The 232336-nt window shown below is 54.7% G+C and overlaps 3 protein-coding genes and 2 long non-coding RNA genes across 8 annotated transcripts; 3 read left to right on the top strand and 2 right to left on the bottom strand.

Annotated features, from left to right (window-relative positions):
• Positions 1 to 4586: 4586 nt before the first annotated feature.
• On the top strand, positions 4587 to 7143 carry LOC129499713 (uncharacterized). 2 transcript variants are annotated; one of them, XR_008662442.1, is made up of 2 exons: positions 4587 to 6161; positions 6610 to 7143. It is a non-coding gene; the product is annotated as an uncharacterized LOC129499713 (long non-coding RNA). The 2 variants fall into 2 exon arrangements; XR_008662441.1 differs by having other exon boundaries at positions 6514 to 7143.
• Positions 7144 to 27618: 20475 nt separating this feature from the next.
• LOC129500381 (uncharacterized) lies at positions 27619 to 30689 on the top strand. The gene is made up of 2 exons (XR_008662543.1): positions 27619 to 27805; positions 28439 to 30689. It is a non-coding gene; the product is annotated as an uncharacterized LOC129500381 (long non-coding RNA).
• An 11480-nt stretch (positions 30690 to 42169) lies between these two features.
• CEBPA (CCAAT enhancer binding protein alpha) lies at positions 42170 to 44857 on the bottom strand. Its single transcript, XM_055309452.1, has one exon. It carries the CDS (start codon positions 44739 to 44741, stop codon positions 43575 to 43577), a length of 1167 nt encoding a protein of 388 aa, XP_055165427.1. The 5' UTR covers positions 44742 to 44857; the 3' UTR covers positions 42170 to 43574.
• A 63577-nt stretch (positions 44858 to 108434) lies between these two features.
• On the top strand, positions 108435 to 118363 carry CEBPG (CCAAT enhancer binding protein gamma). Of its 3 annotated transcripts, none has more exons than XM_055311358.1 (2): positions 108435 to 108593; positions 114823 to 118363. In XM_055311358.1, the coding sequence occupies exon 2, from the start codon at positions 114919 to 114921 to the stop codon at positions 115360 to 115362; it is 444 nt and encodes a 147-aa protein (XP_055167333.1). In that variant the 5' UTR covers positions 108435 to 108593; positions 114823 to 114918; the 3' UTR covers positions 115363 to 118363. The 3 variants fall into 3 exon arrangements, with proteins under 3 accessions (XP_055167333.1, XP_055167336.1, XP_055167335.1); XM_055311361.1 differs by lacking the exon at positions 108435 to 108593 and adding an exon at positions 109097 to 109404; XM_055311360.1 differs by lacking the exon at positions 108435 to 108593 and adding an exon at positions 109629 to 112046.
• A 2000-nt stretch (positions 118364 to 120363) lies between these two features.
• Positions 120364 to 229659, bottom strand: PEPD (peptidase D). The gene is made up of 15 exons (XM_055309803.1): positions 229584 to 229659; positions 220930 to 221113; positions 218831 to 218958; positions 210763 to 210826; positions 204469 to 204516; positions 202967 to 203028; positions 193663 to 193707; positions 184225 to 184300; positions 183198 to 183244; positions 141832 to 141900; positions 140357 to 140434; positions 131293 to 131441; positions 123912 to 124096; positions 121497 to 121688; positions 120364 to 120910 (listed from the first exon to the last, which is right to left on the bottom strand). Exons 1-15 carry the CDS (start codon positions 229598 to 229600, stop codon positions 120773 to 120775), a joined length of 1482 nt encoding a protein of 493 aa, XP_055165778.1. The 5' UTR covers positions 229601 to 229659; the 3' UTR covers positions 120364 to 120772.
• Positions 229660 to 232336: the final 2677 nt, after the last annotated feature.

Below are 232336 nucleotides of genomic sequence, written 5' to 3'. Positions count from 1 at the left end.
TTCTGGTTTCCAAGAGGTATTTAAACCAGACCCCCCCCCCCCAGGTAATACTGACCACCTAGCAGGAGGTGATGGGTTAAAGCTCGAAGAGTCGTTTAAGAGAAGATCCGACTCTAGAACCTGCATAGACAGACTCCTAGGGCGGAGAGGGCACATTCGGCCTAGGGATTTAAAAATGTTTTTGGAGAAATGTCTTCAAAAGCCCAATACTTAGAAACAATCCTCTTTTGAGGAGGACGATGAGGCAGCAGCAACTTCCTGGAGTCCCTAGAGGGACCTGAAGGGACCTGAAGGGACCCCGGCGGTTCCGTGGAGCGTGGTTTGAAAACCACAGATGTCGACCCACTGCTCATTTGCAGGGGGCAACGCACTGCCGCGAGGGGTGCTGTACCCGATATTCCCGGTGAGGGTTGCTGCGGGGGGGGGTTGTCTCGGCGAGGGTCACCGCTGGAGGGGGTTCTGGTGAAGGTCACTGCTGCGGGAGGGGGTCCCGGTGAGGGTCCCTGCAGGAGGGGGTCCCAGTTAGGGTTGGTGCCGTGGGAGGGTCCCGGTGAGGGTCACTGTTGTGGGATGGGGTCCCAGTGAGGGTCACTGTGGGAGGGGATCCCAGTGAGGGTCGCTGTCGCGGGAGGGGGTCCCGGTGAGGGTCACTGCCGTGGGAGGGGGTCCTGGTGGGGGTCACTGCCGTGGGAGGGGGTCCTGGTGGGGGTCCCGGTGGGGGTCGCTGTGGGAGGGTGTCCCGGCCACCCGGTGGCAGCAAGGACAGCTCCAGACCCCAGTAGGCCGCGGGCCTCCGCCTCAGTGCCCGCGACCTCTGGCCTAGGTCTGCTGTGAGCCAGGGGCCACCGCGTGCCTTCCCAGTGGACGGAGCTGCCCTCTGGCCACGCAGCCAGCTCGGCCAGGGCTGATGAGGAGCCCTGAGCGCTAGGCCCGCTGCCAGGCCCGGGCCACGGGGACTGGTGAGGGTTTCTGGCTAAGCCCGGCTCAAGCCATTCCAAGGGACAGCTGGAGCGTCTCTCAGTCAGCGCCTGGAAGGGGGCCAGCCCCGCCTCGGGCTCGGGCCAAGCACATGTGAGTGCACTCACACACTCACACACTCACACACTCACACACACACACACGGAGTGTGCACACGTGCACGGTCGTACCGTTCACACTGCACGGCCACACGTGGGCTTGGCACACGTGAACACATGCACACGTCACACGCAGCGGCACACGCAGGGGCGAGGGTGTGGGTGTAACCACCAACGCACAGGCGCCGGCGCCCGGGCCCCCACTCCGCACGCGGCCTCCCGGGCTGGGTCGGGGGAACACACCTTTGGGTCCAGTCTGTGCGGGGTGAGTTCAGTGCGGGGAGGTGGCCTTTCCCCGTCTAAGTCGTGGTGGCTCCAGCCTTGTCCCAGCCTGGTCCCGTGGGAGGCTGTGTGTGGGAGGACTGAGGGGCTGCTGCAGTGTCCGGGCCCCTCAGGGGCATCTCTCTGGGGCAGAAGGGACCTGGAATTGTGCCTGCGTCCCGTGGAGGTGGGGTGGGCGTGGGGCCTGGGGTGGGGGGGCTGCCTGGCTCTGGAGGTGCCATGGTCACTGTGGTGTTGGAACCATCCAGGCCCAATCCCGAGGGCAGGTAGGACGGGGGAGGCTTTGAGGTTTCCTGCAGCTGTGACCCCCGCCCTCAGGAAGTCAGCCCGGCCCTCAGCCTGCCGTCCAAGGGGGACTGTCCTCTCAAACCTCGGAGGGCTAGAGACCTTCTGGTCCCTTCTGTCTCCTGGCCACACAGGCCCAGGCACGCTGGACCATCAGCCCAAGAGTGGTAACGGACGTCACTGTGGTATGACCGCTGGCCCCTGCCCATCGAGGGACCCGGAGCCACGAGTGGGGCTCTGGAGCCCCCAGCCCCTCATCCCAAGGAGCCTGCTCCGGGGTGGGCTCTCCTGAGTCCAGCTCGCTGCCCCCAGCCGCTGGCCACAGCCCATGGAAGGTTTCTGTCACCTCCCCCACCAGATCAATACCCCGAGCCTGCTGTCAGCAAATCTCTGACCTCTGACCGGGCCACACACCGTGACCCCTGAACCCATCTGCCTTTCCACCAATCCTTGCCCTGGTCTCTGGGGTGGCTGAGGCGAGGTGACCCTCCGCTGCAGCCCGGGCTGTGACGGGAAGGGAGTGTGGCTGTCGGCCTCCACCGCCCAGCCTCTTCTCTTCACTCCACACTCAGGGCCGGAGTCAGCGGCGGCCCCTGGGGCCTCCCTGGCAGGACCTCCCTGGCAGGGGAACAGGCTGGGCCCTGGAGCTGAGTATGCCAAACAGCCAAGGGCTGTGCATGAAGGATTTGGAGTCCCTTCTGGGGCCCAGGAGCCTTGGGAGTCAGGGAAGGGACTCGGGGGGTCCTAGTGGCTCTATCTGAGGCTGGCCGAGGTGTCCCTCCTTACGCTCCACAAGCTGCTCTGCACCAGGCCAGGGGCCTGAGGCTCAGAACGCCCGCCCTTAGCGTGGTCCTGGCTGAGAAGAGCCCCCAGGACAGGGAGGGTGAGCTGGCGATGGTGTGTAGCCCCCACTGGCCCCACAGCCAGGGCACAAGCCCGTAAGCCTCTGGGGGGATGGGAGGGACCCTGTGCTCCTATCCGAGGGGCTCCCTCCCTGACCAATCACAGTCTCAGCAGCCCTCACCCAAGAATGAGGAAGAGGTTGCTCGGAGGCCCCCAAAGTGCCCCCTAACCTCCCGGAGGGTCACTGCCCTGGCCTCCTGGGCCTTCCCTGCCAACCTGCTCTAGCCCCTTGTCCTGCTGAAATCCCCTGAGCCACCCGGGAATGCAATCTGGGGAGTCCTGGGCTCCTGGGCAGACACCAGTGTCCTGAGACTCAGGCCCCAGAGGGTCTGGCCAGGACAATAGGACCTGCCGGTCATGCACCATGTCACCCTTACCTGGGTGCCTCTCTTTGTACCTGGAGTGTGTCCACATTGGCTCCTGCTTCTAAGAGGAGCCCCCTCCCCGACTCACGTGTTCTGAGACCACGGGGCCCAGCAGCCCTCTGTCCTGGGTCCATCCGGGTCTGTGGTAGGGGGACAGGCAATGGCCCAGAAGCTCCAGTGATGAGACCCACCCACACACGTACCAAGGTGAGGAAGAAGGTGGGTGAGGGGAGAAGAACAGAGAAGCAGGATGGACGGAGGACTTGGAGGTGTGAGAACAGTGCAGAGAGGAGCCCAAGGCCCCAAGAGGCAGGTGGGTGGGCTCAGGGGTGCCTGATGCTGGGTCCTGGAAGCCTCACTTCTCCCCTGGACCTCCAGCAGGTGCCTCCCCCACCCCGGGGACCCCTCGAGCCCTGCCTGTCGGCCTCCCTGGGCCATGCTCAGGAGCCCCAGGCGGAAGGCTGGTGGCGCTGCCCAGGCCGGTGGGTGCGTGGGTGGCAAGCCCTGAGGTCAGCGGGTGGGGCGGGGACATCCAGAAGGCCCAGCACAGCATGCCGAGGTCCCAGGCCACCTGCCTCTGCCACCGCAGGCCATGCCCTGGGCCCCCTGGGGACCCGGCCAGGCAGGTGGGGAAGCCAGGGTGCTGGCGTCGGCCCGGGAAAAGAGCAGCAGAGGTGCCGGGTGCTGAGCAGCGCCTCCCTGCCTGCCGTGGGCGAAGCCCGCTGCCCGGTGACCGTGGCCAGGCCCGGGGAACTAAGCCTCGAGGAGGGAGCGACGGTTCCCTCCCGGAGAGGACTTGAACCCGAGGCTGGGAGTTGGCGGCCCCCGAGTGGGAAGAGCAGGAGGGTCACGGCCGTGATGTGGGTCTGCGCCAGGCTCTTCTCTCTGCTGGGAGCCCGGGGCCCGGCCGGCAGAGAGGGGGCGCGTGTGGCTCGCCAGGTCCCTGGGGCTTTGGGCCACGGGGTAAGGACGAGGGCTGGCCCCCGACGTGTGCCCGTCCTGCCCTGTGCCCCGTGAGGACGTAGGGACGGGGGACTTGGTGGCCGCACAGGGGGCCTCTGCCCCTCCTCCTCCTCCCGCCCACCCCGGGGGCCCCCGGAGGCGTCCCTGCGCTCTGGCAGGGGCACACAGACCCCCACACCTCACACTGACCCACACACCACTGACAGGCACCGCACACCCTGTCATACACGCCGCGTTCCGCAGGCGCCCCACGGGGCCCACATCACACACACTTCGGCACAGACCACAGACACATGTACCCCATGAACGGACGCGTGCCACACATCAGAGCACACACACACCCACAGACACACGCACGCGCCACAGTGACGTGGCCCCCAGACGCCACCATGGACCATCACACACTCCCACACGCACAGGGACGCGGCCCACGGACACACGCGGCCCGAGCTCTGGCTGCCCACGTGGGTCAGGCACACACAGCCTCGCCACTCGCACACACTCAGAGCCAGCAAGTCGCCCCGCGGGAGCCCTGGCGCCACACGGGCCGCCCCCATCCCAGAGGCAGAACCTGGATGGAGACCAGGGAGGACAGGGCGTCCGAGCTGAGCGCCTGACAGGAGGAACCCAGAGGGGAAGGGGGTGCTTCCGGGGTCGGGGGGGACGTCACGGGCTCAGGGTGCCCTTGGGGGCGGACGGCTAGATGCGGAGGCCTGGGGCTCGGGGAGGTCCCCGTGTCCCCTGCATTCCTCAGGGTGGGGGCCGTCACCTCCTTGGGACTGTCTCCAGGGGCCTCTTGCCTCCTCCAGGGCCGAGGACTTCTCCCCACCCCGCCGAGGGATCGGCGGGCACAGAAAAGGTCCTGGTCTTGGATTCCCCACGTGGCGGATCGGAGGCGGTTTGTGGGCCCCCCACCCTGCTGACCTGGCCTGGAACATAGGGGTTCCCATGCAGGAGTCCCCGAGAGTAAGGGGCTGGGCCGAGAGACCGACCATCTGCTCCAGGACGGGAGGGGGGCCTTTCCCAGAGCCCGCGGCCAGGCCCGCTTGGGTCCCGGGGCCCCTCGGCCCCTCTTGGAGAGCAGGGCCCCGAGGCCTCCGACCCGCTGCCTCTGCCTGACACGCCACCCCCGGAGCCAGATTCCTCTGTCGTAAGTGACCCGAGGCTCCGTTACAGTGCGGGGGCCTCAGGGACCACGTGTGGAGGAGTCCGGGGGGCTGGGGGTGCCGAAGGCAAGGGGGCCCTGGCGTGGGCAGGTTCCCAGGAGGAGCTGGGGGTCTTCCCGGGGCTCAGGCATGCCGGGCAGTGGTGCTGAGGCATCAAGCCTGCCACCCCGTCCTTGCCTGGGGCCCAGAACGGCAGCAGTGGGTTTGCTGGGCTTCAGCTGATGCGGTGTTTCTGGGGCGGCCTCCCTGCCCCCCGCCTCCGGTAGAGCAGGGCAGTCACTGCCCACGGGTATCCCTGCCGGCAGAGGCTCAGCAGTGGCAGGGGTGGCAGCTGCTGGGCCTCTGGAGCAAGGAGCTGGATGCACAAAGATAGATAGGCCTTCAGGGCTCCCGAGGGGGGCCCCCTGCCAGGCACAGGGTCAGCGGGGGACGCAGCCCCAAGGGGTGTGGAGGGTGAGGGTCCCTTCTCTTAGGAAGCCCCGTGCCTGGGTCCGATGGGCCCCCTGCCCTCCTCCAGGTCAGCAGCGCACCCCGGGCTCTGGCCCTCCCGGAGGCCGGCCTGTCTGCACGGGAGCTGCGATCACAGCCAGGATGGGATGAAAATAGGAAGTGGTCTCCAGCGCCAGGCGGTGCCGCCTGCCCTTCTTCCCGGGCGTGGGGGTGGCCGCTCCTGAAGCGCCTGAGTCACCCGCCAACGGCTGCTGGGAACCCTGCATCCAGCCTCTGGGAAACACTGTGGCCTCTCTGGCTGGACGTCCAAGGCCCATGCACAGGTCCACGCTCCAGCCCGGGCTCCCAGCCGGGCTGCGGCAGCCTCCTGACCCTTCCCTCTGACCGGGGACCCGTCAGGGCCCTGACTCCGCTGAAGGGGTCTGCTCCTTGTTCCAATTCATCCCCGCAGGACCCCTGCCAGGTCGGCCTAGGTTACGGATGAGGAAGCCAAGGCCCGGAGAGCTGCTCAGGGCCCCACAGCCAATAACTGGCAGTGCCAGGGCTGGAGCTTAGGACAGTTTCAGCCAAGGATCCAACACTAAGGAGGGTGAGGCCCGGCCCTGAGAGGCCATCCTGGAGCCAAGACTCAAATGACGGGAAGGAGCCGACCAAGGCAATATGGGGTGCGGGTGAGTGTGCCAGGAGGGGGAATAGCCAGTGCAGAGGCCCTGTGGCGGGGACAGGTTTGGAGCGTCTGAGGAACAGACCGGAGCCAGGGAACAGTGGTTCCAAGGTGTGGGCAGCAGCAAGCAGATGATCTGAGTCATCCGAGTCCTCAGATCTAAGTGGGGTGGGTGTCTGTCCTTAGGCCCATGTTGCCCCTCCCAGCTGCCGTCTGGGAGGATGTGCTGGACCTTAGCATGTCCTAGGCCTGGGACCTCCCCCCACGTCTTCCCAGAGGACAGGCTGGGGACAAGAGGAAGTGCTGACAGCTGGGCTAGGCCATCACGGGTGGCTGACCCATGACCCTCTGTGCCCCAGGCCGACCCGTGGCTCAGGCACCGAGGTGGGAGCGCCCCAGGGCGGTCCTGGGGCAGTGGCGCTGGCGCTCTGGCTCCACGAGGCCTTTCCCCGCAGAGGCTGCCGGAGTGTGGGTGATCCCCGCCCCGCCCGCGGTGCCGAGCCCTGCACACTTCCTGCCGGCCCACCGGGGAGAGCAGGCCGCAGCAGCTTGCGTGGGAAGCACAGGCAAGTTTCCACGGATCCCGGGTGGGTGTCTCATCGCCAAAGGGAACGTGGAAGTCCAGATAGAAATCATCCAAGACGGCCCGTCGGGGAGTTCACAGGGAGAGGACTTGTCTCTGGTGAGGGGTTGGGGCAAACACACCAAAGAGTGGAGTCTAAGGAATGCGTCACTCGAGAAGGGAGAAGGCGTGGCTCTCCCCAGAAGACAGCGCGGCTCCAGGGTTGAGAGGGGTCAGGGCTATCTGCTGACCCCATCCTCATGATCTCGTCAGATCCCAGACGCACAGCTGCCTTCTCCTGGGGCTGCTCTGGCCGCTCGATGGTGTTCTCTGGACTGTCCCTCAGTCTCTGACCTTGGCTTTCACCACTTTCCTGTCTGAGGAAGTTGAAGCCGCCCTCCAAAAAAAAAAAAAAAAAAAAAAACAACAGACCCTCCTCCCCACTCTGCACCACCACCCGTGGCTTGGCATGAAGACCGTCGGTTCTACGCAACCTGATGGACGCAACCTTCTTCCCGCGGATCCTGCCTCGAGCCCACTTCTTTCTACCCGATTCTTTATTGCTGCTCTAGGTTAGTGGAGTAGCGGGGTTCTTGGTGGAAAGTCATTTCCCCGAGCAACTGGAAGACGTAGTTCTCTAGGTTTCTGGCATCCATCGCTGCCGATGAGAAGTCTGTTGTCGGTCTACATGTCCCTCCTTTGACCTAATCCCGCATTTCTTCCTCATCCATAAGCATAGCTCATTTTATCGTGCATTTACTGAACTTTGGAGATAACCGTGGGTTTTGTTTGTTTTGTTTTTTATATTTATTTATTTTTATTTATTTATTTATTTATTTATTTATTTATTTATTTATTTATTTTGTTTTTTAATACATCGAAGGTTTGTGGCAACCCTGCATGGAGCGAGTCTGTCGCTGCGCTTTTTCCAACAACAGCATTTGCTCAACTTTTTTTTGTTTGTTTGTTTTTTAAAGATTTTATTTATTTATTCATGAGAGACACAGAGAGAGGAGCAGAGACAGGCAGAGGGAGAAGCAGGCTCCATGCAGGGAGCCCGATGTGGGACTCGATCCCGGATCCCGGGGTCACGCCCTGAGCCCAAAGCAGATGCTCACCCCCTGAGCCACCCAGGCCTCCCGCATTTGCTCACCGTGTATCTTCATGTCACATTCTGGTAATTGTTGCAATGTTTCAAGCTTTTTCATTATTATTATATTCGTTACGGTGAGCAACGATTACGACTTGCTGGAAGTTCCGATGATGGTACCTGTTTTTTAGCAATAAAGTATTTTCTTAATTAAGATATGTGCGTTTGTAAAGACACAATATTATTGCTCACTTAACAGGCCGTGCGATAGTATACACGTACATTTACATGCACTGGGAAACCCAAAAAATTTCATTTGACTCGCTTCATCACGATATTTGCTTTATTGCATTATACCGCAAGATCTCTGAGGTATGGCCTGTACTTCTAAGGTTGCTTTTTTTTGTTTTTAGCGTTCTGTAGTTTCACTCTGGTGTGAATTTATTTTTACTTCTCCTTCTTGGGGTCCAATGTGAAGGCTCATTCCTTTGTTCTGGAAATTTCTCAATCATTACATCTTGAATTTTTCCTGTTTTCACCCTCTAGAATTCCTATTATATGCATGTTGAACCTTTTGGACCATTTGGCTTTTTCCTCCCAGAGCCTTACAGTCTCACTTTTTTTTTTTTTTTGCTTTTATGTCTGCGTGCTGCATTTCATGAAATTTCCTCAGTCCAGTTTTCCAGTCCCCTTGCCCTCCACCACGAGTTTGCAAGGAGTCCATCCACCAAGTTTTTATTTCACGCTTCGATGACTATTTAATTTCCTTGGAAATCTAGCTGCCCTTTATTTCTAGGAAATATTTCTTATTATGCTTCCTACTCCCTCTTCTCTCTCCTTGATAATTTAAGGTATATATGTATCATGCAGTCTTTTTCAAATTGTACAAAATAGCTCTAGATTGAAGATCTCCTGCGATTTGCCTTTTTTTGGGTCATGCGAGGCTTCTTTGTATTGTGAGCTCATCTTTATCAGGAATCATTTTTCACCTCCTGCTGTGGTAATTGTCCTGGGCTGTGGAAGTGCCCGTATAAAGTCAGTGGAGTAAGTTTCTTTCATGGCCCTATATCAGTCTTTATGTGCTTTTCTAGATTTGGAGTTCTAGAAGGCCTGGATTGCGTAATTTGAATCCCACGTTTATTCATGGCTCTGGTTAGGATTTTGGTTTGTCAAAGGTGACTGTTTTTTTCCCACACCAGAGGATGGAAAGCTTCATTGCACTTTCTCGGGTCAGCTTTGCATGTCCCCTTTGTGTGGGTCAGTCTTTTCAGCCCTGGGCTTTATGGAAGGGGGTCAGTTCCAGCTCACGACCTCAGGGAGCTCAGGACACATATCCTATCCTCATCTCCTGCCCTAATTCTGAAGTCTTCCCCAGTCTTTCTGTCCTGTACCCTAACTGAGTGCCTCATGGCCCTCAGGTGACTCAGTTCATACCCTAAAGTAGTGCATCCTGACCTTTCCCTTCACTGAAACTACCCAGCTTCACCATCTCCCTTTCAGTCTCCGGGCCTCCCCCTCTCCGACCCCCGTTTCTGTGGCACAGGTTTGCCCAGGAACCCCCAGAGGAAGCCCTGCAGCACAGATTCCTCAGATATACCCTCCAACTTCCAAGAACCCCAGACTCTGACCAGTTACTGTCCCTATGATCCATGACTTTCTAGAAGAAAACTGTAAAACAGGCCAATCGAGCCCTGACACTCTCTAGCCACGGCAGCCAGGGCCTTCTGTTGTACCTCGATCCGTGCTTCTGGACGGCAGACGGTTTTGTCCTCCTCCCAGGGAGTATCTGGCAATATCTGAAGGGGATTTCGATGGTTGTGCCTGGTGACGGTGGTGGTGATAGGGAAATGTCTCCGGCATTTAGGGAATAGAGAGCAGGGTTGCTGCTAAAGGGTCTACGATGCCCGGAACAGCCCTAACCACACCGGATCAGTTATCCAGCCTAGAATGTCAATAAGTACTGCTGTTGAGGAAACTGGGAAGCTCCTCCTGCCCTTTGTCACAGTGGGTCCTGGATCCTCTGGGGACGAGCCCTATGTTCACTCTGGGATGAAGGGGCAGGGAGGCAGCCTGAGACCCGGACCCCAAGGTATTCCCAGCTGGGCGGACAGAGGAGCCCTCAGGACCTGGCTCAGGCTGAGAGCGCACCTGTGGGAGGGTGACTCTGATGGGTCCCAAAGGACACCAGAGGCCCAGACTGCTCCCAGCTCACACACGCAGCCTCCTGCAGGCCTGGAGCTGGGGTCGATCACCCTCTGCCCTACCTGCCCACCGGGCCTCCCGCCCAGCTCCCTCCCCAGTGCAGCCTGCACGCGCTGGCCACACTTCCCCGTGTGATGTGGGGAGCAGCATGCGGTCGTTGGAGCAGGCCAGGCCCTCCTGGGGTGGGTAAGGATATATCTCTGGTGCCATCTTTCCTGTTCTGATAAATAACTGATCTGTGGTTGAGGCAAGAAGGTCACCTCTGCCCAGGGAAGCTCAGGGACAAACCACTTGTGACTGGTGGGAAGAGCCCAGGGGTGGGGGCAGCGGGAAGTCTGTCTTCCCTGGCCACCGGGCTGCTGGGGGCAGATTTCAGAAAAGGGAAGTGCTGAGCTGGGGCAGCGCTTCCTGTGGTCGCGGCAGTCAGGGCATCGGGGCGGGCATGGCAAATCAGAGGGGCGGCTGCCCTGCCCCAGGAGGAGGCGAGGTGAGCCTGCCCTGGTCAGCAGGCCCCGGGCTGGGAGGACGCCGGCGGGGCACAGTCCGCTGCTGTCCTGCACCAGTCGGGGCTGGGGGTCCTGGAGGAAGGAGACACTCACTGGAACACAGTGGGGCCGCTGGTCCCCTGTCGGGGAGCCTCCCGGAGCTCCTTTCTCCCTCTAGGGCTTGGTGATTTGCCCCCTGCCTCTCGTCGTCTCTAGACGTCCTGTCCTGTTCACACACCTCTTCTTTGTGCCTGCCTGTAGACCCCTAGGGGAGGCCTGCTGCCCCTTCTGCTCTGGGGGACCCCCAGAGGGAAGGCCTGAGCCCAGGAACCTGCTCTGTGCCCCTCGTGCCCCTCAAGGGGGCATCTAGCTGTCTGTTCTTTGTGTCCCGAGTCAGGGACGGGACTGGAGCAGGGGCCTAGTCGTGAGGACGTGGCCAGGGCTCCGCGGTTCCTGGAGTCCACCTTCCTTCCTCTGAGCATCGCAGAGCATGAGCCCAGGTGCCGAGCCGGAGGGGTGCCCGGTCTGGGAGGGGTGACACAGGGGACACTGGCTCCCCTCGGGGCTCAGCAAGGAGGGCTGCTGGCTCCCTGCTGGCTAGGCCCTGCCACCCTCCTCTGGGCTGAGTCCCACTCACCCCATCTTGACTTTCCAGCCTCATTCCAGCCCCACTGGACCCCATCAGGATACAAATAAACCCGGGGGTCCCTTTTGGCCTGGCCGAGCCCCGTGGATGGGAGCAGAGCTCCATCAACCCCCTGGACTGTGCAGCCCACGGGGGACAGGGCTCCCTGCAAGGTGAGGATGGGGTGTGGTGGGTGTAGGGGATGCAGGCCCTGCTCCTGCTTCCCCGGGAGCCTGCACCTGGAGAGTCGGGGGGGGGCAAGCCCAGCACCCTGCCCTGCCCCGCCGTCCTCAGGCCGCACGGGCTGTGCTCTGGGAGGGCCAGGCCAGCCCAGCCCCCCTCACCCACATTCTCGCTCTACCTCTGCTCCCTCCTTTTACTTCCCCAGCTCTCTTGACCTTGGGTCACCTCGTCTCTCTTTCTCTGTCTCTCCCGCTGTCTCTTCTGTTTTTCTTTCTCTTCGGTGAGTTCCCCCAGCCCCGGGACCCCCAGCCTCTCTCTGCCTATATTTGTCCATCTGTCCATCTGTCTGCTGCTGTCCATATTTCTCTCCCTCCTTATCTCTCTTCCCCATCACCCTGGCCTGACCCCAGCTCTAGTGCATCTACGTGTGTCTACCTGTGTCCCCGTGTCTCCGGCTCTCCTGTCCCCGTGGCCTGTCTCCCCCCACGCTCACCCCGTCCCTGATGGTCCCACGGGCCACTCGGCTCCTCGCTTGGCAGGACCCGCTGGGGGCATTTCTTAGTAGGCCCACGGGCCCTCATCTTGTTATCAGTTGGAAATGAATCAGAGATTAGGAAACGGGGGAGTGGGGGTGTTATCGCCCCGCGCACACGGGGCTCTCGGCTAATCTCTGGCGGCCCTGGGTTCGAGAGGAAATGCAATTGCAACACCGGGGCCTTCTTACCGTCACTGTCATGTCCGCTGCAGGGCTGTGGGGACCCGGGCGTGAGGTTGGAGAGGAGAGAGGGAAAGGGCTGAGGGCCCGGCCCAAGCCCTCTGCAGGCGTGTGCACGCTCACAGTTGTGCACATGTGTGCACACACCAGGGAGCCGGTTGGATACTCACATGCCTCACCCGTCACCAGGCCTTGCACCTCTTCCTCGACTTGCCTTTGCAGGCCTATCCCTGTGCCCTGGCCACTGTCCCTCCTCTGGCGCGGCTGCTGGGCCTTGTGTGGGGCGCCCCGCAGCCCCATGCTCTTCACCCAGTGGCCCCGTGAAACAGCCACAGGACTGGCCCGTTTCCTAACCAAGCCCGCTGTTGTCACTGTGGCCTCCGGGCCTGGTGTCTAGCTCTCTGTCCTAGACAGAGGACACTCTGTCCTCTGTCTTCCCCCTGCCACTGCCCCTTGGCGGTCATTGTCCTGCCCCCACAGCCTCCTTACCACCCTTTAGTGCCCTCACTTTTGAACATGCCGTTCCCTCTGTCTGAAAAACTTTCTTCCGCCACTACCTGGTGTGTCACACACACACACACACGTACACACACACACTTCGGCTCGCTCAGCTTTCATTTTACTTCATCAGTGCATCAGGGGTCCCCATGAGGTCCCTTGTCTCTGGGGCTCTGACCCCTCGTGCCCTGGACCCTCATGGAGACAGATTACGCTTTACGGGGAGGGATCCCTTGTTCACTGGCCACCCCGCTCGTTCACTGGCCAACTTGCTCCAGACCCAATGAGGCAGAGACCACAGCCTCCACCACCTGTCCAGCATCAGCCCGGGACCTGGGCACACTGGATGGGAGTGTGGACAGGTGCATAAACACGCTCAGAAACATGGACACCCAGGTGCACACACAAACACACAAACCCATCCACAGGCAATGCCAGAAACTCCCACGTCGACGCTCAAGCCGACTCCAGACAGAAAGACAAACATGCATATGCACACACGCACTCACACACACACTCAGAAGCCTGCTGTCTTCTGGGGGCTCAGTGCACCTCACTAGCTGGTGGGCCCCTGGGACATGGCTCGTGTGTGCCCCCACCCCTGCCCCTGTCAGTGCAGGCCTCCTGGACTCCGTAGCCCTGGCCTTGGCTTCCGAGAGCTGTTTCCAAGTCACAGCCTCCCCAGGCACGATTCCCTAGCACTGCACCTACTCACAGTAAGTGGCTTTCAGGCCCCACACCTGACTTCACGGCCCGCAGTAGCTCACACCTCGTTAGCACAGCAGTGCCGTCCCAAAACACCTCTTTTTTTCTTAAAAAAAAAAAAAAGATTTTATTGATTTATTCATGAGAGACAGAGAGAGAGAGAAAAAGAGAGACACAAAGAGAGAAAAAGAGCCTGGAGAAGCAGGCTCCAGGCAGGGAGCCCGATGTGGGACTCGATCCCGGGTCTCCAGGATCACACCCTGGGCTGAAGGCAGGGGCTAAACCTCTGAGCCACCCAGGGATCCCCCCAAAGCACCTCTTGTGTGGCATTTTGGAGGAAAGTTACAGGGAAAGGACTGGGTGGGCTTGCATGAAGCGCAGGCCTGCTGCTTCTCCCAGCCACGTTTTGCTTGTGGAATCAGCACCCAAGTTCCTGCGAACCGGGGTTTCGGCCCCAGCCACGAGGGGGTTCCAGCAGGAGACAGGCAGCCCTGGTGGCGGCCGAGGGTGAGGGACAAGCCCGGGACAGAGCAGCTGGGGAGGACGGAGGCCGGGGGAGCCCTGAGTTTCTCACGGCGGGAACGGGCCCCGAGGCTCCAGGGCAGCTTGTCACCCCAAGACCTAGGAACAGCTTCTCTTTTTCTAAGTGGCTTTTACTGTCATCATCACCACCCAGCTGGGAAAGGCAATGAGTCCCTCTTGGGGTTCTGCTCATCGCTGAGGGTCCCCTGACCAGTCCTTGCTCGGCGAGAGCCCGATGTTCCCGCGTCGTCCGCGCCCGAACAAGGAGTTGGGGGGGCCAGGTGCGCTGCCCACCTGGCGGGGCCAGCTCCGGGGGGACGCCTCTGTGAGGTCTTTTTTGAAACTGGAAGGCATTTGCCCAGTTACTTGGCTTCTGAACCCTCCGCCAGCCACGTACCGTCTTCCCCTGGGAAGGGTGCTCTCGAATATTCCTTCTGGGGCAGCCCTAGCAGCCCCTAGGGCCCTCTGGGGCTTCTCCATCGGGCCCCCCCCCCGCCTGTTTCCCGCCCCCACGGTTAGGGGCGCATGGTGGGCCCGGTGTGCTGCGGGTGATCGCGGGAGGGGTGTCCACAGCACACAGCGTCCTTGCACCATTTCTTGGACCCCCGACCCGGGGTGGGGTGGGGAGGGCTGGCGGCCGGCCTGGCGTCTCGTGGATGGAAAGGCTGAAGAGTCCTCGGCTGATCTGAGAAACGTGAGAACAGGGCTGGGAAAATCGGCCGTTTTTGTGGTTTGGGGGTTTGAAGCAAGTTTCACAACTGATCTCCCAAGAACACGGTCCAGGGAGATGCGCTCCCCGCCCGGGGGCCCGTTCCCCTGCCGGCTCCGGTGCTGACCGCCCGCCGGGCCGGGGCTGCGGCCAAGGGGCTTCCCCGCCTGCCCCACCTGCTCCCCGCTTTCCTCCTCGGGGGCATGAGCTCGAGGAGCTAGAAGGCGATCCATTTTGGGGGGTTCTTGTGGTTTCTGCCTCAAGCTTCGGCTTCCCACGAGGTATCCACTTGGCACCTCTCACTCCCATTCTGGAAATGTTCCTCAGATGCCCCGGGGGGGCGCCTGTACCCTCAAGGCCTTCCTTTGTGGGGGCAAAAAGGCGGAGAAATTCTTCTGTGGCCATGCTCTGGGGCTGCAGCTGGCTAGCAGCGGCTCGGGAGGGACGGACTATGGGGGTTCAGGGAGAGGGGAGGGACCCGAGGGGGCGTTCCGGGCCCACCACGGACCCCCAGGACTTCCGATGCCTTCCCGGCAGAGAGCAGCACCCCGCTGGGGCCGGGAAGGGGTCCTCGGGCCCAGCCTGCCTCTGAGTGGCCTGGCCCCCCAGCATGTCCTTCCACCCTGGGAAGTCCCAAGCTCCCTCAGGCCAGCTGGGGCAGAACTGAAATTGGTGACATCTGCCTCTCCGGCCCCTGGGCTCCAGCACCCACCCACTCACCCCAGTCTTCCTGCGGGAGCCTCCGGACCCGGGAGGAACAACATGCCGGGTCCTCTGGGGGCGGGGGGTTGGGGACACACTGCCGTCTTGCCCCTGCGTGGGCAGGGCCCTCTGCACTCCTGGGGGTTGGCTGTGACCCTGCAGCCCGCCGTCCTGCTCAGGAGCACGTGGGCTGGGGCCCCTGCACGTCGTGCAGACACTCCGTTTCCCGCCCTGCGGAGCAGAGGGGAGCCGAAGGCACCGGATGGGGACATTCCTGCTCCAGGATGCAGTGCGAGGCAGTGGTGTGCATGGGACGGAGCCCCAGCTTCCTGCCTCTGCGGAGGGGGGCTGGGACAGCCCTGCGTGCAGTTACCAAGTGGGGTGGGGCTGGGGACAGGGCAGCTGGGAAAACAGAGCCGGGGCTGGGAGTCACCAGACTCACGGCCCAGGGGAGACAGGCAGTCACGTGCTCGGTCAGGGGAGGGCTGGGGTGGTCACAGGGTCGTGGTGGGTGCGGGAGGGTCAGGCCAGCCCTGCAGGGAGTCCTACAGCCAACACTTGGGGCCCAGGGAGAGGGGCACGGCTGGATACCAATGCCGGGATGGATAAGGAAGGTTCCAGAGGGTGCGTGGAGCCCTCTCAACAGAACCAGATACATGCAGACGATTGAACACCCCCAGGTGGACAGTTGGCCAGCATCTGAGAAAGCCCCAGTGAGTCTGGCCCTGGGGTGGGCGTAGCTGTGGCAGGCCAGGACCACGGTGCCAGGGTCGGGCACAGGTGCCCAGACACGGCCGCGCGGGCCGGGGCCCAGGAAGGCAGGGGCGTTCTGGGTACATCTGCTGGGTGCCTGTGTCCCCCTTCCCGTTCCCTATCCATATACCCCCTCCCAGCTTCCTGTTTCTGTTTTGGGGCCACAGGAACTTCCTCTTCTCATCATGGTTCAAAATGGCTTGCTGGTCTCAGTTGGAGGCCCAGTGGGTGGGGGGGCGGTCACCCCGGCCCAAGCGATAGCTGCAGAGGGAGGGAGGGAGGGGCCCTGCGCCCCTGGGTGTGGCGAGGCCCCTGCGGCGTGGACTGGCCCTCCCCACAGCTCTCCACGACCGAACTTCTCCAGCTCGTTGGATGGAGCCTCTGGTGCGGGCGCTGCTCAAGGCCAAGGTGGGGTGGGTCCTGCGGGCTGACCTTGAGCGGCCACGGTACCGCCTTCCTGCCTCAGACAGGGGACCAGGAGGGTCTCTTGCCCTCTCCTGCTTCCTGCTTCCTCCCGGGCTTACTGGAACTTGACACAGGCCCTTGTGGGCAGCACCACATTGGTCCGTGCCACATCTGCACACACGTACACACCCACAGCCCCACCAGGAGCCACCGTGGGGGCCTGGCCTGGGGAGGGCCCGCGTGTGCACATACTTTGGCAAGTGTGTGTGGGATCCTGTGGAATGTGCACATGTGCACCATGTGCGTGTGTGCGCGCTCGCATGCACCCACGGGTCTTCCCGGGTGAGTGTGCTTTTGTGCGTGTCTAGAAGGCACCATCTCTTTCCTCCCAACCAGTACCCTGAGCAGAGTTTGTCCCCTAAATGAAGCTAAGCTGTGTCTTGCCAAGTCCCTGAGCCCACCCTTGGGGCGCCCAGGGTGAGGAAGTGAGCTGACCTGAGACCTGACCCTGGTGACTCCCTAGAGGGTGCCTGAGGTGAGTGTGGGGCCCAGTCTTGCACAGGGCCCGGGGCGAGGGAGGCGGCCTGGAGGTGAGCCATGGGCAGGATGTGCTGGGGTGTGCCGGGGAGGGTACACAGGGCAGTCCTCAGACTGCCACCTTGGAACCACCTGGATCCCCCGGGGGTGTACGGCCTGGAAAAGGGGCAGCTCCTAGCAGGCCTGGGCACCTCCTGAAACACCCCTGGGTGGTCGGGGGATGGGCCGCGGTGGGGGTGGGGTGCAAATGTGGGGCAGGGCTGCTGAGAAGCCACACTCACACGCACCTCCCCGCTCATGCAGCTGGCCTGGGATGGACCTGAGGATCCAGATGCTTCCTCCCGGGGGCTGGGGCCAGGGTCAAGGTTGGGACAGTGCCACCTCCCCGGCCCTGCTGTCCAGCGTTTCCTGAGCACTTGGTACGTGCCAGACTTCTCCTTTAACGCCGGATGGCCACGATTGTCCCTGACAGGTGAGCGGCCTGCTGTCAGGAGCCTCTGCGCCGGGCTCCTGGGGCTGCACCCCCACCTCTGGGCCGGGCTGCCTTCCTCCACAGGGAGACAGCTTAGGGAACCCGAGAATCCGGGGTCACCGAGTCCCCCGGCTCGGCACCTGGTTTGTGCTCCCCATTAGCAGGAGGGAAGACGGTAGAAGAAACACTCGCCGATTGTTTACACAGAGGGCTTGGGGCCATAATTAAGTCTCCACCAATCAGCCCTTTATCAGCCAGGTATCTCCAGCAGCCTCCAGAGGGGAAACATCCCCGAGCATCTAACAAAAGAAAGTTGGACGGGTTTTAAGACTTTTTTAAGCTCCGAAGAATAGGCCTTTGTTGCCAGCGGCCCTCCTGTGGCAGCCTGCCTGGTCCCTGGACTCCCCTGGGCCGGGGGCAGCCCCCACCACCCCTGGGCTGAGCCCCCAGACCTCACCCGCCAGCTGTCGCCTCCAATCGCAGCAGTCCCTCCCCCGCCCCCCAACCCTGCCGCTGCGGGCAGGGCGCCAGGACCGAGGCCCTAAGGAGGTGCCCTCCTCTGCCTCAGTGCCCTCCCCACCCTGCCAGATCCTGACCTCCTTCCCGAGCGGGCACCCTTGCCGGCCTGGAGCCAAACCCAGGCTGCGGTGGAGGGGGGGCTGCTGAGGAGGGCTGACCCCCGATGGCCCCAACCCCCGCATGACCGGGCTCCCCTCTAGCCCCACCGCGCCTGAGCCCGTCATTCTCACCTTTGCTCAAGTTGCTCCCTCCACCTACCACGCGTCTCCCGGCTTGTCTCCTCTTGGAAAATTTCTACTGAACATTTAAGACGTTGCTGGGGCTTCGCTCCTTGCAGGGAGGCCTCGATGAGCCCCAGGCCAGGTGTCCTGTCCCTCGGCTAAGCTCCCTTCACCCCCAAATGCTCTCCATGCCTCTGGATGTGTGTCCCTTGAGGGTCAGGGCAGCCCTTTGCCTGGCACAGAATAAGCGCTCGGTTCCTATTTATTGGAGCAAAGGAGGACTGGGTGAGAAGGGGACAGCCATGTGGCCCAGTGACAGACTAATCCCCCAGCATCCTCACCACCGGCCTCTGAGCACAGGGCTCTTCACCCCATTTTACAGACAAAGAAACTGAGCTCTGGGAGCGGAGATGAACTGCCCGCGGCCGGTTGGGTGGTGGGTGCAGGGCCTAGGCAGTGAGCAGCAAACCTTTGGCCTGAACGCTTTCGGCTGCTGTTGTGACTGTCACCTGCCATGACAGAGCACAAGCAGCCACGACGGGACCTAAGCCACCAGGCGTGGCTGTGCTCCGGTCAAATTTATTGACGAATTTCACGTGTCATGACATAAGATCCTTCTTTTGATCTTTTCTAACAGTTAAACGAAATGTTGAAAAATCAACCTGATGTTTCTGGCTGTATGAACGCGACCCGGCGGCAGGCCTGATTCCGTCCGGGACCTGTGGTCGGCTAATAATCCCTGATGCAGGGAGGGCCTGGTCAACCCTCCTTGGGCCCCCCCCCCGGCTCAAACGAGGTGTGCGCCCCACAAATGAAAGGAGCCAACTGAACGAGGGTGCTAACTCACCTGCTATCTATCTAACCAGCTAACCTGTTCACTAAGCCTTTATCTCTTGGGTTCAGAGTTACCCCTGCCCATCTCTGGGTTTCTTTGTTTTATATTTTTATTTTATTTTATTTTATTTTATTTATTCATTAAAGATTTTATTTATTTATTCATTAAAGATTTTATTTATTTATTCATGAGAGACACACAGAGAGAGACGGAGAGACAGAGGCAGAGGGAGAAGCAGGCTCCACCCAGAGAGCCCGATGTGGGACTCGATCCCGGGTCTCCAGGATCACGCCCTGGGCTGAAGGGAGGCACTAAACTGCGGAGCCACCCAGGGATCCCCTATTTTTCTTATTTTAAAAGACTTTATTTACCTGTTTATTTGGCAGAGAGAGCACAAGTAGGCAGAGTGGCAGGCAGACGGAGAGGGAGAAGCAGGCTCTGAGCAGAGAGCCTAATGCAGGGCTTGATCCAGGATCCCAGGGTCATGACCCGAGCCCAAGGCAGGTGCTTAACTGACTGAGCCACCCAGGCGCCCCTCTGGGTTTAGACCCGCCTGACTCTTTGTCCCCTGACCTGTCTCATTGACCTCTTGCCTGACCCCCACCGTGCTGACCTCTGGCCGGGCCCTCATCCACCCTCAAGCGGCCCGCGGTGGTGGACCCTCCAGAGAAGCCCGTGAAGTGCCTGGAAGCTGCTCGCGGTGTGGCTGGCAGCAGAGCCGGGTGGGGCCTCAGGGTTGTGGGTGGTGTGGGGGCTTTGAGGCTGCGGTGAGGAGGCCGGGCTGCACCGTAGGGCAGCGGAAAGATGGTCCGGGCGGCCAGAGGACACATTCCAGGTGCCAGAATATTCTAGATAAAGGTGCAGAGGTAGGAGCTGCCAGGACAAGGGACCACAGTAAATCCAGGGGGCAGAGAGGGTGAGTCCGAGTGCTAACCCACTCAGTGGGCCCGGGGAGGCCCCACCAGGCCTCGTGTGGGCCTGTCCCCACCCCGTGTGCCACGTGGCCCTCCCGCTAAGTCTGACACGTACCCAGAGCATCGCTGGGCCCCTCCGGGTGGTGGCCACAGACTCGGCTCTTGCATCCTGGAACTAATAGGGGAGATGTGTGCTGGCGCGGCCGCAAGGCCAGGAGCGGGTGTGGGCGAGAGCAACGGCCGGTCACGCAGCGCAGGGCGGTGGCCCGGGGGGGCCCGCGGGCTGCTCCAGGAGAGCCCCCGGGACGTCGCAGCAGAGCGCAAAGCTGAGTGAGGAGCAGAGATCCGGAGGGAAGCCGGTGCCGGTCCTGGGCCCGGAGCAGGTTCCTGGATGCGGCCACCGTTCCGGGAGGGGCTGAGGATGGGGGCGCGGGGCGAGGCTCCAGGCCCCCAAAGGCCCAGGCGGCCGCTGCGGGCCCGCGGGGGAGTCAGGGCGCAGGGGGCCGGGCGGCCGTGGGCGGCGGGCAGGCCCCGAGACTGCCGCCCTTGGCCTGATTCTGGCGCTGGCGCGGCGGCCGCGGGAGCCCTGTGTGGGCACGTCCTGGGGCCGCCCGCCGGCGCCGCACACAGCAGCCACGGACGGTCTCACCCGGGCCGGCCCCCAGCGGCCAGAAGGCGAGGCGGGCGGCGGGGTGGCAGGGCCCCCCTCCCGGGGCAGGCGCCCCGGAGGACAGAGCGCTCCTGCGCCCTCACCCGCCCGCTCCGTGTCGAGCCCCCCCTCGCCGCCACGGGGTCCGTGCGGCCTTGCACACCAGGGACCCGGGCATCAGCATAGGGTGCAGGGCGCCCTGTCCCACCGCAGCGCCACGGGCCCTCCCACCCCAGCCCCCCGCCCCGTTCTCCAGCATCGGCCCCAGAGACAGAGCCTGTGTGAGGTGTGAGTGCTCGGTCCTGGTCTCGGGCTCCTGGGCGCGGTGGGGGGACGCCAAGCTGCGTGAAGGCCACGGGGGCAGCGCAGAGTGGGTCCGTGGGGGCGGGGGCGTGGATCCTGCAGGTCTGGGCTTCAGGGCGGTTCCTGGGGCAGGACGGCCTGTGTGTGCACCTGTCTGTGTGGACATGTGTGACTCGGAAAGCCGACGTGTGTGTGTGTGTGTGTGAGTGTGCACCGTGACAGGGCGTGTGCGTGTGTGCACGTATCTGCATCTGAATGTGTGTGGGGCCCCATGAGCATGCGTGTGTGCCTGTGTCCACGTGTGCGTGCGTGGGGAGTGGGTGCACACCTGCGCACATCTGTGCGTGTGAGTGTGTGTGCGTGTGTGGCCTGCGCCCCGGAGCTGGGGTGGCCCCTGCGCGCTCCCGGAGCAGAGTCCCGGGGCCTGTTTTCCTGCTCGCCTGCCCTCCTTCTCCGCAAGTGTTGACTCAGGGAGGGCCGGGCAGCCTTCTTTCAGGATTTCCTGGTTGTGTACAAGTGGTGCCTTGCAAAGGGAACAATTGTGTCCTGAAGTGGATGCTGAAGGGCCTGGGTTGGACCGGGCTCTGCGGGCTCGGGGGCCACGGGGCCAAGTGCCCGCCTCGCCTGGGCTTCCAGAGGCACCGCAGAAAGGCTTTCGGGGAACGGGGAGCGGGCCGTGCGCTGGAGCCCCCTCCCTGCTGCTCCCCTTTCAAGGGCCTGGAGCCCCCTTTACAGCTGTGAGGGAGAGGCCGCAGGCCCGCGGGGCAGGAGGGGGAGGCAAAGGGGCTTCTGCAACCTCCCCAGGCACCGGCTGCCCCAGGGCGGCCCAGGTTATCAGGTCCCTCCTGCCCTTTCCCCCTCACTGGCCCCATCCCCCCAAAGCCTCAGAGATAACACGGAAATCTCCCAGGGGACTCGTCAATCTGAGGGGGGGGATCGGAGGAGAGGTCTGCGGAGGCCAGCTGAAGCAGGGCTCTCCCCGGGGGCCTGGCCAGGCGCTTGTGGGGGATGCAGGGTCCCTGGTGGCGTGGACCCGGGGAGTCAGCACCTGGCCTTCAACACCGGCCCCTGGGGGAGCTGCGGAGCCCAACACCCCCAGCCTCTGCCCCCACCCCTCCCCCCCCCCAGGCTCCTGGGCTCGGGTCAGGCCGAGGGCGAGGCTGCCCCGGAGGGGGAGGCCCAGGGAGGCCGACGGGTGGGGCTCAGGAGGCTGAGGCCCTGGGGAGGCGCAGCCACCCGCCTGCGGTCGGGGCCTAATCTGCAGGACAAAGTGAGGATTTGCAGCCCAAAGGCTGCTAATGCGCTACAGCCGCCCGTCAGCACCTGCTCCCGGAGAGGGGGAGAGGGACGTTCCCGGGTGCTGGGGAGGCGGGCGCCCGTCCCACCCTTCAGGGAGGTGGTGGGAGCAAGGCACCCATGGGGGTCCCCAGGGGACCTCCAGTCCAGGCCCCCATGAGCTCAGGCCTGGGGTGCCCATCCCCAACAGCACTGCCACCAAGTCTGTCCCCTGCCAGAGAAATGGGCTTCCCCGGGACCCACCCCCCCATTTCGATCCTCCTTTGGGAAGAGGTTTCCCCTGCCCTCTCCCACCCCCCGCTGCTGTGTGCAGGAGCCGGGCTGTGGGAGGTGAACAAGAACCTCGGGGACAGGGGGCTCCCCTTTGCCCACCTCGGTACCCCAGCATTTGGGCTCAGGGTGCCAGAGTCCCTGGGGGCTGCAGAGAGTCAGTGCCTGGGAAGCCGAGGCAGGGGAGTGCTCCGGGCTCCCTGGAGGAGGTGGTGCGGGGTGGGGGGGTTGAGAGGAGTGGGGGGGTGGGGTGCTGGCGCCGTGCAGCCACGAGTCTGGAGGCCGTTAATAATTAACCCTGGGCCTGAGCCTTGACCTCCTGGGCCTCTGAGTAAACAGGCCGCTCTGGCCAAGCGGCCTCAGCCTGCTGGAGCCCGCTGGGCCCCTCATGGCCTCTCTGCCCCTTGACCTTTCCTGGCCTTGTGGTCCAGGCCTCCTGCCCCCTCCTTCGTGGTGGAGTTGGGACAACGACCAGTGGTCTGGACGCTTGGGCCTCTCTGAGCCCTGCCCCGGGTCAGCCTGCGCCCCCCGCCCCCCACTGCCCGGTCCTACCCCTGCACCCTTGGATGGGAGTTTGCCGATGGCGCAGCCCCGTCAGCGCTGAACCTCCGTGGCCTGAGTGGGACCTGACGTCACTCTGGTGGACTCTGACGTCTGGGATACGTGTGATGGGTCAGACTCTGGGGGGGCAGGCCAGGTAAGTGGTTCCAGTGGGCAGCTTGGCCTCGTGGAGCACCCCGGGTGACAATCAGGATCACCTGTCAAAGCTCCATGTCCTAGCTCCACCTCTGACCTAACTGGCTGTGTGACCCTGGGCCAGTGCCCTCTCTGGGCCTTAGTTTCCCCATCTGTACAATAAAAAAAAGGGGGCACACTTACCCTATCCTTGCCAGCTCCAGGATTCTGGACCCCCCTGGGGCTTGGAGTGAGTGACGACAGGAACAGCCCACGTCGCACCCCACCCCGGGGACTAATGGACCGTCCTCTGGTGGGCCCCTGCATTCCCGGCTGCCTGCGTCCACTTCCTTCCTCTAAGGCCACCCTGGTGTTCCTTTGGGGAACCAGCCCTCTCCCTCTCTCAGGTCACACGGTTTTTGCAGGCAGGGCTGCTGGGCCCGGGCCTCCAGAGGTGGGTCACGGGCCCCGGCCATGGCCAATGGGTGTCAGCCCTGAGACTTTTGCTGGAAATACTGGGAAAAATGGTTTTCTTTTTCCTAAGCGGCACAGCAGGGGCATGTGAGCCTCGTGGCTACCTGGCTGGGAGGCTGCCGACAGGCGAAGGGTCAGAGGGAAAAGCAGATCTCATACATGAGTATGGGTTTGCACAGCTGGGACCCAGCAGGATATCTGCAGAGAAATGGTGAAGGGAGAACAGGGCCAGGGGGGCTGCCGGCCTGGCTGCGGTGAGGAAGGAGCCCGAGGCAGGAATGAGTGAGCGTGAGGAAGGCCTGGGCAGGCCAGGTGGCGTCAGGCAGAGAGCTCGGGCCCTTGGGAGCCACGGAGGGTCTTGGATGAGGAGATGGTGGGTAAGCGGGTGAAGCTGACAGGTCAGAGCTCACCAGCAAGGGGGTGAATGTGGATGTTTGGGCTTGCACGCACGCGCACACACGCACACTGAGTTTTGCAAGCAAGAAACACTCTGTGGTCCACTGTGGGAGCCCTTTGAGTGGCTGCCCCTGGAGAGCGAGGGGTGGGAGTCAGGAGTCTCTGGTCCGTTGGGCCCTCCGTCTACCTGGGGCTACCTTGGGATGACCCAAGAAGGGGTCGCCTCCTCTGCTCCACCGTAGGGAAGCCAGGACATCCGGGCCTCTGGACGAGCCTCGGAGCCTCAGCCCCCTGGAGCTCCCCAGGGCCCCCTCATGGGCCTCATGGGGCCGGGCTCAGGGAGGGGCCTGTCATGGTGTCCAGGCTGCCTCTCCAGCTGTCTGGTTGCAAGTCCCAGAGACAGAGACCTTGAGACACACGTACATACCATGCTTACACGAGGACACACACGCACATGTGCACACACGCGGCACAAGCATGACACACTCAGATCTCTGTCTGCTGTGAGCCCTGGGGCCGGGAAGGTGGGGGCCTTCTGTGTGGGCAGGGAGTAGGGGTGATAAGTAGGGAACCCCCACTTCCAAGGGCCCGCCCGACCCCGGGGCCTGGCCTGGGGGAGGCTTCCCACCCGCAGGGAGGACACGAGCTCTGGCCCGGCTGCTCTCTGGCGCTGCCTTTCTCTGTTCCTCTTCCTTTCCCTGCCTTGGCCCTGGACCATTTCGGCCCCTTCCCCATTCTGCCTCCCGGCCGCTCCTCTCCCCGACACTTTCATTTTGTCTCCTGGAAGGAGCACCCGAGAGGCCGGCCGGGCCCAGAGCTGAGCCCCGCGGTCGTCCACCCAGCCCTCATCCAGAGCAGCTCCCTGCCCTGCTTCCCCACTCTGGCCACAGCCCTCTCGCCCTTTGCCCTGGAACCGCCAGCAACCCAGAGGGGCTGCAGGCCCTGCCTCCTCCCCTGGAGGCTGGCCGGAGGCCTGGGCCGCGGGGAGGACACAGAGCCGGGGCGCGTGTCCTGGCCCCAGGGAGAACCCTTGCCCCGGCCGCAGAGCCACACTCGTCAGGCTCAACTGTGTCCCCCGAAACCCCTGGAGACCTGGGCCAGGCTCCTCCCCTCGGGCAGCTGTGGAACCCGCCCCCCACCTCCAGGTTGGGAACCTGAGTTCAGCTCAGGGCAGGAGTCGGGGTGAAGTGGGCTGTGGAGGCGCCCCTAGGAGAAGTGAGGTCCAGCCAGCAATGAAATGGGAAGAAGAACCCCACGCCCTGTCATCCCCTCGGCGAGATAAATAAATAAATATTTTTTTATTCACAAGAGACACACAGAGGCTGAGACACAGGCAGAGGGAGAAGCAGGCTCCCTGCAGGGGGAGCGGGACTCGATCCCAGGACCCCAGGATCATGACCTGAGCCAAAGGCAGACGCTCAACCACTGAGCCACCCAGGCGCCCAGGCCCAGGCCCAGCTTCTGATTGCCGAATGGCTGGCGTTTGAGCAAGGCCCCTAGAGAGAAGCCTGTGGCCCTCGCTGAGTCCAGGGGTGCCAGCTGCTACAGCAGAGGACTCTGGGTAGTGTTAGGAGGTGGGAGCAGCTGGAGAAAGGGCAAGTGGGGGCAGAGATTGGTGTGCAGCGGTGTCAGCCTGCCTGGGTTCACATCTGGCCGGGTGTCCAATGGGTGCTTTTTCCTCTCGGAGTCTCAGCTGGTATCTGCAGTGGGACTCACCTCCCGAAGCTGTGGGGTGGTGTGGGTGAGCGCCCAGCCTACCGCCTGGCACATACTCAGCCTCAACCAGTGAAGCCCCAGCCCCGTTCGTGCCAACAGGCTCAGAGGGCTGGAGAATCCAGGACATTTCTGCAGACCTGGGCAGGGCTTGCCAACAGGCCAAGGGAAATGCTCCTGTCAATCTCCCTGTTCCTGGGCCCCAGCGTCCTCAAAGCACAAATATGCACTTGCTTGCACACAGGCACACGCACACACACACACTGGCTTGGCTCCCCAGGACCCAGCCACCTGCTGGAAAACCAAGAGCTGCCTTTTCAAAATAATGATTAAGAATCAGCATTGACTATTCAAATCGAAACTCCCCAAACCCTTCTCTGGGGTACCCAGCTCCTCTGGAGCTTGTGGGTAAAAGCTCTTACCGTAGTGGAAAAAGTACTCTGCCGAAACGGAAATCTTCCTCAATTTAGCTGAGTCATGTTTCTCGTGGTTAAGGAAGTCCAGATCACCTCTGGCGGTTCCCCTGATGCCCATGGCCCAGCCATGGAGACCCCAATCCGCACCGGCCCCCAATGTTTGTCCCAGCAAACCCCCTGGGGTCCTCTTGGCAGAGGCCCTGACGGTAAGATACCCCAGCCCACCTGCTGCTTCCTGCAGCGACTTCCTGCTTCTAGGGGGGAGTCAGGAGCCCCAGGGGAGTCGGCAACCAGGGGTGCACCCCAGAGCAGACTGTGGGCAGACCTCTGGCCTGGGGAGCTCTCAGAGGCCCAAGCTCTGGGTGCCCACAGGCCTGTTGTCTTCGGCCTCAGTGGGACTCACTACAGCGGGGATGGGTCCTCTGTGTCATCCCGGATCTGAGGAGCCTGAGTCGATGGGTGGGGGTGCCTGGCGCATGAGTGACAGGTCCCTGCCCAGCTGGGGTTCCCAGTTCAGTGGAGGCTGGCATGGCCCCTGCCTGGCTGCAGGCCATCAGCCCTCCCTTGACGCCCCTCAGGAAGCTTCTAGAGCCTGTCCTCTGGGAAGATGGGGGGGTGATATGTGGGCCACCCGGGTGCAGCGTGGAGGGCCTCAAAGGCACCCAGCTGCAGCAGTTGTGGGAGCGGGAGGCCGGCTCTGTGGGCAGCGTGTCCTCCAGGTGGGTCTAGGACCCACTGGACCTCCTGGGACGGCCCTGCCACCCAGCGTGGGCTTCCGACCTGGGCGCTCTTCCTGGGCTGGGGAGTCAGCAGGAAGCGTGAGGCTGCCCGCTAGCCCACGCTCAGGCTTCCCTCAGCTGACACGGGTCATGTGCTGTCCAGTGCTCTGCTTCCCGCCTGAGAAATGGGGATGCCACTACCCGTGGCCTGGGACTGCTGGGAAATTAAAGGAATGGAAGAGTCGGGGGGAGCTAGGAGGACAAGCCCCAGAATGTGGCAGGCAACCGAAAATCCCGATGTGTCGGGGGGCCCGGGGACCCCTATGCTTCACTGTGGGGCTGCAGGGGTAGTGGGACTCGGTGCTACTCCTCACCAACCTGGGGAGACCACTGCAGCAGCAGGCCTGGGGGTGCAGCCCAGCTGGGTGTCCGAGGTCACCAGTGGAGCTCCCCTTGGCCTAGAGCGTCCGGTGGAGACCCCCGCAGGCATTACCTGCGTCCTGGAAGCCGTGACAGGGGACCCAGGCCTGAAGAGGCTACAAGGCTAGGAGTGGGTCCCACAGGGGACCCCAGAACCGAAGAGTCAGGGGCCCTGCAGCAGATGCCTGGAGGCCCACCTCCCCGGAGGGCCCCTCGGCCACCTCGGTGTCCAGCGTCCATCTGCTGGCCTGGCCCCCGGGGGGCCGTGTTGCCCAGAGTCATCTCACACCCACTTGGACCGGGTCCCCCTCAAGGCTCCGGCAGCCAGCATTTGGGAAATTAGGTGAGGGGGGCCTGGGACTAGGGTGAGGAAGGGAACTATTTATGGCTAAAAGTCATCTTGAAATTTTCAACATATTTTTTATTTTTCAAAACAAAAGCTCTACACGTGGGGTGGGGTGGGGGGGTGAACCTAGCTTTGTGGGAAATGAGTCAGACAGCCATAAAATGGTGTTTTTCTGAGCCGAGGGGATTATTTTACATCTCGTGGCATGAAGACACTGAGAGGGAGCCCCCCTCCTGGTCCCTGGCGGGGCTCCCTGCCTGCCGGCCGGGGCGCCACAGCCCCCTCCTTCCCTGAGCTGGGGGCTGTCGCCCTCCCACCAGGTGAGTGCTGTGGCTGCTTCCGAGGCCTTGCTTCTCACCTCCGGGGCCTCTCCCTTCTCCCTGCCTAACCCCACCTCCCAACCTTTGGGGCAGGAGTGAGGCTGTGAAGGGTGGTGGCCGCATGGTGGGCCCTCCTCTCACCGTTCACAATCTGAGAATCTGGGTAAGGTCCAGAGGTCCTCGGGGAGCCTCCCACCCCACATTTGATGGGACCGGCTGGTGCAGGACCCCCCCTAGAGCAGCTGACGGGAGGCAAGGACTTAGGAGAGCACCTGCGTGCCATTGGTGCCCAGTGGCACCTACCATCAAGCAGCATCCTTGGGTACAGGTGCTGAAGGCCACAGGGGGCAACCGGTTCCCTTGGAAGCCTTCCCCAAGGCCAGAAGGGCAGGGGGCCCTCCCCTAACCTCGCCATGGCCAGCGAGTCCCCCCACCCAGACGCACTCCTCGCACCAGCTCTGAAGGGCTAGGGCCACGGAGCTCCAGGGGCCCACAGGGGACAGGACCCTGGCTTCCAAGGCCTCAGGTTACAGCTCTCGCCCCTCCTCTCCTCCCAGGCAGGTGTTGGGTGGGACCAATAGGGGAGAGGCTGTGCCTAGAGCCCCTCTGGAGTCTTTTCCTGGTCCCCTGCAGGACGGCCTCGGTGGGCTGGGGTCACAGATCCAGGGACAGCCTGGGGCCCAGGGGACGGATGTCGCCCGCGAGGAGAGACTGCTGGCAGCCCGAGGCAGGGCAGACGTCGGAACCAGTGTGGGATCTGAAGCACATTGGCCCATCCCAGAAACCGAGCACGTTCCTCCACCGGCGTCGGGAACTTGCTTTCTCCTTTGGAAGCGACGGTAAAGAAGGCTCATCCTGCACAGGTTCCGCTTCTTCCCAGGGCCGGTGGCCGGTACACTGGACACCAGCTCTGCCTCCTGCCTCGTTCTCTCTCATTCCAGCAACAGCACCCCGATTTCCCTCGGAGAACCTCCCCTCCCCGGCTCCCATTCCATGCAGTGCAGGTGGGGCCCACCCTCTTCCAAACTGTGTGCTGGGAGTGGGGGGCAGGAAGGACATGACTCAGGATTGGCCATTTGGCCTCCTCCATCCTCCTGGGTCCAGTGGCTGGTCCAGGGATGAGCCTATGGTCCAACAGAACCCAATTCCAGGACTTCAGATGAAACGGCTCAGAAGCTGGAGCTCTGTTCTGGGTTGCCGGGTGTCAGCTGGGAGGCTTTGTGTTACTGGAAACTTCCAACAGGAGACCGAGCTGGCACAAAGGATGGCAAAACCAGGAGCCGGAGTGACAGAGGACTCTCGATGACATTGTCTGGCTGATGGATCCAGCCATGCCTGAAGCCACACCCCTCATGGTTTGTTTTCCTGGTTGCACTCAGCTCTATGCCTGGGCCCCGGCCACAGAGGCAGGAATTTTGGTGAGATGTGCCAGGATCACGTGCTCCTGGCTGCTTAGGCCATGCAGGCTGGGACTCTACAAGCGTGGATGACCGGTTACCTAGAGCTGAGGCCTAGCCCGGCAGGAGGGCCCAGCACACAGCTGGGCTCACTGACCACAGAAGCCTGGATGTGTGGGTGAGAGGGGGTCAGGGGAGACCCACCCTAGGTGTGGCTCCCTGAGGAGACCACCCTCCAGGGTGAATTTGGGAGCAGACTTCATGGGAAGCAGCTTATGGTTTTCCAATGATTAAATTTAGAAAAAGAACCCACCTGGCCGTCCTTTGCCTCCTTCTTTCTGTCTGTCTAACAGGCACCTGGACCCATCCAGGGGGCTAAGAATGGTGGAGAATCGGCTGATTTTGTCTGGTGTTCGTCAGCATTCCTAGCACTGGAATGTAAGCTCCAGGAGGGCAGAAGTTGTGCCGGGGGTGGCTCGTCGCTGTGGCCCTGAGCGAAGGTGGCCCCAGCACTCAGTCACTATCTGGTGATTGAAGGAAGTCTGGTATTCTCATTCACCTGCTTGGAACCCTCCTATGGCTTCCCATTGCAGTTAAGACACATGAAACCTAGATTTCTCCTTCAGTGCCCTAGAAGTAGGGTAACTGTGTCATTTATTAAGCCATCAGAGACACTTTCTGTGAGTCAAAAGGGATGCTGTAGACGATTATGCTGGAACAGTGGGAGCAAACGAGGACAGTCTCCAAGCAAACCAGGCAGGGGGCCCGCCCCACTCCAAGGCCCCCAGGAGCTGGTCTCTGGCCCTCCGCCTCATCCAGCCACGCTGGCCTTCCCCTGGGACTTTGCTCTGTTCCTTTACCTAGAGAGAAGCCTTTTGAGTGCCTGGATCTTTCTCATCACCTTGGTCTCCACTGAGCACTGGCTCCTCCGGGACCTTCCCTGACCACCCACCTACCCAGGCAACCTCTGCCATTGGGTCAAGTTTCATTTTCCTCCCCGAGCTCAGCTCTGTGCCTGAGGTCCCAGCCCGGAGGCAGGCGGGGAGTGAGAGGGAACGAGCCCACAGGCCTTGGGAACACAGATCTCTGGCATCTGTCAACCCCCGAGTAGACGCTTGTGTTCTCAGCTCCCATCTCCAAAGTGAAAGTGAAGGGAAGCACACTTCCCCTCAGGAGGTGGGGACGCAAAAGGCGGAGGGGAGGGAAAGAATGGAGCTTGGCAGGCAAGCGAGTCGGGGTCCTTCCTGGAACCACGCACAGCACCGGGCACCCCAGAAATCAGACGCCCTTGACCTGAATCACTCGGACATGTCTTTTAAGATGTGTTTGGAACCAGAACTCGAATGCAGATGCCAAACAGCACCCCAGCAGACGCACACCCGGATCGTGTGGCCAGATAGAAGACACCAGCTATGTTTATAATTTGCCTAATTACCTCTGTCCTCTCTGATACTGGGGCTCTATAAAATTGTCACAGCCGTGTTTGTCATTTGGCTCTGGCTCACTGTGCACACACGCGGGTGTTTGTTTACGGAACACAGATAGCAGCGGGCCTTCATGTGGGCTCTGACACCACCCCTTTGGCTGCCACGAGGGACTGGCCCCCCTCCAGGGTTCCCAGACAGATTGGCCTCCCAGATTCTTTAAAGTAAAAAAAAAAAATCCCTCCTGAGTTTGGTGATCATTCAGGGTCCTGGCAGAAAACCAAGCTCACTCCTGACGGTTCCAGTGAAGGGGTGTTAACAAAGGAGCCATTTGTAGGGGTGTGATGAGGGTTGAAGGAATCAGGAAGGGATGTTGAGGTCCCCAGAGATGAGCCACAGCAGCAGCTGTCACCATCATGGGGCTCAAGGGGCAGAGCAAGGCACCAGGGCTGCCGGAGCCCCATGAGAACTGGGCCCATGGAGGGCAGAGGACAGGCTGCCCAACAGGGATCATAGCCTTGGGGGTGTGCAGATGGGGCGCTGGAGTAGGCAGAGAGCTGTGAAGAAATGCCCAGCCTCTCTCTTCTCCTCCCCCCGATCTACTGGTGCCTACCACTGGCCAAACCCAATAGGGAGCCAGAGGCACAGAGGCCCTTGGTGTGGCCTATACAAGCCAGACTCCCAGGGCAGAGAATAGGTATGGTGTTGATCCAGGAGTAATAATCCACATGGGTGGGTAAGGTACTCTGGGACAATTCTGTGGTCAAGCTTGGTGGAAAGTCTTCTCATCCTATAAGCAATCTCTTGAATCCATTCATCTCTGTGCCACTAAGTTCCCTCACTGGCTTCACAAGTACCCGTTGCCCACTATAACCCACCTGCCACACTTTAGTGCAGTGATCCTGTTGCTCTTGGGATGTTGACCAAAGTCTGAAACCTTGCTCGTGAGAGCCTGCTAGTCAAACCCAGCTGACCTCCAGCCTCACCTCTAGTCCTCCACCTCCTACCCTGTGCCACGCACTGTGGCCACACTGGACACTTTCCAATACCTAGAATGCCATGTTCCTTCCCACCTCTAAGGTTTGTGTTTGCCACTCCCTCTGCCTGGATTTCTCTTGACCCAACACCCAATGCCTTGCAAATCCCTGCAGGTCCTTCAGATCTCAGCTTAAAAGTCACGTTCCCAAGAACTTTCTCGAGTCCACAAAGCAGGCAAAGTCTCCTTCTCATCACTCCTGAACTTCCTTACTCCACAATATGTGTCACAACTGGAATTAACTAATCAATTGAGTAACTGTCTGTTTATTGTCTGTCTCTCTAGAGAGTCTGTGAGCACCCCAAGAGCCCGCTTTGTCTGTCTGGTTTCCTTCTTTGCCTCAACACAGTGCCTGGCACATAGTAGGTACTCCAAAATACTCACTGAGTGACTAAAGGGAGAACATCTAGCTCCCAGTATGGCAGGCTAGGTTATTTAGGCCTACTTTGCAGGAAAATCAGCTAACGATGCAACAACACAATTAAAAAAAAAAAACAACTTATTCTAAGCACTGAAGGCTTGGCAGTATAATTGCCGGCCAAAACAGAAGAGGAAGAGGAATCCAGACAGGTAGGTGAGAGGAAGAGCCACTTTTTTTTTTTTTTTATTGAGGTGTTTTCTGATTCCAGTGAAACTGAGTTCTATTTTGACAGCCTCGTGGAATGAAAGAGATAGCTATCAAACCCCAGGGCACACACAGGTGGGGCATATAATAAGATACCATCTCCCATGAATGTGGGACTCCAAAGGGCTACACCCTCAGGATAAGGGTGAACCAGAAGTAGATCAGCCCTCATACAATCTTGCAATCTTTTTTTTTATGCAATTTTTAAAAATTTTTATTTATTTATGATAGTCACACAGAGAGAGAGAGAGAGAGAGAGAGGGAGGCAGAGACACAGGCAGAGAGAGAAGCAGGCTCCATGCACCGGGAGCCCGACATGGAACTCGATCCCGGGTCTCCAGGATCGCACCCTGGGCCAAAGGCAGGCGCCAAACCGCTGTGCCACCCAGGGATCCCACGATCTTGCAATCTAAGTTCTCACCTGGATGGGTTGGGGAAACTCAAGCCTTAAGGTTGATTAAAGTGGTCCTGGATTAGCAGTATTCCTCAATGTGCTCTCTGGTGTAAGGTGCTTTTGTCCTAAATCTCACATTTTTCTTTCCAACATTTTTTCTTTCTAAACGATGACCAGCACACAGTCAAAGATGACCAGACACACAAGAAAAGAAGACACTGTGAGATAAAACCAGAAGAATCAACAGGAAACAGAAACAGACCCTTCAGACTGCAAATTACTGACTATAAAGGAACGATGCAAGTCATGTTTCCAGAAATAAGACACGCTTAAAAATAATTTCGGGGAATGGGAATCTGTTAGAAAGTGACATCGCAGATCTGAAAAAAGATTCATTCATCTTCATTTCATTTCATCTCTAGAAAAGAAAATGACAATAACCAAAATAAAAAACCCGATAGGTGGATTTAACAGCAGAGTTAACACAGCTGAGAAGGGAATTAGAGAAGTCAGAAAAATGATCACAAATGTAGCAGGTAGAGACAAAAGGAGCATGTGAAAGAGACGATGTGCGATAAGGAGGAAGAGAGGGTCTAACATAGGTTTAATGTTATCCCTGAGGGAGGAGAGAGAGGAAGTGGAGTAGAGGCAGTGTTTTAAGCAAAAACAGGTGGGATACCTGGGTGGCGCAGCGGTTTGGCGCCTGTCTTTGGCCCGGGGCGTGATCCTGGAGACCCGGGATCGAATCCCACATCGGGCTCCCGGTGCATGGAGCCTGATTCTCCCTCTGCCTGTGTCTCTGCCTCTCTCTCTCTCTCTCTCTCTCTCTCTCTCTGTGACTATCATAAGTAAATAAAAAAAATTTAAGCAAAAACAGGTAAGAATTTTCTGGCACTGATGAACGAATGAATACATGAAGGGATGCACGGAACCATTTAATGGTCTGTTATGCTAGAACTCCATGTTTCAGACAACCTAGAGTTCAAAAGATCCAGATGGGAGATTCTGAACCCAGTCCGTTCTTGGCAGAGGGCCACGAAGTCATATAATACCAAGTTCAATGTAACAAAGGACACAAGAAAAGGTGAAAAACCAACTCTTGCCCGTCTCTGCCTCTGCGGCTCACCCCTGGGCACATCCTCTTGTTCCTTCTTCCTCCCACAGCCCTTACTGCCCAGTCACTGGGAGAGAGCAGAATGCCATTCCCCAGGGTCCCTCCATAGTCAACTGGGAGAGCAGTGGCATGGCTGGGTGCGGTGAGGGAGGCCTCTGTCCCACCCTGATTCAGTGGATGGGGACATCCTCCTCCTCGATATTGTCTCTCTTCTCTCCTCTGATTCCAGTCTCCTGGTTCTGTGGCTGGTCTCCAGCCTGGGCCCTCAGGACTACTTGGGGGAGTCTTACTGACCAGCTGGCTGAAACAGTCTAGTTCTGGCTGGACTGGAAGGATTAGAGAGGAGGGGATGCGAGAATGTCCCTTTGCCATAACTGAAGAAGGCTCGATGATGCCAGCACCACCTTAGGGGCCTCCAACATGGGCCAAGGAACACTAATAGCCCTTGTTGTCCAGCCCACCAGCACCACCTATGACCTGGATGGCAAACATCTAAAATGCAAGACTCCGGAGATAGGAGAGGAATCACCCAAGCTTGGGTCCTACATCCTGCCTCCCACCCCTGAGCATCTCTCGGGCAGGAGAGTGACTTGGCTGGCAGGCAGGTAGTTTGTTTCTGACTCATGCTCCCCTCCTGGCTTCCAGGAGGCCTGGTCCTGGTCCTCCTCAGTGTGACTCGTCCTGGGATCAGGTTCTTGTGGTTGCTCTGTTCTGGAGGGACACACATTCATCATCTCGCCTCTGGGAATCCCGACACACCTCTCAAACATGCTCAAACAGAGAGGTTGCCAAACCTGCGCCGGGTCACACAGCAGGTGTGCGGTGAGGCCAGGACACACGCGGTCTCACGCCCCCGGTGGGTGGGAATGCAGACCGAGCCCTTGTGTAACTAGCATCGGGACCTGACTTCTGTGAGCAGCTCCACAGCGGAGCCTCACTGAGGCCCTGGTCCCCCCCTGGCCCTCTGGCATGTGCCAGATTCCACAACCCCCCCCCCAGCAACAGGTGCCTCCAAACCGCTGTGCTGTGGGGGTACCGGTCACAAAGGCTTGTCCCCCCAGGGAAAGCAAAAAGAGCGTGCCAACTGCAGCCACCTCCCAGCCTATGATGAGTGAAGATGGAGTCAGGGGGGGTCATGTGGGCCCCCAAACCTGGCTCTGCAATGTTTCTGACATGCCATTCCAATTTTTGAAAATCTCTAAGATGTTCCAAACAATATGCAGTTGATTTAATTTAAAAAATTAAAAACTAAAGTAAATTAAGTTGAGGAATGTTGGGTGGAGGCGGGTGGGGGGGGGCACGGAGGGTGTCATGGAATAAAGCCAGAGAAGAGAGTCTGAGGAAAGCATGAGCATTTCACTCCCCTGGGTGGATTGGTGGGTGGAGAGGGTCAGGCTGTCCCCGCTGGTCCTCACGTGCAGGAGCCCAGGTGCCGATGGCGGCCCCGCCCTGGTCTGGACACGGGTCCTGAGAGATGGGACTCCTCTGCGAGTCTGGGGTGCAGCCAGGGAGCTAGAAGACCCGAGCACGCTGCTCCCCTTTCCAGTTTGGCTCGCACACACCCCGGGCAGCCCTGTCCCGCATAATTACATAAACTGTGCATCACTCAAGATGCTCATCGCGCTTCTGACACATCTCGGGCCGGGAGCCACCATCGCCACCTCCCCTGGGCTCGGGGGCCTGGCCCATGACTCACACGCCGTCACCGCTCCCAGGTGAGACCGCTCCTCAAATAGAGGTCCAGCCTTGGCGAGCTTGGGGGTTGCTCTCCGGGGGCCCCTTCGCCCCTCCTGGGCCTGAACGCGCCTCCAGCCTGAGGCTCGGCGTCCGATCCAAGTTCAGATGCACCCACGCCGGCACCCACAAGGCCCCACTCTCCCCCGGGAGCCGTCGGCGGCCCGGAGCTGCCCTCTCTCCCGCTGCTGCCCTGCGCCAGCCCCGGCGGCCGATGGCCTAAGGCCTCCTGGCCTCTCAACACCCGCCGCCCTCCTCCGTTGGGCAAGTGGCATCCGACTGCTTCCTCCCCCGAGGAGTTTGCTCATTAACTTGAGTTACCCCAGGGCTGGTGCTCCTGGCAGCGCCAGAAGAGCGAGGCCGGCGTCCAGGGCTCTTTCCTGGGTGGCCAGCTTGGAGGAAGCGGCCGGGGCCAGGCCGGCCTCCCACTTGCGTCTGTGGCCCCGTCTCCCCTCTGGGGTCTCACTTCCCGGGCCCAGTAGGTTGGGAGATGGGGACCAGGTGTTCGGCCAAGTGCTGTGTCACCCTGCGGCGGACGGCGGTGTCTCCCCACGTGCACAGTCCCCACTCTCTGGCCACTGGCAAGGGGAAGGCAGGGCCGCCTCCCTCGCCGAGGTCCCAGCTTCCCAAATAGAAGGGGGTTAATGGGAGGCCTGCGGGGTTGGCGGGGGGGGGGGGGGGGTGGGGGTGGGGGGGTGGGGGGGTGGTGGTGGTGGTGGTGGTGGTGGTGGTGGTGGTGGTGGCGGCTGCCCCAGTGAGAATGTTCTCATTGACCAGAAGTCAACCCTGCGGATTCTGCGCTTGTATCAAGAGCCCCTTCCGGTGACAAGCACACAGGCACCCTTGCTGGCTCCAGTGCTTTCCGTGGACGCGAGTGTGACCACCGGGCCCCCCCTTCAAGGTCATGGGCACGTGACTCGGGGAGATGGGCTCTCCCCCCAGGAGAATCTCATTAAATGCTTTCTAAGCAAATAAAAGGCATCCCTGGGGGAAAAAAAAAACATTGAAGCAACATCAAAATGACTTAGTAACTTGGTTGCTCCGGGTGCAAGGATTTTGCCCTAATTATTCTGACGCTGTCTCCTTTCCCGGGACTTTTCAGGGATGGAGGTGTGCCCCCCCCCCCTGCCCTCACACACAGTAATCTCCTTACCTGGAGCCCAGTGTTGCACCAGCTTTGCCTGTTTACCTTTCACAACCAGTGGGTGATGACGGGGTGGGGGGTGGGGGGGGTCAGTTTTGCATGCGTTTTGCATAAAAGGAGACGGAAGCTCAGAGAAAGCAAGAACCCTAGCAGCATGGCCCATCACGGGATGGGGGAAAGAGCAAACTTCTGTTCATCCCCGGTGAGCCCGACTCTGCCTCCGCGGGCAGGGACGGCGCCGGGCCCGTGCTAGGCCAGGACTGTCGGCCTGCTGTGTGCGGGGTCCTGCAGGAGCCCCCCGAGGCCCACCACTCACGGTTAGCCGCCCCAGGCCAGTGGCACCTGCGAGGCTGAATTAGACGCACGTTTGAGCATCACGGACACCAGTGTCTTCAAATTCTGGGTTAAGGCCAATGAAACAGCTGCCAGGTAGGGCTTATTCCCTATAAATCAGTGGGAATGTGGTCACACGAATTTTAAATATCAGATTAAAATCAAATTAGTGGGAAAATTTGGAACAAATTGCCTTCAAGTACAGTGAATGAGTCTATTTTTAAAATGTTGCCGCACCAGGCAAAAGAGTGAAGCAAACACATTTCCTAACAGCGAGGAGACACCGTGATGGGAGTGATTTGTCATGCTTAGTCACTGTAATTGCTCTAGCAAAACTGAGGAATCAAATAAAACGTGTTTGCAAATTGTAAATCACTCCGGGAGGCTACTCCAGACGGGTCCAAACCTGATGCTCAAGGTCACAGCACCTCCCTCTGGGGCAGGCGGACACCCTGACACCACCTTGCCCTGACTCTCCTGCCAGGGGTCGTGCCCCACGTCCAGCGGAGACCACTGCCCAACGGCCTGGAGAGAAGGGCTTCCATAATCAGCCGGCTTTCCTCCCCAGCACGGATTCCGGGGAGGGGGCTGCCGGGAGAGCGCTCAGGTTGGCTGGGGGGTAGGGAGAGGTGGGGGGCTCCCTGCGGCCTCCATGGCTGGGTGGGGAAGGGGCAAGGCTGCTCGGGGAGGAGAGGCTTTCTTTCTGGTGAGAGGTTGGCAGCTACTTGCCAAGGAGCAGAAAGATCTTCAGATCTAGAAGGCTTGGGACAGGCTGTGATGGCTCCCTTGAGGCCCTGTCTGGGTCACTGGGTGACACGCCCTGGCCCTAGCCCACCGTGTTTGGCCACTGGTGTTCCCGTCCTCAGGCCGTGGCCCCTCAGTATTGACTCTGCCAGTGGGGACAAGAGGAGAGATGGAAAGAGACCGTCCTTGAGACCAGAAACGTCCAGAAACGCTGTGATCCCAGGTGCCCGTGCGTCCGAGCAGCTCTGGCAAGCTTGGGGCATGTTGCACTGCCCGTCCCCAACCTGTCCTCTCTACCGGGAAGCCCGCCTCCTCCTGCGCGCCCTCCCTATAGAGCTGGCCGTCTCTGGGGGCCTGGCTAGCCCCTGCTTCCCAGAGGTGCTGAGAATTATCTAGAACCAGATAGGTTACCTTTCTTAGACCTTTCATCGCCTCCCATAATGGTGAACCCCAGTCCCTGGAGCTCCCCGGGTGGACCTCAGGCCAACCCAGTGGACCCTTGAGTGGCAGGGAGAGGATGAGGATGTTTAAGGAAGGAGAGAGAGGAGTGGCAGAGAGATCCACGCATTCAGACACATGTGTTGAGGACCTGCCGCAGGCCAGACGCAGGCCAGACTCAGCAGGAAGCCAAGAAAGGCAGGATCCCAGGCAAGTTCACGTAATTTGGCTCCAGGAGTTCATGGTGACCTTGGAGAGAACAGTTTCCCAGGTGCAGGGTGGCGACAGGGAAGATGAAGGTCAGAAAGTGGCTCTCTGGGAACACCAAACCCATAGGGGATTTTTTTTTTAAACAAACAAACAAACAAACAAACAAACAAACAAACCATTTTCTATCCCGACTTGATGGATATAAGAAAACCGTATCTTTCAGCTGGCCTCAGGTGCGCCTCCAACCTTGGTCTGGAGAATAGGGTTAAGGAAAGGTCCTACTTCTCGGCTTCACAGCAGCAGATCCTTTTCCTGTGGGCCCCTCAAGGCACCCAGGAAGCATGAACCCCTGTGCCCCGCTCCCCTGGCCATCATGCCTGCTTTTGAGAGCCCAGCTGGCCTTCTTGCCCTAAGTGCCCACCCACTGTGCAATCAACGGGCAACCTCTGGGGTTCAGGCCCCACGGGGTGCCCGACACCATCTTCTGTGGCTGCCGGGCATGGGCAGTGGGCTTGGGCAGAGCGGATGAACAGAAAGGGGATCTCTGGGAGCTGTCGCACGGGGTGTCCTGTTCCTCATGGGTGGGGCCAGAAGGCTAGAAAAATAATAAATAAAAACAAAAGTGAAGGGAAGCAAGGCTCTTGGGTGCCAGAATGGGGCTGGCTGAGGCTGTGGCTGCCTGAGTAATGGGTTCCACATTTGTCTGGCTCAGTCTGCAGCGACCGGGAGTCAGGACGCACAGTGGGCCTTGCAGGGGGCTGGAGGGGAGAGCCCAGCTGTGGCCAGATCTTGGAGTACCCCTGTGGTGGCCCCATCCCCGGCTGGCCACAACGGGGCTGGAGCGCTGCTGCGAGCTCGCGCTCCGGCACCCCAGCCTCCCCCCTGCCCCCGCCCACAGCTCCTGGGTCCCTGCCGGCCTGCACAGATTGTTCGCGTTATTAATGCCGTTTTCCCAGAGATTCCATCTGGCTTTTTAATTGCTCTGGGATGGGGCTAGGATGCTTTGATAGTGAATTGGTATCTTTCCTATGCCTCTGCTTACGTCAAATGATCCACGCACAGGGAGGGGGTGGGGGAGGGGAGAAGCGGGGGAGGGGGCGTCAGGGGAAGGGAGATAGTATAATCTTTCACAGAGACAAGAGAGATCTTCCAAAGGTGCTGGTGGTTTAGTTCTATTTAAGGAAAAGAAGAGAAAGGCCTCCCCTCCCCCCCACCCAGCATAGGAGATAAACAGATGGGATAGAGCCACGCTCCATGCAAGGACCCTACCCCATGTCTGCAGAAGGCCTCCTGGATGAGCAGGGTCAGGGGTTCTGCTCTCCCTCCAACGGCCTCCCTTTCTCTCCCCGCTGCCCCCTCTCCTCCCATGAAATCAGCAGCTGCTGGAGGAGGCCTGGCAGGTTCCTGCCTGGGAAGGAGGGGGCGGGAGACCTGGGAGGGGCAGGCACTCCTCACCAGTCCCAGTGGCTCATCACAGGTGTCAGGGCCAAACCCCACGTTCACAAATTCCCAGGAGATCCAGGAGATAAGGGTGACATCCATGACAGCGCTAAGCCATCGGGAGGCTTCTGGCAGCAAAGGAGCACCTCCCTCGTTACCTTTGCTTCTTCCCTGGAGACTGGTTCCTCTGAGCAGCGCTCTCGGGGTGGTGGTGGTGGGGAGGCTCAGGTGGCCCACCGAGGGGTGAGGTCCCCGCTACCTCTCCAGAGAGAGGACAAGGGAGACGCATCCAGGTGGGCTGGACGGGGTCCGTGACCAGGGTCTTGGATCAGACCCCTGCCTCCGGGAAGCCTTCCCTGGTGGCGTCTATTCACACTTTGAGCTTCCCTTTATTGCACTTGTCACCCTTAAAACCCATCTTGGGACCGCAAGACTGTAAGCTCCAGGTCTGCTGTTTGTTTGCTGCTGAGTGACCCATCCTTGGCACAGGCCCTGAACACAGTAGGCATCCAATAAATTTTTGGGGTGTGTTCAGTGCCAGGCTCTTGGAGCGGTTCTTCACAAAAGCTGCAGTCAGGAGGGGAACCATGGGGGCCCTGCAGGAAGCAGTGGGTGGCAAAGAACAGCTCTTCCCCAGGGGCCCCTCTGGCCGGGCACAGAGCACATGCCGGGCAGGTTCGCCCCACACTGCCCCCTCTCCTTGGCAGGCTGCTCTGTCTCCCCGGGGGCCCCACCGGCCCCATTCCTTCCCTGGGGTTGGCTTCGGTTGGGTTGGCTGTGTCTTGTCCCCAGCAAAGTCTGCCCTGGACCTCATGATCTACAGTAGGAGGGGTGCCCCTTAGTAGGCCGACATCTCTGCAAGAGGAAACCTAGGGAGAGGAGGCAGTGGGAGGGGAGAGGGAGGAGGGCAGGCAGGAAGGGTGTCCCTCCCCCTGCTCATCCTGGGATGTGTTCTGGGGGCAAAGGGGGAGGCTGAGGTTTGGCCCCCTCAAACAAGAAAAACTGGAATTAGCACTGAACTCAGAGAGGGTTTGCTGGGGCCTAGCAAGCCGTGGCCTGCCCTGGGCCTCTAGGCAGACGGTGGGGCTCTGCCTCCTTGGTTCCCAGGGCGGTGGGGCAGGCAGCCGCCTCCACACTGGGCCCGTGGCCTTTCCTCTGCCAAGGGCGGCCCTGGGCGAGGAGGCGGCCAGACACAGGACAGAGAGGGCGGGGGCCGGGGGGGGGGGAAGGGGGCAAGTCACCCCTGTTAACCACACGGGGCAGGTAAAGCTAAAGCTTTCAGAATTGAAAAAGAGTGTGTAATTTCTTGAAACTGTCCCAGCCCACATGGGCATACACGCTAAGCTGCTCAAGTGAGTCCTCTGGGGGTGACAATGGAAGGTAAGGAGAGTCTGCCTTTTACCCTCAGCGAGAGTCAACTCTGAAAGCCCAGCCAGCCTCCTGTGCTACTTCCTGCCAGGCCTCCTTCTATCAGGCGTGACGGTGCCCCCCCCCACTTTGGTTGGCTCTCACTGCCGCCAAGGGGGTGCCAGGGTGCCTGAGTGGGGGGACTCGGTCCAGGGTGGGCGAAGTGCGGGATGGGGCGGGGGGTGGATGCTGGTGGTGGCTCCTTGCCAGGTGGCATGCGTGGAAGACCACGTACCCACTGCAGGCGTGCCGAGGGTCCCCTTCCCTGGCTTGGCTGGGGCAGGACAGCTACGGAAGGTGGGGCACAGGGGTGCTCGGCCTTCAGGCTGCCCTTCCGGGCCCTGCTGGGTAGGTTACAGCCACACAGCGCAGAGCAAGTGGGGAAAGGCAGAGGATCCTCCCGCTTGAGGCCTCTCCCCGCCCTCCCAGGGTCCTGCGGGTGGGTAAGAGACAACACGTATGAGCAAGGCGGCCACACAGCTAGAGCCGTGAGCGATCTAGAAGCAAATGTGGCCAAAGGGCCTCTGGGGCCTGGAGCCACTGGGCCGGGCCTCTTCAAGCCCCAGACAGCCCGTGACAACTTCAGGCCAAGGGATCCTTCTCTCTGAGCCCCTCTGCTCCTCCCAGGGGCTCCGGAGAGGCCACACCAAGGCCCTGTGACCTCCCTCCCCTCCAACTCTCGCCCATCCAGGAGACTCTCTCTTCAGGATTTGGGCTTTCTCAGCTTGGAGCGTGCCTTCCTTCTGCCATTTGTTTGCCTCGGTTGGGAGAAGTCACCCCCTTCATGTAAAGAGGGGCTTGGGATGGGAGAGCTAATGAAAGTCAGGATCTCAGCCAGAGAATACGCTGTGATTATTTACAAATGTGACCTGGCCCACAGAAAACCTTGGAAGTAGCTTTTCTGGTTTTAAAAAGACACCGAAATTTACTTTGATATGTTTATATTATAGATATAATACATAAAACATCTAGCATGAAACTCTACGTTCTCCCCAAAGAAGAGAACCAAGCTGTCCTTCCCTGCTCCCAGCCCCAGCGATCTGCGCATGCTGGCTGGAGGCCACCTCCCTTCCAGACCAGGAGCCAGGGCCTCTGGGGGGGGGGGCGGGCAGGACAAGCCTGTGGGCGGCCCAGGCCGGAGGGCACCAAGGCCCACGGCCCCCCAACCCCCCAGGGAAAGAGGAAGCCCACCTCACCTCTTTGGTTCCCCTGGGAGCAAAAGCGATCCCCCAAAACCAAAAGGAAAGAGAGCCGCAGACCCTCCCTGCAGCTGCTGACAAAGAGTCTCATTTTGGCAAGTATCTGAGCAAAACCAAAACAAAACAAAAACCAAATAAAATGGTGGTTTAGCATAGACGTGCACATTCACATTGCACAAGGCACCGCTGGGACACAGAGAGGCCAGATACAAGTGTTGATATCGGCTGATAAAGCAAAATATTTGGAAAGCTTCTCATAACTTCGGTCCCTCTGGGATGGACAGATTGTGCTTCATGTTTGTATGGCAATGCTGGCAACATACAGTACAAGGCTGATGGTCCCAGTGTCCCTTCACCCCACCTCCCCACCCCACTCCCACCCCCACCCCCACCCCGGGCCAGATCTCTAGGTTTCCCTCTGCCACCAGGCTACCACTCCCACGAACACATGTCCAGATAGCTTTGGCCTGCCCTGGCCCGACCGGGGGTGGGGGTGGGGGTGGAGGGGCTCCCGCCGGTCTCCCGGTGACCCCCATCTCAGTGAGTTCTGCCCAGGGAAGCCCAGCCGGTGACAGGCTGGGAGACTGGAGGGCAGGGAGCTAGGGACCCGCCACCTTCATGTAGAACTAGGGTAACGGCCTTCCGAGTCCCTGTACGTCCTCCCTCCCGAGGACGAGGACGGGCGCCGAGACATCCCTGACCCTTGGAGCAGCCGCGGGCCTGCACACTGCCCTCTCTCCCCGGGGGTGGGGGCCTGCACCTCGGGGCCGCGGCAGGAACCCTCCGAATAAAATGACAAGGCACCTATGGGCTCCCCCTACTCGGTAGGAATCGGAGCGGCGAGTTTGCGTTTCCAAGGCACGAGGTTATTCCTTAATACTAGAGTCGCCAGGCTCGGGGCTCGGCCCCACGGCGCTTCCCTCCTTCGGGGAGAAGGCACGGCCTGACCCCCCACCCCCACCCCCCGGCCTGGGCCTGGGCCTGGGCCTGGGCCTGGGCGCACCGAACCGGCGGGCCGGGCTCCCTGGCGGCCCGGAGCCTCCCAGGCCGGGCCTGCGCCGCGGGGGGCAGCCTGGGGATCCGGGCCCCGAATCCACGCCCGGGGTCCCAGCGGGCGGCCGCCCCGCGCCTCACGGGCAGTTGCCCATGGCCTTGACCAGGGAGCTCTCGGGCAGCTGGCGGAAGATGCCCCGCAGCGTGTCCAGCTCGCGGCTCAGCTGCTCCACCCGCTTGCGCAGGCGGTCATTGTCACTGGTGAGCTCCAGCACCTTCTGCTGCGTCTCCACGTTGCGCTGCTTGGCCTTGTCCCGGCTCTTGCGCACGGCGATGTTGTTGCGCTCGCGCCGCACCCGGTACTCGTTGCTGTTCTTGTCCACCGACTTCTTGACTTTGCCCGCGCCGCCGCCGCCGCCGCCGCCGCCGCCTCCGCCGCCGCCTCCGCCGCCGCCCGCCGCGCGGAGGTCGGGGTGCGCAGCGGCCAGCGCCTTGAGCGCGCCGCCGGGGCCCGGCAGGCCCGCGGGGCCGAGGGCGGGCGCCGGGTGAGGGCTGGGCACGGGCGTGGGCGGCGGCGTGGGGTGGCCGGGCTGCAGGTGCATGGTGGTCTGGCCGCAGTGCGCGATCTGGAACTGCAGGTGCGGCGCGGCCAGGTGCGCGGGCGGCGCGTGCGCGTGCGCGTGCGGGTGCGGGTGCGGGTGCGGGTGCGGCGGCGGCGGCGGCGGCGGCGGCTGGTAGGGGAAGAGGCCGGCCAGCGCCAGCTGCTTCGCCTCGTCCTCCTCGCGCGGCTCCTGCTTGATCACCAGCGGCCGCAGCGCCGGCGCCCCGACGCGCTCGTACAGCGGCTCCAGCCTGCCGTCCAGGTAGCCCGCCGCCGCGCAGCCGTAGCCGGGAGCCGGGCCGTGCGCGCCGCCGGGCATCGCCGCGCCGCCGGGGCCCCCGGGGCCCCCGGGGGCGCCCGCGTAGTCGAAGTCGCCGCCGCCGCCGCCGCCGCCGCCGCCGCCGCCGCCCGCGGGGGCCGCGGCCGCCTTGGCCTTCTCCTGCTGCCGGCTGTGCTGGAACAGGTCGGCCAGGAACTCGTCGTTGAAGGCGGCCGGGTCGATGTAGGCGCTGATGTCGATGGACGTCTCGTGTTCGCAGATGCCGCCCAGCGGCTCCGGGGCGGCAGGTGGGGCGGGGGCCTGCGCCGAGCCCGCGCCCCGGGGAAAGCCGAAGGCGGCGCTGCCGGGCGCGTGCGGGGGGCTCTGGAGGTGGCTGCTCATCGGGGGCCGCGGCTCCGCCTCGTAGAAGTCGGCCGACTCCATGGGGGAGCTACAGCCCTCCCGGCATGGCGAGCCTCGGCGGCCTCCAGCCCGCGCGGGGCGCCAACGCCGCCGCCGCCGCCGCCGCCGCCCCCGAGCCCCGGGCCCCGCCGCCTCGCGCCCGCGCAGCTCCGGTCGCGAATGGCCCGGCCCGCGCGGGCCCGCGTTTATACCGGGGGCGGCGCCCTGCGGAGCCCGACGGAGCGGCGGCGCCTCCTGGGTCCTAGCGCCGGGCCGCCGGCGGGGGAGGCGAGCGGGGCCGCAGCGCGGCGCGGGCGGGAGGAGCCCCGGCGCGGCGCCCCCTGCCCCGGCCCCGCCGGCCGGACCCGGACGCGCGCGCGCCCCACCCTGGGCCGAGCCGTCGCCCCCGCACGCACGTGGCCGGCGACCGGGCCCCCTCCTCGGGCTGCCCCGGGGCTCCACTTCCAGCCGGCGGCCGGGGAGTCCGGGAGCGCCCAGGCGCGGCGCGCGGTGCAGGGGGGGGGTTCGGGGGGGGCTCGGGGGGGCCGGGGGGGCCGGGCTTGCTGCCTGAGCCTCCGCGGCGGGACTCGCTTTCAAAGCTCCAAGTGGCCCCGCCGGGGCCCCGGTGTCGGCTGGGCGGCGGCGCGGGGAAGGGGCCGGAGCCGGCCGGGAGGCCGAGGGGAGCGCCCGGCGCGCGGCGGCTCCGCGTCCCCCTCCCTGACCTCGGGCCGCCCCGCCGAGGCCGCGCAGGAGCCGGTCCCCGCCCGCCGCGTCCCGCGGGGTCCCCGGGGGGCTGCGCGGCGCCGGGCGCTAGGACCCCGCGGGGCGCGGAGGCGAGGCAGGCGGCGGCCGCGGGGAGCCGGGGGACGCGGCCGGCCGGTCCGCGGGGCAGGACAACTTTTTCTTTTCCAGGACTTGCCCCGGCCCGAGGCGCGGGTGGCTTGGCGCGCGGGGCTGGCGCCGTGCCTGGCCCTGGGCCGCCGGCTCCTCTCCCGCGGGCCGGGCTGGAGCCCAGGGCCGGGATACCGCGGCCAGGTGGGGCGCGCAGACGGAGGACGCCGAGCTGACCCGGGACGGGGACCCCGAGGCGGGGCCGGCGGTCCCCGGGCTCGGAAGCCTCTGCCCCCCGCCCGCCCCGCACCTCCGGCCCGGTTCCGGTGGGCTCCGGGGCGGGAGCCGGGGCTCGGGGACCTCGGGGACCTCGGGAGGGCCCTGCCCGCGCGCGGCTCGCAGGGCGCTGGGTCCCGGGATCCTGGGGAACAAGGTGGCCAGGCCGGGTGCCCCTTGGCCGCCGCCTCCGCATTCGCTGCTGGGGGGGCGGTTAGGGCAGCGCGTCTCCCCAGCCACGTGGCGCCTCGCGGCTCTATCCCGGGACCGCGGGCGGGGGTTGGGGGGGCGGGGGGGGGCGCGCCCCCGGGGCCCGCAGGTCGCCGCTGCCTCTACCTCCCCCCCAGCGCCCCTTAAGACTTAGTGCGCCGAAGCCCGACACCGCCCGGGCGCCGGTTGGAGGTGCGCCTGTTTGGGGAAAGCCGGGCTGCGCAGGCCAGGACCCCCCTCCGCCCCAAGGTGGCCTTCCAGAGCCTGGCAAGGCGCCAGAGCCCGCCCGGGAGCCCCGGAGGAGGCGCCCCGCAGAAGCACCGCCGGCCGGGGAGGCCGAGCTTCCACTGCGGTCACTGTGAGGCAGCAGCTCCGTCTGCGGAACACATACTGTGCTTTAATCAAGTTCCTATTCAACATATTCCCAATGATTAATGGCCCAACTGCTTCAATTTTTTTTTTTTTGGTCCAAAGCTCATACACGAGATATTTTAAGCTTTTGGCCTGAGCGTAAAAGCAAATATATTAAATGAATAACCTTTGTGAGCCCGGAGCCGCTCTCTGGGCCAGAGGCAGCACCCATTTCTGCGCCTTGCCCGCGTGGACATCTGGTCGGGAACCCGAAAACGCTCAGTGGGATTTTCAGGGTTTTTTTCTGCGGTGCTAAAAATCACAGCCTGCTAAACTCGCAGGGTAGTAAGAAAGCACAGGCTCCTGAAGGCGTCCTGCGCTGAGAATGCACACCAGGTGTGCTGCCCAGGGTTGTGTTGCCAGTACAGGCAGCAGGACCCTCTCCTCTCAGGATGGGAGGACACCCGGGCTGGGGAGGAATAAGAGGATGGGGCAGGGCAACAGAGACACCAAGTGGGGACCTCACCCAGCATGGCACCAGTGGAACCACAGTGGAACCAGAATTCTCCTCATGAGGCCTGCTTGGTGCCTAGAGATGAGTGAGAGGCAGGCCCCTGTCCCCTCAGAGCCCTGGGCATAGTTGGGAAGACAGGTCAGCACCCAAGGTCTGTCGGGAGACAGTGTCCTTCCACAGAGGGGGTGGCCCCAAAAGAGCAGGGGATGGGATTGGGCAGGAGCACTTGGTCCATTAAACCAGGAGACACAAATGGGGATGAGGGATGGGGGTGCTCCAAGAAAGGGACACCCTCCCCTGGTGAATATGGGGCTCCTAGGGAGGCAGCAACCACCTTTGTCTGGGGAAGTACCTTGGGGTAAATTGTACCCCCACCTCCGCCAAATTCGTAGTTTGAAGCCCTAACCCCCAGTATGACTGTATTCTGAGATGCGGTTTTTAGAAGGTCATAAGGTTAAACGAAGTCCTAAGGTCGGGGTTCTAATCTGATAGGAGTAGTGGCCCTATAAGAAGAAGAAAAGGAGATATTTCTCTCTCTCTCTTTCTGTGCCTCTCTGCCTCCCTTCCTCCCTCTACCACGTGAGGACACGGGGGGAAGGCAGCGTGCAAGCCAGGAAGAGAGCTCTCACCAGAACCTGACCGTGCTGGCACCCTGATCCCAGGCTTCCAGCCTCCAGAACTGTGAGAAAGTTAGTGTGTGTTGTGTAAGCCCCCCTGCCCCTCCCTGTGGTATTTGGTGATGGCAGCCCAAGCTAAGATAGGTGGTTAGAGAGGGCTTCACGCGGGAGTAGACCTTTGAGCTGCACCTTTAAAGATGAGCAGGAATTTGCTGGAAGGATGGGCAGACGGAACGGCAGGTGCAAAGGTGGAGAGCCTGCCAGTGCATGGCATGTTCTGGTAACAAAGGACAAGATGAGTGGCGGGCTGGAGCGCACGGATTGCTGGGGAGGGGCCTAGATAAGGCTGGATCCACAGACTGGGCTGGGTGCACGGCCAAGGCCGCTCCTGGTAAAGAGAGAGCCTATCCCAAAGGCTTCTGCTGTCCAGCTCCTAGCAGGTGGGCACTGTAATCCAGTCCGGGTCGTTGAAAGGTCACTGTGGTAGCGGCTAGAGAGGGGAGGGCGGACCACGAAAAACAGTGGAGCCCCGAGACCCCCAGTGATGGGAGGGGACAGGGATGGATTTGAATGTCAGGACTTAGAGTCTAGGTGGGGGCTGAATGCGTGCCTTCTGGCTGGGGGTACCATCCTCCAACATATGTCACGCAGGGAAAATAGAGGGTCCCCTCCAAGCCCCTCGGGGTCACAAGGTCTCACCACCTGCAGGACACCTGCCTGTTTTGTGGCTCTGGAGAAGAGGACAGTTGCCCAGGAACAGCCTCCAGGATCTACCTGCCGTATTCTAGTTTTTCCCTTTGAGGTCGAAGAGAACACCTGGGGATAGGAGGAAGCCATCCGAGGGCAAGTAGTGGTCTGTGGGTGGGTGTGTGGGTTTGAGGTGAAGGAGCACCCAGGCATCTGGAGCAGGAGTCTTGGAGCTGTCCAAGCCCTGACGCAAGAATTGGCTGCGGGTCCTCGGTGAGACCCCAGGGTTGGTGGTTCCACCACTTTCCGTGGGAGGTGCCCACGGCTGGCAGGGGCCTGTGTCCTGATGGGACTCCTAGGCAGTCAGCGTTTGGCTGGGACCACTTGGGAGGGAGATGGCTGCGTGGCTCTGTTGCATGGAGACAGAGCCAGTACTAAGAGCGGCGAATAAATCGCCTGACCACCTTTACTATCCTTTTTTGCCTTTTTTTTTTGTGTGTGTGTGCTGACACTTGGCAGTTGCTGAGGACAGAACTCTCCAGGGTGCTTTGGCAGGCCGGGGCCTTGGGATGGGGCCCATCCCAAATCCGACAGGCTGCAGGCTCACCAGGCCTGATTTCTGGCTTTGGATCTACTTTTTACAAAAGAGAAAATGAGCGACAGAGGTGAAAATGCATTTCGTAGGTGTCAACTGTGCTCCAGCCAGCTCGGAAGAGGAGGCTGCTTCTGAGCTGGGGGAGGTAGGGGCCAGGTGGGGAGAGGGGAGCCCTCCCCTGCATGCGTTGTGGGTGCTGAGTTTTGGGTGCTCTAGGATGGAGCCTGAGTCCAGGGTCGTTCACAACACTAACCACTCTGAGAAGACAAACGGAAGCCTGGGAAGTTTTTTACTCGAAGTCAACCTTCCTTAACGCAGCGCACACAAAAGAATTCACGTATAAGTTTGAAACTTAATCAGATTCTGAAGAGTGAGACTGGCACCAACCCCGCTGACTACTTTTATCGAAAGCTTAATGGATATAAGATTGGCCACTCCAAAGCAGGACTAATTAAGATAATAAATGAGGACTGGCTAAGATAACACCCAAGACAAGAACTACACTTTCCAGGCACAGTCTGTGCTCTGACTAGGGGACGTGAGTGTATCTAACAACAGTGACTCAGGAAAATACTCTCACAGAGCTTCCCAAAACATAGACACCCAAAACAAAACGCAAGTTACTCCTTATGACAAATGCAATGCTTACTGAGGTTTATACTCCTTCGTTTGATGTTTTAAATATTGGCAGGTTCGGTGTATGGACTCCGTGGACAGTCGACCAAGAGCCCTAGAGTTTCTTACCAACCGCCTCTGGGCATTTGGAGAAACCATTTTTATACCTCATTAGATCATACATCCTGTCCCCCCAGGAGGCCTGGTGATACGGGGGATCCTTCAGACCTGTTCAAACGCCTCCTTCATCATTTCCCAGCTGGGTGACCTTGGGCCAGTTGAATATCGCTGGGCCTCTGTCTTCTTTCCTGGAAACCGGTGACAATAATTCATCGTAGCACATTCTCACTTGTTCTAGGGGAAGGTACGCAGGAGTCACACGAAGCATAATTAAGTGCATCATCATGAGCTAGAAATGGTTGAAGCTGTTAGGAAATGCAGCTATGTTAAATGTATATACCGCATGAAATCACGACCACGAGGATTCAGATCCGTGAAGGAGCCATACTGTCAGGTTCATGAGAGTCAACGTGTTTCAAGTTTTCTCTTGATTTTCATCGACCACGATGTGTGTATGGGTTTTCTTCATCTGCTTGTTGGTTTATCTCATTTGCTTGCCACTGCTGGCAGATAAGCAATAACAGGCACCAAAAGATTTTAGAAAAAGAACACTGAGTTGAAACGTAAAATTCCGAGAATTCTATCCATTATCTCAATTTTGTTTGGCAAATCGGGGGGAAAGAAAGCCTCCTATTCTGTTCTGTTAGAGAACTCCCTTGGTAGATGACGGACCCCAGGACTCCCCACTCAGCATTTGGAGAACACTGCAGAAAGCAAGCAGTGGATGATGTGGGCAGCCCCACCCCCCCCATTTTTGTGGGATCCGGAACAAGACTACGAATGGTAGCCCACATACCATCTGTTTAAACATTGAAAGTTACCGGCCAGATGAACAAACTGTTAGATCAAATGCTTCTACCTTTCTGCCTTGACAAGTAAATCCTTGTCATGTCCTAGAAGGCCAAGTTTAAATTTAGCATCTGACTCTGGAACATGGTGGTGCCTGGATAGCCAACCACCCCCTTCTGTTCCCCGCCCCCTTGAGGGACCCCTGGAAGGGTCCTGAGTTGGGTGGGAGTAGTTTCCCAGCACAGGGTTCCAGCACTGCCCGGACCCCCCCTGAAGATTGCTGCCCCCTGTCACCCCTTGGATGAGGGGCGTGCCCACCGCCCAGTCCCTGGTGCAATGGCCCAAGTGGGCCCGGGGAAGCTGGCTCTCGGCTGTGTGGGCAGGCCATTTCTTGGCCCAGGAGGCTTCTCACCCCGAGGGAAGGGAGCAGCAAGAGGAGGGCATGAGTGGGGCCTTCTCTCCTGGGGGTCTGCTGGGCAGGGTCTCAGCACGTTGGTGGGGCATCACTCATTCCACGTGAGCAGGAAGGCAGTGACCCCAGTGCTTCTGGCCTCGTCTGGGGGTGCCTGGCCCTGCTTCTGCTGGAAGACCCATCTGTGGGCAATAGTTCCAAACCCGTGGCCCCAGGTCACCCCTTCTCTCCACCTTCCCTTGGATTCTCCTGGTTTCAGCCTCTATACTCCCCCATTGCGGCAGCCTCCACTGGTCTCCCTGCTGCTCTCCCTGCCTCCTTGACCCTCAACTCTTTCCCACAAAGCAGCCGGAGTTACCCATGAGACAGGCACTCAATTCACGTCACTCACCTTGGTCAACCCCTGGGCCCGCCCATTGCATGTGGGAGAAGACGGCACAATGAATGCCTCAACCTGGCGAGGCCCTGCAGAAATTGGCTCTCCGCTCTCCTCATGCCTCCGACTCCTGGCTCCCTGCTCCGCTGTTGGCCCGGCCGAGCATCTCCCAGCTTGCAGGCATTGCACTTTGCTCTGCTGGCTCCCTGGAAGCTTCTTCCCGATGAGGGAGCAACTCCTTTCCCGTCATCTGCGGCTCACCTTCTCCAAGAGATTCCTCTGAGGTCCGAGTGGAGCGCCAGCCAACCCTCCACCATCACTCCTAAGGCCCCTGTGCGTTTTTGCTTCCTCCTAGCACTCTCTGGAAAACGGTCTTGTTTACTTATTTTGCTTGTTCCCTGTCTGGCTTCCCCCCACTAGAATGCCAGCTCCACAAAGACAGGACCTTGTCTGTCCTGTTCTGCCTATTTCCAGAGCTAGAACAGGCCTTGGCATATGGGAGAGCCTCAAATATTTGTCGAATGAACACAGAATGGATTCTATTCAAGAAAACTGCTACCCGGCCACCCTCCCAGAGCTCAATTCATTCCCAAGCCTTGCAGGACAGCTCAAGGGTGGCCCCAAAAGATGCTTGGGAAGCCCCGACCCCCTATGTCAGGGCTCCCCCCGGGCAGAACCATCCAGAGCCTTCTGAAGCTGTGCCAGGTGAGACTGCCAGGGCCTGGAGAGTCTGCACAGTGCCTCTGGACTAACTCGAAAGAAGCCCCCTCGGGGAAGATGTGGCCTCCAGGGGCTTGGCTGAGTAGAGAGTACCTTTGCCAGGAGGAAAAAGGGCCCCTTTCTCTGGAGAGATACAGCCCAGCCAGGACACAAGGCTTGGTGCGTGGGGGCCTCCTGAATTGGGCTCGTTGGTGTAGCACAGACCCTCAGCCCTGCAAGACAGCCCTGAAGCACCCCTCCACCTCGGCTCCAGAGCACCCTCTGCTTGTAGGGCACCTCTGGGAGGGTGCCCCCGGAGAGCAAGACTCCGTCCTCTGGCATGACTGGACATCAGATCCACCCGGGGAAACGTGGGATCAGCCGCCTTCCTCACATTGGAAGGCAGGAGACCTGGCCAAACCCTACCACTCAAGAGATGGGGTGCACTTCCCTTGCACATCCGCACACCCCCTTCTTTGGCCCCACTCCTTCTGCTGGCCCATTCCAAGGATTGATGCCTTGAGGCACATCTTTAAACACAAACAAGCCAACACTTAAACGAGGTGAGAAACCAAATCTTTTGAAAATCAAAACCAGAGCTTTTGAGGTGCTGGCTCATGATTCAACTCTAGTCCTCTTTCCTTGTGGTTATGATCCTGCTTCCCCCAAGTCTAAGCCTCTCTGTGCTCTGTGTAAAACTGACACCGAATTAACAGGAAAAGCGAGCTGCCTACCCGAGGTGTCCAAAAGCCCCATCACCCTTGCCCAATAGATTGTTCCCCAAGGAAGCTATTAGCAGGTCCTGCTTGGTCTACTGCAATGTACTGTCAGCTACTGGAGTTAAAAACATTTTTTTTTTTGCAAAGGTTACCTTTTTCGACACCCAGGGTTAATCCTTACCTAAAAAAGCAAGATGAAAAAAAAAAAAAGGAAAAAAAAGCAAGATGGAGAACAGTGTGTAGCTTCCACTTCTCAGGGGAAAAAATTATTTAAACATATATATATATGCATATACATAGTCAGTGTATAGAAAGAGGACAGAAGTTAGGAGAAATACACACCGAGCTGTTAACAGTGGTGCTGCCTTTGTGGGACAGGAGAGGACTTGTTCTTTTTTGTTTATACCCTTGTGTATATGGGGCTTTTGAAACAGAGGAGTATGTATTTATTACTTTTATAGTTTTATAAACTATAAAAATATTTTAAGTCGCCTTAATTTTACAGTTTTATAATTTTTATAGTTTTATAAACTATAAAATGCTTTAAAGTCACCTTAATTTAGTCTGCAAATGTATAATGCCACAATGGATTGCACAGTTTTATAAATAACTTCAAAATGCTATTTAATGGCCCTATTTTCGAAAATGAAAAATCAGGAGATGTGCTCTAAGAATAAACGGTGGCGTGATCTGTGAATTTGCTCATACGGAGAACCATACCTAGTCACAGACACCGAATCACATTTAGTTCTATGTTTCACAAGCCAGCCTTATTTTAAACGAGAAGAGCACATCCATTTGTACATAAAGAACTTCTAGAAATTCGTGTGACGAAGAATCCCAATCCAAAAGAAAATGGGTATATAAAGAGAGTCAATTAATAAAAAACAATAAATGCAAATGCATTGTAAGTGTGTTTGGAAATACTAATTCTCTGAATAAAAGATAAACAAAGTAAAGCTCCATGAGTCAAGGGGGTAAAGAGAAAAACGTTTGATAATGTGCTGTGCAGACTAATGGATAGAGCAAACAGGTAGGATTATATATTGATCCAACCTCTTTGGAAGACAATTTAAAAATGCCTGTCTAACTTGAAAGTGTCATTTCCTTTCACTTAACAATTCCTCTTAAAGAAATTTAATCCCATAAACTCTCATATGTACATACATGCTGCAAACACAGATATTGACCCAAACACTGTTTATAACTGCAAAAGCTGGAAACAGAGGCATGTCTATTAATAGGAGACTGGTTGGGGGCCTGGTTATTGAGCTTGGGTGGCTCAATCCGCTAAACGTCTGACTCTTGATTTTAGCTCAGGTTATGACCTCAGGGTCTTGGGATTGAGCCCCATGACAGGCCCTGCACTCAGTGGGGAGTCTGCGTGAGGATTTCTCTCCCTCTGCCCCTCCCCCTGCTTGTGCTTGTGCTCTCTACCTTCCAGTCTCTAAAATAAATAAATACATCTTAAAAAAAATAATAGGAGACTGGTTAAGTAACCAAGACAGTTGGTTAATTATCCTCTGTGTCTCTGTTAAAAAAGACAAAACTCTATATGAACATATACAGGAAAGGCTCTGATACATTCATGTATACATACATATAATAATATATGCATATACACAATACATCCATATAATATACAAATGCACATATAGGGATATGAATATATATATTTATATATACAGTGCAGAAAATGTGTATACTACGTCCCCATGCATGTGAAAAGAAGGGGGAGGGTCTACATATATGCTTATCTTGCCCTAGAACATCTCAGGAACGACATATAAGCCGGGAAACCAGAGAAGGACTTGCAAGTGGGTGAGAGATTTTTATTATGCATTAAGATATATAAAATAGTTAAACAATAATTACACATTAAGGAATTGGGATGACTCCCAAAATTGCAAACACGATTGCTGAATAGTCCCCGAAAACACTTTTGGGATAATAAGAAAGGGAGTTCAATTTAGCTTTTACATAATTGCACAGAACTAAATGACCATAAAAGCTCAAAAAGTCCTTTATTTGCATTGCTGCCCCCAAGAAAATCTATAAAACAATCAGTTACAGTAAGGTTCTTTCATACAACATGAATTCATTTACCCCGAATATGGAATCGAGCTTCCCGTCCATATTGATTTAAGCAGTTCAGGGACTGCGGGCGGGGTAGGGTTATCCCTTCCCATCTCTCCAATTGGTTCTGTCTCTGCCATTTTTCAGTCAAAATTCCAAAGGTCACTTGGAAAGCACATAACCCACTAAGCTGTCCAGACACTCCCTTTTGGCTAGATAACCCCCCACGGTCCAGATCCCAGAACAGAGTCTTGGGAACCGGGGAAATGCTATTACAAAGCCCTGTCTGCTTGGTCAGTATTTGGGGGTGACCCTGAACACATTGAAAGTTTCAGCAACTATATCTTTAGAATCTGATTTTTCTTATAATTGATTAGGAAAAATCCAGCTTACATTCCAAATGCGGTCATTTTATCATAGACAAGGTGCAATAACAGTTAAACAAAAACCAGCATGAGTCATGCTCCTATAAAACTGTCTACTTACAGAGTTTGGCTTTTCTCTAAACGAGGGAAACTCAAAGTCAGGCAGCACAGAAAAAGGGGTTGTTCTGGCCTCGTACAGGGAGAAATTATTATAAGAAAAGCAGGTCACACGGGATCTGCCCAATGGCTCACTGACATGGAATGTGCACATTGATTGAATTCTTTGGTTGCCCAGCACCGCTTGAACATCCTTCCAACATCCGGGGATGTCCCACCTCCCCACGCAGAAGCCAGAACCGCCCTCTCATGGCTGGGATGAGGCGCTTGAAGAAGAGCTGACGACGTACACACTGATGTGAGCGATGGGCTCCACTGACAGATGTGAAGGAGCAGGTGCTGGTGGACTTCACTCCGGGAGGGAGACCAAGAGTGTCTGGGGGGCCATGGGCATTGAAGCTGGCCACACAGCCTCTATTCTGGATCCTCTGGTCCTTCTAGAGATGTGGCCAACTTCCTAACATTTTCTTGAATTGTTCTTTAACTTCATTCTCTAGCGAGTTAGCGTGGATTCTGTTGGTTATGCCCAGCTGGGAAAAGTCTTGGCCTTGAATGACTAATGAGAACTGGGCCAAGATCAAAGTCACAGATGGTGCTTTCCAACCTTCTCTCTCCAACCATGGCTTGGTCCTGGTACCTTATTCTTTTTCCAAGCCACGTCTCAGAGCCAGATGAAGAAAGACAACGTGGAATGAGTGACTGGTTTAAATGTCACTCATGCACAGTGACTTTGACAAGCAGCCTAACCTTTCTTGCTCAGTTTTACCATCTCTACAATGGAATAATGAAGCCTTCTGTGCCCAACAGGAGAGTTGTGAGGATTAAATACAATAAGCAATTAAAGCCACTTAAATTTGAGGGTTAGTCTTCCCAGTAAGGGTACAAAATTAGACTAATGTGGGGTGTTAGAAAATTCCTTATTATAAGGACTAAAAATCAAAATCCCTTTCACAATGAGATCAGGGATTCCTAGCTCTTTCTTTTCTTTTCTTTTCTTTTTTTTTTCTGGCCATAGACTTCTTTAGAATTGGTCAAGAAAAATAAAATGATATATCCAAAATCTAAAAAAATCAACTACCTGAAGATTCTGGAGGATGAAAAAAGCAGGCAGATGCTGGAGGAAAGCTGACACTTAAAAGAACATCACAAAGTTTCTTTCTTTTAAAGAAACATTTAGCCTGAAGGCAGGCCCCAGTCTGTGCATGCAGGGCAGCTAAAATTCTGGTAGGAAACCTGCAAAATTATTGGCTTGATGAACCTGAAGACACAGTTTAGAGTGACAGTCACTGGAAAGTGGGGAAAGGGATCCAAGAAAGGAGAGGTTGTGCCCAAATTCTGGGCAAAACTCTACCCGAATCTCTGGTTGGCTCCTAAACTGCACATGCATGGGACAAACACCAACCAGCCAGCTAAGGCCACTCACCACAGTGGAGACAAAATTTATAGTGTGAATTTAGTCAAATTTACCACAAGTTACAATATAAATAAAAAAAATTTTTTTCAGAGAAACAGAAGAATCTGGAGATTCTACAATATATCATTCACAATGTCTAGGATATAATCAAAATTCTCTTAACATACCATAAAACAAGAAAACATCACTCATTCAAAAAAAAAAAAAGACAACCAATGGAGACCAACTCTGACATGATTCAGATACTGGAATAGCAGACAAGGATTTTGTTTACTTATTATTTATATATTTACTTTTTAAAAGTAGGCTCTACTCCCAGTATGAGGCTTAAACTCATGACCCTGAGATCAGGACTTGAGCTGAGATCAAGATTGGACACTTAACTGTCTGAACCACCCAGTCACCCCTAGAATAGCAGAAAAGAATGTTAAAGTGGCTATTATAACTATGCCCAAGAATATATAGGAAACATGTTTGCCCATAGAGAGAATAATAGAAAATCTCAATAGAATATAAATTATAAAGAAGAACCAAATAGAAATTTTGGAAATAAAAAAGTCAGTATTAGAAATTTTAAAATTCACTTGATGGCTTTAGAGAAGAAAAGAAACAACAAAATAAAGAATCAATGAAATTAAAGAAAAATCAAGACGTTATCCATCCTGAAGATAACATTTTTTAAAAAGACTGGAAAAAAAATGAGCAGTGCCTCAAAAACTTGTGGGACACCAGAAGAATTAACGTGCATATTGTAATGGAGTCCTAGTAGGAGAGGAGAGAAAAAATGAGACAGAAAATGTTTGAAGAAACAGTTTAAAGAAATGGCTGGAGTTGATAAAGGCATAAGTTAACAGGTTCAAAAAGCTCAGGAAACTACAAAGCGGGATCTTGAAAACAACAACATACCTAGGACATTGTAGTCAAATTGTTGAGAACGGAATGAAAACAAAATCTTGAAAGTAATCAGATAAGATGACATATTTCGTACAGAGGAACAAACATTCAAATAGCGTGGGACTTCTGTCAGAAACAAAGGAGGCTGGAAGGCAGGGGAACGGTATCTTTAAAGTACTGGTAGGCAAAAAAAAAAAGAAACAAAAAACAAAAAACAAAACAAAAAAGAAAAGAAAAGTACTGGTAGGCAAAAAACAAACAAACAAACAAAAACAAAAAAGAAAAGAAAAGAGAAGTACTGGTAGGCAAAAAAAAAAAAAGAAAAGAAAAGTACTGGTAGGCAAAAAAAAAAAAAAAGAAAGAAAAGAAAAGAAAAGAGAAGTACTGGTAGGCAAAAAAAAAAAAAAAAAGTCAACCCAGAAATCTAGTGAATATATCCTTTGAGAATAAAGGTGAAATAAATATATATTTAGATTAAAGAAAAGCTAAGAGAACTTGTCAGGAGCAGACCCACACTACAAGAAATGCTAAAGAAAGTTTTCACATTAAAGTAAAGTGAAATCAGATGGAAACCCAGATCTGTAACATGAAATGAACATCACTGGAAATGGTAAATATGTGGATAATTATAAAATATAGTTTTTGCCCTCAGTTTCTTTAAAATATAAATAATTGTTTAAAGCAAAAAAATATAACATGGTATTATGGGGTTTATAATGTATGTGGATGTAATAATTATAACAATTACAGCATAAAGTTTAGAGGCTACAAATGGACCTATATGATTGCAAGCTTTTTACATTTTATGTGAAGTGGTGCAATATAACTCTTAGCAGACTATGAAAAATTAAGGATGTATATTGTAATCCTACAGCAATAACTAAAAAACAAAGCAGAGATATAGCTACAAAACAAGTTGAAATGGAATTCTAAAACAATATTCAGTTACTCAAAAGGAAAGAACAGAAACAGAAGAAGAAACAGAAGGGGTGAACAGAAAACAAATAGTAAAATTACAAGCTCAAAAATAACTACATAAGTAATTATATTAAATAAAAAGGACTAGTATTCTAATTAAAAGGCAGAGACTGTCAGAACGGATAAAAGTGTGAGGCCCAATTATATGCTGTCTAGAAGCAATGCACTTTAAATATAAAGACTCAAACAGGTTGAAAAACCAGTGGATGGGAAAAGATATGTAAACCTTAAACATAAGAAAGTTAGAGTGATTATAAAAACAACAATAAAATAGTATTAAAAGCAAAGAGTATTATCAAAACAGGGAATGTTCCATAATGATATAAGGGTCAATACACTAAGAAGATTGACATAAATGTGTATGCACCTGAAAACAGAGTCTGAGAATACATAAAGTAAAAATTGCTAGAAGAAAGGATGTGACTGGAGGTTGAGAGTATATTTTTAAATTTCAATTTTATATGCTTCTTATTGTTTACATTTTAATACCAAATACATGCTTGTTCTACCATCATCATCACCATCATCTTCATCATCATCATCACCATCATCATCGATTTCCAGAGAGATGAGAAGGAAAGGCATTCCAGACAAACGTCACATGTGTGCCAGGGTAGGGAGGCATAAAAGCACCCGGTGTACTCCGGGACCGTAGATTTTTGGCATGCCTGGAATATAGAGTGGGTTGGTACTACTGAGAAGGAGGGATAAAAGATAAGCAGCAGATGATTAGAGGCCAGACTTAGAAGAGCCTTATGTCAAGGAATTTGAGCTTTATCTTGATGGCCGTGGATAGTCACTAAAGTGTTTTTCAAAAGGAAGAGAGAGGGGGGAAAAAAAGGAGGTGAGAGCATCATGTTTGAGTTTCAGACAGATGATCCTGACTTCATGTTGGAAGATGGGTTAGAGAGAGGAGACCAGAGTAAAGGCAGAGTGACTTCTGGAAGATGCTTCAGTGATGCAAACTAGAAATGCTAGAGGCCTAAACTGGGAGAGGAAAACATAGATGGAGAAGGAAGTATTGTTTTGAAAGGTTCCTTCAGAAGCAATATAGTGAGAGTTTGGCAATTCTGGATCCAGATGATGACACACGCTGACATCTATTAACTCCTGTAGTCGTGTTATAAAGCCACTTGGTGAATGTTAGTTTATTCCCATTTCCCATAAAATAATAATAACAACACAGTAATTAATATACCATTTAAAAGTTTGTTTTATTCACGAGAACCCCCATCAGAATCTCAGCTGGGCTTCTTTGTAGAAGTTGATGCACTGGTCCTAAAATTTATATGCGACTCAAGGAACCTAGAGTAGCCAAAACAATCTTGAAAAGAAGAGTGATATTTGAAGGACTTATACTGTGATTTCAAAACTTAATAAAGCAAAGGTAGTTGAGACAGTGTGGTCCTGGCATGAGGGTAAATAGATCAATAGAATAAAATTGAGAGCCCAGAAATAAACCCATGTATCTATGGTGAATTGATTTTTTGACAAGGGTGGCAAGACTATTTAGTGGGGGAAAGAATAGTCTTTTCAACAAATGGTGGTGGGACAGCTGGATATCTATATTCAAAAGAATGAGGTTGTACCCCTACCTCATACCATATGCAAATATTAACTCAGAACAGATCAAATACCTAAATGAAAGAGCAAAAACTGTAAAAAAGGAAAACAAAACACAGGGGTAAATCTTCATGACCTTGGATTAGGCAATGATTTCTCAGATATAACACTAAAAGCACAAGCAACAGAAGATAAAATTGATAAATCTGGCTTCATCAAAATTCTTAAAGTTGTGCTTCAAATGACACTGTTAAGAAAGTGAAAAGACAGCTTACACGATGGAGAAAACAGATGCAAACCATCCATCTGAAAAGGGACTTGTGTCTAGAACACATAAAAAGCCCTTAGAACTCAGCAATAAAATTAATTCATTAAAAATGGGCCAGCAATCTGAACCAAAGTTTCTCTAAAGAAGGTATACAAATGGCCAAAGTGTACCTGAAAAGATGTTCAACATTATTAATCACCAGAGAAATGCAAATAAAAACCTCGATGAGAAACCAGATGGCAAAAACATTAGGATTGCTATCATCAAAAAAGGGGGGGGGGAGCAGATAATAAGTGTTAGTGAGAATGTTGAGGAGTTGGAACACTCATACGCTGCTGGGGGGGTGAGATAAAGTGATGCAGCCACGTGAGAAAAGCCTGGCAATTCCTCATCAAGGTAAACGTAGGTCTGCCATTTGGCCCAGCAGGCCCACACTTTGGTGTACACTTGCGAGAAATAGAAACCTGTGTCCACACAAGAGCTTGTACACGGATGCTTACAGTAGTGTTATCTGCAATGGCCTGAAGGTGGAACCAACCGAGATGCCCACCACCTGCCGAATGGATGAGCAAAACGGGGTCTATCCATCGGATGGAATATTATTTGGCCATAAGAAGGAATGAGGCATCACTACAGGCCACAACACAGATGAGCTTTGAAAATCTTATGCTAAGGGCAAGAAGCCAGTTAGTTACAAGAGGCCACGTATTATCAGATTCCGTTTATAGGAAGTGTGTGTAGTAGGCAAACCTATGGAGGCACAGAACAGATTAGTGGGTACCTAGGACTGGGAAGCGGGGAGCCTGAGGGTGAGGGTGAGGGTGGGGTAGCTAAAGGGCCCATGGCTTTTTCTGAGGCTGAAGAAAATGTTCTATAATCTCGAGGACAGTTGTACAACTCTGACTCTACTAAGTCGTCAAATTATACATTTTAAATGGGTGCATCGTGTGATGGGGGAATTACATATCAATAGAGCAGTTGCCAACAGGATTACAAAACAAGGAGGGAGCTCGTGTCATTCTCCATTTTTATTATTTATTTATTTATTTATTTATTTATTTATTTATTTATTTATTTTATTTTTTTCACTCTCCATTTTTAAAATTACCACAGCGAACAGAGGTATATTTCGCCCCAAACAGAGCAGGGCCTGAAGGCACAAAATACTAAATTGCCATCTATCCCCAAATTCTAATCCTACTGCAGTCCTCAGGGGAAGTCACTGTCCTTCACATTTTTCTTTGTGTTTGCGTATGTATGGACTTAAACAAGAGGTAGATTCATAATTTAGTTCTGGAATTTAGAAAATAAGAGTATTAAAAAAAATAAGAGGATTCATGCTAGTGTGGATTGTTCTGCTGCTTGGTTTTTTTTCACGTGACACTGTGTTTTGGAAATCCTTCCGTGTCATTAGGTAGAGATCTTCCTTTCATAGAAATACTGCATAGTGTTTGCAAGTAGTCCATCAGTAAAGATGCAGGCAGGTGGCATACTTAATAGGGGAATTGTTGGGTTGAGGGCTATGGGGTCTAATATTTGACAGATACTGCAAATTTTCCTCTAAAAAAAGTTGTAAAGGGAGGGTTGCTTCTCCCTCTGCCTATGTCTCTGCCTCTCTCTGTGTCTCTCATCTCTAATGCATAAATAAATAAAATCTTAAAAAAAAGACTATTTAAAAAAAATAAAAAAAGTTGTAAAATTTCACCTTCCCACCGGTAGTGAATATACGTACCCTTCTCTACGCAAACCATGGGCATTGTTAGTAGTTTTATTTATTTATTTATTTATTTATTTATTTATTTATTTATTTATTTTATTTATTTATTGTTAGTAGTTTTAAATCTTATTTCTTTGCTCTCTTGTTGTTTTAACTTCTATTTTCCTGATTACTTGTAAGGCTAATGAATTCCCGGAATATTTTCACCCTGAGGTCGTTTTGTTGAGATATCTGCTATACTTTTTTGTACGACCCTTAAAAGTTTTGTTACCCTTTTTATTTATCTTGGGATCTCATTTAGTCTTCTATCTCTCGTAAATAGCAAAGAGCTAGACTTTCTTATTTGCAGTTCTTACTAGATTTACCTGATCTGAGAGCCGGGGAAAAGGAAACTGGCAAAATTTCACAATGAGTGTATTAATGACAAATCACCAAGACTAATGTTTAAATGTCTGTCTGCGGGGCTAGCTGTGTGTTATCTTTATTTTTCTGCGACATTAAAGTTTGTTTATACAGAGCCCCTAAAATGTTATCACAGAGGACTCCACTTCTAAAGACACGTCCCCAAATTCTTTGACCCATGTTTCACAAAAGGTGGAGTCTAATTTTTCTCCCCTGGAATATGAGCTGGCCTCAGGGCCTCACCTGTCACAGACGGATCGAAGTGATGCTTTGTCACTTCCAGCTTCCACTTGGTTGTTTTTTGTTTTTCTGTTGGGATGCTGCTCCTGGAACCTCAGCCCCCCAGTGTCGTGAGGAAGCCCAGGCCACACGGAGAGGCCCACCTGTGGGGGATGAGGGCCCCAGAGCACAGCCAGCACCAACCCCCAACCCAGCTTTTTGAGTCTTCAAACCAAGGCCCAAACATTAGTAGCAAAGACGGGCCATCTCTGCTGTATCCTGTCCCAGGGCCTGCTTCACAGGATCTATGAGCAAAATAAAGGGTTGTTTCATGCCACTAAGTTTTGGGGTAACTTATTATGCAGCCATAGTAACTGTATTAATATAGTTTTAGAGGTATTCCTCAACACCACCCAAATGGGATGGAAAAGAGAAGACAACCTGGCTCAGAAATTTTGTTTTTCTAGTAACTCATCTGCTTTCCTCAATGAGCTATGTTTAGAACTGTTCATACCATCTTCTCTTGGGTTTTTTCTTTCTCTTTCTGAATAGAAATATATTTTTTCTTATATATATAAAGACTGTATTTATTTATTCATGAGAGACACACACACAGAGAGAGAAGCAGAGACATAGGCAGAGGGAGAAGCAGGCTCCCTACAGGGAGCCCGATGGGATTCGATCCCAGGACCCCAGGTCACCACCTGAGCCAAAGGCAGAGGCTCAACCGCTGAGCCACCCAGGTGCCTGCCCTCCCTCCCCCATCCTTTTTTTTTTTTTCCACTTAAAAAAGTCTTTTACTTGCTTTGACTTAATAGAACCTTCTTTGTCTCATTCTTTTTCCTCTGGAAATTAGAAATAGAATGTATACATCATTTCTTCTTCTAGGATTAGGATTACATTATTTTAAACTCACATTCTCTACATTCTCTCCTCAACAAGATGAAGAACTTACTGGGCTTTCACTTCCTTCCTTTCTCTCTTCCTCACCGTCTGTCATGTTTACATGATCTGAGCCTGAGTTTCAGACTGTCTTAAAAAAAAATAGCCAGCAATTATTTATATTTAATTATAAGCACACCCTCTACTCCTGATTCTTTGTCACTGGTTTTAGTGCTGCGTATTTTCCTTGTGGACTCATTTTCTGGCTTGCTGGAACTCACCTTCCAACAAATTTCAGGACTGTCTGGGTGTATGAACTTTATGAATCTTTGGATGACTGAAAGGTGTCTTTATATTGTGTCTTTCATTTGAGTGCTACTCAGATTTGGTATAGAATTCTGGGTTTGAAAAACCAAATTTTTTTTTCTAGAACTATCTATGTGGTTGGTGTTCCATTGTTTCCTAGTGACCAGTGATACCAATAAGACACAAGGCTGACACGATGGTCACTCCTCTGTGGGCACTCTGGTAATCCCTCTCCCCCATCTCTGTTTGGAGGATTTTCTCTTTAGTTTTGGTATCCTGAATTTTATGAGATGGGCTCTTTCTTCACTCTTCTCAGCGACGTAAGGACTGTGTCCTTTCTTCCACTCTGTAAATGCTTCTCTCTGAAGCCCCCCCCCATTCCTTTCCTGCTTCCCTTCCTGGGTCTTAATTGTCCCAGCACCCCACTCTAGTCCCACTGGCCAGGACCCCCTACTCCCCTCCATTGCCACCAGGCAGGGGGCCTCCTCCTGCCCAGGTCAAGGCCTTTCCTCTTGCTCTGGACCCACTGCTCTCTCCCCCTTAGGAGCCGGTCCATGAGCATGCAGCCACGTGCTCCTGCCCCCCACTTAAGGAAGCCAAGCACCTCTCTCTCTCTCTCTCTCTCTCTCCTTCTCTCTCTCTCCTCCACACCCTCTCCACCCACCTCCCTATTTCTCAACTCTTTATCCACAACTGTGTTTCTTGACAGAGCTGTCTGCACGCACCAACTCTACTCCCTCACCTCCCATCAATTTGCCCACGCAGTCCAGAGTCCTCCCCACAGTGCAGGTGTGATCCTGACACTGCTCTGGGCAGGTGCCTTCCAGCCTGGACTCTGTCGCCAGCCCTCTCACCTGCTTTCCCTTCCAGGAGGCATCTCCACCCTCTCTTGTTGAACACTTTCTTCTTTCCGCTTCAGTCTGCTGTTTTTTCATCTCCTTTATTGGCTCCTCCTCCTGAGATTCAGTCCTCAGCCACCCCCTCTTCTCCCTCTGCTCTCTTTTCCTGGGGGGAGGGGGGGCTCATCCTCTCCCCTGGTGTTGAATACCATCTACGTGTTTAGTTGCAGATCTGTGTCTCCAGCTGGATATCAAGTCCCAGCTCCGTCCTCTAACATCTCACTTGTCCATCTGGTTGTTTCGCAGGATCTCAGAGTTGACAGGTGCAAGACTGGACCTTGTTTTCTCTCTGAACGACCCTCCCAATCTGCTACTTCTCTCCACTTATTTCAGCCCAAATCCCAGGGGTCAATCCCTACATCTCCTTTTCTCTTACTGCTCCATGTCTGATCTCTTAGCATAATCTATTGACCGTATTACCCTTCATTATGACTCAACATGTGTGTATCAAGCTCTCCTTATGCCCAGGGCCACTACCCTAGGCCAAACCACTGACTCTCGCCCGGACCACAACATCCCCCCAGCTGGGCTCCTTGCTTCCGTTCCTGCTTCCTTACAATGCATCTTCCATCCAGCAGCTACCGACATCCTCCCCAAAACACAATCCAGCTCATAGCTTCCCCTTACACCTAAAATAAATCCTACAAGTTTCTGCCTGATCCGGCTCCTCTCCAACCCTCTAATGACATGTTATGCCATTCTGCAGCCCCACCTCCACCCTTTCATTCATTCAGGGACTCTGCCTTTTTCACCTCCAGTCTTTCACACCAGCACAGGTACTTTACGCATCACTCCCATTTTGCTGGGAATTTACGGGTTGAGGTGGAGATGGGGCCAGGTGCCCGAGGATGCAGCAAATTGGATGCGTTCTCCCATGAGATGGAAGGGTATTTAGCTTCCTGACTTAGGTCTAAAAAGAGTCTGAGAGATCTATGCTGGAAAAATCCTTGCAATACACATGGCGGATGAAAGGTTAAGATCCACTGCATGCAAAGATGGTCAACGCGGGAGGGAAAACACAAACAATCCAAGAGAAAAAACAGGCAAGGGATTTAAAGGTTTTCACAGGAAGAGAAATTCAAAGAGCCAATAAGCACGTGAAGAAACTGAGGTACCTCTTTTCTCTAAGCTCATGAGGTTGGCACAAATAAAAGAATGGCTGGCGAGAATGTATGAAACCAGACACTCTTGCGCATTGTTGGTAGAAACATGAAGTGCAGCAATGCTCCAGGGGAAAAAATCTGGCAATGTCTATTAAAATTAACATGCATGTCCCTCTTGACCCAGAAATGACACTATTAAGAATCTTATAGGTACAAAATTACCAGCCTGGAAGTATATTTACCCCAAGATGGCATTTTTAGCAACTGTTTCTAATGTCAGATACCAAAGGGGAGATTAGAAAAAAAGTGTCACAAAATGGAAAATTGTTCACAATGTCAAGTAAAATAAGATATAAAATTCTTTTTTTTAATTTTATATTTATTTATTTATGATAGTCACAGAGAGAGAGAGAGAGAGAGAGGCAGAGACACAGGCAGAGGGAGAAGCAGGCTCCATGCACCGGGAGCCCAACGTGGGACTCGATCCCGGGTCTCCAGGATCGCGCCCCGGGCCAAAGGCAGGCGCCAAACCACTGTGCCACCCAGGGATCCCCAGAAGATATAAAATTCTATCGACATTACAACAAATCTGCCAACATGGATTGAGCATATGGATGAGAATGTGCAGAAATAATGATTTAGATAGCTGATGGGATTGTGGGAGATCTTTGCCTTGAGTGTCTTTTGCTGTTAGAATGTTGTTTTGCCAATAATGTAACTTTTTAAAAACAGGCACGTTGGGTCCTGGAAGTGGGGGTGGTTGAGAGGGTAAAGGTTAATTTGCCTTGAAGGCCATTTTAAGCTTTTTGAGTTATTCTTTGGGAAGCCATGAGTGGTGGATGGGTTTGGGGCTTGGGAGTGCTGGAGGTGGGCTCAGAGGTGGAGGGGTGAGGGTGGAGACTAGAGGGGAGTTCTCGTGGGAGGGGAAGTCACTGCCACTCTATATAGATCAGGCTGGATGAGGATTAGATCGGAGGCAGCAGGGAAGGAAGTCAGGAGGCAGATTCCGAAAGCCTTTGGGAAGAAACCACCCAACTGCGTAAGCAAAGAGGAGGAGCAGCGGGAGGATTCCACTGGCCTCACCTGGGCAGGGAAGGCCAGGCCCCCTGAGGAAGTTTTTAAAGAGGTAGGGTGGGAGGGGAGCAAACGTAAGAGTTCGATTTCAGACATGCTGAATCTGAAATTTGAGAGTTTTCTGAACTCAATTTGGAACAGGGAAATATTTGCTTTGAATGACAAAGTTAAAAAAAATACGTATCCAAGGAGCCAGAGACTGAACAGTCTTCAGTGATTTGACTGACCTGTAGGAAGACTGAACTTTCCCTCCAGTAAGACAAACTACTTTGAGCAGAGGGATTTCCAAAAATAGCACTTCCTCACTTTCTGGTATAGCTTTATCTTAGTATTTTTGCCTAATACTGAACCCAGATTCTTCTTTTTAAGTCTTTGTGATCCTCCTAGTCTACTTTCCCTACTTAATGCGATTCTTTTCTTCGAAAAAGAATTCCCTTGCTGCTTTTGCCCATTGTGTATTTGTAAACAGTGGACACCAATGACCCAAACTACCCCTTGTTGCTTTTGTCATTGCGATGGACCAAGTCCTCCATTCTTTTAATAACTTTGGTTCCTCTTTACGCTCTGTCAGGCTTTTCCCTACATACTTGTGGTAGAAAGCAGCCCTAGCTAAGCAGAGTTTTCAGGGTGTGGCTCTACTGCACTTCCCTCATCTGGGCAGTCATGGTTCTTGCCGGCTCTTTCGGGTTCTCTGGCACTAGCTGGTCTGTGACCTTCTCCTGCAGGGACCTCTCCCATTCTGACCACCAACTGTGGCTAATTTCAGGACCCTCTGCCACAGGTTGTAGATTTACACCTTCCAAATCAGATGCGAGTGTTAAAACATCCCAGCTTGCCTACTAGGATGGCTGCGGTGATTTTAAAAAGGAAAACAGCAAGTGTCATCAAGGATGTAGTGAAATTGGGACGCTAACACATCGCTGGTGGGAATGCAAGGTGGTGCAGCTGCTGTGAAAAACAATACGATGGTTCCTCAAAAAATTAAAAATAGAATTACCACATGATCCAGCAATTCTACTTCCGGGTAGAGCATCGAAAGACTTGAAAGCAAGCCTCAAAGAGATATTTCTCCATCTGTAGTCACAGCAACATTATTCACAATAAGCCAACAGGTAGGGGCAAACCATACAACCGTTGATGGATAAATGGGTGTACAGAGTGTGGTCTAACCGTGCAATGGAATATCACTCAGCCTTAAAAGGAAGGAAATTTTGACACAGGTCACCTGAATGAGCCTTGAGGCCATCATGATAAGTGAAATAAGCCAGTCGCAAAGAGACAAACCATCTATGAGGGACCTAGAATAGTCAAATTTAGAGAGAGAGAAAGTAGAACCGTGGTTGTCAGGGGCTACAGGGAGGCAGGAGTGGAGAGTTGTTGTTTAATGGGTACCGAGTTTCCGGTCTTGCAAGATGAAAAGACTTCTGGAGATTGGTTGCACAACGATGTGAATGCGCTTCACACTACTGAATAACATGCTTAAAAATGGCAAAAAAACAAAAAAACAAACAAAAAAAAACCATGGTAAATTTTATGTCGTAACCACAATCAAAAATTTTTTGCAAAATTAGAAAAAAAAAAAAAAAGAAGAGTGGAGCCAGGATCCAAATCCATGTCATCCAATGACAATGCCTATTCTTGACACTAGGCTATGCTAGCCCTACAGGTAATAGGGCCCATGCACCTCAGAAGGCAGATTATCTGTCACCCACTCTTGCCACAGCGTGACCTTGGGGATGTCATTCCCCAACCCAAGCTGCTTATTGAGGGATGCCTTATGTGTACACTCAGAGTGCCTTCCCCTGTACCACCCCTGCCCAGAGAGGTTCTGGTAAATCATATCTGTAACTCCCTTTGTCCACTCAAGATCAGAGCCCCAGCTGGCTGGGCCACTACTGTCAATCGTTTAACATCAGTAGCACATCCTCTAACATTAAAGTTGAAGTTTGGGGGGGTGCCTGGGTGGCCCAGTTGGTTGAGTGTCAGACTCTTGATTTTGGCTCAGGTCATGATCTCAGAGCCCTGCATTGGGTTCTGCACTCAGCGCAGAGTCTCCTTGAGATTCTTTTTCCCTTTGCCCCAACCCTGCTCTCAAGCACTCTTTTTCTCTTCCTCTCTCTCTCTCAAAAAATAAAAATAAATAAAAATAGAGTCACAGCCCTGATACCCACCTCACGGAATTCACTCATCTTTGTTATTTGTGCGCTCACTTGGCTCCTTCATGCCAGTGTAAGTTCCTCCACGATATTCATATGTATCGGAGGGACCTTTAGTCCAGGCCTTGTGTTCATGAATACTTTTCTGTATGGGCCACGAATGTTCAGTTTATTCTTTTACCTTATGCATTCTTTGAAGATAGGACCTTGTCTTGGACTTCCCACAATATTACTGCTATGTTTACACACATAATAGGCATTTTATAATGAACAACTTCTAGAGATTTTCAAACTTGACAAAAGTAGAGAGAATAGTATAATGAACACTCGTGTGCTCATCACTCTGTGTCAACATTTTACCATTCTTGATATCTAACAAGCATTTAGTATGTCATGAGATGATAGCACTGAATGAATTTAGTTCAAAATTTAAGAATTTAAATTAAATGCAAGAACTTCTTGGTAGGTATATTCAGTTTTTTTTTTATTTTTGTTTTTGTTTTTTAGCAGGTTCCAATGTGAGATCTTGATCTCACAACCCTGAGATCAAGACCTGAGCTAGATCAAGATTCGGATGCTTAACTGAGCCACCCAGGCACCCCTAACATTCAGTTTCTTAGTAGATGACAGTGTGGAATACACTATTTCTACATAGGTAGGTCCGATTCCACCTGTCTGAGATCATTTATATCTAATTCCACCTAATGATAATCTGGAGATGGGCTAAGTTACCTCTTTTTTTTTTAATTTATTTATTTATGATAGGCACACACAGAGAGAGAGAGAGGCAGAGACACAGGCAGAGGGAGAAGCAGGCTCCATGCACCGGGAGCCTGACGTGGGATTCGATCCCGGGTCTCCAGGATCACGCCCTGGGCCAACGGCAGGCACCAAACCACTGTGCCACCCAGGGATCCCCTAAGTTACCTCTTAATGTATTTTCCCATCGTGTAAGTTCAGAATGCCACAGGCTCTTTGCTTACAAGTGACAGAAACGCAGTCTGGGTGACTTAAGCCAAACAATCTATTGAATAGATTGGGAGATGCTCATAGAATCCAAGGAAAAACTTAATTTATCTTGTGTGGCTTCAGACGTGGCTTTCATTTTTAAAATGTTACAAGTAGTTTTTAACTAATCCCTAAGATACCACCATCTTCTATGATGTTGCCTTCCTGTCCTCTCCAAACTTTTGGAGAATAGATAGCCTCCAGCAGAAAAAAATCCACACCATCCATTTTAATCCCAATTTCAGTTTATTTCATTTTATGTCATCAATAAATGGTTGGACTCTACATGCAAGTAAAGTAACTTTCTTTTGGCAAATTGAGTTATACTTTCCTATTAATTTATTTTTAACCTCTAACTTGTCATCCTTACGTTCGACTCTTCTTCCGTAAGTGATGGTCATGACATGAGTTAAGTGATGCTCTGTCCAAAGACTACTTCATGTGAGGTCCTGGTATGAATACTTAGTGAGGAAAAGTTCTATGAAGTGAAGCATTCTCTCATTCTTCTTTTCAAAAGGATTTATTTGCACTCCATGCACTTTTAAAAGGAATACATAAATAGACATTTTAGAGAAAGGAGGGGAAAGGAACTGAATCAGTACAAAAACTATGAAAAATTTCCGTTTCCTTTCTCTGCCTCATTGTTACATTTTATTCTAGTCGTTTGGGTTTCAGCACTTAGCTGGTCTTTGAGTCAAACACGTTTGGAATCAGTTGAATACACACCTTCAATTACGATAAGCGTGTGTTTACCCCATCAGTTGAAATTAAGATCATCCCAAAGAAGATTCCAGGTTGTTGGTAGGATCTGTTCTTCAGAATCCCTTCCTGTTGTTTTGATTCCTTTCTATTCCTTTTCTCTTTGCTTATAGATATTGACTTCCAAAGTTTTTTCAAATCTTCTGGTTATAGAAATTCATAGGACACATTTGCTGTATTTTCCTGGCTTTGGACAAGGCACCTAAACTCACTCCGATCTTTCATTGCACCTGCTATGCTCACTATTTTCAGGATGATCTAGAGTTCACCCCTCGTTCAAAGGAGAATACACGGAAATGCACAGCATTCAAGGGTCGGTTCCACGAGTATACCATGCCATTGGAGAGAAAGATGGATTCTTTCAGAGTTCCTTTTTTACCTGAGAATCTCTAGACAAACGGATAATTTTCATCTACAAATTATTTTTTTCTGTACAACGTTTTCCATGAGCCTCCTTCTCCCATTAGGCCACCCCCCTTGGGTGATAGAACCCTGTTCTTTGGCTGATGGGTGCATTTGGGAACACAGACCTGGGCCACTTTAGACCAGTGCTGTTTTATAGAGATAGACAATGAGCCATATATGGAATTTAAAATTTTCTGATAGCTATATTTAAAAAGGAAAAGGAAACAATTGAAGTTAATTTTACCTAGACAAATATATAAAAAATATTTCAACATGAAATCAGTGTAACAATTATTATGCAGAGAGTTTACAGTCTCCTCCACCCTCGTCAGTCTTTTTGGGATATGATTGCCATATGACATTCTCTCAGGTGTACAAGATAGTGATTTGATATATAATTATGCATATGAATATATTGAAATTTCAGGCTTTTTGGTACAAAGTATTCAAAATCTTGGTTGCATTTTATATTTAGAACACATCTCAATTTGGACACTAAACTTTTATTGTGAGTAATTGATCTGTATTTAAATTTCATAAAATTGACAGTTGAAAAATTGATTTACATACGAACATTTTAAAAATGTTTCCAATCACTGAATCATGTATTGGTTCTAAATTTTAAATACAAATTAATTAAAATGAAATAAAATTAAAAATGTAGTTCCTTAGTTGCAGTAGCCACATTCCAGGTGCTAGCTTTTTGGACATTACAGCTCTAGACTCTTATGACTCAAAGTATGGTCCCAGGACCAGAAGAAGTGATATTGCACCCAGGACCTTGTTAGAGATGTAGTGTCTACTCTATCTCAGAAGCTGGTTTTCTAGCATTCAAAGGCACATTATAACTCAAAAAGGATACTCTGGACCAGTGGTCAATAAACTTTTCCTATAGTGGGCCATATATTTGGGCTTTGTGTGCCACAGACAGTCTTTGTTGCATATTATTCTTATTTATTTTTTTACTAAAATTTAAAATGTAAAAATTATGTTGAGCTCGTCAGCCTGTAAAACAGGCTACAGGACACCCTGGCAAAAACAGGCTGTAGGCCACATTTGACCCACAGGCCATAGTTTGCTAATCCTTGTCTAGACCAAAACTGATAAAAGAACAAAAGAATCTGCAGTCCTTTCTGGTGACCCAGTTACCTGGTATATTCTCATTATAACAAATGTGATTAAAAAGATGTCTTGAATTTCATAGGGCAAATTTGCCATTACCTCTCCAAATATAACTATGTGCCCCTGGACCCACACATACCACTTCTAATCCTCTATTCTACAGAAAAAAATACAATTACACACACACACGCTTGCACACACAATGTAGCAATTATACACATTCAAGGATATTCATTGCAGCATTGTTTGTAGAAGCAAGATATCAGAAATATTGTAAATATCCATCAATAAATGTTCTAATAAGTTATGATACCTTCATTACCACAGAACACTGTATAGTTGTCAAAAGAAATGAAGTAGATCTATATACAAGACCATGAAAGTACGTCCAGGTCATATTGAAAATAAAGTTACAGGGGCACCTGAGTGGCTCAGTGATTGAGCATCTGCTTTTGGCTCAAGTCGTGGTCCTGGGGTCCTGGGATCAAGTCCCACATTAGGCTCCTTGCACAGAGCGTGCTTGTCCCTCTGCCTGTGTCTCTGCCTCTCTCTGTGTGTCTCTCATGAATAGATTTTTTTTAAAATTTAAAAAATAAAAGTTACAGAATGGTATATTCTCATTTTAAAAATTGAGAACACACCTGGACAAACATGCACTCACACAATCCAGATTATTTCAGTGATCACCCCTCTGAAGTAAGAGCTGGGGTAAAGGGGGCAGAAGGGACAGTGAACTTAACACTGTTTGCTAAAAAATTAATCACATCAGTCATTTCCATTTCTGATAATGTGGGTCAGAATCGTAGAGAGGAGGAAGGAAGGAAGTTGAGATGAGCCCAACATTCTGCAGTTCTTTTCTCCTTGAAGTATTTCCTAATTCAAAACGGTATGAAGGTGGGATAACCAATAGAAATCAGTGACTAGGAATCTGAACTACCAAAAATTTAAACTTTCACTTAAAATCCAGGAGGGGCTACACTCAAAAAGGGTAAACTGGAAACAAACACTCCTCTCAAAAAACTGAACACAAACTTATACATCTTTCAATTCCAAGTGGATTAAGGTGATTACCTCTTCTCTACTTGCCTGCCAGGAGGAAAAGTTAAGTCCTCTTTGTTTTGTTTGCTTATTTCTAAATATTTTATTTATTTATTTGAAAGAGGGAGAGAGAGCCAGAGAGAGAGCACAAGCAGGGGGAGCAGCAGGGGGAGAGGGAGAAGCAGGCTCTCTGGACCTGGGATCATGACCTGAGCCGAAGGCAGATGCTTTAATCGACTGAGTCATCCAGGTGCCCCAAATTAAGTCCTCTTTGAAGGATGGTAACATTCACCAGGGTGCCAAATTATTTACATAATTTGTCATACATGATAACTTGTATTCAATCTAATATTACCAGGATGTCAGGAGACAGTATGAAATAACCAAAACCAAGAGAAAATAGATAGCATATAGAGATACAGAAAACGATAAATAAAATTTAAAAACGAAAGAAAAAATAGATAGGAAGCAGTGTAAGCAGATCCTCAAGTGATCCATATATTATGGATTATCAGAAATGGACTTTAAAAAAACTGATTGAGGTCCTAGCTAGAACAATAAAGGAAGAAAAGGAAATTAAACTTATAACTATAGGGGGAAAAAACCCATAAAATCTTATTACTTATAGACAACATGATGGTGTATGTAGGAAATTCAAAAGCATCTATAAACAAATTATTACAATTCATACGCGACTTTAAGGCAAGTTATAAAGTCGAGTTCAATATAAAACATTTTTGTATGCGTATATCACCAATAAATAAAAAGTCACATGCAATAGCATAAAAACATCAAATTACCTAGAAACAAATCTAATGAAAGATTCCAAGTGTTATAATTTTACCCTCACAACTACAAAGCATTATTGAGAAAAAATTTAAAAGATCTAAATATATGAGAAACGATGAGACACTCATGGGTTAGAAAACATAGGGGTACCTGGATGGCCAAACTCTTGGTTTTGGCTCAGGTCATGATCTCAGGGTCGTGAGATTGAGCCCCATGTCAGGCACTGCACTCAGCATGGAGTCTGCTTGAGTTTCTCTCTCCCTCGCCCGCTGCCCCTCCCTCATGCTCTCTCTGTCTTTCTAAAATAAGTACATCTTTAAAAAAGAAAACTCAGTATAATAAATATTTAATTCTATCCTATAGTAATCTGTAAGTTCAGTGTCATCCCAGTTAAAAATCCAGATTTGTATGTGTGAGTGTGTTTACTAAAATTGGTAGGCGTGTTCTAAAATTATGTGGAAATGTAAAGGGCCAAGAATAGACAAGATAATTTTAAGAATGAACAAAACTAAGGACTTACATTATTAAATATCAAAACCTATTTAAAGCTATAGTAATTAAGACAGTATGGTATTGGCACAAGGACAAATGAACCAATGGAAAAGCATGTAGAATCCAGAGACAGCCACACATACCATCAACTGTTTTATGACAAAGGCTGTGGAGTATTGCAGTGGGGAAAGAAGGATTATATTTTCTTTCTTTTTTTTATTTTAAATATTTTATTTATCTATTTGAGACAGAGATAGAACAAACCAGAGAGAACACAAGTGGTGGAGAAAGGCAGCGGGAGAGGGAGAAGCAGACTTCCCGTGGAGCAGGAGCCTGATACAGGGCTCGATCCCAGGACCTTAGGATCATGACCTGAGCCGAAGGCAGACACTTAACTGACTGAGCCACCTGGGCTCCTCAGGAAGAATTATCTTTTCAACAAGTGATGTTGGGCCAATCAGCTATCTATACAGAAAAAAAAAACACACAATTTTATTTCTATCTCACCAACATGAAAGTCAAATTCAGATGAATTGGAGATATAAATTCAAATGTAAAACAATGAAGCTCTTAAAGGAAAATATAAGAGAATATCTTTATGACTTCAAAGTAGGCATGGATATAAAAAGGACTAACTATAAGAGAAAATAATTGAGAAATTTGACTATATTAAAATTTGAAATAAAGACAGTATTATAAGAGTGGCAACACAGAAAAATGGAGAAAGATATATGCTATATATTTCTGTAGCAAACAAACTCATATCCAGACTATGTGAAGATCTCAAAACCAGTAAGAAAAACCCAGACAATTTAACAGAAAAGTGGGTAAAAATACTTGAAAAGAGAATCATGAAGATGAAATACAACTGGTCAATAAAGATATGAAAAGATGCCCAAGTTCATTCAATATCAGATATGCAAGGACTTTGGGAGAATGGTCTAGCAATATCTGCTATAGCCAAACATGTGCATACCTATGGCCCAGCAATTCTCCTCCTAGGTACATATGCATCAGAAATGCATGCAAATGTTCACCTGAAGGTATGTACTAAAATATTTCCTAACAGCCTTATTTGTAATAGTGCCAAGCTGCAAACTACCAAATGCCCCTCAACCAATGAGTGGATAAATCAGTGAAATAATATACAGCGATAAGAATGAATTATCCATAACCAGACAAACATTATGAACAAACTTTGCAAAAGAAGCCATTCACAAAAGAGGACACACATAGTACGGAGAAACAAAGCTGGTACTCAATCATGTTTGCTCTCTGGTATTCATGCCCTTGGTTAGTCACCTCCCCACTTCTGAAGTATGGACTGGACCTTGTGACTCACTTCTAATGAATAAATTGTGACAAAAATGATAATGTCAGGGGTGCCTGGGTTGGTGCTTAGTTGGTCAAGTGTCTGCTTTCAGCTCAGGTCATGATTCCAGGGTCCTGGGATGGAGCCTCTCGTTGGGCTCCCTGCTCAGCTGAGTCTGCCTTTCCCTTTCCATCTGCCTCTCCCCCTGCTCAAGCTCTCTCTCGTGGTCTCTTTCTCTTTCTCTTTCTCTCTCCCTCTCAAATAAGTAAAATCTTTAAAAAAAAAAACAAAAGAAATTTAAACAATGACAAAAATGTCATTTCTGATATTAGGTTGCAAAAGACTGGCTTTCATCTCAAGTTCTCTCTCTCTCTCTCATTTTCTCACCATGAGGGAGGATATTGCCATATTGTGAGCTGCCCAGTGCGGCAAACAACTGAGAGAGGACTTAGTCCAACAACAACTCAAAGATCTGAATTCTGTTAACAATCTGCCCCTGGACTTTGATCTTCCCCCAGTTGAGCCTCCAGATGAGACCACAGCCATAGCTGACAGTCTGAATTCAGGAGATAACCCAGATAAGCCATGTGTGGATTCCTGACCTACAGAAACTGGGAAATCATAAGTGTTTGTTGTTTTAAGCTGCAGAACTTTGGGTTAATTTGTTATTCATGGACTCAGAAACATGGGTTCCCACTCACCAAGGCCAAACTGGCTATGGGCATCACTGAGTGGCCAATCTGCCAGCAGCAGAGACCAACATGCTACAACACTATCCTCCAGGGTCGTCAGCCGGCTACCTGATGGCAGGTTGATTTCATTGAACTACTTCCAATGTGGAAGAGGCAGTGTTTTGTTCTTAATGAAGGAGGGGTGCCTGGGTGGCTCAGTCAGTTAAGTGTCAGACTCTTGATTTCAGCTCAGGTCATGATCTCAGCATCATGAGATCAAGCCCACATGGAGCCCTGCATTGGCATCCAGGCTCAGCATGGAGTCTGATTGTTCCTTTTCCTCTGTTCCTCCCCTTGTTCATGTTATTAATTAATTAATTAAAATCTTACTAGAGTAGACATTTTCTCTGGGAATATGGCTTTCCTTTCCCAGCACACAATGCTCCCACCAAACCTACCATCTGTGGACTAACAGACTGCCTTCTTCACCATCATGGTATTCCACATAGCATTGCTTCTGATCTAGGAACTCACTTCATAGCAACATAAGTGGAGTAATGGGCCTATGTTCATGGGTTTCACTGGTCTTGCAATGCTTCCCACCATCTTGAAGTAGCTGGTTTGATAGAATGGTGGAATGGTCTTTTGAAGACTCAATCACAACACCAGCTAGGCGGCAAATCTTGCAGGGTGAGGCAGGGTTCTCAAGAAGGGCGTAAATACTCTGAATCAGTAACCTATATATGGTGCTGTTTCTTCCACAGCTCGGATTCACAGGTCCAAGGAATCAATTCCTTGCTTTCTTTGTGGGAGCAAGGAAATGGGAGTGACATCACTTACTATTACCCCCGGTGACCCACTAGCAAAATGTTTGTTTCCTTGCTCCCACAAAGGTATGCGCTGCTGGCCCAGAGGCCTTAGTTCCAAAAGGAGGAAGGCTTCCACCAAGACACACAATGATTCCATTGAGCTGGATGTTAAGACTGCCACCTGGCCACTTTGGCCTCCTTGTTCCTCTGAATCAAAAGGCAAAGGAGTTACTATGTTGGTTGGGGTGATTGATCCTGGTCACCAAGGGGAAGTTGGACTGTACTCCACCAGGGAGGTAAGGAAGAGTATGTCTGGAATAAAGGAGATCCCTTAGGGCGTCTCTTAGTATTACCATGCCCTGTGATTAAGGTCAATGGAAAACTACAACCCAATCCAGGGCTACTGATGACCCAGACCCTCCAGAAGGGCCCAGAAGTGAAGGTTTGGGTCACTCTACCAGGTGAAGAACCATGACCAGCTGACATGCTTGCTGAAGGCAAAGGCAACACAGAAAGAGTAGCAGAAGAAGGTAGTTCTAAACACCAGCTATGACCATTGAGCTGATTACAGAAATGACTGTCATTGTCATGAGTATTTCTGCCTTATTTGGTTATGAATAGGTGTGTGTGTATGTGCATGTAGCAAAGATCTTTGTTTTCCTATTCTTTTTAAAAATATTTTATTTATTTGAGAGAGTGACAGAACAAGCATGAACAAGGTGTTGGGGGGATGGTCAGAGGGAGAGGGAGAAGCAGACTCCTCTCTGAGCAGGGAGCTGATGCGGGGCTTGATCCCAGGACCCTAGGATCATGACTTGAGCCAAAGGCAGATGCTTAACCACCTGAGCCACCCAGCCGCCCCTATTATTCTCTTTAATGTAACGTCAGGTGTATTAACTTTGTACCATTTAAATACTGTTCATTTTAAGTCATAGTTTTTAAGTTATAGGATATCAGGGAGAAGAGTAAACATCACTCAAGGCCTTTACCTCCCCTTCTGGGAAGGGGATTCACATGTTTCTGTTGTATGTAGAATAGTTGTATCATGTTAGATGGAATTATGATTGTCTTATGTTGAAGATTCACTATGGTTTTAGAGATGCCGTGGGTGCCAAGTTGACAAGGGGTGGACCTGTGATGGTTAATTTTATGGAGAGAGAGAGGGAAAAGCATAGAAAGCAACAAAAAAGACATGTTGAAAAACGTTTAACATCATATAATTGGGGTCCCAGAACAAATGGAAAGAGAGAATGGATTTCAAGTCGGCTATATGCAAAAATAATAATGATAATAATAATAATAATTACATAAAATAAAAAAGGCACACCTACGCACATCATAATGAAGATGCTAAAATTTAAGATGATGAGAAATCTGAAAAAGTAGATAAAGAAAAAAAGACCTATTATCCTCAACCAGAACCATAAAGTTGATGGCTTAGTTTTGTTTTGTTTTTCCTTTTGGTTGGGGGCAGTGGGAAAGAGAGAATTGTAAGCAGGCTCCATCCCCAGGACAGAGCCCAACACAGGGGTTGATCTCACCACTCTGAGATCATGATCTCAGCTGAAGTGTCAGACCCTTAACCACCTGTGCCACTCAGGCACCCCAACAACTTAGTTTTTGATAGAATAAAAGTCAGGGGGGGGAACCCAAAATAATATCTTTAATGTGCTGAAAGAAAATAATTGCCCACTTAGAATTCCACATCTCATGAACATATGCTTCTGAAATGAAGGTAAAGTGAAGAAATGTTTAGACAACAATAAAAACTGTTTAGACAAATGTTTAGAGAGAATTAGTCACCTGTCTACTCACTGTAGTAGAAAAGGTAAAAGGTGAATTCAAGCATGAGAAAAATAGTCCCAAAGGTAAGGGTGGAAATTCAGGAACGATTAAAGGGTGGCAAAGAGAGAAAGTGTGCGTGTACGTCTAAGTGAGTGCTGGCTGCGTGAAACAAAATAATAATGATCGATGGGTTTCATACACACATAGAATAAAAACAAATGGCCACAATACCGTGAAAAGTGGGAGGGGAATTCATCAGAGCACACGGGAAACACAGATCTGAGTTCAAATATTGATTTGAAAAGTTTACCCAGATAATATCATTGCGGGACGGAGGAAGTGATGTGGGGAAGGGAAAGAAAAAATGAAGTGTGCATAATCCAGCCATTTATCACTATGTGTAATTGGAGCTTAATCCTGCCTGGAAACTCCAGGACCAGAGGGGAACAGGTACCTCCGAGTTAATCCCACCTGAGGGGCAAAGATACAGGATATTTGCCTACTACCTCTGGTCAGTAATCGGTTGAGGATTACTTCGGAGAGTTTTAAATTTCCTGGCACTTTTAGCCTACTCTGTACCCAGCATCCAAAAAAGCCTCAGGCCAGGTTAAGTCGCAGATGCTGGAAGTTGTACATTGAGCCAATAGGCTTGGAACTGGTAAATGCCAAGGGGGTTTAGGTGGGACAAAGAAAGTACTACAGAGAAAAGGTGAGTTCAAAAATTCAAAATTTATTTTTAAGCATCCAGGAAAAAAACCCCAAATGAACCAATTTATATTAGACTCTAATCAACAGAAGGTGCATAATACTATCTTCAGATGTTAAAGAGTAAAAATTATATGCATTTTACAGGTTAGTAGTAGAAAGGAAAAAGGATTGGTAAAAATGTCTGGATTAATCAAAAGGAAGATTTTTTTAAAAAAAAGTTGAAAACATGAGCAAAGAAGAATGGAATGAATGCAGGACAATACCAAGATGGTAGATTTTAACCTTGATGTATCATTAATTTCAAACAATGTAAAAGATTTAAGTATTCCAGTTGAAAGAGGAAGATGATCAGATTGAACAATAGAGCACAATACAACTAAATGCTGCTTAAAAGAGACACACTTTCAGTACAGGATCCAGAAAAACTGAAAATAAAAAGACGGGAGATATAGACACTGTAAACAACAACCAGAACAAATTGGGTGTGGTTCTATTAATATCTGACAAAATATATGCTAAGATAGAATGCATTACTAGGGCAAAAGAGGATTAATGAGAAAAGGGTCAGTCACCAAGGAGATAGGACAATTTCAATTTGTAGGTATCGTAATCACATCGCCTCAGCATGCAGAAAGCAAATGAATGGAACTAAAACGTGATTAACATTCATAGTGAGAGATTTTTAGCACATGTCTCATTAACTGAGAGGACAAACAGAACCAATAAGGATGTAAAACATGTAAACAAGATTAACAAACTTAATCTAATTACCATATATAAAATATTGCTCCTGACATCTGAAGAATACATATTCTTTTCAAGAATGCTGTAACATTTACCAAAATTGGCCATATCTTGGGCCAAATTTTAAAGGACTGAAATCATACAGGATATGTTTTCTTGCTATAATGGGATTAAACTAGAAATCAACAATAATAAAAAAAAAAAACAATGCCAAATCCCCCAAATATCGGAAATGTTGAAACACTTTTAGAAACCTAATGAGTCAAAGAAGAAGTTGCAACAAAAATTGAAAAATATTTTGAATCGAATGATAAAAGTATGAGATGATAATAATATGATTGGATGGTGATAAAACTGTGCCTTCTATATATAGCCTTACATGTTAATATTAGAAAAGAAGGCTGAAAATCAATGAAATAAGTATTCATTTCAAATCCTAGAAAAAGAACAGCAAGTAAACCCAAAAAGAGAAGGAAGGAAATAATAAAGATTAGACTAGAAACAATGAAATGAAAAACGAACGTATATTAAAGAAAGATAAAAATAAATTCTTTGAAAAGAATATTAAAATCTATAAACTCTTAGCAGGATTGATCGAGAAGAAAGAAAAATCACAAATTACCATTGTGAGACTGACCAAGAGGATATCACACCCAATCTTCAGACATTAAAAGATAAGACAATGAATTTTTTTATAACAATGAATTTGGAAATTTAGATGAAATTTAGAAAAAAAAAAACAAAACAAAAAACAACCTACCAAGAGTGACAAAGAGGGAAATAGAAAAAATTTGAATTACCTTGTATCTATTTTATATCAAATTCATGATTAAAAACATTCCTACAAAGAACACTCCCAAGTCCAGAAGGCTTTATTAGTGAATTCTATTAAACATTCAAGGAGAATAAATATTTATTTTCCAGAGACTCTTTAGAAAGAAAGAACTTCCCAGCTTGTTTTATGAGGACAGAATAACCTTGATTCTAAAACTCACAAGGATAGTACAAGAAAAGTATAACCCAATCTCTCCTATAAATTTAGATGTAAAAATCCTGAAGAAAATAATATTAGACTAAATCCAGCAATATAGAAAAAGATAATATATGATGACCAAGACCTAAATAAGTGTAGGGATATACCATGCTTATGAACCGGAAAATTCAATTTTGTAAATGTCAATTCTCCAATTCAATACAATTCAAATAAAAATCCCAATAGGTGTTTAGGGAAGTTGGCAAGCTGATTCTAAATTTATATAATACGAAGTGGTGCAAATTGCCGAGACAGCCTTGAAGAAGAGTGAATTTGGAGGATTTATATTGCCAGGTATGAAGACTTATTATAATAATACCGGCACAAAGATAGACCGATGAACAGGATATTGGCACAAAGATAGACTAATGAACAAGATAGATAGTCTGGAAATCCAACACACATGGGTATCTAATTTATGATAAACATGACAAATGCAGAGCTGTAAGCAAAGAATGGCTTTTTCAACACATGGTACTAGATCAGTTGGACATCTTCACAGGAAAAACAATGAATCTTGACCTCGGATCATATATGAAAATGAATTCTTGTCATATCGGTGATCTAAATGTACAAGTTAGAACAATGCTTTCTGGAAGAAAATGTAGGAGAAGGCCCGCGTTACCATGAGGTAGGCAAAGCTTTCCCAAACAGAGCACAAACCATAAAGAAGAAGGTCGATAAATTGGATTATATTAAAATTAGGAATTTCTGCTCATCAAAAGACGCTCTTGTAAGACTATTAAGGCAAGCCACGGAATGGGAGAAGATATTTGCTGACTTATGTCTGACAAAGGACTTATAAATAGACCATAAAAAGAACTCTTACAAAAAAGAAAGAAAGAAAGAAAAAGACATCCTAATGGAAAACGATTTGAACCGGCGGTTGACCAGAGGATCTCCAAATGGTCGGTAAACATGGAAAAGGTTGCTCTGTTTCATCAGGTATCAGGGAAATGCAAACCAACAGGATAATGAATTCTCACTGTACTTTCCCCCACCGCCACTGAACGGCTAAAATAAAAGTGACTGCAATACCACGTGTTAGTGAAGATGTAGAGCGGAGTACATTCTTCTAGTAGGGCGGCGGTAACCAGGCACCTCACACTGGCTGGTTTAAACAACAGACATTTATTTCCTCACGATTCCAGAGGCTGGAAGTCCAAGCGTGAGCTGCGTTGGCTTCTCATGAAGTCCTCCTCTCTCCTTGGCATATAGAGGCCCTGCGTCTTCATGTGCCCTTCCTCTGTGTACGTCTGTGTCCTAATTCCTCTTCTTATAAGGACAGTCCTATCGGATCCCAGGCCACTCTGATGACTATTTAATTATCTCTTTAAAGACTGTTTCTAGGGGACACTTGGGTGGCTCAGTGGTTGAGCATCTGCCTTTGTCTCAGGGTATGACCCCGGGGTCCTGGGATCGAGTCCCACATCGGGCTCCCCGGCTGAGAGCCTGCTTCCCCTTCTGCCTATGTCTCTGCCTCTTTCTGTGTTTCTCATGAATAAATAAATAAATACATAAAAGACTCTGTTTCCAAATCTGGTCACATTCGAGGTACTGGGGGTTATGACCTGGAGCAGCTGAACCTCTCACATACTGGGAGTGTGAACTGATGTAGCTCCTTTGGAAAATGGCTGGGCACCATCTGCTAAATTTGAACGGATACACATCCTGTGGCCCAGGGACGTTTCCATTTCTAGGTGTACACGCAACAGAAATGCAGACACGGGCACTTCAAAAGACATATTCGAGAATGGTCACGGAAGTATTCCTAATTGCCCCCAACTGGAGACAAACCAAATACCCAGTGGATAAGTGGATCGATACATTTGGGGGTATTCATACGATAGACTTCTATCTATTCTGCCAGGAATACTAAAAATGAGCTATCTGTTGGCACTCCCACCGTAGGGGAATCTCACGAGCGTAATGCTGAGTGGAAGGAACCAGATACAAAAGCGTACATTCAGCACATTGCATTTACCCTACGTTCAAAAATAAGCAAAACTACTCCACGGTGTTCCAGGAGGAAGAAGGACAGCGACTGGGCATCAGGAAAGACGAGGGGGTCTGGGTGCCCCCCCAGATCCCTTGATCTGGGTGCCCACCTGGTGGAATTTCATCGAGTCGGCACTTAGGTGTTTGTACAATTGTCCTCGGTGTATCAGTTCATTAACAAAGATAAAGCCCCTAACGCAACCCGATCCTGATCAGCAACAGGTTTTATTTATTTTTATTTATTTTTTAACGATTTTATTTATTTATTCATGAGACACAGAGAGAGAGAGGCAGAGACACAGGTAGAGGGAGAAGCAGGCTTCCTTCGGGGGGCCCCAGGTGGGACTCGATCCAGGGTCCCCAGGATCACGACCTGAGCCCAAGGCAGATGCTCAACCACTGAGCCACCAGGTGTCCCTACAATGGATTTTAAAAAGCCACCTAAAAAAAAAAAAAAAAAAAAAAAAAAAGCCACCTTTTGTCAGGCCAAGGACAACGTCCCTGTTTTCTGTCCATGTCAGGTGGGAGCCCGCGAGGACAAATTGGCCTTATTCTCTCCTAGCTGCTGACGCCACTTGTAGTTCAGTTCCCCAGCAAGTCTGGGAAATTTCTCCCCCAAGACTGCACCTCTCAGGGACAAAGGAACATTACGTTGACTATTCTTGGAACGAGGAGCTTAGAGAAGGGGACTACTTTTCACGATGGCCTTGAGAAGGGATTCGGGAGAGAAAAGAGCTGGGGTAAACAAGACAAGAATAGAGTCCAACAAATTTACCCAGGCTGCGCCTTCGTCCCCGGAGGATCGCAAACTAATTTTCAGCACAGATATCCCTCTAAGGACTTGGATTCTTTGTTCCCAACTGATTATTCAGCCGAATCTGGGCCTTAGTTCCCAGTCCCCTTCCCGAAGCCCTCCCCTCCCCTCCTCTTCCTGACCCTGCAGGGCCCAGCCCAGGGCTGGGAGCTGCGGCTTTGGACATCTACGGTTTTGATGTAACAGGAAAAAAAGATTGAGCTAACTGGAGAGTTCCTCAGGAGACTCCGGGAGAATTCTGTACCAAAACCAGGATTATTTTTCATGTCAATCTCGGTTTTACGAAAACCCTAGGAATTGCAGGTGGAGATTTCCACCTACACAGGTGCCTCTTTGGCCCAAGGCCACGACTGTTCTGCTTTTCCAGGTTCAGGAGAGCGAAATCCTGGCAGGGATCGGGGTCACTTTGGGACATAGGTACGGTGGTTCCTAAACCCATAGGAGGGGACACACTCCATTCCCAGGTGTATCCCCCTCACTCTTGCTTGGACACATTTTGGAACCATGGACCCCTTTTAAAATGTAATTCACTGAGTACATAATTTGGGTGGGTTTTACTTACATTTCAAATTTTTAAAAGATCTCCCCGAAGGGACACATTTCGTGTCAAGAGACAGGGATTTAGCTTTTTCCCTTAGTACACGTGGGACTGGGTCTCTGAGCACGGAGCCGGGTATAATCCGCGCAAAGCAGGGCTGCGAGGAAGGGAGAAGCCGTCTCCCCCAGGACGACTGCGATCACACCCGCGGCGCATGGCCTGAGGGGAGAAACGAGGCTGGCAGCTCGCAGAGTAGGGCGACACCTGCAGAAAGCCGTTCTGGGCAGTTGTCTTGTCCTGGCACATTTGGGGGGGAGGGTGGGGTTGATTTTCTTGATTACAGATCTGCTCCCACACAGCCGAGTCACCGAGGCGTCCCCTGACCATCCTACTTGAATGCGCTGGGTGCCACAGCCTGCCTTCTACTTACCCTTCCACTGCGCTCCCCCCCCCACTGACCACCTTTAAATACGGCGACGAATGTGACCCCAGGGAGGCAAGGAGCTGCTTCTGCCTTGTTCCCTGGTACGTGCCAGGAACATGCCAGGAGCCCGGGACATGATGCCTGCTACATGCCAGGTCCCGGTACACGTTCCCTGGTACATGCCAGGTGCCCGGTACACGTTCTCTGCTACATGCCAGGTGCCTGGTACACGTTCCCTGCTACATGCCAGGTGCCGGTACGTGTTTCTTGCTACATGCCAGGTGCCTGGTATGCATTCCCTGCTACATGCCAGGTGCCCAGTACACGTTCCCTGGTACATGCCAGGTGCCCGGTACACATTCACTGCTACATGCCAGGCACCTGGTACGTGATCCCTAGTACATGCCAGGCACCCGGTACATGATCCCTGGTACATGCCAGGCTCTCGGTACACGATACTTGCTACATGCCAGGCACCCAGTACACGTCCCTGCTACATGCCAGGTGCCTGGGACGTGTTCCGTGCTACATGCCAGGTGCCTGGTATGTGTTTCCTGCTACATGCCAGGTGCCCAGTACGCGATCCCTGGTATATGCCAGGTGCCCAGTATGTGTTTCCTGGTATATGCCAGGTGTCCAGTACACGTCCCTGCTACGTGCCAGGTGCCTGATACGTGTTTCCTGCTACATGCCAGATGCCTGATACATGTTCCCTGGTACATGCCAGGTGCCCAGTACTCATTCCCTGGTACATACCAGGTGCCAGTACACGTTCCCTGGACATGCCAGGTGCCCGGTACGCGTTCCCTGCTACATGCCAGGTGCCCGGTACACATTCCCTGGACATGCCAGGTGCCCGGTACGCGTTCCCTGCTACATGTCAGGTTCCCAGTACACGTTCCCTGGACATGCCAGGTGCCCAGTAGCATTCCCTGCACATGCCAGGTGCCTGGTACGTGTCCCTGCTACGTGCCAAATGCCTAGGATTGAGCCTTGCCCATAACGAACACTCAATAAAACTTGCAGACAATTTGAAAATCCAATACCTTCATTAATGAAATGCCAAGCCTCCTAACCTTGCCTCATCTCCAACTGAAAACTTTGACTAAAAAGTCTCTGCCGAGAAGCAGAAATTGATGCCCAGGTGCGGAGACCAGGCCGATGGAGGCCAGAGGGAAGCAGGCGGGGCATGGGCCAGGGGGGCCAAGGGGCAGGTACAGGCCTCCTGTTAGGGGACGCCTCAGTAACAGGGACAAAGGTAGAGCGTGGGGAGCGCAGCCGGTGGTGTTGTGATGGGTGATGGGGTTGTGGGGTGACAGAGGGTAGCTGCCCTTGGGGCGAGCAAAGTGTGAGGTTGAGACTCGCCCAATCGCTGTGTTGCACCCCTGAACCGAGCGTGTGTGTCAACTACTTCAAGGAAAAAATATCCATCTTTGCTGTTGCCCAGAGGCTATGATAACATAGTTTCCAGAGGCAGGATCGGGCCGCACTACGCCCCCCCATCTCCCAACTCACCCCCCCCCCAGTCTGTATCACCACTTGAAATAAATCATTAACAAATGTTAATCCAACAGGAAGGCACAACAATTCTGGAAATCAAAACAACTTACGTGTGTAAACACACATCCTCAATGATGTAAAGCAAATTTGGGGTTAAAGATCCTCCAAAGACAAACTCAAAGACGCGACACATTTGTCTTCAATCACGGCGTGAAGTGTCTGAGGAACACCATGTGAAAAAGTCCGTGTCCAAGAATAATTGGTAAAACCGTGTACCGGACGCCTGCGACGTGCCAGGCCTCTAATTTCCCCCCAACAACCCCAAGGCAGGTATCATCATCCACACTGGACGTGCGGAGACTGAGGGCCCAGAGGGAGAGCTAACCGGGCCAAGGTCACACGGATTTCGGGCGGCCTTGGGGGTTCGCTCAGCAGCGGGGCTCGCCCCGGCCGCTGGCTGGCTCTCCAGAACAGCGCTCCATGCCGCTGCACATGATACTCACATATGTCATTGGTTTCGTATTCTTAGTCAACACATATGTTTTGAGTAATTGTTATGTTCTTCGTCCTGTGCCGGCGTCCTTGGAGATCGCTGCGAGAAGCCTGCCATCTCACTGGGAGGCACTCGGGAACCCCAGGGACACCATGTGAACGGACGAGTGGGACCCACATGGATGCTCTGGGAGTTCTGAAGAGGGAGGGGCCCTCATGGGCCGGGCTCCTGGCCCTAATCATGGGGTGGCCCTTCGCCTTCTCGGCCACGCAGGGCCAGTGGTTGAGTCTGGAGCTCGGTGTCCATCTCCACTCACGGTGGCACCTGTCTTCATGGGAAGTGACCTTTCCCCGCTGTGCGGTCTCAGCACAGGGGTGACTGTAGGTAGCCGCCTCCTGCTTCTCCCCAGCCTTTGTGCAAGCTGAAGAGACAAACCCTTCCTCTCTGGGACGCTGGTGGGGTGTGAGGAGACGCGGGACAGCCAAGTGTGGGGCCTGTGGCCCGCAACTTGGGTCTTGTGTGAGTGACACAAGGACGGCAGGCCACCTGCAGGCGGCCGTGGATAGAGGTCAGACTGAAGAAGCAGCAGCCACATCTCGACTGGCTGTTCCTGGGGTGAGGCAGTGACATGGGCCCCTGCGAACCGGTTCATCTCCTACCAAACCTGGGAGCCGATGAGATCTTCCCACAAACCCCTTTGCAGTTGACACGGTCCTGAATTTATTGTCCGGTCTTTCCCGGAAAGGTGTGTTCTTTACCTTTTATCCTGAGCTACACATGGACGGTATAGCTCCTGAGAAGAAACACTGTAGGGATGCCCATCGCTGAATCAGAGGCGGAAGGCTGCTTCTAGGAAATGGTTGTGCACTTACTCAGTTGCTTTCTCCCTCAGCTGAAGTGGTCTGATTCTCACTCGATAGTTCTTTACTCCTCTGAAGTTCCCTGAAGCTTGGTAACCACACAAGAAGCCACCAGGAGTCACGGAGTCATGAGAGACCTCAGGCTGTGCAGGCTGAGCAGGGCTGTGGCCAGGGTGGCAAGGAGGGCAAGGCCAGGGCCCTGGGTGCCCTGCCGGTCTCGCTCTGTGGGATGATGCAGGGAGAGGCTTTCCTATATTTTGGCCCAGAGCACAGATCTTATCTACAAAAACCACATCAGTCTGCCCGGTCCTGAAACCAGCAAAGAATTAAGCCTGGGATGACCCATTTATCGGGTGAACGAAGGCCGCGCACCCCAGCACTGTTCATTACCTTCTGCAGTGTTATGTGTTAATTCACAGAGTATATTTTCAGGGCACATCTGCCCCTTTAAACCCTCTGCACCCATAACTACACTGTGCAACTGTAATTTGAATTCATCAAAGCCAATTATTCCAGTTCCTTTTTTTTTTCAACTCAGAGTTTTTTATTTTAAGTTGTCATGGGAAAATAATTCTTAATAAATCCCTTTAAGCACAGGGAACTAGAGCAATTAGTGACATTTTAAGAATTATTGAAACATTTTAAAGTTTTTTGATTTATGTTCCAAAGGACATAAGTAATCCTTTCTTCTTCTTCTTCTTCTTTCTTCTTTTTGGAAGAGCTTCAGTTAATTTCAAGGACAGACACTGGGCACACAGACTGTTCAAATCTAATTAATTATCTGGCTTTGCCCACAACAGTCACACCTTCAAAACATTGAGGTTGTAGCTAATCATCTGAAATTCTCCCACACTGAAATAATTGCACACACCCTTTTGGGTCATGACAGATATATGTACTGGGTGAATTACAAGAAGGGAAGCCACACCCCCAGAGGGAAATCAAGTTTTGTTTGTTGGTGACTCATCAATGTAGTCATGTATTAAATATTCAATATCTGATGTAAAACATTTAAAATTCTGAGGTAGTACCTTGAAGCAAAAATATACACGTTGGGTTATCCAATTGCATTTGTGCTTTTTTGTACCCCAAATTAGATTAGAGAATCCCACAACTGGGAAAACTTGTGCTGGAAAGGTCCCAGGGACGGTGTGGCTCAGAAATCCATGGGTGACTAAACCTGATGAGGCTGGATGGTGGGTTCCTTTCCAGTTTATGAAGGCCGGTGACCGTTGGCCATTGGTAGAGATCTACCCATGCCCAGTGGCATTCACTTGGATTTAATTTACTGCATGAGCGTGTGTATTGAGAAATGAACACAGAGTTTATGACTCCTCCTTGCAGTTCACCTAAAAAATTTAAAAAAAAAAAACCTTGATTTTTCCAGGCATCGATAAGCTTTAAAATAATAGAATAAAAGAAAAAAAATCGACCTTGAAATCAAAAAGCTAGAACGTGGCAGCCACACGTCAATCCCCGTTGAGAACCAAACCTTTCCGTTCTGTCCCATAAAAAGACATAGGACTCCCAGTTAAAAAATAAAACCAACTCTCTCAGAGCCACAGTGGAGTAGTGGAATGTAGGTCTGGAGTGCAGATACCGAAAGAAGTGTTAGCACAGGCCGTGACACGCCACGTGCACTATCAGATGCATCTTTTCTTTGGCACAGAAGTTTGGAATTCACCGCTCCGAGGAGAAAAACTGCTTGTCAATCCAAACCGTGGATACCGAGACTGGCAGCCCGCAAAGCGAGATCCTCATGTGTGAATCAAGTGGCCTCCGAAAGGCCAGAGAGCTGCCCTCTGGGGCTCAGGCACTGTTGCCAACCGCGCATCTGCCCGCCGCGGTTCCTACCATCAGCTGGAATCAAGAGAAGCCCGGGGGGCTGGAGGAGGGTGCCCCGTGCAAGGTGGGAGAGAAGCATGAGCAGCTAAAGTAAGGCATGTGAGACCAAAGCTGGCAGAGCAGGCCAAAAGGTGGCCTTCCCCGTGGCACCACTGATGATTCGAGAGACATCGATGTTTGGACCTGCATGGCTGAGAATAAGCGCGGTACTGCCAGCAGCGCCTGGCACATTCCAGGGCTGATCTTCTGTTTTCCAGCGCACCGTGGGCCACAAGGCCCACCCCACACCCCACCCCAGCACCAGGCCCTTCTGATGCGGGGGCCAAGGCGGCAGCCAGCTCCACCCCTGAATTGCCTCGCCAGTCTCAAAGTACCCCCAGCCTCTTGCTTTCGCCTTCCTAGCAATCTGAAAAAGGAATTCACACTGAGTGACCAACTGCTAACAAAAGATTCATTGGGGGGGGGGTCCTCATTATCCCAGGATAAAGGGTATCGCCCACACGCACAGTCACACACACAGAAGGTTGGAGTGAGTCTACTTAAAACAGGAACCAGAATTTCATAATATAGTGGAAAAAAAGATAGGATCGGGGCTTTGCCTCGAATATTAAACAAGCATTTTTTAATATATATATATATATATATATATATAGTTTGTTTTATATATATATATATATAGTTTGTTTTATATTTCAGGAAAGTCCATTTTGTTTTATATTTCAGAAAACTTGGGGTGGAATGCGATCACGCACAGTTCTTCAAACGAACAAAGGATGCGTCAGGTGCTGATGGGCGAGGTTCTGTTTATGGCGCCTGACGATACTCTATGGATTTCCCCTTGGACTGTGGCAGTGTGATGACACAGAGGGTCACTTGATTCATTTTCTCAAGAGTTTCCCCTTTGCTTTCAACTCATCCTGCTCCAGCCCAGCATCCTATATTCCTCGATTTCTCGTCCTTGGTTGGGAACCTGTCTGAATCTTGTGCCATCCACCTCTTCCAAGGACTTAGCTTGTGATACAAGCAATCAATATGACTTTCACAGGCTCTTTTTTTTTTTTTTTTTTGCAATCTCACATCAGGTTAGATTTTTTTCTTTTTTTTAGATTAGATTTATTGTATGTATGTGGCTAGTTTGTTGCCACAAAGAGACTGACCCATCGGAAGGGTCACACGAAAGGCAAAATCGCTCCCCTGTTGGGTCAGGAGATATGTCAGGGAGAATTAGTTTTGACCATGGCAAATTCGTCATCCGTGGCCATTCACATTTTCATGTTATGATTATCTTGGATTCTCTGAGCAACTTTGTAAATATCAGGCTTTGGATAAAGAAATCCCCTTCCTACTTCCCAGAACTCAATGATGGCCCATTTTTTTCTTTTCCAATAATACAAGCCTAATCTTGAACTGAAGCCTAAAACTACAAATTTTCTTGAGTAACTAAAGCTTTGGCTATATCCTCAAAATTTATTGTATGTTGTTCTCATAATTATTTTCTGAGCATAACTGAAATTGCCATTTTTATTATATCTAACAGATTTATTATACCCAAAAGATTTTTTAAAGACAATTTTTCTTTTGATTTGTAAGTTATTCGATTATTTTGTTGATCCTTTTAGTTAACATCTAGCTTTACTGCACTGTAGACAATAGAAGTCCTACTTTTTTGGAATATATTCACATTTCCTTTATTGCCTAACGTACATTTTTGTGTGTATGAATGCTTCATGGATATTTGAAAAGAATGCATGTTCTTTGACTAACACAGCACTGATCTATTTTATGTATTAAATCACAATTATATGTTATTCAAATCTTCCATGTCTTTTAAAAATAAAAGGCATAAATTAATTAATTAATTAATTAATTAAAAGGCACAATTTTCATACCATATAATTCACTGATCTGGGGTACACAAGTCAAAGTTTTCTGGTATATTCACAAGGTTGTAGAGCAACCACCATAGTCTAATTTTAACCCAACATTGAAATCTACTTCAGATTTATAATGACTGAGTCCCAGGTTTATAATGACTTAGACTTAGTTTTAATCCTAAAAGTCTCCATTCCGCCCCCTCTTTATGCTATTATTGTTATAAATATTACACCCCTATATGTAAAAAACTCAATTATACGTCGCTATGATTAATGCATTACGTAGTCTCATGTATTTTAAAGAAAGAGAGAAGAAAGGAAGGCAAGTGCAGTTGACCCTTGAACAACACAGGTTTCAATTGCACGGTCCCCTTATATGTTGAGTTTTTATGGTACGGTCCTGCAAATGGATTTTCTCTTCCTTCTGATTTTCTTTTTTTTAAATTTTTATTTATTTATGATAGTCACACACACACACACACACACACACACAGAGAGAGAGAGAGAGAGAGAGGCAGAGACACAGGCAGAGGGAGAAGCAGGCTCCATGCACCGGGAGCCCGACATGGGATTCGATCTCGGGTCTCCAGGATCGCGCCCTGGGCCAAAGGCAGGCGCCAAACCTCTGTGCCACCCAGGGATCCCTCCTTCTGATTTTCTGAATCACATTTTCTTTTCTCCAGCTTACTTTATTGTAAGAATATAGTATATAATACATAAGACATACAAAATATGTGTTAATCGATGGTTTATGTTATCAGTGAAGCTTCTGGTCAACAGTAGACTATTAGTAGTTAAGTTTGGGGGAGCCAATAGTTATATGCAGATTTTCAACTGCATGGGGGGGTTGGGGTTGGTGCCCCCTAACCCCTGCATTGTCCAAAGATCAACTGTGTATTTTTCTGGAGTTGTTATGGGACATTCCTAGTGACTCTTTCTGGTTCTCTTCATTTATTGCTGTAGAGTCAGATCATCACCTGTGTCCTTTCCTTACCCCCATATAGCTTTGCTCCCACATTCCTTCTATGTAAAGTCATTGTCAAATATATTATATTTCTACATATTATAGACCCAGCCATACAATTATATACACACTGTTTTATAAATCAGTTTAGAGGAAAACAGAAGAAATATATAATTATGTGCTGTCTTTTGCAATTACTACATAATTACCTTTACCAAAGCTCAACTCTCTCTGTGTGTGTGTGTGTGTGTGTGTGTGTGTGTACACGCGCATGGGTGCACACTCAAATTACTATCTGAGGTCACTTACTTTCTGCCTGAATGTTTTTTGTTAGGCAGGTGGGCTTATCAACAACTTGTCTCAGGTTTTGTTTATCTCAGAACATCTTTATTTTGCCTCCAGTTTTAAAAGATAATTTTACAGGATATGAGATTGTTGGTTTGACAATATTTCACTTTCAGTACGTGGAATATATCATCCCACGTATCTCTGGCTTCCATTCTTTCTGATTAAAAGTCAGCTGTTAATCTTCCTGGGGAATCCTTGAATGTGATGAGTCGTCTTCTTTTGCTGCTTTAATGATTTTATCTTTGTCTTGCAACATTTTACCATGATGTGTCTGGGTGTGGATCTCTTTGTTTATCGTACGTGAAGTTTTGTTGAGCTTCTTGGATACATGGATTAATGTTTCTTCTCAAATTTGGGAAGCTTTACCATTGTTTTAATGTTCCTTTCTTCTATTTCAGCTAATTCCTTTATGTGTATTTGGGTGCATAGAGTGGCATCTCACATTTTCCCAAGGCCCTGTTAATTTTTTGTTTTCTTCTTTATTATTATTAATTTTTTACTCTCGGTAGATAGATGTTAATCTATAATTTCACTATTTGCTTCTGCCAACTTAATTTTCTGTTGAGTTTGCCTTTCTAGTGAAGGTTTTATTTTGATTATTGTATTTTTTCCACTCCAGAATTCTCCAGAATTGCTGTTTAAGTAATTTTGTCTCTTTATTGCTGTTCTCTATGTGATGAGATATTACTGTCATCCTCTCCTTTAATTCTTTAAGTATGATTTCCTTTAGTTCCTTGAACATATTTGTAATAGTTACTTCGAAGTTTTTCATTTCACCACCTTGATCCTTTCAATTCCATGCCTTTAAAATATTTATCTGCTTGACCTGTCAAAAAAAATAAAGGTATGTTAAAAATATCCTGCTAAAAATGTGGTTTTGTGCTTTCTTCCCCTTATATTTCTAATATTTAGCTTCCCAAATTTCAATGCTGTTACTAGGCACGTAAAAGCTTTTTCTATTCTGGTATTTGTAGCTACAATTAATATTTGGCATAACACATCTCAGAATATGTACCCAACAGATTTATGCAAAAGCACATTCTCATTAGTTTCTTCACTTTTTATTTTGAAGAATGAATTTGGAGGATTTGTAGTACCAGATATAAAGACTATGTTACTATCATACGTCGTTTTGTTATTAGCACAAGGGAAGACAAACAGACCAATGGCACAGAACAGAGAGTCTGGGAATAAATCCACACCTATCTGAACCTTTAATTTATAACAAAAATGACAAATGCAGAGTAGTAAATTTGGTTTGTAGAAGCTCATATATTAAGTCTCCCAGGTGAGTTATATATGTTATAAATATTTTGTCCCAGTTTGCAGCTTATTCTTTAGCCCTTTAGCTTAACCTTTTTCTTTTCTTTTTTAAAATTTATTTTATTATTTTATTTTCTTAAAGATTTTATTTATTTATTCATGATAGACACAGAGAGAGAGAAAGAGAGAGAGGCAGAAGGAGAAGCAGGTTCCATGCAGGGAGCCTGACGTGGGACTCGATCCCGGGTCTCCAGGATCACACCCCGGGCTGAAGGCGAAGGTGGCACTAAACTGCTGGGCCACCCAGGCTGCCCACCTTTTTCTTTTCTTGGTTATGTATATATATATATATATATACATAACCAAGAAAAGATATATATTTAATATATAAAAATATATATATTAATTTGTACATGGTCAAATCTGTCACTGTTTTCTTTTTGGAATTCTAGGTCTCATGAATTCTTTAGGAGAAACTTCCCTGATGCATGTATATAGAAAAATGTTTTACTCTAATGATTTAGCAAGTTTTTTTTTCTAATACTTAGATCCTTAACTCACCCCGAGCTTCCTCCGTGAGTAGCGTGTGAGGAGCGTGTGGTTGGCATCTAATAACAGCCTCCCTCCCTCTCCTCCCTTTCCCGTCTGTTGACTGATCCTTTCTTTCCCCCAGCAACTTAAAGGGTGAGATTTTTTATCTTCTAAATTCCCACCTATAACTGCTGCTTTGGGATTTTCTATTCTGTTCCACTGGCCTACTTGTCTAATCTTGGGCCAGCATCACGCTGTCTTAATAGCTGTGACATAAGGGTATATTTTGATTTTTTGGTAGGATAAGTATCTCTTCGGTATTTTTTCCTAAGCCTGTAGTGAATTCAGAGGGTGCCTTCTAAGGTCTTCTGCGTCTAGGAGCGCTGAGGCCAGGAAGACCATGTAGATTAGACTCTAGAGAAATATCTTTGGTGCTCGCCTGCATAGTGATGACCCTAAAAATACACTGGACGGAATGATAGCCTCCAGCCCCCTCTGGGCCCCATGATGCTCACTTTTCCAGAGCCGGTTCTCTTTCCTATTCTTGCTAGCTCCAATTTCACACATAGACCTCTCTGCAAACCACAGTCTCTCCATTTACTCCTCCGGGATGAACTTTCCTTCCAACTTACAGAGTAAAAACAAACCATAATACGAGAACTTCTCAACTTTCTAATGGCAAACTTACAGACTTGCACCTAAATTTATTCTTTCCTCGTCTCCTCTTGTTCGAATGGAAAGACAGCCTTGCCCTCTCCCTCCTGGGCTCTATTAAGCGAGATGCAGTCCCATGCCCGCCCTCCCACCCCTTTCGGGAATAGGTCCTGTCCGTCCTCCCTACCTGTGTTGAAACATGCCCGTCCCTCTCACCCTTACCCACATACACCCCCCCACCCTTTCTCTCTAGACTTCCCTGCGGCTGTCCTGCTATCTCCTCTCGCTCACAGCCACACTTGTAGGAAAAGTTGTCTAAACTCATCATTTCTTCTCCTCCCACTCATTTCTCAGTCTACTGCAAAGGTCACCTGTCACCTGCTAAATCTTTACTAATAGTCTTGCCTCTGATCCTGCCCTCCTTCAATCTGTTTCTCACTGCAGCAGCCAGAATAATCCTTTCAAGATGCAAATTTGGACACATTCTTCCTCTCCTTTAAAAGCTTTCATGACTTCTTATTGATCCCCAGATAAGATCCAAACTCCTTGGCAAGGCCTCTACTGTCAACCTCCTTAATCTCATCAGTCCTGTCCAACCCCAGGCTCTGGTCACACCTTGCTTCTCACTGTCCCTAACTTGTTCTCTCTGCCTCACCTGGGCTGCATTCTGCGCCTTCGCCAGCCTAACTCCTACTTCCCTCCCGTGCTCCAGCAAGAAGACGGGAAGCCTTTCCGGGCCTCCACCACTCCAAGACCAGAGGAGGCGCCCTTCCTTGTGCTTTCCTGGCACCTGGTGCTTTATCCCCACTACGTGGTACTTACCATATCACACTGTCCGTTTCCCTCTGTCTCCAACTAGACCCAAGACTCTTGAGAGCAGGGATCATTTCCCAATCACCATCTAACAGCCCAGTATTTAGTGAAGTGCCTAGCAAACAGCAGAGGGCCTATAGATTTTAAAATAAATGAATAGCTCCTGTAATAGCCTAGAAGGTCAGAACCATCTGTACTTTTTTTTTTTAACTAAACAAGGCTGTTTATTATTTTTGTGTGTGTGATGTAAAAACACAAACCATAAAATGTACCATCTTGACCATTTTTAAATGTGCAGTTTAGTTGAGTTGAAGTGTATTTACATTGTTGTGAAACAGATCTCCAGAACGTTTTCTCTTGTAGAGCCGGAACCCGTACCCATTACACAATAATTACTCTTTCTCCTCTCTTTCCCCATCCTGTGTCCTGTAACAATGAGTTCGGCTCCTTTAGATACCTCATGTAATGGAATTGCTTCAGTATTTGTCATTTTGTGACTGGCTTGTCTCACTTAGCGTCATAACTCCGAGTTTCATCCATGTAGCATGTTTATAGAATTTCCTTCTTTTTATTTCTTTTTTAATTTAAATTTAATTAATTAACATATAGTGTATTATTAGTTTCAGAGGTAGAGGTCAGTGATTCATCAGTCTTCTATAACACTGGGTGCTCATTATATCCGGTGCCATCCTTAATGCCCATCACCCAGTTATCTACCCCCCCAGCAACTTTCGTTTGGTCCCCTTTTTTTTTTTTTAGATTTTTTAAATGTATTTATTCATAGAGACAGAGAGGGGCAGAGATACAGGCAGAGGGAGAAGCAGGCTCCATACAGGAAGCCCGACGTGGGACTCAATCCCGGGACTCCAGGATCACACCCCAGGCCGCAGGCGGTGCTAAACTGCTGCACCACAGGGGCTGCCCCTTTCGTTTGTTTCCTATGATTAAAGGTCTCTTATGGTTTATCTCCCTGATTTCATCTTGTTTTATTTTTCCGCTCTCTTCTCCTATGATCCTCTGTTTTGTTAAATTCCACATATGAGTGAAATCATATGATAATTGTCTTTCTCTAATTGACTGCATAGTACTCTGTTGTATAGTTATCACACATTTTAGATTAGATATAACCCATTTGTCTCCTGATGGACATTCTGGTTGTTTCCACCCATTGGTGACTTTTTATCATTCTCCATAGCATTTATAATTCTTTTTTTTATAAAGATCTGATCTTACAACATTCAAATACAGTACTTCAGATAATATAAGCAAAACATATGCTTTCCAGAAATACAAAAAGGCTTTACTAAATATAATGTTTTGTTATTATTATAAGTGATTCAATCTTTCTAATCAAACATTTTATCATTAGAATGCATATATTTTCACATATATATCCTTGTTAAAACCAAAAACACTTATATAAGACTAGGTATCAATCAGTTTAATACAGAAGAATGAATCTAATAAGATTTATCTTTATAAGGTCAAACTAAAAATATAAACTTCTTAATTGAGAGTCCGCAACTATATATATATAACTGTATTATAAACTATATATAACATATGTGTATAAAAACCAGTCAATAAATAGGAACATAGTATTATGTATTTTACAACATATGTATCTCTTCCAAAGCTAAGTGTGTATCTCTTTTTGAAAGAAGGAACACAAGTAATTAATTTTGATTTTGTTCAAACAACAGACAGCCCAGAGGAGAACATTTTTAATCCGCACCTGAGATCAGGTGGGGATGGATAGAGTTCTGTGCACTAATGGTCAAATTACATACAAATAGGCATTCAGTTCCTCAAGGGATAAAAAGACAAAAGAAAGAAAGGCAACTAAAGAAAACATCAATCCAGTAATAGCCCAAGTCGTCATCCTGTTCCTTTAAGCAATTACCCATGTTAGGCATATCTTTTCTTGCAAGCATCACCTTCAATTCTTCTTGTTGAGTTTTGAGAATTTGGTCACCACCAGTTGGGGCCAATTCAGATGGACATTTAGATCAATTCTTTATCTGCTATTTTTAACACTGATATAATGTGCTTCCTTGTATCTTTGCCCGCGTACGTGACAGTCTTCTTAGAATAAATGACTGAATTGAAATGATCTGGTCAAAGGGTATGCACGCTTCTAGGGTTTTTATTGCAAATTGCCGCAATGGCCTTCCAGAAAGATTTTTTAAAAATTACTTTCTCACTGACCATATTTGAAATGCCAACTTACTTTCTCCTTAATGCCATTTATTAACCTATTTTTTGATTATTTATCATCATGAATAGAACATGGTATCTCATTGATTTAATTTGCTTTTAATACAAGATATTTTTTCATGTCTCAGGCCATCATTATTTCTTCTGAAATGCTTGCTCCTGTCCCCTACCTTTGTTAATGTAGCATTCCTCTTCTGATTATGGATTTTCTTTTTTTAAAAGTAGGCTCCATGCCCGGCATGGAGCCCAACGTGAGGCTTGAACTGAAGACCCTGAGGTCAAGACCTGAGCTGAGATCAAGAGTCGGATGCCTAGCCACCTGAGCCACCCAGACACTCCTGATGATTGATTTTTAAGAGTTTCTTGTATGGTAAGGAAATTTATACCTTGTTATATGTTTTGTGAATATTTCTTTAGTTTCTCATTTGTTACTAATTTCATTTATAGTATATTTTTACATCCAGAAGCTTTAAATATTTATGTGATCAATTTTGTCAATTGTCTCCTTTGTCTTTTTTTGACCTGGGAGTCAGAGTTAAGTAACTTCCATGTGGCAGGTTCCTATCCCATAGGGAAGCAACTTGCTAACTTCTAGGAGAGCCATGGGGCAGGAGTTGGGTGCTAATCAGGGAAACTTCTCTCGCTTTCTTTTGTGCTTGGGAAGTCTTACTTCTTGTTGGCTCCTCTCTGGCCATGATAACCAGTGGTATCTGCCTAGCAATGCAGTGGGTGGTACAGAGGGTGAGGGAGGGATGCCTATCTCTTTAGCACAACAGCTGCTTCTATTCCCAAAACCCCAGCAAAAGCTGATCTGACCATGGAACAGTGATCAAAATTAGAAAATTAACATTGACACGGTGCTCATAACAAATCTATAGACTGAATTTGATTTTCAGTGACCCCATTAGTATCCTTTTTCTGGTCTAGAATTTAATCTAGCATTCCACGTTGCCTTTAGCAGTCATGCTCCTCAGCTTCTTCTAACCTGGGCCTTTTTTTTTTTTTTTTTGGTTTTTCTTTGTCTTTTGTGCCCTTAACATTTTTTTTTTTTTAAGTTGGCTCCTCGCCTAGCACAGAGCCCAACGCAGAGCAACACCAGGTTTGAACTCATGACTGAAATCAAGACCTGAGCTGAGGTCGAGAGTCAGCTACTTAACCAACTAAGCCACCCAGGCGCCCCTGACTTTAACATTTTTTAAGAGTACCAGGCAGTTGGGGCATCTGGGTGGCTCAGTAGTTGAGTGGCTACCTTTGGCTCAGGGCATGATCCCGGGGCCTGGGATCAAGTCCCCCTTGGGCTCCCTGCATGAAGCCTGCTTCTCCCTCTGCCTGTGTCTCTGCCTCTCTCTGTGTCTCTCATGGATAAATAAATAAAATCTAAAAAAAAAAAGAGAGTACTGGGCAGTTATGTTATAGAATGTCAATCAATTTGAGTTTCTCTGACATTTTCTCATGATCAGATCAAAATCACGCATTTTGGAGAGAATGCCACAGAGTCGTGTGCCTTCCTCAGTGAGTGCATTGTACCAGGGGCTGTGTGATGTCAACACATCTCGGTACCGCTGACCGTAACTGAGCCCTGGGTTAAGTCGGCATCAGCCAGGTTTCTCCAATGCAAGCTCATTATTTTTCCCATAGTAATTCCTAACTATCTTGGGGGGAGATACTTTAAGGACATGCAAACATCCTGTTTCTTGTTATACTTTCACCCACTGATTTTAACATTCATTGATGATTTATTTCCACTGCAGTTACTACCGTGGTGTTTGTGTAAAGGTGATTTGCTGCTTCAATAATCCTTCCCACGTTTAGTAACTGGAATTTACTGTAAGGAAGAGCTGCTTCTTTTCTGTGATTTATGCAGTTATTCAATTATTTATTTATGCCAGTACGAATTCAGAGCTATTTATTTTCTTCTGCAACTTTTAATTCATTACCATTATTGATTGGGTTACGCAGTGGTCTCTAATTTAGCCTTTGGGAACTCCTTCAGATGAACTCCTAAGTTCTTGCAATACGTCTCCATCAGTTTTTTGAGACTTTCTCTGCCCCTGGCACCACGAGATGTGCCAGATTCGTTCTGTGTTTTCCCTGCCCAGTTCTGGAACCAACCGCTTAACCAGTGAACCCTAGCTCCTCTCACTGAAGGAAGGTGCTTAGAAGCCACGATTTGGTCTCCAGGTGGGATCATCGCTACTGGGGTGTTTCTGCTTTTAGGTCCCCTCAGTGGGCAGCGCTAGCGAACATGCATAACTGCATCCTCACACGCACCGAGGATGTATGGTAAACACATCCGTGTTTATTTCTGCATGGACCAACCTGTGAACGTACTACAAATCATGAGTTCGGCCCGATAACCTCAGATTCCAAGCCAGCACCCCAGGATTCATTCCAGCCTTCCTTTCCCCGTATTTGTAACTCCTTTCTCCAGCAGTGAGAAACTCCAGCTTATCACCTGAAAGCACTTACTTGTTGGTTCAGTCCCAGCGTGTACGTAAAATAGTTTCACAAATTGCTACCGTAGCCCTTTGAAAAATGTAGTAAAACTAGTGCGTGTTATCTGCGTACGGCTATTTTTGTAGTTAGTCTTGTCCAACCAAGATACGATTTTCTCAAGTTGTTCGGGTTCCTTCCCTTCTTTGCCACAGTGTGGTCCTGTTGTTCACTTGTAGGGCCGTTAGGTTCATTGGTTACTATTTGTATGCTGCTTTGGGTTCCTCCCACATCCTGGTTGGTGTTAACTCTATTTATTTCTGGGGTGTGCGGAACTTTACCGCGGTTCTCAGAGTCAGAGCTAAACAAAAAGGCGCGCTTACTCCCCCCTCCTCTGTTCCACCCTCTTTCCAATTCCCATCTGCCCTTGTAGATAGCCAATCTCAGTAGTTTCTGGATTACCCCGTCCTATAGTTCTTTTGCATTAGTGATCTCTGATAAATCTTGATACAAATGGACAAATACAGTAGCCCAGGCTGAAAGGGACATGGTGATGAAGAGTACAGATTTCTTAAGGTGGAAGGTGTGGGTCAGTTCAACAGGTGAGCTGCTTAGACCAGAAGAGGTGCTAGCCAAGGGTGAGGAAACCCTAGAAAGGGGAGTGGGGGGGGGGCGGGTGATGAATAATGTAGCCTTGAGGTCAGCTGCAGCCATAGGCACTGTGGCTCATCTATTAACTATCTTCTGGCAAATCTTTCCAGGGAACGAGGCCTTCCAGAATCCTAGAGAAGCTCTTCACAGGTGGCGTTAATTCATTGTAAGTAATAAGTAGATTCAAGCCGTGGAAGAGGTGGACTGTAGTAGACATCACGGTGCACCTAACTCCCTGGTTCCCCATTCAGGACACAGGCATTAATTCCCCTCCCCTCCCCTGTTGTGTTTTCTAAAGCCTCTTAAGTAACTGTTGCAGCATTATGTGCATATAACAGACCCTTATTTTTCTATAAGAACAGAGTATAACAGGGACACCTTGGTGGCTCAGTGGTTGGACGCCTGCCTTTGGCCCAGGACATGACCCCAGGGTCCTGGGATCGAGTCCCATATGGGGCTCCCTGCATGGAACCTGCTTCTCCCTCTGCCTGTGTCCCTGCCTCTCTCTCTGTGTCTCTCATGAATAAATAAATAAAATCTTAAAAAAAAGAGAACAGAATATAATGGAACAATAGCAAAAAGCACAACAGGGTGCATTTTATTTTATTTATTTATTTATTTTTTTTTAAGAATTTTATTTATTTATTCACAGAGACAGAGAGAGAGAGAGAGGCAGAGACACAGGCAGAGGGAGAAGCAGGCTCCATGCAAGGAGCCCGATGTGGGACTCAATCCAGGGTCTCCAGGATCACGCCCTAGGCTGCAGGCGGCGCTAAACCGCTGTGCCACCGGGGCTGCCCAACAGGGTGCATTTTAATGTTAAATCATATGCCACCGAGAAAGAGGAGGGCCAGCAGGAACTGGAACAGTCAGCCCAGTTGAGATGTGGCCTGGGGCTTGAGGAGTGGGGAGGAACTGGACAGGAGTGGCCTTCGGGGCCACAAGCAGGATTAGTGGGCATTTCTAGCTTTTCTTTTTTCTTTTTTTTTAATTTTTATTTATTTATGATAGTCACAGAGAGAGAGGCAGAGACATAGGCAGAGGGAGAAGCAGGCTCCATGCACCGGGAGCCCGATGTGGGATTCAATCCCGGGTCTCCAGGATCACGCCCTGGGCCAAAGGCAGGCGCTAAACCGCTGCGCCACCCAGGGATCCCCCATTTCTAGCTTTTCTCCATCATTTCCCACTTCCTTTCCCCTTTCCTCTCTGCCCTAGGCACACTCTGACCTCACAAGCTGTTCTGGCTGTTGCACCTTTCGTTTCACCGGTAGTTAGTCAAGACAAAGCTAGATTTTTTTTTTAAAAAAGATTTTATTTATTTATTCATGAGAGACACAGGCAGAGGGAGAAGCAGGCTCCCCGCAGGAAGCCCGATGTGGGACTCGATCCCAGGCCCCCGGGGTCACGCCCTGAGCCAAAGGCAGATTTAATCACTGAGCCACCCAGGCACCCCAAGCTAGAATTTTTTGGAAGGAAATGTACTATTTTGGCTCTCCAGTTTCCCCAAGCCTTCCCCCTGTAGGTTCATTTGGGTCTCTTTAACAGTAAGAGCAAGTCTCCAGCCTCTGTCACCAAGTATTTCTTAGCTCCCGGAGCCCCACCGTGATGTACTGTACCATTAATATGTCCTATCATCAAAGGCCCGTGAGGACAGGCCTTTCAGCACAACCTCTACTTTGGCTGCTTCTTTGCTCAGTTGATCCCAGAGGCCAAAGGGGCTGATTCCTGATGTTTACAAAAGCACAAATCCTAGAAGCATCAAAGCAGCTCCAGTGGGCTGAAGAAATGGGGTCATTCACAGACCTGGGAGGAGGAATGTCTCTGTCTTCAGAAAGAGAGACTCCTAAAAAGTGCTTGCCTCTTCAAATCCCAGATCTTTCCCCAGAAACCTTTGCAAAGAAAAAGAAAACAACGGGGCTCCCAGGTGGCTCAGTCGATTAAATGTCTGGCTCTTGATTTCGGCTCAGGTCCTGATCTCAGGGTCGTGGGATCAGTCCTGCATGGGGCTCAGAGCTGAGCATGGAGCCTGCTTGGGATTCTCTTTCTCCCTCTCCTCTTGCCCAGCATGTGCATGCACATGTTCTCTCTTAAACACACGTGCACACACACACACACACACACACACAAAGAATTGGGTCCTAGATACCCAATGCTTTTGGGATGGACAAATTCTTTTTGTGCTCCCATGTGCCAGGCACTATGTGCGCTTCTTTTCACGTCTGTTTCTTGATCCTCATAACAGCTCTGTGAGGTATGGACTCTCCGCCTTCGCTACAGATGAGGACAAGAGCTTTAGGGACGTTCAATACTAGCCAGCATCACTCTTCTGTCTCCAAAGCCCATCGCACTGCCGTGTAGACGGCTGTCATATACATCACACAAGCCAAAAACAAAAGACAAAAGACAAACACCCGTTTATCTTCAGTTTTGTGGTTCCCAGCCACTGGAATCATTTGCATTACAATTATTACATAGCAGGTAATTGGTGCTTATTCGGTGAAGATGTAAGAATAAGACTGTGATTACCTCTCCCAATATGCATGACGTCACAGCCTTCTCTTCTGCCCATAGATGGCACATGCCTATCTTTACATGCACGGATGGCGGGTCCCTGGCCTCATGCACGCAGCTGCACGCAGCTCTCCTCACCTGTGTGTGGATGATCTGGATCTCCCTTCATGTGCTCACATGGTACACGCCTACCCTTGTGCACACCGAGGACATGTAATATTCTTAAGTGCACAAGTGACATGTCCTAACTCATGGGAAAATGACATCTGACGTGTGATAAAGTGCTTTATAAGAGACATTCCCAGTACCTTCCAACTGTTCAAGTTTAAACCATGTCAGACTTTTCTCTTTCATGCATCAGACCCGCTTGCAAAAGTCGGGTGCCCTAAGACAACCATTCAGCATCTTAGCTGTGGTGATTCCAAACAGTGCTTCCAAAGGTAAAATCAGAGGTGGAAATTTTGCCTTCGGGGATCGGGAGCACATCACATGGGAAGGCACAGACGCGTCAGCCGATGTGACGAAGCCTCCATCAGAGCGACCACGGTGTGATCTGCTGTGTGCAGTGGATATTCACGGATTTGTCTGCTCAGGACTCCTTTTCCCTTTGGCACAGTACTTCTGTCACTCTCTCCAAGACCTGCCCTGTCAGTGCCTCGTGACCTGTTCCCGGCCACTTGATTATTCCAGGGATGAGCACTTGACACACCTGGGCCAATCCGAGTCCTTGCCTAAGACTTCGGTAACAGGGACTTATAAAGACAGTTGACTTTTCTTTAGTGACCAAAACTGAACATTGAGGCTGTCAGTGACCAAGCAAAAAAAAGTCGGTGTGCAAGCAAACGATCAATGAAACCAATAGGCGCGCGCACACACACACACACACACACACACACACACAGAAAGGCAGAGGTAGACGTGAAGACATTTGAGCATTTGAGTTCTTGGTTCTGATGTGGCACAGGTATTTCATGAAGAGGGCCCTGAAATCTTTGACCAAGTCCTTCTTTATGCGGAGGCTAGTCAGGGGCGGTTTTCAGTTACTTCCAATCAAAAGAGCCTTTACCAATACGGAATGATTGACAATCCCTGTCACGTTGGTGCTAATATACCACAGCAAACATCTACAGAGAGGCAGACCCGCGGCATTGTCTCAACACTCAAAACACAGATCTGGCCCAGAGCTCCTGCCACAGATGGTTCATATGGTGTATTAACTTTTCAGAAACTTTCCAAATACAAATTTATGGTAAGTACTTAAACAGTATCACAAGTACTTCAGATACATTTAAGATACCCGCCTAAGTTTGCGTAGTAAACTTCTATGGATCCGGCTTTCTAAACAATAAGAGGTTCGAAATTATCAATTTTTTCCTTATTCTATGGAATCACATGAAATAAGGGAACCTAAGGGAACCATGGGTAACTAAGGGAACATTCTATAAAAACACCTTTTGGGGCACGCCAGGGTGGCTCAGTGGTTGAGTGTCTGCCTTCAGCTCGGGCCTGGATCCTGGAGTATCAGGATCGAGTCCCGTGTCGGGCTCCCTGCATGGAGCCTGCTTCTCCCTCTGCCTGTGTCTCTGCCCCCCCCCCCCGTGTCTCTCGTGAATAAATAAAATCTTTAAAAATCAAAAACAAAAACACCTTTTGGGATATACTATGGGGTCAGCATGAACACCTTCAATATTCTGTGTATTTCAGTGCCTGAATCATCAAAGCTATATGAAGCCCAGCTTGACCTTGTTTGGAAGTGTATTTTGGTCTCCTATAATTCTATGACGTAACTTGCTTATAATTGGTGCATGAGCATCACGGTAATAACAGTTACTACGCTGGAGTTCCTACCACGTAGCAGGCAGCCACTCTTCTGGGAGCCAAACGTACACTCCTTTAACCCCCACAGCAATCCTCTTGGGTAGATACTGTTCCCTCCATTCACAGATGACGGAGAGGTTACATGATTTGCCCAACGTCACACAACCACGAAGAGGTTAAGCCGTGGAGAGAACAGCCTGACACTACAGTCCCCACCTGTTAGGTAACTAGGAGAGTTCACCATAGTAGCTCTCAGGTTAAGTGGCATCGTCAAGTAACAAGACATCCTACTTCCCCTATAGAGGGGATTTTAAGGTACTATTTGTTTACAAACTCTTTGGATTTGTAGAATATGGGTTGGGTATCAGTGAGGCGGAGGCCTATGCAGGAAATCTTTTATGATGAGGGCTTATGAGGTGACTTGGAAGAAAGCAACGTGGTGGATCCCCTCAACCCAGAGGCAGCCTCCATCCACCAGGCTCTCTCCTCATTTCTTTAGGGTGACAGCAAATCTTTCCAAGTCTTCCCATCTCCCTTCCAGTAAAAATCCGAACCCTTCCTGGGCCACGGGCCTTGTAAATCTTCCCAGTCTCCTTTGGGACACTGAGCTTCAGCCACTCTGGCTTTACATTTCTCCCATCATAAAACCTTTAGATAAGCCATTCCCTCTGACCGGTACACCATCTGTGCCACCTCGGCAAATCCTACTCATCTGTTAGGCCTGCCCTGAACCACAGACCACATCTGTGGTCCCTTCTTATAATCTCACAGCATCTTGTACTTTTCTTGTCATACGTATGAAAGTGGTCACAGAAAGATTGTGTAATTACCGAGTGTATCTCTTCCTGGCTCTAATTGTGGGCAGGGGCTGTGTTTGCCTTGTTTGCTGCTGAATCCCCAGCACTTAGCTCACAGTTTAGCAGGTAGTTGGCACCAAATAAATACTTGGAAACTAAGTAGAAGGATTACCAGCCACCAGCTGAAGAGCAAATAAATACTCGAGACTCCTTGGCATTGGCAGACCTGCTGAGTGTGGAAGGAGACCTGCCCAGACACGGGCCATGCTAGAGCAGCCTGGCAGAGTGGTTAGCGAGCCAGAGGATAATAACTGAGTCGACCCAGAATTTTTTTTTTCCCCCTTTACAACTTTTAAGTGATTAGCAAGCGGTGAGGGCAAAACCATGATTTTGTGAGCAATGAAATACAATCCAATTTTAATAGTGCTAACATCTCGATGGAAGAAATTTCAGATCAGAACGCTGAGGCCCAAAGTCAAAGAAACAGAGTGGTTTTTTTGATGCTATTACGTCTTGCCACCAACTATGTTTCTACGATTACCACTGTTCGTTTTTAGCTGGCAGCCCTTTTTGTGCTTTATTATTATCTATTTTTTTGCAAAGTTTTTTTTTTTTTTTTTTTGATCTCTTTACTGATTCCTCGAAACAATCTTATGCGGAGAGCTGGTGCCATGGCCTGGGCGATGAAGAAATGTTTCCTCTTTCAAAGACTTTATTTTTTTGGATGATAAGCATTACTAAAGAGGAAGCAATCAAACCTATCTTGCTGGCTGCGCCCTCCACCCAGCGCGCGGCTTCCTGGTCGCAGACGCTTTCGGATCCTCCTGTGCAAGGGTCTTGGATCCAAAACACAGGACTGGCACGCGTGGTGTTTTTTGTTTTTTTGTTTTTTTTTTTTTTGTCTTCTTGAGATCCCATCTCTCCAGTCTGATGTCCTGGAAGGCATCGCCCGGGAACCGACCGCGCAAACCCGGTGGGGCACCCTCTGCAGCCTCCACCCACGTGACATCAGCCCCGCGGCCGGGAAGCCGCTCCCGGGGGGGTGGGGGTGGGGGTGGGGAGGGGGGCGCCCGGGGGCGAACCCCAGAGGGACGGACGGCGGGGACGCAGAAAAAAAAAAAAAACCAACAGAAAAGCAGAAAAAAGCAGCGCAGGAAGCTGTGCCTCCCGAGGCAGGTGCTGCCCCGCGGGGAGGCCGCTCCGCAGCGCCCCGGCCCCACGCGCGTCTCGCCCCGGGGCCCCCGCGGTCCGGCCCGCGCGGAGGATGCGCGATGCGCGCGGCGCCCGGAGCGGCCAACGCCTCCGCCACGTGCCCGCCTCCCGCGGCCAGGCCGCTCGCGATTGGCTGGCGGCGCCGTCCGTCACGGGGGGCGGGCGCGGCGCCCGCAGGCGGGCGCTCCTATTGGTCGCGGCGGCGGCGGCGGCGGCGGCGGCGCGCGCGCGGCCCGGGCGAGCAGGGGAAGCCGGCGGCGGCGGCGGCGGCGGCGGCGCGGGCGGAGGCTGCCGGTTTCGTAACCGTCGCTCCTCGTCGCTGACTCGCGGGGCTGCGAGGCCTGGGTGCGTCGGGCCGCGGCGCGCGGGGCCGCTCGGAGCGGAGGCCGCCTGGGGGCGGGCGGGCTGGAGGCGCAGGTAAGGAGGCCGCGGGCGGCGGCGGGGCGGGGGGAGGCCGCGGCGGAGCCGGCCGCTCGCGTGGGTGCGACGCCCAGCCCGGCCCGGGGCGCCGGCTCTCCGGCTCTCGGCTCTCCGGCTCTCCGGCTCTCCGGCCGTCCGCGAGGGCCCGCGCGGCGTCTGATGCAACCTGCCGGCAACACCCGGCGCGGCGGCTGAGCTCATCCCTGGCGGCGGCCCAGCGCCCCCCGCGCCGCGGGCGCCTCCCTCCGGAACCGGGCCGGGCGCGCGGGCCGCGGGGTCGGGGCCGCCTGGGGCGCGGGCGGGGGCTCCGGGGTTGGGGCCCGGGCCTGCCCCCAGCCGCGGGGGGAGCGGCCCGGCCCGCGCTTGCTGCAGGGCGTGCGCGGAGCAGGGCCCTCGGCCGGCCGGCGGGCCAGGTGTCGTGGGGAGGCCGGTGCGCGTGCGCGCTGCGGGGGGAGGGGGCGGGGACGCGGGGACGCGGGGACGCGGGGACGCGGGTGAGGTCTCCCTCCGGGGAGCGGCTTCCGCCCCGGCCTGCGCGCAGCGGGACCCTCGCGGGAACCGGTCGCCTTCACGCGGGATGTGCGACGCCCGAGTAGAGCTTGGAAGGAAGGTCCTGCCCTAACCGAGGCGTCGAGCATCTCGGAGCCCCGCCTCCGGCCGGCCCCCAGCACCTGGCGTGCGCGCACGGGGGTGAGCTGGACGCCGGCTGGGTTCTCCGCCTGCGCGAAAACGTCCTAGGAACAGGGCGAAGTCGCCACGGGAGGCCGGCGAGCTGGAGAACTTTGCCGCTTCTTGATCGCTGCTTCTGGTGGGTGGGTGCGTGCGCGCGGCCGATTCATTCTCGTCCTTTTTAAGGATTTTTGTCTTTGAGATTTCATTTTATTTATTCGTGAGACACACACACACACAGAGGCAGAGGCAGAGACACAGGCAGAAGAGGGAGGCGCAGGCTCCACGCAGGGAGCAACCGCCCCCCCCACCCCCACCCCCCACCCCATGCAGGACTCGATCCCGCAGCCTGGGATGACGCCCTGGGCCGGGGGAAGATGCTCAACCGCTGAGCCACGCAGGCGCCCCAATTCAGTCATCTTTAATACCTGCCTGGAAAACAGGAGGAAACAAGACTTCACTTTTTTCAGAACGTCCTTTAAATACCCAAGAGCACGCCCTGACTGTCGGCGGTGTGTGTGATCTTGGAGAGATGGTTTCATCCGTCGGGATTCCGACAGCACATGGGGAGTCCCTGGTGAAGACAGGCAGGACCTCATGGGGCTGAATCTGGCCTTCTAGTCTAGATGGCCTCACCTGATCACAGTGATGGTAAATGTGAGTAGCCACGACGTCAGGTGTATTGTGTGTTCTTGGGGATGAGTGCTTCCGTGGGTTCTTGGAGGTGCATTGGTCTCCTAGCTTTTAGGTTTTCCAGCTCTGTTGGGTAAAAAAAAATCTTTTTGAGTATGATTTCCTACTAGAGATGTATTTATAAACAATGCATGTAGTATTTTGTATGTGGTAGATCATACCAAAAGTAGAGTAGAAAGATGGTGTTTAAAAAAAAAAATGAAAATATATTTTCTCCGTACTCCAGTGGATCACTAAGTACTCCCTGAAGGGATGTATGCTCCTTCATGGACCCCCACGCTGGGTCATGAAGCAGGCCGTGGCAGCTAAAGGGAAATCCTGCTCATCTGGGTATGTACCGACTTTGCTTACCTGGACACCACTTAAGAGTACAGACTTGTCACACCCCGGCAACACACACCTAAGACCTTGAAGTCATTCACTGGAACACATAGCTGGGCTACATCTTTATTTTCTAATAAAGATTCTCAACTGAAATCAAGCAAAGAGCAGACAAGAAATGTTGATTGTATAGACTGGGGCACTCGAAGTAGCAAGTGGAATTGTATTTTTATTGTCCTGGACACCTTTAAGAAGGACCAAGAAATTGGGGTGGGAAGACCATGGTATCTTAAGAACGCTCTTGATTTAATTAGGGTTGTTCTAAGAGATTTCAATGCTAGAGGCTCTCATTTTTATAGAAGACATTTATAAAAATACATTTTTTTTTCTTCTTAGCCCCTGAGCCAGTATGGGACAAATACTTCTCGAGCACCACTGTATGGCCAGCCCTGCGCTAGATGCTGGGCACACGGATATGAAGACAGTCCTGCCTCTAGCTTAGTCTGCAGGGAGCCACCGTACAGAGCTGGCATTGACAGAAACTGGGGGAACAAACTGAACAGCCACACAAGGAAAAGAGAAAGTGTGACCATTTAGGTCATCGGTAGTGGTTTGGTGTTGCTGAGCTGTGAGGTGTGTGAGGGAGCAAGGGCTGGAGACAGAGTAATACCTTCAGTTTGACCCTGGACACTGGAGCAGGCTGGAGTGCTAGGTTGCTCCGGAGACAGCGTTTGGAGGGTGCCCCTGGGAGATGATGTCAGCCTGACGTAATTCTGTGGTGTTAGGATGGACGGGGATGGTGGTTGTAAAGTTCTTTTGGGAGGGGGGTGAGTGGGACTGTCAGATACTGATGATGGTACAGACTGGGAGTAAGGGAGAAACATCTACAGATATTTTGTGGTCACTCACTGAGGAAATTTGAGTTAATATTTGGGGGAGCGTGGGAAGGAATATCTGGCTGTACATAAGGCGGAAAAAAGATGACAGGAGGGTTAGGAAAATTCTTGACAAGTTTACTTTCCAAATGAAACTTGAGAGAAATTTGTTGTACTCATTCTAACCTTTCTGAGTTTTCAGTGTGTTACTGATTTGAATGAATGTTATTTGAATTAAGAAATTCGATTTTATTTTTAAGAAACTCGATTTTAAAAAAAACTTGCCCACTCAGACCATCTTTCTTAAGATCCATTGCTAATCTGCAGCAGTGGCTCTCAAACCTCAGTGTCAGCAGAATCACTTGGAGGTTCCTTTGAAAGAAGACTGCTCAGCCTTCTTCCTAGAACTCACGGTTCTTGTGTCGGGAGCAGCCTGAGAATTTGCATCTCTGACAAGTTCCCAAATGATGCTGCTGGTCCAGGGACGAGCTCTGAGAACTACTGCTCTTCAAGTTTCCTGAGCTCTGAGAACTGCTGCTCTTCAGTTTCCGTCCTGCTCCCTGCTTGAATGATTCACACGCAAGGAAACAAGGCGTCACCCTGTTTCCTGTAGAATGAACTTTGGAATAGTATTTGTCCACGTAGGAGCCAGACTTTCATTTAGGATTGAATATGCAGATTTGAAATAAACTAGTTTTTTTTTTTTTTTCTCCATTGTAGGTGCTCAGTAAATATTTGTGGAAGGAACAAAGCATACATGACAGTGCAGACTGAAATGTGTCACTTTGGAGGCAGCTATTTTGTTTATGTAAAAAAGAACTGATAATCTGGAATTAACTCTTCTGGACCACTTGGCCCTTTGACCTCTTACTTGGTCCACTTTCCTTAATGGGTAATTATTTACATAAAACTTACTTCCTTGGTTTTAGGCGAGGAACTTAAAAAAAAGCAACAAACAGTTTTGAGTTTTTTATTATTTCCGAGTTTCCTTGCTTATATTTTTACCAATTTGATAATTACTCTTTGTTTTTCAAGCCAGAGGGCACATTTTCAGAGCCCTCCAGCCCCTCCCCCGTTCAGCCTAGTACCTTAGCAGGATGAGTCACACTGAGGTAAAAGCTCTTCCTCATTCCTGTATCTTTGGGTACAAAAAACGAGCATGCCCATCACTGAATTTGGAGCCTGTATTCGAAGTTTTTAGTGACTTGGGATTAAAAAGAGCATAAGGGGGAAGAAGAGAGTCTTTAGTGACTGATGTTTGTGGTATATTTTCAGAGTCAGAAGGCATCTTACCATTCTGCACCCCTCATTTGCAAAACTGGTGGAACCAGAGTTGCCCTGGTTCTTGCTCTGTACTTTCTAGATCATGGTTATCTTTGAGCTGTCTATATAAATTGGCTCTAAAGATTAAAAACATAATTGCTGTATGAAAAGTAAAAAAGTTATATGACCATGATCATGATAGTTGAGACAATTCTAGGAGAAGAATACAACAAGTCTTAAAAAATCTACTAAAATTCTTATGGTCACTTTACACCAAATAAGCAGTAATGCAGATGGCCACTAACACTAATTAGTGGTAAGGTGGCCCCAATTAATGCTGAGCTGCCACTGTTTTAACTGGAAGAAAAATAGGCAACATAATAAATTATCCCGGGAAATTATGAAATGTCCATTACTGAAGATAGACTTGGAGTAGATATCCATCCATGGTTTGGAAGGAAGCTTTCTCTTTTGCCTTCGTTTTGTTTTTTGTTTTTTTGTTTTTTTTAATTTTTATTTATTTATGATAGTCACAGAGAGAGAGAGAGAGAGAGAGAGAGGCACAGAGACACAGGCAGAGGGAGAAGCAGGCTCCATGCACCGGGAGCCCGATGTGGGATTCAATCCTGGATCTCCAGGAACGCGCCCTGGGCCAAAGGCAGGCGCCAAACCGCTGCGCCACCCAGGGATCCCTTGCCTTCGTTTTGGAGTGAGAATAGATGACCCACTGACTCAGGGCTGCGTGCATGGCTTTGAAAACAATCGAAAGTAATGATATATGGAGTGTTTAAAAGGAAAGATATTTTTTAAAGATTTTATTCATGAGAGATAGAGGCAGAGGGAGAAGTAGGCTCCATGCAGGAAGCCTGACGTGGGACTCGATCCCGGGACTCCAGGATCACACCTTGGGCTGAAGGCAGGCACCAAACCGCCGAGCCACCCAGGCGCCCCACCCTTTTTTTTTTTTTTTTTTTGATTATATTTATGTATTCGTGAGATAGAAGCAGAGACACAGGTAGAGAGAGAGGGGCAGAGAAAAGGAAAGATTTTTTAAAAAGCAGGCCAGTGAACAGTGTTTACACAAGAAATGCCCGGCTAAAGGTTTGGGTGAAGCTGCTGGTGTCTACTAGCTGAGTTTTTCCTAAGAACTGAGATGGTGTACCCATTTGGCGCATTTCATAATTTTGGCTCCAGGTTTTTTCCACTCGTGTTGGTTTAGCAGTTTTGTGAAAAGAGGATAGTTGTGTGGTTTGTAACACTGCTTTCTGAATTTTCAGGAGTGTTGTGATTTCTTGGGCGACATCGCTCATCCACTGAGTCAGTTTGTCTCGAAGTGGCCTCATGATCGGATAGGTATGCTTTTGACACATCTTGAGGCAATTGTAGTGACCTAGTTGGATTGATAGTAATCCAAGGATGACTGGTTTCTGAAACTGTGGCTTCGTTTCTGTGGGCAGCAGTGCAGGAACACTTCAGAGCTGGCATGCCCTCTGAGTCGCTTGGGCCGTGTCGAGCGGGTGCCGACTCCGTCTCTGTCTGGCCTCAGTTCCATACTTGGTCTTCCTTGGGTGCATCATTAGGGCTTTTGTTTCTTTCTTTGTGGTTTCAGGTTGCGTGTGTTGAGATGTGTTTATAAATTATGTCAAGAGGGGAAAAAAAACCCTGTTAGAAGCAGCATGCTGGGATGGGCCAGCACGCTGAAGGTCCCAGGGCTCCTGAATCTCTGATCCAAGAAGCTAGCTTCAGAAATCTGTGTAAAGCACTCTCTGTGAGGTCATTAAAAACAAAACAAAAAACGAGCCTCCCCTCCAAAAAAAAAAAAGGCTTTTCAGAATATCGCGGAAAGACGTACTCTGGGAGAAAAGTCAAGTTCTCAGTGACTCAGTCTCTGCATATCGGCCTAAGGAGCGAGCAGTGATCCTCGAGTTGTCGTGGAGAGCGGGCACTCTGGCACACTGTTCTGTTTTGAAGTGAGCCAACAATTGAAACTTTGTCCCTCTTTCTTTGCAGGTGTCTTCTTCTATCATAATTGAACTCAAGTTTTCCGTGTTTAACCCAAACATCTCAGGTTTCTCCCTGGCAGATTGCCAAGTGCTATTAGTACCTGTGTGCTACCTAATTAGCAGTATTCTTTTGTTTTTCCTTCCATTTTTGATAACAATCACGGACAGGCCGTACCCCCCAGGGATTCAGGTGGGCCGGATTTGGCCTTACGGTGCTCCTGTGCGAACTTATCGTTCTAAATTAAGTGATTTAGACTTCTGAAACATTGGAACGGTTGGCAGCTGCTGTAGACTGTTCCCAGCATAATCAATTAATGTTGGCCTGCTGTGCGGTACACGCACGTTTAATCTCATTTGATCTTGTCATTTCAAACATTTTAATGCAATTTATTTTTTAACTAGGTACATGCGAAGATTTCTTGCCAGCTTAGTGTGGAAACCATTGATCACCTTGCCCTCGTTTCTGCCTGTTTTGTGTCAGCGCGAGAGAGTGCCCAAATGAGCAAGATAGCACAGCAGAGCAGTACTCCGGGGATACGCGTTATTCATACTCAGGCTCATGCCAGCGGCTTACAGCAGGTTCCTCAGCTGGTGCCTGCTGGCCCGGGGGGAGGAGGCAAAGCCGTGCCCCCAAGCAAGCAGAGCAAAAAGAGTTCGCCCATGGATCGCAACAGTGATGAGTATCGTCAGCGCAGAGAGAGGAACAACATGGCTGTGAAAAAGAGCCGCTTGAAAAGCAAGCAGAAAGCACAGGATACGCTGCAGAGAGTGAATCAGCTCAAAGAAGAGAATGAACGGTTGGAGGCAAAAATTAAATTGCTGACTAAGGAGCTAAGTGTACTGAAAGATTTGTTTCTTGAGCATGCACACAACCTTGCAGACAACGTGCAGCCCACTAGCACTGAAAATACAACAGCAGCTTCTGATAGTGCGGGACAGTAGACCTCACTCACCCCTTCCCGACTTCACGACTTGTGGCTTGAACGCTAAAGGTGTGACTACCTGCACCGCTCGCATCAGTGGCCGAACGTTGTCTTGTTCATGACTCAGAGATCCACTGAAGGTTGTTTTCTAGGATCAGCACTGAAGAGTTGATTAGCTAAAAATGTTAGCCATGTAATTTGAATATCTAGTTTTAAATGATACGAATTTTTTTGTGGGGATAAAGCAAATTTTTAAGGTATATGGTAAAAAGAAAACCAAAAAACCAAGAACCCTGGACCTTGATGTTCTTAATAAACCCTCACTTCCCAAGAAATGCTTCTTTTTTAGGTTGATAAAAGGAATGGGGAACTAGCAGGTCCTGCAGGAGGGTCTTGGTTTTATTGGAGATGATTAATTAGGCTAAGAAAAGTTGAATGCCATCTATGTTAACGTATTTGTGATTTTTTTTTTCTAAATTATGTATTAAAAATCCTTAGGGCTATAGAAATCAATCACTTTGTAATTTGGAGTGATTTTATGTATGACATAAACCTTGTTTTAGCCTAATTTGTTTTCCCCCAACAAGTGTTAGTTTTTGAGTAGCAGTGCCAGGTTAAGTAAATTCCATTGTTTTAAGGCAGTATATATCCAGTTGGCTTAAAAATGCAAATAATTAGGAGGCAAATAGGTTTCCTAAAAATAAAGGTAAAGCATATTAGAATTATGCTTTCAGGATACCTTTGGGTTATTAGATTCGCATTATTTTGTTTTCTAACAACAAAAAACCCCCAAGAGTTTAGAGATAAACTTGTGTACCAAAATTTTTGTTTCCAGTAAGTGAATATTTTTAAAATACCATTTTGACAGCTAAGTTAGTAGACAGATGCCTTAACAGTTTAGTAATTGGGATTTAGGTAGTTTCTCCTATGTCTAAATATCTGCAATGGGGCCATGATTTTTAAAGGCAAAAATTTCTTTGAAGGATCATTTGGCGTTTGATCTTAACCAAGTGATTATTAGAACAATATATCATCGACTGTATGCCATCTCCCAAAATAATAGTCTAAGAAAACTTGAAAGCGTAAGGTTTAACCTTTAATTTATTTCATTTAAATACATCTTTTTATATTGTTCTTGTGACGCTTCTTTTTCTAGTTAGTGGGCTCTTCTAGACTTTTTGTACCACTGCTTCTGTTTGTTCATTTGTATGCTTTTGTGTCCCATAAATTATTTTAGAAAGAAAATACAGATAAAACTCAGGATAATGACATTTTTGTTGAGACTAAAAAAATGGCAATCACAAGTCGGGGATCGCTAGGGTCTGGTTCATAGCAGCGTTGGTGGTTTTGATTGTTCTTGTAGATTTCTTTTTTTTTTTTTTTTTCTTTTTTTAAAGCACAATTCTAGCTCAGATTTGTTGGCATTTGTGTGTGTGTGTGTGTGTGTGTGTGTGTGTGTGTGTGTGTGTGGCTGGGCTGGTGACAAGAGGCTGAGTCACATCTGAGTAAAAAAGTGTGTGTTACCAGGTATCTAATTTGAACATGGTCACTTATTTTTTGACCATATTGTTTCATACTAGGGCCTGGAACAGTGTAACCAGGATGTAACCCGAGTTGCACCTTTGGGCTGGTGCAAGAGTGCTGTCTGTGCCCCTGGGGCAGGCGAAAATACCACCGTGACCTGCAACTCAGCAAAGCCATTATTGCGGCCATGAGCCTCTGCCGCATGTGACTGGAACCCAGTGTTGTTCCGTGAGAGCCACTGTCCCAGGAGGGGTGACTCCCTGGAGAGCCAGGAGGCAGGATGGAGGTTTCTGTTAGGGTCCAACACCAGTTTACTTCGGCTGGAGTATCAGTCTACTTCTGGGTTGACAGATATTTTGACTAACTAGGAGGTAACCCACAGAATCCTACTGAATCTTTAATAGCTGATTGATGTTATATAATTAACCTAATTAGAGGTGCAGTTAGGTCCCCCGAATCTTTAGGCTTCTGTAAAGGTGCTACAGACATCGTAGTCCCTTGTTTACTAAAAAAAATGTCTTTCAGAAATTGTCCCTATGGAATTTATAGTCACCAATTAGGTGAACTGACTTAACGGTCTTGGAAAAGCGGCTTCAGGGAAATCGTCAGGGGTGTGCACTGGAGATTTCAAATCAGAACATTGAATTGAAACTTCTGGAAAAAATGGGTCACGTGTGCATCGGACAGAAGGGTTAACCGTCGTCTTGATTCTCACTGAAGTGTCTGGGAATGGAAGTTTTCAGTTTGATAGACGTAGGAGTATCACTGAGGGAAACCAGGTGTGGGGGATGGGAAGTCTAGAGCTTTGGGATTTGTAAAATGGCTTTTGTAAGTCCTGTAGGTCACACATATGACCCATTAGGCTTTGATCTGCCTTTGCCGGCAGGTCCAGTGGTTTAGGAGTTAGGCTTTTGGGGTCAATGTCTGGCTGCATCTGAGTCCGCGATGGAGGCGGGTGCTTTCCGGCTGGTGTTGGCAGCAGGTGGTGAGGTGGGAGCGGCTCCTCTGCTGTCTGGCCCCTTTGGGTGGCTGGAACGGGAGCTCAGAGACTTTGGACAGTCTTACTAAGTGGTAGTAAGATCCTAATAAAATATGACCGGATTTTTGAAATTTAGGGTCACAAGTGTGACACTCTGCAGTTCACGAAGAAAAGTAGTATGTGCAATTTAATATTTGGAATTAAATCGGCCTCCGATGTTTCTCAGTCCCCATGACAGGGCCTGACACTTTGTACCTGAACAACCCAGTTAGCACTCAGCGTGCTTTTTTCGATGCCTTAGAGATAGGAAGCAACTTTTCTGTTTGACAAAAGCTCGGGAGGGGAAAGTCCATTCTATAGCTGTTAGATCCGCCTCTCAGGAAAAAGTCCTCAACTTGTTCCTTTTTTTTTTTTTTTTTGGTCCTGGCTTTCCTCGGTTTGTGAGATTACTCTATTTTTTTAAATATAATTTTATTTCTTTCAATGAACTTGAAATAAAAAAACTTTGGAATAATGACTGTATCTCACTGTGGGTTTCTTCGTGTTGGCATCCCCAGCAAGTAGTCCAGGGGGCCGTAGCTCGCAAGGCGGGCGGTGCTCGGCCGTCGCTCCTGTCCCCGGCCCGGGGCAGGGCGGCAAGAGGTGCGTTTGAGCCTAGATTTCCCCGAACGTTCAGGGACGTCATCTCTGAGGGGAGAGTGCCTCTTCCGCACGACCTTCGTCACATGGCCTCGCCCAGCAGGGCCGGGCACGGGGGGAGGGCGGTAGCGGCCCAGCGCCGGCTCCGGCGCACGCACGCACGCACGCGGCGGGCAGCTATCTTGAGGCCTCGGGGTGGGCCTTGCCCCTCGCAGGGTGTGTCCCGGTGAAGCGGGGGCTGGTCCGTGCTGCTTGGAGGGTTTCGAGGGCAGAGGTCGTCGGGACACTCCTGTGGTCCCTGCGCGCTTGTCCCGGCGGGGAGCAGGTTTCCGAGCCGTCGCCGTCCTGGGGGTAGTACGTCCCGTTCGTTTTTACGAAGTAGCTGCAACCTGGAGTCCGGCCGGAGCTCGCAGGTGGCTGTGACGGTGCCGGCCTCGCCCCGAGAGCAGCTGCGGGCCCGCGGCCGTGAGCGTGGATCGGAAGCCAGCGGGCCTGCTGTACCTCCCGGCCACCCCGTTAGGAGCAGCTGTCGGAGCCCGGGCCTTCCCGCCAACCCCCCCCCCCCGGCCCTAGTCTCCTGGGACCACCGCCTGCTCTCCAGAACCTTCTGTCCTTCCCCACTGCGTGCAGTGACACCCACTTGTGGGCTTGCCTTCCCCCCGTGCTCCGCTGTGGCCGCAGGGCTCCCGCAGGCTCCTGGGCCCCGGCTGCTCTCCTCACGCCTGTCACCTGCCACCCTCACGCCAGCGCACGTTGGGGCCGAGACGACGTCTGTGCAGCACCTGCCACGGCCAAGCGTCGGAACCGGCCGCAGGGCCCGTGCGTGGCTCCCTCGGCCTGTAGCAGATGTTCAGTCGTTTGTTGAATGAGACTCTTCCAGGGCTTCCGAAGGGCTTTGCGGTGCTGCTCAGCTTTCTGGAAGGGTCTCCGAGGAACTTCTGAAGCTGTGAATTTGCGCAGAGGCTTGGAGGCAGGAGGCGGTGCGTCCCCTGGGACGCGGGCCACCGTGTGTCCCACTGGCCGCCGGAGCCCGCGCTGCGCTCGCCGGGCAGGACCAGCCGCACTCGCGCTGCCGCGTCCCTCGGGGACAAAGACGTTCAGTTCCTGGGATTCCCTGTAGTCTTGCTTGGTGACCAGAAAATGTGTGAAACGGGCAGTTTTGGTGTGAGGCGTCCGCAGCGCACAAGGGAGACGCATGCATGACACACCCAGCTGCGTGTGGCACACATGACACCGTCCGCCTCCAGGGTTGGCCTGACCCAGGCCAGTTCTACCTGGGGGTGGGGGCAGCGGAATCCCAGTGGCCCGGACGGCTGGGGCAGAGACATTTGATGACCTGGGGGTCATGAACGACAGGGACAGCCTGTGCACACGCAGGAAGCCTGCACGCGCGTATGACAAATCTGAGCAGCACACCGGGTGGGGGTGATGTGGAACCCTGGGATGGAGGGTGCGGTCGAGGGGCAGACCTGGAGCGTTGGCGCAGGGATGGGGCCCGGGCCGCAGAGGTGACCACAGGGTCCCACCCCTGCCACGCAGCTGCGCCAGGTGGCAGGGTCCCTGGCGGCCACGGCTCCACTAGCTTGTCCCCAGGACAAGGAGAGCACGGACGGGACCTCGGGTGTGCGACAGCTGCCCCCACGTGCCACGTGGAAATGCCGCGGCCTTCGGAGATGTAGCTTTGAGGCCTGCGCCGCTCAGAACAGGCTTCTTCCTCTGCTGGTTCACCTGCTAACATGCCCGGGTGCCGCGTGGGGGGCCCCACCCCTGGGCCCCAACACCCCAGCCCCCACCTGGCCACATCTAGGTCCTTGGGAGCTGCGCGCACCTGCAGGGCGGGGGGTGGAGGTGAAGAACAGAGGAAGTTGCACACCAAGGACCATTTCTGGAAACTTTTTATTGCAAATGCTACTGTGTGTATTGATTTTTTGAGAGAAAACGCTGGAAATGGATCTTTGTTCCCTGAGCAGAAGGATACAGATGGCAGCAAGATGCATTTTAGTTGCTGCTAAAGAGCAGAATTATTTTCCATTAGCATTTTTGAAAGCCACCATTTGTCATTCAAGCAAAGTAGCATCAGTATCAGATTAAGGTGTGATCCCGCAGAAGGTTAAGAGCGAGCCCGCCACCCCACACGCGCCCCAGGAACAGCGTGATCAATCGGGGACACGGCCGTGTGATCTCTGAGCACCCGTCTCTGGCCGCTGGAGGGCCGTCAGGAGGCTGCCCGTCGTGAGGACAGGTGCCGGGCTGGGTCCCCCATCCCACTGGGCACCCCCAGCTGGCTCTACTTTGGGCCGGAGAAGGGGGTAAAGGCCTTGTCGCGGCCTGCCATGCACGCCTCAATCTCCTCCACCGTGCGGGGCACACAGGTCAGCAGTTCCATGCCACTGTCTGTCACCACGACGTCCTCCTCGATGCGGACCTGGGTCAGAACGACAGACACTCGTGGGGCGCCCGGGGGGGCTCGCTCGGTTGAGCGTCTGTTGGTTTCGGCTCAGGTCATGGTCTCAGGGTCCTGGGACGGAGCCCCAGTGGGGGGGTCCACTGGCCTTTGCTCTCCCTCTGCACCCCCCGCCCCCCCACCACTCACTCTCTACAGTAAATCCAAAAAAGAACGAGCCACTCTATTCCTGAGCTGGCCTCATGCACGAGATTAGAGGGGCAGACCAGCTGCGGGGCAGGAGCCCCGGCTAAGAGCCGTCTGTCCGCCCCCCAGGAAGGGGCAGGCCTCCGGGCCTCCGGGCCTCCATGGGAGGCTGCGGCCAAGGTGGCTCCTCCACAGGGAGCGCTGGGGGGCCTGGGGTGGGCAGGGGTCTTGTAGAATCTGCATCTCTCAGTTGCGGAGTGAGGCACCTGATGGACCCTGAGAAAGCAGGGGTTCCCCCTCAAGTGGGGAAGTGAGGACCAGCCCCTCCCGCAGGGCTCCTGTCCGGGGACCCGTGGCACGCGGGGCAGGTGTGCGAGCGCGGGGGTCTGGGCGCCGGGACGCAGGGCCCGTCGGCACTCACCCCCCCAAACCCACGGAAGCGCTGCAGGACCTCGCGGTTGAAGAAGCAGGCGCGGGCCGGGTCGGCCAGGGCCTCGTCCAGCAGGTGGTCGATGAAGTAAAGGCCCGGCTCCACCGTGAGCACCATGCGCGGCTCCAGGTGTCGCGCCGTGCGCAGGCTCCGCAGGCCGGGCTCCTCGATGCGCTCCACGCCCTGCGAGGGGGGGACGGGCACGGAGGACCTCGCCGCCCCGCCCCGCCCCGCCCCCCCTGCGGGAAGGCCACCCCCCAGACCCCCCCAGCAGGAGCCCCGTGGACGCCAGGCCGGCTGCCGGGCCGTGCGGGCCGCGCTCGGAGGCCTAGAAAGCTCTGCAGAGGCCCGGGGCGTCCCGTGCCCCGTCCTCGGGCAGCTCAGCGCTCCCGCGGCCCGACCAGCCTTCCCGAGGGGCCCCCAGGAGGGGCAGGTGCCCCCCGCTGCGCGTGTGGGGGAGCGCCCAGGGCACCGGCGGGTGGGGGCTCCCAGGCGGCCCCGCGGAGGCACCCTCCCCCACAAATGCACACGGGGTCTGGGCCCACCCGTCCCCCCGCGGGTCCCCCCGAAGCCTGTCGGTTGCGCTCGGCCCCGGGAGCCCCGCTGCGGAGCCGGAGCCGCCACCTCTGACTGGGGCCTGCGAACATGAGACTTCACTTAGCGGTTCCCGTCAGGGAAGGGGACGCAGGCTGTCGGGCCTGCACAGCTGGGCACCGCAGGGAAGCCTGAGACCCGGATTCCACGGGGGCGGGGACAGCAGGGCACAGCCACCCGGGAGGGGAGGGGAGGGGACACCGAGGCATGGGCACAGAGGCCCGGGTAGGGTGTGGCCCCGACCCTGCTGGGGCCGCATCCCCGGCTCCACGGGGAGCACATGTGGGACAGGCAGGCCCTTCTGCCCTGTGAGGCCTGTGCCCGCCCCGGGCACCCCGTCCCTGTCCCTCACCTCCCTGCCACCCCTTGGAGCCTGTCCCTTTCCCTCCGCCCCAAGGCGGGGAAAGCCGGGTGCCTGGCAGATGCAGACAACCGGAAAGGTCATCTCTGCTGGTCCCCCCGAGTCCCTGTGGCCACACCGAGCTGCTCGCTGGGTGTGCCCGGGGGACAGTGGACGCTTCAGGCCCTCACCCCGAGGTGTGGGTGAGGGGAGAGAGGGAGGGCTGCAGGGGGCAGGACCGCACGCCTGCCCCCGCCCACGGACCCTCACCCCTTCCCAGCATCAGCTCCCAGACGTCTCCCACCAAGATGACCCGCCCGGGCGGGGCTGGGTGAGGCCGGGCCCCTGTGGGGCGCAGGACGGGGGCCCTGCCCGTGCCGGGTCCACCCCGGCTTCCGCCGGCGCAGCGGGCCGGATGGGGCCTCAACTCCTCCTGGGCTCTGAGCAGAGGACACCCAGATGTGTCTGTAGGCCTCAAATAAAACAAATGACTTTTATAGGAAAAGCCATATTTTTTCTACAATGTTTATCTGTCAAAAGAATAGACTCTGTGAGCACAAAGGGCTGCTTACTGGAAAAGATAAAACAGTTTGCTGCCAATTTTCTCTGGTGGAAAAAAAGTGCTCTGGCGACTAATGAATAACGAACCTCAGTTAACAATGTCTGGAAGGCCCTGCTCTTGGCTCCCTGCACACAATGTGATGGATAGAAATTAGGAAATTAAAACTGATTTTGTTTCTCCAAATTTAACTGTTTACACTTGAGGAAAAAAATAATTGAATAATAATGCTTCTCTTGAGCAATTCCCCCCCCCCCCCAAAAATCATTCTTAGTGCTTTCAAAATACCCTGCAGCCAGCGGGCCAAGCCTAGTCTTGGCTAACTGGCTGGTGGGCCCCAGGGCGTGCACCGATTGCATAATCAGCCCCCTGCACCTTGGGCGCCAGGCCAGGCGGCAGGGCCGGGCTCACCCCCACCCACCCGGGCCCGGAAAGGCTGCGGCCACCTGCCGGGCAGGGCCTCCCCCAGGCGGGCTGCAAGGACCCTCTGGGTGGTCCTTTCAGGAGTCCGTGGGGAGGAAGGGGAGGGGACCTTGTCTGGAAATGCCCACAGGGGCCTCCCTGCCCTGTCAAGGGCGCCTGCAAGGCCTCCGAGGAGGCCGCGGAGGGGGCGGGAGGGAGTGGCCCGGGGCTGCGGCCTTACGGCAGTGCCTCAGTGTCCCCGCCTGAATGGGGCGGGGCCAGGAGGACACGGTGGTGGCCAGGCCAGCCCCGTCACTAAGACCTGGTTTCGGGGTTCCCACTGCTCTGTGGGACCTGCACACTGACCCCCGGCAGGGCAGGTGCTCCCCCAGGCAGAGCACAGCCATCTGGCACCAGAGGCGGCGGCACCCTCTAGGAACCCCCGCCCCCGCGGCTGGGGAGCAGGACCAACCTAGGGGTGCAGGGAGAGGAGCCCGGCGTCCACACTGACCTCGGGGTAGCCTCCCACGTCGTGCACGTCGATGCCCAGGAAGTGGCCGAGCCCGTGAGGCATGAACACGGCCCCCAGGTGGGCCTGGACCATGGCGTCGATGCTCCCGTTCAGGATGCCGATGCGGACCAGCTCCTCCAGGTGGACGCGGTCTGCCAGCCGGTGCATGTCCGGCCACCAGACCCCTGTGGCTCCAAAGGAGGCTGCGATGAGCCGTGGGGCCTGGCAGTCTGGCCGGGGCTCCCCGAGGGAAGGTTTGGGGGACACGGGAAGCCCTGGCAGCGGCTGAGGTGGGAGGCCCCGGAGGTGGGTGGTGAGGGCGCTGGGCCGGGGCCGGCTCTCCAGGGGGCTCTCGCCGCTGTAACCTGGGGCCTCGAGCCCCTTCCTCTCCGCCCGGTGGGGCCTCGGGGGCGGGCTCCTGTCACCCGTGGCCCGGCGCCCAGCCTAGGTCTCCGCACCCGCCCAGGCACATCTGTCCCCCGCCAGTGGGTGCTTCAGGGCCCAGGGGAGCCCATGAAGGTCCCCCAAGCATCAGGAGGAGAAAGGCGTTCCGTCCCCAGCAGACGTGGGGCGGCCTCGGGGGGCCCCAGACAATGCTCAGAGCCTCAGGCTGTGGGGTGCGGGCGTCGCTGCACACCCCGAAGTGGGGCTGAATCACCCTTGGGGCCAGTGTGGGGAGCAAAGGTTTCCGGGGTGAAGGAGCACTGGCGCGGCCTCATGGCCTGGCTGGCAGGGTCCGTGGCCCCGCCCGCTAAGCCGCGCTTGACCATCTCCACGGCAGCCCAGACGTCCAGGCCCAGACTGCTGATCAAGCTCATCCTTGCCCCGTGTTTCTGAGGCAAAGGTCACCACGAAGAGCAGGTCCCAGGCACGGAGTTTTGGGGTGAGCAAGCTCTGCCCCCGCCCAGGGCTCGCAGGCTGCCACCCGCACAGAGCCTCAGCCGTTGCCGGGGGACACGGGCCCTGCCCACGGGGCCGTGGGGTCCCCGCCTTCAGCCCCACTGCCCTGCACCGGGCACCCAAGCACCGGACGGGGATGGAGGGCGGTGAGGCTCCCGCCCCACAGGGCTGGCTTTGGGGCAGGCCACATGCTGGCGGAGGCCAGTGGGCCGGGACCCTGGGGCCAGGCAGACCGGGTGGGGGCACGCTCCCCCGAGCAGAGCTCCGCCGGACGGCTGCCCAGCGCTGGCCCTTGTGGCTCCCTCTGCAGGGGGGCAACCCTGGCTCCCAAGAGGCATCCCCACGACACCCTGCCCGCCACAGCCACCACGACTGGTGATGGCTGCTGCAGAGGAGCACCCTGGCATCCCAGGTCGTGGCGGGACCTACACAGACCCCACCCTGGCGTCCCAGGTCATGGGGGTGCCTGCATGGACCCCACTCTGGTGTTCCAGGTCATGGGGGCGCCTGCGGACCCCACCCTGGTGTCCCAGATCATGGGGGTGCCTTCACGGACCCCACCCTAACGTCCCAGATCATGGGGGTGCCTGCACAGACCCCACCCTAGCGTCCCAGATCATGGGGGTGCCTGCACAGACCCCACTCTGGAATCCCAGGCCATCGGGGGCCTGTACGGACCCCACCCTGGCGTCCCGGGTCATGGGGGGGCCTGCACGGACCCCACCCTGGTGTCCTGGGCCATGGGGAAGCCTGCACGGACCCCACCCTGGTGTCCCAGGCCATCGGGGGCCTGTACGGACACCACCGTGGTGTCCCGGGCTGTCCGGGGGCTGCATGGACCCCACCCTGGCGTCCCAGGTCATGGGGGGCCCTGCACCGACCCTACTCTGGCATCCCGGGCTGTGGGGGGGCCTGCATGGACCCCATCCTGGTGTCCCAGGCAATGGGGGGGCATGTATGGATCCCACCCTGGCTTCCAGGGCTGTCGGGGGCCTGCACGGACCCCATCCTGGCCACCGTTGGGCCAGCAGGTCTGGGGGTTCCGGCCTCTGAAGCTCTGTGGCTGACGGGAGAGGGAAATGAGAGCCCCTGTGGGACAGTCTTGCCGGGCACCGGTCCTCACGTGGGCCCCGTCCCCAGCAGGGCAGGGGCCCCACAGTTGGGGCCCTGGGCTGACCCAGCCTCCTAGATCCGCAGGGTCCAGGCCCCAAGCATCACGGGGCAGTGGCCAGCCCGGCCCGGGCGCAGGGAGGCCGAGGGGCCGAGGCCTGTCTCTCCCATCCCTCCTCCTCCTCGGAGTCCAGCTCCTGAGGCCAGCCCTGTTCCACCCGCCAAGGCCACAGGCACCAAGGTGAGGGGCATCCCGGGGCCGGGCTTTGCCCGCAGCGGCCCGAGGGGGAGCCAGGTGGCAGCCCTGACGCGGGGCCAGGCGGCGGCTTTCCTCCGATGGTCGGACACCCCCCACGGGCGAGCGGGGCGCTGGATCCCAGCTCAGCGGTTCACCCGCCTCTCTGCGCCCCCCACGCCTTTGTCCACCAGGCCTGTGCCCGAGGGAGCCGGCCGCAGAGGCCTGGCATGTACCGGGGGCCCGGGCAGTACCCCCCAAAGCTCTCGCCAGCCAGACCCCGGTTCAACACCGGCTGTTTGCTGTGCTCCAGCCCGAGCCCGTGTCCCCGCTCCTCCCGGGGGCCGGCCCTGCAGGGACTCCCCGCACCCTGTCCCCGGGCCTGGGAGGCTCGGCCCTGACCCCCGCGCCCGCCCCGGGGCCCTGAGCCTCCGCGCACCCCCAGGGCGGAGGAGGGCGCTCTGCGTGGCCGAGGGGGCCCGGGGAGCAGCCTGACGTCAGGCCCGGCCGGCTTCCAAGCAGGCTGCGGCCCCGCGGCGCGGGGAGTCAGGTATAAATCATGCTCGTGCCGGCAGCTCGGCTCCTCCGCCGTCCTCCTGGGGCCGGACGCGAGGGCCCGGGCGGTCCCCACGGCGCCTCCAGTCCTCCTCGCCTGCGCTCCGCGGGGCCGGCCTTGCACACGCTCCCGTGGCTGGCAGCGCGCGGCTGCCTGTGTGTGGTTAGGGTTGTGACAGTGATTCAACCTCCAGCAACTTGGCCCCAGCGTCTGGCCCGGATGGTGGTTACGACACCCTGGGCCAGGGCAGGGGCCCCGAAGCGTGTGAAGGTTGCTGTCCTGGGGCGTGGAGGCTGACCGGGGGGCTCCCGTGGGCCAGGCCGGAGCCCGGGCGCCCCCCAACCTCAGCGGCCTGCCGGCACCTCGGGGTGGGTGCATCCGGGGCACACGTCGGGGACCAGGCGCAGACCGGCCGGCACGGCCCGCCGCCCTCCCACCTCCAGCAGGCCGCAGAGCTGGGCCCGTTCTCCCGGGACCTCTCCTGGACTCCCGCCGCTTCCCTGCGAGGCCCCGTCCCCCCGCATCCCGCACGAGGCTGGGATGCCAGGCCTCTCTCTCCGCAGCAGGGGTCAGAGGACAGAGCCCCCCGTTCCGCAGCCTGGCCTCCCTCTCCTGCCTCCTCTCCTCCGCCCCTGGGCCCGAGGCCCTGGTGCTGCCGGGACCACCTCTTCAAGGCCCTCCGCGTCCTGCGCTCGCTGCCATCCTTCCTGAGGGCCTCTGCTAAGGCTTCCTCCGGGAAGCCCTCCCTGTGCGCTCGGCGCTCTTCGCAGCAGACGACAGCACGCTGCGCCGCCGGGGCCCGCCAAGGCCCGCGGGCCCTGAGAGCAGGACCTGGGCTCCGCTCCAGCCGGACCAGCAGATGCCTCCCGAGGCTCCCCTGCAGCCGGTGCAGCGACCTCACGGGCCCGGGACCCAGGCGCCCCCGACCTGTTCCTCTGTGCACTTAGACCCCCGCGTGCCAGGGGAGCATCTGGGTTTGCGCCCCACTATCTGGCTGTTAGCCCTGGTGCCCGGGGCCCCAGCACGTGTCCAGAGCAGCCCCCAAGTCCCAGGCCAGTCTCCTGTGCCCGCCTGGCACCCTCAGGCCCCCCGTCCCCCCCGCCCCCCCGCGGGTCTGGGCCCAGGTTGGCCCCTCGGAGCCTCAGCACCATCCCTCACAGCCCGAGGCCTCCTGCCTGGAGCGCAGCAGCCCCAGCGGCCCGGGCGAGCTGGGCCAGGAGGCCGGAGCGGAATCCTCCCAGCCGCTTGCAGACAAAGAGCTCACTTCATCCAAAGACAATGGGCCTCAGGAGACCCTGTGCGCGCCAGGCCCTGGGGGTGCCTCGAGGAAGGCACAGGCCCCGTGGGCCGCGGGAGCCGTCCGGTAGGCCAAGCTGGCGCAGGGCTGACGGCCTGCAGCCCCCCCCCCCCCCGACAGCGCTGTCCGCTGCCAGGACCTCTGGGGACCCATTCACCCCGCGGAAGGGCAGGGGGCAGCGTGCGCCCCGGGCTGCAGGCGCCTCCGTGCTGAGCGGAGCGGGCGTCCCGGAGCCTGTGCACGCAACACCCCACCCCTCCCGCCCGCAAACAGCAGGAGGGAGTCAAGGCGGCCAGGGAGGGTGGGAACGTGGAGCTCAGGACAGAGGGGCCACATGGGGCCGGGGCCGCAGCGCAGCCCTCCCCACCCTGGCTCCTGCCACCAAGGAGGCCTGGAGGCTGCGCGGCGCGGGGTCCCGGCCCCCCATGTGCCACACCCTCGCACCCCTCACCAGCTCCAAGGGGAGGCCTGCCCCAACCCCTCCCTGCCCCAGCCCCTGCCCCTACTCCAGCCCTTGTCCTCCCTGCTCCTCCCTGCCCCAGCCCCTACCCCTCCCTGCCCCTGCTCTTGCCCCTGCTGTGCCCCTGCCCTCCCTGCCCCTACGCCTGCCCCAGCCCCTGCCCTAGTCCTTGCCCCTACTCCAGCCCCTGCCCTCCCTGCCCCAGCCCCTGCCCCTCCCTGCCCCTGCTCCTGCCTCAGCCCTTGCCCCTACTCCAGCCCCTGCCCTCCCTGCTCCTCCCTGCCCCTCTCTGCCCGCCAGGGAGGCAGAGCTGGCAGGGGCACCCCAACACAGGCCATGGGGGACGCGTGCAGGCCATGCGGGCCCAGCTCCCGAGGCCCTTCTCCTGCTGCCCGGCCTGCTCTGGGGCAGTCTGCTTCTCGAGTCGGCTTCCCACCTCATTGGCTGCTCCCCCCAGGGCCAGGACCCTGATGCAGCAGAGCCAGGAGCTGCACGGGAGCGAGGAGCGACGGCGGGGCTGTTTGCGCAGACTCGACGGCTTGGAGGCCCAAGAGCCGCGGGGCCCCGAGTGTGTGGCCCCCACCACCTGCGTGGGGCCCTGGTGGGGTGTGAGCTCAGGAGCGTGGGGCCCTGCAGCCTGGCGGGGGGAGGCCAGGGCGGCAGCTGAGCACAGAGGGGACGGAGCCGGGCTGCTGGGAGGTGGGAGGCCAGGCCTCCGCGGTGGCTGGAGGGACAGCACAGAACAGCCCACTGACACCCCGAGGTGCTTCTGCTGACTTCACCCCAAGGCTCCGTCACGGGACCCCTCAGGCCACACGCTCCCTGGTAGCCAGAGAGACCCCTGCCCCGCTGCGGACGCCAGGGAAGCCCCTCCGTGCAGCTGCCACCCCAGCACGGCCGGTCCCCTGAGCTCGGCCACCCTTCCCCGGCTGCCTGGGTGACGACGGGAGGGCGCCCCCGCTCTGACCCCGGTTCTGCGCCTGCTCTGGTCGCTCCTCCGTGCTGCTCCTCTGGGCATCGTGCTGCGCCCCCGGTGTCCCTTTACCCTTCCCCGGAACCGCGGGAAGCAGCCGAGCAGTCTCAGCGGGTGTGTGTCTTGGCCCAGCAGCGGAACCCACAAACCAGGGGCATTTCCGCTAGAACGGGACATGGGGCTGACCTGGCCCCGGCCGCCTCCTCGCAGCCACGGGGAGGTGACCTGCCCCGCTGCGCGTGCCCAGGCCAAGAGTCCACCCCAGGAAGAGGGGACACGGCTTGCTCGGCCTGCGAGGTGACTGCCCGGCCGGGGGCAGGGGCAGACTGGCACAGGGTGGGGAGCACGGGGCGGAGAGGCAGAGGGAGAGCGCCTGGGTCCCGCAGGCGTGCGGGGAGGGAGGGTCCCCCTGCAGAAGGCAGGACACGCGCCACAGCCCCTGGCCGGTGGTGGCCAAAGCTGACCAAACCCGGGGCGCCTGGGTGGCTCAGGCAGGTAAGCGTCTGCCTCCCGGGGTCCTGGGATCAAGCCCTGCGTCGGGCTCCCTGCTCACTGGGGAGCCTGCTCCTCCCTTCCGCTTGTGGCCTCTCTCACTCCCTGCGTCTCCCAAATATATAATAAAAACCTTTTAAGAAAACAACCCTCCCCCCTCCCCCCGCCCCCCCCCAGCAAATCCTTCTCACCTGAGGTGCAGAGAGGGAGTGAAGAGAGCAGGATGGGTGGTGGCCCTCGGCGGGCTGGTGACAGCCCCGCGGTTTAAAGGTCAGACCCCGCTCCCCCTGCAGCCCCCAGCGCCCCTCCCACACCGCACCCCGTGGGTTCACAGGTGCTTTTACGCTCCCTTCTTTCACACAAAAGGGGGACTGGTCACCCCTTCCCACACTTTTCCCACTTCTCCGTCTCCATGCGTCAAGCGTCCCGAAGGTCCCTGTGTTAGCTCGAGATGCTGTTTCCTTCTGCAGCCACCAAACCATGCAAGTCCTGTCACCTTGTCGCCCCAGCAGGGGCTTCACCTGTAGGTTTTCCTGTCTCGTCCTCCTCTGGGGGCTGAGTTCCCGTTGTGGGAATCACCGGACCACCAGGGTCCTGTTCCCGCTGGACATGTGAGGGTGCGGGGCTGGGGCCCGGGGCCTCCAGGACCCCTCCACAGCTCCCTCGCCTCCGCTGGGGGCCCGCTGGCTCGGCGTGCCTCAGAGAGTGGCAGTCGCGGAGCGTCCCTCACCTGCAACTCATCCCCACATCTGGCCGTGTGGCCCTGGGGCCGGTCAGCCAACACAGAGCCCCCAGCCCCAGGGGCCGCATCCTGGGGCTCTCACAGCTGGGGGGTCTTCTTTTACCTAAACAAAGGCTCCGTGGAGGGAGGCCGATCTGACTGCCGTGGTCCCTCTGGTTTCAGAATGAGCCGAGGGTCCAGCCTTGGAGGGGGGGGCGGCCAGGCCCCCAGAGGGCCCTGCGGCAGCCGCTCACCGTTCCCGAACGCCGCGAGCACCCGGCCCCCACCAAAGCCAGCCGCGGCCTGAACACAAGGGCACCCCACGCACGACCAAACGCCGCTGTTGGTCTGGTGCTCAAGCTCCCTCTGGAGTGGACCCTGCTCTGGGACAGGACGGGGGACGTGCTGACACCCCAGCAGCCACCGCGAGCAGGGCTTCCTGCCGGTGGAGAATCCCAGATGGGATGTGGGGTGACTCTGGGCCGAGCTCCCCGGTTCCCAGCCCTGTCCCTCCCCGGGGGTCAGCCCCCTCTCCTGGGGCTGCTCCTGGGGACCTGACACTGGTTGAGCGTGTGGAGGGGGGACGGAATCAGGTTGTGGCGCGCAGGACCCGCCCCACGGCCACCAGCGTCCTCACCCGGCTTCATGGCGCTCATGACAGCACGGCAGCTCCGCAGCACCGCCTCATAGATGGCCTTCTGGTCTGCGGTGAACTTGCCGTTGGCCGGGAACGAGCACGTGATGTCAGAAGAGAAGCAGTAATACTCGCCACCCATGTCGAACAGGCTGCAGGGAGAGGAGTCTGTGAGGTTGGGATGCCCCCGGCCCTGCTCCACCCGCCCCCACCCCGGGACTCAGGGCAGCCTGCTGGGCCCTGGGGGTGTCGGGTGCCGGGCCTGAGCCATCCAGGTCGCCAGCGCAGGCAGCAGTACGGGGCCTCCCACCCTCTGACCCCAGAGCTGGCAGCCTGGAGGGAGCAGGGCCCATCCTGCACACACGCCCCCGGCCCCGAGGCCTCTGCTGGCCAGGCCTCTGGATGCCCGGCTGTGGGCCTCGCCTGGACAGGGAGGGAGGGGCGGAGACATGCCCAGGCCCTGCCTTGCCACCTCCGCGCAAGCACTCCCACAGACCCCCAGGGCTCCCCTGCCCGGCGCTGCTCGTGGCAGCCGGGGGGGGGGGCTTGGGATGGAGGCCCCCACGGATGCACGAGGTGGGCTAAGCTACACACCCAGCTCTCCCGGGCCCTGGTGTCTGAGTGAGACCCAGCGGGTGGCTCTGTTCCAGCGCCACTCCCCCCCCACCCCTGCCCAGAGGGAAGTGTGGCTCTCCCCGCTGGGACGGACGGATGTGCTCCGCCGGGGCCTGAGGGAAGGACAGGGTGGCCCAGCAGGCAGGGGCAGAGGGGGCTGAACACTCGGGCAGGCTGGGGGCTCAGGAGGACGGACACCCCGTGGTAGGGCCCGGGGGCAGGGCGAGGAGGGAGCCGCGTGGGCCTCTCCCATGCCTCCGCGGCCTCGGGGTCCCACTGGTCAAGCGCAGGAAGTATCCCACCCTGCACCCTCTGTGGTGGAATGCGACACGGTGTGTGAGGCTGCTGGGCCCCCGCACTCCCCGGCGGGGAGCAGTGGGGCCCACAGACTGAGCACCCCCCATCCCGTCCCACCCCGGCACCTCAGCAGGCTTACAGAGGGGCCCCACCAGCACCCGGCCCTTGGTCGGCCAAGCCAGGACCCGGGTGGAGACAAAACCAATGGAGGCCGTCGGTCCCAGGATTCTGGGTACCCGGAGTCGGGTGGAGCCGACGGGCGGGGCTGGCTTCCTCCTGGGGGCGGGGGGTCAGTCTGCAGCGGCGTGAGTCCTGGCAAATCTGAGCCGCAGGGCAGAGCTGGGCCTTCCCCCAGGGCCTCCCCGGCAGACCCGAGGCAGTCCTCGTGGTGGGCACAGCCGCTCAACAGGCATGGCAGGGGCTGCTGGCGCGCCTGCCTTGGGGCCCCGACCCTCAGCGATGACAGAGCAGGGGGTCCCTGCCCTGCTGGGGGGGGGGTGGGAGTCGGGCCCTGTGGCCTGACAGCACCAGCTACTCCAAAGAAACAGCATTTTGGAGGCAAAAACCCAAATGCTCAGGATCCCCGGATGCTTTGCTGGAATCCAAAGTCCCCAGCCGAGCACTTTTTAATCTCCTGTCTTTTTCCGATTGCAAAACACCATAAACAGTGTCAACAGAGCAAAAAGCACCAGATAACACCTCAGGTGATTCTCAGGGGGGTGGGGGGAGAGCCCCAAGCAGGACGGCGCAGAGCTCCGGGCTGGGTCAAAGTCACAGACTGTAGGGGACCCTGCCGGGGGGGCAGCACCTGGGCCTCCCGGGAGGTGACCCGACAGAAGACAGAGAGGCCTTGAGCAGACGTGCCCAGGCAGCTGCGCCCCGGGAGGCCCCAGATGCAACAGGGGGTTTGGGCCAACAGCTGCTTGCGGGGCACGCGGGGCCCCCCGGAGCTGGCTGGGAGGGCGGGACACATCTCAGCCCTCACCTGCGGGGAAAGTGAGGTCCTGAACGCTGGCCCAGCAGCTCAGAGCCCGGCAACGGGCCCTCCTGTCCTGGCTCCAGTCCCAGGCCCCCGGGGCCTCCGCGCTTCTACTTTTAAGACGCAGGGACGCTGCCCCTGTGCCCCCCCGGGGAGCGGGTCTGTGTGGGGCCGTGGCCCAGTTTCACCCTGGGAGCGGAGCGTTCTCACTGGGGCCCCTCAGAGACAACAAAGGAAAATGGTTTGTGGTTTGTTGATTCACAGCGTCCAAGAACGGCCTGCGCAGAAAGGACGGAGCCGGGGGCTCGGGCGACACAGGCTCCTGGGGGCCGACAGCTCCGCAGGACCGGGCCCATCTCAAAAGGAAAACAGAAATTGGACAATGTCAGAAACGAGGAAGCCGCAAGAGCACGCCGGGGGCCGGAGTCACCTAGAGCGGCGACAGCAAGACGCTCCTCCGGGGCAGACGAGACTCCTGAACTTGCTCAGGACTCCCGTGTCCTCAGGAGCACAGCCAGGACGCCGGGAGGACGTGCCGGGAGCTCCTCGGCCCGCCTGGCGTTCCCGTGCGGATTCTAGAAGACTTCGCTTGCGCTTTTTGTGTGAGAATCGTCGGCTCGCTGCAGAAGGAAGTGTACGCCCCGGCGGCCGGCTCCATCCTGCCCAGCGCCGCCCGGGCACGGGGCTGCAGTCTATTTTCGTGTTCTCAGTTCCTTATCTTTCTCTGCTTTAAAAAAAAAAAAATCCCCCTCAGAGTTCCTGCACACGTAAGTCATTCAGATTCAAGCCGCTCCGGGATCCGGGGACGAAAGCCGCTTCCATAAATCATCTTCCTCCAGGTCCTCGGTGTCCCCTCCAGCCGTCCTCTGAGCGCAGAGTGACAGTGGGGAGCGTGGTCACAGTCTCTGGCTCCGCCGAGCGCTCGGGATCCTCCTCCTCCCCGGCGGCCTGGGGACACCCACCGGGCCGCTACCATCCTTGGCCCAGCAAATGCGTGTCATAATCTAAGACATCTGGGGAGAAGTCCCCCATCTCCAAGCAATACGCTGGCGTCTCTTCGCTCACACGTGTTTATCTGGTTCTATTTCTGGCCGGGACGAGAGGGTGTCTGCCTCTGCCTCCTCCCGGGCAGCTTTGTGCCCGGGCTACCCGCCACCGCTGGCTCAGCCGGGCGCCCCCCGAGCCCCCTCGGCTCCCCGGGCCCCACGGCGGGGACCAGCCGGCCCTCGGGCAGACGACGGCCTCCGAGATGGTTGGGCCGGGGACCGAGGCCTGGGGAGCATTCTGGGGAAACGCTGCGGTGTGTGTACTGGGCTCCCTGCGCCCGGCGTCCAGCCTGCCACCAACGCCCCGAGCGTCGGCCTGGCCCCGGGCCACCTCTCACCCAAGCCTGGGCACACGGGCCTGGGCCCGGCGGCGGCACCGCACACCTCACTGTGTGCCCGGCCCAGCGCTCCCGACGAGGCCAGGGGATTTCTGAGAAGCAGGAAACTGCTTCCCTCCAGACCTCAGCACGAGAGGGGAAGACGTGCCACTGGCCTTCCCCGCTCATGTACTGCAGCGGGCAGCCCCTCAGACGAGGCCCGTGGCCTGCCCCCCGCCCGTGCAGTGCCAAGCGGGCGGATGACCCGCGGGGCGGAGGTCATCACCTGGAGGCCGCAGGCTGACGCCTGGAGCAGACCTCTCCCTGTACCTTCTAGGCCTCCCTGCTCCCCACCCCAGCCACAGGCTGCTCCTGCGGTGACCGGGCCCCAGAGACCCTGGCGTACACGGTCACAGGAACAGACGCGGGCCGGGGGCGTCCTGCGTATCTAGGAAGAACTGCTGCTGCCACTCTACAGATGGCGTGGGGAGACGCAGGGCACCGCTGCGGGGCCACGTCCCCAGCAAGGGCACTACAGGGCACGTGGCCCAACGTGTGGGTGGGACCCAGTGACCGTCCACCCAAGCAGCTGCTGCCACGAGGCACAGTGGACGAGCGCTGGCGTCAGCGCAGTGGCCCCCGCCGGGGAGGGACTGAGTCGGCGTCATGAGCACAGCACGTGCTTCATTTCACTTTTTTGGTAGGCAGCGTCTGTCCCGTGATGTCTGGGAGCACCCAGGCTGTCTGGACCAGTGCTTTCCAGACCGTGGGTGGTGGCGCTGGCCGAGTGGGGTACAGGCAAGAATGTAAAGTACACAGAACCCACAGAGGCCACGTAGGAGGGGGTCCTGGTCATAGTCGGGGTAGGTGTGCACACGTGGGACTGGGCCGGAACGTAAAGGGTGCTTCTCGCAGGGACAGAAGGCCGACGGCAACGGCCACTGAGTTGGCCGTCCAGGCTGCCAGTGTTCTCTTGCCCTGTGGCCTGGGCACACCCTTGAGGCCATCGAATCCTCAGGAGGGGGCTGCTGGGTGAACACCAAGTGTTCCTCCCAGGAAACAGCAAGGGGGGAGGGGTCTGGGCTGGGCCTGGCACCAGGGAGCAGGCCCTGGAGGGGACGCTCGTTCTCGGAAGTCGACCAGGGCACCAGGCACCAGGGCGAGTGGGGCCTGGAGGCTCCCTCCCTCCAGCTCTGCACCAGCTGGGGTGGGGGGAGCCGTGAGACACAGGTTTGCCCCCCCCCCCACCGTGGCTCCCCCGTGGCTCCCCCGTCACAGCCTGTGAGATACCACGGGCGCTGCTGGGGCCCTGGCTGAGTGACGGGGCACCTCCGCGGCCTGCAGGGTGGGGGCAGGGTGTCCCACTGCGATGCAGGCTGCTGCCCGGGGCACGGTGGCCTGGGACGGAGGGGTGAGGTAGGGTGACCTCCCCCAAGGAGTTTAACATCTAGTCAAACCTGCGGAATGAACCGGGAATGAGACACAGACAGAAAGGGGTGGGTGGGGGTGGGGGGGTGGGGGTAGGGGCACTGGTGGCGGGAAGGGGACCAGCCAGGGAAGAGCCTGCCTTGGCCACCAGCCCTCACAGGCCTGTCCCTTCATCCACGGAAGGAAAGGGCGGGGCAGCGTGGGGGTGTGACACGGGCGGCAGGGCGGCGGTATGTGCCAATGACACACCAGCAGCGGGTCAGGGGGCTCCAGGGGCTTCCCTGGGAGGAAAACCCTTATTTCTCCGGGCAAAGAGAAGTGGGGCTTTGGTCATCGTGAGCTGTGTCCTCACCTCTGCTGCTCGGCAGGGCAGTGACCGGGACAGGGAGAAATAAGGGCCCTGTGCCCTGACAGCAGAGGGGACGAGGCTGGAACAGGCGCCCCCCCCCCCCCCCCCGCCCCTTCCCACGCCCCAGGGGCAACGCAGGGAGGAGGCCCGACCACACATCCTGAGACAACGCTGCCCTCTTCTGGCCAGCGCTGGGATGTCCGGCTCGGCACCCGCGGGCCACATCCTGCCTGCAGCGAGGCCACCCAGGCGCGGGCGTCCTTAGACAGGTGCTCTAGAAGGTTCTGAGGAGGAACACAGGGCGTCCGACCTCAGGAACCTTCTCCCTGCTCCTTGATCAGATGGTGGAAGCCAGAGGAGAGGAGCGGAGAAGGGGTGTCCGAGCTGTTTTCCAAATCCGAACCCACGGTTGGGTTCCCACAGCCTGGACCCCTCCCGCCTCTGCCCCTGGGGCGATCCTGCCGAGGGGCACAGGGCGGGCCAGAGGGCTGCGAAGGCCAGCCCCAGCCCCGTGCGTCCAGCACAAGGGCCCGGCTCCCGGGCACTGCCTTCCCGTGGATTTGAAGGCAGACAGTGGCGCTCGCTGCTGGCCCGTGGGTGGGGCTCCCTGCTGGCCCGTGGGTGGCGCACTGGCCCCCGGCACCTCCACCCACCTTGGGGACTCTGCTTTCCGGAGCCCAGGCTGGCTCTGGGAAGCCAGGGCAGTACACGGGCGCCACATGGGTCTTTACGACAGCTGTGCTCACACGCACCTGGCTGGGGCTGGTCTGGTGGGGAGGGGCCTCCTGGGGCTCCCACCAGAGAGGATGTCCACGCACAGTACCGGCATCCTTGGTGTGAGCACGCGAAGGGTGTGAATTAGCAAGCGTACCATCCTCTTGCCACCGTTCTACAAGGTTTGCACTTGCCTTAAACACCCCCCAAAAGCAACTACTGGCTCCTCTAGGGCAGTGACCGGGGGGTGGGCCCCTGGAGAACTCGTGAAAGGCTCTGAGGGCCAAGGGCAAAGCCCCAGCAGGCCCGACAAGAGGCCTTGTGGCTCTGAGGGCGCCGGTGCGGGGCCCGCAGGATCGGAAGCCACATCAAAGTCTGCTTCCCCATCCGTGGGTCACGCGGAACAGGTGGGGCAGCATCGCGCAGAGGGAAATGAGCAGCGGCCCCAGAGTGGGTGACGAGGCTCCAGGTGACGAGGCTCACACGGAGGGAGACCAGCGTGCGGACTCACAAGCCCCTGATCACGGGGCAGCGACTGACGCCACGGCAGCTGTGGCCTCGCTCCCCGGCAGGGGCTGGTGGTGGAGGGACAGAGGCCCAGGTGGGGGGTTGCTGGCCAGCCTCACACCGCACCTGGCACTCACCTGGGGGACGGCGCGGGGCCCGAAAACACAGAATGGGCCTCAGCGCTCCAGAGCGATCTGCCTCAGGCTCTGCGGGGGCCCCAGACAGCCCCCTCCTGAAGGTCCAACTATCTCTGGGGCATCTTCACCTGACTTCAAGGGACGGAGACCCAGAACGTAGCAGCAGGAGGGCACCTGGGAGGCACTCGGCTCCAGGGGAAGCTCTGCGCTGGCTCCTGTTTTGGTTTCGTACCTTATGATGAAGCATCGTGGCTTTTATGTTGGGGTAACAGAGTGATTTATTATTTACCGGACACAGTAGGCGCGCGGCGGATCAATTTCAATAAAACAAGGGATTCTAAGCGCCGCCAGCAGTCTGGCAACGGCAGTAATCAACAAAACATGTTGCTCTAAATGCTGCATAATAAATTGACTATAATAAACTCATAATTATTCTACTGGCTACATTTCAAAGTTAGCACCAGAAAAATAAAATCACCAATTTGGACTTGGCATTAACATCCACGGGACTTCTGGATCGCTCCTGTCTCAGCTGCAAGCAGGAGATGCAGGAGACGCAGGTGCCGTGCACTCCTGGGGGCGAGGAGGGGGGCCGGGTCACACCTGCGCCACGGGGAGACCTGATACATGTCGCGCCCTGGTCAGCCGAGCCCCACCCCAGCAGCGGCCACCGCAGGAACACAGCTGCGACCAGCCTGTCAGGGGGCGAGCACCGTACTGGGGGCAGAGGAGGAGGAGAGTGGAGAAGCAGCCGGCTCCGGGGCGTGCCAAGCTCAAGAGCAGAACACCCCATGGCCACACGGCACTGCCGCGGGGCCCTCCAGGAGCCCAGAGCTGGCCTCGGGACAGCTAACGTCTGCTCGTGTGGCCCGGTCTCTGCTTCTGCCCCGGGACTGGATTCCCACCTCCTGGCCCTGCAGGCAGGACGGGCTGCAAAAGGGCACTCGGAAAGGTTTCAGGAGGCGAAAGTCCCGGAGACGCCAGGTGGTCGGTCTCTCTTTGGGGCCAGCGTGGCTGAGGGCAGGGCCCGCCCCTCTCTTTCCTTAGTCTCCAGCTGAGCCAAGTCTGAGGCAGCCACTCCCCACTTTCTAAATCCCTCTGGCTCTGCACCTGGACCCCCCCCCCACCGCCTACCTGGGGGCACAGTGGGGGGAGGCAGGGCGAGACAATCTACCTGAAGAGATCTCCCTGGTGCCAGGTGTACCCCCTCGGCCACTATGAGACACTCTGGGAGGCTGCAGCCACTTTGGGTGTCCTCCCCTGTATGCTCCAGGCCCCACTCTGCTGGTCCAGGCCCCCGGGGAAGGGCACATGAGCTTCGCACCTGCGTTTCTGACACGTTTCTCCTGCCCCTCCGTGCAGCTCCTCTCGGAGGAGAGGACTATCTCCACCAACAGAAAAGTAGACTGAGGCTTCAAGAGGGGACTGAGTGGCTGTTTCCTCCCAGAAGTTTGAGCCGGGCTCTGGCCGACAGCGGCCCAAGCCAGAACACCCTGTCCAGCTACTGACCCCGGCTGAGGGGCGAGCCTGCCGTGCCTCGTGGCAGGGACCCCCTGGGACTGGGTAGATTTCTGAAAACACCTAGCAGTGACAGCTCAGAACTCAGCTCATGCCTCCCGGTGGATGGGGGCCAGGGGCTCTGTTTGAGGGCTCCCCTCCTCACTGCTGTAGGGCCGGGCTCCATGCACGGGCGGCGGGGCTCTGACCGCTGGCCAGGCATTATCCAGAACTCTCGCTCGGGAACTGAGCCTAGCAGGGTGACACACCCACCACCCAAGAGGAAGCAGGCTGGCAGGTGCCCCGGCAACCTGGAGATGCAGGCACCAAAGAACCGGGAGGGACAGTGCGTGACCCCCACCCTGCCTGTGTGTTGATGACCACGGTAAGGTGTCTGAAGGCCAAGACGGGCAGGCCTGGTGGGGCCTGTGGCCTCTGGGTGGCCCTCAGTGGCCCCGTGGCAGCCGGGGCTGGCCCTGCCCGATGGTGGAGAGAAGCAGGGAGTGCCCAGTGCCCGTGAGCCAAAGAGAGAGCTGGTCTGGGTCTGACCAGCAGCTGCCCAGAGAGGTGCGGCGTATGCCCAGGGTGAGCCCTGCACCCCGGGGTCATGAGTAGGCTGTGCAGTTCTGCTAACGGGACAGTCCATCAGAGGGTTGGGGGCTGCAGATCCTGTGTGCACCTGCTGAGTTGGGGCCCCATGAGGTGCTCTGAGCACCTTAAGCTGTGCTCAGAAAAGCCCAGCAAACAGTCTTGAAGGTCAAGCACCCCCTGTGACCTCCTGAACTAATGGCCGTTTATGGGTGGCTGAGGCTGGCAGGACGCAGAGGGTGGGAGGCTCCCCAGGGGTCTTCCCTGCTCCAGACTAGGTGCCCGCCCTCCTGGTACCCAGACAGAGGTGTGAGTGCAGTGAGTGTGGGGCAGGGTCTGGGGGCCGGCTCATGCTCCCTCTGAGGCTGGGCCTCAGCCTCCCCGGCACAGGGGCTACCCCCTCTCTCCGTGCTTCCCTGGCCTTGGAGACCAGACGTCATGCAGGTGGGTGGCCCTGGCAAGGCAGTCTGGGCCCAGAGGAGACCTGAGGGCCCCATAGTGCTCAGGCCTCTCAGGGCGGGACCAAGAGGCCCCAGGCACGCAGGACACACGCAGAGCACGGGCAGGGGCAGCGCAGAGCTGGCCTCACTCACCACATGTCTCCATCCTGGATGGTCCGGTCGTTGGGGGCCCCGGCATGTCCGTAGTGCAGCACAGCTGAATTCTCACCACTGCAAAGCGAGGGGCGGGGGGGGGGGCAGTGTCAGGAGCGCAACCTCACCCGGCAGGCCCTGGGCTTGCACCCCAAACCCCTGCCCAAAGGCAATACCATCCACCCGCCAGTAGAGACCCTGGGGGTGGCTAGACCAGGCCTACGGCCTGAGGTGGGGGCGGGGAGCAGGGTGGCCCTGGCACCTGCAGCCCTACAGCTGGTGGCCAGCCTCCTGGCTCTGGGCTCACAGTACCGCCACGTGCAGGGCTTCCCCAGGTGAGTGCTGTGTGGCCTGGTGCCCTTGGGGCTGGGGATGTGGGACTGCTGGGGGAGACGGGGCCTGAGGCCCGGGGAAGGGACCCCCAGGAAGCCTCCTTTTCCTGGAGGGAGAGGGGAGGCCGGGGAAGGGCCCGGACCGCAACAGGGGCCGCCATCTGCAAGCCTCGCTCTTCTAACTCAAGCTTGCTTCCCTAAAGAGCGATGCCTTTAAGAAAAAAAGGACTTTTAAGTCCATCCAAAGGAGAAAAAAAAAAAAAAACACCCCACCTGGGTGTAATATTTATGGCCCTGTTCGGGAGTCTCAGGAATCATAAAAGTAGAAATAATGATTTTTCTCTCTATCCACCAGAGAAGAACATTTCCAAAGACTGAGATGTTCACATGTATTATTCATGCGCCGAGGACGCACACATCAGCAGAGCTGCGGGCTCCGGCCTGGCTGCGCAGAGGCCAGACCCTCTGACCCAGGGGCAGAGCATGGGGACACCAGCCGGGGTGGGCCTGGGGGGCTGAGGGGGCCACCCACAGCCAGGCCGTGCCCCTCAAAGAGACACCTAAGGAACACACGTGGACATGCACACGGCGGTGCACACTCGCGGCCACGAGCTGCCCCATTCTCAAGGTCACGCGTGCCCCGAGCCTCCAAGCACACTCAGCCACATGCAGGTGACACACAGACAGGGAGCCCTCGGCCCCAGCCACAATGGGACACCCCCCACCCGGACACCCAGCCCCGCCACAGTCGTGATGTTCCCTACGCGGCCACCCTGACGGCTACACGCAGGCACGGAACCTCGGCCTCACGTGCCGACATAGCTCCTTCCCTCACTGCCGCACACAAAAGCCATCACAGTCGCGTGCCACATCCTGGTCCTCACAGGCTGGGTGTGCGCCTGTGTGGAGGGGGCCGGGAAGGCCAGCCAGCAGCCCAGGGCGGCAGCCACCCTGGAGGGGGCAAGGGAGGCCGTGGCCGTGAGCGGGCTGGCTCCCTCCTTTGCCCCATGCGGGCCAGGAGCCTTACGAGGGAGAATGACTTCTCTGCTTACGTGGGCGCCAGCGTGGGCTCGGTGGCTAGCAGGTGTGCCTGAGCTCACCCTCCCCGCCCCACAACCTCCTCCCCTCACCGTTCCCACTTACCTGCCACAGATGCAGGTGTAGGAGCTGTGGCGCATGCCCCCCCGGGAGTAGCAGTAGTGCTCGAAGAGGCTGTGGGGGAAGAAAGGAGGTCAGGGAGGAGTTGCCAGGGCATGCACGCCCGCTGCCCCACGCAAGCCCTCAGCTCGGGCCTTGCTTGGCCGCGCCCACAGCAAAGACCCGCGCTCCCCTGCGTGGGTCCGCGAGGCTGGGAGCCGGGAGCCCAGGGTGGGCCAGAGGCCACCGAAGCAGGGAGGAGAGGAGAAGCTCACCACCTCCAACGCCACGGAGCCACCCAGCCTCCTGGGCCCATCGAGGAGTGAGTCCTGGCCCTGTGGGAGACAGGCTGGGGCAGGGCCCATGGGTGCTTCTGCAGGGCTGCACAGAGTGTCTCCCTGTGGCTCCCACGTCCACCGGCCACAACCCACCCCACCAGGACAGGCTGGACAAAGGAGGGACGTGTGCTCTCCGGGCCCCAAGCTAGACTCGGACGGCCCTGGGCCTGGCCCCGGGGAGGGGCACAGGAACGGAGAGCAAGAGCCACCACGCGCTGGCCCGGAGGACAGGCTCGAGGGGCAGGCTGTCGTGCAGACAGTGCAGGGCAGAGCGGTCCCTGGGGTGGGCAGAGGGGGCGGGGGTGGAGAGGGGCCCTGCTTCTTTCCTCGGGCCAAGCAGCGAATGGCCCCCTGGACAAGCTCCCACCCTGGGCAGGGGAGGCCAGGAGCAAGGTCTGGAGGCAAAGATGGGCTCCTAGAGCCGGTCGCCAGCCCCCGAGTTGAGCCCCAGAACCAGAGCCTGGGGAGGCCCCAGGAGCACAAGACGTCAGCAGACCCCTGAGAGCCCAGCAGTATAACCAGGGTCAGAGGGCGAGGCCCCTGCCCTCCCAGGGCAGATCCCGGAGGTGACTACACGGGCCGATGGGCCAGACCAGCCGCAGCAACTCCACATCAGGAGCTGAATCCTCGGGGGCGAGGGGGGCAGTGGGCCTGGTACCAGGAGCTCTGGGGAGGCTGCGACCCTGCCCATCCCCATCATAAACCCTAGGACCCGGGGGTGGGGGCTCTGTGCTCAAGCAGCTCAGCCTCTCCAAGCCCCCCCCAGGAGCCCTGGCTGAGAAACAGGTGCAGGGGACCCCACCCACACATTAACCTCAGGCCCGTGCCGCTGTCCCTGTCCCCAGAACACCAAGGCGGCCTGTGGGCACGCTGAGTGGCAATCCTACCCTGCACGCTCTAGGCCTGCTCTGGGGAACGTCCGTCTGGAGGAGTCTAATCTTCAGGCGCTGTAAACACCAATTATGTATAATTGCTATGATGGGGTATTTAAGTAGTTGTCATGCAGGAATGGCTGTGCTACATTCAACTGGCTTTCAGCCTTGCTTCACCAACCTCCCAGGATAACTGGGTACCCACGAGCAAACTATTTCTCCAACATAAAGGATTTCAGGAACTGCCAGGGGGGTGAGGAAGGGCATACACTCCCCCTTGTCAGCGTGCCCTATGCTTGCAGCAGGAGCACTCTGGTGGCCGCCACCAACTTCCACCTGTGTCCCAGCGACCATGGGGGCGGAGAGGCCACATCACAGCCCCTGAAAGTGGCTATGGCCCAGCACGTTCCCTCGCGGACAAGCCTTCATGCACCAGGCCCCGGCCGGTGGCCCTGGATACCCGCTCTGCACCGCCTGGGCCCCCAGTCTAGATTCCAGGGCCTTGGACACCAGGACTCCCTCCGCACAGCGAGCCCACGGTGAGGGGAGGACATGCCACAGAGCATGTCGCAACCGTGCTCCGGCAGAAGCAGATCTTGGGGCTACATGGACGCCCGGCGAGGGGGCCTCTCCTGGGACTGGGGACAGGCTGACACCTGCAGGCTGTGGGAAGTGCGGGTGTTAGGAAGAAGAGGCGGGGGGACGACTAACTGGAACGTTCTACAGCGGCCTGAGGACACAGGGTGGGTGGGCGGCTTCCCTCCCCTGCACCCGGTCTCAGCGGCTGGCATTTCCCTGCCGCATCACCCACTCGGGAGAAACAGCCTTCACTGCACGCCCTGGCTTCCATTTAAGAAGAAAGCACTTTCGGGTAAGAGGCACAGCTTCGAGAAGCACCAGACTGAGCAAAGGCTGACCCAGTTTTCACCTGCAGACTGCAGCCCGGCACCGGGGCAGCTCCTGCCACAGGAGGAGGAGACACGCCATAAGCCGAAAAGTCACTCGAGCTGAAAATGACTTGAAGTTCTTCAAATTGGACTTCGGCATCTAATCGTGGTTTAAATTAACTTTTCTGACGTGACATGAGGACCAACGGGTGCTTTGGTGGCAGTAACAGGTAACACCCAGGCCCACGTTTTCTGCTCCCACGCCTCGGCGATCCCTGTGTCTGGGCCCTCGGGCCGGGGCTGTGGACAAATGCAACGGTCAGGGGGCCGGGGCAGAGATGTGAGTCCCACACATTTCTGATTTTCAAGGGTCGGGAGGTTGCTGAGCAGTGCATGCTGCAAACTGGGGCCACACGGGTGACATGCAGCTCCCGTGGAGCTCGGTCAGTGCTCGGCGAGCAGGGGACAGACGTTTCCCACCACACAGCTCACAGGCCAAGGCGGCAATGGAAGGGCAGTTAACGAGGACCCTCTCGAGCTTTATGGAAAATACGGCAGGCACACTGTGGCCCGGATGAGGGGGACTCCTAACCAGGGTCTAGCCTGCTGGCTGACTCAAGTCCACAGCTCAGCTCGGCTGTAAGCCACCCATCGGTCCCTCCGGAGACGCAGGGAGTCAACGGCAGAGTATGTGGCTGGGAACCATCCCACCTCCCGCACTCAGACGTGCTACGGAAAAGGTAACACGTGGAGCCATGTTCGTGGGGCAAGAAGGAAGACGGGAGCTGCCAGGCTGGGGGAGCTGGAGGCCTCGGCTGATGCTGACACATGGGGACAGTGACAAGGCCTCCGGGACGCAGGAAGCAGCAGAAGAGAGCCGAGACCCCACCCCCACTTCCAGAGATGCACCCTCAGCACGGGGCCGACTTGGAGCCACTTCGCCAGCGTCGAAACAGGCCCTCCGGAAGCCTGCCCGGGCTCTGGGGAAAAATAAAGTCCCGGCCCTCCCTCAGAGCTCAGGGTGTAGGTCCATCCTCCGTGGGGCTTCAGGTTGCAGGGTGAACTACCTGCAAGGTCTGGAAAACTCCCATGCCAAGAAATGAGCAGATAGCTGGGTGCTGACTGGTGGTACTGGAGCTCCCGGGAGGAGTGATGCAAAGCCAACCAGGCCGCCTCCGCCTCAGCCCAGGCCAGGCAAGGTCCGTGTGTGTGCGTGCGTGTGTACACACACCCTCACGCTGAAGATGCACAGCGGCTCCCCTTCCTACCCACCTGCATGGAGCATGGGGTGGGGGGCACCCGACCAGGCACCAGGAGGGGCCTCCTGATGTGCAGAGCCAAGCAGGGCTCCCACACACGCCGGCCGCTCTATGGTCCCTGAAGCTCCCCCAGCGTGGCCATTCTTCTAACTACAAATTTATACTCCTTGCCTATGAATTTCTCCCAAGCGAGACACGAGTGGAGAATGCTTTGTATCCAGGCATCAGTGACAACCTGTCGGTAACCTGGGAGAGTCTGTGCTGTGAATAACGAGGTGGATGGGGCTACTGCAGCGACGGAGGGGCAGGCCCATTTGTCAGTGCCCGCAGATGACGAATGGGGCAGGGAGAGCAGATGCCGAGGCCCGGATCTGCAGGAACAGGGTCTCCAGGGACAGCACCGTGGGGCTCCCCCGGGGCCTGCAAATCCAGGCCACGGAGCCGAGCTGGGCACACGGCCCAGCTCCTGCCCTCTGAGGTTTATCACCCGATGAGGAGATAGCCACAGCCCCATAAAAATGCATTAGCTGCCCACGGTAACGGCCGAAGGGCTGCCCCGGGTGGCCAGTGTCCGCGAGCTCTCAGCACAAGCGTGAGCACCGGCAGACGGGCCGGCCAGGGAGGGGAGCAGGGGCCCAATCGGCCCCTCCTGGCAGGGCCCTGATGCACAGCGGCTCCCCGGAGGCCGAGCCAGGAATGGGGATGTGGAAGGGAAGGTGGGCAGGCCACTCGGCTGAGCTGCAGGTCCAGGAGAGGGAGCGTTAGGAGGCAGGGTTCGCGTGTGCGGGGTCCTCCCAGGCCCAGGAGGGTGCCCTGAGTTCTCTCCTTGCAGAGGCAGGCTCCTGAGGCTGCCCTCATGCACTCCGGCCTGAGGCTTCTCCAGCCTCTGCGTGTCCTGTAGTCCTTGCCTGGGCCACACACCGAGCCTCTGGGGCACCACTCAGCACTGACACCGAAGCCAAACCCTAGCTCTGCCACTTGCCAGCTGTGTGGCCTGTCCATGCCTCAGTTTCCTCGCCTGTAAGGTGGGATAACGGGATTTCTCACAGAGCTGCTTTGTCACTTACGTGATAGAAGACACATGAAGTACATGTGACAGTGTCTGGCATGCTCTGAGCGTTATGTACAGGGCACGTGAGGCGTCACCACTGTCGTCATTCAGGGGCCTCCGAGGGAGTGCACACAGCCAGGACCCGGTGCCAAAGGCTGCAGGAAAGGAGGCCAGGCTTCGACCAACAATCCCTTGGCCATTCCCGTGAAGCCAAACAGAATCCCTCCGTGGCTGGGACCCGGGCGTCCGCACGCTCCAGCATGGCCAGGCTCTCCACGGGCGCCCTCCAGCCCCACATGCAGGGGGGACATGTGCGCCCTCCTCAGGGCAGATGCACATGGGGTTCCCGACACGGGGCATCTCAGCTGCCTCCTCCCACCCATGCATCCGGAAGTGTCGCCTCCCGAGGGAAGTGCCAGGGCCTCGAGTGGGGAGAAAGGAGGGCGTGGAGGTGAATCACGAGGTGTCGGGGCCAGCACAGCACTGGGTTACTTCTGATTCACGTTTATCCTGTTTATTTACTCTTATATTTGGGGGCACAAATGACCACAAGTACATATCGGACGTCTGAAGGCCTATGTACTTACTAAAAGAAGAGCCTTGATAGCAAGAAAACCACGGTCCCCCAGAGAGGAGCCCTGAGATACACCTGGGGGCAAGTGGAGTGTTTTCCTGGAGGTGGAGGCAGCAGCCAGAGAGGAGTGGGATCCCACCCAGAGGAGCGGTTTCTGCGGGGAGTCAGCAGGAGGAGAGCAGCTTTTCCAGGGAACCGGAAGCACATACCACATTATTTTTGTTCTTCTAGGGAAGGGTGGATGCTTGCTCCTTTCATTTCTTCTGGGGTGATCAGATGGCATCAGAAAGCACCCGAAGGGCCCCCATCCCTCCCTGGTCATCGCTGCCATGCACCCCGGGAGAGCCTGGGCTCTGTCACGGAGCTCCCTGTGGGCCTTTTGGACCTGGCGGTGGTGAACCAAGCCCTTCTCCTCCCGCAGGCCTCCCAGTGAGGAAGGACACAGAACAGGCTAGGGCACCCCCACTGAGGCTCGAGGGGGTTTTATTTATTTATTTATTTTTAAAAGATTTTATCTATCTATTCATGAGAGACACAGAGAAAGAGAGAAGCAGAGACACAGGCAGAGGGAGAAGCAGGCTCCATGCTGGGAGCCTGACGTGGGACTCGATCCTGGGTCTCCAGGATCACGCCCTGGGCCGAAGGTGGCGCTAAACCGTTGAGCCACCCAGGCTGCCCTCGAGGGTTTTAAATGAGCAAGTAGCCTTCACACAGTTTGTTGCCCAGAAGGGACTGTTTTGGACCAAACGCAGACGTGCATTATTAAGATCGGAGCTCACGGCACAGCCTGCAAGACTCGGCACCACCAGGGACACAGACCCTGTGTAGTGGCCGCAGTGGCCGTCTCCACCATCAGCAGCCCCTTCTGCCCGAATGCTCCCCGGGTGGGGACAAAGACACCTTCCCACCCAGGACCTCCCACAAAAACCAGCCCATAAGGGAAACCCAACAGCCTCCAGCGGCCTCCAGCATTTTCAACAATCCTTGGGTGGGGTGGGCGGGGGGGGGGGGGGGGATGAAGAACCTGCAGCTCGGAGCTGTGGGCAGGGAGCCCACTGGATCTGTGCTTGAGCTCGGCGTCCCTGCACGGTTTCTGACTCTGATGCACCCCAAGCCTCAGGCCCGTCGGGGGTGGGCGCACCGGGACGGCACCTGCCTCGCAGGGCAAAGGTGTCGTGTTCTGTGAACGCTAGTGGTGGATGGAGCGTGTTACACACCTGCCAGGGCCAGGGCCTCACAGCTGTGCACGGCAACCGCGCCCCATCCCGGCGTGGCCCGGGTGGGCCCGTGGAACGCAGAGGCCCCGCGGGGTTGGGGGGAGAAGCCGCCAACCAGAGGCAAGGGCAGCAGCAGAGACAGGGTCACGGCAGGAGGGCGGGGAGCACCAGAGAGAAGCCACTCACTCTCTCCCCAAGAGCAGCATTATCGAGGTACGAGATAATTAGCATTTTAATTGGATAATTGGGAATTCTAAATTGCCTATCTTGTATTAAGCATAACTGAGGACATAACGTGACATTCAATTAACAAATATTCCTCTTTATTCTTGACATGCTTGATTACGTTGAAATTCTGAGTTCTTCAGTATCAGTTACCGGATAAAGCCCTGGCCGCGCCAGACTGCTAATAAGCGCAGAGCATATATACGTGGAAAAGATTTCAGAAATTCTCTACACAAAGAGGGGGAAAAAAAAAATAAAAAACCTCGCCCATAATCTTATTCCCCCGAGATAACCTCTATCAAGTATGTTGCTGAACATCTTTCCAGGCACGTTTTTAAAATGCATAAACACAGGTTTTTAAAAGCAGTAATTAGCCATCTATTAAAATAACAAGACCTTTTTCTAAGCCACTTTCTGACCGAGATCTGACTACAGTCGTAGGGCTCCAGCGCAGTGGCCTGTCCCGGTGAGCACACCTGGAACCCTGCACCCGGCACCCAGCACCCGGGGTCCCTCCCAGGCAGCCCTCCCGCCCACGGGCGGCCTGGCTTCCAACACCCCACGGTACTTCTGCCTCCTTGTGACCTCTACGTAAACGGAACCAAACCACACGCCCTCCCCGTCCGGCTTCTTCTGCCGCTGGCGCCCACAAGGCCCACCCGGGGGGCAGGGAGCTGTCGTTGCTCGTTCTCTTGGTTGGCAGCGTCCCCCTGGCTCGCTCTCCTGCTGCTGAGCGTCCCGGCCATTTCCAGACGCAGCTGTCGCCCACAGAGCTGCCGCGGACCCTGCCGTCGGGGCTTCGGGGGCGGTGTGCACACACCTCCGCTGAGCACGCTCCGGGGGCTGAAGTGCTGTGTCACCGGATTTTGCATCGGTTTGGCTGCAGCAGGTAAGGCCAGTCTTCCCAGGCAGAGCTTATCAGCTTATTCCCTGGCCTGTAACTCCTCCCACTTCGCACCTGTGCAGGGGTCCCAAGTGGGCTGAGAAGTGCCCCCCACCCCCCACCCCTGCCCAGTCCTGGACCGGGGCTGGCACATTTTAGGGAAGGTTCTCGCTAAAGGAACAGCATTTCCGTAGACACACGTCTAGACTATGGTTATTCTTCCCGCTGTCACTCTGTCCAGAATCTACTTCCCCCTCACCCTGGTGCAGGCCACCTTCTTCTCTTGCAGGTCGATGGGGACATCGCTTCGGCCCTCATCCCCTACAGAGGGCTCCTTTTATGATCTAAGAAGGATCACAGAGTCCTGGCTTCCTGGGAGCAGCGTGTGCCAACCTCCCCCCCCCGCCCCATTTCCCTGCCTCCTCTCGTCTTCTCCAACTGCCTCCCTGCTGCTCCGGGGAACGCTGGGCGAGCTCCCACCACAGGGCCACCAGAGGAGCCCCATTCTCTCCGCCTGGAATGTCTGTCCCAGAGATCCGTAGCTTGCGCTCTCCTTCAGGACTCCCTCCAACACCCCCTTCTCAGGGACCCTGTCCCGAGCTCCCTGGAGAGCCCTCCCTATATGACTGTCATCCATCCAACCATCCATCCATCTATCCACCCTATCTCATCTCCATTAGGCTGGGGGTTTGTCTATTTTGCTCACTCCAGTGTCCCCAGGGCCCAGAATAGTGCCTGGCCCACCGACGCCTCTCAGTACATTTCTGTTGAGTGACTGAATAGTAAATGGTTGTGTGGGCAGGACCACAGCCTATAATTTACTTCACCAATTTCGCGCTGTTGGATATCTAGGTTGCTTCCACCTCCATGTTACGATGGACACCCGTGGCCATATGCCTTTCCCTGTCTTTGGACTAAATTCCTAGAAGGAGAATTACATGTGCACGTTTTGAGTCTCAGGGCCTGTTCTGCCAAACAGACCCCAAAAAGGTTCATAAGGATTCTCAGAGTCCTGAGCAGTGCATCATGGGGCCTGTCTGGTAGGCAAATCACAACAGTATTTTCTTGTTTCACGGATTAACTGGCAAGTTTACATGTTTATGTCCTCATGTTTCTTCCTTTCTGAGTGGCCTGTTCCTTTTTTAGAAAAATGAATGTTCATCTTTCTCTTATTGATCTTTCTGGGATTTATATATGCTGGACACCAGCTAGTGGTTCCGACCACCACCTAGGCAGCAAGCAGCTGGCCCATTCTGACCCTCCGCAGGCCTCCTTTGCGGATTCCCTGGAAGAAGGGCAGGGCAGCAGGGGCAGGAGCCGCGGACTAGGACGGGACTGCGTGGTGCCCAGAATGAAGACAATATGCAGGAAGACAAACCCCAGAGCCTACAGCACATGAATCAAGTGGAAAATTCTAGGTCTGTGAATCCAGACCCCTTTGGGGCTGACACGCTTGAATGAGTGGCAGGGCCCCAGCTTTGGGAGGCTCTGGAGGAGCTGTGCAAACACAGGTGCCACTACCAACAACGTGCCTTAATCCAGGATCAACATCTGACCCAATCTCACCAGCCCCAAATGGGCTGATGTCAGGTGTCATAGCCTTCTTGGCCCCAAACTGAACTGCGCCCCCCACTCACCTTTTAAAAATGCACTAGGTCACCCTAGGAATCACCCATGGAGGATCAACATTATGACCAGGGAGGAGCGGAGGGAGATGATTCTTGTTCTACACAATCCAGAGGCTACTTTCCCTCCCAGGGACGCCTGCACCCCTTCTTCCCCTCCCCAGGAAAGTGCAGGAGAAGTAAATCGGTATGTGGGGAGCCTTCTGGAAGAGCTACGGGGGTGGGGGCTCTCCTTCAGCTAGTTCCCAAGGCATGACGGAAGTCCACGAGATGACATTATGGGGTACACTGATAAACATGTTTTATGCATTAGGTATTTATTTTAAAGTGTTCCGTTCCATTTGCAGCAAATTATACTGAGTTTCATGCACGACAGGGATCTCAAGCTTTCTTTTAAAGGATATTTAAGGGGGGAAAAAAGTAAAGAAACTATTAAGCTAATAATACTACAAGTGGGACGAGGGTTTGGCAGAGGGTGTGAGGGTGTCACGTGACTGGTGCTAGCTGATTCTGCTCTGAGGCTTCGCCAGAGGAAAACCTGTTTTCAGCTCCAGGTGGAGTACACTGGTCCAGAAGCTCCCTGCCTCCAGAGGGCACCTGCCTGTCTTCGGAAAACAGCTGGTGGGGGGGCTTAAACAGAACCCAGACTCCGTCCTGTACGTACGACCCTCCCGCCGCTGATCCTGGCCCTGGCTCAGCGGCCTTGGACGCCGGGCCAGTGTGGACGGACCCTCAGGGCACAGGCCAAAGGGGCCCGTCCGTCCTTGGCAGCTGGAGTGCCGAGGGGTCTCGGGGAACAATGCCACCTCCAGCAAATCTGGCCGCTAAGGGCCTCGGACCACCGGGTGGAGACGAGGAAGGGCTTCCCTTTGGCCTGAATCCTGGCTGGAGCCTTACTTGGCAGCGTCTCCATCTTCCTTTGTTTGATAGCGCATCGTAGAGCCAGGTCACTTAGACGGAGCTTGTTGAGGACAAGGATTCTCTCACATGCCCACACGGGACCATGGGTGTAGAGCACCTCGGGTGCCTGTGGCCACCCCACCCCGCCTGGGGTGTCCTCCGAGGCCCCACTCCCCAAATTCTCCCCACAAGCAAAGCTCAGAACCTTCCACCACAAGGTGCTTCCTGAGCACCAATCCTGCAGAGGATGAGGGTCCTGGATTCCAGTCGGTGCAGTCGGGGCAGGGTCCCCCGTCACCCCTTCTAGAGGAAGAGAGGGCTACGCTTTTTGAACTCCTCTAGGGTGTCTGTCTTGTTTCTACAGAGCCCAGTGCTACTCTGTTTCCAAACAACAAATTTCTTTCTCGGCCTCATTTCTTTCTCGGCCTCCTAACCTTAAGGTATTTCACAAATTGGCTGTTTCAGATATAACTTTTTTCTCTGGAAAGCACCGTTTTATGTCAATGCCTCTCTCAAGTGGCGGTCTGAAGTACCGGCTGGCTCTCCCCATCCCGGCTCCAGCTCTGGCCAGCCCAGTGGGGCTCCCCTCTTCTGACCGAGTCACCTTCCAGGTCTCACGTCCACATCTTCCCTCCCAACTGCCCTCTGCTCAAGGCTCTGACACCAGTCGGGCCCAGATGCATACACGCAAACCATTCTAGGTATTTTAAGCAGAGGACACGGAATATAGGGAACCAGTCACCAGGGGTGTGTGCCTGGGGGGTGGTCAGTGTGCAGCCAGAGGCCGGGGCCACCGCCAGGCTGGAGGACCCAGGGGAGCTGTGTCTCTGCAGCCCAGGATCCCAGCCACCTACGAGAAGTGAGAACCACGGCTGCCTCACCAGGTGAGCACCACCCCAGGTACCTAAGACACAAGGTGTCCTCTTGGCTCCCTGGGAGCCACAAAGCCCACTCGAAGGACAACCAGTAACAGAAGGGAGGCCCAGACCCCGTTCGGCAGGCCTGGGCAGGCCCTTGATGGAAACAGCCCTTTCCACCCTGCACGTCCTTGCATCTTATGGCAGCATATTGGCTACTTAACGTGGGCTGCCGAAGACCTCTCCTAACGAGCCTTCGCGTCCCCGCTCACAACTCCAAACGTTATTTTAGACACACTTGGCTGAAGGAACAACAGCAATGCTATTCATCACTTTGAAAGTCTTCATCCACTTAAGATGATAAATGGGGAAAGCACCCACGCTGCCCCTGTAGCAAGATCAGCCCTGAAAAGAGGAGGCGCTGCCAGTAGGGAGGCTCTCCAGGTATGGGGCAGGGGTGGGGTGACCACGGGGCAGTGGGCTCCACTTTCCAGGGTCCCTGGGGCCTCGGCGCTGGCTCGGGCCACCCAGGTAGGAGGTGGCTGAGGGACAGTCACAGGTGCTCCTTAACCCGTTGCAGGATGTCCGTCCTGGGTTCACAGGGACCACATGAGGCGATTTAAGAACTCACTCTCCTACTCTGAGCCTTTCCCCTGCTGACTTCCTACAGATGCAGGGCAGGTTCCTAAAAGTACTCCTCCCACCCCCACGAATTACAATTTTTGGTAACTTAAACCTATTTATCAATAGCTAATTAATAAGGTCTAAGTCCTGTGATGACAGGGTGATTAAACGGTTTTTGGAATAATCCATTTTTAATTAAAGTGCTACCCTCTCTTGGTTTCTGGATAGATTCAAAAGAAAGCTTTAACAGATGCCTTGTTTTTAAATACACATTATATGAGGCCAATAATTAGAAGAATTCATGCTTTTAATTACATTATAATTATTCTTCGCCTACTGAAGCAAAGTTAAATATTCTTTCTTCATGGTACTAATACTGCTAACCAAAGCCAGCAGACAACTAGCAGGAATTTTTCCGTGTGTGAAGTCCTGTTCCAAAGAGCTGTGGAACAAAGGCAGTCTTTGCCCTCTTCCTGGCAGACGGCGATCTATTTCTGGTGAACTGCCTGGCCTGGAAGTGCTCTCCTGGCTCCCGGCTGTAAGAGTCACGCTCCCAGGCAGAAGCACCGGCTGGGTGATGAGGGTCTGGGTGTCCCCTTCTCCCGTCCAGCCCCGAGGCAGAAAAGCCCCGTGGCTTCTCCAACCCCTCCCTGTGCACGCTGCGAAGCACCTCACCAGGGTGACCCACGCAAACAACCAAACCACCCATCAAAATTCAGAAAGCTTACAGGGGCGATGAGAACCTGCAGGCGGGGGCAGAGGGGGTCACCTGTGAAGGTGTGCTTCCCCGTCTGCCATGCTGGGTGCCCCCGGCGCTCTGTTTCAGGCCCTGCCCTCACTGCCAGCACCCGTGGGCTCCCCTTGCATCAGGGCTGCTGCAGACCCTCCTCGGTGCTCCCTCGAGTCCACCTGGCTGCTCTGCTGGCCTTGAACCAGGTCCCCTCATGGCCTACCTGCCCACCCCGGAGGTGGTGGCTACAGGAGGCTCTCAGTGGCCTCCCCTCTCTCTCACCATCAAAAGTCCTTCCTAGGTGAGCCCTCTCCTCTCTCCTCCCCCCTGCCCCCCTAACACACACACACCCTACATGGCTATTACTCTTGCACATGGCTGTGCCCTTTTTCCCTACTGGACTCGAAGGGAAGTCGTAGACACAGGCCCAAGGCACCCTGTACCCAAAGCGGGGTACAGTGATGAGCACACAGTAGGTCCTCAGTAAACATCTGAGGAAAGGATAACGGGTGGCAGGGACGGTTGGCCTGAACATGCCCAATGTTCCAAACAGAACACGCACAAATACACGTGGCCTTACCTCCAGCTGCCCTGGAGGCGCCCTGGGTGGAGACCTGGCTGTGTGCTCACCTGTCTCCCTGTAGTCAGTGGGACCGTGGGACTGGCTCTCGACAAAGGGAGTATTAGCAGAAGTGACGTGTGCCGCTTCCAGGCAATGCTTTTAAGAGTGAATGTGAGTTCTCCGTGCTTTCTCCCTCCCCTCTCAACGGGGGCAGAGGCGTCAGGCGGCAGAAGCAGCCCCGACACTGGAGGAGGAGGACAGCCATGGGGCCGGCCTCAGACCGCAACCTGGGCCGGAAATGAACATCCACTGAGCTCAGCCACTGATATTTTGGTTTTTGTTGTTAGTGCAGCAATGGCTATCCTATGCTGACACACAGAGGAGTTTAGAATGTGGTAAAGGTGGAATTTTTAAGTCAGGGAGGTAAAGATGTGATTCTAAAGACGGTCGGTCAATGCGTCATTCCATGGGAGGCAAAGAGGCCAGTGTCTGTGCTTACTCATCACTCATAAATGCATTTTAGGGAAACCAAAATGCTAAACGTAAAAAACAAAACCATATGGATATGTGGATTTGTCACACTATATATACCGATGGGGAAATATTTCATAACTGTACAGAACATTTTTTAAAGAAAATCATAAAGATAAAAGAAGACAGAGCAAGCAGTTGAACTGTCTTGAAGCAGCAGAAGTGCCCTAGGTGAGTATGCAAAAGGCATCAACTGTACAGGGAAGGATGAACTTGACACTTTAAAGTGTGCATCAAACTGAGAAAAATGTTTTGACAAACAGAACAGTAACATGGAGAGCCCTAGTACGAAATGCTCTTGGAGATCAGCAGATTGACCACGGATGTCCCAGCCAAGGACAGACAAGCCACAAAGGCAAATGCCAGAGAAGCACCTGCAAGAGAACTTCAACCTCACCAGTAATCAAAGTAGTGCAAATAAAGGTTATTACTTTTCCCTTATCAGTTGGTAAAGATCAAAAATGATAAAGGCAACATAGTCAACTCTGGGGCCCGAGTGGGGACAGGCACTCATGGGTGTGTGCACGCCCAGCTCAGTGGCAGACAGCACGGGTTCTAGAGGCTGCCTGGCTCCTCCAAGGCCCATCTGTCTGCCTTGGGATCACAGGCCAGTTTCTGAAAGCCTTTATGGGTCCTATGAAGTGCAAAAGGTGCCACCCTTCACCTCATAGGTATTAAATGAGAAAATTTCTAGGAAGCACGTAGTATGTCCTCAGTGGACGCAAACATCGTGGACAGCTATGAGGGAGAGTGCGTTCTAGAGGGCAGGTCAGCTTTGTGCATCACAATATCCTCCAGCAATTCCATTTGCAGGAATTTACCCCAAAGAGATTACCATTTACACACTCAAGGGATGGAAGGGTAAGGTGGGTCACTGCGATGCTGCTCGTGATGGGACAGGCGTGAGCGGGGCCCCGCAGCCGCAGTGTGTAGCTCTAGCTCAGAGACAGACCTGTCCGCCTGACACCGGAGGAGGAACAAAGTCAGCCTAGTGTGATACCAGCAGATCAAAGTCCGTCTGTCTGCGCCCCTGGAGACCGGAGCACGTCCGCCACAGCAACGGGGGTTAGTGAACCTCTGTATCACCGGGGTTTTTTATACCTGGTTTATAATGTTCTGTGCTGCCTGAATTTCCTGTTGGAACACGTAGTATCTTTTTATCAGAAAAAGCTGTTTCATTTTGAAAATGTTTTTTGGAAGAGAGGAAAGACCAGCTGCCCTGCACCAGTCTTGCCCCCCACTGCACTCACTCCCCCTCCCCCACCCCCAAAGGCCTTTTAGGACGCTGGGTCCAGGGGACACAACCCACACCGCGGTGATCCGGGACGACTCCACGAAGCTGCCACAAGGGGTCGCCCGTGCACCCCGCCTGCAGCAGCCTTGAGTCTGGTTTGCGGGTCCGCAATTCAGAAACTTGCTCGGTAGGCAAGGCTCCTTGGTGCGGGGTGTGGATCCAAGACACCCAACGCCAGCTCAGCCCTGCTTCAAAGGCCCACTTGACTTCCTTCTCTGGAGTCAGATTGCGAGGAGACCCCCCTGTCTGCCGAAAGAGATATGCGTCCTGCAGGGGCACGGGGGATGCCAGGGCCGGGGTGAATAGCCGCCCTCCCCGCACCGCACCTCCGCCGCTGCCCTCAGCAGGCCGCCCGCCCCTTGGGGAAACACCGCCGGCCTGGGCTCCCACTGGAGTGGGGGGAGCAAGAGACAGGATGGGGCCAAACAGCCTGCAAGGATGGAACGAAGGCGATCAGCCTCTGGTGCTCTCTATGCGCCCCCAGGAACAGAAGGAAGCTTCTCTGCCCAGGGGGCCGGTGCTGCTCCGCAGAAGCAAGCCTGCCACCGGAAACAGATGCAGCAAATCTGCACAGGGCACATCACCTAGACTGTAGACGACACGATGTTCGCCAGAGGCCCAGGAAAGAACTCCGATTCAGCACAGGGCTCGGATCTGAGGGGACTTCGGTTCGCAGCTTCTAGGCCCCCCAGCGAGATGCACTGCTGCACGGCAGGGGCGGGAAGCCGGGGCTCCCAGCACAAGCAGCCTGGAGACAGCGGCCCTGACGCTGCCCGAGTCCCAGGCACTCACCTTCGGGGGCACCTGGGCGCCCACCGCCCACCGCACTGGCCTGCAGCGGCGCTGGTGCACGGTGTCAGCCCCCCAGGCCCTGCAGCACGGTGTTGCGGGGGCCGACGGTTCAAGGGAGTTCTTTCCACCCACCTAGTTCTGGGTCCCCAGGCCGCCAGGAGCTACACAAACACTTGTAGCCCAGGAGAGTCCGCTGCCTTTCCTGGCCTTCCTCGCCTTGGGCAGAGAACAAGCAGAGAACAAGCTCGGCGATGCCTCAAAGCGCCAGCCTGCCCAGAAACTTCAGTAACTAGGGAAGGAGAGTTCTTTATGGAATTTCTATAGTCTGGTTGCTAGTTGTCACTTCTTTCAGTGTGAGCAGGTGTTTTATCCTTAAACTACAGAGCCAGCGCTCTCCCCTCCCTACTCGGGGGACATTCCCACCGAGCAAACACAGGACGCACCAAGGCCCTTGAGACTGCCTTAGAATAATGATGCCCGTTCTGCACCTCCCGGGGACTTAACTAATTTATAAGGCAATTTTAATAATAACTATATATTAATTCTACATTCCCTTTTTACCTATTTCAGTGACTACGAACTGTTAGGAATTAGGTAATATATTACAATAGGCTTCTAGGGACTTTTTATTAACTAATGCCCCATATTTAAAAAACCTTCCCGTCAAATGAGAAACATTAAGAGACGCGGTCCCTTTTATAATTGCTTCTAATAGACTTGATATTCAGGTCCCGGCCTTAACAGACAGCCCGGGTAGTGCTTCCCTAAATTGCATTTAACTTTTCATTTTCTTTCTGTCACTGGCCAACAGAATAATTCTGAAAGCACACAAATGGTCATTTTACCGTGTCAGCCTGTAGCTCTCAAGAGGCCTATAAATTTGGAAAATTCGAGGATCGCTCGTGCTAAGAGACAGCAGCCGTCCTGCCCAGGCTGTCACTGCAGTAGCCCTGCTTTGTAGGTCTGCTTTTTTGCTTTCCGGGCAAACCTATTTGCTGAAATATTAACACACACAGTAAAGTACACACGTGTTCGGTGTCCAGACTGATGAAGTTTCAAGAATGGATCCCTTTGATCAAGATCCAGAACCTTTCCAGTCTGGCAGGTGCCACCCTCATCTCTCCCCCTGGCCTCTGCTCCCCCATCGCTACAGGCTTGCCTGTCGGAGAGCTTCACGTAACCTGGGAGGATAATACCGCACAGGCCCTTGAGTCTAGTCGTCCGCCTGTGTTCTCACGTGCAGCAATAACCCATTTGTCCACACTGCTCAACAGCACTCGGTCTAGTCGTCGGTTTACCCATCTCTACGGGGGGGCTTTGGGTTCCCCAGTTTTAGAGCACCCCAGTCCATGCACAGAACGTTCTTGTGCACATCTTCCGCTGGGTGCCAAGTGGAACTGCTGGTTGCCAGGTATGGAGGGCTCAGCCAGCCGTCTTCCAGCGATTATTCCAGTGTCTGTTTTTCACGTTTGCTGTTTTTTTTTTTTTTGCCTGACAGGGAAGAAAGCTTCAAGCCCATGCCTGCAGGAAGCAGAGGCGTGAACCTGAGTGTGAGGCATCAGGGCGCCTCGCCAGGCCTGGGAGCTGCTGGGACCCTCCTGCCTCCCTCGGCCACGTCGGGCAAAGGAGGCAGAAACAGCCTTCTCCTGAAGTCAGACCTTTCCCGTGGGGCAACAGTGCCCACGGCCCTCCCTTGGCCTCAGGGCAGGATCACACATCTCTGAGAGCGGCAGGCAGGTGGCTTCTGATGCCCCCTCGGAGCATCAAGTAGACCTCTCAGCAGGAGCGAAAACTCGGTCAGGAACGGGGAAGGGGGAGTGAAAAACACAAACCAGTTCAGCTAGGGAAGGAAGCTGCCCAGGCCAGCATGGGGGACTGGGGGGGGGAACCCAGAAGTGGCTGGGAAAGGTCATGCCCTTTGGGAGTTCCTGAGCTGAGCTGGGCCACAGGGCCAGGGCCAGAAAGGAGCCAAGAAGGGCAGGGCGACGTCCAGCCAGTGATGAGTGAGGCCCAGTTGTCCTCGGGCCTGTCCTCCCTGCTTCCAGTGGAGGACTGGAATCTAAGGACCACGGAGAGAAGGGGCGGGTGGGGGCCCCCACGGGATGGGGGCCCCACGGCACCAGGAGGGACAGGGATGCTCAGGGATGGGCTGGGACAAAGGGGGTGGCAGACGGCCCCCGGCACTGGGGGAAGCCAAGCGGGCAGTTGAGGTGATGGCTCCCTTGTCCACCCGGCACTTCCAGGCAGAAGAGAGAAGAGGCCCAGCCTCCCAGGACTGTCCCAGTAAAGCCACCAAGCTGAGGATCCTTTGTTTTCATTTCCAAATTCAAAGGGCCCTCGGCTAAGCCAGCGTCTGATCTGGACTCAAAGCCATAGGGGACCCCTGGTGAGCCCGACACAGAGGAGCCTCAGCTGTGACAGCCCAGGGGGCTCGGAAAATTGAGGCCCCAGAAGCCAGTTTTAGAAGTTTATGAATAATAAATGCAATTAATGTGATGGAAAACAGAATCTGGAAGCTAAGCTGAGGCCCTGGGGCGGGTGACTCACCAGGTCACCCTCCCCTGTCACTTCCTGCTGCCCAAGCCTCTCAGAACAGACAGGTGGTCTGGAGGCAGGGCACCGCAGCCCAGAACAAAGAACAGCTGGGGCCTGGGTCTGGCTAGAGGACAAAGGCCCCCCAGAACCCACCCCCTTCTTTAGCTCCGGGCACAGGGCGCCCCAGTGGGAGGGCTCCTCTCTGGCTTCAGCTCCCACCCCTGTGAAATGGGGAACGCCCGCTGTGCTTTGCCTGGATATTGTCACCTAAGTGTCCTGGGGGTTGGAGTCTCCAAGGGCTGCAAGCAGAGGACTGCCGTGGACCCCCCCACCACACTCCCATGGCGTCCCCCACTTGGGCTCTGGCTCCAGCCCCACACTGAGGCGCTTGTGCTCCTCTGAGGCCAGGTGGCACAGCGGCGTCCCTTCCAGGCTCTCCGCGTTCCGAGGCCTGCCTGGTGCCTGGCACTGACGGTTCCTTCAACAAACATGGGGGGGAGGCAGGTGTGGAGGGGAAGCAGTGAGGAAGAAGAAAGGCAGGGGGTTCTGGGGGAGGAGAGGAAGAGCCTGAGGTCCAAGCGGCCCAGAGCTCCGCCTGACTTGCTGGCCCCAGCCTGGTTTCAGGGGGCTGCTCTGGCCTAGGGGAGGTGGGGGAGAAGGCACAGGGCACAATCTGGGCTCCAGTGGGGGTGGGGAGGGAAGGGCTCCCCGTGCCTGGCTTTGAGGGCTGGCCCAGGACAGGATGCTCCTGCTCCACACGATCAAGAGCTGCCGCAGACCCCTGTCATTCCCCCCGGGGCCGCCCGTGAAGATGGCTGAGGTGTTCCCAGGAAGGCTCTCTCACTCACTACAAATTGCATCTTTATGAAAAAATCAATGGCATTGCCTCCTTGGTCTTCCACACTTGTTGCTGGTCTAAAGTAATTACTCCACAGGGCGGTGAGCCGGAACTGGGCCCGGGTCCCCGGGAGCGCCTGCCTGTCGCCCCCAGCCCTGCGTCTCGGTGGGCATGGGTGGGGAGGGGGCAGGAAGGGACACCGTCTGGAGAGATCCACCTGTCACGCCCGGCTCTCGGGCTTATTCCTCAGGTCTGCCGGCGATGCCATCACACACCTGCTATGCACCTGCCATGCGGCGCTCAGACGGCGGGGTGAGCGGGGCAGCCTGAGACCCTCAATCCACACAGAGACAGACATTCCCCAAGTGAAGCTGAATACAGCAGAAGCCACGTGCTGTGCCGGGAGAGCACAGCCACGGGGACGGTGCTCACCGGAAGACTCCCTGGAGGAGGGGGCCTGCGGCGGAGGGCGAGTGGGAAATCTGGACGTAGGCCCGGAGGGGCAGGGCATGTGAGCGGAACAGCAGCAGGGCCTGAGGAGGCAGCCGGGGCTTGGCGGGGGGGGAGAGAGGGGGGTTGCAGAGGGAGCCAAGGGAGTGGGGATTCCCAGGGTGTGGGCCGGGAGTTGAGGGCAAGAAAACACCCTCCTGCCGCCCACTCATGGCCCAGCCGCTCTGAACATTAACTTCTCAGCACAGGCTACTTCTTTCTTCCACGATTCCTTTCAATGATAGCTTGTTTAAGAACCAACATCAATTGGCCAGCAATTTCAGGAACAAATGCTTCTCTGCTTGTCTCCAAGTGCAGCCACTTTTATTTGTCCCCAAGTATTTGGCAGGAACCAGTTAACATCAATAAAGAAACGTCAATTTTTAACAGCCACGTGAGATGCAAAACCTTCAGATGGATTTTTTTTTTTTTTTGTCAGCAAACCGGGCGCCTGGAGGAGCACTTATTAATAGCCACTGGAGACGCACGGCAGGCCTGGGAGACAGGGCTCCAGATTTAGCCTGGATTAAGGAGACACTGCAGGCACCGGACCTCTCGGCGTCATAAATAACGCTGAAATTTTACACTGTGGTTGAACTCTTCGTTGTCACAGTCGTTTAGGTCACGGCGTGTGTGATGCCGTATAGCAAAATGACAAATCTCTTTCTCAACTGCTAAGTGCATAGAGCCCATCGGAATAAATCCAACCAAACTGCCCGCTACAGGTGAGCAAGCAGAGACACGGGCGGTGGGGGCGGGGGGATGTGAAGGGGGTCGTGGACGGTGGTTTCCGGAGGCACGAGGACAATGCAGAGAGCAGGCCTGTCTCCTGGGTGCCCCTCGCCATTTCCTGCCACGTCGCCTCATCATGGTTCCAAACCCTCGGTAAGACAGGAGTCTGGTACCCAGGCTCTCCCCCAGACAACCAAGTCCCACCTCAGCTAATGAAAGGGGCAGAGAAATGCAAGAGGAAGAACACAGTGATGCCTCTCGGCGTGAAATACGAGGATGGAAGTGCACTGACGTAGTGGGTGATCCTCCAAGTCCTGCTGGCTGGACCACTCACTGCCCAGATGTTAGCCCCAAGGACATCACAGACCAGCGAGACTCCAGGAGGCACTGAGGAACTGGGTGGGACCTCAGAGGGCGGCCCCCGGGCACCGGGTTTCTGGCACAGACACTCAGCTGACCCATGTGCTCCCCGGCCCGGGAGAATCGTCCCAGCGGCAGGGACGCTGCACCCCAACGCTGTGCCTGTTGGGCAGGAGAAACAGTGCCCGTCTTACAATCGTGCCCTGGCTCAGAGCCCCAACCAACACAGCCGGCTGCTTCCTGTCTTGGGCCAGACTGGCCTGACTTTGTGGGTTGTCAGAAAAATGGAACCTGCAGGGCACTTTAGCCTCTAACGTGCAAGGGCACGACCACCCCGACAGCCCGGCCCCAGCAGGGCAGCCGTCCTGGAGGAGAATGTTCTTCCCAGACTGGTTGCTCTCCTTGGAGCAGAACTGTGGAGCCTCAGCTAACGGCAGCTCCTGGGGACTGAAGGGTGGCCTCTCCCTTCAGGAAGAGGCGGAATGCTTCCCAGGAGAAGGGGATCTGTCCTCCAGGACAAGCCAGTGGCATGGTTTTCCTCGCAGGAATACGGACGTGTGTGCCCTTGGAGGGGCCCTGGAGTGGAGGTTTGAGGGGCTGCTCCAGTCTGGTCATGGCCTGGGCGGGGGGAGCATGCTATGGCCGAGGCCCCCATAACTGGCATGTCTCACATGCACCCAGAGCCCCCAGAGGCCACACCTGGGGCCTGCACTTCCTGGCCCCGCACCTCCCTGGGCTGGGCGACCTTTGCCAGGATGGGGAGCAGCACCAGACCCCCAAATCCTCTCCCCGAGGGGCCAAACCCAGGCAAAGTGGGGTCCGCACAAAGGCCTGGGGGCCGGGCACGGGCAGGCTGGGGTGCCTACTGGGCCTCCCTGAGCAGCTGGGTCGGCTGCAGGACCCCAGCCAACGGTTTTAGCTTCCTGGGAGCCCCCTCTGCGAAGAACATGCCCCAGGTCAAAGGGACCTGGGCTGGACATGGCCACTCCAGAGAGCAGGTCCCCAGCTGTCTGCTGTCCCGGAGCCCAGCAGCAGTCTCGGGAAGGGTGGCTGGCGCCCCCGACCGGCAGCCGGCCCTGGGCCTAAATCATAAATCACATGGCGTCCTCTGAGGTGCGGCCACTCTCCGGCTTTGATGAATGCCGTCCCTCAACTCCCCGGAGCAAATGCCAAACTTTACAAGATGAGGTTCCAAGAAATGTCCTTAATGATTTTATGCTGGCTTTTCATCAGGCATAGCGATGGTCCCTTTATAACGACTCTAAATGACATCCACTGGGCCCTGTCCCCGGCCGGGTGACCCTGGCTGGAAATGGACCTTGCCCCCCACCCCGCCCCTCTGTCCTTCCCTCTGCTGCCTCACCTTCCCCAGGCGCAGGTGGTCGGACCCTTCGGTCTTCCCTACCTTGCTGAGTGGCAACTCCAGCCTTCCAGGTGCTCAAGTCAAAAACCCTGGAGTCACCCTTGATCTGCCAGCAAACGCTGCTGGCTCCACCCGGTCTGGAGCGGATTCCCTGATAACTGTGGGGCCCCCAGTTCACCAGGCCTGGCCTAAGATATGCCCAGAGCTCACCTGTTCTCATCTCCCACATTCTGACCCCCTGGCACCAGTTGGCCCCCCCTTTACCCCCCTCCCCGGCTCAGGGCCTCCTCATCGGCCCCCCTGCAGCCAGGTCTCACCACCTACCAGGCCAAGTCCCTCCTCTGCTCCACACCCAGCCCCGGCCCCTCTTCTCTGCCCCTCGGGCCTCTCCTGCAGTTCCTCTCCTGACACCCCAGGGCTCAGCCCCCCAGAACCTCTGGGGCTCGTTCAACCTCTACGCAAGGCCTTCAAAGCCACCCTCTTCAAAACTGCAGATCACGCCCAGGACTCCCTCTGTTATCTCTCCTGGTTTTACTTTCTGCCCCTAGTATTTGCTACCACCGGAGATGCCGCACAGTTTACTTATTTAAGTACATCTCCCCTCTAGCTCCACAGACAAGGACTCCTCTGTTCCTTCTCCCTGCTCCTAGAACAGTGCCTGGCACCTGTAGTCACCCCATAAATGTTTATCATCCAACGAACTGGCACAAGCAGGCTGGGAATAAGCCAACACTGCCGGCCCACAGGCGGCCTGCTTGCCAAGGACCGGCAGTGAGGGGGGCGGCGTGGGGGCACGTGGCAGCCTGCCAGGCCAAGGGCTGTGACAGGGTCAAGAGAGCTTCTGCTGTACTGTGGGCAAGCGCTCTGAACGGTCAACTCAGAGCTCCCTGCAACGGACAACCCCACGTGTGCTTCCTAGCAAGTCCCGGCCACCCCTACTACATCTGGCAATGACTGGAGACTCCTGGTCCCGTAGGCACAGTGAGCCCGGTTTATGCCGGCTCCATCAAGCCCAGAGAGGTCTGCTCTGGCTTTCTCAGGCCTCCTGAGACGGCATCTCAGTCTGCCTGCAAGACCGCCCTGCCCTTTACCACCTCTCTGGTGAGGCTGGCCTTGGTCTGGCCCTGGGACCACCTGGGAGCGATTGCCACACAGCACGTTGCAACACCAACACGCGCTCCTTATCTGCCAGTGCAGGGGCGCCGAGCCGATTCCTTGATAACCACTGGGCCGTCGGGCTCACCAGGGCCGGTGACCACATCCACAGGAAGGGAGGCCGCCTGGAAGGGCGCACAGCCCAGGGTGAGGTGGGGGGGGGGGCTGCGACCTTGCTCTGATGCGCATGACTTCAGCCCCCATCAGGTGGACACTGAATCCTCCAGGGGTTGAGCGAGGAGCCGTCCTTCCCCACCACCAGAGGAGGAACCAGCCCTGCTCCTTCTCTTCCTTGGGAACACCTGCTCTGAGCCAGGCCGCCCTAGGCCCTGGGGCACAGCTTGTTCTCCCAATGCCCTGACTCCAGCCTGCAACCTGCTGGGCCCGGGCTCCTGCGACACCGTCCGTCCCTGCTGGTGACCTCCATCCACCCCTCCATGCCCCGTCCCATCTCTACCCCACCTCTCCCCCTGCCCAGTCCCTGTTATCTCTGAAGGGCCACACAGTTCTAGAAGCTGCAGCAACCTCCAGAGGCCACCCCCTGGCTCTCAGGTGATGGCTCCTGGGCTTTCTGGCTGAGGCTGACCCTGAACCAGGAGGCGGTGGTCCTGCCCCTGCTTAGGCATGCTCCTTCCACTCCAGGAGGCAGAAACTTCTTCCCTACCTAGAGTTGGCCAGATACTGCCCCGATTCTGACAAATTAGCTTATACATCATCATAGTTCATAACATCAACGCTATTTGTCCTGTGTAACTTTTATAGAGCACCCCCCACAAGACAACTGGGCCTTTGTGGTACAACAATAACTGCAAGGGTTCGAATCCCAGCTCCTCCACCTGCCAAAGGTATGACCTCGTCAAGTCACTTAGCCTCCTAGTTCCTCACTTTCCCGGCCTAGAGAAGGGACCAAACCGTCGTACACTCAGAAGGTGACCGTGAGGACGAAATGGGCCGTACCCTCATCTGATCACAGAGGGGCAAGGGCCCAGCCTGGGCTGCTGTGCGGGCAGTCCTCAGGAAATGCCCATGGCGCTGTGGCTACCACCACCGCTGGGCTCCCCTAGAACCACGCTCCACGGGACCAGGGCCACCCGGTGGGCTCAGGACGTCTGGCCAAAGGCTGGCTGCAAGAGAAGGGGTCTGACTCGGGGGGCTCACCCTGGCCTCACAGGTTTCACGTCTTACATGCTGGCTCAAGAATTTCTCAGGCCTCCGCATATCCTTTCTGGAAACCACTACCTCCCTGTCCGCCCGTGTCACTAATGTGTCATTTCTAAGACCCCAGGGTTGTACCCTGTCCCTGGGAGACCTGTCCCAGTGTTGTCATAAGACCTGCTCACCTCCTGCTCTGGTTCCTCAGCCTCTTGCCCAGGGCCGAAGGGGACCTATAAGGGCCAGGCCTGTGTACACACGCACACGCGCACACACACACACACACACACACACGCAGCTGTGACCCCAGCAAGCAGAGCGGGGTGCGTGCTCAGCTGGGTGTGCTCACCACACACAAACACACACACTCACTGGAGGCTGGGGCACGAAACAGCCTGGCCCCAGCTGAAAGTGCAGCGCCAGGCCCTGGGGATCTCTCCGTCCAAATTCCCAGACCTCATGAAAGCACAGCCCGAGGGCAGGGCCTCTCCCACTTCAGGCAGGAAATGCACTGACGGGAGGCAGGACAGGGACCAGACAACGCAGCTCAGTGGGAGGAAAACTTGGCCTGTGTGGTGCGACCCAACACCACCAGGCGGCCAAGCGAGAGGTGGGGGACTCACCCCCCAGGATCCTTCCTCGCCCCTCACCGCAATGTCTGATCCACTACTGAGTCCTCCGCTCCAGCTCCAAACCCACCCTCCACCCACCCTCTCCTCCCAAAGCCTCCTGCCCAGCCTGGCCCTCCTGCGGCCACCGCTGTCTACTCACCACCCAAAGGCACAGCCTCAACTCCCAGCTCCCTCCCCACTCACAGAAACCTCTGAGGGGCATCTTGGAGGCCTGGTCCCGCCACTAGCTCTCCTCTTACCTGTTGGGCCCCACCCCTGTGCCCTGTCACCATGTGGCAAGTGCCAGCTGGCTCCCTGCCCCCCTCAACCTCAGCCTGAGGGTCATGCTGGGCCATGACAGCTCCTCGCTCTTCCCAGGACTCCAACTTATCACTACCTGTAATTCTCCTGCTTGTCTGTCCTCCCCCCCCCCGGAATGTTGGCTGGGACCTTGGCCAGGCCCCCAGCGCCAGCCCCCCTGGGCCAGCCTGAGCCCTTCTGAACGTGGGCACTGCTGAGTCACCTAGTGAAGCAGCAGACAGGAAACCAGGCCTGATTTCTCCAGAGCAAAGGCGGTTACAGGCTGAGCAGTGTCCCCCCAGTCCTCATAGGCTGACGTCCTAACCCCGCGATGTCAGAGTGACGGTACTGGGAGATGGGCCTTTAAAGGGCTAAGTTAAACTGAGGTCTTTAGTGGGGCCTAATCCAATCTGACTGGCATCCTGGTAAGAAGAGGAACGTAAGACACCTGCATGGGGGCAAGGCCACGCCAGGACACAGGAAGCAGCCTTCTGCTGGCCAAGGAGAGAGGCCTCAGAAGAAATCAAACCTGCCAACACCTTGACCTTGGACTTCTAGCCTCTAGGACTCGGAGAAAATAAATCTCTGATGCTTGAGCCCCCCATCCACGGGACTTCGTTATGGCAGCCCTAGTAAACCAGGCACCTCGGGGCCAGAGGGATGAGAGGGGTCCCCAGACGGCAGGAGGCTGTGGACACAAACCACCAGGGTTTGAATCACCCAGGACCTGAAGGCTGAACCAGGGTACCACCAGGGTCAAAGCCAAGAGCTTGGAGGAGGAGGCCAGACAGAGGACGGACGTGAGGACCCCACCCTCAAGCCAGCTCCAGCCATAGCGCCACGGCCTGCTTGCCACGAGGGGCCAGGATTTGGGGGGCAGAAAAGTGAAGTGGACCCCCAACCGGCCCACCCCGGGCTGGGGTCCCGGCTCCCCACCCCCACGAAGAAGGACTGCCAGTCCGAAGCATAGAGACGGCAGCCTCTCGGAGATTCATTTCTTGCCTCTTCAAAGCATTATGGATTGATTGCCAAGTCTTGCCGTAAATCAAAAGAAAGTCACTACTCATTACCTACTTAGAATTCCCTGAGTTCTTCCTGGGAAACCATTTCTCAGCTGTTTGATCTCTGAGCCACCAGCACTATCTCTAGGCATGCCACCCATCACGGCAGCCACCAGACGCTTTTTTCTTCCAGGCTCCTTCCTCAGCACCTAGATGAATTTGCACCTTTCTCCAGTTTCAAGAAGAGCTGCCAAGATAAATGATTCAAAGACTCCAGCTCAAGCTGAAAATATATGGACTGTGTACAGCCGGTTCTGAATAAGCCCGTGCTGGAGGGGAAGGCGCCAACCACACTCATGTTGCACGGGTCACGCTGGCAGCCAGGCCCCAGACTCGCCAGGACACTCTCCAGTGTCTTTTCACCCAGGGAGAGGGACACTTGTCCAGCTTCTGCCAGCACCAGCTGCCCTTTCCTCAGTCGAGCCCCTGAGCAGAACGTCACCAAGGGCCCCCGGGATTTGCCAGCTGGCTGGGGCTAGTGGGAGCAAGGAGGCGCCCCATTTCCAAACTGTGCATGTAGGAACCTCTTTCCCAAGGAACCGCTGCCCCTCAAAGGGCTCCCAAGATGGAAAGGCCCCGCCGATACCTGCTTCCCCCACCCAGGGTTGCCCATCTCCACAGCCACCAGCCGGGCTCCAGGAAGAGCCGGGGTGCAGCAAAGACAAAGTGAAGCCAGGCTCTGACCCTCACACCACCAGGCACCTGCGGTGCAAGGGGGCTGGATGGGCAGGGCCCTCCACCGACAAGCCCCAGTCACCCCTGGCTGGAGGGCTGGGTACGGCGCACTTGCCCTTGCCGGGACGCCTGCGAGGCCTGCCTAAGCAGCCCACGGTGCTGTTCCTGCAGGTCAGGAAGCCCAGGCCCGGACACAGACGGTCGGCAACTGCCACTCACAAACGAGGGGAGCCCAAGGGCTGTCACCGGCGTAATCCATTGGGCTGGTGGGTGTGCGTGGCACAAGCACGGAGGGTGGCCCCAGGGGAAAGCACGAGGCAGAAGTAGAGGGGACAGGGTGCTGTGCTGCCGTGGCAGCGGCTTCTCTAATGAAACTGTAGAATAAACGTGACCGCCGCCGGCTGGGTCTGTGAGCAGCGGTGCCGGAGCCCGGAGAAGCCAGCCTTTGTGGCCAGGGTCTCGCCAAGGGCAGTGGCCGTCATCTCATTCTGCTCAGAGAAGCAGAGCACAGGAGGAGACCGTGGAGCACAGCAGCGCCAGAGGCCCACGAGGAACCCGGGGTGCTCCACAGTGACAACACACTCGCCCAGACCCCTGGCCTCGACCTGTCACCACCACCAGCCACCAGCAGGCTGCCTCGCAGACACCCTCACCTCTCCTGACCCCGCAGCACCGTGTGCAGAGAGTCCCGCGTCGGGGAGAGCTGCAGGTGCGCAGCAGCTGAGCAGGGCAGGGCTGGCCCAGGCCCTCTGACCGGCCACCCCGACCCCACGCTTTTCCTTGTCCTGCTCTGGGGGGCGTGTGGGGGACATGAGCCTGGCTCCACAGAGGACCTGGTGCCCAGAGCCTGTTGTTGGGGGCCTCGAAGCGGAGAGCCCCGCTCTGTGGTTTCATCGAAAACTACCTCCGGGTTTCACGAGCAGACGTGCCTGCTGGCAGGTAGGGAAGCGGGCGTTCTGAGTTCCTGGATTAAACCCTTCGTGACATCTACAGAATTCTGAGTTAGGAGGGGGAAACTCCCAGCCCAGAATAATTGCTCCCACAGGGAGCCTCTTTCTGCACCAGAATGTAATAGGTGGATGAGAATTTTCTAAAGACCAGTACCAAACCTCGCTGCAAAATCATAACTGTCTGCCTGCCCTGGGTGCTGAAGCCTGACAATGGCTCCTACAGGACAGCTGTGCGCTGGGTGCTCCTGGGACTCGGGGTGGTGCTCTGGGTCAGAACTGCTTCCCCTCCCGGATGGACAGTGGCCACAGGCTATACCCCCACCCAGCCCTCCTGTTGGCTGCGGGGTGGGGGGGTGCAGGCAAAGGGAAAGGCTCTTCCGGGGTGGGGGTACGGCCGGGGGGGTCACCTGGCAGGTGAATTGTAAACCAGTGAGGCCGACCAGAAATTTATACACGAAACCTGAGAAGCAGCCTTTCTTTTTCCTCCATAGCTCTCCCATTTTTCTTAAAATACATGACCCTTTGACTATCTTATTTTTCCTTCGTTTGATAGAGACATTGGTATGAGAAATCCTTCTCGACTGTGAAAGCAGCTGCGGCCTGAAAGCAACGCAAAGGGGTGATGGAAAGGGTCGGCCTGGTGCTGGGGGAGGTGACGGGGAGGGGTGGGGCCTGCGGTGTGTGCCTGTAGCCGTTCCGCTCCAACTGGGTTGCTGCTCCCTAGGAATTCCAGCCCAAGCTTACCATGTATTTCAATTTCTAGGAAAAGCCAGAAAAGTCTCCTGATTTTCCATTACTGACTCAAAACAAACCAAGAAAACCCGACTCTGAGCCAAACGAAAGCTGCCTGTGTACTAGGCGTCTAGCCCAGAGACTACTAGATTACAGACTCTGGCCTTTGTCTTGCTAGAAAATTCCTCCTGGGGCGTGAGAAGGTGGGGCACTGGGGGTCCCCCCATCAAGACTCTAACCTGACAGAAGCTTCTAGAAGCCCATAGGAGCATCAGGCAGCGGTCCCGGGGGGAGGCAGGCCAGCTAATAGCTAATGGGGTGTGGCCAAAGCCAATGCAGGCAATGGCCCACTGCAGGGAAGGTGTTTCCTACTGCCACCAAGAGAAGGCTCAGCGCTGCCACACACCCCCCCCCCCCCCCCGAACGTGGCCCAACCCTCTGCTCAGCTCCTGGTGGCTCACCTTGCACAGCAAATCCACAGGCAACCCAAACTTTCCTCCCCCTTCCTTCTGGGCCTGAGCGCCTTCAATAGCGCCCCATATCTGGGGTCAGACAGCTCTCAGGCAGCTGTGTAGGAGCCAGAGCAGGTCTCCCTGCGGGAAACGGGAGGAACGGAGGTCTGCAGCCCGTGTTTTCACGGGATCCATGAGGCAGCACATCTGAAGAGCAAGAGCCGGCAGGCATGGATAGAGAACGGGTGCCAGCGGGAAGGGGCCCTCCAGACCAAAGTCGCGGTGGCCAAGTTATAAGCCCAGTGTAATGAGTGAGCAGAGCCAGTGTACACGGGTTACCATAAGTGAATGGGAAGAGAAGCCTGAGAACTTCCCACTGGTGCAGAAGTAGGAGTTAATGAGAGAAAAGATAGGGCCAGAGGAGGCGTCCAGGGACCTGATACATGCACAACAGGAATTTAAAAGCAAGGTCCTGAAGTAAAGAAAGTTTTCACTGTTCAGGTTAAAGAACATCCTGGGCCATCTTGGGAGCTCACAGGGACAACTCCAGGCCTGTCTGCATAGCTTCTGGCCCCCAGTGGGTCACCCCCTTAGCCTCTGTAATTGAGGAGAAAGTCATGGAGAGACCGGGGAGTGAATAATATAAATGATATCATAGGTCTCAGATAACATGACCCTGGGGGATAAATGCTTGCCCCTGGGAAGTAACCAGTGAGATAACAGGAGACACAGAGGTGTGGCACTCCCACTTGGGTGTGCAAACGGCCACAGCTGCTGGCCCGTCCTCCACAGACAGACCAGCCTCGCTGGTGGCCAAGCTGTTCCCGACTCCACAGCGCTGTTGCTGACATCACGGACCTGTCACCTGGATCAAAGTCGACAGGCGATGTCCTCCTTCCCCTCCTCTGGACTGTGTGGAAGGTAGGACAGCTTCTTTGCTCCACTCTTCACTGGCCTAAGTCACAGGACATGTGGTCTAAGTCTCACCACTTGAATCGTGCGGTCCTCTGTTCCCCCCAACCTCTGCACTACTGGCTGAAGAACCGCACGCCAACACAGGGGGCTCACAGCTCTTCTCAAAGGGCTGCCTTCACCGGGGCCTCCAACCCAGCTGGCAAGGCTGGTGGGATCCTGACTCCCTCAGGTCGGCTGAAGCCCAGGTCAGCGCCAAGAAGACGGCACCCATCCTCGGGCAGTACTGTCACTCTCAAAAGTAAAGACAGACTCCTATAAAGCATCAAGGTGAGAAAATATAAAAGTTCCCTAGAAAGGAGAAAGAGGATGATCTGCCAAAGATCTCTGGCAACCGTGGAGGGAACGGGTTTCATGGAACAAAGATCCAATACCCAGTGAAACCGTCCTTCACAGAGGAGGCCACAGGAAAACGTCCCTGTGGGCAAGGCCAAAGTAAAAGCACTCAAGGAAAGGGCATACGTGGCACAAAACAGGGGCCGTGCTGGACTCAGTAGGACAGCGCTTATTCTGAACCGTTAGGAAAAAGATTATACAGTAACACAAATGTTGGAAATAACCGACCGAAAAGAGAAGTTCGATGGTAAGAAACTGGAGGGGCTGGGGGGAGGTAAAAAGTAAAAACCATGCTGAATTTCTCATTTTTCAAAGTGATGAATCCATGTTGTTTGACTTTCTCACAGAGGTAGAGACCACAAGAGAAATACAGACCTTTTCTTCTTAGTTTAAAAGTAATTCTACACCAAAAGTACCCTCGAACATAGGAAACTTCACCAACTTTCCAGAATGACAGAAAAAAAAAAATTAAGAGCCAGGAAGGTGGTACCGAAGCCAGGAAGCACCAGATGAGGCAGCGCATCAGAGGGCGAAGGTTCTGGTCATCACGCCAGGTGCAATGGCTCTTCTAACGCTCAGGGGCCCTGCCTTTGGAACAGGTAAACTACAGCTGAAGAACAAAGTCAGAAGCCAGGAGTAAGCAAAGATACACCAGGAAAATGAGAAGAAAACATTTAATAGCAAAATCAGTAGCAGAGCAAGTTGGATTCAAGACCGAAAGCATTAATTAAGTCAAAAGGGGTTCCTGTAAGCTGTAAAAAGGTAAAATACTCAATAAAAAAAAAAAAGTAACAATCATCAACCTATAACCCTCAAGCAACCTGGTATGGAAATGAGTAAAAGAAAAATCTGAGAACCGCAAAGCAGAATTCATAAAACTGCCTCTTTTCATCCTAGAGAAAATCTACAAAAAATAGCCAAGGAGGCAGAAGACTGGAATGAGACAAGAAACCTGATCTAAGGTACAGCAAAGTATGTACTCTAAAAATAAAAATTAAAAAAAATAAAAATAGGGGATCCCTGGGTGGCGCAGCGGTTTAGCGCCTGCCTTTGGCCCAGGGCATGATCCTGGAGACCCAGGATCGAATCCCACGTCGGGCTCCCGGTGCATGGAGCCTGCTTCTCCCTCTGCCTGTGTCTCTGCCTCTCTCTCTCTCTCTCTCTCTCTGTGACTATCATAAATAAATAAAAATTAAAAAAAAATAAAAATAAAAATAAAAATTTTAAATTTTCCAATAAATGTTTAATGTTTCACTTTATTCCATGAAATCCTGACAAAAATGTTTCTCAATAAGCCACAAAGAAACATCTCCAAACTAAGAAAAATGGAATTTATACAGACATTCTCTAACTACTCTAAGTCTCACCACTTGAATCGTGTGGTCCTCTGTGGAAACTAAAGGCCAAAGATTAACCAAGGAAATTAACTAACCACACCTATCTGGAAATTAGAAGAATTGTTCTTAGTTTATTACTTAGGTCAAAGAGCAAATAACCACAACTTCTTAGGACATGGGAAAGGCAGCATTCAAAAATACATGAGCCAAAATTCATTATTACTCCATGAGAAAGGAAGGGGGAGAAAAATAAAAAAAGAGCTCACTAAGTTGCAATTGACCAAGTTAAAAGATGGCTGTCCAGAGCAAGGTCAGGAAGGGAAGAGAAGGGAATGAGCCATAAAACTGGGGCTCTGGGAGTTAGGCCAGCAGTGGAGCTGACAATTACACGCTGAGTGTATGAAAAGATCAAAATGGCTAAGATTCTGGCAAAGCTCCTCCATATGGAAAGAGCAGACATAGAGGCAAGAATGGGAAAGGAAGCACAACTACAGACATGGAGGACAGGGTTTTTTTCAGATTTAAAAGAAGAAAGTAACTGGGTTCTAGTAAGTCCAAAATTCTTCCAAGAACGAATTTAACATTATATGTTGGCGATACTTCAATTTTAAAAAAGAAAGAAAATGATATAAAAAAAAAAACCTTCCAGGAAAATGTAGTATATTGACTTTAAGAGGGATAAAGGATAAAGTCAGGCTGAAACAATCCCTTAGGAAAACCTGAAAAATTATCTGAGAAATTCTCCGCCAAAGAAACGGTAAGTTCTGACAGGATTATAGGACTTCTTTCAATGTTCAAGGAACAGACAAGCCTCTCTGCTTTCTTTTTTTTTTTAACTAGGTTTTTAATTATAATTCCAGTATAGATAATATCTGGTGTTATATTAATTTCAGGTGCACAGTATAGTGACTCTACAATCCTATACATGAGCCAGTGCTCGTCACAACAAATGTCCTCCTTAACCCCCAGTCCCTAAATCCCCCAGCCCCCCACCCTCTCCCCTCTGGTCACCATCAGCTTGTTCTCTATAGTGAAGAGTCTGTCCCTTGGTTTGTCTTTTTTTTTCCTCCTTTGCTCGTTTGTTTTGTTTCTTAAATTCCACATATGAATGAGATCATATGGCATTTGTCTTTCTCAGACTGACTTGTTTTGCTTAGCATAATACCCTCCAGCTCCATCAGCTGCAAAATTCCTCTGCTTTCTAAACTGTTCTAGAAAACAGAAAAATGTGGAGAACTTCCCAAATCACAATCTCAAAAACGCTGATCTCAAAACATGGCAAAGGGAGTTTAAAAAAACATACAGCTCAATCCCCTATTTTGAATCTTTACAAAATGCTAGTAAAAAAGTAACAACATGCTGCTGCCAGTCTGTATACTGTCCATATGCTGGTTCGCTGAAACCTCCTAACCACCCTATGAGGTGCTATGATTGTCCTTTTCCCAGTGAGCGGCAGCACTGGTACTCAGACCCAGGACACACCAGTGTCCTAGGGACCACGCTCTCACCACTACTGTAAACTGCCTCCCCGTTTCAGTCCCGCAGCTTATTACGGCAGGAATCCACCCTGATGACGTGGGGTATGTGCCAGGGATGCCACACGAGCTCCACACCAGGAAGTCTCTGCGTAAAATTCATCTAAGGTACGCCTCAGGCCCGATCTTGGTATCTAATGTCATGTTCTGATATGAGGAACCTGGGCTCCTTGGAGAAATGGCTCATTCTGGGGCTGGAGTGGGGTACATAACAAAATGAGCCCAGGGCATCCTGCAGTGCCATAGAGCAAGGCAGCGCTCAAGAAGCAAGATGACCGGGGCAGATGATGTCAGAGGGACACAGGAGCCAAAAGAAAGAGCCCCCCAGTGCCCAAAGCTAGAATGACGTAAGCAAAAAAATAAATAATAGTGGATTATAACTCAAAGTATAAAGTAAGCATCTACTACTCCATATAAGTATATAAGTGATTGAAGAAAGACATGAATGGAAGGTGCCTGGGTGACTCAGTGGTTGAGCACCTGCCTTCGGCTCAGGTCATGATCACAGGGTCCTGGGATCGAGTCCCACACCGGGCTCCCTGCAGGGAGCCCGCTTCTCCCTCTGCCTGTGTCTCTGCCTCTCTCTCATGAATAAATAAATAAAATCTTTTTTAAAAAAAGACAGACAGACATGAATGGGGAAGAAGAGATGAATCCCCTATACAGAAGAATCACGAAGACTGTATACACATACTCCTCACCAAGGGGAAAGCACGTACGTCCCCACTCCGTGAGTGTTGGCCAGCCAGTGACCTCCTTCAGAGTCAAGTATGGGAAGGGGTGAGGGAAAAGCAACGTTTTGGTGGAGAAACTAGGCAAATGCTGCCTCAGGGAAGTGATCAAGGTCAACACCAGCCATCTGCGAGGTTCACAGCCTTATCCGATACAATGTGTTGCAGGCGGCACTTGACCTCTGTGGTCTTCCTCCCGATGACCTGTGACCCCAATCTAACTCTGAGAAAAACATCAGAAAAACTAAAACTGAAGGACTTTGTATAAAATACCTGACCGGTCTGCCTCAAAATTGTTAAGGTCATCGAAAAGTAAGGAAGTCTGAGAAACTGTCACAGCCAAGAGGAACCTAAGAAGACAGGACGACTAAAGGCAATGGTGTATCCTGGGTGGGATCCTGGGATGGAAAGAGAATACCGGGTAAAAGGTAAGGAAACTGGAATAAAGTGTGGACTTCAGATGGTAATAACGTGTCAACATCGCTCGTGAGCTGTGACAAACATCAAACGTGCCACAGTCGTGTTAATGATGAGGGTAGCGGGGTGGTGTGGGGTGTGTGGCAGCTAGCTAACATTCCTGTAACTTTCCTGTGATCCAAAACTATCACAAAATTAAAAATTTATCAATTGCCTCAAACACATACGCACAAAAGGCCAAGGGAGATGCCAAAAAGGCACCTGACAAAATTCAACATCCTTTCCTGATAAAATCGAGTAGGCCTCCTGCAGCGTTAAACTGAGGATACCTATTTATCAGAGGTCAACAGTCAGAATCGGGTTCAAGGGTGAAATACTACAAGAAAATCCATAAAGATGCCTGCTGGCACCGCTGCTACTTACTGGGATTCTCAGGGGGACAGTTCCCTGGGCATTTGAAAAGGAAATGCCTCCTTCCTTCGCTTTGTCCCCAGGAGCTCTAATCACGGCTGTGTGACCAGCCTGCATATTTCCTCCTGGTTCTCTGTCCATCCTTCTGGCTCGGTGCCCGCTGCTCTGTGCCCTAAACGTACCCGTTTTCTAGTTAGTTACTCTTACAGGCAAAATGAGCCCTCCTTGCTGTAAGCTGTACCACCAGGGCCCCGGGGACACTTTCAGACGCAGGCTCTGCTGAGTCCCCGGGAGCTACTCCCCTCGGTCACGTCAGGGCGTGTGGACAGAGCAGGCTGGTGGGCACACGGAATCCTGCCTGCCTGGGACGGGACGGTCCAGGAGCTAAAGGCTGTTCTGAACACCGAGGCCTTGTCCTTCCACGGTGGCCCCGGCTCTTGGGAAGGGCTCAGCTCACTGAGTGTGGCCAGCTGGGTGCAGTGTTTGTGGGCTGCCTTCCTGAGGGGGGTACCTAACAGACGGGGGTTTCCTGACCCCTCTCGTGGCAGCCATGTGTGGCCCGTCTCCAACAGCCGAGGAAGTGCTGGCAGGAAACCTGCATCAACCTCACAACACAGGACGAAGGGCAGGTTCCGCCGCACGCACACCCACGGTCCCCGCGGGCCCTCTCGGAACTCAAGGTGGCCAGCGGGGAGAGGAGGTCTGCTACGGAGGGGACAGGACACTGCCCGGGACGGTGACCAGGCCCACTGCATCTGCTCTTACCGTGGGGGCTTGGAGTCTGAGGCCATCTGCACCCACACATGCCCTAGGGGAACCCTCGCACCTTCACGGGGAAAGGTAACCTGAGGGTGGCCTCACTGATGCCCAGGCTTGCCTAGGCCAAGGCCACATTAGGTCAGACCACTCCCAGGTAACCGAAAGTGACACATCTCCGGAACTTCCCGGAAGGAGGAAACTACGGGCCTTTTGGTGACATCCGTCGCCAATGAAACGTGGATCCTCTGCACGACCCGTGAGGGGCACAGCCAGAGCCATCCAGGGCCATGTCTGACCACCATGCCCGCCCACCAGGCAGGGAGAGCCCCCTTGGCGGGGGGCATGTGGGTCCACACAGGTCCACACACCTGGGGGATGGCCTGGTAGTGATTACAGGAGGGATGGACAAAGAGGAGGGAGCTAATCTGAGAAGAGTTGGTGGTCTCTGGAGACCTGGGAGTGCAGCCCGTGCAGATGTAACGGAGAAGCCAGTGTCATCACCGGGGGGAAGGGTGTCTGACATCTGCGGGGAGCTGGGAGGGATGAGCTCAGAGGTCAACTGTGCCAGGTGAGGCCTAGGCTTGGGGGCGGGGGCAGGAAAAGCACCTTCTCTGTGTCAGCTGCTTGTGCTTCCTACAGCCATAATCACGACTTAGCAGGCTTGTGGTCGTGGGGTTTCCTACAGACTCTCCCATCTTCCAATTATCCTCACTGGAGTTTAATTTTTTAATCCTCAAAAAAGGAAAAAAAATGGCTTGAACAACATATCAAGGGTCCTGCAACCTGCTCCGTGGGGTGGGTAAAGTAAAAAAGATCAACTACTTGACCCAGGACCCAACAGCTTACATGGAGTGTGTGTGTGTAGGGGGGTGTGTGTGGTGCGGTGTGTATGTGTGTGGTACATACGTACCCAGTAGGTGAGTGTGGTATGTGCTGGGGGGTCTCTGTGTGATGTGTGTCTGTGGCCCACGTACAGTACATGCGGGGGATACGTGTGGTGTGTGTGGGACTGTGTAGCTGTGTGTGATACATGTGTCCACGGTGTGTGAGTGTGCTGGGGTAGCAGTATGTGTACAGATACGGCATGTGGAGGTGTGTGTGGGGGTGTGTGTATCAGCAGGTGGTGTCAGTAAGTCCGTGTGTGGGTGGGTGGGTGAGTGGAGGGGTGTGTACGGGTGAGTGGGTGGTGTCTGTGTGTGTCTGGCGGGTGCTACATGTGTATGGGTGGGTGTGTGGTGTCTGTGTGTGTAGCTCTGTGGTGCGTGGGGGGGTGACGGTCTGGTATCAATGGGTGGTGTCTGTACGTGTGTGTACATCTATGGTGTGCACGCGAGGGGGTGAGTGACCGTGTGGTGTCGGAGCAGTGGCTGTGTGTGTGCGTGCCTGTGATGTGTGTGTACTGCCAGCGGGTGCTGTGTCTGTGTGTATGTGGTGACAGTGGGAGATGTGTGTGTACATTTGTAGTGTGTGTGTGTGTGTGTGTATATGTGGTGTCGGCGGGTGGTGTTAGTGTATGTCTGGGGTGAGTGCGTGCGGTGTCAGTGGTGTGTGTGTCCGTGCGTGCCTGGGCGTGCAGGGTCAGAGCAGGAGACCCCTTCCCCTCGGCCCTCGGCCCGGGCCCCCCTCTCGCAGCCCAGCCCGGACTCCGCGGGCACACTGAACACCCAGGAGGTGCCCTGCTCCATCCGGCCAGGCCATCCTCCAAAGGCCACAGACCTCAGCGCGGGGGGCAAGCGTTGCATTAATAAAGGCCTGGAAGAAAGCAGGAGGCGTGAGCAGAGAAAACCCAGGCCCTGTCGACGGTCTCCAGGCAGGGCCGGGGTCCTCCTCGACCTGGGGAGCAGGACGGCTGTGCCCACCCCCCCCCCCACGCACCTCACAGACCCTCTGGCCTCGTAAAGCCCTCCCACAACCCGCACGGACGCTGTCCTGGAAGGCCCCGGACGCCCCCCTGTACAGCCTGGAGAGGAAGACCACATAATTTCAATTAAGGTCCAGGCTGTCAAAAAACATCGTTATTAATCTCCTCGTGGCAAATGTGAGCCGGGACCTGCTTACACAGCCAATTGAGCATGCTCTGAATTAGTGTTTGCAGGTACCGCTGCAGCTGCCGGCCCCACGCCAGCCGGCTACAAGCTGGTTCCGCCGCTAACACGAGAAAACAGGACGCGGCGACGGACCGCCTGACTGGGCCCTGCTGTTAGCGCCCCATTTACCCGCACGGTGACGTCGTATTGGCCTAACACAATTTACCACGCCTCGATTGCGGAAGATGATCTTGGTTTCCTCTGAAAACCCTATTCACAGGCACAGCACAAAGGAGGACGGGTCTTCGTCAACGCCATCAGCTCGCTTTCTTTTTGGTCTTGTGTGTGTGTGTGTGTTTAGCATGCCCTCAAGATTTTATGACAAGCCTCTGATAATAAAACAACAAAAAGGGATGAGGCTTAGGACTCGGTTTCCCGGCCAGCGTCTCTTCAGCCTGAGTCTGAGCACCCACTGCCTTGACGGTGCGCCCTCTTTTGAGAAAATCAGCCCCATCTCAGCGCCCCCCGGCCCCTGTCCCCTACTGCCCCCTGCCTCCAGTCCGGCTGCACACCACTCCCTGCTCTTCTTGACCCTGTGTCCCTCTGTGGGGCTGGGGCCGGCCATGCTCCCGGCAGAAGGTCCTGCAGGGTCTATGAATGCTCTTTGGACCCCTGTGGGTCGGTGGCCTGCACAGGAGTCTGGCCACCCTGGGCCTCCCCGGGAATCAGTGTGGCCTGTGCTAAAACAGTCACACCCCATGGTGAAGCAACACCTGTGCTAGGGGAGATTTTATAGCCCCCACCTAGTTAAGGAAGGAGTCTAAAAGCTCACGTTGGGACAGAGGACAGCAAAGCACAGCTCAGGCCACTTCCTTCTGTCTCCCATCCACGCCCCCCACACAGACTTGACACCACCTGTGGGGCAGACCCTGTGCATGAAGGAGACGGGACTTCAAGAAGCCTCCAGCCTCCCAAGGACGCAGACCACAAACTGTGTCGCAGCCCCCCCACCCCCCCCCCACCCACCCTGGGCAGTGACAGAGAAATGTGCCGGTGGGGAGGAGGCTCGGGGCAGAGGGAAGCCAGCAGCCCGCATGCTCACCACTGCAAGTGTCCCATGGGCTTTGGGCAGCACCGCCAATAGGGAGCGCCCTCCTCAAGCCTGGCCAGGGACACCCCAAGACGTGACAATGTCCCAGGACAACCAACCTCCCACCACCTTTGGGGGTGACACCCTCTGCCCCCACAGGTCACCCTCAGAAACACCACCTGTCCCTCAGAAACAGACTCCGTCTCTTGTTCACATCTTCTCTGCCTCAGCTATTCCTGGGCGCAGTCCCCAACCCCCCAACCCTGCACCCCAGGAAGGTTCCCGCTCTCTGCTCCCAGGGCAGGCACCGCTTCCATGGCATACCTCCTACAGTTAGCCCCGCGGGCGGCAACGTATACAGTAGGTACACAACAGTGCACACACCTGGCGTGTCCAGTGGAGTGGAAGTAATGCCCCTGGGCTCCCTCAGGGAGGCTCCGGCGTGAGCTTCAGGCTCATTCCTCTGAGAGTGTCCCCTGATCCTGAGGACACAGCTGTGGGGCCAGGGGACAGAATGGAGGGCGGTGGGGGGGGGACCGAGTAGTCTGAAGGCAAAGGTACAATGTCCCCAGAGCTCCGCTGAACAGAGGCCCCTTCACACAGCAGCCAAACTCAACGTGCAGCCTCTGGATCCCAACGCAAACGGACCGACGTGGGCCAGGTAGTGACAAGATTAAGGAATTAGTAATCTGGTTAGCCGTGGTGGTCCCTGTAAAGGGCAAAGGTCCCCAACCCCTGAGATACCTCCGGCTGCACTGACACCTGAACTGACATGACGCCAGTTCGGTTTTAAATACCACAGCCAAACAAGAGGAGACAAAAACCCTGGTGGGGACTTCGAGGTTCACTGTCCTACTCTTTTTTCCTTTTTTGCAGAGGGTGATAGGTATTTGAAATTTCTCATTAGAAGAGAAAACAGACGTCCACGGCCTTGGGTGGGGGATAGGGAGCTGGGGGAAGTATTCCGAGGGCCCCTGGCCAGAGCTGCACCAGGCCAGCCTGGGCTGCAGAGGCTCAGGCTCTGGACCCCGGAGGGAGGGCAGCTCAGGCGCCTCCCAGGGGCCAGCTTTGGAGCAGGACTGCCAGCAGCTGAGGACACGAGGCCGCCGGCACGCGGGAGACCGCAGGGCTCCACTCGGGGGCAAGCTAGTCCTGCTCTAATTTCTGGGTTATTTTTATTCGAGGCACCAGCCACAGGCCAATTCAGCTGGGAACAGATTTGTGGGGCAGTGCCCATCTGGGGGACCGCTGCCCGGCCCACCTCCCAGGCAGCCCCGCAGAACTCCTGTCCCAGATCCTGGTCGGGGGCAAGGACTCTGGGACTACCAGAGCAGACACCACGCGGCAGCAGACCACGTGAAGGCAAAAGCTGGGACAGCTCTGTGTGCCCGTCCCCATCCTCCTCCAGTGCGACAGAGCTGGGTCCTCGATGAAGCTCGTGCTCCGTGTCCCCTCCTGGACGCCACAGCAACGGGGGCCCTCAAAGCCACATTAACCTCTTTCTACCCGGGGTAAAAGGACAGAAATACAGACGCCCTCTGTACTGGACTCCCTTCAGGGTTAGACTCAGAAAAAGATGCCTGTCCCTGAGCCACATGACGGTGAACACCGCCCCCTCCTCCCCGCCCGCTGCACAGACAACTTGCGGGCAGACCAGAAAGGCTGCGAGGGGCACGTGGACACAGAGCGGGCCCTGACGGCACCCAGGTCGGCTCTGCAAAGTGGGGGAGGGGAGGCAGCGCCACACTCCTGCAAGGCCAGGTAGGAAGGGGCAGCCCAGAATGCGGGTGGCCGTAAAGGTGCAACTCTTTTTTTCTGTCCTCACAACACTCTGACACCAAGCGTGTGGGTTTCTCACTCCAAGCAATTTTCCACTTCTCTGTGGTCACCAACTCAACGTCCTACACTTTAATTCTGACACCAACTGCCAGAGTTAGCACAGACCTCCCAGGTTAAGGGCCGCATCCCACAAGCCTGTCCCCGCTTCAGACACAAGTCACAAGTCCGGGCCTCTGGCCCTTATGACAGCCTGGCTATAAACCGGTGGTTGCCATGACCCCCTCCTGGGTCTGATAACGGCTACAACGGCTCACAGAACTCAGGAAAGTGCTTTACGCGCTATTACCACTGTACTGGGAAGGATACAGCTCAGGAAGGCCGAACAGGAGAGAGGTGCCCAGGGCAAGGTAGGGGGGAAGGGGCGAGGAGCTTCCATGCCTGCCCTGCACCCCTCTGCCCCAGCCTGTTTAAGCTTTCTCTGGAGGTTCCTCTAGCAACCAGCCCCCACCTTCGAAGAGTCGCTCAGGTGTGCCTGAAAGGGGCTTATTGTGAATAGGGACGCTCTCCCTGAAGGAATTCTAGAAGGGTTCTAGAAGCTCTGTGCCAGGAACTGCGGGACGGAGGCCAAATGCGCAGTTCTCATTATGTCCTCTCCCCAGCGGAGCTTCCAGACGGTACTGTCACTGGTGGGGAGATGCTGGACGGGGGGCCTCCTGCCCCAGGACCTAGGCGGGAGAAGAGCCACCGGGGCAGTGTGGGTGTGACCCCAGGGCTTCCTCCAGCCAGGAGCAGCATGTGCTGAGCCCTGGGTCCCAGAGCCGGGCTGAGGAGCTCAACACGGCCGGGCCGCCCCAGGAAGGGCTGGGTGGGCGGGAGGCAGGGGCTCGCTGGAGGCCGCTGGAGTGCCCCTTTACGAGCCACTTAACCGTTCCTTGACCCAGTCGTCCCAGCACAGCAGACGTAATGGCACTGTTTACACAGGACAACGGCAAGCTGCTTTACCAGCGGCTTTCAGAGTCACCATGGCAGCTATTTGGTAAAGTTTCCCGCAAACTGCAGAAACCGAGTCCGAGAGTGGATTGATGGGGCACTAAGCCATCCTGAAAAGTCATCAAAGACCATCACCATCAGACACTGCCCAGAGCCAGGGAGGTGGCCACAGTCAGAAGACAAACGCCCTGTACCCGGCGCTGAAGCCCTGCTCATGGTCCCCACTCAATCCGCGTGGGGCTGCGGCGCCTCATCTGGTACTTACTTGCTCAGAGAACATAAATTGTTGTGGTTTTTTTTGGTTTTTTGTTTTGTTTTTTTTTTACATTTTAATCTTTACCCAGAGAAACACCGCGGCTTACCTTTCCATCTCATATTCTTTCATTCCCACTTTTACGGCCTTCATTACCTGGAGGATGGATATTAAGCAAAGACATTTGTATTAAGGAGATAAGTAACACTGCCTTATAAATAATGTATAGCTCTTTTTCAAAAGAAATCTCTTCTTTAAAGAAAAAAAGAAAGAAAAAATGATACGTGCACACAGTGGTGCAGACATGTGAAGAATTAGAACTTTTTTAAAGCTCCAAGAGCCATACAGTTTATTTAAACCACTGTGGGGCACTTCCATTTGGGAGCCCGTGAGCACCCGGCACCAAGCTACACGGCTCAGGTGGCGGCAGACGGATGGCGGCCAAGATTTAACCAAGATGTCTGGTGAATACTTAATGCTCAGACAGCGATCCTATCCTCAAAGGTTTCCTTTGTTGAGCTGTCATAAAACACACACAAAACGAACTCATGCAGGAGACTGTGGCCCACCAATGACCCTTATCTGTCTCGTGATGCAAAGCTGTGGCCGTCACTAAGCAGGTGCCAGGCTCTCCCAGTCACCCTGAACGTCCTATGAGAAATACGCTTCCTTATTTGCTCTTGCTCCTCAGGTGAAGTGGGAAGGTTTGGGAAAGAGCCATGTGAGGGAGGCTGTTTTTGGAAAACAGAGGACGGTAATCAATGTGCTTGAATCACCGGTAAGGGTGGGAGATCCTTTAAAAGGAGCAGGAACTGCAGGAGCGCCAGGATGGAGAGCCCTACCTGCCTGGAAGTGAGGACTTCTTGCTGGGAAATATTCAGAGGGTGGGGTGGTGCCCTAAGGTGGGGAACTGGGGCAGAGGTCCTGCTGTCCCTGCCCTGCGCCCACCGGGGAAGAGAAAAGAGCCACCACTGGGTCTCTGCCGGAAGCGACACCCGCTACCCGTTCACATGGCACTGGGGACAGGGCCACCCCGGGACCAACCATCTCAGTGAGGCCCTCTCGCCCGACTCAGAGCCATGCTGCTTGCCCACCCGCGCTACAAGGGCGCTCCGAGGAGCCTGTGCCCCGCTTACCTCCCGGTGCGCCTCGCTGGAGATTCTGTTGGTGTAACGCAAAACCTCCAGCTCCATGTCCGTCTTAAAGACCCGGCTTCAGAGAGAACAAAGTGGCAAAGTCAGTGATGCCCAGCAGAGACTGGCTGGACCCACCCCACCCCCACTCCCGGCCGACCTCCGCGAGTCTTTGGGGTGCACCACACCTTGCACAGCCTGGGGAGGAGCACAGAGCCAGCTTGTGCCCAGCCAGGCTGCAGAAGGGCCATTGGGGCGTGGGGGTGGTGGCAGGATGGGCCACCGCGCCCCAGCAGTGACACACTGCACTAAGCACTGCCCATCCTGATCTAATGCCAGACTTGGGTGTGCAGGCTGGTTCTAGTTATAAGATCTGGAAACCACTGTGCGTGATCGAAGAAGCCCAGACACATCTTGCCTCACTGAGACTCCGTTTCCCCATCCACAACATGGGGACAGAATCTACCTGGCAAGGCTGCCGGACCTGAATCAAGTGTGCAGACTCCCAGGGCTCTGCCCAGGTAGCTGAAGATGTCAACTGGTCTACCGGCAGGTCTACCCACCCACCTGCCCTTGGGGCAGCCCAGGAATATATCTCCCGGCCCCGTCAAGTCCCCTACGGACCCAGGGGTTGGAGGTGGGGTGGGAACAGCCACTTCCAGCCAGGAGTGCAGCTAAGAATGTGGAAACAGCAGGTGTACAGAGAGGAGGAGACAAGAGAGGGGAGCTGTGCGGGGCAGGCAGGTGCAACCAAGAGGCCCTGCTGTCCTTCCCAGACTCAGCTCTGCCTCCTGCAACTAGATTCCCAGGGGTCCTGGGGCCCGCTCAATAAATTCATGTTAAATTGTCCAAATTTGGTTAGGTCCCTGGTCTTTGCAATCAACCTCATTGCCAAGTAAGACTCAGCTAGAGAAGCCACGTAAATATTTGTTTTCAGCCTCCACTTCAGATAAGCAACTCCAGGCCACGGGCATTTCAGCAGCAGCCCAGCATCCCCAGTGCATGCCCCCTGGCCAGCTCCACCTCCTTTACACAAGGTGACACACCTCCACCACCTCTCCCTCTCACGCAGAAAACACACTCGAGCACCCTGCAGACGAGCAGGGCCAGAGTGTCTGACGATGGTAGACCAGTGCCCGCCCCTCCGTTCAGTGTGTCCCTCGTCCAGCCACTGTCAGCAGGGCCCTGAAGCCTGACCAAGGCCAAGGATGGCAGCGGAGGTGCTCCCACCTCTATCAGAGGCAGCGAACCTCTGGGGACATCACAGAAGCAGCCCAAGCCAGCCACTGACTCACACTGTCTCCATGGTGCCACCCAGCTGGGACAGCCAGCCATCTGTCATGGGGAAGTGACGAAGGCATCTTGCAGCACCGTGACGCCCTCCTAAGACCGTAAAACCTTCTGGGGAATGTGGAAAAGATAAGCCCCTCAGCCCAGTGAGACTTTTTTCCAAACGAATATCCTTCCTTTCTTGAGGAAGCAGGCCCTGAAGCCTGACGCCTGGCTCTTGATAGTCATAATGTGTCTCTGACTCTCCACCAGGGGGGCTGGGCGCAGTGCCACCTGGGAAACAAAAAGCTGCTTCCCGTGCCCTGGAGGTGAGGGTCCAAAGCCTGGGCAGCTCAGCTCCCGAGGTCCAAATCCACTCACAGGGTAGCCTAGCAGCCCCTGGTGCTTCGCTCCTCACTGCCGCCTGCCGAGTCCTGCTAAGTGGGGAGTGGGCCTCTGTTGTCCACCGCAGGGATGACCAGAGCAACAACACAGGTGGGAACCGGGTGCAGGCTGTGCCCGCCTCCAGCCCTCTGCCCCTCTATTCGGCTGAGATCGCTGGTGCATCCTGCCAGCCACCACCCTTGCCAACATTTCAGACCCCTAGGTGCTGTGCCCACACACCCACATGGGCTTGGCCAAACCCTTACGAGGGCTGAGCCGGGGCCTGTGCCTGCTGCAGGCATGAGCCAGGGCCACCAAGCCTGTGGGAAAGTCTGTGACAGTGCGGACAGGACAGCAAGCTCCCCGTCGCCAGCCCCACCGGCCTCGGCACCATCCCAGTTGTGCTGGGAGTTGCGTGGGGACATGAGGGCAGGAGGGCTCCTTTCAACTTTATCTCCCTAAGATCCCCCCACCCCCTCTTCGGGCCTCCTCCCCTTCTCAGTGCACGAATGAACTCATCTCTATCCCCTTAACTCCCAAGCCTTCCCCTCCACCCACCCACTTACAAGGGAAGGGGTGGTTCCGGCTCAGCACCCCAACACACGCCTGGGCTTGGAGCCCACCTGGCGCCCGTGACCACACCCACCTCCTCGCCTTCCTCCTCCGGGCAAGCTCTATCCCCAACTACTCCACCACATTTCTGGACGGGAGACCATAGCCGTCGCTGCTTTGGGAGGGGAGTGGGAGCAGCTTCGTGTTCTATCTCAGACCTCTCCTCCATCTCCTCCCACACCCCACTCTTCTCCTTCAGCCTCCCACCCCACCCCGCCAGCCCCCCTCTCACCAATGTGTGGGAGAAGGACCCCAGGCTGCCAAATCCACAGGCATTCCGTGACCGCTGAGAGGAAACAGCACAGTGAGCCCTGCCTCCTCTGGCACCACTGGGCTGCCACCCCCCCTCCATCTCCCTCCCCTGCTCCCAAACCACCCCACCCCCCACCCCCATCTCTGGCCCAGGCCTCTCAGTTGTGCTTCCACCTGTAGGTCCTCCAGGTGCCTCCAGCTCAGCCCACAGCTCCACCCCAACCCTGCTGCTTTAAACAGACACCTGCAGGCCATCCCACACACCTTCCTGGCATCTGCCCATTGCTCTCCCATCCAAGTGATGACCAAGGGCTGCAGTTCTACCTCTACAACCTCTCTCACACCCTCCGTTTCCCTCCATCCAGACCCCACTGCCTCCAGCCTGGACAACTCTCCAGTCTCTTCTTGCCTCCAGGCCTCCATGTTCACGGACAGTGGCTGAGGATCTTTAAGAAACACAAATGTGACCATGCTTTTCCTTGCTTAAAAGCTTTGGGGGCCTCTAAATGTCCTCGGGATGGATTTCGACTGCTCCTGAGGCTTCCCATGCCTGTCTCCAACACCTGCCTGCACTCACCCCCGCAGTGATTCTTCCGCGCAGCCCCTTTCACCTCCAGCTCCCACCTGACCCACACCTCGTACCCCTTCCCTACAGTTCCAGGGCAATCTACAGGAATCCTCAGAGAGCCACCATGCGTTGACTCCTCTTACATTTAAGTCTCCTCCCCAAAAGGCCGTGGTCCTGGAAGGCAGAGTTGCAGCACCCCAAGGGCTTGGCCCAAAACAGACACGCAGGAATCAGGGTTAGAAATAGTACCTGGGCGTTGCACCAAACCTGGAAAACACCTTACTGCCAAAAATGAGAGCTCATGGCTCTTTTCAAAAAGAAAAAGAGGCTTCCTCCACTCCACCCTGGGGAGTTTGGCAGCCAGGGTGGGATGTCGCTCAGCTAGGCCTGCCCTGCACAGGCTCCAGCAGCCCAAACTGCCACAGCCACGGCCTTGCCCTGAGTCACGCGGCTAGGAAGAGGCAGACCCAGGATTTGAACCCCAGGAGCCAACTGCATGATGGGCTCTCCCCTCAGCCCCCCCCTGCAGCAAGAGCACCCGGATCTGCAGAGGGGCTGGGAAAAACAGGCCGCCGACCTCTCCTCCAAGGAGACGTGGTGCCCAAACCACACTCTCTTCCCATCAGAGATGCAAGAACCTCCAACCACTGATGCTGAGGCCTGCTTTCTTTCCCAATTTGGATTGGAGGAAGATGAAAAACAAGGCCTCTACCTGATTTACTCAGAACTTATTTTTAAGTCACGTTAAAACACACACACACACACATACACACACACAACCCGTCAAACAAACCAGGACAAATTATGCCACAAAGGCAGTTGGTTCTCCAACAAAATCAGCCTGGCCCAACTGAATCCGAGCTTTAAAAGGCCCTGAGAACAGGCATCTGCTGCATGCTGGCTCACCTGATTACCCACAGGGCACTCTGGACCTAAGTCCTGCCCAGGTGCCAGGTGTCCAGCCTGGCCCAGTATCTCCAGGACACAAGTACCAGAAATGGTTTTTAAGATTACCGTAAAAGGGATCCCTGGGTGGCGCAGCGGTTTGGCGCCTGCCTTTGGCCAAGGGCGCGATCCTGGAGACCCGGGGTCGAATCCCACATCAGGCTCCCGGTGCATGGAGCCTGCTTCTCCCTCTGCCTGTGTCTCTGCCTCTCTCTCTCTCTATCTCTCTCTCTCTGTGACTATCATAAAAAAAAAAAAAAAAGGTTACCGTAAAAAATAAGACTTTCCAGTATTCAGTTTCCCTCTATCTTCAGGAAGGACTGACTGTGCGGAGTTTGACGGGGCTACTTCTATTACTCCTGGGCATGAAAAGATGAGGAAACAGGGATTTTGCCATGGTCCAACTTCTGTTGTCCCAGGGGCCTGCAGAGGGAGGGCCGCCTGGTGTCAGGCTCAGCCCTGGCCTTGCATGGCTCCAGGATGTGTGGGATGGTGGTAAGAAATAGGATCTGCAAGTCCTCTATTCCCAGGAAAGGATCAAGGCCACCTCCTCCACAAGGATCAGAGGACCCAGGCTTGGGACAGCATGACATGTATGCAGTTAAGAAGTCTGGGCCGAAAATGGCTCAGGCTCTTGGACTGGAAAGAGGAGGTGGCGGACGTGCAGGTGATGCGGGGACTCCTGCAGAGTCCCCAGGCCTGTGGCCATGCCCCTGACCATCATCATACCCAGGCAGCGCCACAGGCAGGGGAGGAGAAGGAGGGGAGGCCAGGGCCAGCATCCCCTGCAACAGGCTAGAAATGTCAAAAACTGGACAAGGCTGAGATTTATTTGTGCAATCTGGGTTTTTTTTCCCCCCTTTAAATATGCATAGGTCACAAAACAGCCTCTGGGCATTAAACTCAGGATTAAGACATTAATTAGCTGAGGTCTGAATGACTCTGCTGCTGATTAAAATAGTAGCAAGACAGGATGAAGTATATCCAAAATCAGTCTCTAAGCATCCAAGTGCCGCCGTGGTGAACAAAAGCCACTGGAAGGGACGAGATTCCTTCTCTCCTGGAGATGAACATGCAGGGGGGATGGGCCTGTGGCAGGCGGGCAGGGCCTCAAGGCCAGGGGAGCCCATGTCCCTTCCTTCCACACCCCATGACCTGGTGCTGCAAAGGATAAAATCCCAGAACAACAACAGGAGGGGACAGAAACGAGAGAGCTCCTTGGAATTATATATCCTCGAGAGGCTCAGCCAATAAGTCCTCTCGAAGAAATGAGAGCCATGAAGAAAACGGTGGTTTCGCTCAGCAGTGAGCTAAGTGTGCTTGAGACTGGACGTGGGCCAAGCAGACGTGGGCTGCATGCAGCGGAGGCCTGGGAGGGTCCACCTCGCTGTGGCCTGTCTTCCTCTCTGTCTGAGAGACAACCCACACCCCGCCTCCTACCTCCTGGCGCACGGTCATTCAAGGCCTCACCGCGCCCTCAGACACCCCCTGTCTACCTGGCTTTCTTGTTAACGTGGGGTTAAACATCTATTCCTCAGGAGACAAAGACAGCAACCCAACTGGAATACTTTTCTCACACACACACATACACACCCACCAAGAATCTAGGTCATCATCCACGTATCTTTTCTAATTTGGGACACGTCAACCCAGGACGCAGGATCCTGCCGCGCTCCTGCCCCGGAACCGTCCACACCTCACCGTCTCCCGTGCACACAAAGGCAGGGAAGTAGAAACAGATGTGTTATTCCACTGCGTGATTAATACACGCAGGACACCTTCGCTCTGTGTAATTAACAGTTCTAAAATCGGCGTGTGACTCAATTTAACACAGACTCACTTAAAAACCCAAGAAGGCACACGGCGGTTGCTGACATGCTTGCTCTTCTGTGACGCTTCCAGAGGTACTTAACCGGAATCCAAGGTGCTGAGCTATTAAGACTCTACAAAAGTATCTCCCTTTATTTCCTAACCTAACTTCAGATCAATTTAATCAGCTGTGGAACAGGAGAGTGGAAGCACAGCCTAAATTATGGAAGTGAGACGCCTGCTCTTAAGGTTCAACTTTTGACCTCCCCATTCGAACTGCAATACCCAGCACGAGAAAAGAAATTATCGGTTATGATCTCCTGTTTCTGGGGGAGAGTGCGATTATAGAGGAATTTACCGGAAATCAAAAAGCACTGCTTGAGAGGATGGGAAACAATAAAGCAGTCGCAGAAAGGAAATGAGTGATATCCAAAACAGCAATGAGGACGGAAGCATCCTCTGTGCCAGGGGGGCCTGCTCCTTGCCTCCATCAGGCCAGAAGGAATCCCAGGCCCCCAGCCCCCCAGCCCAGGGCTGACTGGGAGCTGGGGCACATGAGTGGCAGGGGGTATGGAGCTGGAGCCGGCTCAGCTGCTCGGCCCCCGGCCCCCACCTCACCACACGCTGGCCTCACACAAGAGCCACGCCAGGCCCTCTGAGTATGCCTCGTCTCCGTGGCCAAGAGAGGCCGGAGGGCACGGCTGAAACTCAGCCAAAACCCCCTCCCACCACTCCAGGGTGCCCGTCAGATACACAAGGAGCAACACAAGACCCTGGAACCATCCTCCTGGCTTTTTCTTGGGCAAATCCCCTCCCTGTGCCTCAGCTTCCTCATCTGCAGAATGGGGATAATCAGAGCCCCTAGCTTAGGGCAGAAACAGCATACCTCTCTGAATAAGGGGACGGATGTCAAGTGTTTAGCACCGTATCTTACAGATGTCTCAAAAGGCGACAGACACTGTACTAAGCTGAGTTAACACTTGATTGACTTCTGCTTTCATTCAAGCCTTGAGCCATCAGTCATCAAGGGAGAGCACTTCTGCTTTGCACGTGAGGAATCCAAGGCTCAGTGCTATAGGCTGAGTATGTGTCACCCTCCAAAACTGATATGTTGAAACCTAACCTCCAATGTGTTGGCATTCACAGGAGGGGCCTCGGGGAGGCGAACAGGTCATGTGGGCAGAGCTCTCGTGATGGAATTGGTGCCCTTATAAAAGAGACCCCAGAGAGCTCCCCGTCTCTTTTGCCCTTGGGAGGAGGCTGTGAGAACACAGCCATCTAAGGACCAGAAAGTGGGTTTTCACCAGACACTGAGACGGCCAGCTCCTCAATCTTGGATTTCCCAGGTTCTAGAATGGTGAGAAATACATTTCTGTTGTTTATGGGCCACTCTCTATGGTAAGTTGTTACGGCAGCCTGAATGGTCCGAGACACTTGGTGACTCTTCGCAAGTTAGGTATTACTGCATTGCCACTAGCAGATGAAACTGAGGCTCAGAACAATTAAGTGAGGATGGCAGGCTGGGGTTAGAGTTTGGATTTGCCTGTAGAGGATTTTTCTATCACCCCAGGCAGCCACTCTAATGGGGTCTAGACAGAGGGGGTAATGAAAGCGTTGAGGACACAGGTGGCAAAAATGTGTCAGTGAATCGTAATTTCATGACAGGGAAAACCTGCTCTCCGTAGACGAGGGGCCAGCCTGCCATTCCACCCAGAACCCATCCTTCACTTAGAGCAGTGATCGTGACCACCATGGATCTCACTCAAGAACGACTGCAGTCACTACAGAGGCGAGCACCCACGCTATTAAAACACACCCTTGAGGCAGTAAGGACAATGTGACATTTCTAAAATAGTTCTACTGCCATCACATGCCAAATAAGTCCTTTCTGCTGCTGGCTTTGATAAAGTTGGGGAGTATTCTTTTGAATGTGGAATCCACCTCAGAGCCTTGGAAATGTCACTAGAATTAAAGCATGCTTGTTCCAAAGTAACAAACTAATGACTTATTCCTTGGGAGATGCTGAAGCGTACCACCCAGTATGGTCTCCAGAACACCCAACTGTAAGTGGCCAGGAGGGAATGTCACAGGCGGGGGCGTAAGTGGGTGTGGGACCATTCCTGAGTATCTGGGATTTATTCTTCTGTCAACAGGGAGCTACAGATGGGCCTGGCATCTGTTACTTTATAAAAACAAGAAAAGGCGGCTGTGTGCTCAAAGGACACCGGCGCCATCCTCAGACCCTATGTGGCTGCCCTCCAGCGCTCCCACGGTCAGCACTGATGCCTATGACGGCACTCGGATTTCCACCTCTGGCCTGCCTCAATCTCAGCATGCCCCAATAAGTCCTTGATCTGCCACAGCACCTTTTCTTGCCAGCCCTCCCCATCCCAGTGGCATGCTACCCAGCTGTTGGAAGACAAAAAACTCACCTTCAACTCCACCCTTTACTCAGGTCACAGTCAGCTCCGCCCAGGGTGTTCCCCTTAATCACCACTCTACTCTCAACTGTCACATCACCCTTCACTGCCACCTGGACCCTGCAGCAGCCCCCTAACTGGCAACCTGTTACCTCTCTTGCCCTACAACTGAGTCTCCAGTCTGAGGCTAAAATGACTGCTTAAAATGCAAACATGACCTTAACATTCTCCTCCTCAAATCCTTCAAAGGTTTCCCATGGTTCCCATTTCTCTTAAGACAAAGTCCAAGCTGACACCACAGCCAACCCAGCCCTTGCCTGTCAGACTGCCTATGAACAAGTGGGCCTGAGGCCTGGAACGTCCTCTCCTCCTTCCTGACTGTGCTTCCCCTCACAGGGTTCCCAAACTCCAAGGCTAGAGGAGCGAGATCTCCCTACTAGATGGGGAAACACGACCACGTGGTCTTAGCATCAGACATGAAAAGTCCACACACCTCCCCATTTCAAGTGAGGACGTGCCAAAGGCCCTGCTTCGTTTCTCTTCTATATTCAGAGTAAGTGCAGATATAGAACAAACAAGAGACATTTCATTGCTATCAAAGAGCAACTTGACAGCTTAGGAAGAAAACTGGTGGCACGTCAGAATTGGAGGGCCACTCCCAGGGCCCCCAGAGATAATGCCCAAGCTGAGAAGGTGATGCCTTGCTGTGACCTAACAGAAACCAATTATGCTGCAGGTATGCACAGGCTGCCAGTATCAGCAAGGGAGGCAAGCAGGCAACCTAAGAACACATACAACAGGATGCCAACTTGTCAGGACACAGACGCAACACGAGGAAAATATGTTTACCTTTCTGGTAATAGGATTATGTATGATGTTTATTTTTACTCTTTTCATTATCTACTCTGAGCTATATAAGGGCGGCTCATTTATAGAAGATTTTTTAAAGACTCCTAAATAAAGGAAAAGATAAGAGAAATTTAATTGACATTCAAGTGACTCATGCCTTTTCTGAAAAACAGACCAACTGACACATATAAAAAAAAAAAAGAGACGAGCATTGTTTGGAGGACCATCTTGTCTGAGGGGCTTTCTGAGATGGAGCAGGTGGCAACAGCAGGGTCTCTCAGCTTCCTAAGTGGAGCACAATAAACAGCCAAAGTAGCCACAGGCGATACTCACCACTCCACAATTTCCGGATGAAGAATGGTGTTGTTGACATTAAACCTGTAGAGGAAAAAAAAAAAAAAATCAAGCCTATTAGTTCAATGGTCTATCATCTCCCAGCCAGAAACACCTCTTTCAAGACATACCAAGAGAGGGCCCCAAGCCCTCCTCATGACCCTCTGGCCCATAGAAGGCCTGCTGTTCACTTCCTCCAGCAGCCTTGCAGCCAGGCCAAGTTGTCTAAGCACAGTTGGTTGGAGAACAAGCTGCTTGGCTGCAAAACACCATCCTCTACTCTTGCTAAGCAGACCTAGCAGCTGTAGTCTCCTTTGTCAAGTATACCAACATATACACAATAGGAGTCCCAGAAAAAAAGGAGAAAGATGAAGAATCTAGTGGGGAAAGCCCCCAAACTTCACCAATTTAATGAAAAACATTAATCTACACATCCACAAAGCCCAATAAACTCCAAAAGGATAAATTTCAAAAGACCCACATTCAGACATATCATAATCTGTCAAAAGACAAAGCCAAAATCCTGAAAACAGTAAGAGGAAAAAAAAAAAAAAAGCATGGCATACAAGGAATTCTCAATAAGATAAATGGTTGATTTCTTATCAGAAACCATAAAGGCCAAAAGGCAGTAGGATGAAAAAAAAAAAAAAAAAAAAGATGTGTCAACCAAGATTCTATATCCAGCAAAGCTATGATTAGAAATATTCTATAATGAAAGAAAAATTAAAAAGGTCCCAGATAAACAAAAACAAAGAGTTCATTGTTAGAACACTTATCCTACCACAAGTCCTAAAAGGAATCTCTCAGACTTCAGTGAAAGAACACGAGAGTAACTTGAAACCACATGAAAAAAAAGGGGGGGGGGGGCATTGAGAAAAGTAATTACACAGGCAAGTACAGAAACAGGACAAATGTATTTTTTTTGTAACTCCTTTTTTTTTCCTCCTCTCTGACCTAAGAAGCAACTGGATAAAGCAATAATTGTAAATTTGTACTGACCCACAGAACATGTGAAGATGCCACCTGTACGCAGTAACAGCACAAAGGAGGAGACAACATGCAACTATACAGAAACAAGGTTGTTGTATGCTACTTAAATTAAGGTGACATTAATGCCAACTAGGCAGTCATAAGTTTAAGAGGTCATTCATAATCCCCCAGGTAACAACTAAGAAAATAATTAAAAACATATAGAAAAGGAGACAAGAAAGGAATAAAAACCATGCACCACAAAAAGTCAATTAAATACAAAAGAAAGTCGTAATGGAGAAGCTGGGGAACAAATTTGACATATGACATAGAGAAGCTAATAACAAAATGTCAGAAGGAAGTCATTCCTTATCTGTAATCACTTTAGGTGTAAATTCATTCGATTCTCCAATTAAAAAGCAGGGATTCACAGAAGGAATTAAAAGAAATATGATCCAAGGAAATGCTCTAAAAAGACACACTTCAGAGTCAAAGACACAAAAAGAGGTTGCAAGTGAAAGGAAGAGAAAAGATGTATTACACAAACAGAAACCGAAAGTGAGCTGGAACAGCTCTACTAACATCAGACAAAACAAAGCTTAAGACAAAAAATTTTGCTAAAGATAAAGAAGGACATTCTATACAAATAAAAGGATCAATTCATGAAGAGGACATAATAATTATAAACGTATATGCACCTAACAACAAGACACAAGACATATAAATCAAAAACTGACAGAACTGAAGGGGACATAAATAATTCAGTATCTGGAGACTTCAATACTCTGCTTCCAGTAATGGATGGAAAAACCAGATGGAAGATGACAAGGAAATAAGAGACTTGAGCAACACTGTAAACCAACTAGACCTAACAGACATCTCTAGACTATTCCACCCTACAGGAGAATACCCATTTTCTCAAATGTGCATGGAACATTCTCCAGAATAGATCATATATTAGGCCATATAACTACTCCCAATAAACTTAAAAGGACTGACATCATATTGAGTATGTCCTCCAAGCACACTGGAATGAAATTAGAAATCAAGTGACAGAAGAAAAATTCATCTGTGGAAATTAAATTTTATGCTCTTACATAACCAATAGGTCAATGAACCACAAGGGAGAGTGAAAATACTCTGAGACAAATGGAAACAAAAATACAACATACCAAAACTTACAGCATGTAGCTAAAGTAGTGCTTACAAGGAAATTAATAGCTAAAAATACCTATGTTAAAAAGGAAGAAAGTTATCTCAAACCAATGACCTACTCTTCCATCTTAAGAAACTAGAAAAAGAAGGAGCACCTGGGTGGCTCATTCAGTTGAGCAACAGATTCTTGATTTCGGCTCATGATCTCAGGGTTGAGATCGAGCCCCATACGTCAGGCTCCGCACTGAGTGTGGAACCTGCCAGGATTCTCTCTCTCTCTCCCTCTGCCCCTCTCCCCGCACATTTGTGTCTACTCTATCTCTCTCACAAATAGAATGAAAATCTTTTTTAAAAAAACTAGAAAAAGAAAAGGAAACTAAACCCAAAGCAAGCAGAAGGAATATAATAGCAAATATTTGAGCAGAAATAAGTGAAATAGAGAGCAGAAAAACAGTAGAGAAAAATCAATGAAATAAAAATTGGTTCTTTGAAAAGATTGAAAAATTGATAGTTTTAGACTAACCAAGAAACAGGGAGAAGGCTCAAGTTACTGACCAGAGATGATATTAGAGGGGATATTATTACTGATTTAAAAAAATTAAAAGTATGATGAGAATATAATGACCTATATGGCAATAACTAGATAACCAAGATGAAAAAGACAAATTCCTAAAGACACAAACTACCAAAACTGATACAAGAAAAAAATCCAAATAGACCTATGACAAGTAAAGAGACTGAATTAGTAATCAAAACCTTCTCACAAAGAAAAGCCCTGGATCAAATGCCTTCATCATGAATACCAAATGTTTTAAAACGAGTTAACACCAATCCTTCACTAACTCTTACTAAAAACTAGAAGAGGAAGGAACACTTCTCAGCTCATTCTACAAACTCAGGATTACCCTGATTCCAAAACCAAGACATCACAAGAAACTATACATGGAAATCTCTTACGAACATTGGGGCACACACACAAAGAAAAAATCTTCAACAAAATACTAACAAAATCCATCAACATATAATGATCCAGTTGGATTTATCTCAGGAATGTAAGGTTACTTCAATAGACAAAAGTAATCAATATAATACACCATAATAACAGAATATACAACAAAACCACAAAGATGTAGAAAAAGTATCTTACAAAATCCAACAACCTTTCATGATAAAAACACAATGAACTGGGGAGAGAAAGGAACTTCCTTAACCTGATAAAGGTATCTACAAAAAACACACAGCCTACATCATAGTTAATGGTCAAAGATGAAAAGCTTTCCCCTAAGATGGGGAACAAAGTCCTTCCTCTCCACTTTCGTTCAATGCTGCACACAAGAAACATTTATCATAGTCATCGTACACTGCAAGTTTCAACAATTTTCAAAGCACTGAGATACAGAAAATGCTCACTGATTACAGTAGAATTAAACTAAAAATCAGTAACAGAAGGAAAATTGTAAAATACCAATTCATTTGGAAATTAAGCAATACACTTCCAAAGACCCGTTCAAAAAACAAGTAACAAAATTAGAAAATAAAAGCATGAACTATCAGAACTGGTGAAATGCAGGTAAACAATGCCCAGAGGAAAACTGATAGCTCTAAATGTATCTATTCAGTGGAAAAGAACACTGAAAACAAATGATCTAAGCTCCCATCGCAAAAATGTCCCTTTCTTCTCTCTCAAGAAGCTAGAGAAAGAACAAACCTAAAGAAATTAAAAGGGAATTAAAAAGCACAGAAATCAATGAAACAAAAGGCAAAAAATAAAATAAAGAAAAATCTATAAAGCCAAAAGTTGTTCTTTAATAAGATAACCATAATTGAAAAGGGGGCCCCAGGAGACAAAAAGATCAGATCGGGGGCACATCATGTATGACCCAGAGCTCAAGCTGGTGTTGAGAGAGCTGGGGAAGCACAGCATGGCCCGACACAAACAAAATATGGGCCTTGGCAGAGAAGCTGGGGCAAGCCTTCAATCCTCTGGATTCTGAGCCCTGCTCCATCTCAGGTCAGGATATTAAATGCAGGGCATGGTGACCCGTGACCAAGCAGGGACTCTCCATGGCCCTGTTGCCAGTGTTTGAAAATACTTATCTAACGCCGTGGTTGTGCAGTTGGCAGCCCCACTGCTGGCTGAGCCCACTGACGAAGGAAGGACAGAGGAGAGAAGCGGGAAGGGGGCATTAACAGGCTGGGAGGATTCCAGACCTCCAAAGCTTTCAGAACTCCTAACTACACAAATAAGACTAACTCAAAGTCACCTGAAATGTTGTAGAATCAAAGCCCTACCTGTGAAATATCAAAGAGACCACAGGCAGCCAGCATGGTTCAGAGTCAAGAACAGAGCAGCAGATGACATATATCAAGACGACAACGCAGACTCTGCCTCCCATTTCCCCCAATGTCACTTTGACGTTAGGAAAAGCAATGGCCTGTCTACTCGGCAGGCAAACACAGCAGTGAAACTTCACTTTACAAAATGTACGTACACATACACACATGCACCTACTGGACACGTGAGCGGCAAAGTGACCCAGCACACGGACACAGGTGCAAACACCACAGGTAAGATGAACACACGCACAGGCAGGCACGCCCGTAGGAAGAGGCGCAGACAGACACACACACAGATGTACACGCAACACACACAGACATGTCGACACACCCACACAGCCATACACTTAGACTAATACACAAAGATCCACCCTTAAAACACAAAGCTTGCATTGCACGAAAGGGCACTCAGATACAGAAGTACTCAGAGAAACATTCCAGACACACATGGAGAAGAGTCCAAAAGACACTCCCCACGGTGTTGATGGGGTTTAACTTGGGGTGATGAAATCTGGATATTCCTTGCTTTTGCCTCTGCGCTGGTTAGCATTTTCTATGATGAGCGTGTATCAATTGGATAAAAACAACAACAAACCCACCGTGCCTATGAGGGTGGGAAGTAGGTGTCCTGGGAGCTTAGGGCAATTCCCTGTGGGCTCGGCCTGGCAGGCGGGTGACAAAAATTAAATAGGATGGGCCCCAACGCTCCTGCCCCAGCCCCTGGCCTTCTCCCTGCAGTTTCTAAGCCCGGGAAGGAGGTGAGGTCTGCTGGAGAACAGGCCCTGCGAGGGGCCCCCACTGCCCACCCCTCCTAAGGGCTGGGGTGGGTTCCTATCTCCTCATGGAGATTCCACGGACCATAATATGAAGCCCAAGTTAACCAATATTAACTCGATAAGCAAGTTAACAGGAGCCACAAGGCCAAGTCCCCACCCACACCACAGACTGGCGTTTGCTTGTGATCATCAGCTTTTAACAAAGTCCCTCCATTTCCTGGGTTTAAAAATTCACATCTTTGAATTTTAATATTCCTACATTAGCAACCCTCAAATTCAGCAATTTCATATTTAACTGCTTATTTAAATGGAATTAATTTGTAGCCAATTGTCTTCAAATATGCAAGGCAATTTAAGTAAATGCCAGGAGATAAGAAATATGCTTATCCTGAATAACCAGCTGATGTAGAGTATCGGCCACACTTCTCTCTGACAACGGCACGAAGCTGAGCCCTCCGTAACTCAGTGCCCTGGCCCAGGGCTCCTGGGCAGTCTGCCTGCTTTGGAGGGAACTGTCTCATGCCAGGAAGGCACCCCCACGGGCCACCTGGCCCCCACAGATCATCTTTTCCTTCATGGTCAGCCTCTCTCTCTCTCTCTCTCTGTCTCTGTCTCAGGAAAATCTGCTCTCAAGCCTACCTCCTCAGATGCTAGCAAGGATTCATCATGTCTGCCTCTCTCCCAGGCTACAGGAACCAGGGGCTTCAGGCAGCCGTGGGGGGCACCCACAGGGAGAAGCCCCACACCCTCCTCACCGCACCACGACCCTCTTCACCTCAGCTCCCGCTAGCCTCGGCCACAGAACAGCCCTGGCCGTGCCCTCCGCAGGACCGGGCGAGGAGCACCTGACCCTCTCCAGCCAGAGCCCATGGGGTGTATGATCCTTCCATACCTTCTGTAGGAGCTAGCCCTGGCCCAGTGTAGCCACACACGGAGCTGTGGCCTGGGCCAGAGCCCAAACTCAGCTCAAAGCCCAGCAGACTGTCCCTGCCTGCTTCCGTCATCCCAGGGAGGACAGAGACAGCCTTCCTGGTGACCCTGGGGGCTCCTGGCCGTAGGGAGATCCCAGTGCATGTCCACCACCCCCACGACGCTCCTGTCTTCCTGTGTCCTCTGCTCCTGGTTCTCCACCGTCCCCAACACTGCGAGACCGGACATACTCCCTGCTGTGGGCACCAAGCGGCCTGCCCCTGACCTGAGAAGGCTGAGAGAGGTCTAAGGTCTCCCAGAACCAAACCCACAGCCCCACCAGGGTCACAGACCCAGAGGCGGCCAACCCTGAGGAGCCACATTTGGAGAGAGGGTCACAGGTCGACTGCCCCCCGCTGGACCAGTGCCCAGGGGTCTGGACTGGGTGGACAGGTGAGGCCCCTGTTCTACCATAAGCTCTTTCCTCCCCCCAAGGCCAACAGATAAAGGTGGGCTGGGAGGCCCATCAACATCAACCTAGAGGCCAAACCTGAACTTCTGCAACAGCAGGTGAGGAAGAAACCCAACCTGTGTGGTATTTCAGAGAAGTTCAAAAGGGTCAAAACCAAAATTTCCAGGAATAAGATGTTTTATTAGAGCAGTGAGAGGCAACCGGTGATAGAAACTGATGGAAAGTAGGACAAGAGCAAGACTCACCTTGCTTAGGAAACAGGCTATTGTTATCCCCAGTGAACAGCTGGGGACACGGCAGGCAGGGGAACGTGGTGGCGGAGCTGCAGCTGCCCTCAAGGATGATGGCAGAAGCCACGAGGGGACAGAGTCAAGGTGCCGGCAGCCAGGGGGAGTGGGAGGCAGGGCACCGAGCTGCACCCAGAGCCCGGGGAACACGGCGTCCACTGGGAAGACGCTGGCGGACTGCTGGAGGCGGATGCTGGGGCCCCAAGTCCTACCCCCGGCATGCAGGGTAGGAGCACCCAGCACAGACTCCTACCCAACAGAGCAACCCCGGAGGGCCGAGCTGCTCGACAGGGGCCCCAGTGGGAAGGGAGGGAGGAGGCCAGGCAGGCCAGAGGACTGTAAAGCAGAGAGGCACGTCAGGGGGCTCTCACCAGCAGTCTATCAGCCAAGACACAGGGATATGGAAACATGCGGGGGGGCTCCCTCAAGGTTGGGGAGTACCCCACCTGGTCAGCCCCATCTGGACTGGACTACAGACTGGGGAGGGCCCAGCCCGTGCCTAGGGAAAACGAGCAAAGTTCAGGCAGTCCCTGGCTCTCCAAGAAAGCTGCCGAACGCCGACCGGGTGGGGTGGGGGTTGGTTTGGCAGAGCGCAGGCTCCTCTGGGCTCTTGGCAGGGGCTGGGGCTTCCCACGGAGCAACAGGGGACGGAGCCTGAGGTCCGCATACTGAAGGGAGAGGCCACGTTCACAGCAGGACTCCTCCTAGGGAAGAGGCCTCAGCTTCCACTGCCCACTGACTGTGAGGTCCGGGAAAACTCTGCTCTCAGGAGCCACAATCCAGAGCTCCCTCCCATACCTGCCACACCACCCGCCAGAGCTGCTCCTGGGGTGCTGGGGACGCACTCTTGGCACCAGAAACCTCTGCAGGGGGGCAGGCAAAGAACCCACAACTCACTGGCACTGAGAGCCTTAGAATCAGTGATCCCGAAGCCCACCTGGCCCACTGCACAGATGGGGAGACTGAGGCTGAGGGGCCAACAGGGCTTGACAGGGATGTGCTTGTGAACAACTGCTCACTGAGCACCAGCTCCGTGCCGGCTCCGGGGGAGAGCAGGAGCCCGTTGTGCCCCCCGGGCAAGCCCAAGCAATAGCACGCTATGCCTGGGTGAGCTGAGGCTCCAACGGCAAGCTCCGTTAAGGTCAAAGCACCGGTCAGTGAGGCGGCCACGAGGGCTCCGTCCTCCCACGCAGGGCCGGCCCCCAAGGCAGAGACCCGGCCTCGGAGGGGCCAGCCCATGGGAATGCGGATGCTGGTGCTGGTCAAGGCAGATGAGCAAGGGAGCACCCGGCGGTGCTGGGAGAGCAGGGAGGCCGGGCCCAGGACAGGCTACAGCACCGGGCCCTGGGGGGGGGGGGGGGGGGCGCGGACAGCAGCCGTGGCCAGCACTCCAAAGAGCAAGCACGTGGCCACTGTGGGGAAATTCCCAAGAGGATGCAGGGATTTGAGCAATGAGAAGCAAACCTGATACTCGCCCCCACCCCACCTCTTACCGTTGGGGGAGTGATACATATTTATGAGCTCATAATCCTTCCTAATCACCCCTACATCACACAGACGCACAAACTCCCTGTGGCTCCAGCTCATACATAATTATAAGGCGCTTCCTGTCACCGCCCAGGTCCAGCAAAGGATGACAGGACACAGTGAAGCGGTGCGAAGTGCAGTGGGGGAGGGGGGGAGCTGGGGAGAGAGGCCCAGGAGGAGGGCTGGGGGCCATCCACGCTCAGCGGCCTGGAGGAGCAGATGCCTCCTCTCAAGGGCTCCTCTGCTGCAGCCTGGGACCCCACAGATCACCCCCACCACCACACACGCCAGTCACCAGCCATCCCAGGGACACAGCACGGCTGCAGAGAGCACGCTCTAGGGGCCTCGGTGTGAGGGAGGATACGGGGGGCATGGTGCCCCACCTCGGCCCCACATCTGCCTTTCTGCCCAGGGAGGCCCAGAAAGGGGGAGAAGGGTTTGGAGGATCGGCCTGGAGCTCAACGAGGGGAGCGAGGGCAGGGCAGGGGGGTCCCTCTCTGAGACTGGGACAACAGAGGACTCAGGCAGGGAGACGTTAGCAGCCAGGACTGAGGGGAGGGGCTGAGAAGAGCAAAGACCACAGAGCTGAGCCACAGAGCTGAGCGTAGGGCTCTGGAGGGAGGGCTGCCCACCCCCAACCCCGCATGTGCTCCCCGAGCCTGGGCAGGTCTGCACTTGCATTATGGAGCTCGACAGAGAAGTGGAATTTTTGGCAAATTATTTTTCTAAACATTTTCTCAAAATTCCCAATCCGACTCCTTAGCAGTCTCCTGCCCACGTGTTTTGTGTCCGGCTTGTAGATGGGGCAAGGCCTGCTGGTGAAGAGGTGACCGGGGTAGGATGGAGACCATTCTGGGGGCCCCAGAACTCACCTGCTAATGCCTTCGAAGGAGGCCTCCCTACAGACACTGCCGCTGTCCGTGTTGACGCCACGCTGCAGAGACAGAGGGAGTGTGAGGGGCCGCCCTGCGGGGTCCCTGCCACCTGTTGGGGGGTGGACCTGCCTCCTCCATCCAGCCTCAGACTGGGGAAGAACCTGGAGCCCCCACCCCGGCCCATCAACGTCATCCCTTCCTGCCTTTCAGGCAACCCCCAGCCAACCCTGCCCTCCCCCCTGCACAAAGGCAAACTGTCCTTCCTCTGCCCCAGCTTGAACGGGGAGGATGGGGGCCACACAAATAGTATCCCAGGTGCCTGAGAGCCCCCTCCATCAGACCGCCCTGCTGAAACCAGCTCAGGCTGTGCAGGCACAGACCAATCTCTCTCCTAGGCTGGCCCCACCTCCCTCAGGCACACAAGTGTGCACACCTTACCCCCTGACAAGATCCAAAAAATGCACGGTCAAATTCAGCCCCCCGGGAGATGTGGGTAGAACCCAACTCAGGCATGATGGGAGCATCCAGTGACACCAGGGAGCTGTGGTACATTACTTTCCTTCCCCCAACTGGGAAGAGACGCCAAGTCCTCTCCAAGGAGAGGAGACAAAACAAGGGACTCAGAGAAGAGTGTGCCATCCCCGGAGAGGCAAGGTGTTTTAAACGGCCCTTCTTCCTCAAGAATGGCAAGCCAATGTTTAAGACTGGCCCTCAAAGAAAACACACTGGGCCATCTCTGCCCACAACATCTCACCTAATCTTCCTGCTCAGCCATCAGAACAGCAGAGCGGAAAAAAGAAACCATGTGAAGCGCTTAAAAAAAAACAAAAAAACAAAAAACCCACCACCAAGAACTATCTCTTAAAAAGAATCGATGAATGAGGGAGAGAAAGGTCACTTTGGGAGGGAAGAAGGGTTGTACACTCTCCATATCTGAAACTCCCCAAGGTCAAGAGAAAGCAGGAAAGCAGGCTGCTTCTCCGAGCTATTTCGCAGCAGCCCGAGTGCCCCCACGGCCCTATGTAAGGGGTCCACCGTGCACCCCACCCCGCCCCCAGGCTGTGGCAGGCCGCCCTGGTCATTCAGTGCACCCAATTCTAAATCTGATGCAAAGCAGCCCGGTGACCTCACGGGCAGAAACCACGGGTGTGCTTTTAAAACTCTATTAAGGATGGAGGAGACACAGGGTGGAAGCTCATTGATCTTCTACATCCACAAAGTCCATGAGCTCGGCCTGACACGAATGCATCCTCCAGCCGGGTTTTAACCCTTGGAGTAGGTGTGGTATCTTGTCCATGGAGGCCTTCTGGCAGGACACAGCAGATCCTGGGGACACTGGGGATGGAAGATGTGGTCCTGGATGTACCCAGCCATCCCGAGTGAGGTGTCGCTACGTGTTACTAACCATCATTCCTCCTCTGGTTTCCAAATCTGTGGGGGCAGATGGTTCCCTAAAACCCTTCCCCGTGGTGCTTGGTCCCTGGACACCAGCCACTTACCAAAGTGAGGAGGACAGAGGGGCTCTGTGATGTCAGGACACTGGCGATCTAAAAGGTCAGAAAGAAAAATCCACTTTAGAGCAACCACAAAGACATCGGATGGGGATGATCGGATGGGGGCTTACTTCCGAAGCCCGCTCACATTTATGGAGCCGAGTGTTAAGAGAGTGATGTTGTCTCCATCCTGCAGATGAGGACACTGAGGCTCACGGACGCCAAAGGACTTCTGAAAGCCACATGGCTATCAAGCGGCAGACAGGGACTCACACCTAAACCTGGCACACCTTCCCACATGCCCACCTCCCACCAAGGCGAGCACCTCTGTCCACCCACCAGTCCCTCCTGAAAGACCTGTTCCTACTACCTCTTAGGCACTGACCCCAACAGCTTCCTATTCCAGGGCAGACACCTTCCTCCCTGCCCCCACTCATCTCCTAGACTGTGGGGAGGAAGCCTGTCCCAATCCTACCCTCTGTCCCCCATCCCACCCCTCCTCCAGTTTGACCCACTCAGGCCTCGTGTGCCTGCATGCTGGCTGCTTCCTATCCCAACCCCATGAATGAGCGTGCCATGCCACCTCATCTCTCCACACCTCTGCTCAGGGTCTTGCCCCTGGCTCATCAACGGGACTCAGAAGTGAGGCCCTCCGCCCTCCCTCGTCTTGTCCCCTGCCCCATTCCCCTGGCCAAGTGCCCACCACACTGCATTAGCCGGGATATCTGTACCCAGGAGTGCCAAGCACCGTGGTGCGAAGCACCCTCTGCCTCTCCGGGCCCCCACTCCTCAGTCAGCCCTGCGTCTTGGTTCCCAAAGCCCTCCTGTCTGAGCTCCCCCACCCCACCTGACAGTCCTCCGCGCCCCGACACAGGGCGAGCGTGAGAAGGATCTGTTGTTTGTTGTTTTAACAGCTTTACTGAGCTCTCACTGACACACTCTACAATGCACATGTTTAAAGTGCACATTTTGATAAGTTTTGACATATGTATATACGTGTTTTTTAATACTGAGAGGCTCCCCGAGAAAACCCGGAATATACTGAAACCCGTAAGAAGATAAAATACACCTACAATCCCGTCCCCAGAGACTTTTTATCTCTGCACGTGAGAACAGAGACCTGTAACGACATTTGGATCATGGGAAGTTACCCACTTCACTTATTTCCTGAGATGAACTGTTCTCCGACCACGTGATTTTTACCAGTCACTACTGCCGGGGAGGGTAAACGCCCCACAGCCCCTGACTATGGCCTGTGCTGGTCACTCCAGGCGTCATCTCATTTAACCACCCATGAGGTTGAGGCTACACGTGTCCAGATTTCAGAAATGAGAAAGCTTATGGGTTCGATCGTTCGTCCAGGTTCACAGTTAAAAAAAGAGCAGAGGCCAGAGTTGAACATCTGGCTGCATGACAGCCTCGTAATGGAAATGGCACAGTTCATTCATTCATTCCTCCACTGGCTATTTAGATCGTTTCTCGTGATTAACTACTGTAAGTGATGCCCTGATGAACACTTTTACGTACAAGGTTATTTCCTTAACATAAATTCCTTTAAAAAATTATCTCCTTTAAAAGAGAGAGAGAGAGAGAGAGCCAGAGACACTGCTAGGTGAAGAGCCACGTTTCTTTGAGGTTTTGGAAGCTTGTGGCCAGACGACTCTCCAGACGTGTGCCAACCGCCGTGCCCTCATGGCACACGAGGCTCCACCTCCCTGGACCCTCTGCTCTGACTCGGGAACTGCTCTGAGGATGACTGAAGCCCGCCCCCCAACCCCCTCTGTGCTGCACACACTGACGGCTCAGCTGAATCCCTGCCACTCCTGCAGGCCCTCCCAGAGGGGGGGCAGGGCACTCATTAAAAGGAACAAGAGCCGTGCGTGGCAGGCCCCTGGGTGTGCTGTCCCCTCGATGAGGCAGGTCTACACTCATCAGCACAGAACGACTCTGTCAATTACAGTGGCGGGACCAGGGAGCAGGGAGGCACTCGGGGATTGTATGCCCTACTGCCCTTGGCAGAGGGAAGCCAGATAACAAACGTGTGGTCTGATGGGTTTTCTCTCGGCAGCGGCTCAGGGCTCGCTGGTTAGGAATCGTGGAGAAAGCAGGCCTCTCCTTGCCGCCTAATGTACAGACGGATCGAGACCCGACACAGAGCGGGCTGGGCAGCGTCTCTGATTGATCACGACGGCCTGAGTGGGCCCCGGTTACCTCTGCAGTTGCAAAACCTCCCCCAGCCTGGCAGCTCCATCTGCCCTTCCACAGAGAGACCCACCAGCACTACCGCCTCATTAGCACACCCTCATTCCACGCCTCAGAAATAAAGGAGACGGGATGCGCCTGTGTGTCACCAGCTCAACATGCAGCTCCAGCACACAGGACGGCACGGCTCTGTCAACATGGGGCCTCGCTGCCACAGAGCGGTGGCCACTGGGGACCCCTCAGCTTTCACAAACCAGTGCTGTTAAATGCCCCTGACGTGCTGCATCCCAGAGCCTGCATCAATTTCCCGGGCAGCCGGGCCTCTCTGGCAGGTTGAGGCGGATGGCACACACGGAATTTGTCAGAGCCTGGTGCACGAGCCCCCTCCCTTGGGGACAATAAGAGGCTTCCCGTGGACCCCTCGTGCAGCCTCATGCCCAGGGCCCCAACCAGGCCTGCAGGTGGGTGATGGGCCCGAGAAAGGGGCAGGGCGGTCCTTAATCAGTGCTGTAAGAAAGCCTGCACTGCCCTAGGGAGCTGGGCTTCACCCTGCAAACACTCAAGCTTTTATAAAGGAACTATTCTGGGGTGCCTCGGTGGCACAGTTGGTTAAGCATCTGACTCTTGGTTTCAGCTCAGGTCAGCATCTCGGGGTCATGAGACTGAGCCCCATATCAGGCTGCATCCTCAGTGTGGAGTTTGCTTAAGATCCTCTCTCCTTCACACGTGTTCTCTCTCTCTCTCTCTCTTTCTCTCTCTCCAAAGTGAATAAGTAAATCTTTAAAAATGAGCTGTTTTTCACGGCAGTCTGAAACAAGGGTGCAACTTGGTAGCTGGTAATGTGGCTGAAAACCTGAACTTATTCCAAAAGTTTAAACATCAGGAAAGATCACAAACAACATGGATTTGCAGCTGCTCCTGAACAAGTGGAGTTTCCAGCAACTCTGGACCAGCAGTCCCACGTCGCAGCTGACCCCTCAGACGTCCCGCCACACCCCACACACCTCCCCACGCCGAGGCTGAGAGGCCGGCGGCATCCATCAACGTGCTGCCACAATAGTTCTCTTACACTCATCCTGCCTGCATCTGAGCCACTGACCCTGGCACCTCCCTGCATCTGCCCAGTGTGTAAAGGAGAGCAAATGCACAAAATGTGCCCTCCACCCTGCCAGCACCCACCCCCCAACCCGCTTTATGAAGATCAGCCTTGGCACTGTACTTGAGTGTGATGCCTTGAAGCACGTCTCAAGATTCTCCTGAGCACCCCTTTCTCGGGGGAACCACCATTTGCTCTACCTTATAAATAATTAAAATCTGGGTCATCTCTGGGGATGAGAGGAACGGACAGCCATGTTCACTATATCAGACACCTGCGTTTTATACACGACAGCAAGTGACCAGCCATGACCTGGGGTGCGCGGCTTCCTGCCTTCTTTCAGAAAAGAGAAGTGTGAGCTGCCTCCCATCTGTGATTTGTCACGGATGGCCAAGGCTGCCCGAAGTCCAGAAAAGTGGCCTGGGGAGCCTTTTCCCGATGTAAAGGGCTTCCTGTCACCGTCCCTGATGGAACAGGCCCCAGGCACCTCAAAGGCCTCCCAGCACAGGTATCTCGATGCAGCAGTTTGTAGTGTCGGGCTCCATTTCAAACCACTGAAAACCAAAGACAACTTGGGAGTCTGTGTCAGCCCCTACGTCTGACAGGGCAACTGCAGAAGTGGAGGGCCTCTGGGGTCCCAAGGTCCTAGGGCTGCCCCCTACCGTCTGGGGGGCTGCCAGTGAGGCCGTTCACCTCAGCCTTGGCCTCCTCTGCAGTGGGACGGGAGCTGTGGCCCACCATGGGTCAGGGCACAAGGGATGAGGGGATCGTAGCAATGGTTCTGGAACCCACAGATGCCAACCCAGGGTGAGGCACCTGACCAGCTGTCAACGAGCCCTCGTCTCCAGTAAGGACCAGAGCAGCACAGTCATGACAAAACTGATTAATGATGACAGTGATGATGACGGAACACAGCAGACAGCCCGGACCCAAGATCCTGTCCTCTGAACTCCTCTGAACACTTCATTTAAGGTTCTGCTTCGTAAACACAAGCTGAGAGCGTGCAGCTCTATGGGGCTGTGATTCTACGCTATCGCTACAGGCTTTCCTGGCCCGACACTCCAGACCTGCTTATCCACATCCGGAGGCCAGTTCTCCTCCTTCTCCCCAGAAATCACAGGATGAATGGAGTTGAGGTTCCTCTAGACATGAAAGCAACAATGTCAGGCTGTGGCTGGGGAGGCTGCAGCACAGAGGCGCCCTGACTCGGTGGGCTGAGCCCCAGGCTGCCCCCTCCCCCTCCAAGTTTCTGGGAAGGCCCAGGTCCCGAGGGCAATAATGTTAAAATGCAGCTTAGGGAGGCAGGAGGGATACACTTGCCAAAGGAGAGGGTCAGGAAACAGAATCAGAACTAAGGATGGGGCAGGCCCCTCACTCACTGATACTCAGAGATACAAGGTAAGTGACAGATGACCTCATCGGGGCACGCAAATAAATGTTCCGGCTGAGATCCTCTCCCCAGACAGAGCACTATGACAGGTCACGTGGGTATTAACAGACTCTTTAGATGCTATGAGTCACCCCCTGGAAACTTGGTATCGAAATCCCAGGACAAAAAAGAAAGATCCATCCAAAGCCCCCTCCCTCCACAACCCAGCCTGGAAGAAGGTGCTCCGGACCCAGGCGCCCACGGCCTTGTGGATGCAAGCCGCTCTCCTCCACCGAGGCCCTCCTGACGAGGCGCCGCCCTGCCACAGTCACCTCCTGCAGCAGACCGTGTCCCGGCTGCCAAGCTCAGCCCTGGGCCTCAACCAGCTCTGATGCCCACACTCCTCTGGAGCCAGGCAGGCAGAATGGGGCAGTAACGTCGGGGGGAAAGAACTGGGCCTTGGGGACAAATACAAAGCAGCAAAAGGCAAGACACAGAGCACCCAGTACATCTGCCGCAGCTCCCGAGAGCCGGGGTGGGAGGGGCGCCAGTGTGGCCCAGCGTCGGCAGGGACGCAGCGGGCTGACCAGGCCTTGGGGCACGGGTAGGATACAGACAGAGGCATGGGCGCAGCATTCTAGGGCAGCAGAACTGGCGCAGGGCTGGGCCTGTGTATGGGACAGTACCAACGCTGGCCTGCCCTGAGGCTGGGCATCCCCGAGCAGCTGAGGCCAGGCCCCTGTCCCAGGGCTGAGACTCTCGGCTTCCTCACTGTGCCGTGGGCCTGGCAAGGATCCCCTCGAACCTGCCTCCTACCCAGTGCTGTCATTCCTTAACACAGCCTGTGTCCTACCCAGGGGAAGGGGTAGCTGCTTGGTCTCCAGCTCCTCAGCTGCTTCCACACCGATCCCCAGCGCTTAAGTAGTACGTCCATGTGCGCTCTCGGGCCCCATCCAGCTGGTTCTGCCAGGCTGGGGGTGGACTTCGAGCAGCAGGCACTGACCTCTCGGTGTCAATGTTCTACACAGCCCTGGCCTGCACGCAGCGTGGCTGCTGTAACAGCGCCTGGGGATGGAGCAGAGAGGCCTCCCTGTGTGCCTGGCAGTAGCTGCAGTACTGGTCCAAGCAGAGCATGGGACTGCACGGCTGTGCTCTCACCTCTGCCCTAACCCTGTCCCATCAGCAGTGGAAGTCAGAGGCAGCCCCTGTGACTGCCTGGATTCGAACGCCAAGCCCCAGAAGAACAGCCATTCACCTACCCAGGACACATGGCACTGCTGGGCAACCAGGCTGGCAAGTAGATTAAAGCCAGGGGACCTGCAACTGTACCCCACCGCACAGGCCTTTCCAAGTCTGGGGCTCTTCTGGCAGCGGCATCTGCGGCCAGCAGTGGCTGTGGGGAGGACCTCCCAACCTGTGAAGGCCCGGGCTGAGCCTGGGGGGGCATGTAGATGAGATCTCCCGGAGACGTCCTCCCTCCAGGAAGCTCAGCAGCCACAACCCAGGTACCAGAGGCCTCCAGCCACTGAGACGGGGGGCGCAGCCAGGCTATGGCAGTGAGAGGAAGGGGGTGTGAGCGCAGAGGCGTGATGGAAGCCCTCAACTGCTCAGAGAGGAGTCGGCCGCTACTGACCTCGTCTGTATACTGGACGTCATCCACGGCATACTTCTCCTTGAAGTACTCCTTGGAGTGGATCCTCAAAGGGAAGCACAAGGAACGCCAGGGTCAGGGTTTGGCCACACTTGGCACAGGCTGCCTTCCCGCCCCCGAGCCCAGACCATAAAGCCCCAGGCCCATCCCTGCCCCGGCACAGAGCAGGTGTACGCAGCACAGACTCCGGCAGCAAAGTGTGCCGGGCCACACAGCGAACGCTGAGCCGCACCTGCCTCCCCTGACCTCCCCCTGCTGACCTCTGCTCGTCCTTGGAGCCCGGTGACCCTGGCCACCCGCAGCAAGGATCTGCAGACCAAACCTCCCCTCCAGCACTCGTGAGCCAGCCAGCGTACCCTCTGGGGCATGAAATAAGCTGCCTCCCGGGAGCTCCCCCATGGAGCCTCTTTAGAGGAAAGTTTTAAAATTAACATTTTGAAGAAGTCAATATCACTATTACTCACCATGATGAGAAACATTCAAGCTTACTCATCATCCCTGAAAAATCAGCCAGGAGAAGACAGAGACAAAGAGAGGAGGAGGCTGGGCCACCTCCCGAAGGGCTCCCGGTCATGGGTGCAGTCCAGCAAGTATCACCCCAGCCCCAGCCTCCTGGTCAGTGAAGGGGCTGATGTCACTGCTGGTGTCACTGCTGGTGACCTCACACGAGGTTCCCCAAGCACTAGCCACAGTGGGGGAAGGTGTCACAAGCCAAGTCTAATGACGCACACACGCCATCCTGCGCCATCCCACGCCTGGGCGCCACATCAGCATGGGGTGGGGGGGACATACCCCAGCCTGCCTGTGATCGCACGGTATTCTAGTCACCGAGTGTTAGATCTGAAAGAGGCCTCAGGAGAAAACAGCAGATGGTTTTCAGACTGTGCTTCCTGGACTCTCAAGGGCGAGCAGATGATGGGGCGGGGCCGGGGGGGGGGAGTGTGACAGTGCCAAGGACAGTGTGCCTGGGGAGGCTCACCAGGGACAGGGGAGGGAGCACACTTCCAGATGAGGAGATGACCACCTCAAAGAGCCAACTTCATGTCTCTGAGATGCCAGTGACCAGCGTCACCCTGGGAACCAGAACCACCCACCCCCACCCCCGAGGCCTGCACCACTTCCCTCTCCACTCAAGCATGCACCAGAGAGATCGTGGCTGGGCAGCAGGGAGCGTGGACCGGGGGGCAGATGGGTGGGCCTTGGGGATCAGCAGGGAGCTCACAGCCACATGCAGTGAGCACCCCTCTCTCTTCTCTGAAGTGGGCACTGGGCGTCCAGCCCTGGCCGCTAGGGAGTTGCACGATGCAGTCACATCAGCTTCCACACCTGAGACAGGACTCAAAAGTTAAATGGCCAAAGTCTGGCACCGCCATCAGCAGCACCTGAAGCAGCGCAGGGCCGACCGGATGATAAGCCCTCCCTGGACACGGGAGGCCCAGCTCTCTGTCGACCGCGGGACAGCTCGCTGACCCTTTGCTACCAAGAGGTGACACTCTCAGCCACGTACAGAAGTGCAGGCCGGAGGGGTGAGGCAGGGCCATCGGGGCCATCGGCGTCCTCACCACATCCATCCTCGACTGCACCGGCCGCAGTCCCAGCTCCAAGACAGATGCCCCGCACCCTCGGCAGGTCCCCTGCCCACCTCTGGTCCTGGTCACTTCATCTCTCGCAGCTGGGACAGGCATCCAAAGCAAACTCCCAGAAGATTTGCTTCCCAAAGACCTGCTTCGAGGGACGCTCCCTACAGGGGGCTGTCTCAGCCATTACCCCGGGGCACTTGTACCTGCCTGCCTGGGGGCCTTCTCTCTGCAGACCTAGACCTGACATCTGCGAACGTCCCTGTGTACTCAGCCTGAGGTTTAGGTCTTCACAATGTGAAACGAGAGGAGAGGGAAGAGGGGTAGAGGCGGGGCGAACACCAAGGTCGCTGTGGCCCGTGGGTGGCCCCGGGGCTGTGTGCTCACCTGTCCACCCCTGGTCTACCAGCCACAAGCCAGCCACTTGCCACAGGAGCCCAGGGGCAGCCAGGGCCGGCCAGCCCCCCGGAAGCCTGCTGCCGCCACCCTGATTGTCTGAAAGTGAGGGCAGGTGCCTCCCAGAGAGGCTGACTGACACAGTCTAGAGCACCCACTGGGTCTCGAGCGCCAAGACCAGGAGCCACCAGAGGCCTGATTCTCCACAGGAACGACCACTCTGACAGACACAGTCTGAAAAGCTGCTGGTGTCTGTTCTGGCACTCTGCATGCGTTCTTTCCTAAAGGGCAGAGATAATTAAGGGTGAATACTACCTATTTTCTATGTTTTGGGGCTAATTATAGCAAAAATAATTTAAATGTCACCCCAAGGGATAAAGTGGGCCAGGCTGCCGGCCACCGGAGGCTCGGCTGCCGTGACTTGGCGGGGTTGCCCGGAGAAGGAGCAGCACGTCCAGGAGAGTCCACAGAACGGGCAGGACAGGTCGCGGGGCTACGGACCCCCCCACCGTGGGCTGGCGGCAGGCAGGTGGAGGGCCTGCATCCTGCCCTGTCTGGAGTCCGGGGCCGGCAGGGCCGCTCAGGCCAGATCCCACCACAGGGCCAGGAAAAGGGGGGTCGGAGGGGAAGCCGACGCCACCCTAGAAACTCTCACTTCAAAGGGAAGGGACAGCTCTGGCAGGAGGGAGGAGAGCGCGCCCCACCCAGAGGGCTAGTGCCTTTGCCCCCGGCAGCCGGCCCGGCTCGACCTAGAGGCGGCCCTTCCAGAACCCGGGGTCAGGGTGGACACGAGGAGCGGCAGCTCTCCGTGCGCGGCCTCCCGAGGTGCGCAGACATGAAGGGGTGCCCGCGCTGCAGACACGATGGGGCGCTCCAGAACAGAGATCGCCAAGCACAGGTGCCGCCCGCGAGCGGGTAACGGGGGCGAGCTCTACCTCCGGCATCCCCGGCCACGGCCCGCGGCCACGCTGCTGCCGCCTCTCGGCTCACGGCTCGACGCCGGCGCGCCCTCCCCGCCGGAGCTCAGGCCTTCCAGCGGCTTCTCCGAGAAAAGGACACCCCTCCGGAGCGCCGCGGGGGCCCGACCCCCAGGATCACGGGGCTGCGCGGGGGAGCGCTGTGCCCGGGGCTGCGCGGAGCCGGGAGAGGCCCGGACGGTGGCACGTGGGCCAGGCCCTCCTGGGGACGGGGACCGCGCCACGCCCTGGCCACAAGGGTGGCCTTGGTCCACGTGTGCGTACGGGTGGGCGAGGGCGGCTGTGAGAGCCCGCTCCACGTGACACACACACACACACACACACACACACACACACACCCAGGCTGCATGCACGCCCCACCCCAACACACACACGTACCTCACACATATACCACACTGCACCACGCTACACACATAACTGTAGTATACGATGTGCACACTCACACACACACTCCACGTGCACACACAACCACACACACCCAGGCTGCATGCACACCCCACCCCCAACACACACGCGCACCACATATACCTCACACATACACACACCACACTGCACCACGCTACACACATAATCGTAGTATACAATGTGCGCACTCACACACACACACACACTCCACATGCACACACACCACACACCCAGGCTGCATGCACGCCCCACCCATCATCACACAGAAGCACACCACACAGATGTACACACCACACTGCACTCCACTCCACACGTAACCACGGTACACACCGCATGTGCACTCACACACACAGCCCACCCCACATATGCACACACAGCCCACCTACTGCACACACATCAGCTCAGGGCCTCGGGGCCTCAGCCCTGGAGAAACTCACTTCACTCACGGCACTCCTGGGCAGCGCCCTCAGGAGGGCAGGGACCCTCCTCCCGGCAAACCCCACGTCCGGCATCCTGTCTCACACTCCGAGCCCACGGCCTCAGCCAGGGACAGGAGCAGAACACAGTCAAGCTGCGAAGGCTCTAGGAGGGTCCCCCAACTCGGCCCCGAGTCACTCACGCTCTGTGGGCACTGCAGCTGCCCCGTACGGGTCACAGAGACAATTTCCCGCCTGCTCAGAGGACCCCAGACAAACTGATAGCTTCCAAATGAAAACAAATTACAAGCTACCCCATTCCCTGTCCCGGAAAAAGGCCTGGGGTGAGGATCAGGCGGGGAGCAGGCCGCCCACAGGCCCCTCAGCGCCTGCTGCCCTGACAACAGGACCCTGCCCTATACGCAGGAAGTGGCGGATCTGCAGATGGGAGTGCTGCTTCCCTGGACGGCTCTGGACTGCGGTATCCGCCAGATGGATTTTCAAAAGCCATCAGATAGAGACTCAAAAGGAAGCCGAGGAGCTGAAGGTCAAATGTTCAGTCTGGTGGGTTTTGATTGCAAAGGCCAGGTAATCCCGACAGCCTCGCTCCCAAGCCCTATTGATGATGAGAGTGTCTGGAAACAGCCGCACGCCATCAGAGCTGGCCCCTCCCCAGCTCCAGCGCCACACAACCAAGCCCTTCGCCACTGCCCTGCTGTGACCGAGCCTCCTCTCCCAAAGGCTGGGGACGTGGCACCCAGGAGGGGGACGTGCCAAGAGCAGAGGAAGGGCAAGGCCTGCCAGGGTGGCCACGGTGGGGAGCCAGGGCTGCAGGAGACCAGGGTCTGGCTCTCGGCTGTGGAGCCAGGAGACCCCTGGGACCCACCTCCTCATTCCGCCTGTCAGACATGGAGCCTTTCCAACAGGGAGACCCACACCGCAGACCCAATTCTATGCTCGAAGGTCACGCAAGCCTCTAGGTCTGTACCAGACAATCAGCTGGCTCAGCAAAGCAGGGAAAGACGAAAGGAAAACTTTTTTTTTAAGGACTTATTTATCTATTTTAGAAAGAGAGAGAGAGAATGTGCTTGCACGAGCAGGGTGGAGGGGGAGCGGGAGGAAGAGCATCTCCAGCAGACTCCCGGCTGAGCGCAGAGCCAGCCGCAGGACTGGATCTCACCACCCTGAGATCCTGACCTGGGCTGAAACCAGGAGTCAGACACTCAACCGAATGAGCCACCCAGGTGCCCCTCGAGGAGAACTTCTAACAGCAGCCTTGCAACCAGCAGCCAAAGCGCAGGACGTTACTCCCGTATTACTGAGGATTACATGCTGAGTAGCCAACTGCTGACAGCTGCTCCCTGACCAATCAGGTCCTGGGTTTTAAACCCTCCAGTCAAGTGCCATTTGGCTCCCCAGATGGTGGCTGTGGGGAAACATGGTGAGATCTGCTCAGACATTCACAGTGGTGAAAGTCTGGACAGTGGAGTCCCCAGAGCAGGGACAGGCCTCTCCTCCCACCGCCCTGGAGGATGTCCACCCTCCAGGACAGGCACTCCCTGACTTGACACAAGAGTCAGCTCGACATGCAAAGCAGCAGACAGAAGTGGAGATGCGCTCGGTGCCTCCCCCCCCCACCTGCAGACAGAAGTCCGGGGAGGCCCTACAGAGACCCTCCCCCAGCCCCCCGTCCGCACCCACATCCCACAGCGGAGCACCTCTGACCACAGGACCGGCGCTCCCAGAGCCAGCAGTCTGGGCCACAGGGAGGCTCAGAGGACAGCCCGCTCAAAACCACAGGCACTGCCCGGGCACCGGGGCCCCCAGCTATCTGTGGGATGTGCCACTAGCAGGAAGGGCTGAGGCGACAGTTCTGTGATCACCTCACAGGCAGGGAGGGTTCCAGGAGAATCCTGTTACCGAGACCAGACCTACACTCTCACCAGGAAACTCACCATAGCTGTACCAGTTACCAGGGCTTCGCAGTGAACCATACTGACATTCTGCACGTTCACGGACTCGGAAGGTCCAGGCACGGGACAGAGCCCAGGAGTGACAGCTTATCTCTGCTCCACGAGGTCTGGGACCTGAGGAGGAAGACTCGAGGGCTGGGGCTTGGGGTCACCCACTCTGGTGGGTGGTCTGGCTGTCAGCCGGTGTCCCATGAGCAAGAAGCAGGTGCAAACTAGTCCAGCCACATGATGACCCTGCCGCATTCAGGCAGCAAGGCAGCCACCAGGTCCTGACCGGGGTCAGGCTGGGAGGTGGGGGGTGGGGAGACTCCACCTCTCCACGGGGACTGGCCACAAATATTGCTGGGGCCATTTCTGGACATCACGACCTGTCTGTCCCTGGTGGCATCTTTACCACCTCATTTCAGGGTCACAAAGGCAACCATCCCCACAGTGACGAGCACTATGATGACAGCCCCGGTGATGCTTCACGAGCAGCCCTGTCACTGTCCCACAGATAAGGAATCAGAGGCCCCAGTAGTGACAAGACCCGCTCTGTGAAGAGGCCATGCCCCGCCACCAGGAAGCTTCCAGCAAGATTTACCTACGGGACCTGCACAGGACACACCATCACCCAGAACCTGATCCTCTTTAAAGCAGGGCAGTCGTCAGGATTCAACCAGGAATATGATAAAGGCTGACTATCCAGGCTACGGCAGGACGGGGAGGCAAGAACCCACCTTCCAAGAGCACCCGCGTCTTCAGGCCTGGACCTGCTGATCTAGCGGGAGGAGGGGTCCCAGAAGAAAGGACTGAGGAGGGCCTGCCCTGGGCCAGACCTGAGGCCAGTTTCTCTACAGGTAAAGAGCACTGTGGCAAAGCAGGCAGGGAGGTCCAGAGGACAGACGGACATCTGCGTGGGCTGGCCTCCCCTTCTGCACCTCCCTTCTTTGATTCCCCAGCCAGGGCTGGGCAGCGTGGAGCCTCTGGGGGCTCTCGCTGGGCCTGGCTCACCTTCCCAACGCGCTGCCCCCTCCCGGGGAAGAAGGCAGCACCACAGTCCAGCATCCACCCTAATCCAAGCACGGAGGCCAGTGGGGGCCTGCGCACTACAGCAGGGCCATCTGTCCCAGGGCCCCCGAGAGGGCCAGAGCCTAAGTGCCCAGCCATGCGCTCCAAGGGCCCCCTGGATCAGACATGCTCACTTCCCACCCTCCTTCCCCAGAGCCAAGAAGGAAAACATGCCACCAGGGACACACAGCCCACTTCTCTGCTGTCAGTCCTGCTTAAAGATGACTTCACGGCAAAACCGGAGGCCCCAGAGGGCCTCAAAGTGGAACTGTTCCCAACTTGTGGGCCCGATGCCCTTGCCCCAAGACGACAGAAGGGGTACCTGTCGGGCCAACAACGTGGCTGTGGAGTCGCACCAAAGGGCCAGTGGGGAGGGGGGTGAACGAAGCAGAGGAAGCCGGGGGGCCCTATGCTGGCCCTCTGCACACAGCAGCTCCCCGTAGCAGCCACGGGCCTGCCAGCCCACCTGGTAACGAGCGTTCAGGGACACCAGGCAGCAAGGGCCGCAGGTTAGACATTAGCCCAGAATTATCACTCTCTGGGCAGAAATGACGTGCTGACGTGGTGATGGGCATTTAGCGGGATCCCCTGCGGGCCTCAAGCACCCATGCGTAAGTACAGCTTCTACGTCTCAGCACCTCTGAGCCAGCAGGATGGCTCCCAAAGGGGCAGACACGGCCAAGGGCCCTGGAGCCGGTAGGAGCCGTGGACGGTGCGGAGGAGGCCTCCGAGCACAGCCCAGGCCCCCGTCCCACACTCCTCACTCAGCACCAGCCTGGAGCACGGAGCCACGGCCCGTCTCACAGGTGCCCACTGAGGCAGGGCCTCCATCTGAGCCAGAGACAGGCACACAGCAGGCATCCAGGACCGGCCTGTTAGGGATGGGGCGGGGAGAAGGGTCCCAGGCTGCCCTCTCTGACCTGAGCCAACTCCCATGACACCCAAGGTGGGGGCCACCTCCCGCTGACGCCACGCAGGAGTGACGGTCCACTGGGGCCAAAGCCTCTGGCATTTTAGCAAAGCTGGGAATCCAGAATTTCCCGATGAATACGTAGTACCTCCACACAAACACGACTACAGTCTGCGGCTGTGGCTCTGACGCCCCTTCCCCACCAAGGATACCAGGCTCTGGCCCTGAGCAGGCTGTCAATGGGCCCGGCCGCCGACACCTCCCCCGCCCCCCACTACTCCTTCCCTCCTTGCACCCGACCCCACAGTGGTCAGCAGGCAGTCACACGGCCTGGGCTGCTTCTTACTTTCCCATCCAGGTGGCATAGCTGGCAGGAAGCCTGGGCACAAACAGGGTCGACGTCCCGGTGCCGACATCGATGGTGCCGTAGCAGCCTGGATCGGTGACGCCGAACGCCCAGTGAAAGAAAGACTCCTGTGGTGGGAACAAGGACCTTGGTTACCCGGTCAGCAGTACCAAAACATGCAGTGTAAGGAGAGAGGTTGGGTGTCAGACCGAGCACCCCAGAGAGTCAGCCCCAGGCCCCCCAGCTCTGGGACACCGCCCCCCAAGCCTCACATAGTTCCCCACCTACCCACTCTGCCCCCCCCACCCCTGCGAGTGGTGGGCTGCCCATCACCCCCTCCTGGGATTGGGCATGGGGCAGCCTGGCTGGCTCCTCCCGCTCTGCTCTGAGCCTTCTCTGAGGATGCGCAGTGCATGCATGTGCCCGAGCCCTACCCACACCCCCTCTCTCTGGCCACACCCCGGGGCACACTAGGACACGGGTGCCCACACGCACCGTGGGCCCGGCACAGCCCTACCCGCGCCTCTCTGCTGCCCGCAAGCCCAAAGGTGGGCAAGATGCCACCCTGACTTAGACACCCAGGCCAGACACCTGCACGGAAATGGGTTCCTCCATGGGGGACTTCTTACTTCCTTCTCCCACCCCCAGGGCAGGTGATGACTTCAGTGTTTAGCAATAAACACTGCGCTCAGATAATGTTATAAAGGTATGAAGTGGAGGAGGATCTCTTCTAAAATTAACCTTGCATAACGGCAGTAAGGGAGCCAAAGGCTGAATTTAGGAGATCGGTTTTTAAACCCCAGAATACGTAAACCTCAGGAAGCATCAAGACTAGTCAGAAAAAACTTATGGAGACTCCACGTCTCTAGCAGCCAGGACTACAGGCTGGCAGCCGCAAGAACGTGGCACAAGGCAACTTTCCAGCGGGAGCCACTTTCAGCAAAAACGCTGCCGTTGCTCTGAGCAGCTGACAGCCGGGCTGTGTCCTGCGGGGCGGATGCAGGCCAGTGGGGAGGCCACATCGTGCCGCCTTCCACACTCACGTCCCCTTCATATTTCCCTGCCTCTTCCTGGCCTGGATGTCGGACAGCCATGTCCCCTAAGCTCTGCCTGCCCCCAGGGAGGTTCTGGGGTTCCCGGGGTGTCAGGCCCCAGCTCCAGGTATGGCAGGGAGGAGAAGAGAGCCCTATCCCTAGAGTCCAGAGATGGGATTCTAATTAGCCCCATCTCCCCCGCAGGCAAGTCATTTCCTCTGTGAGGCTCGGTTTCATCATCTGTAAAGTGGGTGCAATGCTGGGATCAGTGAGAGTGGGGCCAGCTCAGGGCCTCTCCAGCTCTCTGGGTGAGCCCCTCTGTTGAGTGTCTTTGCTCCTGTTCCTGGAAACTGAGTGATGTCAGCCATTCTCAGCCAAGGCCACCATATCTGGGCTGGCTTCCTGCAGCGAGGCCACCCTCCCTCCACACACGGGGTTCTAGAACCTCAAGGTGTCCCTAATCTACTTCCTAGGCCAGGACACAACCCAGCGAGGGTCGCAGAGTCAGCAATGGGCAAGCCACTCCTCCTACGCAGCACCCTGTCCCTGTGCCCCTTCCAGGCCCTCTGCAGCCCGCGTCTTCCCTGCTGTAGATGGAATCTGGCCCGAGAAGTCCCTCCCCATCTGCACCTGTGCCCAGCCCACCCTCTTCCCACTCCCTCCTGTGGACACCACCCACCCCCTTCCAGCCTGGAACACTCACCCCCAACTGCACTTGTCAGAATTCGCCCTGGCCTTCAGGGCCCACATCAAATACTGCCTCTTCCAGGAAGGCTTCTTGCCTGCTTGCCCCCCAGGAATGTCATTCTTCTGTATTCTGAACTAAGAGCTGAGACCGGCTGACACCAGCTCTGCCCCCACCCCCAGCTAGGAGGGCTCTAGCCCTCCAGAGTCTGGGCTCCCTGGGTGCGCAGGTCTTGGCCTGCCCTCAGAGAGCCTCTTCGGGGTCCCCTTGGGGGTAAAGCTACCCAAGGCCCACCAGGCCCGATGCTGGAGGGGAGCGGACAGCCCACAGGAGGCCTGGGGCACATGGGACGGTGCACAAAGCCTCCGGGGTGGGCTCACCTGGCGGAAGAGGACCCCGGTGTCGGTGCAGTAGCGCTGCGTGTCCTCCCCGCCCTGCAGCAGCACCACGGAGCCGGCCTGCACAGCCGGGTTCTTCCGCAGCCGCTCACACAGCCGCTGCCTGTTCAGGCCAAAGAGCGCCAGGGGCACCTTCAGGGTTTCGTTCCCCAGCCAAAATGAAGGTCTGCAAAGACATGAGCACACATGGCCACGCAGGCTTCTGTTAGCGCCCCCGAGGACATCCACCTCCCATGGTCCGAGGCGACCCCCGCCCAGCAGCACGGGGCAAGCTGGCCCAAACTCAACCTGCTTGACCCAGAACAGTCCCTCACTAGGCTGCCGAGGACCACGGGGCCTCCTCGACCACACTCCCCGCCGCTGCCCCTGAGCACTGGACCAGAGCAGGGATGAGGGAAAGCTGTGTGTGTTTAACCCTCAGGCAGGTGAGCCCCAGGAGAGCAGGCCTGCACAAGTTTGCAGATGGACCCATCCCTGCCCTCAAGGAGCTTACCGATCAAGCGAGAAGGATCTGTGATCGGGCCCAGACAACCCTGGATCCCTGCCCCCGTGCCTGCATGATGCCGTCTTCTCTGCAAGTCACAGACCCAGCAGCCCAGGGCCGGGACACCGACCCGAGCCCGACACGCATACACAGGACACCCAGTACCGGGCCCAAAGTGAGTCTGTGTCGAGGGGACCATGGTGAGATGGACTGGGCAGTGGCAGCCCCAGGGGTGCTGCCCTGGAGGACAGGCATCACCCCACCCACTCGCCGAAGCCCACCTGCCTCTGAACCTGCATCCCATGTCTAGTCCCACATTGCTCTGGCATCCAACCTCCCTCCCGGGATCACTCTTTGTATCCAACATACAGGAACCTCACCCTCATGATAAATAAAACACCTCCTTTGACTGGCACATGCCTCCAGCATGATTTTTCTCTTCCTTTTGCAGGAAATATCCTCTGCAGAGTTGCTCAAGAACCGCCCCCCCCCCGCCCTCTCTGGTGTCCCAGCTGCCCAAGCTCCCCACAATCCCGGCCTCGGGCCTCGGCCCACCCTTCCCCACACTGCAGCCCCTGCCAGGCCACAGTGACACCCCCCTCCCAATCCACACAGGGCTTCTCAGTCCTCACCCAGCCTCTGGGCACCCAGGACCCTGGGGGCCACTCTTCCACAGCCCCGACCACGCTCAGGCTCCCTCCCTATCTCCACCTCCAGCTGAGGGACCCGTATCTCCTGCCTGGACCTGGACACAACCACAGGGAACTCGTCAGGCTCTCTGGGTCCCAGCTTCCCCCACAGCCTCTTCTGCACCCAACCAGAGGGACCCGCTGCGATGCAAATCTGAGCAGACCCCCTCCCCTGCCCACCCCCCTCAGCTATCGAGAGCACTTGGAACAGAGCTACCAGGCACTGAGGGGCTCCAGCCCCCCACTTTGCCTACACGGGCATCCCAGCTCTTCCCCAAACACCAAGAGCACCCCGGTCGGTGCCCGCATGGCTGCTGTTCTCACTTTATCTAGGCCTCTGCAGAAATGGCTGCTCTTCCCAGAAGCTTCCTGATACTCCGTCCAAACCTTATCCCCTGCTCTCGTCGCCCCTCTCCAGAGCGCGCGGCACTGCGTGGCATCATTTACCTGCTCACGGTCCCTGGGGTAAGGTACAAGCTCCGGAGGGCAGGGACCTGCCTTCCTGAATCAGCAGCTAGATTAAACGGACAGAGGGAAGGTCCCTGCAAGTGCATGGGGTGCTAGGGAGGCTGAGGGGCCAGGCCCAGGGGGTGGAGGAGGAAGCAGGCCGGCCCCGGGCCGTGTGCCGGGGTTGGGGGTGGGGGCAGGTTGGCACCCAGGCCCAGGAGGGCAGGCACAGCCCAGGCAGGGCTGGTTCAAGAGAGAAGGCTCCGCCAGGGACCGCACCTGCCCAGCCATGGGCTCCTCAGAGGCGGGGACCCTCAAGCAGGTGACATCACCTGCACATCCTGGCTCCCAATGCCACCTTCTCAAGATGGTCTTCCCTGGCCTTCCTCCTTAAACTTGCAGCTCTCTCCCCTCCCTGTCCCCCAACTTAGCACTTGCACCTTCCCGATCCACCCCTGCTCTCTCCAGCCCCCCCCCCCCCCAGGACTCCACTACGCTCCAGGTGGAGTTAGCCACTGCGAGGCAGGTAGGAAGAGGGGAGAGGGAGGGCCGGGAAGCCATCCCCTGCTCCCTCCGTGGTGGGACCTGGAACCCAATGGCTGGTGGTCGCTCCCCTCAGGGGCCACAGCTCCCTACCCCTCCCTTCTCACAGCACTGCCTTGGCTGGCTTCTGGCCAGCTGCTGTCCTCTTCTCTCCCGGGCCCCCTTAACCTGCCCACGGCGCTGTAAACTGCACTAAACATTAAGCTGTCTCCATCACCTTTTTTTTTTTTAAGATTTTATTTATTTATTCATGAGACAGAGAGAGAGGCAGAGACACAGGCATGAAGCAGGCTCCATGCAGGGAGCCCGATGCGGGACCCGATCCCGGGACTCCAGGATCACACCCTGGGCCAAAGACAGACACTCGACCGCTGACCCACCAGGTGCCCCTCTTCATCGCCTCTTCCAGGGAGGCTGCCAGGTGTTCACTGGTGCTCACTGCGGAGGCCTGCCTCCACGCACAAGAATGTAAATCCCACAGGCACCACTCTGGGTCTGCTCTGGTCACTGCTGCCCCAGTGCCTAGCACTCTGCTTGGCAAACAGCAAACGCTCAAGAAATATCTGCTGAGGCCACAACTGTCAATGGTGGGCGGGGGGGGGGGTCATCCACACAGCTGTGCAGGTCAGAAATTGCCACATCAGCTCCAGAGCGGCAGGAAGCAGAACCCCTGGGCCCAGCCTGACCAGAGGGGTGGAGGGGTCATGCACACCCCACACAGGGTGACAGGACTAGAACTCCCCCGCCCCGTCCCTGGGCATCGGCTGCCACTCACCCTCCCAGAGCAGTTGTACAGGGTCCAGGACTTCCTCTAAGCTGGGCTGCTTCTCTGCTATGCTTGGCCGCAGGGACCAAAGGGCAGAGGTGCCAGCTCGTAAACATGCCTGCATCCCAGCTGGCCATGCAATCAGGAACTGAAAGTGCAGCCACCAGCAGCCCCACCGCCTCCCCCCACACTTTCCCCTCGCTCAGCAAAGCCTGAGGGGAGGGAGCCCCAACAAAGCACTATTGCAGGTGCAGATGCACGCAGACTCCACAGCACGACTGGCTGCAAATGCCCAGTTTCAGCCAGCACCCATCCCCCTCCCTGACCACTCCTCATCCCCCTCCCCGACCCTCTCTCCTTAAACACACCAGGTACCAGCTCCACCCGGCCTGCCACCATGCTCCCACCAGGAAGGCTTTCAGAGGGCTGGGCTTCCTCTTGTCCAGAACTTTCTGAGAGACCTGCATTCTTCAGGGCACCTAGACTGGGACCTTCTGGCCTAAGGGCCAGGCAGCCCAGCTCAAGGCAGGAAACGCTGAGAACCCCTGAAGTGAGTGTCAGCTGCTATAGTGAAGATAATCTGCAGGACTACGACCCAGGCCCCCGTGGGGCTCAGCCACAACAGAGAAGGGCCCTCCAGTGTCTGAGACACCAGGCAAGCCAATGAGCTGCAGTCACACATTACAGCTGGGCACCCCAAGACTTGAGGTTTACAGAGATGTGCCCTTTGATTTCTCCTGGCATAAACCAAACCCCCTGCGGGAAGATCGGGCCCAGAGCCAGGGCAGGTGACTTCCCACAAGCTCAGCAAAAGCAGCACCAATAAAACACCTCCACCCGCTTTCCACTGACGCTCTCACCTGACACCCAGAATTCAAAAGGCAAAAGCCAGGTCACGCCCAAATGCTGGTGCAAATAGGGCGATGGCCGAGGGAGATAGCAGGGGCTGGTGGGCCAGCAGACCGGCTCTGGGGCCCCAGAGAGACCCAGAAGAGAGGTTCCAGCCCCCACAGGGCCAGCCCAGGCCTGCCGACCGGCAGGGCCCAGAAAGCAGCCAGTGGCCAGGGGTGGGGCGGGGCGGGCTCAGGGGAAGGGGGATGCTGCTGCCCCTACAACCCATTCCTGTCACCTCAGAGCACGGAGCACCCCCCACTTGCCTTGTGGCCACCTGCAGGGCTCGCACCCAAGGCCCGTGGGGATCCACACATGGAATCGAGGGACTCCATCTACTCGCATGGGAAAAATGATACCTTTACTGCCTTTAACCTGTCATCCAAACTCGCATTTTCTTCAATTAATGTAAGCAACTAACCACAGCCCCATCAGCGATGTATGAATCTGTCACCACCAACAATCACAGGTGTTTTCCTCTCACATTACTGATGTCACGGTATCTCAGAATGTCACTCTCGTTCATCACTGCTTCAAACTTAAGGTGGCGACTAGGCCCGCTGCTTTTATTGGTTCCTGTGTTAACAAAGAAGCATCTATTACTGTGCCGTAAATCTATTAACGTTTTGATAACTGTATTTTAACACAACTGGTTTTCCTCGTAGTCCTGTGTGTTTGATCTTAAGCACTGAAAAACACAGAGTTGAGAAGGGGGCACAGGCCTCACCCTGTGTGCGGCACAGACAAGGATGAGGTCCCTGCACTAGAATGTGATGCCGCTTCTAGATGGGGCCATGCTGCTAACCTCCGGGCAAGAGGGGCCAGCCAGGGACCTCCTGCTTTCCTCACCATCGGCCTCCAGCTTGGGCTGGGCACCGAGCCCACAAGCCGGCTGTCAGCAAGGGCAACCCGCTCACCTGGCTGGAAGGGTCGGGGGGGGGGTGTGCTAAGCCCATGTGGAAACCCAGGGAGAGAGAGCTGTGTGGAGTCGGGACCAGGCCAGAGAGGGCAAAGGGGCACTCAGCAGCCAGCCCCCTCCCACAGACCCACCCTTACCCACCCGCCAGGGTCAGCCTGACACCTCTTCCCCAGGAGCACAAGGTTCACATCAGGGTGGGGACAGGCTTGGATCCAGAACGCGACTCTTCAGGGTACTTTCTCTCCCAAAGAATGCTGACTTGGGTGTGACCTATGACCCAACAGGCTCACACCCAGGGCAGCTTACCTGCTTTCCCTTTCTGGCAAAGGCCCCCTGGGCGGCGGCACCCCAGGAGCCACTCAGTTTAAAAAATCAAAGTTGTTTCTTCATTCTACTCAGAATTCTGTCCCCCTCCCACCCACATCTCCTCTCCTCAATCACTGAGAGCCTCCTTGCAAAGCAGGACGGCACACTGGACCAATTTAGAGTAAAATCCCCCGTTTTATTAAGCACCAGGTCACCCAGCACCAATCACAGGGTGGCCATATGGCCCCTGGGCTCCAAGGAGGCCAGCAGAGGCAGGAAGGGAAGCAACATCTTAACCACAAGTGGCAGGTGTGAGGACATGGAAAAGCATCCTGACAGTGCAAAAAAAAAAAAAAAAAAAAAAATTCTCTGGAGTTCTCAGCGGGAAGCTATCAGAGGTCAGGGGGGCGCGTGGGCGGCCAGGAAAGGTTTCTAGGAGGAGGGATCATCATCTAAGCTGGGCCCGCAAGTATGTGAAAGCTACATCAGGGGCCAAGAGCCCTCCAGGGCCCCAGGTGAAGTGGGCACAGCAAGGAAGAGAAAGGGAAAAGCCACGTGCGGGAGCAGACCATGGCTCAAGAGAAGGTAGGGGTCCCTCCCACCGAGTGCCATGGGATGAGGGGTGGAAGGGTGACGGAGGACTTTGGAGCAGGCCCTCTGGGGGCTATGGGACCCTCCATCTCATACTTGAAGTTCCTGCCCAAGCTGGCAGGGCAGAGCAGGATCAACCCTGACACACTCCCCAGGGGAGCGTCTCGTTGCATCTGGAGTTTCTCGCTGAATCTGAGATGCTGGTTTAGTATTTCTTCCACTGCTTCCCCAATCACCTGGAGCAACTCCAGTCACCTGAGACTCTCACAGCCTCCCCTGGCCCAGGCTCTGGAAGGACGCTACAGGCAACCAAATCTGACTCCCAGGGGAGCCCATGGCCATGATGCGATGGCAGAGTGCCTCACTGTGCCTGTGATCTGTCCCCCTGCGTGCAGATGGCACAGAGTTTTGCTGGAAACACACTAAAAAACTCCTCCCCTTCAAGAAGCTGCTAGGGTTTGCCCCCAGATTCAAAGTGTCCAGCAGGGCAGTTTGGGATGGCTCTTGCCAAGGAGGCCTTGTCAAGCTCTGGAAGCTACCTGCACTTCCGATACTGTCCCCTCCAAAAACTCTGTCATTCTGTCATCCCTTTGCCCCTGCCCGCACCCCACCCCCTTGGCCCAGAAGATCAGCTTTGCTGTAAGAGCGCTCCTTCCAGGATTTGGCCAGTTCCAGGATCACCCTCATCCAAACAAGGAGCCTGGTTCCTCTGTGCCTTCAGGAGAGCAGCAGGCCTCGGGCCAGCATAGAGTCCGGAACCCAAACGCAGCCCCTGGAACTGCCTGTGACTACCTGGCTGGTCCAGACATAAAGACAACAGACCCACATCCGGGCAGTGACCTACACTACTGCTCACTCTGCTCTTTCAGACAGGATCATAGGTGGGCTTCAGGGATCCGACCCCGGGTTCCTTTACATGCATCTGGGACCTTGCATGCACAGTTCTCTGTCTGAGGGGCCTCCAAGTCATCCAGGGATTGAAGCCTACCCACACCCTCCCCTGAGCTCAGAACCCAGGCCCCTCCACAGCACACACCAAGACCAGAGGTAGACAGGTGGATGACAGGGTGCCGCGTGTCCATCTGCCCCAGTGGCCTGTGAATACCTAAGGGTAAGCCCAGTACTGCCCCTGGAACACAGCCGGTGTTCACTACGTGTTTGATCTGTAGGTCTTCAGCTCTCCCAACGCTGGGGCCCACTTGAGGGGCCATTTTCTGTTGCCATTCTCCCCCATCTCCCAAAAAAAAGAGATGCAGTCAGTCCCCTAGCTCCACCGTTCTGATCTCAGTGCCCAGCCTGGCACCTGGGGCAGTGTCCCGTCTCTACCACTTCCTCTCCTAGCCCCCAGCACCACCAGGCCCATATGCCATACCCATTACTGGGCCTCCCCTTGAACTCACACCCAACCCAGGGGAGCAACTGTCTAAAGAGCACATCTGATTAGATTAAATCCCCTGGATGGCTCCAACCCCTCAGGACAAAGTCTGAGGAAGCCAACCGAGACACCACACCCTCCAGCACAAGGATGGATGCACCCTACTCTGCCCCGGCCTCAACCTTTGTCACTCACCCTTCGCTCAGGTATTCCCTCCTCTGGGACACTCTCCCCAAAGCTTCCATGAGCCCATCTGTCCACGTTTCCTCCCACCAGGCCCACTCACCCACCCATCCTTTCAAGCAGAATTCAGGAAGCACCTACTGTGTGCAAGGCACCTAATCAGTGAGGCCCTGGAGAGAACCAGAGAAAGGCCCTGACCTGACAGTCTGGATGAGAAGATGAGAAACAAGATAAATGTACTACATAGTCCATCAGGAGGTGATAAGGGCTGCAAATCCTCCAGTAGGTGCTGCGGGAAGGGAAGGCTTCTCGGAGGGGACGTCTGGGCCCTGAAAGGAGCAGGGAAGTGCCCGGCTGGGGTGGGGATGCGGGGGTGGGGATGCCAGGGTGGGGATTCCGAGTGCTCCTCAGACGCCACCCGAGTGCTTGGCCCAGGCACCCGGCCTGAGCACCCAGGGCACTCCAGCCAGGGCACCCCGCGCACCTGACCCGGGCACCCCAGGTACCCGGCCTGGGTACCCGCGCACCCCGCCCCAGGCACCCGGACCGGGCACCCTGCGCACCCCGCCCCGGGCACCCCAGGTACCCAGCCCGGGCACCCCACGCACCCCGCCCCGGCACCCCGCGCACCCCGCCCCGGGCACCCCGCACACCCTGGCCCAGGCACCCCAGGTACCCAGCCCGGGCACCCCGCGCACCCCGCCCCGGGCACCCTGCGCACCCCGCCTCGGGCACCCCACGCACCCCGCCCCGGGCACCCCGACCGGGCACCCGCACACCCTGGCCCAGGCACCCCAGGTACCCAGCCCGGGCACCCCGCGCACCCCGCCCCGGGCACCCCGCACACCCCGGCCCGGGCACCCCGACCGGGCACCCCGCACACCCCGACCGGGCACCCCGCACACCCCGGCCCGGGCACCCCAGGTACCCAGCCCGGGCACCCCGCGCACCCCGCCCCGGGCACCCTGCGCACCCCGGCCCAGGCACCCCGACCGGGCACCCCGCGCACCCCGCCCCGGGGAACCCCGCGCACCCCGCCCCGGGCACCCCGCCCCGGGCACTCCAGGCACCCCGGCCCGGACACCCCGGGCACCCCGACCCGCGCACCCCGCGCACCCCGGCAACGCCGCCTTCCCATCTGACGGTCGTGGCCGCCAACGCGCCAGCGGCCCCGAGCCCGCACCTCGGCCACACGGCGGGGCCGCTCCGCGCGCGGGTGGGGCCTGAGCGCCGGCGCGGCCCCGAGGACCACCGGGCAGCGGAGACGGGAGCTCAGCGGCCCCAGGCTCGGAGCCCGCAGCCCGCCGCCCCGCGCTCCGACGCCCACACAGCGCGAGCAGCCGGGCCGCGGCGGCGGCGGCGGCGGCGGGGACTGTCACCGGGAAGCCCGGGCCCCCTGTCCGCGCCGCCCGCCGACGGCCGGGCACAGGAGCCGCACTCACCCGGCGGACGCCGCCATGTTCGCCCCGCGCCGGCGTCACGTGAAGTGCGGCGTCAGCTGAGCCCCGCGGGGTCCTGCTGCGGGGGGCGGGGCCTGGGCGGGGCCTGGGCGGGGCCTGGGCGGGGCCTGGGCGGGGCCTGGGCGGGGCCTGGGCGGGCCGGTGTCTTGCCCCGCCCCCTCCCCGTCCAGCTCCGCGAGACCCGGGGAGCCCCTACCTTGCGGGCGAGGGGCGGGGGGTGCAGAGGCCTTTCCCGGGGAGGAGGGAGTGTCCTCGGGCGCCGGATACCTCATCTCAGCGCAGCACCCCCCAACCTGGGGGGAGGGGACTACCCGGGGCAGAGAGCCTTTGACCCAACCTAGGGGCGGGGCAGAGGTGACAGCTGTAGCTGGAAAAGAGAAAGGACTTGAGCAAAGGCCAGGGCTGTTGGAGTAACCAAAAAAAGTTCAGTGTCCACCAAAGGGCACGGTGTGGGAGTGAGAGGTAAGGCCTCAGAGGTAAGCAAGGGTCAGATCCCGCAGGCCCTGCCGTATGTGGCTGGGAAGTTAGCTCCGGTAGGACCTTTCTGAGCTCCCTCAACTGCATGATGGAGAAGGACCCATGCGGAGGGTGGGGTGGCCAGGGAGGAGGGCTGGAGAGAAGTGTCACATGGAGGGCACAGTTCAGGAGGGAGACGCTACCAGAGCGCATCCCCCTCTGCTCTGCTGGGCACTGCCGTTGGGTGCAAGGTCCCCCAAAGAGATGGAGGAAAGGGTGTCCGGGAGGGACATGGGAAGCAGATGTTCCAAGGGAGCAACCTAGGCTGTTGTAGAATAATAGTAACCCTCACAACTACTGCCCGCAGGTACAGAGCACTTACTGTGACCCTACCCCTTGCGAATGTTAGTGCAGCGAATCTTCAGGACAGCTCTGTGCTGTAGGCTCTGTCCTTTTTTTTTTTTTTTAAATTTTTATTTATTTATGATAGTCACACAGAGAGAGAGAGAGAGGCAGAGACATAGACAGAGGGAGAAGCAGGCTCCATGCACCGGGAACCCGATGTGGGATTCGATCCCGGGTCTCCAGGATCGCGCCCTGGGCCAAAGGCAGGCGCTAAACCGCTGCGCCACCCAGGGTTCCCTGTAGGCTCTGTCCTTAATGCCATTTTACAGATGGGAAAACTGAGCCCTCGAGAGGTAAGTCACCTGGGCCCACACAGGAGCCAAGCTTGTGCAGTTGCACCCCTGACTAGCTACCCACTCTGGCTCTGTGAAGGAAAGGGGCCCAGGACTGGGGTGGGGATGCCCCTGGGGTCCTGGGCCACATGAGGGTGTGCATATGTGTGAGGACAGGAGGTAAGGCCTAGCTCATGCCCGTGGGAGTCCTGACCCCCAGGCCCCAGCTATCTCGAAGCTGCAAGTAACTTCTGGTTGAAGGGCCTACGTTTGGAGGTACCTTTTGTTTCTTTGTCAAAGACAAGGGTGTGGGTGACCATGGCCAGGCTAGGGGGGCACCAGAGGCTATGAGATGGACAAACAGCTACGATGTGTTCCCACAAAGCTGGGAAGACAGCCAGCGCCTTAAGCAGGGGGAGGAAACAAGCCAGACCATAAGCAGAGTGGGTGACACAGCATGGCCGCTTTGAATCCCAGCACCGTGCCCGGTTTCTCATCTGTCAGGTGAGATCTGAGGGTCCCACCTCATGGGGCTGCTGTAGGGTTTCGTGAGCAAACATCGAGGCGCCTTCAGCCCGGGGCACAGCCAAAAGAGGTCAAAGCCATGAGGACGACAGTGGCACCTCCACACAGCCCGTTGTCGTCCCCCCCCCCCGACTCAGTTAAGGCAGAGGAGAGTTGATGGAAGAGGGGGTCCCCATCTGTGATCCCCCTTCCCACTACACATACAGCAGCTCTCAGGGGTCTCTGTCCTCCAGGTAGGACACGGGGGGGTAGACCTCCTGTCAGCCCCCTTGCTGGTTTCCAAAGAGAAGGGCAGAGGTATAAGGCTCTATACTTCACCACCTGGGATTGGGGCCACTGAAAACTGGGGTCCCCCCATTGAGCAGTTGCTCTACCTTGGGCTAAAGAAATTCAATTCCCTAAAAAGAGACGCTCTTTAAAAATAACCAAGGGTGAGCAGAATGAGCATTTCATGTTCCTTTGTGGAAGGAAAACTTGCCCCTGAGCTAATTAAAGCCCCTCCACCATTTCTTTTGACGTCAAATATGTCAAAATTAAGCCGACTGGCAGCTCAGAGTGTTTATTAATGTGAAAAAGGAGCAATTATCCTAAACATCCACAAAGTAATACAGGGGAGCTCCCTGGGGTGGGAGCAGTAATAGGGAGGCCCTGCCCCCGACTCGTGTGCACGCAGGCCCGTCTGGACCCTGCCGGCGTTGCAGGAGCCTGGCACAGAGGGCTGCCCGCCACCACTCGCCCCTCCCCATCAGAGGCCCCCGCGGGGCTCTCCCCCACTCCCACGTCCACCCCTCACCGTCTGAGCTCTGGCAGGGCTGGTCCGCACCCCCACCCTTCCTCATCGGGAGCTGGGGCTCCAGGAGACGCCGCCCTGGGAGTGGGAGAAGATTGCGTAGTTACTCATGCAGGGCAGATCCGGACGCTGCTGGGAGCCAGGAGGCAATTGGAGAAAGATTGATTTTAGAGAGTTGGAGCAGGAGTGTGTAAATCAGCGAGAGAGCACCAGGCACTGCACTCGGGCCTTAAGCGATGTCACCTCCGAGGTCACAGGCCTCTGACTGAAACAGCCTCCCGTCACCG

This window comes from Nyctereutes procyonoides, unplaced genomic scaffold (assembly GCF_905146905.1).
Source record: "Nyctereutes procyonoides isolate TBG_1078 unplaced genomic scaffold, NYPRO_anot_genome, whole genome shotgun sequence".
In the NCBI taxonomy this organism is placed as follows: domain Eukaryota; kingdom Metazoa; phylum Chordata; class Mammalia; order Carnivora; family Canidae; genus Nyctereutes; species Nyctereutes procyonoides.
Note: the sequence above shows the minus strand (reverse complement) of the source record. Positions and strands in the feature narration are given on the sequence as shown.

Bases quoted from the DNA above. Each gene is read 5' to 3' on its own strand.
- CEBPA (XM_055309452.1), bottom strand. From the start codon at position 44,741: ATGGAGTCGGCCGACTTCTACGAGGCGGAGCCGCGGCCCCCGATGAGC.
- CEBPG (XM_055311358.1), top strand. From the start codon at position 114,919: ATGAGCAAGATAGCACAGCAGAGCAGTACTCCGGGGATACGCGTTATT.
- PEPD (XM_055309803.1), bottom strand. The intron at 218,959-220,929 runs GTGAGCCCACCC...TTCCCACCACAG, and splicing joins CCGGGGTCCTCTTCCGCCAG to GAGTCTTTCTTTCACTGGGC. The intron at 210,827-218,830 runs GTAAGAAGCAGC...CTTCCCTTTGAG, and splicing joins TATGCCACCTGGATGGGAAA to GATCCACTCCAAGGAGTACT.